General features: G+C 45.6%; 3 long non-coding RNA genes and 2 pseudogenes across 6 annotated transcripts; 3 read left to right on the forward strand and 2 right to left on the reverse strand.

Moving 5' to 3' along the window:
- The first annotated feature begins 47,304 nt into the window (after positions 1-47,304).
- Positions 47,305-48,191, forward strand: LOC119252725 (ADP/ATP translocase 2-like; annotated as a pseudogene).
- A 19,386-nt stretch (positions 48,192-67,577) lies between these two features.
- On the forward strand, positions 67,578-179,884 carry LOC119258872 (uncharacterized). 4 transcript variants are annotated; one of them, XR_008551181.1, is made up of 9 exons: positions 71,929-71,972; positions 75,966-76,024; positions 136,744-136,860; positions 168,862-168,930; positions 172,366-172,502; positions 174,978-175,132; positions 176,752-176,880; positions 178,302-178,351; positions 179,736-179,884. It is a non-coding gene; the product is annotated as an uncharacterized LOC119258872 (long non-coding RNA). The 4 variants fall into 4 exon arrangements; XR_005128348.2 differs by lacking the exon at positions 71,929-71,972 and adding an exon at positions 67,578-67,606 and having other exon boundaries at positions 174,978-176,880; XR_005128347.2 differs by having other exon boundaries at positions 174,978-176,880.
- LOC119258886 (uncharacterized) lies at positions 161,636-171,207 on the reverse strand. Its single transcript, XR_005128351.2, has 3 exons — positions 170,344-171,207; positions 167,920-167,995; positions 161,636-164,245 (listed from the first exon to the last, which is right to left on the reverse strand). It is a non-coding gene; the product is annotated as an uncharacterized LOC119258886 (long non-coding RNA).
- Positions 179,885-179,886: 2 nt separating the features above from the next.
- Positions 179,887-190,993, forward strand: LOC119258879 (uncharacterized). The gene is made up of 7 exons (XR_005128350.1): positions 179,887-180,302; positions 181,491-181,611; positions 182,393-182,539; positions 183,238-183,344; positions 185,111-185,248; positions 187,267-187,456; positions 190,439-190,993. It is a non-coding gene; the product is annotated as an uncharacterized LOC119258879 (long non-coding RNA).
- Positions 190,994-200,163: 9,170 nt separating this feature from the next.
- On the reverse strand, positions 200,164-202,271 carry LOC119237578 (importin subunit alpha-1-like; annotated as a pseudogene).
- Positions 202,272-273,512: the final 71,241 nt, after the last annotated feature.

A 273,512-nucleotide genomic window follows, 5' to 3' on the forward strand; every position in this document is an offset into this window, starting at 1 on the left:
GCATTTAAAGCTTTACCAACAAAGAATAACTTCCCTTATTCTAACTCTGGTTCCAGTGATCCTAACTGGCCTCACTGAAGAAAATCAATAATAACCAAGAGCCAGAGATCCTGTGATCCTCAGCTTCCACTCCACAGTGTTGAGGCGGGGGAACAGATGCTCCAGGAAGGGAGAGTGCTAAATAGATAACACACGTTGTAGCCCATCATCATTTTATTGCAATAACTTTGTTTTTGCCCTCCAAAAGAGGTTGGAGATTCCCACCGGGCTTTACTGCATTTCAATTTTGTGAAATAAACAAGCGGTTCTCCCAAGACTGCCCTGGACTAAGAGGTAGAGGAACGAAGATGAGGTCCTTCCCTCAGAACCCGCCCCCCCCCCAGATGAATGGGGGAAACAGACACACACGCAGTTCATGCAACATCCTGTGATCATCACTCCAAAAGCACAGCAGAAGGGGGGGGGGCGCCTAGCCAAGCCTGGGGTCTCAGACAAGGTTTCCTGAAAGAGGCGACTCCAGGGCCACTTGAAGGTTGTGTACGAAGGGGAAGGGCATTCTAGACACGAGCGGAAGATGCCAGTGAGTATAGGGAACTTGCTCTCACAATCCATGGACCGTGACTCCTTCATTGGGTCTGTCAGGCCTTTAGTGATGTATATACACTGCTTAGCTTTTTCTCCTTTTTAGCAGTTTATAGTTTTCAGAGCACTTACAAAATACATATTTTTTTTGGCTCCCTGGCAACCTTAACTGACAGAAACATTACCAAAAATAGGAAAACAAGAACAAAACAAACTTCTGAGAAGAAGATGGCTAGATTTTCTACAACAATGTTCAGCCCCCACCTATGCACCCACCACCAAGCGCCACTCATAGGATTGACTTGCAGGTAGGTTGATTGTTCCAAAGTTGGGGGTGAGGGGGTACAAGATAGGAGATGGAAAAAAGAGTGGCCAGGAGCTTCCAAGTCGTTGAGCAATGCCTCATGGGACCTAGACACAGCTGAAAAGGGGGATGAAAGGGATGATGAAGCAACTGGAATCCTAATGAAGTTGAAGAACCAAAACACTGGGAACGAGGGTACAAAGGGCTAGAGGGGTAGAGACTGGAGTCTGAGATGGACACAGTTCTTCCATCAGTAGTTATAGCAGGCAAAGTGCTCCATAGCCGGGAGCCATGGCAGTGTCTTGCCAAAGGGGGAGGTGAGGCAGTAGTTACTGGAGGCCCAAAGGTCAATCAGTGATTGTTGAAACAAGATGCTGCATGCAAGGTAACGTGAACACTGAGCCATGAGGTTCACAGATCAGCGTGGGAGTAGAGAAGAAATCAGACGGCAGATGCCAAAGTCTTCAGGGAAAGAGAGGGAGTAATCAGGAGGTTGGTGGAAGATGGCTCCTAGGAGAGGAGAGGCAGGCAGCTCTCAGTGATAAGAGCTTCTAGAAGGAGGTGTTTGCATGGGGATGGAGAGTGGCATCCATGAGCAACTGTAGCGACCGCGGGAGAGAGCCATCGCTCCTCTGGCCCCACATCAAGAGGGAAGGACTGGAGACAAAACCAGGAGCTTGCACTCCAGAAGCACGTGACACCACCTTGGCCAGCATGGAGGGTGCCGACACAGAACATCTGAGCATCAGCTCGTGCCATGTCCATCAAAGTGTCGCTGTACCGCTTTCCACAGATGAGATGGTGTCTTGTATACTAAAGTATCTTCATTGGCCGTTCAGCCTGATTTTTTTCTAGAAAATGTTTTTAAAACACACATCAGCCTCACAGTGTCAGACACCTCACAGGCTGCCTCATATTCTCAAACAGCCACCACTGAGCCCAGCCTCCGCCTGGATGGCTCCAGGAAGCAACTTGGTTCTGCCACCCAAGGCCTCTCTGCAACACCTCAGGCTGCTCACAGGCATTCCAGACTCACCACGGCCAAGTTGCCGGCCTGGGGCTCAGCCCAGAAGCGCAGGGAAAGCAGTCCCCTGTGCAGAAAATCTTGACCAAGGGGCAGGGGAGCTGAGACCTAGAGGCCCTCTGTATTCCGCCATGGAGGACTGTTTTTGAGACAGTGTGTTTCTGTAAAGAGAACCGCTCATATGGCAAAATGACCAACCGTGTTTGTCCTTGAAGTAGGGCCTGCTCAGCCAGTGCCACCTTGCATTTTCGCCCACCCTTCCCTGTGCCACCTCCCCAACCCACTCCTGTTGCCCTGGGTTTGCAATCAAGCACCAACAGGGAGACCTTTCCTCCCGCTGTCTAGTCCAGGGCGCCTGGGCTGTGTGAAAGCGAGCCCGGGTCTCCCCGGCCCCACCCGCCATTCTCCTTCACAGCAATTTTAAAAATCGATTTCACAAGTGCAGTGGGCTGCTCCCTCACTGCAGAGGACAACTCGGAGGAACCGAGAGGTTTATGGCTGAGGCTCGAGGCAGGCCTCGGCTGCCTGTGCCTGTCGATGCTCAGCCTTCCCGTGGCGCAGCCGGCAGGGAGGGTCACTGCCTGCGAATGTGCAGAGGCGGCTGGCGGACACCACCAGGCCGAGGCAGCGCGGCCGTGGCTGGCTGGGGGAGTCCGGCCCATGGGGGAGGGGCAGCGCCTCTGCAGAGGGAACTTTGAACTGGATAGTGATCGAGTTTCTGGATTAGACTAACGTTTTTATTGGATTAGACTGACCTTTGCTGGAATGGACGGAATTCAGTGGTCCTGCTGCCAAGTGGGAATGAGAGCTCATTAAAGAAAGTACATGCAATTATTATTATTTTTTAAGTGCAATTGGACTCTCGCAGGCCCCACTTTAATTTGGCCAGGAGCCCTGTCCTTGAGTGTGAGCCCTGAGGAGAGCCAACCAGACTCCCGCACTTGGACAAATGGGGTTTCTGTTCTGTGGCTGCAGTAAGGAGGCTTCGGGTAACTGTGCAGTGGTGCAGCTGCAGTCTGTCTCCCCACGGGGTCGCGGGTGCTCCCGGCTAGAGGTAATGGGGATGCATGAAACGCCAGCACTCAAGTGTGCTTTAAAATGTTTTACTCTGTGTGCCCATCATGAACACAGTGTGAGTGTCAGTTTGCTGTTGGGTAAACAGCATGTCTGTGTTCGAGGTGAGCCCGCGCAAGTGTAGTCCCAGCTGGGCTCCTGGGCGCAGCCAGATCTGGACTCCATGCTGCTCAGTGACTCACCAGCAATGTCAGTTCAGGCAAGTACTTAACCTTTCTGGCAAGGCTTTCTCATCTGGAAAGTGAGGACAGTCGCACAACCTCATGGACCCTGGTGGGCATCCAGACTCGGTCCTCTCCTGCCATCTTCCTGCCACACCACACCCCTCCTTGTGCTGGCTTCTCTGCTCCAGTCCTGCTCCCACTCACATGGGGTTGCTGCCCAGGTCTATATGCCTGGGGAGATGATCCTGTGGATTCTGGGTGCTTTGGCCCATGGAGGGCACTGGCAGTTGAGATGACACGTTGCGGGGGAAGGGGCTGGGGAACCTGCCCCCTGTCCCTGCTCACTTTGGCTTACCCTGTCTGCAGCTGGGCGGCCTTGTGGCTGCAGCTCTCAGTGGGCCTGTTCCGCTACCTTGGACTCCTGGGCCTGGGGTAGAAATAGCAACCCCCCTCCGGCTGCCCTAGGGGGCTTTTGCCATCTTCAGGGCTCCAAGTACTCTGTTCCAAAGACCTCCAGGGGCCCTTTATCAAGTGTTGCTGTGGGGATCATCAGGAAGAATCCTTTTTCCTACCTAACCCTTGGTGACACGCTCCTGGGTTGTTGTATACTGGTGTTTTCTTAAGCTCACATTGAAAAAAATCTAATTTGTTTGATAGGAGTTTTACATCTTCGTGCCATTGTGGACTTGATATGCTAGCTTGAAGCTTTCTAAACACAGTAAAATAAATACACAAAAGAAAGTGTTCACCATGTCCCACCTTTGCTACCCCACAGCCTGACTCTCTGTGTGCAGCGCTCAGTCCAGGGACACAGTTTTTTTGAGGGTCGTCCTGCTCCAGACATGCAGCAAATGCACATCATGTGGGAATGTGGCCTCTTCAACTCTCTATTTTTCACATAAAATATGACGTATCATCCCATTACTAATAAAGGATGAGGGTGATGGCTCCCTCCATAAGAAATGAATTCTCTCCCCTGGAGAAAGGGCAAGGAGTTCATTTAAAAAAGAAATCATCTGCAATCACTCCCAGCACAAAACATAAAAGTCTTTCTGAAGTCCATGTTCAAATTACAAGTATTTTAAAAATGAGTATGGTGGAATCTTGCTGGGATTTTCATTCCAAGAGGCTGAATAGTTAAGACAGAACAGATTATTCTTTGTTAAAAAATAGAATATGCCCAGAAAGCTGGGCTCAACCTCTTAAGCACCCTGTCTTCTGTCTCAGCTCCACCCACCCACACCTTCCAGACACACACATGCACACTCACACTTGCATACTCAGACCTACATACACACATATGTTCATTCATACACATGCACACCGGCCCCCACTTGCCACTCCCCTCCGCAGCCACCCAGGTGGCAGGCGGGTCCGTCTCCATGCCCGCTGGCTTCGGGGAGCTCACTGCTTTCTGCACAAATTGTCTCCAGAACAAAGCCAGCTGGCCTGTGAGAGAATTTTGCCACATCTGCTGGAGAAGTACAGCTCAGGATCAAGCAAGACTGACGATAAAACTTATTTTTAAAAATTCCTTTTGCTATTTAAGTCGCAGCAGATGAGGAGCTGAACTGAGAATGCACAGAGGGGTACCCTGTTGGGTGCCCGATAATTCCAGCTTGGTTATAGGAAAAGGGGTGGGAGGAGAGAAGATAACTTTGAGTGACACTTTGGTCGTGCAATCTTTTTTATTTTATTTTTTAAAGCGGGATGCAAGCCTGTCTTGTGTCCAATTGCTAGTACCTTCTGTCCTCTGTGGAGTGAAGCGAGCCAGGTGTATGTGCTAAGGCAGCAGAGACGGAGACACGCCTATGAGCCCAGGTCAGCTGGGGTTCCTGGTCCTGCCAGGTGGAGGTGAGAAGATCATAGACCCCTCTGCATTCCCAGCTCTATACCTCCTCTCCCCGCAAAACGCACCTACCTCTGTAATATAGAGGTAGCACCTCTGTAGGTGCTGGTACACCTCCTAGCAACTGAGATGCAAAATATCAGCCTTTCACTGATTCCCTTAAAATAATCCACTCTTACCAGGTACAGCTCTCTCCTCACATAAGTCTCCTCAGTTTGCCTCGCCATAGGCAAAGGGATGTTTGTTCAACTATATATATATATATATATATATATATATTTACTCTCTTTATATATATATATATTTACTCTCTTTATATATATATATATATATAAGCCCCAACTATTTATTTGAGGGGGAAATTTTAATCCATCCATTCCAGTGCTCCAAAAGACACACTGATTCTTCACATAAATAAAATCCTGATGAAGAGAAATCCCTGGTTTTTGTATAAGTAAAAAGGACAGAATTCTTATTTAAAACCGGTCATTAATGTCAATAATTAAAGCTGCACAAAAAAAATTCTCCAAGTTTCCTGTGCACTGTCCGTTTCTCCAGTGAAATACAACATTAAAGTACATTTCCTTTGAAGGCAAAAGATAGCAAAAGAACAAAAACAGGGCCTCCCCGGTGGCACAGCGGTTGAGCACTGGATTGTGAAGCTGCACGCAGCCTCTGCAGCGCCGGTTTGATCCCCGGCTGCTCCCCGGCCACCAGAGGAGGGTCCCGCATGGCACACAGACCTCTCCTGCCGCCCGCTGCTCCCCTCAGCAGTGTACTTCGGTCCTTCTGCCTGCTCTGCTCCCCGCTCTGGCTCTGGTGAATTCTCTCACCCTCCTGCGCTTCTGACTGTACCCAGTGCATGTATAAATAAATAAAATAAAGAAATAAATCTTAAAAAAAAAGAACAAAAACAAAACAACTGTAACAACAATGCCAGTGACTGAATAGTGGTGCACCACACACCACCCCTCCCACCCATTCCAAGCCCTAATGTGATGGTATTTGTGGTGGACCTCTGGGAGGGACTCAGGTCACCAGGGTGAGCTGCCGTCATGGGGTTAGTGTCCCTATAAGAGCACACCCATTCGCTCCGCCAGGCGAGCACATGCATGAGAGGGCATCCATCTATAAACCAGGAAAGAGCCTGCACCAAGAACCAAATCTGCCAGCACCTTGACCTTGCACTTCTCAAACTAGGGTCGTGAGAAATAAATATTATTACATAAGATACCCATCTACGGTTAATTTGTTATGGAATTTGATACTAAGACAAGCAACAAAAAGGGATGCTGTAGTAGAGCATCAAGTGGGGGAGTGAAAGACGGAGTTACAAAAGAATCAAAACGGTCCGCTTTTTTTGGAACTCACCTCTCAGGGTTTGCTGAGAAAACCCAAGGGGGCTGATGACAAGGACAGGAAGTATCATCTCCCCCAACTGGCCAGCCCTTACCATAGGCCAGGCCCAGGGGCTCAGCATGGTTTTAAGAGTTAATTCTTTTTCCACAACATTAACATAGACACTTGTTTTTAAAAGCCAACTGGTACTAGAACAACAGTAAGAAAAAATTGCTTTTCCCTTTCCTTGCTTCCCACCCAAGTCCCATCGTTTAACCGATATTTTTAAATTTACTTCTATTTTTCTGAGCAAAGAGTTCAGACTATTGTATTGATCTTTCCATTTTAGACTTAATCTCCTGCATTCCTGCTGGGAGTTTTAGCACGTTATCTACTTTTCCTCCTACATTGCCCCCATGTAATCATATCACTTTTTCTGTTGTTGTTAAATCAATATTCAAGGAATAGATTAGTTTTACTAAGTAATCATTGGTAAGTTGCTCCAGGAAAGCAGTTCATTTCCTTTTGGATGTGACTTTTTGTTTTCCCCGGAGTTAAAAATTGACTTTCTTTTCACTTACATAACTTCGTGTCCCCATTACTAATTTCCCCACAAACTCCAAAAGAGAGGTTAAAATCTCAACAGAGTCAAACACATTGGTCCTGTCTGGAATTGGAGATGTCCTTTCTGCAGCCACTCTTCTGCCGTTCATCTGGCAACACCCCATCTTTGCTGCCCTATAATCATCCTAGGGCCTCGATCCCCAAACCTTGGCTCCTCTTTGCCTCTTCTGTATCAAATTCGTTGGCTGGATCCTATGGTTTCCTCGTACTCGGATCATTTCCCTTATTTTGGTCTATCTCTAACAGCATCCAGAAACTCCCCTTAATTTTTTGACTAGGTATAAATTTCTAGACCACAGAAGTATGTTTTTTTTCAGCACTTTGAAAATCTTGTTCCCTGTCTTCTAAATGTCACTGTTGCAGGAATGATTAACAACACACCGACCCCAGCACTCTGTGTGTGACTCCTCAGCTCATATTCCTGCCCCCACTCCCCCGGAGGGTTTAATTTCATGAAAAGATGCTTTAGCTCCTACTCTTTTTTTCACAATTCATCGTGTTGGGCACTTTCTGGGCCTGTTCATCTGGAAAATCATATTTTCTGAGATTATTTTTTAATTAAAACTTTGGGCTTTTCTTAGAATATTTTAAATATTGTTTTCTCTGATAATTTCCTCTCCTCCTTTCTCTTTGCTCTCCATGGAATACCTGCCACCGGACCCCTCACTGACCTTGTGCTCTTTATCACACTCTGAAAGATTAACTTTTGACTCTAGTCCCATCCTTTTCATTGCATGTTGTCTTTGTGTTTATTCATTTTTTCAATACCTCTACCATCCTCTGGGTATTCTTGTCTTATGAATGCCTTCTCTCCCCTAAAGATGAGACTTGATCTGTTTACTCAGTCCTTTTCTCTTCTTGTTTGTTTGGTATTAGTTTTCTATGCTGAAGCTTTTTCTTTTGATCTTTGCCCCTCTATAGTAGCTCCTTTGTTTCAGGAAGGGCATCAAAGGTTGGCTGGCAGTTCACTGTGGGGATGGGCCTGCCAGCTGGGACTTCACTGAAGGTGATGGGGCAGGGGCTCTCCTGTGTCTCTAGGAGCTTCCCCCAAATTCAGTAGTTGGGGCCTTTTCTCTATTTCCTGACCCAAGGATGCAGACATGGCAACCAGCATTCTGGGAGCCTCCTTGGAAACAGGACTGAAGTGGGAGTAAGACATGACAATTTCACATAATTTCATTTCTGTCTTGCATTCATCTTCAACTGTGAGTTGGGAGCTGCCTGGATCAGTTTCTCCAGAAGCTTAAACTCCAGCCTCCTATGCCTCAACATCCATCAAAGATGACTGGGTCAAGAAGATGTGATTTATCCATGCTATGGAATATTATTTAGTCACAAGGAAAGTAGAAATGCAGTCATTTTCTGTAAAATGGAGGGAGTTTGATGGAATTACGTGTGGTAAAATGAGTCAGAACAACAAAAACGAATGCTGGGCATTTACATAGCAGACAATTTGATAAAATATTTATAAAAACTGTCTAAAGAGGACCAGAGCAGTACCCTGGAGGAAGTGCTGTGGTTGGCAAAGGCAGCTGAGTTTATGACCAGCCCGGACACTTCTGGTTTTAAACACGGCTTGGAACAGAAGTATTCTGACATCAGGCATTTTCAAACTTACCCCACATTGTAATCACCAGGTAGCTTTTAAAAATCCAGGTGCCCAAGACCATCTCCAGTCAATTAGATCAGAATCCCCTGTGTTGGGACTCAAGCATCTGTATTTGTAAATCTCTCCAGGTGATTCTAGTATGCAGCCAAGTTTGGCACCAGTGGGGACCAGTGCCTTAGAACAGTGCTTTGCAGACTATAAAGTGCACCTGAATGACCTCTGGGGCTCTTACTGAAATGCAGGCTCTGGCTTACTGGGTCTATCCAGCTTCCAGGAGAAGCTGTCAGTCCTGGGACCGCAAAGCTTGATAGGGGTTGTCAGTGGGAGGCAGCATCCAAGGTTGGCATTAAAGTGTAAATTTCAACTTCAGAGTTAATTTCTTTTTCATAATTATTATAAGAAAAAAACATGCATTGCAAAAAGGGATATACATCTGTAATGGAGTTCTCAACAATGTAAAGTGATTATTCGTTAGCAAAGATGTTTATGCTTTTAGAAAGTGTAGATGTTACTGAAGAGTTCAGAGTGGATGGGAGGGCAGCTTACACTTCATGGTAGGTTTATAAGTTAAACATCAAGCTGAGCACCCCAGGTATCCCCAATCTCAGAAGAAGCAGAGAGCACCACAACTCTCTGTGACTTTATGTCTGGTCAGTTCCTCCAGCCACTTTCCTGTTGAGACACCATCAAGAGCAACACAAAAATTCTCCCCCTTGTCTAAAGAGGAAAAACCTGCTCTCTCCCCTGAAAGCATCTATTTTAATGCCCAAAATGTAGATTTTATCTATGCCTTTTCCCAAAGACAGGCTTATTTCTTAAAGAAATTTTGATATGTTAAATATCCAATATATGTTAGATATCCCACTCCATTTGACCACAAGAAGAGATCTAGGTTTACAAAAATAGTTGTTTATGCATTTCAACGTGCCAATGGAAGAACTCCAAATGCACCCCAAGGGGTCCAAGCATGCCGAGAATTTCTGAGGCTCAAAATGACCTTTATTTACTTGTACCACCTTCCACCACCCCCACCTGGCCTCTCATATTCTCTCTGATTTTCTCCTCCAGACAGACATGGGTACTACATATCAAAGGAAAGAACAGTTCAAGAGAAAATCTGTACTGTCTTTATTTTATAAATTGGGTTTAATAATTCATCTAAAAGTGAATTTTTAGCAACAAGGTTTGCATATAAAAAGGGAACATGTCTTCCCTAAATAGGCATCTGTTACTCTTGCTATGCTGAGCCGGGAGATAAAAGGCCGATTGGGTCCAAGTGTCTCTCAGATTCGCTAAGGACATCGCGGTCTGTGGCCCTGTAGGCAAAAGTGGTTTTAAAGCCAGCTCTGCAAGGAAAGGAATTTAAACCACACCCAAAAAGTCTAGTCTTTGTCACTGCAGAAATCCACCTAGAGGTCATTGCGACAAACATGTATATTCCGAAAACGTTTGCAGATCATAGGAGAGCTTATCTTCTGTCACAAAACACCACCTGCCCAGTCCCCCACCACTGCCTCTACTACCAAGCCAGTGGCATCTTGTAAGTCAGACGGTGTCAGGTCTGCAGGTCCTCGGGTCTCCACACCCACACACAAAGCTGTTTAGAATGTCAAGAAAATCAGTCATTCCCACAGCTGCTCTGCTCATGCGTGACAGGCTCACTTTAAATATTTGTCACTCCAACTTGCTGACATGGGGGAGGGGAAGCTGGTAGAATGAAAGGGGAAGAAAATTAACAGAAACCTCTAATTGCCCAGGTTTGCCACCTTGAAGATTTCCGCAGTAGCTCTGCAGCAGCCAGCGCCATCAATGTTTGCAGAACTGACAATGGGTGAGTTGCCAGGGGGTGAAGGCCCAGTAAAAGAAGCAATTAATACCTCTTTTTTCAGTTTACACACAGCATCTGTCTCCCTGCCTTAGAAAAAATGGTCTGAGAATTAACTTTGTAGGTTCATTTTTCCAAATGTCCCTATTTTACCATGATCTTTGCAGAATCCCATTCACCGGGGAAGCATTTAATAAACTGAATTTCCCAAATGCTTCAAATATCTACAAAGACATAAAGACTTTCTCCTGAAACCTAGCATATTCCAGGAACATCATCTAGGTATTTTTTCATTAAGGATGTAATGTATTAATAATGATTCTCTTGAGCAAGGACACCCAAAATTGGTAATGAAAATTCTGCCTGCAGGTGTGTGGACCCAGCCCACTTTTGTGGAAGGTTTTTGACCCTTTTAAAAGCAAGATGCTCTTTGACCCGGCAGTCCCAGTTACAGCCATGTGTCCAAACTTAGCAGGTATGGAGTACCAAAAATTGCTGCATTCTGGTGTTCATCATTTATAATCGCAAAAATTAGGAAGCTACCCAAATGCTAAAAAAATAAGGCTTGTGATTAAACTATGGCAAATACATACGATGAAATCCTGTTGTGCCATCATAAAGAGACTTGGAAGAGAGTATGTGATCCTACAGGGAAAGGTCCATGGTGGAATGTTAAGTAAAAAAGGATGTAAGACAGAATGTGCATTGCTAGTTTTTAATTTCTTTAAATAAATTAATTTTAATTTATTATAATTTATATGCTTACAAAATGACTGGAAGGATTTTCGACATATGGTGTATGGGGGGAGGATTTTTAGTTTCTTGTGTTCTCCTGTATTTTCCTAATATAATGTATCACTTACAGTCGGAGAAAAATAATAAATCAGAAACAAAGAATCACACTTGTTATCTAAATATGTGTGTCATTACATTTAAAATAAAAGATGCTACCAGCGAGTTTAAAACGCAGGTGCCCTTGATTTTCTAAAGTACCATTTGTGAGATTCCACTTTACGGGGCCAAAATCAATGACTTTGATGCTTTCTGTGCCTTTGTGAGTTGCCTCGGGATTTTAGATAAACTGAAATGATGGTGTTTCAGAAGGAGGGAAGGTGAAAGTGTCCCTTAACCGATGCTTCTCAAACAGGAGTCTGGGGGCTCCCTGAGGAGCAGGAATCACAGGTCAAGAATCTGCAGAATCTGGAGCCACATTGTCTGAGTTCAATAGCTGGGCGACATAACCTCTCTGTGCCTCGCTCCCTATCCGGAAATCGAAGATAATAATAGCACCTACTTCCCTGGTCGTCGTTGAAGGTGACCTGGTGACTCTTAGTAAGGTGCCCTGCCAGAGTGAACGCTCAGTAGATGTGAGCTCGTGTTACCAGCTGGCAACCTCGCCTCCTGCCTACCAGAGGTGCCTGAAACCCCAGCGCACGCTGCGCCCAAGACAAGGCACTCAAGACCCAGGTGAAAAGCAAACGTGGTCTGACCTACATGCCCGGTGGGGCTGGGGTTGGAGGCAGAAACAATGCGCGCGCACACGCGGCCCGCTCGCTGCACGTGCACGCCCGCCCGGCCGCCACCTGCGCGCTCCCAGGCCCACGCGCGCGCCCCGAGCGCTGGAACCCGCCGAGTCCGGCCAGCGAGCCCCGGCTTCACGGACCCACCGGGCACCACAGGCCGATGATCTTGAATGTTTATCGCTCTCACCAAAACACCAGGCAGCCGGCAGGTTAAAAAGAGACAATAAATTAACTGTAGAAAAACCCCAGACCTTTCCACGTTCTGCCTCCACTGGCTTCCCAAGCGTTTTCTTGGGTCACTACCCAGTCTGGAAAAAGCCAGAAAAAATGGAGAGGGGCAAAGTAGGCAATGAACGGTGAGAGGAGTGGGTAACAAAGGCGGGAGACACCAAAGTATCCTCCTTGTATTGCTGCGACCCCACTCCTGCAGGAGACCCAGCTGCGCCCCCCGCGGCCCGGGGCGCGCGGGGCCAAGGGGAGCCGCCCTCAGCCCGCGCCTCTGTTGGCCGGGTGCCGAGGCTTGTGCTCGCCGAGCTGAAGGGGCGGCCGCGCTCTCGACCTCCAGGACCAGCTGCTGCAAGAGATACCCGGCACCCCAGCTTCCCTGCAGTCCAAACCACCCCCGCCGGGACGCAGGCCAGGGTGCTCCATTGCCGGGCTACCCCTGGACTGCAAAGTCAGCCCTGGGCGCCATCTCCGCCTCCAAGTCTCACCCGCGTGATTCAACAATGCCCTTTTGAAGGAAAACTGAATTTGCCTTTGAGGATGCTTATTTGAAAAACCAATACTCATGTTCTGTTTTTATGATGGGCCATCAGGCAGCAAAACTTCACCAAAAATTCTCGTAGCCTCGATTGCTTCCTCTCAGCGACCCAAGAGCTCTTCCAAGTGAAAATAAACCTAATTAAGAGTTTTCTTTTACGCATCTCATAGAACGCATACGAAAATTCTGAATGCGGAAACTCCGTTGGAATTTTTGCTTGTTCTTACCAGGTAAATTTGATAAATTGGATCAGCTTTGGAAAAAAAGATAGAAGTAAGATCATTAGATAAAAAAAAAAAGTTAAAAGCTCACTAAGTGTTTTTGTCGCTGTTGGTCCTGTGTTTGAAATCAATTTCTTACCCATTTTCTTCTTGGTTTCAAAATCCATATATTAGAGTCTTACAGATAATGTGGTCTCGCTTTGAGCTGATTCGACCCCACTTCCCTTTTGGCAAAGCTTTTATTTGCATTTCCCTGTGCTCCCAAAAGATCTGTATATTAACAACATGCCTCATTTTTGGCACAACAGCCTCATTAATTATGTCAGCAGAGAGCTGGCACTGGGACTCAGTGTCTGATCATTCCTGTTTCTCCCCGCTGGCCTCATTGCCTCTGGACCACCAACCTACCTTCAGCAGCTCTCCTCTTCCCTCTACCTTCCCAGCACCCCCTGCCCCCTTCATTGTCCACTCTGCCCAGTTCCCAGCTCAGCAAAGAGCAGAGCATGAGGTGTCAGAAGAATGACACAGCAAAACTCCACTACTATTATTATTATTTGGCCTAAAAGAGATTTTCTTGATCTGTATTCCCAGTGCTTCTGGCCCTCTTTGATAAACTTTTAATAAATGATAACAAGAGTTCCACTGATTGCTTACCATGTACCCAGTGCTTTTTTTTTTTTTTTAAGATTTTATTTATTTATGCATACAAGAGCTGGAGTACAGGCCAGAGGTGTGGGGGTGATTCATCAGAGACAGAGTAGGGAACAGAAAAGGCAGACTGAAATACACTGCTGAGGGGAGGGAGCAGCGGGCCAGACAGGAGAGGTCTGCTGCATCATGTGGGTTGCTCCCTGGCGGGCTGGGGGATTGAACTGGTTCTGCAGAGGCTGTGGAAAGCTTCATAGGTTGCTCTTAACCCCTTGCACCACCAGGGAAGCCCTGTATCAATGCTTGTTTAAAAAGTTGATTGCCTCCTTGGATCTCCAAAGGAACTCTAGGGGCAGTTATTATTATTAAAACTATTTAACAGATGAGAAGACCAGGGCACAGTGATGCCAGGTTACAGGGCCAGGACTATGAGGCCAGGGATTGCACTGTGATCTGCCTGCTGCCACGAGGGCATGCCACAGCATGAGGCAGCCTCTCACAACCTATGGCAGTGTTGATGAAAGTGGCTGGGGGCTTGGGGGTGTGATATGTGGCTATCACTTGAGAAAGTTATATAGCAGGCAATGTGGCTCAATAAAAGGTCTGGAAAGTGCCTCATCTCTGAGAGTGTCAGTTGGGCTGGTACAGTCCTGCAAAGATCGTAGTCACAGAACAAAATCAAAAACCCTGATTCTGTTTTCATTTTTAGTTTCTCAAGCTTATGGTGAAAGTCTGCCATTCTGGCTAGCGATTCCCATTCAAGCCTAACATGCCTTGCCCAGGGACTAGGTAAGTAGGGCACGTGTGGTTTTCACACATGTTGTGCTTGATTTTGTGGTACACCACATTTAGGCCACAGTATTCTCTTCCCAGACCCATCCCAGAGAAAGCCCTTTAAGTGATGGAGGGCTCAGCCCCTTGAGGACCTGCAGTGGCCGCCATGTTGAAACAACTCAGCGATCCTTGTTCCTTGATGAATATGAGGACTCAGCCGTTATTCAAAAACATTTATAAAGTGTCAACTTTATACCAGGCACTGAGCCCAGTCACTGCAGACATAAACGTGGTCTTCATTCTAATTTTACTGAAAATTAAGGTTTTAAATAAATCAGAGCAGCTGACTCATGGGGCTGGAGAAGAGGGACAATTCAGATCATGTTAGAGAAAGCTGGCAGCGGGCAGAACCCGAGTAGCCCCCAGTGACTCAGAGATCCTATAGATTGGATTTGTCATCAGTTAACCAAAGATGAAGAGATCTCAGAAGAGAGAGGAGAGTTTCCTTAGCCATACTTTAGGGCAAGGCAAAGGGCTAATCATAAGTTACATTATTTTTTAAAGTTGCCAAAACTTTATATGCAAAAATCCAAATCCTATAAAAATATAAAAAAGGGGCAGTGGCTCTTTCACTACCTCCCTCCCAATAGTCTTACACCCTGCGGGTAATATCTGAGAACATGTTAGTGTTGAATGAAAGAAACCTAATGCTTCTTTTCTGAGCATCCCAGAAAAAATAATACCAAGGAACAGAGCCCAAAGGGAAATCAAGACCATAGAGGTGACAGCCTCAGCTATCTGGGTTACAAGTGTCTTCTTGGTGAAGTAACTGATTCATGCCTAGTCTTGACTTCTGCCATCTGCCTTGGAAGAAGGACCTAAGTTAGGTATTTCATTTGCTTGTTACATGGAATCCAGGATGAGTGGCATTCACCATGTTGGGGGGTTTGGTAAGTGTGGTTCTTGGGTCCCTCCGAGAATGATTTTGGCATCCTGAAATGACTTTGGGCTGAAGTCTATTTCAGCAGCACACAAGTTTATTGAGGAAAAAGAAATGCCTGCATAGACACAGGTGGCCAGAGAGCTGTGATTTTGAAAGGCAGGTTTATTAAGGAAAAAGACATTTGCATAGACACAAATGGGCAGTTCTTAAAGGGCAAGAAGCTGCATTTTGTCGCCAACAGGTCGCCATAGATACTGTTCTTTGCTGGGATTCACTCCCTTGTGGAATTTTATCTTTTGTGCAATTTATCACTTTGGGGTCTGGTTGAGTTTGGCTATAAAACTGATAACCCTCTCTCCCCAAACCCCTGGCTCCTGCCCTTATAATACTTTCACCACACCTCAGGTTAACTGTCAGCTTCTCCCATCAAGGCCCCCTCGACCATATATGGCGTGAAATCTGGTGGGGAGTTGACGAGGTGGTCCATCTTCTCTGCTTCAAGCCCTGTCCCTACCTGAGGGCCTAGGCTGTGGTCTCTAATTCTAACCCCCAAACTGAGTGGTTGTGGAAGAGGGTGTAGGTGGAGTCCTAGGGGTGGGGGTGTTTTGGGCTGGCTGTTCCTCTTGGAGGAGTAGTTAGAATTTAACAACTTCTAAATGAGCGGAGATAAATTTAACAATGAAATTGAATATGCAAAGTACAAAGAGGAGAGTGAGAAATATAGCCTTGGCTAAGGGCCTCGAAAGTTAATATCCTTGGGAGGCCCCGCTGTAGATCACCATCTCCCAGGGGAGAGACTTTTCAGTTCCCTTGGGTGTCAGAAAGTAGATAGCTATTAGGAGTCACATGGTGGAATTTTTCAGGGAGTCTATTGGTAGAGGAGGAGGAGAGAGTGACTAGAAATGAAAGGCAGATAGAATTGGTGTGGCAATCCAGGTTGGTGTCTGGATGGCCCCTCACTTATTTTCTGGACGGCTGCTGCTCGGGTTGTGGTCAGCAGGCTACTCTCATTGTCTCTTGAAACGGTGCTTTAGGAAGCAAGACCACTGGGCCACAACCTTCCTTTTTGTCAAGTAAGACAGGGGAAGTTTTTTCACTGCAAAATGCAGAGGGTCCTAGTGCAACCAGGCAAACTATTGTTCCATCCTCTGGTTAAAACACTACAGGTTCTGCTCAGAGGCCAAATGTAGTTACCTGGCCGCTGCCACGGCTGAGCCCAGTCAGCGTTAATGTCTTCATGTTAAATCAACTTACCAAATTAGTGATATGCAGAACCTTGGGCATAGAACAGGTAGGCTTTAAGGTAAGGAAAACTTGGGCTGGTGAGTCCGTGCCCAGAGTGAGACTTTGTAATAGTGGCTTTGGGCAGCTGGGATTCTGGAGGGAGCTGGAAAAGGAAAGAAGGGGCCTTGGCTTAATAGATGGACTAGATCCACGACACACAGTTTACCCAATTTACAATTTTGCCTTGGAGCTGACGTAGTCGTCCTAGTATAAAGTTAGATTTGGTTAATGCTGATGAATTCATATCAGCGCAGCTCCAGGACTTGACCTTGTAAGGTTTTGAATAGGGCTTGAGGGCTGGAGTCAGGAGGAATGGCCACATTGCTGCAGGCCCTCTGCGGTCCACTCTCCCCTGCATGGCCCCAGCTGCCCTTGCTCATGGTGGCCACGGTTCTAGGTTCTGCCGAAGGGTAATGAGAAGGGAGTGCTGTGTGCAGTTTCTCTGTTGTACCCTATGTTTTAGCCTGACTTCCCTGGAAACAGACACCGACACAAAGATTTGAGCACAAGTCATTTATTGGAGGGGATTCCAAGGAGCCCGAGTACCGGGATGGGGGAAATGTGCCAGTCTGGTGGGATTAAACATGCATGAGTTGTATTAGGGAAAACATCTACTGAGGGAAAATGGAGAGGGAACCAGGCCAGGCTGACCCTGAGTGGAGGAGAGAGAGGGAGTCTTAGACTACCAGGGCCCACAGAAGTGTCCACAGTCACCTGGGAATCCTTGAGCCCAGCCAGCTATAGAGGAGCCAGGGCTCCCAGAAACAACCTCTGCAGAGTGCCCGATGCTCACTGACTGGGGCCTCCTGTGAGATGTGGGGCTTGCCATGGACACAGGGGGGCTTCCAGTTCTGCATTGGACCCTTGGCTGCTCCTCCCCCCCTGCTTGGAGCTAGCTGGATACACATATTCTTGCTGCCACCCCAGGAATGAAATAGCGGGGGAAGGAGACACTAGTGAGCAGTTTACTGCTGTGAGCAACCAAGTACAACCCCACTGGGGCCCTGTGCGAGGCCAGAGAACCCCTGCCTGAGGGGCATGGAAGGTGGGAAAACACTCCTATCCTCTCAAAGCCACTGACTTGCTGATCTTTACTAAGGGTCACTGGTTCAACACAGGCCAGGGATGTCATTTAAGCTTCCTTATGAGAAAGCATGTCTCCTTGCTCTTTTATTCCTTTTAACATTTTCCCATAATGAAATGCAATTTTTCCTCTTAAAATTAAGTGCTTATGTTAGACTGTCTTTCTACTTTTCTGTACACTTAAAAACTTCCATAATAACAATCTTTTAAATTTCAAAACAATAGTTCCTTTTACCTCTCCCACCTTTGCTACCTTGCTCTCTTCCTCTTTCTGGTCTTCCCTTCGCTGCCCTGCTCTCCCGGCCACCCAAGCACAAAAGGTACCCTTAGTTCCAAATCCTTGGTGGTTCGTTAGGACGCACATGACCTAGGGTGAGTGGCAAGCCTTGGTGGCTCCTGGCATGGTTATTCACTGCACCCAAGGGTCATGTGGCGGAGTCTTTCCTGAGGGGACAGTGGAAGTTCACAGACTCTGTGATTGCAGAGCTGTTGATGCTGACCCGAGATGCCTGGAGTCAGGTTCCTCATCCCTCACTGCTCTCCCATCCTGCTCTTGCCACCCAGCCATGTCCCACTGACAGCTCCTGCTCTGGAAATGTACAGCCTTGCAAGGGATGATATGATCTCCCTCTTCCTTGATCTACTTAATCTGATTAGACACAAATTGTAATATGCCTTGATTCAGAGAACTTCCCTTTGCCAAATTAAGTCTCCTGAGATCTCTCACACAGAGACCTTGATTTATGAACACCAGACTCTTTCAGTCCTCTGTGATTTTCATTATTGAAACCATGCAGTGCCAGCTCTCAAGCAAAAGAGAGTCGGCGATAAAAATCTCGGTTTCCTCTGAATTCAGGGAATATCAGAGGTCAGGCGTTTCAAATGCAGAGCAAACCAACTTGACTATACTTACCAGAATAACAATTAGAATATGACGACCAGAAAAACTCCGGGCCTCAATAAGACACCTGGCTTACTACTGAAACACTGATAAAATTATCTGTTAGGCTTATTTACAGTAATTCGGCATTTCCTCTACAAAATGCGTCATCTACTCTGAATTTATCCAATTGTAGTATATAGTACACTTTCCAGGACCATAATATGGATAAAAATATCCACCATTTAAGCATTTCCCATCACTGCCAAACACGATCTACTTACTTTTTCATTCCCATTTTAGAGAAAATTGAACCTCAGAGAGGTTAAGCTACCTGCCCAAGGTGTGGTGGGCAGAATGATGGCCCCCAACAATGCCATGTCCTAATCCCTGGAACCTGTAAATGGTTACCCTGCGACACAAAGGGGACTTGACAGATGTGATTATGTAGAAGGCCTGGACATGGGGAGATTATCCTGGTTTATCTAGTGTACCCAATGTCATCACAGGGGCCTTAGAAATGAAAGGCAGGATTGTTAGAAAAGGAGATGCGATCGGGGAGCAGAGTCAGAGGATGAGGGGCCGCAAGTGGAGGAATCTATCCGCAGACTTTAGGAGCCAGAAAAGGATCCATGGACATGCTCCTTCCCAGGAGCATCCAGAAGGAATGCAGTCCTGACAACCAATTTTAATCTTCTGACCTCCAGAGCCACAGGAAAATAAAGTATTGTTGCTTTAAGCCCCGACGTTTGGGTCTGTTAGGGCAGCAGTAGGAAACTGCTGTGTGATGTGCATAGCTGTCGAGTAGTCAAGGTAGGGTTTGAATGCTGTTCCCTATGACTGCGGTGACCTTGCTCTTTATTTATAGGTTAAATGGCCTTGGAACTTAAATATGACTTGTAAAATAATATTTTTATATTAAAGCAAATATGATGTTAAGAAAATGTAAAGCCCAAGTGAGCTGTCAAAATAAAATTTACAATCAACCAGCAAAGCAGGGTTGAGGATATAGAACTAGGTAAACTGCACCGTGATGAAGATGCTACCACAAAATCAGGGGAAGCAGATGGATTTGTTAGTTGCTGGTGACAGGAAATGAGTTTAAAAACAAAAAGAGTGTGTGCAATAAAGTAAAGCTGGAACCCTACCTCAAACCCTGAAAAACCACAGACTAATTAAAGTTGTAAATGTGAAAGGGAGGATAATGAAGTCTACCCAGGGAGATGTATGTGATCTTCATAAGCAAGAAACAGGCAACCATAAGATCAAAAATTAAAAGATTTGATTACATTAAGTGAAAAGGTTTCTGTCAATAGACAAATATGCCAAACAGGTGTCAGCCTAGCAAAAGACATGTGCAATGATTAAAAAAGATAAAGAATTAATTTTTATACTCTACAAATTAACAAGAAAAAGGAAACCTAATAGATGATGAGCAAAGAGTATGTATAGTTAATTCACAACGAGATTCTCAAACCCATTAATCAGATAAATGCAATTAAAATAATGGACATAACATATTACATCCATCAGAATAGATGATAAATAGAAAGGTAATTAGCAGTGAGAGCTGGGGAGGTTGTGAGGAGATGGTAAATTGTGTGCCTTGGTGGTAGGCATGTAAACTGGGGCCAGCATACAGGAAACTGCTACCTCTCTCCTGGGTAAACATCCCTAAGGCCTGTTCATACAGGCCTGAAGTGGGGTGTAAGAGGGTGTTCACATCTGTGTTGTTTTTATAGTAGAGAGCTGGGGTGCCATAAAAGGGGTGCAGGGAATGGATTAAGTGGGGGTGGACACATACCTTGGCAGATTCTGCAGAAGTTAGCAACACACCAGCTGGACAGCTATGTGGATCTATCTTAAAGCATAGTGTTGAGTGAAAAAAGAAGGGACAGAGCAGGTTCCATCCCCCAATGCCGTCTATACAAATTACAGCCCCAAATTGCACTATTCTACAAGGAGACAGACTTCTCCAAAGGCTTCATCAAACACATTGAAGTGGACACCCGTGGGAAGGAGGGAGTAGAAGAAGACATCAGGGATAAGGAAAATAAATCAATTGAACAGGACTCCTATGGAGCAGTGATGCTAATATGCTGTAACTTGCACTCACTCTACATCTAAAATAATGGAAATAATAGTTCAGGAGGACCCTTTTTTGTTATCAGCCATGCCAGTCTCCAGGGGCAGATCCCGGGGCAGCCACTGTCCCCAGTCATGGTGGTTAGAAAAGGTGAGGTGTTGACAGGGACCTAATCTCACGGAATCTCTAAAACGCTCTGAGTTAGGGAGAATAGAAACACTGCAAAAGGTCTCTTAAACAGTTTAAAAGAAGAACCAAAATGTCATTTCCAGTAGTGAAAAAAATCAGGACAGGATCATTTTAATGAAAAGGGAAACCTAACATTATTAAGCTGTGTTTCATCGTTTATTTTACAGTCTCTTATTCAGTGCAGCTCTGGTCTGCTGAATCCTAGTGCTCAGAACAAGCAACTGTGCAATAAATATTTGCTGAACAAATGAATGAATGAACAAATAGTGGCCAACCCTTAGGAAGAACAAAGAATGAATCAAGTGTTGTGTTTCCCCTCTAGCTTGCCATCATTTTCCCCTCAACTTTTAGCTGGTTTAACTTTGTAAGATTATTCCATTTTTGCTGACTTTGCATGTGACTTTAGCAATTCTTCACTTTAATTAACTTTTTGAAATCCTGCATCTTGGTGGATGCTGTGATTTCTCTTTACAATTGATATGTGTGGTATTTGTCCTACAGACACAGACAGGGATGTTTCAGTGGGAACCAATTTCATATGTGGCCATGCAGATGTGACTGTTAGATCACCATGTTCACTTCTGCTGGCCACGCCTCCCTACCCCCCTGAGGACTCGAAGAAAGAATACTCAGATTACAGAGATGCTCTCCACTACCTCCACTTTGCAGATGGGAATGCAGAGGTGGAATGACTTGTCCAAAGTCTTATTGCTTGAAAGCTGCAAAGCATAGAAAGCAAATGGGAGGGAGAACATAGCAACACAGCTCATCACCAAAGAACAGCAAAGGATGTAGGGGAGTGGGGTGAGGGGACCAGGGAGGTGCTGTCTGTGTCCTTACTCAACTACTAATAATAGCTTGTAATTACAATAGTAAGGGATGTGTAGCTTCTCAATTTCAAATGGAGTTATCCTTCCTTATGAGTCCCTTTTCAGATACACGGTTTCCAAACATTTCCCCCTTTCTGTGGGTTGCCTTTTTACCCTATTGAATATTGTCTTTTGATGAACCAAATATTTTACTTTTCATGAAGTCCAATTTGTCTTCAACTTTTTTTTTAAAGATTTATTTATGCATACAAGAACTGGGGTACAGGCCAGAGATGTGGGGGGTGAGAGGATTCACCAGAGACAGAGTGGGGAGCAGAACAGGCATATGGACCGAAATACACTGCTGAGGGGAGCAGTGGGGCGAGTCAGGAGAGGTCTGCTGCACCATGTGGGTCACCCCCCTGGCCAGGGATTGAACTTGTGCTTCAGTGGCTGCAGACAGCTTCATAGTGCTGCCACCAGGGAGGCCCCTGTCTTGAACTCTTGATTCTTGTTTACAATTTCATTCCTGCCCTCTTCTCGCCACCATTTTCTTTTCATCTTTTTGGGAAGTCTGTTGAGCCAGGAAATAGTACAGTTGGTAATTATCCCTCTGATGAGCAATCCCAGTTTGGTTTTCATAAAGTCATAAATTATAAACACTGTTGTGACTACGCTTTTATTATTATCACCCTGTACCTGGGGTGTAGCCTCAGTCTCCCCCACTCTGAAAGCATTCCCTGGGATGATGACTTGAGTGCAGGTGGTTTATCTGGGGGGTAGTCCCAAGGAGCAGGAGTGAGAGAGTGTGAGATAGGGAGAAAGGAGCGGCTGCTAGGAAATTATCTATTGAGGTCATCACTACCAGTAAGTGGAGCTAGAGACCCTATAACACTAGTGGGAGGTTAGATGATGCTTCTCAGAATTGATCCCATGGGTACAAGCCTTTGCCCATTAGTTCTCAGCCCATGGATTGAAACTGTCCTGCAAGCCTGGGTTGTGCTTGGTGGATGCTGTGAGGTCACCCCCAGATACACCTGCAGTGATGATGACTTACATCTAGCCATCCTGGAGATACTTCAAGGGAGGGGAACTGCCTCATCCTAGGTCAAATTTCCTTCCAGGGGAAGTCCACACAGTATTGCAGCAGATATAAAGAGACCTGACCTATGCCCCCAAATCAGACCACTCAACCATCATAGCTCCTGGGCATCCTGAGGGGTCAGCTCAGATCTTCCTTGGGTCTGTATCAGAGCTGATGGCTCTCTCTGCCCATACCTCTCTCCATCAACAGTGAATGCCCAGAGCACTCCCTAGTACTCATCCTGCTCCTCGCTCTGCCTCCCAGGAGCCACACCCGCCTTAGCCTATGTCCAAATCCACATCTGCACCCCTTTGAAGCTTAATGATAGTAAAAAAACCAATTGCCATTATTTTTGAGCATCTCAGTGTGCTCAGGTAAAATGTTAATGGGAAAGAAAAGTGGAACATTACAATTCAACAAGAGTTAATAATGAAAGCAAACATATCCTAAGGACATATTGGCCACAGAACCAAAAAAAAAGTTCTTGTCTTTTGTAAAGTTGATAGTTGACTTTAGGTCTAGAGTCTCAGTCCTGCAGATCTGGCCCCGCGGTGATGCTGGAGCTGGAAGTCATCAGCATTCCACTCACTGTCTTCCAAGCACAGCACAGAAAATGCCTTGTCACCGAGGAGGGCCTGCTTCCAGCTCTTTCTCTCCCCAGTCGCTTAGAGGAACTGACACCCATAACCAGAGAAAGCAAAAACGCTTTTCTCCCTGCTGCCAGGGGCTCCCGGAGGGCGAAGAGCACCCTGAGGTCACGCGTGCTCACTGAGGCCTTGCCCACGCATGATGGTTCCTTGTGTTTGGATTAGCTTTGACCACTGTTTCAGGTTATTCAGTGATTCATTTAAAGGAACTCTCCCAGCTGATGCAAAGCCAGAAGAGATGACCGAAGATTAGAAAATCTAATAGGGGATATAGGAGTTTCATTTCATTTACCTGGTTAAGAACAAAAGACAAAGAAAGACCATATAATGAAGAAAATAATTGCAGCAAAGATAATGGAAATGCTGACCCGACCAAGAAGCTGCCAAAGCACCTTGGAAATAACTGAAATGCATTCAAGGTACTTAGTCGCTTGACTTTGGGCCTGTGGCTCCTTGGTAATAAATATTTATGAAGTCTCGGGTTCTGAGAACCCAGAGCTATTCCAACTGGCATGTGGGGAAAGAGAGTCACTTAAGACAAAAAGGTGAATAATTGCGGGAAGGGCATGCAAAATATCTAGGAGCATCTTCAGTCCTATTCATTTGGTTTAATGCCAAGCAGAGTGGAATTTTCAGCCTCTTTCTTCCCTTCCAAATGGAAATTAAGCTAAGAGTGTGCAGACAGAATTTCTGTAGACCCCTGAGTACTTGAGTTGGCAGAATTTCCCACAGCAGTTAGTGGTGGTGGAAACTCTGGTCAAATAGGCATGGGATTGGACAAAGTTAGGTACCCACCACTGAAGGAAAGCATGGCTGAGGGTTCTCCGGAATATCCAGAAGAAACTGGCAAAATTAGGTGGTTTTCATGTCACCTCCGATTACCTTTTACCTATTCTCCAGTTTACCCAACTGGGAGAGGCTTTGATTGGATAAGTCCAGCAATACCATCCCTACTTCACTGAAGGACATTAGCCTGCCACAAATGCCCACTTAGTGTGATTTTCCGGAGGGCAAGGACTGCCCTTGTGACTGTGCTCAGCTTCACACGCAGCATGTGCTCAGTCTGTTGGCTGAATGGGCAAAGGGAAGCAAAGGCTCCTACCTCCATCTTCCCCTTGCCCATCTTCCCTTCTTCCCACTCTCTACCTGCAAATGCCTCAGGGGCTTGGTTCTCAAGACCATGCTAGTTACTGTTGGGATTCGCTTGTAACAAATTTTCCAGAAAATCATAGCTTAGAGCTCTTCCAAGTAAAAGGTTAGTGGGAAATAAAGATCCAAATTGAACAGCTCTTGATATTCCAACAGAAGAAATCCTAAACAATTAGAATAAAAATTCAGGAGGCAAGGCAGGGAGAGTGTGAGCCAAGGGGGATCAGTAACACTGGTTTTGTAAAATTTAATAAAACGTATAATTGACCCTCATTAGATTTATTCACATTACAAAGAGAAAGCTGTTTGCTAATGAGAAAAGCTTTATTCCCCAAATTTCAGATCATGAATTCATTTCCCCTCTTCCTTGCTGGTTTGGCACATTTTTAAATGGCTTGGTTAAAACAATTATTAATCCTAAATTAAATATCCATGACAATTAATCCCCCCAGAGCCAAGGAAAGTTGCTACTGCTTCCTACCTCCTTTTCTCTGTGACCAACTGGTTATTTTCTCCCTGTAATGCTGCTCGCGAGCTGTCTAAAGCAGAAGAAATATACTCTAGGTTAAAAGGAAGAAAATTAAAAAAAATAATAGATACAGTGAAAATGTTTGTTAACTGAGCCAAGGGCATTTTTAGCTTTATTACTGTGTACTTCCCATTAAGGATTATATTTAAAAGTGAAAGGGCAAAACTTTTATTAGTAACTGTGTACCTCATCTGTAAAATATGAATACTAATTGTGCCTCGCCAATTATTGCAAGGTTGAGGCCAGTTAACCTGTGCAAACTGCTGAGAACCTGCAGGGCGCCCCAGAGGGCTGCTAGGGTCCGCTGGTACCAATTTTCTCCCCAGTGAGTTCCCTTGGGACATTTAGGCCACTATTTTGGCACCACGTTAAATAATATTTTTGTAAAGTTCTGTTCAACATTTAATCTGTACAGGAACTGAGGAACTAATTTGCTATTAATTAACATATATTTTCTTCTCTTTGAAATAAAGGTAATCACACACAATCACTACATGCAATTTCTGGACCAGAAAAACTGGGCAGCCTTTTAAATCACAAACCATTTCTTCTTTTATACATTTTTCTGTTTCAAAATTTTAACAACAGGAGCTGCTAAATTCAGTCACGACCAGCTGGCTAGACTTGCTGGTGTGTCCCACCTCTCTCGAGTCAATGACAGAAGCACACAGCAAGTACAGCCTACCTTGGCCGAGGATTCATGCCCAAGGTGCTGCATTCCTTGGCAGGAATAGGGCCAGTTCCTGTTTATCAATTGTAACAAACCTCAACAGAGATAGATGAGAGTTAGGATGTTTTATTTCCAGTTGAGGGGAGCCCCCATACCTCCAAGCAAGCCTAATTTCCATTTTACTGGTCACACAGAAAATGCCGTGGAAACCCTCTTGGGTGTGCACTGCCTGACTGAGGTTCATCCACACACCAGGGCCTATTGTATTCCCATCAGTCGTCCTAGTGGCCTGTTCTGTCATTTCACCTCCAGAAAACCCCAGACAGACTTCTGCACCATGATCACTCCTCAGTCCCTCCTTCTCATTAAGTCTGATCATGTTTGCAGAAAACCTCCAGTGGTTTCCACATAAGGCCAGTGTAACCTATACGGAAGCAAGGACAGGAAGGTGGTGGCTCAGAGAGCGGAAGTCAAGATTTCTGGTTGCAGATTTCACTCTGAGATGAAAATGATTTGCCCTTTGGGTTTCAGTAAAATCTGTGTCATTTATGCTCCAATCTCTCAAAGGTAAACTGGAGCATCTCCCTGCAGGTGGTCACCTTGACCGTGAAATGGGTAATTTCTATCCTTGTTTCATTTTGTCCTCATAGCACTTTGTGTGGTAGGTATGTGTACAACTCAGAGTAAAACCTAAGGAGAGTGGTTTAACTAAAATAGGGGCTTTATTTTTCTCACATGACCAAAAGGCCAGGGATTTAAGAGCCCAAAGCTGGTGCAGCTGCGGGAATTATCAGCAGAAGCCCAGAACTCTCCTCTAACACCCTAATCATGTGGCTTCCATCCTTATGGTCACAACATGGCTGCCCTTCCTCCATCAACAACGTTTGTATCCCAGGCAAAAAAAAAGAGAAGGGTGGAGAGTGAAAAATCTGGGTCTGTTTTTGGCCAGCTGGGTCTATTTCTGTTTAGGAGAAAAGCAATAGCTTTCCTGGAAGCTACTCCAGTGGGTATCTGGTCACCTCCTACAAAGCAGGAACTGGCCATTTGATAGCCCCTGGGAGGGTGGGAGCTGAGCAGGGGAGCACATTCCTGGGATGTTGCCTCTCCAAACAAGTCAGATAACAGGCTGGTAAGAAAACTATGAGGAGGAATGCAGAGCGGAGTAATGTCTGCCTCCGCACTGTTATTCCTGTTTTACTGATGAGGAACTGGCTTTGGGGAAGTTCAGGACCTCAAGGCCATGCACCTGCTCCCAGCAAAGGAGTCAGACTTCTCTCCAGAACCCCTGCAGTGCGTGGGCTTGATGGGGTGTTCCGTGTTCCTCCTCCGCATAATAGAGACACAGCTGAAGTACAAATGTTAGCAATGACTTATTTGGGAAGTGAGGGGCCCTGGATAATCGCTTTCGTTTATTTGCCAGTGATGTGGATCTAATTTGTGCTTCACCTGTTTCAGCGATAGAAAAGATCAAGTGCTTAATCCAACTGTTTACTTAGTCAGTGGTGAAACTGGGAACAGTGCCAGACTGCTGATGAGTTGAAGGGGGGTGAGTGCTCCACCCAGTTGGAGACAAGGCCCTGCTCCATGAAAGAAATCCTAGAAAACTCAAAGAAGTGGAACACCTCTGGGGGCAAAAAAAAAATAACATCTCCCTTGTTTCTTTAATGAGGTTGACTTAAGAATCAAAAATTACTTCCAGAGGCTGCTGTATGTGGCTCCATGACCACCCAGGGTGGGGGGCTGGCAGGTGGGGCCAGGCTTTATTGGGTCTTTCTCAGGGTCTGTGTACACGCAGGACTGAGGGGAGCCTGCCACGTGGCGCATCTAACTCCACCACCATGTGCCTGCACAGGGAAGACAGAAGCCCCAGCACAGGCCTCAGGCCAGGGTGTCTCATGTGGTCCTGATCTAACCGGCCTCACTCTCCTTTCTGGCCTCTCCACTTGCCGGTTCGTTATGGCCTGCCCTTCACCATGTGCTCTATCTGTATTAATAGCTGTGGGCCCTAATTCAGGTCAGAAGAGTTATACAACCCAAACACAAATTGACAGTGATTATTGGTACATAAAGGCAGGTCCATGGCCAAAATGACTGTCCTGCTGTGACTTAGCTACTGCCCCCCCCCCCACCCCGCAGGCCCCAGTCCCCAAGCCACTTTCAGACCTTTCTTCTTACCATGACCTCCCACAGACTATGCCCACCCCTCCCTCCCAGTCAGCTCTCCCCGGCTCTCCAGGACTGGATTAGCATCCCCATACAAGGGCCCCTGTAGTGCTCATTTCTATCCAAAGACAGATCCAGCCACCCTGGGTGGGTAACTAGGGTGAGTGTATCCCTCATCATCTAAGCTGGGACCATCGAGAAGGAAATGTCCCACCATCAATAATTATCTAAGAACAATGAGTATAAACGAGACACACTCAGCCTGATTTGTGTCCACTGATTTCGTGTGTCCAGTGATTCCAGAAGTGTTAAAATATGAACCAAACCCCACCCCGAAAAGGGTACATCTTAGAATCAGTGAAATATGGCAATTAATTTTTCAGAATCTGTTTGGACAAGTGAAAACCACAACTCACATGACCTCTGTGAATGTTTTGTTGTGGTCGTTGGTTTCTTTTGTTTTTTCTTAAAGTGACAGAACCTGGAGTGGGTGGGAGTTTGGGGGAGGGATCACTTGATGCATCTGCCTTCAGGCGTGGGGGTTGCTGCAGCATCTGAGGACTAATGATGCTGTGCATCTGAGGCTTCAAAGCATTCATGACCTTTGACCCAGCAGTTCTGGGAATCTCTCCTATGGAAGAAATCAAAGGTGTGCAAAAAGATGTGCTTATGTTCATCAGAGCATTAGTAAAACAACAGGAAATAGCTTAAATATTCAACCTATAATATAGGTTAAATAAATGATGGTTTAAAACTTCTGATGGAAATTCCATTCAGAAATTATGCTGTATAACTTGATTTAATGACATTCATTTGGTTAAGCAGAAAAAGATTTACAAAATAATCCATACATAATTCATTTTTATTTGTAAAATATTTGTAAAAAGAGAACTATGGATGTTTTCTCTCTGTCAGAAAAGATTAGAGTGATATACACACTAAAGAATGGTTATGGGGCCTCCCCGGTGGCGCAGCGGTTGAGCGCTGGGTTGCGAAGCTGCCCGCAGCCTCTGCAGCGCCGGTTCAATCCCCGGCTGCTCCCTGGCCACCGGAGGAGGGTCCCACATGGCGCGCAGACCTCTCCTGCCGCCTGCTGCTCCCCTCAGCAGTGTACTTCAGTGCTCCTGCCTGCTCTGCTCCCCGCTCTGGCTCTGGTGAATTCTCTCACCCTCCCGCGCTTCTGACTGTACCCAGTGCTTGTATAAATAAATAAATCTTAAAAAAAAAAAATTGTGGGCCTCCCCGGTGGCGCAGCGGTTGAGCGCTGGGTTGCGAAGCTGCCCGCGGCCTCTGCAGCGCCGGTTCGATCCCCGGCTGCTCCCCGGCCACCACAGGAGGGTCCCACATGGCGCGCAGACCTCTCCTGCCGCCCGCTGCTCCCCTCAGCAGTGTACTTCAGTCCCTCTGCCTGCTCTGCTCCCCGCTCTGGCTCTGGTGAATTCTCTCACCCTCCCGCTCTTCTGACTGTACCCAGTGCATGTATAAACAAAACAAACAAACAAATAAATAAATAAAGCATGCCTCTATAAAAAAAATTTAAAAAAAAAAAAATTGTTTAAAAAAAAAGAGTGGTTATGATAATTTTTTCTTTATGCTTTTTAATATTTTCCATTGGCAAATATAAATAACTTAAAATTGTGAAACAAAACACCCAAAACCAATATGCACTTTAAAATAAGAAAAAATATTTAGAGGGTGTTTCAGAGTTTCTGTATTTCATCTGACTCTATGAAAGGAGAGATATTTTTGAAACACACTTCCCCCAAAGCCAGGAGTTTGCTTGGGGTAACACTCGTGTATCTTACTTGGTCAAATTTGTTTTCTTTCGCCATACAAATAGTCAACTTTGTGCACAGGCTCACGCTTTTTTTTGTTGTTCTTATAAAGATATTTTTAAGGGGTCAGAGTAGGTAGGTTTCTCTATTTGTCTTTTTTATGGAGCTGTAGTTAATTGACTTCAGAACCACCTAATAAATACCTAGAGAACTTGTGTGTGCCTTGCAGCAGAAAAGCTGAGCTTTCCAGACTTTGCCCCAGATTCCAGCTGCTCTGCAGGGTGATGCTGGTCAGTGGCAGCAACAGGAGTAGCATCTAGCAAGCCCCCTGGCCTTAGCATCCATCTTTCTGAACATCTGATCTGTGCTGAACGGCTCAGATGAAAATTCCGAATGTGTGTTTCTCTGTTTGGGTTATTTCCCACTGTCTTTCAGCTGCACCCTTCTATATCTGTTCTGTAAATTCGGGGCTAGGAGACTGTGAACTCTGCCCAGACCCCTGCTGGCAGGCACTCTGTTACATACAGGCAACAGAGACATCAGCTAGAGATCAGCGAGGAGGAAGAGAAAAGAATATACCTGCTTCTGCGTCTCCTGCTGTGACAATAGCTGGGGGTGATTCCAGATTCTGCAGTGAGACTCAAACAGCCCTTTTTTGTTGTTCGGCCATGGTCTAGGAGTGCTCTGCATTTCCCAGTTCAGCAGCAGGTGTCAGCTCATGGGTTCTAGCTCAGGGTTGTGACTAGTTCCTGATCTCCGGGAATCACTTCCACTGCTCCCCAGTGCCCTCCCAGCCCTTCCAGTGCCTCTATATTCACATTTCTGAATTAAATTCTCCCTGTTGAAGACCTACATGGTTTCTATTTTTGTGAGGAGGTCATAAGTGATATACATAATAATGCAGACAACCAAATTCAGGATTTTTATATTTTAATATTCTGAAAACTGATACCTCACTTAAAACAGTCTTCAAGAAGTTGGAAGCCCTAGTCAGAAAATCTCCCACCTCTCCCATGCCTTGAATGCCCTTTGCCTTTGAGGTGGGAGCAGGATCTTTTTGTGGCAATAGTTAGGAGCCCAAGGGTCCGTGGGCCACAAAGGGCCTGCACGGTGATCTCTGCTGCAGTCATCCACAGTTGGAACCCACACCAGGCCCTCCCAGGACCCAGAAAAGGCCTATACTGAAGAAACACCATTGACATCCAAATGAAAGATACCTGGACGACAGCTAGGAGCTGCCCCTGGGACTTTTTATTGGGGGGAAGTGTAACTTGTCCTGAGGGAGAGGTAGAGAAAGGACTTACAGAGAAGAATATGATGGTTGAGGGGGTATGAGCAATGAGGATGGGAAAAGAAGGAGTCTGAAGATCTAGTCCCCCCAACAAGGAACATGAGCTGAGAAAACCCTCTGAGTCCATGTGATTAGGGGGCTTAGACTGAAACTGCTCCAAAAGGCTTTGTTAAAATGCCGTCAGAGGTGACATTGTATTTAGCATACAGGAAACTAGCAAAGCAGTATTTAAAGGGGGCAACTACCCTTGGACCCAATACAAACACTCTGCTGGCTTCTGGTGGATTCTATCCCATTTATCTCAGACTAGCAGAAGAGTCCCCAAGTTGGAGAGACTGGCCAACTCCCTTTATTTTTCTCTCCTGCCCAGAAGGCACAGTGGGGCTCCCCAGTTCTGTGGAACAAAAAGGAGAGACATGGGACAAGAGTTATGATCCAATTTGGGGTAACCAAGGACCAGACCCAGTTTTTAGCCATTTCTCTATCCCAGCAGAGTAGCATATACTCAGCACTCAATAAATATTTATTCAATCAAATTTGGTCTGCACTTCTGTGCATGCCATTCCCTTTGCATCTTCTCTGCAAGTCTACCAACTGGAAAGCACTTTGCAATTCTGTTTCTGCGCCAATATACACACCATCATTTCTTTTCAAAATCTTCTGGGACTTGGATTAGTTCTGAGAAATCCACTAGCATTAGGGAGTGCTATGGAAGGGGGTGAGGATTAAGAAATGCAGCCAGTGATCAATGAATTTTGCTGACTGATGTACAGAACGACTAGATGTTAACCAGTACCGAGTAAGGAGGGCTTATCCGATGTGGCTCATTCTTGGGTGAGACTAACTTGAAATCTCTTTAAAAGGAAGAGGGCTTCCCCTTCTGAGAAGTAAATTGGCAGAACTTACTAATTAAAGTTAAAAGCAAATGTCTGAGTCACACTTCCTGGCTTTCTGGCTCCCTCCCTCCTTTTGGTCTCCCGCTTCTTTCTGAAACATGTGCTGCTCCACTGGAAAACACTGTGGATAACACATTTGACACTAATGTAGACACTAATGATTTTAAGTTTTTCCAACCAAATCTGAGAATTTGTCTGTGATACAAATAAATATGTGCTTTGGGCTGTGATTTTTCTAGTTATGCTATTTGGAGTCACACACACTTGTTTTCTTCCTTTTCCTCTTAAAGCACAGAGTCTTCCACAAATACAGGGGTGGGGAGGCACACTGGAGGAGGGGTTGTAGTGACACTTACTGAACCCTAAGTTGAATAAATTCCATGGGACTATGAATGTCACTTTTCTCTCAGATAAATGGACTGGGAATGTTCTTGGTTTCACAGCACACATTTTGAAAAGAGCTTACTTATGGTTTTTTTTTTTTTTTGATTGATTTTCTATTTTTTTTAAGTGAAATAACACTGCAAGTCTGGCAATAAAAAACACTGGTACCTTCTTTCCCCATTACCACCCCCTCCCACCACCACCACCCTAACCCGCATCCCAGATGCAGCCACTTAGTTCAATTGTTTATCTGGGTACTCATCCTCCTATTTCTATATAACATAATTATGCAGCAATTTCTTGATTTCTGAGTTGGAAATTATCTGTTGACTTCCTTTTAGGCCAATAAGGATTTAACACACAAACCACCACCATTTTACCCTTTCCATTTTATCCATTTTCCTAACATGCCATTTCAGGAATGAAACCAGTAGTCTGTGTTCATGTTCCTATTGCTATGACTATGTAAATATTGATCACTGCTGAAGCAGGGGGCACTTTCATCCTTTGTAAAAGTTTTTGTTTTTCCTGGAGTTAATCATTGCCTCAAATTTTACCTTGATTTTCTACATTTCTATTTTTTTCTCTATGTCTGCCGATGGATCTGCTAAGTGTTTACAAATAACTTTTTCTAAATGTCCAAGCATATCATATGCTAATTCAGTTCTGTTGATTTCCTAATCGCCTCTGTTCCACAGCCTCTATCCTTCTTCTTGGAGACTGGATGTAGATTACTTCTCAGCTTCCTCCTCATGATCATACTGGGTTGTTTCTCTGGGTTGCTGTCTCTTAAGGTTTCATCTTTACCCTTTTTTCTTTTTACTCTCTACTTTTGCTTAAGCACATCCTTGAGTAGTTTCCCAATATAGTTGCTTGAAAGCAAAATTTTTGAGATTGTACCCATCTGAATATATTTGGTTTCAATTTTAATTAATAGCTTAGAAATAGTCACTGATTCAGAATGATTTCTCCTCATACTTTCAAATTCATCATCTCTATTATACTCTTTTTTTAAAAAAAAAGATTTATTTATACAAGAACCGGGGTACAGGCCAGATGCATGGGGTGAAAAGATTCACCAGAGACAGAGTGGGGAGCAGAACAGGCAGATCAACTGAAATACACTGCTGAGGGAGCAGTGGGTGAGACAGGAGAAGTCTGCTGCTCCATGTGGGTTTCTCCCCAGCCGGCCGGGATCGAACCTGCACTGCAGAGGCTATGGACAGCTTCACAGTGCAGCACCCAACCACCTATGCCACCAGGGAGGCCCTTTATTATACTCTTGAGAACTATAATGTCTTTCTCTTTTCTCTCATTCTCTCTCATTTCTTGGTTTCTGGAATTCTGGATTGATTATATAATGTTCTCATTTCTCTGCCCCATCCTCTATGTTTTTGCCTTTTTGTCCTATTCCACAGGGGGTTGCCTATACCATATCTTCTAGTTCTTTGACTTACTTTTTAAAATTTTAGTTTCATTAAAATTTTCAAGATTGTTTTCATTGTCTCTGTTGCTTCTTTTTCATGGTATCCTGGTCCTTGTTACTTTGTTTCCTTTTTTCATGGTTGAAATACATTTTCTTCTTTCTCCAAAGAGATTAATATAGCAAGTATGTGCATTCATGCAGTAGACAAAGCCCAGAGATGTCTTTCTCTGGTTTGAGCATGGGCAGGTCTTATGGACAAGTCAGTGACAGCAGATGGAGCAGGGGAGGGTCAGGCTACATGAGGCCTGGTGTGGCCTCAATGCCAGGATCAAGAGGCTTTTCTTTAGGATTCTGTAGATTCTCTAGAGGAGAACCTCCCACTTTTCTACCTGGAATAGAAGGTTACCAGATGCCCAAATTTGGGGACAAGGTAAGGAAATAACAGAGGACCCCACTCCAAATGCAAACTTTCACTTTATCTGTCTGTTGTGAGCCCCACCCCTTTCTGCCAGCTCCATTGTACTCATGCCCCTGAATCTGACATATCTAAAGGGAATCTTTTCTCCAGGAAAAAAAAAAAAATCCTCTCATTTCATGTGGGTGACAGTGGGTGAGGCCTCGGCTCCATCCATTCTGTTAGTGTTTTATCTGCTGCTTGCCCTCCACCTTCACAGTTTGGGTAACTTAAGGCCTTGGAATTTTTCAGAATTCTGCCAACTGAGCTGTCTCGTTCCTCCTCAGTGCTTGGGCTGTGACTGTCTCCTTTTACAAACTCAGCAACCACACCTCCAAATGCTTTTTACTTCCCAAAATTTTTAGAAATCCTTTGTCTATGTCTTTTGGCATCTTGTTTTCACTGTCTGAAATGAATCTAATTTTGGAATATAAAGGAATAATCTATTTGTCATTTTTAGGGGCGTTTCAGGGAGCAAAGATAAAGATTTCTCCGAAATATTTACAAATCATATTGATAAGGATCTAGTTTCTTACAACTCAACAATAAGATGAAAAACAACCCAATTTAAAAATGGGCCAAGGATTTAAATAGATGTTTCACCAAAAAATATATACAGATGACCAATAAGCACATGAGAAAATGCTTAACATCATCAATCATTAGGGAAATGCAAATGGAAGTCACAATGAGATAACACCCAGGAGATATATATCTATATATAGATATATATGTACAAGTATATGTATAGATGTTTGTGTGTGTATGTATACAACAACTTAGTGTGTGTGTGTGTGTGTGTGTGTGTGTGTAAAACAGTTTTGGCAAGGATGTGGAGACATTGGAACCCTCATAAATTGTTCGTGCTGGTAAAATGGTGCAGCACTTTCCCCCAAAATTAAAAAGAGAATCTAGGTTCTATTGATCATCAGCCCTTCTTTCTATTCCTCCAGCCTTCATGTTTCAAAGGTGTTTATTGAGCATCAACTATTTGCCACGTACTGTTTCAGACAGCACTGGGATTCAGTTGGAAGTTAACAAAATAGACCTCGCCCCTGTGTACATGGGCTTATCTTTACATACATGGATTAAGAAGGTTGAGTGAGTTTAGTTTTAAACTTTATTTTTTTTTAAAGATTTATTTATTTATGCATATAAGAGCTGGGGTACAGGCCAGAGGTGCGGGGGACGGGAGTAGGGGGGGCGCGGTGAGAGGATTCACCAGAGACAGAGTGGGGAACAGAACAGGCAGATGTACTGAAATACACTGCTGAGGGGAGCAGAGGGTGAATCAGGAGAGGTCTGCTGCGCCATGTGGGTTGCTCCCTGGCCAGCCTGGGATTGAACTCATGCTGCAGAGGCTGCGAATTGCTTCATAGTGCTGTGCTTAAGCCCTTGTGCCACCAGGGAGGCCCTCGACTTTATTTTTTAAGAAAAAAAATTTTATCTTAAGAAAAAAAAAACTATTTTTATTTTTAAGAAAAAAGGAAATTTTATTTCCTTTTTTACTGAGAGCCTGTGGATTTCATGGACACTATCTTGAATCCTTACAAATGTGCAGTGCAGGCCTTTTTGGCCCCATTTCATAACTATGGTCTAACAAGACAGAGTTGCTTAGCAGGGTAGAGCAGACTTTGACTTACACCCCTCTGATTTCAAAGCCAGAGGAATGTAGAATCTGGGTGAGGATCCCCCAGTGGAAAATGTACAACTCTGGGCAGAATTCCTGAAACTCCCACCCAGAGGCAGGGGAAATGTTTAAAGTCAGGGGGCAAATGGGTGCATGGCAAGTTGCTGCGTTGCTGAGAGAGGACCAGAACTCTTCCTTCTCATCATTTAGTGCCTGCCTTTCTCTGGAGTGTCCTCCAGAGCCCTGGGATTTCCCTCAGCCCTGTAATGTAAGGTGTGTCTCATCTAAGGCACATTAGGAGCTCTTTTCTCTCATGGGAAATAGCTCTTCCCCTACCATTGAGAACCAATGAGCAGAGACTGTATTCACACCAATGCACAAAACTCAAGCGCTAACCATTAGGCTCTAAAGTTGACATCTCATTCCCAGTTGTGATGTTGGATTGGATCCTGGATTGGAGGGGCTGGGGGGATGGGATTAAGGTTGCAATGAAAGGTGGCACTGGGGCACTTAGCAGTTATAGCAATGTCAGGTCCTCAAATTGTATACTCGAACTGTGGTTATGTGAGAGAATATCCTTTTCCTTAGAGGAACATATGAAGTATCTAGTAGTTGAGCTTCTTGGTTTCTGCAATTTACTCTCAAATGTTCTGCAAAAAATAAAAACAGGAATAAGTAAAATGTATATTTCATATGATTCAACCTTATAAATTGAAAGCGAGAAAAAGAGTCACAGCAAGCCTGCAGAATGGAAGCAATAGGCGACCGTGTGCAAGATATGCTGGAGGCCAGTGAAATGTTTGTGTGGCTTTCAATAGATCGGAGATTTTCTTTTCCTAGATGTAAGGGTTAATTTTTATAAAGCTCTTAAATGGAGTTATCATGCTGTTTTGAGGTAACAGGCACACAGGAACACTCAAAGAGGAGGAAGTGGTAGCAATAATGTTCAAGGTGTTGTCCTCCTTCTCCACAAAGCATGTCTCCAAGCAGATATTTGGATCCTGCCCAGATCATTTCAAAATCACCCGCAAGGTTCTCAAAACCTGCATGTCTCAGTAGTATTGCTAATGGACTCATCTGCTAGAAGTTACCTTGACATTTGACTTATGACTTTCCCTTTCTCAGTTTGCTTTGAAAGATCTAAATGGTTTTCTGAACTTGGCAGAGTCTGATGGGTCTTTCAAGGCAGTCTTTAAAGTAGGCTCCCCGGCCTTGCACTTTGCATCTGAAAGTTCCATTATGTTTTCCCAAGCTTCATTCCTAGGAGTTGCTCCACCTAATACTACCGTTAATATTACAAGACTTGGCAAAGGACCTTGGTGTAAGTGCTTCTAGGAATTGGCACATTAGTTGGCTCTCCCTTAGGCCTAAGTCTGTGGCACCCACCACATTCAGAAGGGGGTCACACAGAAAAACCATCAAAAGGAGATGACTGAATTGTTAGGCTATTTTGAAAGGAGCCATGACCTTCAGGAAGGTCAAGGCTACACCAAGGCACACTCAGGGGGACACCGCCCTCACTCTGCCAGCTCTGGCTCCCCAAGTCCAGCCAGCCTCCTGCAAATACTCCTTCACACCACACCAGTCTCCAGACCCCGCCCCACTGCTGCCCTCCCATCCCCCCTTGCTATGAGGCGCTTCCCCAGACACAGGTGCCTACCTGCTCTGCCCAGCAGTGACTTTAGGACAAACTGTTTAGGAAAGAAACATAAAAGAAACATTAAAAAGGGAAGAAAAGGGGGACATGAAAAGAGAACACAAGCTGGTTTGGGTTTTTAATTTTTTCCTAATTAATCCTGTTTTCCCTCACAAAAACTAATTTTTGACTTGAATCACAGTCTATTTTAGTTAGGCAGTTCCCTTTCTCTGGAATTGCCCCTAAAATTACCTCAATTCTAGTCACTCATCCTTACAGAAGACAAATGTCTCTCTTGGAACCTTTTCAGATCACACACACACACACACACACACACACACCCCTATTCCCTAGTTCTCCTGGATCCCTACAGCGCTGTGTACAAGCTTCTGTCATAACACTTGAGAAAGTATCTGGCGTTGGGTTGTTCATAGTCTGGCAGCCCCCGCTGGACTGAGTCCTCCTCACATGGCAACTTCCCTGGCTAGACTGAATGAAATGGCTAGTTGACTTGACTTGAATTGTCCGTGTTTTCTTGGTCCTAGGGAACTGCTGGAGTCTTTTGTATTCCTTGAGGAGTAGGTGTTTGGTTTTTTTTTTTTAATTTAAATTTTTCGGAGTGGCTTGCAGATACCAACCATGTTCATTCTGCTCTCAGATATGTTCTATAAGACAGTAGGGGGCTGATTTAACCCAATCTTATGGTGCCTACCAACAAGTACCAGAAATTCCCCCACAGCGTTTTCAGCGAATTCCAGCACTCAGCAGCAAATTAATTACTAAGGCTCATCAGTAAAAATCTGTGCATTTTCAGCCTCTGTTAGATTATAAATAAATTAACATGACAAGATTTTCAATTCAGAAAACAATGCCAAAATATAAAGAACTGCATAAAAGAACCCAAGAGCAATTAAAGCGGAAGAATCCAATACGCCCTACAGGAACCATTCTAACCCCGAATTCCCAAGTAGGAAAGATGCCCAAGCGCTCGACACTGGAGCTAATTTAAACCTCTGTGCCCTGTAATTTTAAATTCAGAAACTCAGGTTGTCCTGGCGTTCATCACGTAGCAGGCTCCGAGAACTTGGCATCTCTCATCATTTGTTAGTTTCACAGTTAAATACACACCAGAAGCAACCCCACCACCCTCTTACATTTCCTTCTTTCTCTCTGCTTTCTTTTCCTCTCCCTCTCCCTTTACTCAGACAGCACTGGGTTGGGTAAATCTGGCTCTGTTCCAATTTTCCCTGAACATCTGGAACGATTTTTCTATTGTTCTTGATCTGAGTTTGAAAAGCCACAAATAACTTTGCTAAGCACCATTTCCTCTTAATTTTTAAACCTACCTAGATTTCAGATGTGTTTATTTCTCAGGCTTCTGATTCATGTATACCTTACTCATCACAGTGGGCTGGTTTTTTTTTTCTCCCTGCTTTTTATGAGCCATTTGCTCCCCAAGATGCTTGGGTAATCTTTGCAGTCTTTGTCAGCATCTTTGAACCTTTTTTTCTTCCAGGAAGGCAGATCATTGACAGAATAAAGGAGTAGGCAGCAGGTGCCCGCAGCACTCACGCTCCCTCCCCACGCCACCACCCAGCTCAGAATCCTGAAACCACACAATGAATGAGTGTGCCCACCTGGCAAAGACACCCTCAAAATAGGGACTATGAGTGTGAAGTCATCATGTGTGCAGAGAAAGTAGAGTTATTAAGCAGAGTGAATAAATAAAAGGGTTATTATAGACATAATGAAAGGTCACATCGCATACATTCTTATGGAATAACTTTTCTACCTTTTTTAGTTGTGGTTAAATATGCCTACTATAAAATTTACCATCTTAACCTTTTTCAAATGTTATTCAGTGACATTAGGTACATGCATATTGCTGTGCATTTGTCAATGCTAAACCCCACCTGAAGATTTTCATCATCCCGTTGAAATTCTCTAGTCCTCAAACATGACCTCCCTGCCTCTCCCTCCCCAGCACCTGGCGACCACTATTCTACTTGTTTTTTTTTTTTTTTTAAGATTTATTTATTTATACAAGCACTGGGTACAGTCAGAAGCGCGGGAGGGTGAGAGAATTCACCAGAGCCAGAGCGGAGAACAGAACAGGGAGACTGACAAAGTACACTGCAGAGGGGAGCAGCGGGTGGCAGGAGAGGTCTGCACACCATATGGGACCCTCGCTGGTGGCCAAGGATCGAACCAGCGCTGCAGAGGCTGCAGGCAGTTTCGCAACCCAGCGTTCAACCACTGCGCCACCAGGGAGGCCCCACGATTCTACTTTGTGTCTCTATGGTATTGATGCCCAGAAGTGGAATCCTATGGTGCTCGTCCTTTTGTTTCAGACTTATCTCATTGTTCTAGAACTTCATTCCCTTTTTAAGGCTGAATAATACTCCATTTTACGTTCATACTATATTTGTGTTTCTATTTATCCTTCAACAGACTTTTGGGTTGTTTGCTCCTTTCAACGATTATGAATAATGCTGCTATGAACATTGGCACACAGGTGTCTGTTCAATCTCTGCTTGCACTTCTGTGGGTGTTATAGGACAGGGAGAGGGGCAGCCCAAGCCCCGCAAACCTGCCTATTCTAAATGGGTTCTGCCATCCGCCGCATCAACACAAAACATAGGAGACTTTAATGAAAAGGAACTTTAATAAAACTAGGAAACAATACAGGTAAGGCAAAGAATCTAGTTTCTAAATCAAGCACCCAAATTTACCCATCCCCTCGTGGGTAAAAGTCCATCCAAATGGGATTGGCCCAGAGCAAGGCCCCAAGGCCTGCCACAAGTCTAAAGCATCTTCCAGTGGGGACCCACAGAAAAGGGTCACAAACAACCGGACAAGCCCGGAAGGAAAAGAGCAAAATCAACATCAAGATAAAAGCTGCCATTGTCACCTCCCCATGGGTCTCACCCACATCTGTGTCACCCAGTCCACGACCAAAAGACAAGCGCAGTTTCTTCACGTGTCTCTAGGCTCCATGCGCCTCCTCCAGGTCTCCTGGCTCCATCCTGCTTCCTACCTCAGTCTCTTCTGCAGCTTCTCCTCTTCCTGCTCAGCTCCACCCTCCCTTGGGTGGGGCAGGGAACCTCCCCCTTTCCTGGGGACCACCCTGTTGCATGGGTATCTAACTAGGAGTGGAACTGCTGGGCCCCATAATAATTCTACTTTTAATTTTGTAAGGCACTGCTGTACTGTTTCCACTGCAGCTTCACCATTTTACATTCCCACCAGCAATGCTGAATGATTTTTTTTTTAACTGCCCGGTTGATGTAGGCCAACGTAAACTGCCCAACAAGAATATAGGGAAAATCTGTTTGATCAGAAGAAGCAGGTGGCTGCTTTATCTCCCCGTATGCAGAACAGCTATAGCCATCATCAAAGAAATAGTCCCATAAGTGAAAATAGGATTTGAGGTTTCAGAGGTTTTAGAGAAACTAAGGAACCCATTAAATTCTCAGCAAGTAAAATTTATGGGCACCCAGAACCCTTGTTCTAATGTATTCTCCTGTCAGACAGCCATCCATGGCCCAGACCAGAGGTATTCTGGCCAGATTGTTTGGTATTTTTATTCCATTTGTATATCCAGTAATCATATCCCAGCTGAGGTCCCCTGTCTGTGCACTCTGCTCGCTGCCAGCTAAGCCTGCAGTGAACTTTGCAGCCAGTTGCTCAAACAGCAAGTAGCCCTTGGCCCCACCCCAAGGCTTGCCTCCAGGTTCCCCATCCTTCCTCATTTCTGGATGGGGCAGGGCTAATACCCCATCCTCCAGGAGCCCCAGGCCTGCCCCTCAGGGACATTGTCTCTGACAAGGACCCTCTTGGAGGGAAGGGATTAGGGAGGGGGAGACTTGCTGACAAGGAACTTAAACCTCCCAGAAAAGCCTTATCAGTAGACAAAGCAAGGCCCCACCCAGCCTGCACTTCACAAGGTCATCCTTTGTGCGTCTGCCCTTTGGTTCTCTCCAGTTCTCACCATTATAAGGATGATACCTTTCCAGACCTTCACATCCAGTCAGTTCCCCTGCCCAAGAACAGGCTTCCATCCAGCTGGGGACAGAGGGGTTGCACGGAGGGTCCTCTTACTGAGCACAGCCTCAGGAGGGACCATGCACGGCCAGTGTGTGGATTGGGCATGAGCCCCGCACTGAGGACAGCGTTGGTGGCCCAGAGTCAATCACCATTCGGCTGTGCTGCTGGCCCTCACAGGGCCTCCCAAAAATGTGGTTAACCCCCTCCCTCCTCAGGAATGTGAAGTTCTAGTTTTGATTAATTTTTGTCGTGAGGGGGGAGAAGGGAAGATGGTGTAACCGCAGACTGATGAGCCTTGCAGACTGTAAACTGGGCCGGGGTGGCCCATTGCAAAGGCATTGAGGAAGGAGCCAAGAAAGCAAAAATGCAATTTCCTATAGCCACATCACAGAAATGCTGGGCAGGTTGCATCTAAACGATCACAAAGAGCTTGGAAAACTGCAGGCTACAGACAAACCACAGCCACAAATAATTACACGTCCATAGTCTTGGGGTGGCGGGGTTTCCCACGGTCTCAGATCCAGACCTCCCAACTCAGCGTCTGGTCCCCAAACAAGGTCAGAAAGCCTGGGGGGGCAGGGTGACTGGAAACTGGGTAGAACCCTGGTATAGAGGGCACTGGCAGGAACTGAACAGCATCGCGAACAGCAGAAGATACTAGAAACAAGCAACAGGCAGAAACATCCAGGAGGCCAGGTCAGGGCCACGCATGGAATGTCTAAAAGAGCATCGTGTGAAGGGTTTACAGATGTAGCTTCAAGCTCCAGCTCTGCTACTGTGTTGTTCTGAGACCCCCAGATATGACCCTGAGATGAGTCACTGGGTGGAGGTGCTGATTTGGGAACTGGATCTAAGAAACACCGGTTGGGGGTGGAAGGTGAATGAAGGACAAAGATCAGGGAGTTACCCAGCAATTTCCAGTGTGGGAAATGAGGTGAGGGAGCTGAAGTTTGTGTCCTCCAACTTCTTCCATCATCAGTTGAGGCTATGAACTCTCTGGCACTTCTCTGTGCCTGGAGGAAGGGGGGGTGCTTAGGCAGAAAGCTCAAGGGGTTGCCATAGGGAGTCTTCAGTATGGAAAGATACGTGCTGGGTGTCTCCCAAAGCCCGGAATGTACCCCTTTATTATCTCTGTGACCTTGAGTGACCTGTATCACATCCCTAAGCTCTGGTATCCTGAGAGGTAAGTACAAAAAAACCCACTTCTTCTGAGGGAGGTGGGTTCCATTGTGCGGGGTGGTGAAGAGGGGAGGTTGTGGGGTGAGGTCTTTGGTCTGCTGACAGCTTCACAGGCCTCAGGTGCAGAGGCAGCAGAGTCCAGGCTGGTCGGCTCTGCAGAGCAGGCAGGGGAGGGCTGGGAGCTGCGGTGATCTGGAGGATACGGGTAGGAGCAGAGTGACAGAGGGGAAGTCTGAAGTGACAGGAGTGTGTTCACGTCTTCACTGTGGGTCACCGGGCCCTGCCCCACATGGGACTCTGGCAAAACATGCAGAACGCATCTCAGGATTGTCCTGAGAAGAGAGAAAGCTGGCTTTGGCTGTAGCTATCTAGTTGCCCCTTGAGTGTAAAAGCCCCAGAACATGCAGGCGCCATGCCCAGGTTAAGCAAGCTCCTACTGTGCCAGAGAAGGCCTCAGATGGGAGGAGCAGGCAGGCACAGGGCATGGCGGCTGTTGCCTGTGGGGACTGACCTCTACAAACCATGTGAACCTGGTGAGGGGGTCATGCAGTTTTGGCTACCCCTACCTAGAGCTCTGAGGTCAAGGTGTTCTCAAAAGCATGTGGGACACAAAGATAATGATCCTTCCAAACAGCAAAGGTATCTGGAGGCCAGTGGTTATCAGCACAGGGGAAGCTGCAGCCCCAGGTGGAACCCAAAGATTTCAGGTGTCCAACAAGGCAAGCAGGGGCTGTGTGGAAGTCTGGCCATTTGTGGGAGGAGGGCTGTAGTCCCCCAAACAGGGGCAAGGAGATCCGCAAGTATTTCTGATCCTTTCCCCTAGTTCTTTTTTCTTTTCTTTTTTTTTTAATAAACACTGAATTCAGGAGGGAAAAATTAGAACTGTGAGGGACTATATCCATTAGGATTAAGTCAGTCTGTGAGTAACAAGAGACTCCAAACAGCATGGCTTAGACAAGATCAAAGGTTCAGGGAAACGCTGCCACTTTCCAGTTGGGGCTGATGCCCTGAGCTCTCCCACAAGGTCTGTGGGGAACCAGGCTCCTTCCAGCTCCCTGCAGTGCTGCTCCAGCGTAGGCCAGGCTGACCCTCATGAGCCAGATGGAGGAGGGGCCAAGAGAATCAGGAGAAGAACGAAGAACATGCACCAGTTGTTTTGAAGGAAGATTCCCAGAAATTGCCAAGCCACGATTCTAGTTCCACCCCATTGGCCTGATCTGAACCCTATGACCACACCCATCTTCAGGAGAGGCTGGGAAATGCTGTCTGTGATCTCTGTGACCCTGTGCCCAGCTGGATATCCTACTGGGTGTTGGGTCTGACACTTCTCCTGAGCCACAACTTTGCTGATCACCTTTCAATGCAGGAAGTTTAGCCAAAAGTGGTTACATTTACCCTGAGGGCATAAATCTATCCCCTCTATCCACCCCTGCAGCCCCCTGCCTCACATGATGGGCTTTCCCTTGCAGCATCAATGTCCAGCCTCTAGCGCCTTGGCCTCTAAGTTCATCTGTGGTCAGCCTTGGGGACAGTACCTGCATGACAGCTGCCACCTCTGCTGCTCACGTGCCTTCCTCTCTCCACCTGAGCTTTCTTCCAGCACCAGAACTTGCTCTGCCACATGCAGGCACAGCGAAGTTTGGAGGAATGGATGTCTCTGGCACAACTCTCAGTAGAGGGAAGGGAGAGGCAGTGGTTCCTCCTGAGGAGAAATCTGATAATACTGATCATGGTTTTCTTAGACCGTTCCCAGTCCAGGCAGACGTGCGCCCCAGTGGCCACACTTATCACAGCCAGCACTGTCTTTCTCCATCCCTAGCTTCTCTCCCTATTCCCTCACCCAGATAAACTCTCCCTAACGCAGGGCCTTACCTCAGGGTCAAATTTTGGAAGACTCCAAATGAAGACACTTGGGGATGCCTGCCCTCTGGTCACCCAGATAACCAGTGACGAAATCAGAATTCAAACTTGGATCTCTAGACTTTCAGGCCAAACGTTCTTTCCACGGTGCCAGAACAAGACATGGGAGCATTTAAAAAAACCATTACTGTGTCAACAAATTGCAACCCTGAAATTGTTGACCTGATTTCTGAATCAAATCCTGGACCCAAAGAATGAATGGAGAAATTGAAATGCAATAAAGACTCAGTCCATGTATTAAAGATAATAACCAGGACTGGTTTTGCTAATGAGTGGAGCCTGTGCCTCTTCTGCCCCAGCGATTATGGGAATGACTGTTTGGTTTGGTGGTTGTTGTTTTTTACTTTATTAGGATACTCTGCACAGTGGTGGGAGGCTGCTGTGTTCTATCCTGGCAAACACGAAACTGTCACTCTCAGAGCAGGGCAAAGAGACACCTTGGGGACCTTCCCAGGTCTCCTATGACCTCGAGGTCAGCAGTTGGCCCTATAGAACAGGAGGCAGGCACAGGCAGCCTCCACTGTTAAACATGCGTGCCAGTAAACTGAGGCAAATGACTGAGAAGTTACCCCAAATTTGGGGGTGGGGTTCCCGCATGGGGAAGGAAGCAGAGGGGGAGACGATCAGGTGGGGCCAGATGGAGATGGTGGCCCTGAGATTCTCCCAGGACTCTCCCAAGCTGTCCCGTCCCCAGCCTCTCCACCCTGGCTCTCTGTAGCTACTCACAGGCTGCGCTGACAGGCGACTCCATTCAGATTCATTGTCTCCGCCATTAACAACAATCTTACTACTTGCAGCATCAGCTCTTTCTGCGTTCTTTCACTGAGTATATATGTGGTCGTTGCTTTCCATTAATGTGCCCTTTAAGTGCAACAGCAATCCCATTTTACAGATTAGAAAAACTGAGCCTCATCAAGCTCAAGTGACTTGACCAAGCTCATGCCTCTCACAGTTCCACCTGTCTGCACCCAAGACCACGTTGCTAACACTATGTCACATGGCCTCCTGGCCAGTGTTACCATGAGCTGTTACATGAGGACCCCAATTCTAACTGACCCCCTGCCTGCACTACCAGCTTAGATACTCTGAGGGCTGGTTCAAACCTCTCTGAGGGCCGGTTCAAACCGGTTCAAACCTGCAGCAGACAGAGCTGTGCAGGTTCTGCTGAGGTGGCAGATGTGGCAGAGGTGGGTGAGGGTACCAGGCCCCTCTCATCCGTTGTGCCTTCCATGGAAGCCTGCTTGTAGCTCCCCAAGGACCTTGGGCAAAACCACAGGGAGCCCTGCCCAGATGGCCCCGTGCCTTAGAAGGGCCGAAGACCTTTCAAGCAGGTGGCTGACCGCTCCTCCAACGGGCCAGGTGGGCTTCACCCCTGGGCAGCTTCAACCCACCCAGCTCTGGAGGGGCTGGGCAGTCCCTACACCCTGCCTCCATCTTTCTTCAGAACAGCCTCCAGAAATAAGCTTCCTTGGGGAAATAAGCGTTGATGAGAGAAGAGAACGAACAGAGTGGGAAAGGAAGTACTAAAAAATGATCTGGGATTCATTTTTTTCAAGACAGCAGACTCCTTAAATTTTTATACGAGGCAATGTGGTGATTAAGTGCTGCTGGTGCCAGCGGCTTACTGGAAGGAGCCGGGTGGGAAGGGAGGTGCATCCGCCCTGGCCCGAGTGATGGAAGCCGTACCTGGCCGGCCAACTCACACCGGTCCAGCCCACTTCCGAGTGTCTGAACTCCAAGGACATCACAGGGCTGTTTGGGCCCACTTCTGCATTCCAAATCATCAGCCATAAATCTTCTGGCCCTTCCTGCTTTCTATTTAAGGTGTGCAAGAGTGGGGGCAGGGCGGATCATGCACTGCGTCTGGGCTGCCTCTTAATAAAATGGACAGGGTGGTGAGTGTTCGTGAATACCAAGGACCAGAGCAGCGACTGGAGCCAGGGTTTTCCTAATGCTATTAAAAGGCCTGTGAACAGAGGACTGTTTGCTGGCAGGTTCCAGAAAACGGACACAGTAGCTAAAGAGCCTGTGATGGATGGAGGTTGATGTGCTGGCTCCAGCAGGGCCAGTGGGAAAAGGGAGGACTTTGCTGCAAGAGCAGGTCTGAAATTCCGCGACCACAACCCAGAAAATGCACAAGGGAAGGTTTCCTTAATTCTTTGTCACAGAAGTAAGCTTAGTTCTCCACAGAGATGATACTGGCTTTTATGTATGGGTCACAAGAGGCCACGCCCAATGCACAGACTCCTCAAGCCCCTGCTAGGGCAAATCTGCAAACATTCCATTGGTCAAAGCATCCATATAGCGGAGCCCCATATTTCAAGGGTGAAGAAATAAACGCCACCTCTTTCTCAGTAAGGAGTGGCAAAGTCGCATTGCAGAGGGCCAGGATGCAAGGGTTGGCAAGGACAGGTAGAATCATTTCAGCCAACTTTGCAAACAACCTACCGCATGCTGGCTCTTCACGAAACCTCACCATTTCAAAGTCCTCTGGATTATTTATGTTTCATCCCAGTTCTTCACGCATGTGAGGGACAAAGGGCAGGAGTGAGGAATGGGAAACACTCTGGTGGGAGGTACGGGCACTACTTGTGAATCTGTACTGCGTTATTTGAAAGTGGACTTGAATTCATTGTAAATGCGTTTTGTAAACTAGGGGTCCCTACCAAAAAATCCAGTGTTTTTAAAAATCTAATTAAGATGCTAAGAGAGGATGTGAGATGGAATCAAATAAAATGCTCAATTAAAACCAAAGAAGGCAGCCCCAGAGCCCCAGAGTCTGGGTTGGTTCCTTGCCCTGCCCCGAAGCTGACCACTTTCTTTTTCTTTTCAACATGACAGATGCCGCTGTGTCCTTCGCCAAGGACTTCCTGGCAGGTGGAGTGGCCACAGCCATCTCCAAGACCGAGGTAGGGCCCATCGAGCCCATCAAGCTGCTGCTGCAGATGCCACATGCCAGCAAGCAAATCATGCAGACCAGCAATGCAAGGGCATGACAGACTGTGTGCTCTGTCCCCAAGGAGCAGGGAGACCTGTTCTTCTGGCGTGGTTGCCTGGCCAGTGTCATTAGACACTTCCTCACCCAGGCGCTCACCTTTACCTTCCGAGATAAATGCAAGCTGCCCTTCCTGGGAGGTATGGACAAGGGGACTCAATTCTTGGTGCTATTTTGCAAGAACTCTGGCATCTGGCGGTGCCACGAGGGCCACATCCTTGTGTTTTGTGTAACCTCTCAATTTTGTCTATACCCGTCTAGCTGCTGATGTGGGTAAAGGTGGAGCTGAAAGGGAATTCAAAGGCCTCCATGACTGCCTGGTGGTGAGCTCCGAATCTGATAGGATCGGACTGATACCAAGGTTTTCATGCGTCGGTGCAGGGTATTATTATCTGCTGCGCTGCCTACTTTGGCATCTGTGACACCACGCAGGGAGAGTCCCCGGATCCCAGAACACTACAGCCTCATCACCTTGGTGAGTCACAGCGGGTCAGGGCCATGGCTTGGCTGCCTTGCTGCCTGACACTGCGTCACTGCCTGCTGATGCAGTCAGGGTGCAAAGGGACAGATATGTACGAGGACATGATTCATTGCTGGAGGGAGATCACTCATGATGAAGGGGCCAAAGCTTTTTTCCAGGGCGCACCTTCCAGTGTTCTCAGAGGCACTGATGCTGCTTTTGTGCTTATTATGTACAATGAAATCAAGAAGTTCACATAAGTGATTTCCTAGTTCCCTATCCTTACCCCCCAACCCTGGGAACCAAACATGCTATAATTTGAAATATATCTTGAGCATTCTTGACAGACCATCGGCCGATTATTCATCAGCAGCAACTATTTACTGGTTAAAAATTGAAGTCATAATAGTCATCTGACCAGTTTTCTCATAAAGCCATTTCCACGGTGATGATGATGATGCTGGGACTCAACTGTATTTTTTATTTGTCATCCTGATACATAACAAATTTGAAGAAATAAAAAATACTGAACTATTAAAAAAAAAAACAGAAAAGGCAGAAATAGGGGAAATTTTTTTAAAAACACTAAAGATCAAGAATGAAAAGAAAGAAGTTACCAGTATGGAAATTTTTAATCCAGTTCTGTCAACAATTACTTTAAATGTGAATTGTCCAAATATACCAAGTAAAAGACAGAGACTACCAAAGTGGGCTTAAGAATCTATCTATCTGTCTCTCCTATATCTCTCTATTCTCTACAAGAAACACACTTTAAATGTTTCCAAAGATGTCTCTCTAGACGTCACTCTCATGCACGGCCAAGTGGTGGCTGTGGCAACCTCATCGGACCAGGACCAAGCTCCCTCGAATGTCACTAGTGGGCCTCACACACAGGCCCCACCTGCCTTCTCAGCTCCACTTACCCTGCACTCCCAGGAACCTGACTGATTGCTCCACGTGTCTGTGCTCCCATACTTTTCCTCTTCTCCCTCCATCTGGAAATCCTGGCCCTTTCCTCATTAATTTGCAAAATATCAGTGGACTCATAAAAATGTAATTGACAAAGATTGTCTGGCTGAGAGAACACTGTAGACATTGTCAGGGACGCTGAGAGGGATTCTAGTATCAAAAGTGTCCTTTCTACTGTATGTCCATGTCTTCCTTTATTGCCAACTCTGGAACCGCCCTCCTCTACTCCAAAGGCACAGGTGCCATTCCTCCTGCAGGACCGACAGACATATCGGCTCGCCCCATCACCCCACCCTGCATGCCCCAGGCTGAGCTGTTTCTCTTCTCTTCGTTCTTTCAGTAATTTGTGACTCTACCTATAGAATTGTCTGTTCCACGTAGACTGAGAGACCCCTAGCAGGAGGAAGACGATCTCATTCAACTTTGGACTTTTCCTGACTCCGCCTCCCCTACCCCTACCCAAATCCAGCACATTGGCTGGAACCTAGGAGGTGATCATAGTAGGGTGAGTGTCTGGGTGTGAGGATGAATAGATATTTTATTTGAATTCCCCAAAATCAAACCCAATGTGAGGACTCGAGTGCAGTAGTTTTTTCAGGGGTGATCTCAGGAGGCAGAAGCAAGTGGGGAAATAAGGAGGGAGGAAGGTCCACAGAGGACCAAGAGAGTGAGCATCCCTGGGGAGGTGGTGTGGACTGCAGACTTGCCACCCCATCCCTGGGGAGTTCCCTGAGAAGGAACCCACAGAATATGGCTCAGAGGGGTCACCCAGCTGAATGGGGAGCCAGACATTTGTGTCATTGGTAACTTTCCATTTGTTGGTAACTCCAGGCAGTTTCTCCTGCTCACAGACAGCAGCTCTGTGGTGACAGGATTTGTCTTTCCCAATGTCCTGATGGCTTTGGTCTGGAGTGGGGGTGGAGTCCACAAAGCTTGTATGGGATTAGCTCAGAACATCCTTTCCCCCTAACAAGGGGCGAGCCCTCAGGTAGGGCAGCAGCAGCAGCAACAAATGTAACCAGCCCCAAAGGTGGAGGAGGCATCATGAACACTGGGCTTTTGAGTGAAAAGATTTTCCCAGTCCCTCTGCAGCCTGGATCACGGTTTTCATTGCAGATGGTCATCCAGTGTTTTCTTATTTGCTCTCAGAAGTATGCCCTCTGCCCACGGATGGTTAGAGTGGGAGGCATCAAATCATGGCCACCCTCTCTCCGAGGGAGCAGTGCGTGTCTCACTGTGACCCAGATGGTTCTGTAACAGGGTGGTCCCCAGGAAAGGGGGAAGTTCCAGGTTCCCTGCCCCACCCAAGGGAGGGTGGAGCTGAGCAGGAAGAGAAGAAGCTGCAGGAAGAGACGGAGAAAGGAAGCAGGATGGAGCAAGGAGACCTGGAGGAGTCGCATGGAGCCTAGAGACACGTGAAGAAACTGCGCTTGTCTTTTGGTCGTGGACTGGGTGACACAGATGTGGGTGAGACCCGTGGGGAGGTGACCATGGCAGCTTTTATCTTGATGTTGATTTTGCTCTTTTCCTTCCGGGCTTGTCCAGTTGTTTGTGACCCTTTTCTGTGGGTCCCCACTGGAAGATGCTTTAGACTTGTAGCAGGCTTTGGGGCCTTGTTCTGGGCCAATCCCATTTGGATGGACTTTTACCCACGAGGGGACGGGTAACTCTGGATGCTTCATTTAGAAACTAGACTCTTTGCCTTACCTGTATTGTTTCCTAGTTTTATTAAAGTTCCTTCCCATTAAAGTCTCCTATGTTTTGTGTTGATGCGGCGGATGGCAGAACCCATGTAGAATAGGCAGGTTTGCGGGGTTTGGGCTGCCCCTCTCCCTGTCCTATAACAGTTCAAGTCACTGACATTTTCCTAGTGTAGCTCCACAGGCCTGTGTTATTACAGGACTCTGTTCTGCTAAGCAATATGAAAGTATGGTCACTATGGTCTCAAGGTCCTTCCCACCCACGAAATGTGCCAAGAACAGGATGGGGTGTCCATCAGGGAAGCACACACCCCAAGGACCATCACACGAATGGCAGAAGAGCTTAAACCTAGCTGTTCTGAAAGGATGTGCCATCTTGTTACAACAAAACCACTTGGTTTTGCTGATTTTCCTCCTAGATGCAATGGTCTTTCCAGCTGTGTGGAAGATATATTAGGGGGAGCTGACAAGCCAATTGGGGTGGGGGAGAGGAAGAAAGAGCAGTCTTAGAGCTGATAATAGAATTGCTGGGTTGAGGCATTTTCTATTGTTTTGTTGCTCATTTGCATTTTAAGTTACTTGAGAGGGGGGTTGAGAGTGTTCCTTGATAAGGATTTCTTTCTAATGCAGGGAGAAATCCAATGTTGCTTTGACTTTGTATTGTTCTTGTTAGTAACCACAAGCATCCACTCACCTGGAGGCCCCCACACAGGTGAGAACCTCTCAAGGTTTCACAGGTACCAAGCAGAGAGAAGGGTCAATTTGCTAAACTGAAAATACAACCACTTCTCAGGCCCCTGGAATGTTAAGACATTGGACAGGAATTCAGCAGAACAGGACTGAACAGGACTTCCTGCATCCTGAGCTCAAAAGCGCTTGGAAGAAAGCAGCACCAGGGATGGCGCTTCCTGACTGGGGACTTGCTCCGGGAAGCAGGAGGGAGTGGGGTGAGGAGCTAAGCCTGGGTGTGGGTTAGCTGGAGACTGCCTCAGCCTGTCCCCAAGGGGAAGGGGAGCTGCAGAGCGTGACTTGTACCTGAGTTGGCCCACATTCAGGTGAAGAGACTGACCACTGTCATTCCAGGTCAGTCAGTCATTGGGCCGGTTTGTGTGATCAAGGTGGCTTATTAACCTCAGGGAGGGCGGTGTTGGGGGAGGGGTAGTTCCTGTTCCCTGGGCTGGAGCCAGTGTGGGGTGAGGCAGCTGTGTGCTGTTACCAGCCAACACTCACGCTCCATGGAAGACAGGGCCCTGTGTGCAGTGGGCTGAGCCTGAGCGGGGCACCTACAGTCTCCATGAAGGAAACGCCAAACTTCAAACCATCTTCCTCCACAGGAATGGCCGGCACCAGTGAACACAGCCCACATCACTGCCAAGTAAGATTTACTGTGTGGTCGTTGGTATTGACACTACTGGATCCCAGCTTATCACAGAGGTGCTTCCCGACCAGCCTTATCTCAGTTCTTTGCAAGTAAATATAAACTCTAGGTCCTTCCCACCCGTTAGATTTTGATATTTGAATTATTCCAATCAATAACAAAAATATCTGGCTCCATTGAGCCTTCCAGATTGAAATGTGAGTTTCTGAGCTAGTGCTTATGTGCCTGGGTCTTAAACAATTCAACTGAGAATCAACCCAGAAAAGAAAAAAAAAAATTAATTTTCTAAATCCAAATGGAAACAGATTCCAGTTCTTTTAATTGGAATATGAATCAGAAACATAAATCAGAAGCAAATTTATACACTTTCCAAGAGGACTAAAACAAAGAAGAGAGTGCTTGTCAAAATCATCTCAGAACTGAAATTGTCAGTGCCGTTTCACTTGCTTTGAGTCCCTTGTGGACCCTGATCCCCAGTAAACGGCTGATTCAGGCCTGTCATGATGTTCTCATCTCGTTTCTGTTCATTCACGATTCACTCAAAACCTCCTCATTTACCTTTTCAATGAAGGTCGGGGAGGATGGGGGGAAGTGGGCCTGCTTTTAGAATCTGCTGAACATGGAGAGAGGAAAGAGTCGAGGGGAAGAAATAGCTCTTGTTTAACTGCAAACTTACCTGGTCTCTTTCCCTGCACATTACAGAACAAAATCCACTCCTTGGCTTTGTGATCTCCCTTCCTGCCTCTCTCCTCATCAGCCTTTGTTACAGTAAGTAAATCACCCTGGAGTGTTTTGGTTCCCATCAACCAGACCTCCTGGAATAAATGCATGAATGCCGGGGATCAAGTGCTGTCTTCTGCCACTCGGGCCTGGATGCGGCCGCTGAGCCTGAGCATTTCCAGGCAGGTGGGAAGGGAACTGAGTGAGACAGGCTGCTTCTTCCTGAGGACTTCCGGGCTGCACGGTGAAGGAAACTGGCAACAATTAGTGTCTCCCTGGGCCACCAAGGGACACGGGGCCTGCTGTTCATTTTGGGGCCTGGCAGGATCTCGTGGATTATTTTATAAGGCTGTTTTAAGATGAGCTTCCCCCTCTTTTCTTTGAAATATTTGCTTACATACATTTTCTCACTTTTCTTTCCGTCTTCCCACCCTTCCCACATACACACTCAGAAATAGCTGGCTTCTCCTCCGGAGTGGCAGGCAGGGGCTCCCAGCTCTCTGGGCGGGGCTGCGGAAGCCTGTGGTCTCTTCCTGGGGCTGGCACGCAGCCGGGCCAGGAGAGGGGGCTCTGGCCTAGAACCAAGGACGTAATTATCGACATGCTTAGCATCCATCGACTCTTCTCCTGCGAGGGCTCTGCTAATGAGATAATTCGCCACACAGGTCTTTTGCTGTATTCATTTTGCTAAGAGAGAGAGCACCAGAGCCAGAGGGAGAGAATGGGCCCAAAGATTCAAAGCCCCAGGAAAGGACTCCGATAGCCCCTGGGAAGGCCGGTGAGAAGTGGGAGCAAAGCGTAAACTCGTCAACTGGGCAGGAATCCAGACTTAAGTACCCACCCTCACAGCACACATTTATGTCACAGAAATCTCTCAGAGGTCTCCCCTCCTCCACCATGCTTTCCTTGTGTCAGGCCCTACCAGCTATGCCTTCGCTCTGCTTCTCTGAAACACACTGTGCCCTAAGAAGAAGGTTCGTGAATAACAATTATCTCTATTCTGACACATCTCTCTGGACCACAGCCCGTGCACCTATGATATGGTAGCATTGACTTCAAAGGCTACGTAGCTGTGGCCATGAGTAGAAGGACTGGCACAGGGCTGGGTGCAGACCAGGACCTGCTTATTACCAGTGTCCTGTGCCATGAGGGCAGGCAGTACGTTGCTATCATGGGGAAGACGTGGCCACATGCAGGGGCTCCCTGTGACAGACAAGAGGGGCCATGCTGGGCTCTCTGACTTCCTGTGGGAATGCCTCACCACCGGATCCTGTGCCTTCCAGATTAAGCGTCACACAAGCTGGTTTGTTACGTCAGCATAAAGCACTCAGTCTTCCATAGAGGGCAAGAAGTGCCCTTGTCTGTCTACCACTACCCAGGAGGCCCAGGCAGCCATTGCAGGAAGCCAGAGGCAGGCCCCAGCCTAAGGAGCCACCCTCAACCAGAGACCACAATTCCCAGAGAAGTCTTCAGCTTCTTTTGTCTTTCTTCCCCCCAATTTTATTTTTAAAAATTTCACGTAGAGTGAAAAGTGGCAAGGCTAGGACAATGAACACCATATACTCTTTAATGAAATTCAGCCAATTTTCAACATTTGGAAATCTTTGTCACCTTTTTCTCTTTCTCTACATAAAAGTGCAGAAGACTCATTGGGAGGAAATACCTGTGGACACTGAAAGAGAGGGGAAGCAGGGCCTCCCCGGTGGTGCAAGTGGTTGAGCACCTTACTGTAAAGCTGTCCGCAGCCTCTGCAGCGTGGGTTCGATCCCAGCCGGCCAGCGAGAATCCCATATGGCGAGGCAGACCTCTCCTGTCTCGGCCGCTGCTCCCCTCAGCAGTGTATTTCGTCAGTCTGCCTGTTCTGTTCCCCATTCTGTCTCTGGTAAGTCCTCTCACCCTCCTGCACATCTGGCCTGTACCCCGGTTCTTGTATAAATAAAATAAATCTTTAAAAAAGAGAGAGAAAGGAAGCAGGACTGAGCATGGAGAGCATCCATTCACATGAGTATGCCAAAGTTTTGGCGGACCCAGCTCAGACCAAAGATTGTTAGGAGAGTTCTGCAGGGTAAAATAGTCAGGCTCCAGGCCTCAGCATCAGCCAGAGCCGCCTGCAAGCTCGAGGCTCTCAGGCAGATGTGGCTCAGGCAGAAGGGGCACCTTAAAGCACCATAGCTGGGGGCCATCAGCTTGCTGCTCTCCTTCCAGCTGAAGGGCACCTCGGTCCTGGAGGGAGATCCAAGTGCCTCGTCTCCATGGCTGCCATGAAAGGTACCATTTTCCTTTTGCCTTTGGTAGTTAAAAAAACTTGTGGTTTCTCGAGGGTTTAGTGGGATGTGGGTGCATTGTGTTCCCACTGCCCAAGCTGCCACCTGAGTAGGCGGACAATATGCTTTTCTATTCTGAGCACGGAAAGAAAGACAATGAGGTCTCCCTGGCCAGAGCAGCCTCATGACATGCTCGGTGGACAACTTGTGGGTGCTTTATTCCCTTCACACTCATCCTCATAGAACCAGTCACAAATTTATCAGAATTTTGGCAGAACCTGCAGTTTTTCCCACCTGTACACAGTCCCAAATATCCCTGATATGCGTAGCCAGTGTCCCTCTCACCTAAAGTCTTGGTAAGGTCCTAGAAACTGAGCAGTTTCCGGTAATATTATTGTGGTTTAAACACAACAGATATCCTACTTGGTGCTCTGTGACAGCCCATCAGCAGGCTGTTGAAGATGTTTTTCAAATGGATCCAGCTGATCAAAATGGTAGGGCCAGTCCCTATGCAGGTCTCAAGCCCCAGGGGAGCTGATCCCCAATGCAACTACATCGTCTCTAGCACAGCCACACGTGCTCTTGCTGTGCTCCGGGGTGAGGCACACATACACCATGGTGTACGTCCATATGCTAGCTGCGTGCTTCGGTCTGTGCTTTCTGAGTCACCAATGTAAGATGCTTTAGGGACGCAGAAATCCATCAGACCAAAGTCTGCTCTTCGAGAAGGTGGGCCATCCTAGGACCCTGGCCCAGCCATGATTCCAGGCAGATGATTTCAAAAACAGCAGAGAATTTGATGCCTGGATTCTTATCTCAAAATGGAGAGGTCAGGGTCCAGAAACTCACCCATTAGTCATCGGAGGACAGGGAAAGCCAAGCTTTGGCATGGTGGCCACAGAGCAGATGTGAGCTGTGGATCTGCTTTTGGGTGTGTGATTCCAGTTTTCGGGCGGTTAATACAGCTTGTGGGACTGATGGGAATGAGACTCCCATCAGAGAGCCTGAGTCTACAACAGTTTTGATTCCTGACATAAGAACTTGCTACTTTAACAGTCTGCATTGTGCTGGCAAAAGAAGATTAATTCATGGGGTAAAAAGAAGCCATACTAATGGAAGAGAAGATGTGAATTTGTATTCGGTGAGGCAAATCATCAGTGCTCTGTTACTACAGGAGCGGGAGGCAAAGAATGGCATGTAAAATTACTCCTGTCTTGGGCTGTCAATTTAAAACACCTTTTGTGCATTCTTTTCTTTGACCAAATACATGTGCAATTCAAGCACAGTGTGAAGGCAATACACGCTAACCTGCAGCATGAGCCCCTCCCCCCATACAGAGGGTTCGATCACAAAGGCAGTAAGTTTAACTAGAGTTGCTTTTATTGGAAGCATTTTCTGTGTGTAAATATAAGATAGCTACTAATGTATGTGGGGGAGGGGCAGAGCTCGTGACTTAGTTGCAATTAAAAAAAAAATAAAATAAAGGCTGCAGTGGTTTGAATCAGAGTGATTTGCAACTAAAAATCCATTAATCCTGTCTGTGGATGATGCTAAATATACCAAATGTCAGGATGTGGTGGACTGGAAGGACAGCCTTAAAATAGTTCCTTTGAAAATAGCCCCTCCGGATGGCTTTTCTCCACCGATCTATCTCCTTGACATATATTCCTGGGGAAATAAAACCAATGATCAGAGCACCAGCAGAGTCTCTAGAGGGAGGACAGACCTGGTTTGTTCTACAGTGTAAAACTCCAGGGGTGCCAGGTCAGAAGCCCCCACTGGGATTGCTCTCTTACTCCTCGTGGCAGGACCCCTAGTTTACCTCTCCCCTCACCCTTGGGACAGACAGCTGGCTTCACTGTGGGTGCAGACTTCTGCAGTCCTGCCTGAAACTTAATATGCAGCAGCTACTGTGCAGACAGGGCCAAGGAGGAATAAACAGACTTCAGGTCTGGAGTGAGGGGCACCCCTCTGGGAGAGCTATCTGAAATGGCTAGAGGCTGGGGCCAGACTTCTAGGTGCCTGCTCCCACCTGCCTTTTCCTGGTTCTGTCTTGCTGGGAGAGTCCACTCTGCTACCTTCCCAGCAGGCCCTGTGTGCCAGGGAATTCACTCCCCCAGGAGCAGGCCTTGCCCCCTTGCGTAGTTGCATAAATACCAAGCTCCCTGGACCAGCCAGTGGGACAGAGCTGCAGGTTTTAGGTTCTTAGAGCTGCCCAAAGGCATGAAGTTCCTGCTGCTACTGCTAAGTGCACATCCCTAGTTGAAATCCTTCCCTTCCCTGTCTCACTCCACCACCCACCTCTGGGAGTTTTCCTGAGTTCATCTTCCAGATAAACTTGATCCCTTATCTCAGGATCTGCTTCTGGGGAAACTAAAAGATTGGTCTCCCCGAAAATGTTCAGTGAGGCTTTTCCCAAGGTGTGCAGAGCAGGCTTTTTCCCAGTGAGCGTGAGCCTGGTGTGTGTATTGGTTTTGTATCCTGTGATTTTATTGACTTCATTGATTGGTTCCAACAGTTTGGGGGGGTGGTCTTCAGGGTTTTCTGTATAGAAAATCATGACATCCACAAAGAGTGACAGTTTTGCTTTTCCCTTTCCAATTCAGATGCCTTTTCTTTTCAGAGCTAATTGCTCTAGCTAATTCTTCACTGCATGGTGTTCTGCCCTGGTGCTCAGGAACTCTCACAGCTGCTCACAGCAGTGACTTCTTGATCACTTGCCCTTTATTACCAACCTTCCTTTCTCCAACACATGTCCATTCTTCACTTCCGTGCCGGTTTTTCCTGGGATCATCCCCCAAATAAGTTAAGTATATTTGAGTGAATATCTCATGGTTTGCTTCTGGGGAAACCATACAAGGACAAGATACCATAAAAAAAGACACAAAATGGTCAAGAATTGAATTTTGTTCCAAATCAATAACCTGGCTTATTTATTGCCTGGGAGTATTCTTTATGTTCTTATAGTTCCCATTTACGTGATCATTCAAGGAGTCCTGAGAGTCAGTGCTCACAATGTTCTCTACAGTGTAGACAAGATCTTTCCGTCAGCCATTAAGGCTCAGATAAACTCATAAAGAAGGATAAGATGTCCAAACAGAGAAAGATAAATCTGCCTCTGTTAGGTTCTAGGAGATTGTGGGAAGGAGAGCAGGCTAAAAGCAAAGCAGGAGACTGAAATAAGCAGGTACCCATCACACACACCAGCCAGGTGTTAGCATTATGTAAAGGTAAGTACACCAAGAAGGTACACCTTCTTGGAGGGGCTCTACCCACTCCCAGTCACTGTTTATGGATAGGCTTGTACATCAGTGGTTCCAAAATCTGACTGTCCATTGAAATCAGAACAGCCATTAGGGAATCAAAGTGACTAATCTGTTGTTTTAAGGGTTGGGGGTGGGGGGTGTCTCTGATCTGTGTATCTCTTAAGGCTAGCTGGCTGGTTCATGCAAAGTCTGTTACAGTTTGAAAGTTAAAGGCCAGGTGACCTGTGAACCCCTCCCTCCACACACACACCACACCACACCACCTTACCACAGTAAACTAAAATTCCAGTTTAATTCATTGTTGTTATTCTTCACTGTGTTCCCTGAAAAGTGCTGCCATTGGCACATTGATATTGATGCCATCAAATGCTCTGGGTCCTATTGTCTTCCTTTGCTCAGGAAAATACTTTTCATTCAAGTAGGAAATGGATTATGAACACTGATAAAGACAGTCTACATTCCCCCACCCTTTCTACCTTTTCCCTTCTACCTGCACAGCTCAGAGCTGAAAAGGAAGACGAAGAGTCATTGTGCCATCTAAATGGGCTCCCATTTGTACAGTCACAAAACTCTATGTGCTTATGCCTGAGTTTTCACATCAAGCAAATTAGGGGTAATTTTTTGCTGTATAAATTATTCTTTGTTGTACAAAAGGATCCAGTGCAGATTTTCTTTTAATATCCAAGCTCTCTAGTGCATTTCAAATAGAATTCAGTTTCTAACAATTCAGTTGACTTTTTTTTTTTTTTTTAGGACTACATTGATTGTGTAAAACCAAGTATGGCAGAAAGTTCCTTATTACTCTTTTTATGTTTTTGAAGTTCAAGTATAAAATTCTATAAATTCATAGAGGATATTGGAGGACCTGGTTATGGTCCTCCATTCTGCAAATGGATCTCCTACTGTGTTGTTCAGATGAAAGAAAGCTAAAAAAGAAAAATCACAAGTTACCCTTTAGTCTACATTCAGTCTCTATTTTTAATAGTCATTTTTAAAGTGGATATCATTAACAGTTTGTAAAACAATAACTATTACTGGTATTTCAACTTTAACTTCTGGAGTAATTTTTCTTCCTAAAGGTTTTCAGGTGAGCAGTACTTTTGTTCCTACCTATAACCCAGGGAGCCAAAGCATTCAATAATGATTGAAATGCCTTGAGTGACAGATTTATCTGCCCACTCTAGAACGTTTAGGCGAGGGCAAAGTTCATTAGTTGGTGCTCAATAAATATTTATGAAGTGAGGAATCTGAATCTTTTATCTGGCCAGTTTTGTAGACTTTTCCCTTCATCATGTTGTTTCTCAACTCATCAGGGGCCACTCATTAACACATCTTGCTCCTGACAGACTGAGTGGCAGGTTGGAAGATTTGTCTCCTGTTTGTGTTATTTGTATATAAAAAATGCAAACCAAAAACAGAATCTCAATGTGCTCAGTCAACTTAAAATGTTTTCCCAAGAGTGGGGTGGGAGTTGGGGAGATTTTTTACATACATAGAGATAGCACATAAATTATACAGTCCTCCCCAGTAGGGCCTTGTGCTTGCTTTACTACTCTGCTTCCTCCAGTCTGAAATTTTTTATAGTTATTCAAACAAGGGGCCTGATTTTCACTTTGCACTGAACCCTATAAATCTGTAGCCCATCCTGTGGACAGAAAATCCTGGAAAAAAATAGATCTCTAAAATATTAAGCTTTTTGATATAAGTGATATGTAAATAGGTAAGATTTTCCAATACCATATGAAGAATATCTTTGTTACAAAATGCCATATATTCTCTGTGGCAAGAGAGGATTTTATCTTCTCATTTTATTGTGAAAGAACATTTAAGGTCCTCTAGCTTAACCTGGCTCAGAATACAGATAGTCACCCCCCGAGAGGTGGCTTGTCACATCTGAGGGAACTCTCATACAATTTTCAGTGGATTTTTCAGCAGAAACTTGCAGACCAGGAAAGGGTGGAAAGATGTATTCAAAGTTCTTGGGGAAAAAACTTCCAACCAAGAAAATTATTCTCAGAAAAACTGTTAAAAAGGAAGGAGAGATAAAGCCTTTCCCAGACTAACAAAAGTGAAGGGTTTCATGACCACCAAACCTGCCTTAGGAGAAGTGCCAAAGGGGGTCATTCAAATTGAAACAAAAGGGTCATCAACAGCAACAAGAAAGCATATGAAAGTATACATCTCATTGGCAAAGATAAACAGATACAGAATAATGTAATAGTGGTGCATAGATTATTTTTAATCTTAGTATAAAAAAAGTTAGAAGACAAAAGCATCAAGAATAATTATCACAACAAAAAAATTGCTAATGGAATACTCTTTAGACAGAAGTAAGTTCTGATACAAATAAAATAGAAAAAGGGAAACGTTTGTGGAACTTTTTAATGCAATTGAACTTAAGTTATTATCAGCTTAGAATAGACAGTTATAATAAGTTTTATAAACTATGAACCAGAGACACTTTTTGGGGGGTGGGGGCCGGGAGGGGAGGGATTGGGGTCAGAATGGGGCATGTGCAGTTGTATGGGGGAATATAAAAATAAAATTTATTATTTAAAAAAAAAAAAAAAAAAAGAGGTATAGGCAGCCGGCAGGGACCTGACTTCAAGCCACTTCTCATTTACTTTTATCCATCACTGGCAATTAAAGATTTTTGAGGCTTGAAAAAAAAAATAATAAGTTTTATAACATCATTATGGTAACCCACAAAGAAAAAAAGCAATAGATATTAAAAACAAAGAGAAAATAATCAGATTATATCTCTACAAAAAAATCAATACGAATTCCAAAGGAAGACTGAAAGAAAGGGAGGAACAATGGAAGACAAAACAAAGTACAAAACAACAAAATAACAATAGTAAGTCCTCATCTATCAATAATACTTTAAATGTAAATGAAACTCACCAATCAAAAGATATATAGTGACTGAATAGATAAAACACAATATCCAACTATATGTTGTTTACAAAAGACTGTAACAGACTAATAATAACCGTAAGAGATGAGGTATTATATAATAATAAAAAGGTCAATTCAGTAGGAATTGACAACACTTATAACAACACTTAAAAGTATATAAGCATCCGACATAGCACTTAAATTTATAAAGTAAACATTAATAGAACTGAAGGGAGAAATAGAGAGTATAATAACTTCTGGAGACTTTTCTACCTCACTTTCAATAATGAATAGATCATCCAGACAGAAAATGAATAAGGAAACATCAGACTTGAACATTATAAACCAAGTAAATCTAACACCCATGTACAGAATATTTCACCCAACAACAGCCCAATATGCAACTTCTCAAGTATACAGAGGACATTCTCTACAATAGAGCACATGGCAGGTATGGTAGATCACAAAACAAGTCTTAAGAAACAAACATTTTAAGAAAACTGAAATCATTCCAGTTATCTTTTTCTGACTCATTATATTCCAATTTTCTGGAACAAAACTAGAAATCAATAACAAAAGGAAAAAGGAAGTTACAAATACATGAAAATTATATAATGCACCCTTGAAAATCCAATAGGTCAAAAAGGAAATCAAAGGGGAATTGTAAAAATGTCTTGAAACAAATGAAAATGAATCACAACATACCAAAACTTATAGGCTACAGCAAAGTCAACACTAAGAGGGAAGTTTATAGTAATAAATGCTTACATTAAAAGAGAAGAAACTAAACTAATTAACTTTATCTCTCCAGGAACTTGAAAAAGAAAAACTAAGCCCAAATTCAATAGAAGGAAGTAAATGATAAATATTAGAGCAGAAATAAAATTACTACATAATAGAAAAACAATAGAAAAAAATCAACACAACTAAGAGTTGGTTTTCTTTAAAATATATACCAAATTCACAAATTCCTAGCTAGAGAGACTAAAAAAAAAAAAAAAAAAACCTACTCAAATAAAATCAGAAATAAAAAAGGAGAGATTACAATTGATACCACAGAAATAAAAAGGTGACAAAGGACTATTATAAACAATTGCATGCCAACAAATTGGAAATTTAGAATAAATGGATAAATTCCTAGAAACATACAATCTACCAACACTGAATCAAGAAGAAATATAGCCTGAACAGGCCAATAACACATAGAGATTGAATATGTCATCAAAAATCTTCCCACAGAGGGCCTCCCTGGTGGCGCAAGGGGTTAAGCACTGCACTATGAAGCAATCCTCAGCCTCTGCAGCACGAGTTTGATCCCCAGCCTGTCAGGGAGCTACCCACATGGCACAGCAGACCTCTCCTGACTCGCCCACTGCTCCCCTAAGCAGTGTACTTCGGTCAATCTGCCTGTTCTGTTCCCCACTGTCTCTGGTGAATCCTCTCACCCCCCACATCTCTGGCCTGTACCCCAGCTCTTGTATTTATAAATAAATCTTAAAAAAAAAATCTTTCCACAGATAAAAATCCAGGACCAGATAGTTTCACATGTGAATTCTAGCAAATATTTACAGCAGAATTAATACCAATTTTTTTTTAATTCTTCCATAAAATAGGAGAGGGAAAACTTCCAAATTCATTATAAGGCAAGCGTCACACCGATACTGAAGTCAAGGACACAAGAAACACAGTCAATATTCCTGATGAACTTACATGCAAAAATCCTCAAGAAAATATTAGCAAACTGATTTAAATAGCACATTGAAAAGATCATACATGACCAAGTTTGATTTATTCCACATATATAAGGATGGTTCAATATATGCATATTATCAATGTGACAAAGCACACGAACAGAATTAAGGATAATAATCACATGATCATCTCAGTAGATGCAGAAAAAGTATTTGACAAAATTCAACATGATAAAAATTCCAAACAAATTAGGTGTAAAAGGAACTAAGCTCAATATAATGAAGACCATATATGAAAAATCCACAGCTCAAATCATATTTTTTGTGTAAATTTTCTTTTTAAGTATTTTTGATTGAGATATAATTGACCTATAGCATTCTGTTAATTTTAGGTATACAACAATTCCATATTTGTATATATTGCAAAATGCTAACACCATATTTAATGGTGAAAAACTGAAAACTGTTCCTCTAAGATCTAGAACAAAGCAGGGATGTCTATTCTTGCCACTTCTATTCAACATAGTGCTGAAAGTCCTAGTTAGAGCAATGAACTAGAAGAGAAATATAATAATCAGACATGGGGAGAAAAACAGGCATCCAAATTAGAAAAGAAGTAAAATTATCTCTGCAGATGACATGATCTTATATATAGAACACCCTCAAGTGTCCATACAAATCTGTTAGAACACATTTAGTAAGTTTTCAGAATGCAAAGTCAAAATACAAAAGTCAGCTGCATTTTGATACACCAAAAACTATTTGAAAAGGAAATTAAGAAAATAATCCCACTTATAATGGTATGAAAAAGAAGAAAACATTTAGGGATAAACTTAACCAAGGAGGTGAAGGACTTACACAATGGAAAGTATTAAACACTGGTGAAAGAAAAGAAAGCATACACAAATCAATGGAAGGACATTTCATGTTCATGAGTTGGAAGAAGAATTAATATCATTAAAACGTTAAATGCCCAGGGCCTCCCTTGTGGCACAAGGGATTAAGATGCAACCTATGAAGCTGTTTTCAGCCTCTGCAGCATGAGTTCCATGCCCTGGCCAGCCAGGGAGCAACCCACATGGCACAGCAGACCTCTCCAGACTCGCCTGCTGCTCCCCTCAGCAGTGTACTTCAATCAATCTGTCCTGTTCCCCGCTCTGTTTCAGGTGGATTCTCTTACCCACCACACCTATGGTCTGTACCCCAGCTCTTATATGCATAAATAAATAAATCTTTAAAAAAAAAAAGTCAAATGCCCAAAGAGATCTTTAAATTCTCTGTGATCCCTGTCAAAATCCTAAAGGCATTTTTTCATAGAATTTAGAACAAACAATCCCAAAATTCGTAAGGAATCACAAAAGATCCTGATAGCAAAGCAATTTGGACATGAAAACTAAGTCAAAGGTATCACACGTTTTGATCTCAAATTATTTTACATTCCTACCATAATCAAAATAGCATGGTACTGGCATGAAGACAGGCATATAGACCAAAGGAACAAAATCAAGAGACCAAAAGCTCACTCAAATATGGTCAACTGATCTTCAAAGGTGTTGAGACTACACAATAGGAAAAGGACAGTCTCTTCAATTAATGTTATTGGGAAAACTGTCCATATGCAAAGGAAAAAAATCAGACCCTTTAACCACACAAAAAAATTAACTCAAAAAGGATTAAAGACTAAAACATAATACATGAAACTCCTAAAATAAAACATGTGAGAAAAGTTTATTGATATCAGTTTTGGCAAGGATTTCATGGCTATGACAGGTTAAAGAAAATCAACAATTAGAACTACATCAAACCAAGGAGTTTCTGCATAGCAAAGGAAACAACCAAATAACAAGACAGCCTCCAGAATGGAAGCAAATATTTGCAAAACATGTACCCTGACAAAGAAGTCATATCCAAAATATGTCAGGAACTCCTAAAACTCAATAGCAAAAGCAAAACAAAATAAAAAAAACCCAACTATAAAGTGGGCAAAGGAAATGAATAGATGCACTCAAAAGAAGATATACAAATGTATGCAACAGGCACATGAAATTGTGCAATATCGTTAGTCGTCAGAGTAATGCAAATCAAAATTACGATGAGATACAACCACATAACTGTTAGCATGGCTGCTACTTAAAACAAAGAAAGGGCCTTCCTGATGGTGCAGTGGGTTGAGTGCAGCACTGTGAAGCTGTCCGCAGCCTCTGCAGTGCAGGTTCAATACCCGACCAACCAGGGAGATTCTACATGGCACGGCAGACCTCTCCTGTCTCGCCCACTGCTCCCCTCAGCAGTGTATGTCATCAGTCTGCCTGTTCTGTTCCTTACTCTGTCTTTGGTGGATCCTTTCATCCCCCACATCTCTGGCCTGTACCCTGGCATAAATAAATAAATCTTTAAAAAATAATAATAAAGACAAAGAAAGATAACTGGCCAGAAGCCAGGAAAAAAAAAAAAAGGGAAACTTGTCTATTATTGCTGGGAATGTAAAATGATGCAAATACTTTGGGAAAGAGTATGGTGGGCCTAAAAAATTTCAAAGTAGAACTATTATATAATCCAATAATCCCACTTCTGTGTGTATGTCAAAATTAATTGAAATCAGGATCTCAAAAAAAATCTGCATTCCCAAATTCATTGCAATATTATTCACAACATTCATCTTGTGGAAGCAACCTAAATTGTACACCAGTAGATGAATCGATGAAAAAATGTGCAATAGGCATACAATGGAATATTATTCAGCCTCTAAAAAGAAGGAAATTTTGGCATTTGCACCAATATGGATGAATCTGAAGGATATCAAATAGAAATATGTGAATTATGCTAAGTGAAATAAGCCATACATGGAAGGACAAATACTACATGATACCACGTATATGAGAAATCTAAATTAGTCAAACCCATAGACACAAAGTAGGATCATATTGGCTGAGGACTGGGGGATGAGCAGGGAGGTATTGGTTGGGTAGAGCTTCAGTTTGTACATCCTAGAGATCAACTGAATAGCACATGCCTGTAGTTACCAATACTCTATTGCATATTTACATTTTTACTAAGGGCAATCTTATTTTAAGTGTTCTTAATCACACAAATAATAATAAAGAGAGTGGGAGGGAACTGTGGGGTGATGGATATGTTTATAACACAGATTGTGATGATACTTTCACAGGTATATACACAACACATGTCTCCAAACTCAACAAGTTATTATACATTAGATAGGTACAACTTTTTGTATGTCAACCATAATCTCAATAAAGTGCTTTTTAAAAAAGAATTCTCAAAATTTAACAGCAGAAAAAATAGTCTAAAAGGTGGGCAAAAGATGGGAACAAATGTTTCAGAAAAAGGTGTACAAGGATGGCAAATCAACATATAAATGATATTCAATGTCTGTAACCATTGAATAGGCAATGCAAATTAAAACCACAGTGAGATATCATTACACCCATCAAAATCAGTAAAATGAAAACACCACCAAATGCAACAACACCAAAAGCAACAACACCAAATGCTGCACAGGATGAGGAGAAACTGGATATTCACATATTGCTGGTGGGAATGTAAAATGGCACACTCTGGAAAAGGCGTGGCAGTTCTCAGAAAAGTACAAATGCACCTGCCATATGACCCAGGAAGCGCCCTCTTGGCATTTTTGCCAGAAAAATGAAAACTCAAGTTGCTAGGAAAACCTCTACACTAACTCAGTTACTTTATTTGTACTAGCCCAAACCTGGAAACCACCCAGATGACTTTCAACAGTGAATCATGAAACAAACTGTTTACCTTTGTGATACTTCCACACCATGGAATACTCCCCGGCAGTAGCAGTACAAGGAACAACTGCTGACACATAGTGATATGGATAAATTTCAAGGAAATTATGCTGAATGAATCAAGTCAGCCCCCCAAGACCACATTCCTGCATAATTTCACTTATAGAAATTCTTGAAATGGCAAAGTTATACAGAAACAGATTAGTGGTTGTCAGGGATCGCCTTCCAAGGTAGGTGTGGCTATAAAGGACAACAGAGGGATCTTCTGGAGATGAGACAGTGCTGCGTGTTGATGGTGGCAGTGGGCATGAACCCTGCGCACAGGACAAAACTGGATACACACATGCACAAAGAGTACTGGGGGGTAGGTGGGGGGCAGAAGATTGTAAGTAGGATTGGTAGATTGTGTCGGTGTCTAAATCCTGGCTGTGAGTGTGCTATAGTTTGGGGAATTGTTACCATTGTGGAAAACTGAGTGGCATGTGCTGCAAAATCTCTCTGTATTATGAATAACTGCTGGTGAATCTATGATTATCTAAAAGTAGTTTAATATTTTTTAAATGTGTGAATGCTCCTGGGCTGTTTATTTTTCCAAACAGCATGTAAAAAAAAAAAAAAGCAGTGGTCAGGAGCAGAAGGCAATTTTGTCAATGTTAAGAAACCACCTAAGTCATAAGTGCCACTCCCTCACCTTGCTGTCAGGGACGTGATAGACGCTGCATAGCGTTGGAATTAAAGTTGCTCATGGCCTCTCGGTGTTCAGGGGTGTGTGTGTGTGAGTGTGTGCGCGCGCGTGCTGGTGTGGCAGTGAGAAGGAGTAATCAGAGGGAGCAAGAGCTTTGCCTCCCCTACAGTCAGGGAGGCTGATGAAGGTGCTGTGCTGAAAGCGAGGGAAGGTTTAAGGAGGGTGTTGGCGCCGGGGGAACGCCCTCCTGCTGCACCCTCCGTAGGCTCTGGGTCCCGCCTGAACGGCGCGAGTGCAGTGACTGAACCCCACTCCCCACAAGAAAAAGGTGAGTGCGGGACAGGGGCGGGAGGTGCAGCCTCTGGGCAGCACCAGCCGGCGTGCAGAGGCCGCGCCTGGTCTGCGGTGCTGCAGCAGAGACGCCAAAGAGACCCCAGTGCTGGGAGCGAAGCGTAGCGGCCAGCAGGGTGGGGCCGCCCGGAAATCCCGGTGGCACTAGTCTGGTACCATCTACAGGCCGGGGGCGCGCACACGAAGGGCACGTGGGTGTGGAGGAACCCGCGCCGCCAGCCTCCTTCCTGCAGCGCCGCGGGGGCGGGGTGTCAGTGCTCAAGGAGCAGCGATGGGGTGCTGGCCCCACAGGAGACACCCGTAGCCCCACCTCGGCACCCAAGGGGCACATCATGAGGCAGGGACCGCACCGAGGCCTGGCGCCTGGAGGAGCTCTCCGCGCGCGCGTCCCTCCGGGTGCCAGGGCCTCTTCACTACTCCGGCTTTGTCCGGGGATGCCTGGGGGTGCGGACGAAGGGGCTTCCCTAATGGCCAAACCCTGACTTGGGGGGAAAGGCTGGGGTGGACAGAGACCGGTGAGAGCGCCTTGGGGCTTCGAGGGAACTGCACCTGCAGCCGAGTTCCAGGGACCGGCGAGGGCCGGTGGTTTCCACGTGGGTGGACCCCGAGTTGGGGACAGCGGTGGGATCGCCGGTGGCGGTCATGTACACTCCCACACGCTTGCACACCAGCGCGGGCACACGGATCCAGGCTTCCACCCGCCAGTACTGGGGTCCGCGCCGGGAGCGCGCTGGAAAGAGAAGGCCGTGGTGTGCGGCCGCTGGGGGTGGGGGTGCTGGGGGTGGTAGGGTGGGATGGCACGCGTCTAGGGTGTGGCCGCGGGGGGCGGGGAGGCACTGGCATGCTGTGACCGCGCTGCCGCAGCAGCCCCGCAGTCGGGCGCCTGGTGCAGAGGAGGTGGCGCGGGGCTGCGAAGTGCCCGCCAGTCGCACTGCGGTGCCTGCCGGCGTTCACCTGCCCTCCGGGTGGAAGGCAGAGAAAAAAGGTCCGTTTAAAGGGGCCAGGCTGGGCCAAGACTTGCTGGTTCCAGCCGGAGCGGAAGGGTCTGACTGCGGGTCGTGGGAGTTGCAGGACAACGCCAGGTGCCATAATGCGGGAAGTGACCGCGAGCGCAGCAGCGGCGTCTCCACCCAGGTCCTAGAGCTCCGGAGAGCGCGGCCCAGATGGGAAAATTCCTTCAATTGGGTATTTCCCAAAGTGGTCCTGAACCCTAGTATAAACCCCTTTCCATGCCCACCCACCAACACACACACCCACACACACACCCCTCCAAATTTCTATCAGTCTTTGAAGCGTTCAGCAAGACTGAACTTAATGTAAAAAACAGCATAAATTCTTCACTTTGTTACCCTCAGCCCTTAAGTGCCCACGAGGCAGCTTTTCACAGCCCCTTACACGCGGCTGCTCCAAACCCGCAGAGTTGCTCGCGTGCTCCGCTTTTGCTCCGCAAACCCCGGCCAGAGCCACCGGAGGACGCTGAAGGCAAATTCTCGGGTGGCAGCCAGGCGCCGCGGACTCTGCCGCGCGAACCCCCTGGGCCGCATTCCCACGGCGAGGGGGTCGGCTCCGCGCGGACCCTGGGTCACCCCTCTCTCCGGCATCGCGCATTTTCTCCACCGAGCGTGACCCCATAAACAATGAACTCGAGTCCCGAGAACCTGCCGGCCCTATACCTGTACCCTGTACCCCAGCGGGCGCTGCGCGTGTACCTGGACAGCCCCTGTATCTGTACCAGGCTCCCCAATCCTCAATCCCCGTGCCCAAAGCGGAGGTAGGCGTGCCTTTACCTGTCTCAAGTCAACAGCCACATGGAGGCCATCTCCCTCGCTCTGCTTTCCCAAGGGCAGAGCCCAAGAAGGTCCGAGGTACCTGTGCCATTCGCCTCCCCCACCCAACATGCGGGGCGACCCCCGGGTGTGTGTGTGGGGGCGGGGGGCGCCCGCGTGAGTGTGCGCGCGCGCGAGCATTTACCGCACAGAGTCATTTCCAGACGTGCAAGACAAAGCATTTCAAGCAAACATGGTCCAGACTTAAAGTAACAAAACAAAACAAAACTAGAAACCGCATCTCCTCCAGGCACGGAATCAGTGCCCTTGCCTGCCGTGGCCGCTGGAGCGCCCACATACCGGAGCAGGGTTTTTAACTCTTAATATCCTCCAGATCCTCTTGGAAATGACCTCCTCTGGCGGAGAGGCAACAAGTGACCCCTACCCGGCTCTACGGCCTCGCTGGCCCCAGTCCTTGCTGGAGTAGCTGACTGGGGGTGGGGGTTGGGGGGGTGGAGGGGGGGTCAGTGCCTACTTATTTTTAATTGCGAAAATTCTATCTGCCTGTGTCCTGCATGCTGGGATTCTCGTCACAATCAACCTCTAATTTTAACGTAGCAACACCTGGAAATGGACAATTTACCCCTCTTCCTATTAAAGAGTTTTTTGGGGTTTTTTAACAGCGCATTTTTCATCTCGGCGGATTTATGCTTTATGGATGAGAGTCCCTAAACTTTGTTTGGAGAAGTGGGGGCGGGGAGTTGGGCTTAAAGGGTGCAAGGCATTGCTTATATCGAATGCTTCTCCCCATCGCCCAGTTTACAATGCTCAGATGCTCAGCTTCCTCCGAGGTTTCCCATCTAGCGTTGGCACCAGAAGCGTTCCGCGGAGCCCCCCTGGCGAGGTAAACGTGCAGCCATTTGTCTCGTGCCCAGAGAAACCCACGTACCCGTGGGTCCAGGCCCCCAGCTTTAATGCTGCCTGAGGCTCCCATTCCGGTGGAAAGGCCCTCAAGGGCAAAGTCGAGTTGCCCAGCCGGTCACCCAGGGACCAGGGGCCTCCGCCTTCCTCCGTGCCGCGCCCTCGCCTCCCCGGAGCGCCGCGCAGCCTCGGCTGGAAACCGCGTCCCCGCACGTACCAAGTACAAACTGCTTTGGACAAAAGTTTGAAACAATCAAGTGCAGCGACAGACTTCTCCTTCCAATCTGCTTATAATAAATAATCCTACAAATACAAGCACTCAAGTGGAGAGCAGACGCCCAGATTCCCGGTCCCCACGTGTTGCTGGAGTTGGCGCAGACGCGTCCGCCGGCACAGCGGCGAACGTGACACCGCATTTTCTCCGAATTCCTGCCTTCTAGGGTGGTGCAGCAGGAGACGGGGCCGTAGAAAGGTGGGGGAAGAGGCTGCGGAATCCACTTATGCTTTAGAACAGTGCGCGCCTCCGGGGGGTTCTTGCACGACCCCATTCTTGCACACAAGAAAAGCACTGCTCGGGAAGGAAGATTCATAACCCGGTTTCCCACGACCATGCAGCGCGTCCCTGCCGGCACCACTAGTTCAGGTGTTTAATTTGACCTTTATTATGAGCGATGGGCTCCCAAAGGCTCAGAACTGGGTTCGCACCCCGATGACCGCCCGCTCCCCCGCCACCCCGCCAGCTTCTTTGGGAGGACCCCCTCCCCCACGCGCGAGAGCGCAGGCCCTAATCCCGCCGCGCCCTGACCCGGGGGGTCGTCAGACATCCTCGGGTGTGGTCGGGGGGTCTCCCGGACCTCCGAGCTGGGCGGTGTCTGCAACGCATGGTCGGTGGTTTCTCTCTAGCACAGCGTGCCGGTGCACAGAGAAAACAAACAAAACACACTTTAAGTGCCACTGGCATCTATGGAATGGCGGTGGTCTACACAGCGGGTGCCCAGGCCTGGAAGGGCTGGGGGAGGGTCCTGCGGCCAAGGGGAGGGTACTGCGGCTCAGGGTAGGGCGTGAGCGCGGAGAAGGCCAGCCGGCCGCAGGGGAACCATTCCCTCTCCGGGCTCGGCCGGCGGGAGCACCCGCTGATGCAGCTTAAGGGGCTGGTAGGCTCTCCTGCACCCCACGTGCTCCCCCCCGCCTTCCCTGTGTCCCCCGGCTTTTCCAGGAGGAAGATGGGGTGCCCAGCGGGGTGGGGCGCGCGGGGCCGCGGGGCCGGGCTGTCACGTGCCCCCCTCCCCCGCCACTGCGGCGGGAGTTCCAATCAGAGCGCGCCAGGGGGCTCCTCCTGGGCAGGAACCACCCGGCTCCGCGGCGGAGGGTGGGCCGCCGTCACCTGACCGCCCGCCCCCGCCCCCCGCGAGTAAGGGGCGGTGGTAGCGTCTGCTCGGTTACAAATGGCCCCTCCCGCCCCGCTCGCCCGCTCGCTCAGGCTCGGCGCGGACCCTCCGGGGCGCGCTCCTCCTCCAGGCGTCCCGCCGCCCAGCCCGGAGCCGGCCCGCGGTCCCCGGCACCCTTGAGGGCGCTCCGGCACGGGGCGTGGAGGCTCGCGGGCGGAGTTCGGGACGCGAGGTTGGCCGCTGGGGCGCGCGGCTCTCCTACCCGCAGGTGAGTGTGCATTGCGGGCGTGGGATGCTGCGGGGACCGCGCGGGGCGCGTGCGGGTCCGTGCGGAGGAAGTTTGCTGAGCCATTTCTCGCCATCTCGGTGGCTTTTTCCTGCTCCTGCGGGTTGGGGGGCTCCCGCGAAAGCCTGGATTTGGGGGAAGGGCTTCGGGAAATTCTTGTCTTGAGATACTTGACAAAGGTTGAAAAGACATCAGGTGGGAGCGTGCGGCTGCAGCTGATGGAGATTACACAGGTGCAATGGAGTGTGCCTGCGTGTGTGGCTCCTGGGCGAGAAGGTGTTGGGGAGGATGAACCTGAGACCGGGCGAAGCCTCTGCGGTGGGTCATTCCGTCCCCCAAAGCCACTTAGATTCCGGGGAGAGGCATTGCCCTGCTCCGAGGTGGTTACCGAATGTTACCGCAGCAAACGGGTGACACCCTACCCATCTCCCCCCATTTCTGATATGACCCTGTCATATCACTTGCAGGAGAGCAAGTGGCTCACTAAAGAGTGTGTGAGGTCTTAAGGAGCCCAGAAGAAATTCCTTTTACCTTTTAATTTCTTGGCAAAAATTAGTATTAAAAGTGCTGAATCATGCAAAAAAGAGATGGGAAATAATTCAGCTTTTGGTAAAGTTTTCGAAAGCGAATAATATCTGCATTTTTGGATGAATGCTTAAATTTAAGGTGTAGGCATTGGGTATTTAAATTCATATTTTGACACTGTGCTCTTGGCTTTATGGCTGTTGGTTGCTTTTTCCTTCCATACCGCGAGATGTAGCCATTCATTATTGCTTACCAATGTCCCCCCTCCCCCAAAAAAATGCAAGACATTCTTGTGTGTGTGCTGTGTCCGTGATTGTAAAAGGAGTGGAGGAAACAGTCCTGGGAAATAGAAAACATCCTCGTTTGATGAGTGCAATGATGGCCAATTTGATTTGTCATATGCCACTGAAGGAAATGTCAAGCTGATAACATGCAGACTAGAGAAACAGGAGTGGCCCATCCAGCAAGAAATAAACCGTAATCCAACTGCTCTCAATATAAGGGCCAGAGGATTAGTGTTCATTGGAACCTGAATCTTTGGTGGAGGTGGACGGGTGCAGTTTTTGATGCAAGTTCTGAGATTAGAAACCAAGTGGCATGGAGATGATTTTTTAAAAGATGAGAGTCAGGATTAGTAAAATGGGTGTGTCCAAAGACAGCTCCTGCTCATTTACTCTGGTCTGCACTGTCTGAACTGCTCAGTGGCCTGCTGACTCATAAGGGAACCAGCATGGCTTAGCAGGGGCGGATTTTACCTTAGACCCTAAGAACTATACCTCTTCTTAAAACAAAAAGGGAGCAGAAAAAAGCTTCAACAGAGACATGGTGACCAGTGAAGCTGGTCTCCTTCTATCTCTCTTCAGGGAAGGTTTCCCCCCTGATTCCTTGACTTGTCACCTTCATTTCAATACCTATCATCTGTGCTTGTGCACAGCACATTTGGCTTGGCACAAAGATTTCATTCTAAATCTTAACATTAGAAGTAGTGGTACTCCTAACATGATGATTTCAAAGGTATTTGTGAAGGACACTGAAAAACTGCAATATGAACGATTAATTGAGTTTTCTTTGCAGCACAGACTCTCTTAACATTGCATGCAAGCCCCAGAGCCCCACCCTGTTTCTTAGTATCTGCATGAAAGGCCAGGAAAGGAATTCGACAATTGCAGTGGTGCAGAGAGGCAATTTCTAGAATTGGGATTTACGTTTATTTAAATAATAACTAAAAATTCGAGGGTAAGCTTTACCCCGTAAGTACGTCTTATGGAAAAGCACAGTGTTCCTCAGTTTCACCCGTCATCTTGTTAAAATATCCATTTAACTTTGAGAGGTTGATCTTGATAGAAAACGGATATGAAGTGGGAACTGCTTCCACATTTTAAGATCCTGAGGCTAAATGACATGATCCGAAGGACAAATACCAAAACATATAGTGAAGCCAAAAAGAATGATTTTTACTTGGGTATTCTTAAAAGTAAGGCTTTTCTTTCTTTTTTAAAGAAGGGACTCATTTCTAGGCAATAAACCTCCTTGAGGAATAGACAAGCGCTTGGCCTCCCAGAACAGAGATACACAAGCGGAGCAGGGAACAGATAAATAAGCCTGGTTCTTCGATCAGAACCCAGTCATATCATGTCAGATTAGAGGAAAGCCATTTCTGCAACCCGATTTCAAAGCTTATTGCAAATCTACAGGAAAGGAAATGTTTTAAGCAATTCAGAAGAAAGAGCTGTTCATAAACTCGCAAAAATTCACAAATTTATAAGGAAGCATTATAAAATCATAATCATTATCATCACAGCCATGCTTACCCGCACATCTACTGCAGACAGTGGGTCTGGCCACGGGAGAAGAGCGAGACCAAGTGAGAGAGACCTTTTTCTTTCCTTGTTTAAAAAACAGGTTTTCAAAAGGACGCCCGCTTCCTGTTGCCATTCACTTTTAAGACAAATAAATCATTTAAAGAAGAGAAAATGATACTTTTCCCTTGATGACTGGCGTTAATTAATGCATTTCTAAATCTGGAAGGGGTGGCCAGTTAGCAGTATCTTAAGTCATTCCAGTCTCAGTGAGGCCCCAGGTGAAAATTGCTTGTTGCCTTTGGCACTAATGAAAATTCAAAGCTGCTGAAACCACTTTTGCTGTTTTCCTTTTTATATCATCATTTTCCCCTTCCTTTAAATTCACAAGCCACACCTACAAATCCTAGCACCTGGAAGGTTTTGAAATTTCATGAGGCACATGCAATCAGGTAAATTGCCTGCAGTTGCTGGTCATTCTAAAATCAAAATAGATTTCACTTTTGGCTTCAGGAATCAAATTGGTAGGATGTTTTGGTGCGTTGCTCACACTGGCAACCTGGTTTCAAAGAGGGTCTTTTTCTAAGATTTGCAGTGATTATTTTGTCAAAGTTAGCTCTGCCCACTTGCACAGTTAATTGCATTGTAAGAAGGTTCCAGTACAGTACCTCTTTGAGTTCCGACAGTAAATATGTACATAGCGTTGTATGAGGAACATTCCAGAAAACTCATCTCCCAGCACAGTGAATGCGGCGGCTGAATAAACACCTGGGCTGCTTTCACCTGCCAACAAACCTCTTTTTTTTTTTTTTTTTTTTTTATCATAAGAGACAGTTTAGGTACAGTGGGGATTTTTAGGACACTCAGAGTCTTGCAAGATGGAAAGGGGCATCTGATTGATGTCTGACTGCTTTTAAAGTTAACCTCCAAGAATCTGCCGTTTGCCATTTGAGAATATCCGCTTATGTGTGTTTTGCAAGGAAATTGGTGACAATATACTTTATTCATTCACTTATTACAGAGAATTGTAGGGTCAGTAATGTTAGTAATATCATTGGCATTAAGTATTTAAAAATTAATATATGCACATAATTTGGCATGTATGAGTATTGGGTTAGGTGGTTTGGAATTACCTTTAAGAAACTATTTGGAAACTTGCTCTTCTAAAATTATGTCACATTAAATACTTGCACATACATCTCTACAAAATTAAAGAATGCACTTTGGTGTGCACGTTTTGCCTCCTACAGTACATTTGTTCTACACAGACTAGAATTGCTATTTAGGGTTTTGCATTTATTTGGGGGGAGAACTAGGGTGGAGGGGAGTTTTTGTTTCGGTCATGTGATTGATTGGTGGATCCTGCAATGTGCTTGGGATATTTTAGCATGTAGGACCTTCAAGAAGAGACAGTAACCAGCCCAGTGGTTCATATTACAAAGTACTTTTGCAATCAATGTGTCTGCTTTTAGATTGCCTGTTTTAAAAGTATTCATGCTCTAGGTTTTAGAACTAAAGATACTAGAAATAGCTTTTGTCCAGATGTAGTTCAGGATGCATCTCCTTTGGTCAAATTTCTGTAAATCTTGGCTACTCATGGAATTTGGAAACGCTCCAGAGTGCTAATGATCTAAACATTTTGGTGTTGCAGGTATTCCTTGGCTACCGTGGATAGTGACTGCGCTCTTCTGCCTGAGAGTGGTTCAAACTGTAAGTTCAGTGAACCAAATACTCAAATATTGATAATTGTGGGGCTCTATGCAGAACTGTTCTTCTCATTTTCATTCTTTCTATCTGAAATTCTAGCTTCACAAATAAGACTGGAAGGAGGTGATAGCCCCTTGGGCCCAAGGGGAGAGATGCTTAACTTAGACCAATGTGGTTCCTTGCCCAGCGTGATGTAACTCTACAGCCGCCGTCACAGCTGTCAGTTGGCATTCTTCTCTGCCTGTCCCTACACATTATTTTTCATGGTTGTAGAATTGACACTTCTCCAGATGTCCCACCTTTCTGGGTAGCCCTGCCTATTCTAATCTTCTGTGTCAGGCATTCCAATATGTAGACCCATCCCGTCTCAGGAGCAGAGTTCTTTTGTGCTCAACAAAACCCTTTGGCTAATACTGAGCTAGCTTTCCTACCATGTATATTAACCGATATATTTGTTTGGCTCCACTGATGACTGTCATGTGCACTTCGGTTATAAAATGGAAAATGTTAAAGTATGCAGGAGGCCATTGCTAATTCACCCAAAGACGTTGGGAACTGGCATTTTCTAGCTCTCCCAGACCTGGGTCCTCCTGCTCCACTTTCTGGATATCACACACTTCCAAGTATGGTTCTTCATGAAAGGAATTATGTTTTCAGAAAGAAACCCCTTCCTGCTTCTTTAGAATCCTCAACCTGTAATTTAAGATGGTTTTGAAAAATTGTTAGACATTTAATGCATCGCATCAGTGATCAGCGTCTAGAAAGCTAAGGAAAACATTGATTAGGAAAAACATCTTCGCTGCCTTCTTTTCCCCCTGGTTTCTCTGCCTTCTGGTCTCTGCCCCCTCCCCCTGGCCCCCCACCCAAAACATGGATTTCCATTTAATTCAGTTCACTAAATATCTCTCCATTTTTGTTCCTCTGCAGAGTGTATTGCTAGAGCTGCTAATAGACTTTCAACACAAATAGTATATTGATCACTTGAAATCTCGTTTGAGCTTGACTGAATATACATAATGGGGTGTCAATCGGGGTGGGGGGAATCTCATAATAAATGGCAGGCAACTTATATTCATGAGAAAAAATGTCTTGAGCAGCACACAAAATATCATGTTTACTGTAGCATGACAGACTGATTTGGCTGTCTCCATCACATTCTTCGGGTGGATATTTAATAGCAAAGGCAAGGTTAGAATACCAAGATCCTGGAACCTTTCTTTCTTTGTTTATATGGAGAAGCATTTTTGCACACTCGAGAGTATAAACATCTTCTAGAACCACAGCCAGGAAGAAAGATCTTTTCTACCTGAAGAATTTAGAAATTGCAAACAAATCTGTTTAAGTTGGTGTGTATTTAAAATCAGCTACTGATTTATGCAGTCCATATTTTTTAACTTTTTACCATGTGTGTATCAGTGCATACACTCGCTGTATGCAAATATTATTTTCAGTGTGTATATGAGAGAGCACAGTATATTTAGAGAAAAGCCTGCTTTACATAAATTATTTTTAAGAACCACCGAGCAGAGGACTAGCCATGCGTTAGGAAAGCTGAATCTTTTTTTCCCTTTAAAAATTTCCCATTCAATGATAAGTAATGGAATCTCAATTTTAAAGTTTTAGGGGTAATTCCTTAAAATCTATTTTCCTGAAAGAGTGATTATGATGGTAGTATTTCTGAGAAAGAAATATTCTTGGGTGCTTTCTAAAAGCTGTATTGCAGCATGTTGTCTGGGTAGAAACTGACCGCAGAGGGAACATGGGGTGTTGTAGTAGCTGAAATCCTGCCCCACCCTGGGAACAGTGTGGGGTTCGTTATGCCTTCCCAGACTGCTGGGTGGGGTACAGCCTGGTTACCATCTTGAGTTCTTTGTCTCCTGTAAGTAAATGAAGCCAATGGACTCTTTGCTAAGCAGGTTTTCATTTGCTTTTTTACAGCAAAAAAAAAAAAAAACAACTTTAAATCATGCCCTTGGCAAATGTCTCTTCTAGTTCCTTTAGAATATGCAAGGTTTTAAGTACATTATGGCAGATTTTTTCATTTTTAAAGTCTCAGGTCATGTCTGACAAGCAGAAGAATCTACTTGCAAAGAGTGTGTGAAATAAGAGGATAGTGAGGCTGTTAAGATCTATGAGGTGTAACATCAGGCTCTGAAGATGTCTGTTATTTTTCCATAGGATTTCAATAACTTTTGCCTGTTTTCATCTATTTCATTAAAGTCTTCCATTTTGGGGGCTGTTGTTTTTAAGGTTTCTGATTTCCAGTAAGAAAGAACATAGTTTCCTGAGAAAATGGAGTGATCTGAGTTGTAGCCAATTGCAGAGGTTGAATAGTATAGCATCATGGACAGTTAGGTATTTCAGTAATTTCTTTCATCAGTAAATGTCTGTATCTGTATATTCCCTTACGATGTGTACAGTTTGTAAAATTTAGAAACTACTTATTAAGAAACTATTTGCACCATGTGGCTTTTTTTACATCAAGTTTTCACATAAGTTTGGGCAATCAGACTTGAGAACTTAGCAAAAGCTAGGTTATGAGAACTTCAGACTCAGGAATTAGACACTTGAATAAACTTTATTACTGGCAATCTACACAAGAAATGTGTGTTTATAAATATTAAAATGGAAGCCTGTCAGGTATCAGTAAAAGGGAAAAATTACATCCTGGGGCAAAGAAAATTGGAAAACAAAATTTCTCCCCCAAAATTTGAGTCTGAATGTTGTATTTACAGGCCTTGCTGTTGTCTTAAATGTTTTTTATTATTTTATGAATTTGTTTTAATATTGATAAGTTCATAATACACTAAGCAGAGGTTATGTGAACTATTTTCTATGAAAAGATATTAAAGATTGTGTTTTGGCAATATAATACCAGTTTGGTACTACAAATACCCAGTTTTAACAGATTACTTTCTTATAATGAGAGTATTTAAAGACAAACACAAGTTTTAAACACGTAATCTTTTATAGATCTTGCCACGAACATCAAAAACATCAGAATTGCCACCATTAGGTTCTTGGTGAAGCTTTAAAATTATTTAAAATTATTGAAAACAGCATAGAATTTGCAACTGTTTCACAGAAGTGGACCTTATAAATCCTGGGGTTTTCATTTATATAGATACTAAATTAAGATTGAGAAGTAACTCAAACTGTATTTTTGTTTATTACAACTGTTGTAATCAAACTGCTTCTGTTAGATGCTTAGTTATATTCATTTAATAGAAGAACAGCAGTGGGACTAGTTTGCCTTCCAATAATGATTTAAGTAATAACTAGGCTGATTAATTAATGGATGAAGGATAATATGCTTTTAAAAACCTGCTGGGTTTTTTTTTTTTTTTTTTCATTTTAATAAACACATTGAGGCAAAGTAAAGAAAAATTACAGTGTGCTAATTCAATTATCAGTGAAGTGATAGTTTGGTATATATTACTTTTAATAAGTCTAGCTTTACATTTAATAAAAAGTATATTTTCTGGTTTAATTGCTCATGCTAGTACAAAATCAATGATTTGCTTAGAGGTATAACCGTTGAGCTTTATGTAAGTTAGTTTCACTAAGGGATATCCTGTATCATAAGGAACCCCTTACTAAATTCCTCATGCGCCTCCTAGGAATCCATACCCCCCAGCCAGATGAGTTCTTATATTATGCTTACTGACATTTTAGTTATGTATATTATGACAGTACATAATATACTTGTTACAAGTATATTGTTATTTTGTACTTATTAATGGTTGATATATAATACATTTCAAATGAGCCAAAGCTATTCCAGTTTAATGCAAAACCCACTACTGAAAACCAAATAACCTGTAACAGTAAAGCAAATAGGCTTGACTACTCCCCCCTCCCCTGCTTCATCTCTGCTTGCAAGACAAGCTGTGCTAAAAGCCATTTTCCTGTGGGTAGCAGGCCCATCATCCACCATGGTTATATAAGGATTCGGTGAAAGTGATGTGTGATGGTTTTGGGGTGTGTTTTGCTTTTAGGGTATGTATGTTCGTTTGGATGGGGAGGCTTTAAGGAATGAGTCTCATTTTTAAAAATCAAGTGAAACCAGTTTATCTCATTTGCGGGTTAAATTTCTTTTGCCGTGGCCTTATCTCCCTTCTCACTGTGCCTCTGTCACACTGACAAGTGTGGACACACAGCCCCACGGTCTGATGGACTTGAGTTTGTCTGGGGCAAGCACAAGGGCACCCCACCTCTGATCTCTGCCCCTAAAGCAGGGATTTGAAAACCCTGAGGTCACTCTCCTGCAAGGTGGCCACCCTCTTCAGGAGCGTCGTGTGCTTACTGTGCTCTTCCTACTCCTGCAAACACACCTTTCCAGAGTTCTTCAAAACTCACTTTTCTGTCTAACTGTTAAAAATAAAAGATAAGTGTTCGAGATAAGACTTCAGAATATGAAACCCACCATAGACCCACATTGTCGTGTTCTTTCACGCTCCTATAATCGCCGCAAGTTGGGACGGGACGTGAATTTGCAGCCTAGACAAAGCTCTAAGTCCGGCCTTCCATGAATGCCATTAGGAGATGTATCTTAGCAGATATTTACAGAGTAGAGGCCAACAGACCAACTAACCCTCTATAAGGCACAGTTAAATAAAAGACAGGCGCAAGGTGAACATTTATAGAGATGAAAACTGCTGTTCTTTCTTTGGAGATGTTAGTAAATGAAGAAAATCAGCCAAATTCCAGGACTTCTCCCTTTTTTCTTTTGTAGTAGTCCAGGGATGCCAGTGCTGGTGGCCACAACGATCAAACATTCTTACCCTTTCTAGATCTAAACGTGAGATTGGCTCAGTTCCATAAAGTGCCAATTTCTTGAACAGTGCGTTGTCCAATGGAACCTTCTACAATGAAATACTCTTATCTGCACTGCTCCACATGGTGCCACTCGTAGCTACTGAGCACTTGACAGTGTGGCTAATGTGAGTTGGAAACTGTTTTTAAAACCTTATTTTAAATTTAAAATTCAAAAAGTTGCATGTGTCTAGTGACGACCTCTGGGACAGCATTATCTCGGAGAATCTGGGAAATGAGTCAGGTTGGCCATGAAGTCCCCTGCATGGTCCCTGTGAACAAAGGGCTGTGTAAAGTCCAGAAGCTGGATACCGGCCAGTGCTACCCGCGGCCCCCTCAGCCTGCTGCCACTGCCTCAGCCGCCCGATGCCACCACGTCTTGATTGTGCTGGTCACATTCTGGTTTTCACATTTTTAAACAGAACTGAATCCTCCCAGCTGGGGTACAGTGCACGATGCTGATCCTGCTCTTTTTTTTTTTTTTAAGAAAAAGTATTGTAAGAACACTTAAAAGGAGATCCACCCTCTTAACAGATTTTCAAGCACATTATACAGTATTGTGAGCTATAGATGCCCTGTTGTACAGCAGATGTCCACAGTGTGTTCCTCTTGCATAACTAAATTATGCCCTTTGATGGGCAACCCCCTGTGCCCCTTCCCCACCCTGGCAGCCACCACGCTTTGCTTCTCTGAGTTTGGCTGTCATTGTTGTTCTGAGAGCCAGTCGCCAACTGGGCAACCCTGAGTGGCCCAGGTCCTCCCTGGGTCCTGGCTAGTTTGGCTTCGAAAGTACTTCTGAGGTGCTGTCAGGGATAATTCTGGCTTTGGGATAAGGGCTGTAGGGACAGGGGTCTGGGTTTGCCGTTCTCAAAAGTCCTTCCACTGCTTCTTCCTTCTTTGTTGTCACCACATCCTGCTGCACGTGGTTAAAGGCTTCACCATCTGATTGACAGACAGATCCCTGTCGGAAAGGATTTGACCTCAAGGGAGCTTAAAAAATTAGTGCTGACCCAAGGCAAGAACTATTAGGAAGCTGTGACATCTCATTCCTCCCACAGATGCAGGCCTCTTACTAAAACCAGCGGAGTCTTTCTCATAAATGAGGAGGGTCTCCTGGCTCATGGCTTGAAAACAGAGCCAGTTCAGGGACACCGGAGGCCTTGAGCAGTGGGTTTGTGCCTGGTGGACCTTGGTTTCTTGGGTTCCCACTATCCTCAGGTTCTAGAAAGAGATGAGTGGAGGCTGCTTTGCATCTGCCTGCATCCCCTTTGTGCCTGCCTGGGTGACCCCAGGTTGCCCAGCAGACACAGGGGGCTTTGACCCTGGGAATGGGGGTACAGCATCAGCTGTTCCTCCTCCCCTTCCAGTGTGGTCTACAAATCCTGCTGCCTCTAGCCCTGTGGTCCACCACAGTGTTCTGTTTCCCTAGGTGCTCTGATAATGACCTAGTTCAGGCCTGTACCATCTTATGTCCTGAGTGATTAAAAAGGCTCTGAGTTGTCTCTGCCTTCTTGGATGGCTTTTTTCTCTAGGCATCCTTCCCTTGCTGCTGAAATGCTGCTCCATTCACAGAACTTGCACCTCTGAGAGTTCAGAGGGTTTCTTGGTGAGGACAGGACTGTGCACATCTCCATCACCTGCCCACACCTGCCTTTATGGCCCCTGCATACCAGCTGCTTGCTGGGCCCTCTGTCCCCTGCACCCAGGCCTCTGTGCCTGGCTCAGCTGCTCTTCTTCTGTTCCCATTTGCTGACCTATAGCTCTCTCAAGACCTGGTTCACAGGTCACCCCACATGCTTCCTCCCATGCCTTTGGCCAAATCCCTTATCCTCAAGACCCCACGCCTTCTCCACCTGCCTTTGCTCACCTGCCCTGGCTCATATCCAGGTACTCACAGAGTCCCGTTTCCAACTCTATCCCACAGGCAGGATCTATGGTCAGCCCCAGTTCCCAGGACCCAGCCTTTGCTAAGGACTTCTGGGCACCACTCCCTCCCACTGAAGCAGCTATGGCTTTGTTTTTTAAGTGCCCTTGACTGGATGCTCTTGGCAGTGACTTGAGGCCTTCAGTTTTTCCCCTGTGTATGGTATGCTGGGCCTTCATCCTAGTCCCCGACCACCCCAGTCTGATGCTTCTACTCTTCTCACTGCCCTGGCCACCATACACGCACAGCACACATCGACCTCCCCTGGTGAGCTCTGTTCCTTCCCGCTGTCATCCTCCCCACCCCCATGCAAGCAGCTCACCCAGACCTGCACTCTCAGGGGACCCTCCCAACACGTTCCTCTACCCTCTTCTAAAAGGATGAGCTGGCTGGTAGTGTGGGTGTGGGCTGCCAGGAATCTGCCCACTGCTGTCCTCTCCTGTATCCCCCAGTCTCCAGCTTCAGTGACCTGCCGCAGCACACAGCCCAGCTGGCACAGTGGCTTGCTTTTGAGCCAGTCCTGGCTGTACCCCGTGAGCCCCTGCTGGGGCTGTGACCTTGAGGGTAGCTGCAAAAGACTGCAGCCATCCCCCTTCTTCCCCAAGAGATCCCCCAGGGAATATGGGGACAGCAGGCCCCTGCTCTGGACCACCTTCCAGTCTCTTGGGGAGAAGGAGGAGAGGTAGGGACAATGGGATGGAGTTGTTCTTGGAGGTTGAGGGCTTTGCCCAGCTGGGCCAAGTTAGAGAAGCTCCCAGAGCTCAGTATCTGTGGAGGAGCAGGAGTGAGGCCTGAGAGGCTAAGGAGCCCCACCTGCCCATGTGCAGGGGCCCGAGGGAGGGCGAGAAGGCAGGGCTGCTTGGAGGAGTTGCAAGTATGTCAAGTGTTTTATGTGGGGTAGAAGTGAAGGCAGGGCAGCTGAGGCTGGGGTGCTGGTCCCTGGCCGGCCTTGGCCTGCAATCGGTCCACCGGCACGGAGCAGCGCAGCAGAGGGGCAGTGGGCCTCCGCTGGGCATTTACCTCTTTCTGATTCTGTCTGGAAAGTTCCTTCTCTCAGAAAGGGGCCAGCCTGGGCCAACCTGACTCCCACCTGGCACGTCATCACCCAATGCCTGAGCCCACCACGTGGAATGCTGCAGGGTGGGTGGGTGATGGAACCACTGAGGTTCACCCCACAGGACTGGTGCAGAGTTGACTTACAGCCAGGTTTTCCCCTCAACGCCCACCCCTCAGCTTCATGTGAGGAAGGACAACTACTCCCAGAGGGCAAAGACAGCCCGGAGGTAGCAGCAGCACATTCCAAACAGTTCCTCAGCCAAGAACACTTGGTGGCTTTGAAGGGAAAGAACATGTCCAGTGTCCCCAACCCCATTCAGTTTTGCTCCCTGCCACAGCCCTGCCAGTGCCAGGAGCTGGTCAAGCTCAGGACCGCCCAGGCCGACCCTCCAACATAGCCAGCGTCCTCTCTGCTGTCTTGTCTGCTCTGCTGTCAATCTCTGGGCTGACAAATAAGCCACTGAAAAAGGACAATTCACAACAAGCCTATACAGAGAAGTCCTTTTGTGCTCAAGAACGGCCCAGTCATCCACATTAGCACCATTTATATCTTATTTGTAGGGGTCACTGTACTTGAAAATGGCCAAGTGTCGCTCTAAGAAGGGTGTTGGTCATTCACTGTAAAGTCCACTGAGAGCTTCATTGTCCCCGGCCACACAGTGGCCCTGGAGGACAGCTGGGATTTGATCAGGGTGCCTAGTGGGTGGCGGGGCACACTCTGATGGGGGGAGGGCCGTGCTGGCAGAACCTTTGTCGTGGAGTCTGTGGGTGGGGGAGGTGGGGAAGCTGCCTCATGGATGCAGGCCTGTGCCGGGCCGAGGCTGGGACCAGACGGCTCTGTAGGAGGGCACGGCAGCCCCTGTGGGCAGGGAGCCCCTTCATGTCCACTCACCCAGATCTGATAGAAGTTGAGGTCTATTGATGATTTAAGGTCGCAGTATGGAAACTAGAGCCCCATGTGGAAAGAACGATGGTAATTTGTAACCCTGTTTGTTGGTATGAAAACTGTCAATAGTGAGGGGACCCCACAGTCACCCCTAAACTTCACAGACAGGTTGGCCTGAAGGAATTATCTTGACTAAAACCCAGAACAGTTTTAGAGGTTGTCCAGCCCCAAGGAAGGTCCAGAGTATTCTGGAAACCTTCACCTGTTTCCATCATCCCTTCAGCCCTACTGTCCACCACCCAGTGGGGCCCTCTTCCCGGCCTCCCTGAGGGACCGGTGGGCAGGCAGGGAACCGTCGGGATCTGAGGACCCATTCAATCCAGCTTTGGGCCCTGCAGTTGGCTTAAGTTCTAGAGACGTCATTTGAATCTGGAACATCCAGGTACGTGCTCTCAGACCCTTGGAGCCGAACCCGAACTGGCCACATGGTCCCTGTGCAGCGTGACTCGGAACATAAAGGGGCTTGTTGCCACCCCCACCACCACCACTTATTGCCATTGCTAACTACCACTCTAGTGTTGCTCAGCACTGGACGTGCATATTTTTATATCCCTATCTTCATTGCCACCCTTGTAGTAGGTGCTCTTACTACCATTTTGCAAATGTAGAAATTCACTCAGAGAGGGCAGGCCAGTGGCTCAAGGTCACACAGCCAGAAAGAGGTGGAGGCGGGCCATGTTATGCTGCCTCTCCAAGGCCCAGACACTGATCTGCCTCAACCCAGATTCCTGGGCCTGGCTTGCCTTAGGTGTTTGAGTTGTGGGTCATGGACACAGAAAAAAGAAATAAGTCAGAAGCTCAGATTCATTCCAGGGGCCTCAATTCCTAGCCACCTCCATCCCGCTGGCCTGGAGGCCTCTGTCAGCCCACACATGGCTCCCAGGCCCTCTTCCCCTCACTACACACACATCAGTGAATCATTTCTTCAGCTCTTTTTATTCTTCAGGGTTTTATTCCTATTACCAAAAAAAGTTCCCTTCACAGTGATTTATGTCTGCCTCTGCAGATCATTTTTTGAAGTGTTCTAAAAATTTTCAAAATTATTTTGTTGGATTATTAGATTTCTGTCTCTGCAAAGTGTATAACCATATGCTATCAACTCTGGGTTTTGGCTTCAGAGGGGCATCTACCCTAACTGTATTACCCTAGATAATAATCAAACTTTTTCTGTCTCAGGGCAGCTGAAACCTTGGCTGGGGAAGTGCTGAGAGAATGGGGGGTGGGTTCGTGCTCAGGGGTACTCAGTACCTATCTGATCTCCTTTCCACCCCCCACATAAGCAAGAGGGAAAGCCCAGAAAACTGGCACGGGCTTGGGGAAAGGGGTGGTGAGGAGGACAAGAGGTAGGATGAGTGGCTAAATCTCCACACAGGACTGAGATCCTGAGCGTGTTCAGGAGAGTGATGGCCACAAACTTGGATCCAGGTGGCCTGGATTCAGATCCTGGCAACACTACTTGCTTGCTCTTCTGTGCCTTTGAGCAAGTTACTTAACCTCTCTGTGCATCTGTTTCTGAATCTGTGAAATAATGGCACCGCCTCAAAGGGCGGAGGTGAGGACCCTCGAGTGTGTGTGAGGCTCACTGAGAAACACTCCTGACACATGGCAGGTGCTCAGTATCATTAGCAAAGAGAACAGCCTGGTTTCTGGAAAGGGCTATTGAGAACAAATAATTGGGGATATTTTCCACCCAACAAAAACCAGTAGTAAGTCCTGCTTTGTATAGGGAGAGCAGCTGACAGGTCTAGAGAGTTGTCCACCTAGGGTCCTAAGAGCCTTATGGTGGTATTCAAGGAGATTATGTGGTTTATTGTTTGCTTAATTTATTTAAGCAATGCTGACTTCCCATGCATTGTCTGAGCAGTCTTCTGTCTGAATGAGCTGTTGCTTCTTGTGTCAGGAATTGGCCCTAGTTCTAGAAGCTTGGCTGGTCCTAGTAGAGAGATTCCACTCTGTTTGCCTGTACTTGATTCATTGCTATTACCTTTGATTCTTTCTGCTCAGGACTGGACAGTGGGGTACCTACCCGCTCTTGTATACATTTAGTATTTTTTTTAAAGATTTATTATACAAGAACGGGGGTACAGTCAAAGGCAGAGGAGGGTGAGAGAATTCACCAGAGACAGAGTGGGGAGCAGAACAGGCAGACTGATGAAATACACTGCTGAGGGGAACAGCGGGTGCAGCAGCAGAGGTCTTCTGCGCCATGTGGGTTTCTCCCTGGCCGGCCGGGAATCGAACCCGTGCTGCAGAGCCTTCGGACAGCTTCACAGCACGGCGCTCAACCCACTGCACCACCAGGGAGGTCCACATTTAGTATTTTTGGAAAGCCATGTGCTAACATGATTCTTGGCCCACTTAAGAGAGCGCCTCTGTGATCCCAAACTAATGCCCCATTCAACAGCACAGTCCTCAGTAAGCCTGCTGGGTAGTGGGCACCATTTTTCTCACAAGCATCTCCACACATCTCAATGCCAGGCATGTGGCAGACATCAGACCGTGGACCAAGGCTTCTGGCCATTATGTGTAATAAGGGATGTGGTTCAGGGACCCTACCCAACCCTTCCTGCCTCAGATGTTGCCTCATGAGGCATTCTTTGTTACATGGCTAGTATATGGATGCATTTCAGGGAACCCAAAATCTCCCCTTTAGTTGTCAACTCTATAAACCCCAAAACTGCTGTCATCCATGGTCCCTTTGTCTCCCTTCTGCCCATATCCACTCTATTTCCAATGTCCCCACCAAGCAAAACTGCTACCTTGGGCCCCCGCCCTGGCCTCCACCCAGTCTACCTGTCACAGCATTCAGAGTGGCCTTTAGAAACACACCTCTGATCACACTAGGCCTCCTAGTCCCCTCTCCTTCCAGGGGTTCTCACTCCTCTATGTTGCTTCACTCTGCAGTTCACTTGGATACTCTGGATGGGAGGGTCTACCTTTCCCCTCCTCCCTTAGCTGGTAAGGACCATGAGGGCAGGACTTGTATGTTGCACCCCTGCCTCCCAGCACCTAGCATGCCCTTAAAATTACTTCTCAAGGGTGGACAGACACACCCAGGAGCATCTAAAGACAGAAACATCTGGGAACCCATCTGCTCAGAAGCCAGGAGGACCTACTGTAGATATCAGGACAGCTGTGGGAAGGTGGAGGAAGAAGCTCCCTATGCCCATCCACCTGTTCTTTGTGCCCCTGACAGCCACGGGTCCCCAGGCCTGGCATGCACGTGCATCTGGGGGCTTGGAGGAGGGTCCTCCTCTCACAAGGAAAGAGGGTAGACTAGCTCCTGGTGAATGAAATTCTGGGTAGTCTAAGAAAGGATGAAAAAAGATTTATTGAATGCTTTGGGTGTCCTATTTCCCATACATTACCTCAGCTCATCTCCACCCAAGCTTTGTGAGCTTCATTGTACACTTGGCATTGAGCTGATGAGGAGATGAAGGCTAGACAAGCTGGAGGCTGACTGTTCTTCTCCACTCCTAGTCTATCAGGTGAGCTGGAGCCGAGCAAACCTGCTAGAAAGAAGTAAGACTCCTGTGGGCCTTAATACAGTCAGATCATTTCATCTCAAGGTCACAGCCAACCCAGGGCTCCACAGTGATGAAGGTTCAGATATGAAGGTCCGTTTTTATCTGGGGAATCTGGGAACTTTCTAGGTCTGTTCAAGAAAGAGTCAGCCATTTCATCACTGTATAACACACCTCATCTCTTGAGGTCTGACAACAGGGTCAGATGATGCCAATCTCCAGATGCAGCCGACAGAGTCAGGGAAACGGGCAGAGGTGGGTGTGGGAACAAAAGCAGGGGATCAAACCTCCCCTGTGGGGTATGGCTCCGCCTGTGTCCCTATCAGCAGCTGAGGGGTTCGAGATGAGAACTGAACAAGCAATGACAAGCAGGATGAAATGGAACACTTGTTGGGGGAGCACCAGGCCGTGGCAGATGAGGTGGTGGGTGGGGAGACACAATCAAAGGAGAAACAGCTCAGGAAGCACCACTTAGGAGGTTCCTGACCTTTCCTCTGGGCCTGAGGCCAGCCACACCCTCATGCCTACTCTCCTGCTCCTGAGTAGGCCAGGCCAGCTCTAGTGTCTAACGTTGGTCTCAGGGCGTTGGTCTCAGATTTGAGCAACGTTCTTTCCATGACGGGATCCAGGGCACAGGAGGTACTGCACAGGGGTCACCGTCACCCCTGTTTATGTGAAAGTCTCCAATTCAGTCTCAAGCCGCAGCCTCCTCTGGCTCAAGGTCCCCATGCCAGCAGGGAATGGTCATGACCCTAGGGTGAGGAGGGGCAGGGACTGGGATTCAAAGGTGGTGGCAAGTAAGAGGCCTTGCAAAGGATCCAGGGATCCTCCAGGCACATCCCAGTATCCTAGATATTCAGAACCTCAGACTCTGGAGGGAAAACACCCCGAAATCAGGAAACACGAACCTAGACTGGGACATTCATTTTGCTGTGTCATTTCACTCCTGTCACTTGGCCTCTTTTGCAAAATAGAACTGCCACCCGCCATCACAGACTGTGCCACACTGCGAATGTTAAGTGTGCAGAAGTGCCAGCCACATTTGGGTCTGCTGTTGCTGCCTTTCAAACACTGATGCTTTAATGGCTTCAGCCACTCTGACCCTGTCACTCTATAGGGCCATGTTGGGTTTTTTTTATAATTGCTATCTTGTGATTCCTCGAAGCGATCCTCTGGGGATGCCCACGCAGACGCCCGCCCCCCATCCTAGCATTGCTTGACGGGAAAGCTTTCCTCCAAGCTGGGCGGCCCTGCCTCCCTCCATTTGGCTTAGGACTATGGACCAATAACTTTATACCTGGTGCTGCTGGATGAAAAAGAAAGGGGAACTTTAGCTCAGGGACCAAGAAGAAAACCACCCCAAGGAGGAAAATGGAGCTTGTCCTCCAGGGAAGTGAGTAAGCAGTGCTTTCGTCTGAGCGGGAAACATTTGAGACCAAAAAAATCCAAAATATTTAAATGGCTGAAACTCCTTTAAGCAGTGGACATGACCCCAGCATCCTCAGAGGTGGCTTTTTATGTTTAATCACTACAATAAACATTTTTCTACAGATGATGAAAACTTCTGAATTTGAATACCCTCGTCACAAATTCTGTGCAGTGGTGGTGAGAACAGTGAGGTTTTTGTTTCCCTTTCAAATGGGGGCGAAGAACTCCTATACATCTCACTTTAAAGTTTTGTTAAATACCAAAGTAGAAATTGTTTATTATTTATTCTCCAATGGATGATATTTTTTTCTTATAAAATATGTGTTAACATGAGAGGTGGAGTTTTTTTCCTCTCTTCCTACCAAGATGACGTGTCCTATTTTGAATGCTTTATAAGACACTCACACAGTACCTTTTATGCTGGAAATAGGGGTGACCCTGCTGTCCCACCTGGTTAAATTTATACCCTCTTGAAAATTCTCTTAATTCCTACATTAATACTTCGTTCTGTGAAATACTTGATGTGCTTCTATGGTGTCTAATGAGAAACTCAATAGACTTTTAGCAAACCCATACTAGCTACTTTCTGAATAATTAATTCATTGAACCCCTTTTCTACAGCACAGAAACTGTGCTATGGATGCAAATGTTTCATGATAGAGATTTGCTGCTGATATTACAAATCCCAACGGAACTCAAAGAAAGTAGTTTGCTTAGATGTCAAAGGTAGGAGGACAATTCCACCGCTTCTCAAGCTCCAAATTAGAATGTCAGTTGCCCCAAAGAGAGGGATTTTCAAAAAGGGAAATTAGTTCTTAAAAAATGCCAAGCTAATCAACGACCGTAGATTTTGAATTCCAGTCCTGACTTGGAAGCAGGAAAAAGAATTCTCAAATGTGCTATTAAGAGGTGGCTGTATACGTGGCGAATACAAATGGATTTTAATGTTAGAATAAACACAGCATCAATCTGAAAGGCCAGTCAGAAGCACATGCGTTGTCTCCCCAAACCTTTTACATATTTGTTGGCTCAACTGTCACCGCGCCTCTCGAAGGTCCTTACGCTCATGTTCATGTGCCTGTTCCCAGCAGCATCTCACTGGCAGCCATGTTCATCCGTGAGTGGTGAAAAATAAAGAAGCACAAAGGTGATTCCTCCCACAGTGGGCCTGACAAATTGAAAATTTGCATGTGTGTGACAGTACTTTTGCCATCTTAGACAAGCAAATAAGAAAGTGGAGAGCATTTCAATTGGGGTGGCTTCTAACGCTTTTAGATATGGACAAACATAAATGATATTGATTGATTTGTATTGATTTTTTTTAATCTTTTTTTTCTGTGGAGTCAGGGGAGTGACCCAAAGCACTGGGGGAGCATGCGAGCTGATACTCGGGCGTGCTTTCTCTTTTTCTGAGCGCTGAGCAAATCGGAACATCGATGTTGCCCGAACACTTTGTTTTCAGGAGACCTGCTCGAGAAAACAGCACCAGTAAGTGGAACAATGAAGCAATCTGCTTTGTCTGCATACAGGCGCTTTGAACGGAAGCTCCAGCTATAAAATACCAACAATCTCAGCAGGCCTCCTATCCTCGTTGCTCAAAATTAATTTTAAGAATGGTGTCTCTTAGAGGCCCAACGCTTGTGTGTTTTCCACACCACAAATCTGTTCTTCTTACCTCATTTTTTGGAAACTGACCTCCACTTTCCTGGGAATGAAGGAACAAAATGGTGTGGTCCTGGGTATTTATTTCATGACACTGCCCACAAGGGCGCACTGGCCTGTAGGCTGGATGCCAGCCACCAGCCCATCATTTCTCTGTGAAAAGAACCTTTCAGCTCGGTTACCTCCTGGAGAGAGCTGATTTTCCAGCAGTCAGGCTTGATCTGGGTAAATAATTAGAGAGCTGGAGAGCGAAGACTTCACCCTAGTGCTGTCTGTGATTCTGCTAATATAAGGAAACCCTGTGATTCCATCGCTGCTACAATCTTACTGCTGCCTGCTGCAGAGAGAGGGAGGGAGGGAGGGAGGGAGGGAGGGAGGGAGGGAGGGAGGGAGGCAGGAGGAGGGAGAAACAGCAACAAAGCCAGTTGCTTGCATTTGTCTTGAAAGAATTAATGACATTTTTCATTCTTTTGGTGAAACCAAGAAAACAGTTGCAGCTCTTTATCTGTGTGTAAGAAGGTGAATCTCCATACCTGCCTCCCCCCACCCCCCCTCCACCTGCCAGGACAGACATGCCCAGTGCAATTACTTTGGTATATTGATTTATTTCTAAAACTGTATTGCCCCTAGTTTACTGGAATTTGCAGGGCCCTAGGTTGTACAGCCAGCTCACATTTCTTAGAAAGTAGATCCTGTAGTGGTTAATAGCTTGTTGTTAAACTTTTGCAACTGGCCATTAGAAGTCAATTTAAGAAGGAAAAAAAAAAAATGAAACATTGGCTATTGTGAAGTATAGGTCTTTCTCTCAAAATATCCATTATTCTGAAACTGTATGATATTTTATCCATGTGGTATCTCTGGATGAAGAGCAGAAGGGTGAAGACTTAGAAAAATTACTCGGAGGTTCTGGTGAAATTCCTAGGTTTTCTCTCACTTGTTTCACCTGCAACATCTGTGGTTATTATACCATTCCTTGCCTCTGATGGTGAATCCTGGTGAGAAGACCAATCTGATTTATTGGAAAATGGAAATTGTAGTAATGAAGCTTCATTACTTTTGAGAAAGTTAATATAGTTATGAATGCTAAGAAATGGCAAAAGGTAACTTAATTAAAACTTAACCACAGGCATGTTTAATACAATTCTATGTTAACTACAAAGGTCCTTTCACAAGCAACTTCTGGACCAAGAACTGAAAGAAACAAAGGTTATCAGTCTAGATGCCTTCTCCCCCAAGTGTGAAGATCTTGCATATCAAGAAAGTTAGAAGTCAACTCTCCCTGCACACCAATGTCTTTATCACAGATTTCAAAAACAGTTGCTAATTGAGTTGAACTGCATGCTTCTCCAGCAAAGACTAGCTGAATTTGCCATGCTGTTGCCTCAGGCACAAACGTGGCCGCTGGGCATTTGGTGTAGACACAGCTGGATGGTCTGACCCCTCCAGGGGCTGAATCCCCCAGCCAAGGGGCCTGCATGGCAGCACTTTGTATATCTCCTGCTGAAGCACATTTAGGCCAAATCTGACCCAAGACTGCTTTTTAAAAAATTTTCCATGCAATTAGTAAGAACAGTTTGTTTGGAACTGAAAACAGCGTTCTTTTAACCATGGCACCTCTGAATGGATTAAACCTAATCCTTCCCTACCTTCCCCCATGCTTTGCTTCCTGCCTCCTCCCTTCTGCTTCCCTCCCTTCCTCCTGCCTCTCCTCAAAGCCCAAGGGGGCTGTTCTGTGGCAAGACTGAGGAAGGTCTTCTGGAATGGGTGCTGTGGGGTAGGTCTCCTGACCCAGTAGGTTCAGCAAAGAACAGGGATGTCTGAAGGGGGGCCAGGAGGTGGCCAGGTGTTTTCTGGTCTGGCACAAAGGAGCTTAGAATTTTTTAATTTTCATTTATTTATTTATTTTGGTGGATCATGGGACAGTGCCTGGGACAGTGTCAGGTCCTAAGTGTTTCAGGAGGTCACAAAAGAATTCTCGGGAGAAAGACAACGTGCAGGACCCCATTCTGTAATGCCACTTGCAGGTTACTGCTTTCAAAGCAAAGCCAGACTCCGGCCCTGCCCGGGTGAAGTCTTTGTCTGCCTGCGCGCTGCCGCATCCGCTCCGGCTTCCGATTGATTTTTGGCCCCTGCTGGAGCAAGTTGGGGGGTTGAGGAGGAGTTGGAGGCGGCTGGGGGCAGAGTGTGAACTCGCTTCCACCACATGGACAGCCCGCTACTGTTCCGGAATTTTTATTTATTTATTTATTTTTGCTCGGAATGTCCTGGATCTAACGGAGCCATTAGCAGCTATTAATACCGCCGACCCCTGGGGTAAGTAGCGGAGTCGCGCTCCGGCAGCTGGCTGCCTGGTCTCTGGCCGGCTTGGGCTGTGGGGCGCCCCTGCGCTCGGCCCGGTGCGCTTCGGCCCCGGTGCGCACCGGCACTGGCAGGTGGACTGCCCGCTGCCCACCGCCTGCTCCTCCTCTTCCCCAAGGTAAAGGGTCGTCTTCATACTCACCAGAGCTCCTGTAGGCTGAGCTGTCCCCTCCCCCGACTTCTTTGCAGGGCTTTCCTCTGCCGGTAAATTGCATGTCATTTCTCAGGGGGCATTGCCGGTAGCTTCCTAGAACTGTCCTTTCAGATTTTGTGATCCTGCCCAGGCACAGAAGCTCTCCTAGAAGGGGGGGCAGGGGGCTATGCATATTCATTTCGTCTAGTAACCGGCTGCCCGGCTTGCCATTACAGGCTGATCTATTGGCTTATGTATAAAGTGTTTTTATTTTAGTAATGAGGCGATCCTGGGCTCATGGAGACGACTGCACTTCCCAGGCATGTTCCTTGCCAGGGATGAAAGACAAAGGTGGTTGTACCACCTCATCCCCGCCCCTTCCCCCTTCATTTTCTACCTTGTGACCATTGACTTTTGTTGTCTTGTGGAAAGCTAGTTAGGAATGACATTTCCCCCCCAGAGGAATCACTGAATTAAATATTAGTGTTTATAAATAGAGCACAGGGGCTATTTTTTAAAAGCCCAACATTTAACAAGTAACTACTTCTGGGGTGTGTTGTAAAGACTGTACTGTGTGGTGTGTGACTCCAGTGGATGTTACTTCTGTGAAACAGTAGCTGGCATGTTCCCATCCAGACACATGAAAATAAATGTTGCCTTTCATTACAAAGGATACTGGAGTGAACAGGGAGACGTTCCTTCAACACTATTTTTTATGTCCTTGTTTTGTTCAACTTTGGTTTTCATCTACTCATCCATGCACAACCCCATCATTTAAAAAAAAAATTATCTCCACAGGCCCGGTTATATTTTCCAGGAATTCTGTTATGTCTATAAACTTGACCTGGATTGTGTTACTAATTTGGAGCAGTTATTCTGTCATACAGGAAATCACATCCTATCCTCCGATATGTGCATGTGAAACCCTGAGCCAAGTTATCTGAATTGTTTTTAAAAGATATTTTTAGGCCCCTGAACATTTAGCAAAAATGTCTTTACAGATCCTGTAGACCTATTTTTAGATTCAGTACTTTTAAAAGCCTGTTCAACCTAAGCAGTTCTAATCAATATAAAATGTGCTTCTAACAAAAGATGTTTAGATTGTTAATGGTGAAATCGTTACAAGTTTTCTTTATGGAATTGGCTGATCTAACAATAGAAATGTCATCACATAAAATAGGACCCTGCCTTTATACTCTAGGAAAAAGTATGCATTTCTTATATTCTATGGGAAGGAGACGCATATGTGTGAACATAGCAACATTTGTCTGGGGCTTTATCTTCTGTAAACTTATTGTATGTTCTATTAGGTTTTCCTCTATCCTTTTTTTAAAATGATCTAAATTTTCAACATACACTATATATAAATTTCCAATTTATATGAAATAGAGGAGTATGCTATGCATATATAGATATGATTTCATCCTTAGGTGGGAAAGACAGCCATTAGGAAGTGAATAATGAATCGTCTGCCTCTGTGAGAAAGAACAAGAAAGTACCCACCCCGGCTCAGGCTCTTATAAGTGATCAACATGAAAAGGGACCAAAAAGCCTTTCTTTTGCTTCAGGCCTTAAGCTTTACCTGGTGGCATAATATGCATGTTGGAGTGATTAATTTAAAACAAGAAGACAGAATGTTTGCTAGGCAATATGTTGTTTTTAGTTCCTGTATTTACTATAGGAATTTTGGAAATGCCTTTATTGTCCCCTGAAAAGTAATCATAGAATTGATATTCTGAAGATGGCACGAGGATGGATGGATTTGTAAGAGTAATAGCAGGTGTGAGTTGGGGTGCGATTGTCAGGCTTGTGGGAAAGAATCTGGCGTGCAGACACGGAGAGGGTTCGGTGCTTCTTTGTGCTGTGCTACAGGAGGCATGTTAGCTCTGCCTGGGAGCCACGGCACTGGTGCACCACACAAATGAAGGTGCCGCTACTTAATGGGGCAGTGATACATTTAGCGTAGTGAGCAGGACATAGAGCTTTCTGAGGTCCTGGGGAGAATGTACGCAAGGACAGAATTCAAGTGAAATGGGCTGACTCTCCCTTAGCAAAAAGATGCTATCCCTTGAAATGTGGCTCTTTGAGGGAGCAGACAGTAAAATCCACCCCAGCCCACTTGAAGTAGCACCGTCTCCGCGCGTGGCCCTTTCTTTATCTTAGGTGGAGTTGGCACGAAATCCCTGGGAAGGATTATATGAGGTGGATATAATCTCACTGGTGGTCTGAATTCCACAGTATTCCTGTGAAACTCACACATTAGACACACATTTACTAGCTGGAAACCCATGTGCGCGTGTGTTGGGGAGTTCTCTTTAAATTCGGTAAGCACAACTCCACTTCAAACAATTACCCTTCAGATCACCAGTTGTGATTTTTTTTTTTAACCTAGAAGTGACCTTTTCTCTACCAAAACATCTTGATCATTAAGAATAGGCTTTGGTTTAATTTTTTAAGCTACTGTCCTAAGAAAGAATAGCTAGTGGACTCTCCATATCAGAAACATTTGAGACAAACATCCTAGTTGATTGACTCAGGAATTCACCATGTGTATTCCTCATGTTGATAAATAATGAAAGGGAACTGTTTAAAGGTCTGTATCAAGGCAAAATATTTTTATCACGGTCTGTCCAGGTTGGATTCACTTTGTGATACTATTGATCATCTCTTGTTTATCAAGGCCGATGTTGGGAATAAATTACTAGGGAGCATTGTAGATTATTTATGTACTTACTTGCTGACACAGAAATTTATTGTTTGTATTTTTAAATGTGGCTTAAAGTATCATGGAATTCTTAAGTGGCCATTGGTGTTGGCCTCCATGCACCGGGGACTCAGGCAGTCCTGTCACCCCTCAGTGAACGCTCTGACTCCCCCAGAAGTGAGATGGAATGAAATGACTCCCTCACGCTGGTAGAACTGCCCCCGCCATCGGAGCCCCTATTTGACTTCTAACCACCTCCTAGTCAAAACTGTCTCTAGGCTCATGGTAACTTTATTATTTTGTGATCAGGGTGATCCCCCCCCCCCAAATTATCACACCTTCTATACACTTGTAAAGGATTTAATTTGGGGGTAGTTTTTCAGAACTGAGTTCCAGGGAGACAGTAAAATACCTTAGTGGGTTCATCTTTATGTAAGTTACATATTTTAAGCTCTATTTCAGGTCAGTGGCCTATTTTGCGACTTTGGATGATTGACCAATGTTAACACACCAACGTATCTTAGAAGGAATAAATTAAGAATGACTGTGGGCAGCCCCAGAGGCCCTCGACAACTAGTTTCTAATAGATTCAAAGAGAACAGCTCTTGCCCTTTATTCAAACTTTATACCAAATACAGTGCTTTACTGGCTGATAATCGATAATGATTCATGTGGGATTTGATTTACAATGAGGTTTCATTGTCTCTGCCCCTATAGGGGTTCTCTAGAACAGTCTCCAGGTGGCTGGGTGCTTAAACAAACATTTTCCCTCTGTGCTTCAGGAAGAAAACATGAAAACCAAACTGTACAATGGCCTCAATGGATTGTTTAATAATTAGACAGCTTGTGTTGTTGAAAGTAAGAGTGGCCGTAGTAGCCTCATGAAATAGCCCAAAATGCATGGGATATATTGGATACTAGATATGGGTATGCAGCCCCAAGGTGAACTTTTGTGACATCCTGTCATACATACATCTTTTAAAGCATCACTTCACACCACCGTGGAGCCGACAGTCATAGGCATCTAAGGGAAATGCAGATAGGTAGAAAAGTAAGAACATGTGCCAATCTGGTCTGAATAGTAATTCAAGCTGGGAAATTCACCCATCTACATTTTGCTTAACCACAAAACCCTAAGACAGAGACCATAGCGAATTGTTGCTATGTGAAACAGATAACACTGATCCGATGCCTTGGTCACCTCATTCCCAGTGCCCTCTTTCTTGCGCTGAAGATTTCCCTTGTAAGAAAGCTTGTGGCCATGGGAGAAGCACTTGCTGAGGCCCTTCCTCCACTCTGTGTGTCTGTGATAAGGCAGAGAAGCACATATTGTCAGGGACGTTGGTGGAGAATTTGCTATGTGTTGGCACAACATGAGTACCCAACACTCAGGAAGATGGAAGAGAAACCAAGCGAGAAACCACTTCCTGTGTGCTTTCTGACTTGTGGGATCAAAGTGAGACCTCCCCTTCCCTGTGCTCCCACCACCAGCCAACTGAGGGGCTCAATGCTTCCTCCTCACTTGGCAGGCATTGTCCATGGCTCTTGTTGAAGACACCTTGGTGAGTGCAGGCATGGCTGCCTTCATGAGATGTTGCTCTTGTTCTGAATGACAGTCTCACAGGACAGGAAATCAGCTTGAACCATGTGAAATTGTCAATGTTCGGCCATTTCTGACCTACAAAAAGAGCAGTTATTCATTTCCCTATTTCTAGTCTTGTTCTACTTCTTCACAAGCAACCAGATCACGTAATTCCCCTGCCTAAAAATGTTCCACTGGCTTCTCTGGTGCTCTCAGAATAAAATCCACCCTCTTTACCTTGGCCTCCTCTAAGGTCCTTCAGGACCTGGCCCCTGTCTGCCCTTCTTCCCATTTCTCTGCTCTGTACCCCCCTCCCCCAGGCCCTCGGGTGTTCCTGTAACTCACCAGCCTCATATGCCTCAGGATTTTTGCATTCGCCCTTGCATTCTCTGACTGGCTCCTTGTAATTCATGTCACTGCTCAAATTTCACCTCCTCAGAGAACCTATTCCTGGTGACTGTGTCTCAAGGAAGTCACCCCCCCCCCAACATCAGCCCACTTTATTTTCTTTCAAGTGCTTTATACCTATCTAATTACCATTTTTCCTTGCTTACTTCTTGTCATTCCTTCCTGAAAGTCAAGGAGGGAGCACACACCTAGCCTGCCATGTCGCTGTTGTGCCTCTGCTGTCGTTCCTGGTTGCCCAGGTGCTTTGTGGGGGTCCTTTGAGTGAATGGATTGGAGGGTCACGCAGCCACTGCAGGGCCTGGCTATGAGCAGCTGCAGGCAAGGTGCCCTCCAGGAGGAGGAGACCCTGCCTCCAGACCCCATGCTGTGCTCACCTTCCCCCCAGGTGGCGCCCCTGCTGGTGGGGTGGGGCTGGTAGAGAGCTGCTTCTCCCCATGATCCTCTGACAACAGTTCCCAAATCCATTTCTTTAGGTTCCCTGACTCCTTGTAAGACCACACCAACCCCATACTTCCCTGACCCCCTCCTCCAACCCACCCTCCTCTTCCCACTCTTAAATTCTATGCCTGCAAACCCGTCACAGGTAACGCTCTTGGTGGAAACTGAGCCTAATGAAGGTGCGATGGGTGTTGGGATCATGCCCTCATTTAGGAAGTTATTCTGCCCAGGGAGTTTGGTAACAACTAACAGTTAATAAGGACTTACAGTTTTAAATCTAAACATATAATTCTAATATCAGCCTATAAAATACCATTCCCAATGAACAGGAGCCTGAGGCACAGTGACATTGAGTAACTGGCTCAAGGTCACACAACAGTCAGAGGCAGGGCTGAGTACATGTGGGCCTCTCTAGGACTGGAGAAGATGGAGGGAGGGGGGGACCCGCGTCTTGCAGGCTCAGTCACCTGCCTGCGCCACCTCAGCCAGCTCTTGGGACCCAAAAAGTCATATCGAGTGTTCCAGACCCGGGGTCTGCCCCCCTAGCTAGGACAGGCTTAATGGCTCATCCCCCTGACCATGTTCCTCTGGCTCTAAGGTGGTCTGGGGAGGAGGCACCATTGTCTGTTGTTCCCTCTCTAAACTCCCCCACTGCCAGCTGGGTTTCCATTGGTTCTAGGCATCTGGAACACCGACAGCTCTTGCTATAAGAAGCCTGTCGCTTCCTCTGTGTGTGTGTGCACGCGTGTATACGTATGGGTGTGCATGTGCGCTCTAGGTATTTGTGTATTTGAGATGACATTGTTTACATCACTGTATATGATTCAGGGAAATAGGTTCACAACTCCTCAGAGGTTCATCGCCACATGCCACCCACCCCAGAGCACCCGCTCCCTTTATCCTGCACCATTGGACCCCTCCCACCTTGGTTTTAACCCCCCAATCCCTCTAAAGGCCTCAATTCTGCATTCATATTTCTAGAGTTTGTTTTGGTTTAGTTCTGTCAGTTCCTTTGTTTTGTTTCTCTCTATTCCACATATGAGTGAAATCATCCAGTATTTGTCTTTCTTTCTCTAGCTTATTTCACCTAGCACATCCCCCTGATTCCATCCTTGTCGAAATGGCAGGAAGTCATCTTTTTTTTTTAATAGCTGAATAGTATTCCATCACCTGCTGTGCTGGCTCCCCTTAATCCTGTCATCCATCATGGGCCACTCAGCTTGTCCCCAGGACTGGCTACTGTTAGCAGTGCTGCAGTGAATACAGGGGTGACATAAGCCTTCTTTGACTTAGTGGGTTTTTTAAAGATTTATTTATGCATACAAGAACTGGGGTACAGGCCAGAGGTATGGCAGGGTTGGGGGGTAAGAGGATTCATCAGAGACAGAGTGGGGAACAGAACAGGTGGATTGACTGAAATACACTGCTGAAGGGAGCAGTGGGTGAGTCAGGAGAGGTCTGCTGCACCATGTGGGTAGCTCCCTGGCCAGGGATCGAACTTGTGCTGCAGTGGCCACGGATAGCTTCATAGGTTGCGTCTTAATGACTTAGTGTTTTTGCATTCTTTGGATAAACACCAAGGAGTGGAATTGCTGGGTCATACGGTAGAGCTATTTGAGAAACCTCCAAATTATTTTCCAATGGGCCTGGGCCAGTCTACATTCCCAGCAGGAGCATACAAGGGTTTCTTTTTCTCCACATCCTTACCACCATTTATTGTTTCTGGGGTTTTTTGTCATTGTTTCTGTGATTTTGGGATATGAGAAGCCCATCCCCTCTTACAGCCCCTTGTATATCTGCAGAACAGGTGGAACAGGTGGTCTCAGAGAGGGAAGCACAGATGGCTTCTATCTGTGAGGCTTTGGCGCCCACTTGGACAGCCACAGAATAGGCCCCGGCCCTGAGCAGCAGCTAGTGTGGTCGGGGCCATTAGCATTCTCGGAGGCCGCTTTCAGAAGCAATTCCAGGGCCTGTTTCTTACCACCCAGAGGAAGGGAGAGGTAGGCTGGGGTCAGACTCATGATCTTCAGGCCCCCCCAGGTTCTCCCCAGGGCCCTCCTGCACACAGTGTGTTCCATTTGTGAAGGAGCGAGATCTGCACCCCTTCTGAGGTCCCCTTCTAACCATCCCCTTCTGAGTCCTGTGCTCTCGGTGGGTGCTTTCCCTCATGATTAGCAGTGATTCCGTATTGGCGTTGTAAATTGGTATATGCTGAGAGTACAGCCCATCCAGAGACATGTTAGGGGCCGGAGGGTACACATTAGATTTAAGAAATGCTGAAGTGGCCCCTCTGCCCCAGGTGCTCCAGGTGGCAGGTGGTCGTGACAGGCTGGCACCTCGCCTTCCCTTCAGCATCCACTTGTGGGCACTGCTGGTGTCTGTCAGCGCACAGAACTCTCAAAAGGTGGCGCTTGTCCTGTCCATGCACAGGGCCTGAGTGCATGCAAGTCAAGAGCATTGCAAGTGTAGCTTTAAATTGTATGCTGTTGAGGGAATTATAAAACCACACAGCACAACATCAGGCAAAGTGACTGATGGTGAAAATAAAGCTTCCTTTCTAGACAGTCCTTTGAAATAGGCACAGGATGCATCCTCTTGGTCTCCCTTATTCTGTATTTCTAACACAAAACACGATCATACTTTGAGAAACTCATCTTCAAATCTTCGTCTTCAACTCCAGTAGAAGATACCTGGGTCTTTATTGAGCTTAAGTGACTGGAATAGCCGTTTTTCTTTAGCTACCATTATACCCAGGGAAAAAATGCTCTAAGATAGTATTCTATTTATCCATTTAGGCCTCTGTAACTCCTATAGATCTAAATAGCTCATTACCCCATGTTGTGGTGGAATTTGTTAACTATTTTCTGCATTTTTTTCCCTCGTCCTTTAAGATCTCACTCATGATTCTGTTATTCTCTTGCTTATTAACACATCCAGCCGGGGGTTTTTTCTAAGGCGAGTCTTTCATCTTCCTCTTCTTCTGCCGAGGCAGGCACATCATTCGCTGTGCTGTGTGTGTTTCTGCTGACAACTAGGAAGCAAAGCTACCAACTTCTATTGAGTGAAAATCTGCATGTATCTAAAAAGCTTTTGTCGCCCAGACCAGCTCCTATGACTTCTAGACTTTCTAGTCCCCAGCTATTGGTGACACCATCCTCCATTTTATTTGAGGAACTATCCCTGTGTTTTCAACACCTCCCCCCAAGAAGAACTGCGTCAACAGTTTTAATAAACCATATTGTCATGTTACTGAGAAGTGAGAAGGAGAAGCAGGCATGTGGGAAGGTGAAACTATTAACCGATCATGCAAAATTACCAATAATACAACATATAAGTGTAAATGTGTAGGACTACCACCACCAGCATCACTGATGCAAATGCTTTCTTCATGATTCTCTGTTCGCTTTCAAGGGAAGGAGGGAGATGGATCCTTGTGCCTGTTGAGAGGCGCTTTGCATGTGAAATGGTTGACTTCCCTGCCCTTCTTCCATTTGAGTCTTTGTTCATGCACAATACCATTCTAAAGTCCATTTCTTCTCGGTTATTATTTTTAAATTCATATTGATATCAGAATAAAGTAAATGAAATACCTTGTGGATTTACATCACAATGGGGAGAAACAAAGGAGGCTGCTGAGGTTGCCCTGTACAGACTCCATGAGTGCACTTGTGGGGGTTTGTCTGGCCCAGGTAGCGTTACCAGATGAGCAGAGTCGATGGTCAAGGAGAGGGCACTGGGAGACAGATAAATGGGGAGCAAACAAGGAGAGTATCAAATAGAACTCCCAGCACTGGGATCACTCGGGGAGGTAGTGGTTCCTAAATGGGAGTGATCATTCAAAATTGGGGTGATTATTTATAAATTCAGAGCCCCAGGCTACCCTTTCCCCATCCCTCAGTCAGCATGAGATTGGGGCTTGGGATTCCGCATCTTAACAACCACCAGCAACCTGGTTTGGGAACCTCTCTTAGCTCCAGCTTCCACATCCCTAAAAAGAGAGTAATAACATCTATTTCACAGAGTTGTTGGCAGGAACTGAAAAAATGTGTGGGAAAGGGGCCTGGGAATCATGAAGTGAGACACAGTCAATTTGCTGAATTAGTAGATTTAACTCGGCCTCCTTCTGAAGGAATTGCTGCTGTCCAACCTAAGGTGGGCCGTTCCTGGAGGACCCAGGATGCGGAAGAACTCTGCTCCCCATAGAATTCCATTTTCAGCCTTCATCTTCCCAGATGCCAGGAAAGCTCACCTAGCCCCCTAGCTCCTCCCCTCTCTTTTAAGCAAATATCTACTGGGCACCCATTGTTCCAGGTGCCTGGAGCCACTGAGACTCATCTTCCTGTCTCTCTTGACCCAACTGGGAGGCAGTGAAGTTTGCTCCTCTGGAAGAATAGTGTCTGATTTCTGCCACTCCTCAGAGAGCCTGAGAGATAGTGTAGTCAGAAATCACTGCAGTGGACCCTGAAGATGCTTCCTAAGAAATAGCTGGTGGCTCTTCATGCCCTCCTCATCCAGAGTGCCCAGAAAACTTGAAGATCAGCGGTCGCCCCTAGGGAAAGAAAACCCAAATTACTTTAACTTACTAGAGACTAATTAGCCTAGGAAAACACAGACTACAAACTACAGATTTATTTTAATGAAGTAGCTTCTCAACCATTGTGGAAGATGGGAGTGTAGTTTCAGCTCACAAGATGTGGAAAGTTCTTCCTCAAATACTACTTGGAAAAAAAATAATTCCTGTGTGTGTGTGTGTGTGTGTGTGTGTGTGTGTACACATAGCACGTCTTTATCCACATCCACATCTTAGGACACTTAGGTTTTTTCCATATCTTGGCTATTGTGAATAATACTGCAGTGAATGGAGAGGTGCAGGTATCTCTTTGAGACCTACACCCAGTTTTATTCAAATATATACCTACAAGTAGGATTGCTGGATCACATTAGTTCTATTTTTCATTATTCTAGCAACTGCCACACTTTTCTGTAGTGGTAACACCAGTTTACATTCTAACAGTACACACAAGGGTTCCCTTTTCTCATAGCCTCATCAGTGTGTGCTGTCTCTTGTCTTTTTGACAATAGAAAAAGGCACTTCTACAAGGGGACCTTCTCTTTGCTATTATTTATAATAGTACAGTGACAGACAAAGTTCTATGAGGTCAAGGCGTTGTCTTTTCACCCTGGGAGCCATAGCACCCTAACAGTGCCTGGCACGTGGTAGTATGTGCTGTGTGCTCGATATAGGGTGGGGCGCTGGGTTGCGAGGCTGCCCGCAGCCTCTGCAGCGCCAGTTCAGCGAGGGTCCCACAAAAAAAAAAAAAAAAAAGATGAGTAAGAGAAAGCATTTGCAGCTTTTGTGAAAGACAGGAGCCAGGTATAGTCCTAACCTGAAAAACTCCTTATGAATTTGAATACCACAGTTCAGATGGTTAATTGTAAAAAGATTAAAAGCTTGTGGCTGAGTTACCCTCTGGGAAATCAGCTGCACAGCTGGCCCTTTTTACTGATGTCCCTTTCCTGCCCTGTCCTTGAAATTCTGAGGTGCCATTTTGCCTCTTGCCTAGTTATTCTCGCCCCTCCACCATCATCCATACACTCCTACCCTTTGTCCTAGGAGTGTATGGAGCCCCTCCCCAGCTCATGGCGGTCTTGGAGCCTGGGTCTGACCTGATGTCAGAGTGAAGTGGGGCCAGCGAGGCACTGACTGTGTCCTTCCAGGGGAGCTGGTGGACATGGGGTAGCTGCAGCCTGCAAAAGGAGCCTTGCCCAGGGGGCTCAGCAGGCTTTGGGGTGTTGGGGTGCCACTTTCCTGGCAGTAGCTGTATCTCTAATCTCAATCTACCCTCTCCCCCAAAGTGCTCCACCTCAGTAATTAGGTAGCTCCAGCCTCCTGCCGAGTCAGGCAGTGCAGGTGCTGGGATTAGAGGGAATTCACTCTTCGGCCTTCTTTGCTGTCAGCCCTTCAGTAGCATTAGACATTTTGAGCTAAAAACCAAAAATCAAAGATGACGTTCTATTTCAGACCCTTTTTAAAAGAAGGATGTGAGTGGAAAATCCTACATAGTAACAGTACGCTTTGCTGCAGGGATTTAATATTCTTTTTCTTTGGAGAGGAACAGCAGTTTCTGATCACTTGAAAAATTAAGGTCATTCTCACATTTTCAGACAGTGTAGTGTTTCACAAAATAATATTGCAGCAATAGTGTTGATAAACAGCAAGAAGGCGATCCCTGAATGAGTCTGTGTGTGTCACATAAAAATAATTGTTTAGATGTAAGGACTTTCTCATTACAAAATGTCTCTTGTGGCTTAAGGATTGAAATTTCTAAAATAATCCTGAAGGGGTTTTCCTCTCCCCAGTGTTCCTCATTTCTCGGCACGCTGACACGATTCTATGGGCTTTTAGTCAATGATTCTGCCCATCTGTCAAGCCCTGTCTCCAGCTTCTGTGTCTCAGGTTGAAGGAAAGACTCGATTTGCTCTGGTGATGAGATGCAAGAAGGTTTTCTGTTCCCAACAGTCTCCACACCCTTTGGGGAGCACAGCCCCTGAAGTACGTCTTATTCCCTAATATCACCACTTCCTGTAAGTGCTGTGTGGCACGCACTTACCACTTACTGTGTCTTTTACTTCTCTGATTCTTAAACAATATATGTTCATCTTAAACAATTTAGAAAACACAGAAAAGTATGGAGGAAAACCAAACACCACCCACAGCCATGCCCCCAGGGATGACAATTGGTACCGCCTTCATCTGTTCCCCGCGGCTCGGTCCGCGCAGAGACCTGCTATAAATTGGAATTCTCCCTACACAGTTTCACATTCTATCTTCTCCCCACTTTTCATTTTATTTTGAGCATGTTCTCATGACATTAACCATTCTCTGAAAACATCATTTTATTAATCAGTATTTTACCATGTGGAAGAACCTGCATTTATTTCATCGTTCACCTACTACTGGATGTTTGCGGTGTTTCTATTTTTCATAAAAATGGAGAGTGATTCTGTAGCTGCCCTATTACCAAGCCTCCGTGCTGCCTCAGCCCTGCATTCTACCCTTGTGACTTTTTTTATTGAGGCATATTATGCATGTGACAAACACACAGATCCTCAGTGCACATTTAAGCATATGGATACATCTCTGTATTAGGTTTTGTTTAAAGGCTCCCTTTGTATTTACCTCAAAATTCATTTTGCTTGAGGTTGTTTGCTGGTACTCAATCACAGTTACCAGGGACCTCACATCTGATTCTGTTCAACACCCTTGGGCACCATGTGATGGAGATGTTGCTTTTCCAGTTTGGTTGCAGAACCAAGGCTCCACACACCTGAACAGGTGGCCCCGGCTCTTATAGCAGGTGAGGGTGGAGGCCGATAACAGCCGGTCTTCTCTGCACCCACAGCTTTAGCTCCGTGTGATATTTTCTCTGAGATGATTGAAGTAAAGCTGCCATATTCTTGGCAAAGCAGGCAGCCACTGGGTGGTTTTTCCCTCTTAACTAAGGTGGGGTCAGTAAGTGACCACACGCACTCTCCCGGCTACATGTTTAAAATCGGCATAAGATTGTCACTGCTCCTTTCTCCTTGGGGTCGCTTCTCCGTGCACATTTGGCTGTAGGCTGGAAAGCGCTGTGGGTTGTCACCCAGTTACGAGCTGTGACCTGCCCACGCGTGCCCTCCGCAGACGCAGGCTTTCCCCAGTTCTGGATCCAAGAGGAGGAGCAATTTTGAGCACAGAAGCTGATGTAAACCAGTCACCAAATTGTCTCGGGTGTGGCTGCCAGAGAATTGAGAGAGACCTCAGATAAAGGGCATGGTTTAAATTTGGGATATGAGAGAAACTTCCGGTCTATCTTGTCCAGCCAGCCCAGTTGATGAAGATGATACTGTGTCCAGAGCTGTCTTGCTGGGGAGACAGCTTGTTAGGGGCAGGCCTGAGCCTGGTACCAAGCACAGGGTCTGTCTCATTGGCACAGTGGGGTGCACAGTCCAAGTCACTGCTTCCTCTTGAGGACACGGCCAGATTAAGGGCAGTCAGTTGTTATGCAAGAGCATTTCCATCATAGAGAGATTTAACCATGTGGAAAAATGCCTTTCCCAAGACTCCTCGGTATATATGGTTGGAAGGAACCCCAAGACATAATGGGCTTAGGACCCTTAACGCCCTCAAAGAGCAGGCTGGATTAACAATAGTTAACCAATGAACTGTCCACAGCAGGTGAGGCCAGTTAATCCCAGCGCTCTGGTTTGCTGCAGGAGGTGTGCAGGTTGTGGTCAGAGCTGCTGGGTGAGCGGGCTCCGTGCACCTACAGATTCAGAGCAGCTGGATTTGAGGTGGTGGTTGTGACCCTGGTCGAGTCGCTTCGTCTCTGGGGGCCTCACCAGCAGAGCGGGAATGATAATAGTGCTCCAGCCCAGTGGAAGAGCGGGTGCATGTGAAGTGCTTGAACCACGCCAGGTACCCCCAAACTGCTGCTGCCGCTGCTGGCGGTGTTAGTGCTGTGCCCTGGGACCCTGGAGGGGGTTCTAACCTTTGCCACCACTGCCCTCTGGAAACCTCCCATGGGGCTGCAGCAAACCTTACCTCTAGGAAATACAGAATGCTCCTTAACGCACTCTGTGAGCCCGGTCTAAGCAGGCGACACGCCATCAGTGTGGCCATCAGGGGCACTGACTGGCCTCAGGCTGCTGCTGGCCAGGAAGACTTCCCTTCAGGTTTCTCGAATTCCAGACCCCCTACCCCTGCGGGCCCCAGGAAGACGTTGCTTTTGAAGAGTTGTTTCTGGGGGAGCAGAGCTGGAGTGAAGAGGCTGGCCACTGAACCCCTTGTGCCCCTCAGCTAGTTCTGTCTTCTCCATGGGGCTGGCGGGGATAATAGTGCAGCGGCCTCAGGGAGGGCGTGGGAGCCACAGGAGTAAGGACGCAGAGTGCTGGCAGGGGTGCCCGAACTGGTAGGTGGGCACCCTCGGGCTTTACTTTCTTCTTCCTGTTTCCAGCTTCCCTCCCTTCCGCAGTGACAGGCTTCTGCACCGTCGTTCTTGACGTTAGACTTCAGTCATGTTGTCCTGTGAGATCTGTACTGATTTAAGTTTCCCACCAAGAAGTGCTCTGCATTTTTCTGGGCTTGGACTTAAAGGTGCTGGTTAAGTGTGGGGGTCTCTCAGGAGACCCCGCTCTTGGCTGCCAGTGATGGCCGGACCCCAGCACTTAGCCACGGCCCTGGCCTAGAGCACCTCCTAGCCAGGGCTCGCTGCGTCCCTGGTTTTCTTACAGAGAAGCCACGAGAGAGGCGGCCACAGTGGCCAACGGCGGCCCCGGGTCACACCCCGACAGCGGGCAGCAGTGGATTCTTATGCCCAGCGGCTGCCCTGAGTCTTTCCCCACCTTGTCTTACTTCTCACGGCTTTTTCTTAGGATACATGATTTTCAGTGGAGCAGATGAGCAAACGTGTGTTCTTTGCCGTTGCTCCTCATTCCCTGTCCTCTGTCCCTTTGCTGTACAGGGCGGGAGAGGAGAGACGCCAGTGCAGAGCCAGGGCCTTGGAGGTGGGGAGACTCCAGCTCAGGGGTTTCCCCCTCTCAGTTTGGGGCAGCTGTTGAACTGGCTGTTAGAACAAAGGATTGGGGCGCTGTGGGGGTCGATGTGCACTGCACCACCTAAGCCCCTATTGGCTCCTGCCATCCGCTCTTTGCTCAGCTGTGAGCAAACCCAGCACAGGGGGTTCCGCGGCCAGGCTTTCAGCCCCAGCTCCACTTCCCAGCAGCCTGTGGCCAGGCTCTTTTGAGGGAAGCGCCTGACAAGCAAATGATATTTTCAGACAAATAAATATCTCCTTCCAGGGAATCTTTTTTTTTTTTTTTTTTTTTTTTTAAATGTTTTATTTCTTTTTTTTTTTTTTTTAATTTTCTAGAGGCATGTCTTATTTATTTATTATTTGTTTGTTTGTTTTTGGTTTATACATGCACTGGGTACAGTCAGAAGCGCGGGAGGGTGAGAGAATTCACCAGAGCCAGAGCAGGGAGCAGAGCAGGCAGAAGGACCGAAACACACTGCTCAGGGGAGCAGCGGGCGGCAGGAGAGGTCTGTGCGCCATGTGGGACCCTCCTCCGGTGGCCGGGGAGCAGCCGGGGATCGAACCGGCGCCACAGAGGCCGTGGGTAGCCTCGCAACCCAGCGCTCAACCGCTGCGCCACCGGGGAGGCCCTCCTTCCAGGGAATCTTTTGTAAATAACTGCTAAGAAAATAATTTTTAACTTTTTCTCACTATATAAGTCATGCTTGCTGTTAAAATTTCTGGCTCTCCAGAAAAGTAGTAGAAAATGTTACATATGAAAAATTGTTATGTAAGGGAGATCACACCATACAGGCTATTATTTTTTTTATTGTAGAGATGTGTTTTTTTTAATAATCCTCCACTCCCTCATCCTTGCCACTCCCACTAAGGTCACCAATGTTATTAGAGTAGGAGTCTCCTTCCAGACTTTTCTCCATGGACGTATATTCATATAATGCGATACAGACAAAACATGATTTGGTCATTGTTTTATACCAGTGAAATCCTATTCCATGTGCTTCTCTGCATTTTAGTTGTGTCACTTAGTAAATCGGGCCAATCCCTACAGTCACCTCTTGGAGCAACGCCTAACCCATCCTGTCGGTGGCCCAGGATGGGGTACGCCACGTAGTCAGCTGATTGGGTGATTCCTGATTGACTGGTTTAAGGTTTCATTTCTGGGAAAATGGAAATTGTAATTAAGTCTTGGTTTGAAGACTTGGGGCTTAGCATAAGTGACTCCATTTTGGGCCTGTTGTTTTATTTTTATCAGTGGTATTTGCCTAGACATTATATTTGGGTTCTCTAGTCCACCCCTATGTGAGAGTTAGATTTCAGAGGCGGCATTATCAGTCAATGGTGAAGGGGAGCCAAGTCAATACTCTGTTAAGATGACTGAGTTTTTATTCAGGGAAATATAAACTTAGCTTTCTCCCATCCCATACAAAAATAAATTCCAGCTGGATCTGAGACCTAAGAGTAAAAGAGGAAATTTTAAAATGCTTACAAGAAAATCAGGCTAATAACTTTATGACCTTGGGGAGGGAAAAATTTCTTAGACAAGACACATAGCACATATGATAAAAGGCAAGACTGATACAGGATATAAAAATTCAAAGTTATGAATGACAGTGGAAACCATTTTTAGCAGGTGGGAAAGCAAGCCCCTCACTGGAAGAAGATATTTGCAATATGCAGCAAAGCACTAATTCAGATGCCACCAGGAATTCTTAGGATTCAGTGAGAAAACCAATTGCAAACCAATAGATGCTCAAAGTGTCAGAAGCTCTTGGCAGAAGGAGAAACTGATAGCTCATACACATTTGAAAAGATGCTCAATTAGTAACTAGGGAAATGCAATTTAAACCCTCAAAAGGCAGAACCATTCCATGGCTTACAAATTAGCCAAAACCAAGCTTTGGAAGGAAGCACTGAAGTAGAACCTGTCATACTGGACAGCAGGCTGCAGTGCACATCTCAAGACCGAACCCCTACAGGCACCTCCACCTCAGAGTCCTACCCTAAAGAGTCTCCTGGGGCATCAGGAGATGCATCACCTATGATAGGGAAATGGAAAACTACCTAAATACCCACGTCCAGGAGGTGGAAAAGTACTTTATGGCACATCCAAGCAGTTCAGCTCTTAGTGACAGTTCAAATGGCAGGGATCAGCATGGATAATAAACCTCAATGGTATATTGATGACTAGAGGTGTTGAATTAACATACAGCAATACTGTTTATGGATAACTTTAGCACATGTGCACGTGTGTGTGTATATGTATACGCTCCTAGGCTATATGTACATATATGTACACATACATATGTATTAGGTTGAACTAGACAAAAGTAGGCATATGGAGGTAGAAAATGGTTTATATAGTCCAATCTATATAGTTCAATCTAATACATAATATAAATATTAAAAGGTGAAGGAAGAGAATACCTGCCCATTTCGAGCTTCCATATGATCCAGCAATTCCACTCCTAGGTATTTACCCAGATGACACAGAAACATCAACTCCTAAGAGCACCAGCACCCTTATGTTTATAGCAGCACTATTTACAATAGCTAAGCTTTGGAAACAACCCAAATGCCCAAAAATAGATGACTGGATCAAGAAGATGTGGTACATATACACCATGGAATATTACTCAGCATTCAAAAAAGATAAACACATGCAATTTGCAGCAACATGGGTGGCGCTGGAAGGGATCATGCTCAGCGAAATAAGCCAGAAAGAAAAAGACTAGAGATTGCTTTTTGAGAAGGGGGGAAAGGAACAGTCAGACAAACCCCGTAAAGGGAGCTTCAGGTGTGTCTGTAAAGTTTGATTTAACTCTAGGAACTGAAGCAAATGGCAGAATGAGAACATTTATGAAATCTGAGTTGTGGACACTTGGGTGTTTTCTACCTTATTCTCTGTGCCTTTGTGTTTAAAATATTTCATAAATTACAGAGAACACCAGCAAAAGGGACTCACTGGAGAGAAAGGTCAGTGGCAGGTGTGGGTCAAGCCGGGCCCTGTGCTCCCCATGTTTGTGCTGTGTTCTCAGACCACAGGCAAGCTGGCTGTAATCATTTCTGACCTGGCTTCTGCATGTGACAACAGCCAAAGAGAGCAAGAAAGAATTCTGGTGTCTCCTAAGAGTGGAGTCGTCTTTCCCAGAAGCCCCTGGAAAACTGCTTGGTCCCATTGGTCCAGAGTAGGACACGTGTCCAATTCTGAACTAAACCATGGGGCCAGGAGCTGAGTAACTTAGGCCTGTGTTCAGAGCCAGTCGTGGGCAAGAAAGAAGTGGTTAGCCTAATTGTCAGTCCTGGAAAGGAGGTGTGGGTGAAGGGTAGATGAGCTGTGTAGAGACAGAGGCAGATAGCCAAGGAAACCTAGCATTCTATTAGAAAGACAAAGGGGGATGGATCAAGAAGATGTGGTACATATACACCATGGAATATTACTCAGCGTTCAAAAAAGATAAACACATGCAATTTGCAGCAACATGGATGGCGCTGGAAGGGATCATGCTCAGCGAAATAAGCCAAAAAGAAAAAGAAAACTACCGGATGGTCTCACTCATAGCAGGAATCTAGAAAACTTAAATAAGGGACCAGGAAAATGAATAACTATAAGAAAGTGAAAATCAAAATCAACAAAAAACTATGAACCAGAGACACTTTTTGGAGGGTGGGGGCTGGGAGGGGAGGGATTGGGGTCAGAATGGGGGGTTTGCAATTGTATGGGGGAATATAAAAATAAAATTTATTATTTAAAAAAAAATAAATAAAATTTCAGTTGTGTTTTTCAAAAAAAAAAAAAAAAAGAAAGACAAAGGGGGAAAGAATGCTAAAAAAGAAACCAGTCCACAGTGTTGACCAAAAAAAGACTGCCAGGAATACGATTTGAGTGTTAAGTTTAAGGAGATGTGTACTTTAAGTTGAAACCTGTTGTCAGATTGCTTTTTTAAAAGATTGCATTAATCTACATTTCTACCAGTGACATTAAACCGTATCCTGCCTGGCCCCCCAGCCATGGGATTTCTCACTTATCATTGGTAAATATTAAAAAGAAGGATATGATAGCTGATTGTTGCAGTGATTTGCGTTTCCCTGACAACACCTGAGGTCGGGCATCTTTCCTTGCGTTTATTGGCCATTTGAATGTGCTCTTTGGTGACCTGTGTGTTCATCTCACTTGCCAAAGTAAGACTTCCTGTCAGGAAGCCTTCAAACTGCATGGGATTTGAATATGTGTTTAAGCATTCTCTGAGCAGGGAGGTGAAAAGAAGTGATTATCCAGTTCTGGAAGCACCAGCAATGAGGGTTGGTGATAAGCGTTACTCAACAAGCAAGGCCCCTAAGATTCTTTTCCCTGCTATTCTGCTCCAGTTCCTTCTTTGTGGTATCACATTAGGGAAACTGAGGCCCAAAGAAGGAAAACAACTATACAGAAAATGAAAGGGCAGGGTGACTATTTCTTAGGGGTTTCCAGTTGTGCCTAGTGCTGCTGCTTTGGATAGGACTGAAGAACTTTTTCTACCCTTGACTCACCAGAAGTTCAAGTGTCTCCCCTACCTTGTGGCAAGGCTCTCCCTTAATACATGGCCTCTGGGACTACAGTGCACCTTTCCGGTCAGATGGGGATCTTTTGTCTCATCCTGGACTTCTTAGCCAGCAGACAAAATGTTTGCCCATTTCAACCCCCACCCCCAGGCCTCTTTGCTCTGAGTTATTCCTTCATAGGGCAGAGATGGGAGTTTCTGGTTCTGGGAGTAGATCAGACCTTTATTTTCAGAGCAGCCCCATAAACGCAAAGCCCCACAGCAGGACCAGGGTTTGATGGCAAAGCAGCAAGGCACCAGTGACAGCTACAGAGATTGGGGGGGTGGTTCCCAAGAAGGGGACTGAGCAGCTGGTTCCCAGGCATGTGTCTCTGCTCATTCAGACAAGAGTGGTTTATCCAGAGAGTACCCTTTACTGAGGAGCAGAGCTGGCGCTGGCAGCCATGCTTCCCTGCCCGAGCCATGCACAACAAGCAGCTCTGCAGGTGCACGTACAACTCGGAAGCTGTGACGTGGAGGAGGGCACATCCCGAGATGTCACAGAGAGAGGCTGTGAGGGGTTGGTTGTGTCCCCCACCACCACCCTGATCATGCTGGGGTGCTCCTCTGGTGAGGCAGGACTGTGGGGCATCCAGCACAGGGTGTGGTAAGGCTGCCCTTGCCAGGTCAGAGAGAGGCACCCCTGTCCTCTCCACCACCCACATCTCATTTCATACCATTGTAAATTTTTGTTCTCATGGCTCAGGGGGTTGGGCCATGCCCCAAAGGGTATGAGTTTCATAAAGAGAAATCAGTCAGCCTGTGACACCCAAGAAGCTCACCCTGGTTTTCTTTTAGTAACAGACTTTCCTCAGCTTACCGCCAACATTTGCTTCCAAATTTTGGAAGATGCCTGTCAGGTGTAAGAATTATAAGAATCCTCTTGGCATCTTCCTCATTAACATCTGCACAGACAAAATGCAGATCCTGAGAGTCAGCTGGTGGGCGTGTGCGGAGGCAGCATGACGGGGAACTGCCCCAGTGGCAAAACCAACTCTTGCTCTGGAGAACAGGAAGAAGGTACAGAGAGCAGAGTCCTCTGGGTGAGTCCCAGCAACACATTAAATAATGGGGTGACCCTACAGGGCCAACCCCCACTTCTCACCTCCCCATAAGCCCTTAACACTGTTGCCTTCCTGGTCATGACTTCCTAGAGCTGAGCCCATCCTGTAGCTTGGAGAGCAACTCCCGCACTCGGCCTATTCCCTTCCCACCAGTTGGAACTTGGAGAGAATTCGAGCAATACCCCTGTGACCGTCATCTGCCTTGCAGCCAATGCACAAGCCCCCTTTCTTAGCTTCACCAAAATGTGATGGCAGCTGGTAGTGACACACCCGCCAGCTGTAGCGTCTCTGCGAGGCGCCCTCTCCCGAGGAACTAATACTTCTTCCTTGGTGACTATGGAGAACAGGGGCAACCAGAGGAGGTGTATGTGTGGGGTTCCACTGACATGCGTAGTGTTCTTCTTTTTCTGGGTTTTGACCTATTGAGACTCATTGCATTAAGTGTGTAAGTGTACCCTCTTGAGAGATCTAAGTAATGATTTCCATGCAGTTGTTGCTATGAAAATATTATGCAGCACATATTTCTAGGTGGCCTTTGTCAGATTCTCACAACAGGGTTCAGGTTTAACATGTATAGAAAGCAGGGTCCTCTAACATATAACAGATTCTGTAGTGTGTACAGCTGGCACAGGATGCATCTCTATGAAGTAGGCCCCCTTGGGATCAATCAAGAGGTGCCTCCGCCTCATTATTGACAATTGGAACTTGAGATCTCAATATAGATCAACAATGATGTCTTGTCATATCTAAACTGATAAATTGTTTTTGGAGATTTTCACGTTGTTAGAATTTCTTTTTTTCAAATCCAGTCATGTTTCAAAATCTACAAGTCTGTGGCCAGTTTCAAACCAACTTGCTTCCTCTTTTCCTGCAGGATAAAATGAAAATGCGTTAGCCTGTAAGATGAACCCCAGGCAGCCTGCCTCCTCCAGGCCTAAGCATTGTGAACTTATCCACATTGTCCCCAGACCACTCTGCCCTGCTGCTGTGTGGAAGCTCCCCCACCTTCACAGGTTGCCCACCCACCCCAACACCACCTGGTATACAGGCAGCTCATGAAGGAAGCTTCTGCTCACCATGCTTAGGTCTCAGCCACCTCTCGCTTGCTCAGACCATGAGAATGCCTGAAATTGACCTCTGCTCACCATCTTTCTTCCTAATGGTCCTTGAGCTCTTGACCAGGGCTCTTGATTTTCATCTGTGTTCCCAGCATCTAGCAGAACAAAATTAACCTCTAGAAGGCCACAAGAGCCTCTGGACCAAATCACTGGAGCACACAGGCCCATCCCCCCTCAGCAGGAGGTACGTAAGGAGAGCAGGTGCCTCAGCTGGCCGTTCCTTCCTTGGCAGAGGGGTTATGTTCCTGCCTTGGCTAATTCCTGGGTGAGTTAGAAGATCCTAAAGAGCCTCCGGCCAGCAAAAAGGGAACTGAGGTTACAAACATTTCTTGTGAGCCTCTGATCAGGGTTCCATAGTTCAGAGTTGATTCTTTTCCATTTTTAATCTCCACTGCCCAGATTTGAACTTAAATTCACACATGTTCTATACTCAGAACTTGTATAGAAGAAGAACAGCTTGCAGGTACTCAGCATATCTTATTGGGTATTTTAAAGACAAATCTGGATGCAGCCTTGTACCACATTGTTTTTTGGGTTTTTGGGGTTTTTTTGTTTTGTTTTTACTTAATGTCCTAATTACATCAGATTTTTATAAAAACATTCAGAAACCTCTGACAGCTGCCTGTTTATAGATTTCTGTGCAGGAAAAGAATCACCAAAACTTTGCTATTTAATCGTGTAGTAAAGTCATCTGAAAAAAGAGAGGGAAGTGCTTTATTCTCAAGGTTCCTCAGACTTCAGCCAGCTGCACTGAGGTCCCCAGTAGCTGCTGAGAACCTTTCTGTGGGAAGGGACTTTCAGCCCAGGAAGAATGAGTTCCTGGTGCAGGTGGCCAAGGTCACTCCACCCTCCACTTTCCAGAGCGTGGGTGGCGAGCCCTGCTGCATGTGGTGGGGAGAGGAGGCCAGTGAGCAGTGGGGTTTCTGAAATCCCTGCCCTGGAAACCTCCCAGGTTGCAAATTAACATCACCCTCGTCGTGCTGACCACTTTCTTCTCTTAGTTGTCTAAGCGTGAGCTCTCCAAAGTATGTAACACCCAAGATAACCAAGTGTGATGCAGGAAAAATGTCTATCTACACTAGAACAGTCCTGTTCTCATAGATTTGATGATGGATTGCATGTGTTAGCACACCAAGCAGCACCTACTTTATAAGTAAATATGCCTAAATCAGTGGCAGGACCACAATTTTTCTTTCACTTATAGGGTAGTGTTCTCGGATCTAAGTTTGGCAGCTACTGCATTAGCCCATTGTCATTAATCTAGAACAGAGAGGGCCCATTTTCAGTTAAAATGGATGAAAATGCTAAGAGACTTCAAACTAAGCATCAATTGTATAAATCAAGTGTGGTCATTCCCCTCACAGCATCATATGGTGTATTGGTGTGCACTAAATAGCAATTGGGTTATTCCCTGCAGAAATCTGAAACTGTGAGATGTCATATTTTATATATAGTGCTGGACTATTTGTTCACAATAGAATGATGAAATTTGGAAGGGGTGGGGGTCAGTGCAGTCAATGGTTTCATTCTGTATGACAGAAAAACTGCAGAGGTAGGTGGGAGGGGAGACCACCATTAATATTTTACTGCATGTTTTTACTGCATTTTTTCTATAGGTATATGCATACATTTTTGGTTTGCCAAATTATGATTATGTGGAACAATGTTTTAGATCTCAAATTTTTTCATTAAATGCGTTTTTCCTTGTCCAAAGGGTAAGAAAAAGATAATGGAGATAAGCATGCTTGTGAAGGTCATGTGGGGTGCTTTGGCTTCTTGGTTCTGAGAATCAGCCCCTGGAAGGTCTGCCAATAAGGCTGACACTTCCTTTGTAAATCTAAACACCCAGAGAGTACTGTGCAGGGAGGAGTACAGCCTCCAGGCACACCAGGGTTCAGGGAACACCTTTAACCCCCAGCCCTAAACACTCCTTAGAAGACCATACTGAGAATGTTTTGAAAGACGCACAGACTCCGCCTGAACCTGGAATTCCTTCCACCCAGGTGGGGCCTTTGGCTCCCGGGGCTGAGCTGCCACCAGAGGCTCCAAGCAGTGGCGTTCTCACTCTGGGTCCAAGCTTTGTGTTCTGTCAAAGGAGTTGTTTCAGAAAAAATTCTTGTGCTTCCACCCCATCCTTACCCAAAATATAGGTAGTGAGTAGTATTCTAAGTGAAATATACTTCAGGAGGTATCTTTAGATTATAACAAAATCTCGGGGAGAGGATTAAAGCGCAAAGGTATTAGTAGCTGCCATCCCTGAGAACAGGATGAGATTGACAGGTACTCACTGAAGATGATGGTGCAGGCCGGCCAGGCTGCCAGCTCTGCAAGGTCCCCTGGCAGTCCCCAACGGTCACCCCTCCCTCACATTCTAGCAGGCTCATCAGGGATGCAAGGGATGTGAGTATGTGGATAGCCTCTCGACAATGCTATTTTTAGGAGCAAATCTTATTCTTAAAATTTTAACACTGTATTAATTCTTACTAGTTTCAAGTTACTGCATGAGATAGCACCATGCTCAGAAATCTGACTGCATAATCCCCTCTGACCACCAGTCTTCACTGCTGATCCTCTAACCGGTCAGTGTAACCCACTCCACCTCCACAGGAGAGAGCTTAGGAATCTGGGCACCTCACTGAATTTTGGTAATCTAATCAGGGTCCCCAAAGTGCTTTAGCATCCCCCATTTCTTAAATGCCCCCCTTTGTTCTGTTAATGGCCTAGGCATGTTTGCACAAAGTCATGGGCTCCTATCTGGCTGGTGAGCATCATGTTCCCGGGATGAAGGAGCCAGGAGGGGGTGTGCAGTCTCTAGAGTGGTCTCCAGGCCCCACCTGTATTAACCAATGGAGATTTCTGATAGGAGCAGGGAGGTCCAGTGGACACATAGCAGTTGTACTGCCTGTGTCACTTCCTTATCTTTGGAATGCAGTTTGACAGGAAGGTTCTGGCTTCCAAATAATTCAGGTTTTATCAGTCTCCTCCAGTGGCCAACCCCTCCATTGCTAATCAGTTCAACCCAAGAGGTCTTTGGTGAATGGTCATTTCAGCTCTTTGTAAATACTTCTGAATTGGGACATTTCTCTATGAACGGGCAGATAAACAAAGGGCCCAATGTGTCGGGCTTAGCTGGTATTTTTACCAAGTTTGTTGAGCCAGCTCTTTTCATACCAGTTCATTCTTGGAATTCTAAACATGACTGCTGGTGGACATTTGAACGCTATCTTTAAGCACAAAGCATTTGTAATCCATTTCCTTAGCAGTGACCCTAGGCTTGTGGTCCATGAGCTACAGATGAGAAAGTAGTTTTCTGGGCTTAGACTGAGAGGTTTTCCTCGTCACAGTATCAGGGCTTTACTGAGGTGTGCAGAAGTGAGTCGGCGCCTGGGGTCAGTGATAGAAAAGTCTGAGGTTGCATGTGATTGATAATGTCTTGCTTGAGCAAACCTGCAGTGGAAGGTCCTATCCCACCAACACCTGAACCCAGCCTTTGGTGAGCTGACAACACCTGGTGAGGGGTCCTGTTAGTGAAATGCTTACCTGGAGTCAGCCTCTGAACTCTAAGCAATGTCTCATCAAGCCACTTCCTCTCTCCCGGATGAAAGGTGACTTTCTACGGGAAGTCTGTTCCTCCTGCGCAGTCAAGTTTCTTCCCCTCGTGCAGACTCTGCTCCAGGCGGCGTCTTGCAGACACAGGTACCTGGTTGATTGCTGCTCTGTAGGCAGCGCTGCCGCCTTTGATCAGGGCTCGCCCACAAATCTCACTGACAGAGACAGGAACTTTTAATACAGATTAAACCCCACAGCACCAAACTCCAAGAGACCATCCAGGTTTGTTGCTTGTACTAGAACATGATGGCATCGAAATATTAACTGGGGCTTAACCATGTTCAACAGATCTTCAGGTAAAAACATCTTTTTATAAGTGGATTTGATTTGGGGATAAAATTCCATTTGTGGTTTTAGCCCACTTGTGCTTTTGCCTAAAATTCTGTAAAATTAGAATAAATCAGTAGGTATTTTTATTTTATTTCTTTGCCATGGGTGTTTTTATACATCAGTGCATAGAGGTCCCTTTGGCTTAGGGCGGAACGATTTTTCATAATTTTAAGGGAATTTTATCTACAAACTCATTTAGCTATCGTGTTTCAGTCTTCACATTTCAAGGACGATTTAACTTTCAAGTGTTGGAATGCTTAATCCAATTTCAAAAATCAACTTTAGTTCTATTCAGTAATCAACATCTCCTTAAATGTTGAGACCCACGTGTGAAAACGCAGGAGCTGACAGTGTGGGTGTGAGGGTGTCTTTGGGGGGCTCTGCAGCCCCTGCTGAGTGGAGACTAGGCAACCGTAGAGCATTTGGCAGAGAGTCGGTGCCCTCTGGGGGTCTGTATACTTCTGTGGCATCCACACCCGGGCCGTCCGTGGCACAGGGAAGCTGCAGTGCGGGACTGTCCTGCACAGAGAACAGAAGTGTGCCCGTGTGTTTCTCAGTGACTCTCAAAGTCTTCAGCTCCCCTGCTCAGAGCGAGTGGTTCAGCATGCAGGGACAATGGGGGCAAAGATCCGCTCTGTTGAATCGGTGCTGCTCATGCCAGGGCCTCGGCTGACTTACAGGCTGGTGCGCCGTGGCCCCGGCACCGCTGTCTGTCTGCTCCCCTCCCCTGCCCCCCATGACCCAGCCTCACCCTGAACTGAGCCCTCAATACATTTTTATTGAATTGCAATAGGTCCCTCATCTCTGGTCCCATTCTGTCCCTGCCCCTGGGGGATGGGCCCATCACAAAGGACTTTCCTTGGAACCACTGACAGCTCTGAATCTGCCCCCCAGCATCTCAGAGTCTGCAGCACTGACAGGCTGCTCAGCAGCGGGCACATCTGCACTGACATTGGCACAAAGGACAGAGCTGGGAGGGGGGAGGGGTGGCCCTGGTGGGAGCGCCATGGAACTTTCCCAACAAGCCAGCACTGTCTGTGCCACTGCTGCTGCAGCAACCACGCAGCTGCAGAGACGGAGACGCAGTTAGTCTCCAGCTTTAGACCAGCTTTCATAGATTTCTTAAAAAACTTCTGTGCTATATGGGTTATGAGATCAGTTTTAGAACTTTAGGGGATCATACAGACTTATCTGAATCTAACTGTACAGAGAAGCATGATCCAAAGTGAAGTTAGATTTTATTTAAAGGGTAAAGACTGGTTTATTTTTTTGAATTTCAAGGAAACTCAGCAAATGCAACTTGGTTTCGTTGATACACATTCTAAAATAGTCTATTCCACCCTTCCTTGTATTGGGGAGGGTGCCCTGAAAGAGAGGAAGGAGAAAGGGAACCTTCAGGTTTGGGGGATGCCAGACCATGTGGAGGAAGGAGAAGCCAGTGTTTGGGGCCCAGGCCTGGAAGAGGCCTGTGGGGTGAAGAGAGGAGGAGCAGGAGCTCGAGAGAAGCCGTCATGACGGAATGCAGACTCCCCTCCCGGGCACTGAGTTCCACTGTTGGGAACTCGTGGGTTACCATATTGGGGGTTCCTAATCCCTCCAGAGAGAGCAGAGGCACTGTGACCACAAAACACCCACAGAGGGAGAAACTGGAGACCTCTGTTTATCCAAATGAGTTTAGTCTGTGATGAATGCCCTCCGGCCAAAGTGTCTGCATTTGCAGTACAGGGTGCCTGGGGCTCAGGAGTGCCCCCCATTTTAGGGTGGGCTCCTAGCAGCCGCCATCCCTCCCTCACCCTTTGGGCTGCCATTCCCACGCCCAGAGCATCAGCAGCTGCCCACCAAGGAAGCGTATTCCAAGCGCAAGCTCTCTGGAGAGGAACGTGAATGCACTGAGTGACTGCTCTGCTGCCCCGCTAGCCTGGGGGGCGGGGGGAACCACGACCCTATTTCCTATAAGACCACCCACCCCAGCCTGCTCTCCCAGCTTCCCCAGCAACAAGGCTCCGCTACACACTAGGGGATGTTAGCAGCCCCGTCCTGCCTGCGCTGGTGCAGCAGGCCTGAGGCTTGCTGCCTAGCCTGGCTCCGCTCCCTGGAGGTCAGCACTACCAGCCTCTCTGGCCTGAGCGGTGGGGAGCTGTGCCTCCTTTCACTCAAACCCCATTCCCTGAGCATAGCTGGAGCCCATGTGAGCAGTACAGTGACCTGTGACAGAGACATGGAAGAGTGGGCCCTGGACACAGGCCTGTCCCTCCACAGGACCCCACCACCACCACTGAGCACCCCTCCCATGCCCTGCACTCCCAAGAGGTAGAGGGTATCTGGCCTCTCTTTGCCCCCACATCTGCAGAGATGACCAGCCCAAGGGCTCACCCTTGGAGACCTAATTTTCTACACCCAGCTCTGGAGGTATCAAATTACACCCCCACAGAGAAACACCCATTACTTACACAGAATTGGCCATGTCCCTTTTCCCTCCCTAGGACACCCCAGCACATTGCTGTATAAAGGGCCTTTCAGCACAAGATTGTCCCATCAGTGCCATTGATTGTCACTTCCCAGTGCCCCCCCCCGCCCCCCAGGACTCTTAGCTCAGGGTGAGGATGTCAGTGTCTTCCCGAGTCCAGTCGTGTAGTCATTGAGTCTGGGAGAACAGCATATGTGCAAGTCACATCTGGAATCCTTCCCAGGCACTGAGGGTATCTACTGTCACCCTTGCAAGCAAAGGTACCTGCACCCAGGCAGCACAAGCGGGCAAGTGTTCTGATGTAGCCCCAGCTATGTTTCTGCAAAGGAAGCAGAATTGCAACTCCACTTGCAGCACAGATCTTAAATTAACAGAAAGGCAGCTGTGCTGATACTCTTATTTTAATCATATGGATACAAATCCTCCTAATTCCAGCAGCCTTTTCTTCATGAGCGCTAACCCTGTTCCAGAATCTGCCATGGGCTCATCCTCCCTAGAGGTGAGTCTTCCTCTCCCAGACTTGCTGAGGAGAGACATGCTCTCTGGTCACAGAGTAAGCAGGAGGCAAGACCAGGATCAAAGCCAGGGCCCTGGCCATAGAGCCTCCCCCCACCTCCATTGTGAGGCAGATGTTTTTCCAAATAAGGAAATTGTCCCCAAGATCCTTCCACTGATGTCCAGCTTTGACTCCACTTAGAAACTACGTGGCCACCTGGTAAGATGGAATAGCCGTGTGTGCCGGCAGGGCTGGGGCTGGCTCCGGGTCTTCCACCCGGAGGACTGTGGGCAAGTCTGTAAACCTTTTCCCAGTCCATTTTTCTTATCTGTGAGAGGGGACAGTGATACCTCCTGTGGGAACCATGACGCAGAGATGACAACGAGAAGCCACCCAGCAGTGCCTGTCAACTGCAAGTCCTCAGGTGGTGTACTCAAGCAGGCACTCAGGTAGTCCAGGTTTTTTAGAATCAGGACTCACAAGAATATTTTTTTAAAGATTTGTTTACTTATGCATGCCCGAGCTGGGGTACAGGCCAGAGGTGTGGTGGGGGTGAGAGGATTCACCAGAGACAGAGTGGGGAACAGAACAGGTAGATTGACTGAAATACAAATACACTGCTGAGGGGAGCAGTGGGCAAGAGGAGAGGTCTGCTGTGCCATGTGGGTCAGCTCCCTGGCCGGGGATTGAACTCAGGCCATCAGTGGTGATAGCACTGAGACTTAAGTCCTAGGCCACCGGGGAGGCCCCACACAAGAATATTTTAATTCATCTTAATATTTTTATGTGAGAAAAAAAGCATATAAACTGATGAGTGATGGCCAATCCTCGAGGGCTGCTCTGTTGGTGCTAGGGAGCACAGCCCAGTCCCCTCCAAGCTCAGAACCCTTCTCCCAGGCTCCACTTGGCATGCTGAAGCCTTTGAGATACCCACTCCCTCCATCATCTAGTTTATTTCCTTTGGTTTTTGAAAATAGGACTATCAAAATCTTAATTTTCTCCAGATACCAAAGAAGCCTCTGGCCTTCTACTTCCCAGCTGGTCCACATGAAGGGAAATAGGATACCCCTCCTGTTTTGTGACCTCTGGCTGGCGGTATGAGGTGGCCATGGTAATGTTTGAGTCCAGTCCTCCTATGGCCGAGGTTCACCTCATCGACCCCACAATGAGAGGTCATCAGCCTCCTGAGGGCAGGGACCAGGTCTCCTTATCTGTCCTCCACATCAACCCCTCACACCTCCCAGCATCAGTAACACCCCATGTCTGCATTCACCCTCACACAAGAACCTTCAGGTGTGTCCCTAAGAGAAGCTACCAGTCACCCAATGAAGCAAAAGAAAGGGAGAGAGTGGGCTGCATTCAGGGAGCGACTTTAGACACAGTGATGGCCATGGGTGCAGTGGGGCCAGCCGGCCTCCCCAAATGCTGGTAAATGAAAGAGACTCTGGTCTCTAAGGGCAAACTACAGTGCTTGTGGGTTGAAGAACTGGTCTGGCATTTCTGTAATGTCCAGCTCCTTGTGTTGGAGGTCCCCAGGAATGGGGTGTAGTAAGAATCTACAGGAAAGAGGGACTGGTTACCACACAGGAAAGAGCAGATTCTGCATGGAAAGGATAATCAACTGGGTTATCAGACATGGTTCTTTTTAAATAGGTAGAGGCAGAATATCGAGAGGGGAAAAAATCAGTGTAGGAAGGAAGAAAAATGAGAGATGACATTAAAACCAGAGAAATAACCCTTTTTTTTTTTTTTTCAGTAAAGTGTTGCTTTTAAAAATCTATATCTAATACAGAGACAGCAAATAGATCCTTCTCTGCATAGCACTTCAGGTGGTTACTGCCAATTGATTGGGCTGGGCATCTGAGAGGAAATCTGAGACCTAATCAACACTCAGCAAGAGTTCTGTAATTGATTATTAATGTCTGCCAAGGGCATGAGAAGGAGGAGGAGGAGTAACTTAGGTCACCAGGATTTGCCATCTCTCCTGACCAGTCTTTTGTGAATCCTCCCAATTTTCACTACCCTTCCATTCCCCCACTCCCCACCCCATCCCCTCACCTGAGAAGATTTTCTTTCATGTAAAATAGGAAAGCAGAACTGGCCCTCCTAAGGCTGCAGTAAACTGACTTAACCATTCATGTACTCATGTGTTGTTCATTCAGAAAGTTATTGCGATGCACCTATATAAAAGGCACCAGGCGAGGGTGTTGGAGAATGCTGAGAAGGCACTCGCTGCTTCACACGCCTTCCCTCCTCATTCCAGAGACGGAACAAGAAATATGATTACAGTGCAAGCAGCTACTAGTTATAATGTAGGACAACCTAAATGAAGCAAGCACGGGACAGAGCTCTTGGTGTTGTAAGCACGCACGTAGGACCTGATGAGAGCTTTTTAAGTGTTAGTTGGTTTGGGGGCTTTTTTGGTAAGAATTTAGACTTTTTCCCTCAATGTGCAAAAAGTAGTGTTTGGGGTAAAGGAAGAAAATAGAGAAAAGTCCCTGAAGGGTTGACAAAATTAAGCTAAAATATAGACCTTTGATAAAGGTTTCAGATAGACCTATAGAATGCCTGGGGTTTTGTTTGGTTTTATTTTCTGAAACCACTGGGTTATTTTGAGATGTCAGTATTCTGTGAACTGTAATCTTCGGGACAGGATCTCTGCACTCTTTCAACGATATGTCCTGTGTCTTAAAACAAGCAGCATTTGCTTAATTGGCGTAACCTAAGACAGAATACCCTGCAGTAGTGGAATTAATGAAATGGGCTAAATGTTTTACTCAAATGTGCCTGTGTAAGACATCCAGTCTCTCTGGGAAGTGAAAGGGTAGTCTTCTCACATTCGCAACCCTCACTCTAGGGAAAAGAGGACAAGCAGAGTGAGCCAGCTAGAAGCTCAGCTTGTGCCCTCAATAGCGTGTCTGGAATATTTCTTGCATTTCCCCATTTTTAAGTACAATTTTATTTATTTTTAAAGATTTATTTTTTTGTTTGTTTGTTTATACAAGAGCTGGGGTACAGGCCAGAGGCCTGGGAGGGTGAGAGGATCCACCAGAGACAGAATGGGGAGCAGAACAGGCAGACTGACTGAAATACACTGCTGAGGGGAGCAGTGGGTGTGGCAGGAAAGGTCTGTGACGCCATGTGGGTTTCTCCCTGCTCGGCCAGGAATCGAACCCGCACTGCAGAGGCTGCGGACAGCTTCACAGCGCTGCATTCAACCTGCTGTACCACTGGGGAGGCCCTTTAAGTACAATTTTAATGTGAAGTAAAAAGGTATTTTATTTTGCATAAACACCTAATGGCATGGCCGCACGGTTCTTTAGAGAAGGCTGGTGCCTCAGGATCTACTGTGGGGCTTCTGTGGTCTAATGGGGGCCAGGGAGTGGAGGACCCAGGCCTCAAGACCCAGGGCAACCCCCGCAGGCTGCATAGTGGGGTAGGGGCTTTAATGTGAGGAGTGAGGACCGTCTGTGGGAGGTAGAAGGTGAGGGATAGGGCTGAAGTGAGAGAACAGACAGGAGCACGCCTGCCTCCCCAGCCCCTTCCTGCTGGGATCCAGTGCTGGTAATAGCATCAGCACGTTCATCTAAAAATAAGGTCGGCAGAGCGCCTGATACTTCCCGGAGACAGACCCTGTTTCCTTAATCCTCGTGGGTCCTTCCGGGACCAGAGCCACGTGGCAGCTCCCCCCCACAGCGAGCCGGCTTTCCTAGACTGCTGCCGGCCTTCCTCTGGGGCTGTGAAAATGCCAGCCTCTGAGTCAGGGAGCGGATAGGGCTCCTGGCAGGCGCGGCTTCACAATTATCTCTTGTGCGCCCTTGTCTTTTCTGACTCCATGTAGGCCCTTGTCTCAAGCTCACTTTTTCCAGCCCCATGCCTTTGGATGACGCTGTGTTTACAATGCTGGGTGTCGGCCTCTCACCCTGCCCCCGCTGCTGCACCAGGGCGCCGAGGTGCACAGGCAGTGGGGAGACTCACTCACTGCACCAAGATCCTTCTCTTTCCTCTGTCATCCCACCCTGGCTCCACCCTGACCCCCACACAATCCGATGAACCCCAGCACCTACTCCCAACCTCTCACTGGCAGCCACATCTTTCTGCCTCTTTCCTCACCTGTGCCCATATCCTGCGAATCTGCCTTCAAGTGGTCTCAGTCTGACGATTCCTTTCCACCCCACTCCCTCGCCCCACCTGCCCCTCTCTACCCTCCACAGTCAACCTCCCCCAGCAGAGCTGGTCCGCTCTCCCCAGAAAGCATCTGATGACCAGCTCCTCCAAAGGGAGCGCACTAACCTCGCCCCCACCAATGACTGCCCCTGCCAGCAACTGCTGGTTCTCAAACTGACCCACACCTGCCTGTCCTTGGCCTCCACCACCCGTCCATCCCAGATACCTGGATGCCTCTCTGCACCCCCTTCTTCTTCCCTGCCCCAGCTGTTCCCTAAAGCCCAGAGGCCATCTCCCCCACGGCCCTCCCCTGTTCTGCTGGGGGAACCGAAGCTCCTTCTCTGCATCCTTAGTGTTTTCTTATCGGTTACCTGATGCGGAGCCTTCCTACCCCTGCCTGCCTCCTTCCTGAAGCCACTTGCTTCCCAAAGGGACTGGCTGGGCCGCCTCCTCCTCCTCCAGGTGCTTGTCGAGTGGGTTGCATCTGTTTAGGATGACCAGATTCCCACCTTGTTGCTGGGAGGTAAATACCTGGACTTTTTAGATGGGTGGCTTCACGGTGTGTGATTGTGATTTGAAAGTTTAGGAAGCATCTTCATGGTTTCAGTTGTTGAAGGGGCGAGGAAGAGGGTTATTTATGAACCACTTTTGCTTCTCCGCTTCTGGAGAGAGTTCCAGTTGCCCCCCGGCCAACCCACCCTCAGCCCTGCATCAGGCTGGCCCTAGGCCCAGCACGTCTGCCCCGGTAGAGCTGTGGGCCCAGGCCCGAGGCAGTGTTTTCCTTTGGGGGAGAAGGTCCCCCTCCACTTAGAGGCAGAGAAACGAGTGCTCAGGAGTCAGAGCCGCTCGCTGAGACAGGCAGGTGTGTTGTTTTTGTTTGTTTTTAAGTGAGACAAATGTGCTTTTCAAAAGACGGAGTGTGTGTGCGCTCACACCCCTGAGTCTGCTTGAACATCTAACACCTACCAGCTCCCTGACAAGAACATTTGTGGCAGATAAAAGGCATTAAAAAGTCCTAAGAGTGAAGCAGGATGAGTCACTGAGCGAGCCAGCCTGCCAGAGCCTTTGAGAACAGCGGGCTGCAGAGCTCAGGGCTGCAGAGCTCCACGGCTCCCTCCTTTGCTCACACCTCTGTGAAGTGAAGCCGGGGATCGCTGGGTGGGTGTGATCGCCTCCCTCCCCCGGCCCCCCCCCACCATCTCCCACACCTCCCACCCCACACCCCGCTGGGCTCCTCTGAGTCTGGGGCTTGTATTTGCCAGCCGGGGCTGCGGAACCAGCCGCTGGGATGGAGACCAGAGTAGAGTGACCGCGGCTCAGCAGCGTCCATCACAGCACAGGGAGCAGCGGGAGGGCGTGGCCCTGCTGAGGCTGGAGAGATTAGCAAAATGCCTGCAAAATGGCTGAGAACATTGACACCTGCACATCCCGGGGAAAAGCGGGCTCCAAGCCCCAAGCCAGCCTCCGGCCAGCACCTCTGCTCCTCGCTCTACCCGACGTGGCCCCTGGGCCCCGCACCAGGGGCCGCTCTTGCACTGCACCTTCTTGCTGTCAGCGTGGAACGTTCTCCCCGAGAGGGAGGGCCCTTGGCGGAGCTGGGACCCGACTCCGTTGAGTCGGCGGGGTTCCAGGCCTGCTGCTGTTGGAGGCGCTGGGCAGTGCGCAGAGCTGACTTCGTGTGCGCTCACCGGGGAGACTGGAGGGAGCCGGGGCGGCCGTCAGCGGGGGTGGGGAACATGCCTAGACATTTGTTGGGGGTTGTGCTTGGGGAGTAGTGAAAATGAGTGACTTGATGGGGAACTTGAGGTTAGAGCATCTGGGGAGAGTTCTGTGGACCCGCCAAAGGTCTGGGAGAACTGCTGACGAAGCCATTGTTCTGGTGTGACTGAAAGGATACTCTGAGCCACATTTACCCAGAAGTCTAGTGAGATCCCTTAGTCACGGATACACCTGTGACCTTCCAGAAGCCTGGAAGGTGTGAGCAGAACAGGAACTTCACAGACCTCCAATGCGGCCTGCCCGACTGTTTCCGATGCCGTCTCTGTTAAGGTGATCGGACTAGCTGATGCCTTGATATAAAACTGCTTTGGGGTCGCATTCCGCCTTGTTCCCTATTTAGCATCCTGAGATCAGAATATTCTGCAGACCCCAATCCTTAGGACAGGCTTCAGGAAATGCAATCACAGGGAGACCGTTGAACCCCTCGTGCTTGTGGGAGCGGTCGGGGTGAGGCTGCGCCGGCTGGCATCAGACTGTGGTTTGGAAATTCAGTCAAATAACAGTAAGCAGGTCTCTCCACCCCTCCCAGGCATCGTGTAACTGTTTTGCGAAGTGTGCAAAAGGAAGAAAAAACTGTTTTCATTTTCATTTCTGTAGAGGCAGGAAACTCTGAATTCTAAAGCTGGGTAAAAAACTGTAAGGATTTGGGCAATGAGTTGGAGCCTTGCCTCTTCGTCTTTGTTTCTCTACAGGTCTGTTTGTTCATAATTACTGGACTCACTAACAGAACACAGAGTATTTAGTCAGTGCGTAGGGCTCGCATTCTCTGCTAGACCATAATGGCCCCCCTGGAAATTCACAAATGGAAGTTGTTTTATTAGAAAACTTAAAAGACGGTATCAAAAAGGAGGAAAGAAAGAAAAGCTAAGAAACTAGCCACCAATCTGCATCATCAAACAGCCAAAGAGTGTGCCCAGTGGTGTAAAAACAGCACCTTCCTGCCGGCCCCGGTTAGCACTGAGGAGAACACAAATTCCCCTCCGCCTTGTTCATTTCGCCAGAGCTTCGGGAGCTGCATTTATCATTTTGGTTCTAAACAAGGAGTGTTTCTGGTAGGAAGGGTTGTCTTTTTTTAACCACATTTTCGGGTATGGTGTTTTTCCTACCTTACTGCAATTTACCTAGGAAGTTAATTGCCTTATTCTTTTACATTGACCTTGAGAGTATTTCATATCTGAGAAAAGTGACATTTTGGTTTTCTAATTTAAAAGCACAAAAGAAGTAGAACGGGATCGTGTATGAACCTGATTCACACTTTGGGGAAACCACTCAGGTTAAATTATAGATGCCTGGAACTGGGAGCAAAGATAACACTATTAGACACATGCATTAAATACAACTAATCGCACAGCAGAGATAACATCAGTGGCCCTTCGTGAATACAGCCGTGACCTGCATCTCATCCCTGAAAACTTGTGCGGTTGAGGGAGGCGAGGCCTCACCGGTGAAGGTCTGTGGTCACTTAGAGTTCAAACCTCCCTGGCAGTATTCACAGCCCCTTGCCGACAGTTTTGTCGGGTGCTATTTTAGAAAAGAGGAACACTTCTCCCAAGAAGTACACTGGGAGAAATGCTCTCCATTGGGCAGAGGGTCTCTGTGAGATGAATGAATGGAAAGGAGAGAGAGAGATACCCAAAACTGGTGGCTTGGAAGGAGAAGGCGCTTAAAACCAGCCTGGATCAATTATCAGGCTATTGGACATTTTTTAAAGATGGCCAGTTTGGTTTTGCATGTAAAGGTGTCCATTTCCTATCAGATCCTGCTCACTCGGGACTGGGCAGAGGCTGCTAGCTCATGATGTCAGCAGAGGCTTCTGGAATACATTTTGGTGATGTTTTGGGATAGCCTCATGTCATCAGGGGAGGAATTTGAATTCTTACTCAGCTGACAGAGACAGCCACGTTATAACACAGTCATTTTGGAATGATAATGATGGAGGGACAAGGGCAAATGTAGCTGTCACCTTCTCGTCCTCCAGGGAATATATGATGTCTTAGTTGCTTCAAAGAAGAATAAAATAAGCGTTGGGGATAGGACTTTTCCTGGGTGTTAATGTGATGGCAGAGACCACCCTGTAGGCCCTATAAATTATTTAGGGGCTTAAGCAGCAATCTGAAAGGCAAAACAAACTTAAAAATCATTTATCTTCTCCACATTAAGAGCAGGGTAATTTTTGTGTTTTCGTACACTTGCACTAAAAAATAGAATAATTCATAAATTCTACTGGGGAATTTTAATTGTTTTTTTAAAAAATGTATTCCTTATCTTTTCTTTGGAAAGCACCTCAAGTGAGTATGTGCTTTCAGAGTCTCTCCTAGATTCTCATTTCCCTTCTAACCATTAAAACGAATAGATTTAATATTCATCTGACTTTTAAAAGTTTGATCTACTGGGTTAGGCTTCATTCTTTTGTATTCTTACTATTGCCAGCACCCGCTGCTCATTTATTGGGGTGTGAAAACGAAATGGATGAAAATTAGTTTTTCTCACCACCTCCAGACATATCCCCTCTATTCGCCAGTCCCATCAACTAAATCACTTTGGGCAGATCTTGTTTGTGTTTGTTTCAATCCTTTCAAACTGCTGGTTCCTGCCCAGTAACTCCCAGGCTGGCTCCCAGGCGCTTGTTTGCCAAAATACGCTGACTGCCTCCCTGGAAACTCACGGTGTGTTAAAGCTGCCAGGGGTCGTCTCAGTCAGAATCCCAGAGGGGCCACTCTGGCCCCGGGCCCGAGATGAAATGGAGGTCTGAGGCGGAGAGAGTGGGCGTGGGAGGCTGTGAGCAAATTAGAAGGAACAGAGGTGGGGGCCAGGAGGGGATGTGGGAGCACCAGGGACAGAGCCCCTGACACTGAGCACACGAGGAGAAATGCAGAAGCAAGAAGCAATCAACCAGAAAAGGGTTTGGTGGGATGCTCACAAACAGGATGCTGTTAAGAGCCTGTTTCCCAAAAGTGAATGGGGTGGCTGGGGGCAGCCTGAGGAATGGAGACACCAAACATGAGCCACCTGCAGAGAGCTAAGGAGGGTGGGCACACCTGGGCAGTCATCCTTGCATGAGGGAGGAGATCAGTTCTGGGAAGCTAAGAGGATAGAGGGGAGCAGAACAGATGTGGGGATGAGGGCAGGGCGGGTACAGCCCTGCTCCCAGCCATCCCCTGTACCCATCTGCTGCTTCAGCCGATCTGGAAGATCACTTGCAGCTAAGGCTGTGCAGTCACCCTGCTTGCCTGAGCCCCCTTGTGACAGTGCCATCCCCTGCCTCTACCCTCCCTGGGCCAGCTTTTCTCCAGGGAGACAGGCGGGAGGACCGGCTGCAGCCCAAGTGTTAAGTGACTAGATGGGCACCCCCAGGCTGCAGGAGGACTGAGGTGGAGGCTCCCATCTAGCCTTCCTGGCCGGGGAAACGCCATGAAGATGCGGAGCTGGAGAGTGTGAGCTCTTGACCAGATGAGTGTTTACACAGCGAGTGTAAACACTCATACAGAACCTAAAGGGCGTGTGCCAGGGAGGCTGTGGAATCTCAGAATCTAAGAGAATTCAAAGGAGGGTAGGAGCCCCTCTTTCCTGAGTGACAGAGTCTCGTTTAAAAAAAAAGTCCCATTTTTTTTTTTAAGTGGGTTCTGTGCATATGGCACCTTGAAGCAAGACAGAATTGAAAGAAGCATGAAACTGACTTTGCTCTGGCACCTGCTGGCTGAGGGCAGCACTGGCCTCCTCTGCCTAGGCTGCAGGAGCGCGTGAATGAGCGTCCCACGCTCGTGTGGGAGCCAGCGGGCCCCTCAGGCAAACCACTGGTCTCCACGCAGCCACTCTTTTGAATCCAGAAGAGGAATCCCCGAGTTCCGGACATGATAGGATAAAGTGGAAGTGCAGTGGCAGATGGCAGGCTCTCCGCCCTTGTGTGGGAACCCTAGGAAACAGGCACCCTTGGCATGTGACTCAGGGGAGCCCCAGCAAACATCAGCCATCACGCTCACTCTGTTGCACCTGCAGAGAGGGCGAGGGTGTGGAAGGCCTGCACGCCACACACTGTCTCACGCCCTCCACCATCTAACCCACCCCAGCTTCACAGTGCAGGTCGGGCAGGCAGCTCCCTGCAGTCAGATCTGATGGGACCGTTATTTGTGGCCACTACCAAAGAGAAAGGACGAAGGGAGTGATAGAAGGTGCATGCAAGGAAGGATAGAAGGAAAGACAGGCATTGGAGAAGGGAGAAGATGGTTTCCACAGGAAACGTCTAATGGTGTTTTTACTCCCCCTCCCATAGCAAATAGAGAAAGAGTAAGACTTCATTCCTTTTTTTTTTTTTTTTTAATTCAACAAAAATTTGTTGAGTACCTACTACACCTCAGATCCACACTCCTACCCTCAAGATGCTCACTGCTGGAAAAGGACAGTGAGAAAAGTCATTTGCTGGAATCCCCGGCAGAGTGGAAAGGGCCCCCACCCAAGGGCCCATACAGTGACTGGACCAGAGGAAGGCATGCTGGCTGCCCTGCGAGCTGACTTAAGAGCCGCAGGTAGTTGCCGTTGAAATGCCACCGCTCCCTGGGGAACTGAAAATGGGTCCACTGTGCAGTGTCCTTGAGAGTGGAGGGAGGAAGCTTTTAGGAAATAAGGTCCCAACCTATATTCTCTACCTTATTATGAACATAAATACCAGCAGGAGGAACATGGAATAATCGTACCCATATTTTGGAATATTATGCTGCAGTTAGCATACGTGCCAACCCTGATTCTGAGCAAAGTGCAGAAAAATATGCTGAGTGTGAAAAACACTACACCACCCGTGGAAAGATACTACACACAAACAACTAACTGTGTGTGCGTTCACACGTGTGTGCTCTCTGTGGGCTTGGAAGGACCACACCAGACAGCCAATGACAGTTACTTTGGGGGCAAAAAAACATAAAAGAACTAGGCTTTGAGGGTAAAGAGTGTTGAAGGGGGTGGTGGGTGTCAACATTTGGGGTAATCTTTCAGTTTGATTTTAACGAGGAAAATCTTAACATTAAAGTGTAATTTTAAAATCCAAAAGATAATGGAATCATTGGCTTACTTCCTAGCTCTAAATTTTTCAATTAGAGCTTGCACATTTGGAGAATTGGGAAGATAGTCTCAAAAACCAGATTCCAGGGGGTTAAGAAAATAAATAAATAACCCCATGCGCTCCAAACCAAAGCTCACTGTTGTCCCAGGCCCCAGCAGCAGCCTCACTTGTTTGGTTCGATGATCAGTTTCAGGTGACGAAGGATACTCTTGACCCACGTTGTCCTTGCAGGATCATTCAAGCTTTCTGCCCACGAATGGGTCCCCCCGTGGTGGGGGCCGGCTCCGGGCAGCAGTGGTGACTATGTTTTTTGCTTTCCTGGCACCAGGATCGTTTTCTTGGAGAGTCTCTGTGGACGTTGGCAAATAGTTTTGGCCTTCTTCCAAGAGATTGGGTTTATACCAGTCTAAATGAGGCAGGCATTTAATCAGTCACCCAGGGAACACGCTTGAAGCCCTCTGGTGTCTTCTTTATAATTAATTTTTAACATTTGTTTTCAGTATAAAATTTGGGCCTTTATCCTCTTTGAAATAAAAACATAGCATGCATATTAGACTGTATTGGCACTGAACTTCACGCACCATTCTTTTATTCCCTTCCAACTATTAACTCCTATTAAACAAGACAGAGAGATAATAAGACCCCCCTGCACTCCCCTGACTCCTGGCTCGAGCAGTATCTCATCCTCTGTAATTGCCTGCGGTGGCCAAGCTCTTTCCTGTCATTAGTGTGCACCAGAGGGTCCTTGTCAGAGCCCCAGCCACCTCCCAGGTTGCCCCCTCTGCTGTGTGTCCCCTTAGCACCCTGAGCCCTGGGAGACCCTGGCCCACTGAAGCGCTTGTTAACAAGACACAGGGGGTATTTCTGGCTCTTTAACCCTGGAATTTAGATTTGAACTGCCAGAGATTATTTCCTGTTTGCTTGACCTACTCTTTGTTCTTGGGAGCCCGTACCTGGGCCAAGGAGTCTAGAGATATCAGTGGTTCTTGGACTTAAGTGTGTGCGAATCGCTAGGCTGAAGGGGAAAAAAAAAAAAAAAAAAATATATATATATATATATATAAATTATTTGCAAGTTAATTCAATTAAGTGATCATTTTGCACGTGCTTTTAGAGAAGTTTCAGCACAAACATATCAGCACCCTGGGCTTGCCCTCAGGGCTGCCTTATACCCTTTGTCAAATTAGGGGTCCTTTCTGGACAGATGCAGACCACAAAAGAGACTAAGGCTTGGCCTGCAGAGCCTAGAACGTGCCCAATAAAGAAAATAGCCACCTCTCAGCACCGACCTGTGTAAGCAGAGGCCCAGGCCTTTTTCTTACACAGTGATTATTTAGAACTGCAAAGGCAGCTTTTAAGGCCTTATGTGGAAAGAACTGAGGCTCAGAAGGTTTGATTCCCCTAAGATAACACAGTCAGAAAGAAGCTGAGCCAGATGGACATCCAAGCCAGACTCTAACAACCAGTTAGAATGATAGGAAATTATTTACAGTCAGTGCTTGCTCCTGCAGCAAGGCCAGGGGTAATTCCTCGTCCTCTTTCCCTCTGAGAAACCTATTAACTCAGGAGCCTGCGAAATCTCCCCCAGGCCAGGAGTTTGCTGCCTGTCTTTGCTGCAGGAGTGAGCAGAAGCCTTGGGCTTCCAAATGATGGATGAGTAAGTGTTTATGAAGCACCGGGAGACCCGGGCGAAAGGCATGTGACATGGTAAAGCATTAATAAGTGCATGTTCAATATTAGCAAAAGTGTCACTTTTTCCAGCCAACCACCATGATTAAAAGTCCAATCTCTTTTCATGATATGTAGAAATGTGCACAACGGGCTGGAATTCAGAAGGGATTGTGAACTCGGAGTCAGCGACGACCCTTTACTAAACTTGTCCTATTGTCTCAATTAGCGATTTGTCTTCCTGAGTCAGGTTGTCCTGAGCTGGTAAGACGAGCATGCAGATGCTTCTGTATCTGTCAGCCAGGGCCGCCTTAGGAGCAGTGCCAGGGTCTGCAGCGACACTCAAAGTTACCCCATATCTGCGGGGCCACGGGGGCTCAGCTGATCCGGGCTTGGCTAGGTGGCCCCTGCTAAGGATTATGGCAGGTGGTGGGTGACTGTGCCCTTCACATCTCTCCCTCTCTCCATGGACCAGCAAGGTAGCCCGGCAAGTGCTCTCTGCCCCCAGTGAAAGCAGAGGAACAAGAGGGGGGTGAGAACATATCAGGCCCCCAGCAAGCCCAGTCCCACACTGGCAAACCTCAAGTGAAGGGTCAGAGACGTGTATTCTCTCCCCCTCATTAGTGTGTGTGCTGACAAATTCATGTCTAAAAGGCAGGGATCAATAATGCCCCCTCTTGAGGCCCCTGGAGGTGCGCTGGGTGGAGTCTCCTTCCGCTCTACTCCCCTCCTGGCAGGCAGAGGCAGCCTGCGGCGCCCCCTCAGTGTCAGTCCTCTTGGCCACGCTTACACAGCAAAATTTATCCACAAATTGCTCATGTTTTCAGAATATTCATGTGTCTCGCGTCAAATGTTTTTCATTCCCATCTCAAAAGCTTTTACAAGGAATGTTTTTTAGGAATGCCTCCCTCTCCTTTGGGATTACAACTTCAGTTTTGCTCGCTTTCTTCCCTGATAAAGTCTGAACTATCCAGATCACCTTCCTCACAGCAGTCACAACTCACTGGTGGCCCTTCTTCATCTTGGATGGCTTGCATCTTTTTTTCAAACAGAGACGCGAGAGCTGGGTCTCCAGCCCTCCTATCATGGCCTTAGTTAAACGCCTGAAGAGGCTTCAGCCTCCTGCAGTGTGCCATTATCCCCCTCGCCACCAGGGGGCACTCGAGCAGCCCAGTCTCTGGCTACAAGGCAGGTTGAGAGGTTCTATTCTGTTGGCCCCTAATGCTAGTTAGGCATTAGAACCACTGTGGAGTTGAACACCCACTCAGACTCCAGGGCGCAGGGCCTGCATGATGGGGCAAACTGGAGACCGAGCTCACTTGGGAATCCCTGGTCTGTCTCTTGCCTGCTGTCCCACCTCTGATTGAAACCATACTCAAACTATTCCAGAAGCTGATATTGGCTAACCCTCTGCCTGTTTGTGACCCAGACAGGAGGACATGGTGATATTACAGCATCTTAACAATGTTATCAAATGTCTTCTTATTAAAGTGAGAGGTTTTCATGCCTGCAGAATCTGAAAATTTCATGTCACTGTTTCACTGAGGGAGAGAAGACAGCTTTCTTTCTGTGGCCCCAAGAGCACTATACTTGATAAGTTTAAGGAATCTCTTTAGTTCCTTCAAGAGCCCTAATTTAAAAAACAGGTTCAGCAAAGAGAAATCAGTTATTCTGAACTTTGTTACCTGCCTTAGGCTTTAAATTTCCTCATATCACTTGCTAGGGTTCAAAACTGAGCCACATCTCTAAGCAAAATCTACCCAAGATTGAATATGAGGAGAGGGTGAGCCCCTTGTCGATCATTTCTGTGGCTATTTACACTGTTTTTTTTTTTTGAAAAGGCCACTGGACCAGGAATCACAATTTTAAACCCAGTCCATTGCTCGTCTGGCCTTCCTTCCCCCAAATGAGCACCTCCCTGGGCCTCAGAGTCTGCGCCTGAAGTTGAGGTGTTTCAGGTAGGTCATCAAGAGTCTTGCCATGCAAAGGGTGGTATATGGGGGGATGCTGTAAACACAGCATTTGAGACTCTACCCCAGACCTGCTGGCTCAGAATCTGCAGGTAATTTATGTGCACATTAAAATCTGAGAAGCACTGTTCTGTTAGGCAGTACCCGAAGGGTGAAACTGAACCAGCACCTTCCTTCAGTGCCTGCAAGACTGGAGAAGCTGATTGCTCATACATCCTTCTTTACCCTGCAAAGAGACTTCGAGTTGGGCAGTCCTTGGAGCTGAGGGGTGCTAGCTTGGGAGTGGGATGACACAGACAAAAAGAAGCTGTTTCTTCTCTTCTCATACAAGGAGTATTTTGTTCTTGGGTGTTTTGTTCCACTGTGTTGCTGCAGTTTCTTAAGTGGGGTGTAGAGGTCTCCGAGAGCTGTTTTTGTTCATCGATAGTTGTCTGATTGTTGGTCTGTATGGGGGCTGGAGAGGTTCATCTCCTACATTGCCACTTTTCTGTCAGCTGTTTTAGCAAAGTACCGTCCAGGAGCCTGGAGTTCAGTTCCTTTGAAGCCAGTCTTAGTCTCCTGTAACTTCCCTGTCACTCTCCCCTGATTCCTTTTGTGAAGGCCTGTCTTGAAGATGGCCTCAGTGACCTAGTCCCTCCACAGTCGACACTGCCACACTTGAGGCAGAAGCTTCCCCGTCTTTCAGTGACCAGGGAAACTGACGAGGCTGACACATGGTGCGAAGTCAAGACGAGAATGGTGGTTAAGATTCTAAGCAAAGCTCATGCAAATCTGGGTCACTAGACATGTCAGGATCACAAAATAGATTGAACGTTCCAAGAGCAGAGAGTAGCACCGAGCAAGTTAGGGAACCAACAGCAAGGAAAATAGAAGCATGCTGGAAACTGATTTTCCATTACTGCTTGTCAAAAACAGAGGCTGATAGATGCCCAGAAAAAGAGATTATAAATTTCCCTACCTTATTCCCTCCGCTGTTTTGAAGTGGAGTCGGAGCTGTGTTGATTGGCAATTTATTTGTGAATTGTTTTCCAGAACGGGTCTTCTCTTCTTGGCTTTCTCCTGCTCACTAGAATTAACAGTCAGATCTGTGGGCGATGTCCTATTCCTCCAGCCCAGCTCCCTACCCCATTTCATCCCGCCAGAACTGCATTTCAGTAACAGCTCACAAGCTAACAAGCCCGTTGAATTTTCCTTCCTCTTCATGGTAGCATGTCAGTTATCATGGATGCTCATGTATTACTCTGCCAGGAAGCAAGGACAGTTTGGTCAAAAAAAAAAACCACACCCTTGTTTTTTTAATCTTTTACTTTTTCCTCTCTCAGTCATGCCTCAAGGTCTAGTTCAGGAGCTGGGGACTCAGTAGAACTCTGAGACCTCAGCTTAGGAGTGCTCCCGAGCTTCTCTAGACCAAGTGATACAGCCCAGGCAGGAGAGAAGCAGTGTCTCCTCTGTCCATGTAGCTTTTTAATGAGCAGCTAATTAAACAGGTGCCGGGTGGGCTTAGCTCTTTGTAGGGAGGGTCACATGCGCTAACATGTGCCATCCTGGTTCTCCAGGTAAGAGACACAGGGATAATTGCTCAAGGGGAGGTGGGGACGAGGGGCCACACCCAGAGCCCTTATCTCTATAGCCCACTCCCTGAGATTTTCTCCTTATTTCTGACTGGGAAATGCTCCTCATCAACTCTTCATCTTGAAAGCCTTTTTAAAAAACCACAAATCAGGCCTCCCCGGTGGTGCAGCGGTTGAGCACTGGGTTGCGAAGCTGCCCGCAGACTCTGCAGCGCCGGTTCGATCCCCGGCTGCTCCCCGGCCACCGGAGGAGGGTCCCACATGGCGCGCAGACCTCTCCTGCCGCCCGCTGCTCCCCTCAGCAGTGTGCTTTGGTCCTTCTGCCTGCTCTGCTCCCTGCTCTGGCTCTGGTGAATTCTCTCACCCTCCCGCGCTTTTGACTGTACCCAGTGCTTGTATAAATAAATAAAAATAAATCTTAAAAAAAAAAAATTAAACAGAAATTGTTTAAAAATAAAAAAAAAAAAAACACAAATCATTCCTACCTAGTATCCAAGATCCAGCTCCCAGCCCCCTCTTCTGGCAAAGCCCTCCTGACTCCTAGTCACCCACCACTCCTGGTAGCTCAGAGGCTCCTCTCATAGTGTCTTAAAGGAAATTCTTGGGGTGCAGTGGGGGTGTCTCTCTTTCTCCTTAGAGCCCAAGAACCTCAGCTGCACACAGTTGCATCTGCAGAGCACCCAGCATAGGGCCTGGCACAAACACCCATGTTGTGTCCTCCCTAAGATAGGGGGGGGGTGGATGCTTTGTGTTGAAACAACCCAAACAGAAGGCGTGTGTCTGTGTGCGTGTGCACGTGTGGAAATGTCTCTGCCCGTGTTTAATATTCTATTGTGATGGTCCCACTAGAAAACACTTGTAACTTAGTGATGAAGGTGGGGCTGAGGCTCCTTCAGTGGCTCATCAAGCAAGATGGCAAGGCCTTGTCAGGGCTGCCGCAGTGGCAGGGAAAACTCCTGTCAAAACTCAGAAGCCCTGACACCTGATTACCATTTCACCAGCTGTCCGTGCTTTGCTTCTCTCCATCAAAGCCTTTAGCCACTCTTAATGCCCAGCTGCTCCAAACAGGGTCAAGAGGGTTTGGCGTCATCAGAGAGGGGAGAGGGTGTTTGTTTTTCCTGTGGATTCCCTGTGACAGGAGACAACTCTGTCCTGAGGCTCGGGTAAGAGATGGCGGCTGCAGAGCACTGTGACCTGGGAGTTCGCGGGGGTGCGGGGGGCCTACTTTCTGGGTGCAAGCCTGACTTGCCCCTCGATAGCCAGTGACTCTGAGCAAACCAAGGCAAATTGAGGGGTTCAGTTGTTTCCTCACTCTTTGATGTGAGGGTAACAGTAACACTTGCTTCACAGGGCCCCCGGGAGGACGAACCAAGTGCTCAGAGGGGAGGTGTTGGAGTCGCTGTGGGGCAGTGTCAGGACTTGCTGTGTTTGGCTCATGGCTGCACTGGAAGCTCCCCAGTGCCAGGCTGCTCCCCATCTCAAACTTTGTGTTCACACAGACTCCCCACAAGAGAAGGACATGTGCGGAATAAACGAGCATGACAACTTGGATGAAGTTGTCAGTGGGTGAAGAAGTAGGGGCACCCGGGGCTCCGTGGAATTTTATAAGTGTTCAGAGCTGCCAGCCTGACACCCAAGGCAGGTCTGTCCCGGCTGAGGAGTGTCCGCTGAACTGGTGAAAAGCCGTCGTCGTCCAACACTGACACTGAAGCAGGGCAGAGGGTGGCATGGCCTGTGACCTCACTGATGACCCAGAATCAGCCAGCAGAGGTGACAGCAGCTGCAGTTAGATGTGAGGCTGCTGCTCCTCTAAAAGTGCCAAGCTCTAGTTCCTGCTTTCTGGTACTACCAGAGTCACGGGGCTAAGTCATTGCCACATCTGCCATTTGCAGGCAAGGGTTAGCATGGCAGAACTAGAGCTAGCACAGAAAAGAGAAAGGCAGGTGGCCAGGAGTCACCTGGCAAAGTGAGACTCGGTTCTCTGTACCTGTGGTCTGGAGGTCTTGAAAGCTTGGCGTTTGGGCTGCGACAATATCTGCACAATTTGCTTTCCCCTTGGCTGCCTAAACGGGGGGACACGATGTACCCTGGCATTTCACAGGGGGTTGACAGAGCCCTCAAAGGAAGATGCACATGTGTCTGCAGGAGTAAGATTTGCTTAGGGTCTGACTGCCCATTGGTCTCTGCCTGAAATGATGGTGGCCCCGGGATGGTGACGTCACCTTGTGCAGGGAGCTACTGACTACGTGGTACCTCAGGTAGGAGAGCCCAGCCCCAGACCACAAAGGCGACTTAGCTGTCAGAAAGGGTGTGTCATCCTGTCCCTGTCCGCTCTCCCTCTCCCCCTCTTCCACCAGGCTTTCCAGGCCAGTTTGGGTGAGGACCCCCTAGAGAGATGGCTGCCCCGCAACACAGTGGACAGCAGGGTGGGGATCCTTGTTGTTGGGGCTAAACATTGAGGTACTCATCTGCAGAGTCCACATTTTGTCTCCCTTTCTTCCACCATCATCGCCTCCAAGCACAGGCGAGCTTGGTGCCAGCCTTGGCTTGGATTCCCCCAGAACCCCAAGAGAGGATCCCAGCACAAAGGTTTTATCTGGAAGGTGAGCACAGACTATGCCAGTTAGGGAAGAGGTGAAGGGAGGGCAGAGGTGAAGGGAGGGCAGCAGGCATTCCTTTGAGAATGGGTAACTACTTCCCCCAAGAGGTGAGAGAGCTGAATGGGACACTCACCCCCAGCTGCCACGTCATTGGAGGGCTGCTCTTAGGACTGTTAATGTGCCAGCCCTTTCAGCCTGCCCTCTGCAGCCTCAGGCTGCAGAGAAGCCAGGTTTGGAGCAAGGAACCTTGGGGCATCAGTAGCTCCTGCTATAGTTCCCTGGAGGACAGGTCGTCTGGTTTTGTCTTTTGAAATAGATGAAGTTAAACCAGTTGTACAGAGGGAAAACTAATGGTGAAAGCACCCCAAGCATCCGTGGATAGATGGACAGGTTAAAAAAAAATGTGGTAAACTCATATAATGGAATATTATTCATCCTTGAAAAGGAAGGAAATACTGACACATACCACAATCTGGATGAGCCTTGAGAACATTATGCTCAGTGATAGAAGCCTGTCACAAAAGGATAAATACTGTATGCTTCCTCTTTTATGAGGTTGCTACAGTAGCCAAAATCATAGAAACAGAATGTAAGAGTGGGGGCTGGGGGCGTCAGTGTTAAATGGGTGCAGAGTTCTAATTTGAGAAGATGAGATGCATGATGGTGATGGTTGCAAAACAGTGTGAATATACTTAAATGCCACAGAACTCTCTTAAAAATGGCTAAAATAGTAAATTTTATGAGATGTATATTGTACTATAATTTAAATAAAAGGGAGGAAAACCAAGCCCTAATATCTGAGTAACTTCCAAGACTGCTCAGTGGTTAGCCATCCCCAGTGAGTTCAAGGCAGGGCCTGAGGTGTGTGCTGCCACTGCAGGTGCTAGGACCCTCTCAGCCTGTCATCTCGTCAACCCAGGATTCTGCAGCAGTGACAGAGCAGGTTTTCCTGGGTGTTATAGCTAAGATTAATTTGCGATAAGAATAATTTTTTTTGCCTTTTCAGATCGTAAGCTCCTTCAAATGTCTCCCCTCACTCTGAATTTCACTGTTACAGTTTTATCTTAAGGAAGGTGAAATTGACACTTTGAGGACCTACTATGTGCAGAAACTATCATGTGAAGGGAACAAGATCAAAATCTCTCTCAGTTTATGCCTTGTGGGCAGCAGGTAGTGTGAACAGGGCAAGTGACAGCCAAAAATCCAAAGGATGGGTTGATTAGGCTGCTAGGTTAGGGGAGATTAAAGTGTTGAGCAAGGGGTGAGTTATGGGGGTTGGCCTTGGAGGAACTGAAAAGGCAGGGTGGTAGAGAATGATCAACTTTGCTATTTATTTTTAATCCTCTCACTGCTACAAGGACAGTGGTTGGACTGGGTGAGGATAAGGTGCCTGAGCAGGAGAGGTGTTACCAGTCTCACATGAGGGTCAGGATATAGAGACATTTCCACATTTTTGGAGAAAAACACCTGTGAGTCGTAACCTATTTTTAAATAGAATTTGCTATATAGTTCGTTGTTGTAATGAGGTCAGATTTATACAGAAAACAAACTGGAAACCTCATTTAGGCAGTGGGAGGACAAGAGGTTGCCTCTCTCTTGGACCTCTGTCACTGCACCTTCTCTGGTTCACAGGGCTCTGAGAGCACCCCCCCCCCGCATACCTTTATTCACATAAAAGTATCACACTGTCCTATTGTGTTTTTCTGGCATCTTCTGTTTGTGTCGCCCTCTGCTAGATGCTGAGAGGGAAGTAGAGATCTACAGCATTAAGAGTGGTGCCTCCAGAATGCTTGGGGCCTGGTGGGGCAGGTAGGTAGGGCAGCTGAAAAGTTAGACATATGTTTTTATAGCGATCCTGGCAGCCAAAAGTAGGACATAATTAATTGTTTAATGATAAATGGGGTAGAAAATAAAGGACTGGAGGAAATGAGAGAAAGAGAGAGCCCCCTGTGGTTTCCCGAGCCACATCTGAGCTCTAACAAATGCTCAGGATGGGGTTGGATCCTCAAGATGGCAACTGCACAAACAAGAGCAGAGGGTGGGCAGGGTGTGGTGGCCTGGGCGGCAGCATGGACACCTGGCAACTGGGGGAAGGGTTTATTTCTGCCAGAGAGAAGAGGCTGCAGGTTCCTAGGGCTGGAAAGGTGGTGGGACACCAGAGTGAGTGCCAGGGCAAGGGGCTTGTGCCAGCCAGGAAGCCAGGAACAGCTTCTCATCCGTGGGTGATGTGTTCACAACATTGTATTTTGAGAAGACTTAATTGTCCCAGTGGGTGGAATGACTTTGAGTGAGAGGCTGGAATGGAGAAACCATCCAGGAGCTGATGAGAGGATGTTTGGGGCATCAAGACCTGGAGGTGGGCATGGGTACCTGACTGCTTCAGGATGTGGGTCCTCAGCCAAGTCAGGGGCATGGAAAGAACCCAACTTTTCATCTAAGCACCCACTCCATAGCCAGGCAGTCTGTGGCAGAGGGCTCACTGGGCTCCACCGTCCTCCCTGGTTTGGAGCAGGAGGTTTCAGCTCCCTCAGGGAGACAGTCTGTCTCCCTCTGATGAGGGTGGGAGTGAGGTGATGGCCAGTGGGCGGTGGTGATGGTGAAGCTGAGACAGAGAGGCGGTTGGAGACAGAATCAACATCCTCACCTCGCTGACCTCCCTGCCAGGCGGGAAGGGAGCCAGTGATGAAGTTCCTACTGTGTGTGTTAGCTCCTGGGTCTCAGAGTGGGTGGAAGTAGGAGCGGGATCTGTACCAGAGCCAAGCTGCAGGTGAGGGAAACAGGAGATGGTGCGGATCAGTGCGGGCCAGTGGAGATGAGGAAGCCTTGGCAGCGGGAGTCAGTGGTGGCTGTGGCCGGGAGCACCGCTAAGCATGCAGGTGATCAGGGGAGGTGGTGGGAGGTGATGAAGAGCAACCCAGATGGGTGCATCTGAGCCTCATAACCCGGTACAGGCGTATATCACTGGCCAGTCCTCCCTCCAGAAAAGGCATCATGAAAGAGAAAAGAAGAAATACCTTCGAGGCCCATGAAGTAATAATGATGATGAATGCCTTTCTATCCGGAGCTTTGCTTTTTGTGAAATTAGCGAAATCCAGGCTTTCCTAACTCCACCTACCCGGAGTTTCTTTTCCCTGAACATCTCATCCAACCAGTGCTTGAGAGTAATATTCTTGAGCGAGGAACCTGGTGGGAAGCAGCTGTTTCCCACGCCTCTTCATTGTACCAGAATCTACATGTGAGCAAGGTTTTCCCCAGACCAGGGCTGCTCACACGCACCCTGGGACCTTGTTCAGTGCAGATTCCAGTCTAGCAGGTCAGCGGTGGCACTGAGGATCTGCATTTCCACCGGCTCCCTAGTGAGATGCTGTTAGTCTCTGGAGCCACAGTGAGTAGCGAGGCCCTAGGAGGCCTTTTCTAATGATGAGAGGGGAAAACACAGCCGCAGTTAGGTGGCCATAGGTATGAGAAACAGATGGTATAGGCATATCACAACAAAATACCCCCAAAACAAAACCACTACATTTCCAGGAATGAGCTCGCTTCTACCCCAGCACCACGTCCTCCACCTTCGGCCACCCTTTCCACCATGCAAAGCCCTGCGTCTCCATGGGTGTTCTCTGCCTGTACACACCGTGTGCCACCCAGAAGCAGATGTGTGGAGCCCAGACCTCTCGTGCACATTGTAAATTACCTGTGAAAAGTGGTGACACTGTAAATAGATTGGCCCAGTGCCCTGCTGATTTCCTTGTTCTTGAAATGGTCCTGTAGTTCATATGCTAGATGTTTTCTCACCACCACCTCTCTCCCCCAACCCCCCTCTTAAAGTGATTTTCTTCTGTTCCACAGATAGAGACAGAGTGTTTATGAGCACCCTCAAACGCCTCCTTAACACCGATATCTGCAAGTCTGGCCTCAAAAGGCAGGATGCCAGCATCCATTTCACTCATGAGCTGAAGAGGGTCCTTGTAGTTCCACTGGGCTTGAAAAGCACAGGGCTTTTGAGATTAGTGATTCTCAGAGCCTCCCGAGGGCCCCCCTTTGCTAAGAATAAGCTGGATACAAAGACACCAGTGTCCTGGCTTCTCAGCTCCAGGTGGGACTCTCTAGCCACTTGTTACCTATTTTATTTAGTTCTCATCTTCAGGTGATAAGCTGAGAACTTGGGTTATCGTTATCATCATGAGACAGTTTATTTTGAAAAATAAGGTCAATGAAGTGGAAAATAAAACCTTTCAATTCCTGCCTCTAGTCCCACTCCTCACCCCATTCCACTGCCTCCTCTTGAACTTTCTTTGTCAAAAGCAGATTGTAGCATTTGCCAGCATGTTTGGTCTAGATACACCTTGGTCCAGTTGTCATTTTCTCTTTCTGGATTGGTTTCTTCATACCTGCTCAGACACACCAAGCAAAACAGGTTTACCCATAAGCTCTGGCTCCCCCACAATGTAGAGACTAAATTTACTCTAAGCAGGATCGACCCTTCATTTCAGACGATGCAAGTTCTATCGATAGGAAGTGTTATTGGGCGCCGTCTGTGTGCCCAGGGCTGTACCAGGACTGCATATGTGGTAGCCCATGCCGTGCCAGGTGCCTCTGGGAGGTGGGGGGCAGGGGAGCAGGCAGGAGCAGGCACAGATTTGCACAGCCCCCTAGTGAGAGCATTGCAGCCTGCCGTCAGGGTGCCAAGGTGGAGCCTGGCATGTGTCCTTCGCCTGTGTGCTTTGCAGACATCTGTAGCCGGGGCTTCTGTCCAGGTGCATTCCTCTGATGAAAAGCCCCATTCCTGTCCCAGACCTCTGGCACCTTTTCAGGGATTCTTGGTGAGGTGCCTTTTCCCAGCGCCCTCAGCAGCAGGGCTTAGTTCTGGTTCCACCAGCGTCTGGATCTGGTGCTTTCAGTTATGTGTGATTGAATTGGGCACTGACAGCCTCTGACTAGGCGATCTCTGAAAGCTAGGGTATTTAACTCTAAGTAAACTTAGAGTTCCCTCAGAGCATGTTGTACACCTACTAAGTACAAGCCATGGACAGGATGAAGTGGAGAGAACAGAGAGACAGATAAATAAGACACGACCCCAGTGTCTAGGAACTCAAGGGCACCAGCAGTGACGACACGTGTCAGCCCATGACACGTGCCATGTGGCTTTATTGCGTGCGGCGGAAGGCCAGGGAAAGGGAGGGAGCTGGCCGGCAGAGAACTGGCAAGGCCTCCTCTCATGGAGGAGGTGGCATTTGAGACAAGCTGGAATGAGCAACAGGCCTCAGACAGGCAAGGATTTCAGGGGGCCGGGTGTTGCTGGTGGAAGCAGGATGGCCCCCTGAGACTTGGAAGAGAGTCAGTGAGGCGGGGGCATTTGAGGGCCTGGAACTGTGTTGCCATATGGGCTTGGGCAGAACCGGAAGTCTAACTCTTCAAATAATAGAGCCAAGTCTGGAGTCTTAACCTACCAAACACTCAGAGGTGCCCTGATTTAATTCCTCTCCTTGCCCTCGAGGTAGGTTGTATTATCTCCATTTCACAGATGAGGATGCTGAGGCCAGAGAGGCTAAGGGACTTGCTGATGGCAAAGTGAGCACTGAGACCCGGGCAGGTACGCTCAAGAGGCCACAGTCTGGGCTTCCTGTCTTGAGGCTGACCCTAGCATGGGGGACCAGACCTGGTCGCAAGACCACAGTGGTTGACGGCAGTGAGGGCTGCCCCTTATCAGGGCTGAAATGGGGCGTCTCCAGACCTATCAGGCTCTGAGTCTTCACCCTCAAGGTGCCGGAGATGGAGGTGCTTTCTCCACAGAAGGCGGGTGGCACCTCGGCACAGCCACCTCTCCCCACGGGCTGTGTGTATGAGTGTGCAGGGCCTGCTGCGCCAGGGGACCTGAGGCAAGGGAGACTTGGCATAGAAATTAAAACCATCCAGGTCACATCACTTGTGTGTCATTGAGGCAAGCCATAAGTACATAAATACTTGAGCTTGCCATCCTGACTCCAGCTAATATGTTTTAAGCACAGACTATGGGCTCCGGAAAGCAGCTGTGAGGAGCAGAGCAATAAATTGGATTGTGAAAGTGCAGGATAGAAAAATGATTGCGACATTTTTACAATTACCTGGTTTTCCTCCCTCTACAGAGGAGAGAGTGCTTTCTCTTTGTACTTCTTAGCTAGGAAAGGTAAAAATGTATCCAGGTTAAGTCCATTTCATTACTATATCATTATAATCCCATAAGTATTGATCTGGCCACTCACAAACACAGGGTTTCCTGGGGGACCCTCATACCCACCCGCAGCTCTCCTGAGCCTCTCATTCTCACCGTCAGCTGATACACAGGGAGGCCAACTAATGCTCCAGCGAGGGGCCCAGAACCCCACCCGAAGCATCCAACTCCACAGCCCACCCCTCCCAAGGATGAAAGTTTGGTTTCGTGTTACATTACTGCAAAGGAAAGGAAAATAGGTCAATTTTTCATTTATCAGACCATGTGTTCTCACCTCAGGGATCCACACAGCCTCTGGGCCCCCCGAAACTCAAGCACCTGCTCCCTCTGATCGGAGGGGCCGGTTTCCTTCTTTGTGGGGGCGGCAGACCCAGGCAAGTGTTCTGGCATGTCGCTGTTGGCCTTGGCTCCCTGCATGTTAATACGCTCACTAACGTGAACTTGTATCCATTGTACCAAGTACAAGCTGCTTTCTATTTTTTGCTCTTCTACTTAAATTTTCAAAGGATCTAAAATAGCAGTTGTCATTTTTTACCATGTTCTTTTCTGAAATATTTAATTCTTCCTTGGGCAGTTTAATGTTGCATCGCTCAAGGATTAACTTCCATTTTTTAAAAGAGTCTATTAGCCGAGAGAGGCCGAGAATGTATTCACCACGTGGCAGAGACGCGGGGTAGGCAGCACCAGGTGAGAGAAGCAGAGGGGCCCACAACTGTGCCTTTATAAAGCTCCTTGCCCAGCAGCAAAGCCACGACCGACTCCCTTTATTAAACACATACTGATTTTTTAAAAGCAAAGTTTCCTTGCAAAGACCAATTTTAAGGGGATTAATGCCCAATGAATAATGCATCGGGGAAGGAACAACAGTAATACTTAATTGGAAGGGGTAGAATCAGCCGTGGTGAAGTACACCTTCTAGATGCAAAGCGGCTTTCAGAGGATGGCTGGGGTGGGTCTGAGATGTCTCAGAACACAAGGGCAGCCCGGGAACCCCCCTGGGGGGGCGGGGTGAGGTTCAAGATCACAGGTGATGCCATTCTCTAATTACCTGACTTCTAAGGACCACCAGAAGAGCAAGAAGGTGAAACATGAGAGATGAGAGCTTTGGTGATGTCTGCCTTTGTATTTAAAGGTCCTAATAAAAAGCTTAATTTCCCCCTCTTAGATAATTAAATCAGATGTTGCTGATCTCAGGTGACTCTAGAACACTGTTGCCTAAGTCTGTCCTGGCCTACAACTCCTGCTCCCCGTGGGCCAGGCCTAAAAAGTTTTAAGTCTATCCCCTCCAGAGGCTGCTTCAGAGGCAGCTTCTGCCAGAGCCTTTGGTGGGGAGCTGGGGTGCTTTTACTGCCTTCTTCCATGTGTCTGTCCTTACTTTCCTGCTCGGGTGTGCAAACTGGACCTCATTTAGTTTTCAGGGTGTGCAATTTTTGTCCAATAGTGTCAGAGTTTGCTCGCAGTGGTAGTAGAAGGGGATGATTTTCTCCCTTAATCCTAATTCCTTTGGTGTTGAAAAGAAAGCCATCAAACTGACATTGGAAATATTCTCACCTGGTCAACATGGGAAAGTAGAATTCTTGGTCAGTGATCTATAAGGTTGATTTCTATAGATCCAGATTGTGGAGTGGTGACTTGCCGGCCCTTGTCAACTGTCATTTTCTTTTGTTCTTGAATAAGAAGCAACAGTTGGGGTCCACATTTAGTACCTTTCCCACTCTGCCCCCCCAAGACACAATGGATACCTATTTTCCACTCTGCCTCAGTGTCATTTAGCTACAGCCGGGCACTCCCATGATGCTCTTTCCCTCCCAGGAAGGCTGGTCCTTCCACTCACATGTCCTGACTGCTCCCTGGCCCCAGGTTTGCAGTATCTTCATGGTCAGGCCCAGAGAACAAGCCCTGACTGGTGTATCCAGACCTTAGGGGACTCAAACCCTGCTGCCCACTGGAATTATCTGGGGAGGAGGCTAGAAACCCTCTCCCGAGGGTTTCATTGATTCTGCAGGGGAAGATCACAGCCCCACAAAATCCATGGTGCAGCCAACTTTGAGAACCACAGATCTCGTCCCCTCCCAAGACAACTTGAGGAAGGTTTCCTTCAGAATAATCCCTGCCTACAGCTGCATCCCCACATAGTTAGCAGAATCTCCAGGTTTTCTGCACTTCCGTTGTTTTCATTTCTTGACACTTACCATTCCACAGCTCAGTTTCCCCCGCAGCCACACACCCCTCCTTGACCATGTTTCTCTGGGAGAAGGTTTAGAGCTTGAAGGGGTATGTGACCTCAGGCTCTTTGTCCAATTTAGTAAATCTGTGGGCTTTTCAATACAGTAACAACGTAGTCGTTTTGGCATATACTTCACCAGGTGCTTTTTTTCCGAACAGCAAGGATGTGTTTTGGCTCTGCTTCTTAAAAGGTTGCCATTTATTTATTTTTAAATTAAGGGTGCTTTGCAGGCCCAAAGACTCCTTTATTCTAGAACTCACCCAGCAGAATTGCTCTAGAAAGTGAGCTAACCCCTTCCACCACTGGAATGTGGGGTCTCTGAATTGTTACCACAGCTCTTTAGTAAATGCCTGCCAATTTGTCAAATGTACTTTAAGAAGAACAGTGCAAAGTTGAGGTATTACTTGAAGTGGGAAGAACAGAGAGAACCAGCTGTCACTGCAATTAGGTATTCCTTGGTATAAGACTAACAAACAGTGTGTCTGAGCCCCATCTTCTTGAACACATCAGCTCCCGGTGTAATGGGAAGCAGAATTCTCTGTTCTGTTTCTGACTCATCTACTCCACACGTGTGAGATGTTAGGTGGAATATCTTCTTTCTCGAGTTTGTCTTTATACAGGCCTCTTACTCGGTTTCAAAGAGATGGAGATGAAGCTCCCCTGAAGAGCCTAAAGATATCATGTAAAATTAAAATGTTATTAATTAAGGTTTCATGGTCTGCTGTGGCCTTTTCATACCAGGGTACAAATCTGCCCTAAAACAGGCACATTCAAGACATGATCTAGCGGAATAAGTTAAAAGGAAAATTAATAATCTAACATATAACTCTTCAGCACTTTTTCCCTAATGGCAAGAGAATTCACATCACCACCTGCAGAGGACAATTAATTGGTCGGAGCACTGTTACTCAAGACAATGCTTTAAAAGCATCTCGCACTGGGCTTTGTGATAAAGGCTAGGGGAATTTCACAGACAGATTCTCAAATAACAGGGTTTTATTTACATTACATAACTTGTACACATTATTTAAAATATTCAAGAATTTTTTTAAGCTACTGGGCTTGTTTCCTGCGTGGCATGATTTTCCTCCCTGAGGCTGTCTGCTGGGGGACACCATGGACAGCCTGTGCCGATGGCCACTGAACCCCTCATGTTTACCCCAGGACCCTCCACTTGCCATCTTTCATAACCGCAGAATGAAGACATGGGGTGTGCCCTTCCCTGAGTGTGTATTTGCTTATTTGAGTATAAGCAGACATCAGTGTTTTACAATCATTAAGATGAAGATTCTCTTCCAGAATGATGGTGGCTCATAAATGAGTGGAAAACAGCCCTCTCTGTGGCTCCACGTTGTTTGTAAGCGTTCCCTTTCCTCACCTCCTCCCAGTCTCCTCTCTCCCCATCTCTGCCCCATCTGTGTCAGTAACTACTATTTACCATGTGGTGTCTCACTCCCCTAGCAGGTGCTTAATCCTTGAGAACTGTATGAATACTTAAGAGATAAAGTCCTATTTTGGGGTTTTGTCATTTATAACCAAAAACCAAAAACGAGGCTCTAGCTCTAAGGTATTGATACAGTTCCCAAATATTAACTGAGCACCTGCTAGGGGAGTGAGGCACTGTTGAGGTGCTGAGGGGCAACACCCAAGAATCAGCAAAGCCCCAGATCTCAGCTTGTATTCCGACCTTTAGTAACTTAAAAAAAAAAAAAAACAACTTTTATTTCAGAATAATTAGAGATTTAAAGAAAGTTGCAAAGATAGTACAGAGGTCCTATGCAACTTTTTTTTTTTTTTTTAAGATTTATTTATTTGTTTATACAAGCACTGGGTACAGTGAGAAGCGCGGGAGGGTGAGAGAATTCACCAGAGCCAGAGCGGGGAGCAGAGCAGGCAGAAGGACCGAAGTACACTGCTGAGGGGAGCAGCGGGCGGCAGGAGAGGTCTGCGCGCCCTGTGAGGCCCTCTTCCAGTGGCCGGGGAGCAGCCGGGGATCGAACCGGCGCTGCAGAGGCTGCGGGCAGCTTCGCAACCCGGCGCTCAACTGCTGCGCCACTGGGGAGGCCCAGCCCTATGCATCTTTTATCTAGTTTCCCCTTTATATGGCACCATATAACCATAGTACATCATCACAACCTGCCATACAGAACTAACATGCATATGCAGAATTATTCGTTGCCACAAAGGTCTTCACACTCATTACCCCTTTACAGTCCATACACCTCACTCCCCCCACCATCCCTAACCCCTGGCAACCACTGGTTCCCATCTCTATAATTTTGTCATTTTCAGAAAGTTACGTAAATGGAATCAGATAGCATGTGACCTTTTCTGATGATTTTGTTTACTCAGCGTAATGTCCTTGAGACCTATCCAAGTTGTGCCAGTGCGTTCCTTTCTATTGCTGAGTCATATTCCATGGTATGGATATACACAGTTTAACCATCTACTATGGAGGGACATTTTGGTTGGTTTGGTTTAGAGCTATTAGAGTTGCTATGAACAGCTGTGTACAGGTTTTCATATGAACATGGGTTTTAATTTTTCTGGGACAAATGCCCAGGAGTACTTTGCTGGTCATATGTATAGATATAAAGAAACAGCCAAATTGTTTTCCAGAGTGACTATACCACTTTAAATTCCTATGGACATTTTTTTTATTTATTTATGCATACAAGAACTGGGGTAGAGGCCAGAGGTGAAGGGGTTGAGAGGATTCACCAGAGACAGAATGGGAAGAACAGGCAGATCCACTGAAATACACTGCTGAGGGGAGCAGTAGGCAAGACAGGATAGGTCTGCTGCGCCATCTGGGTTAGCTCATGCCGGGGATTGAACTCATGCTGAAGTGGGTGGTGAAGGCTCATAGTGCTGAGACTTGACCCCTGTGCCACCAGGGAGGCCCCCTCCTACAGGCATACTGTGAGAGAGTTCCCACAGTCTATCCAGAGTTTTGTGCTGTCACTATTTTCCCTGTAGTACCCATTCCTGTGGTAATGGGTAAGATTAGTGATATCTCATGCTCTCAATTTGCATTTCACTAATGGAATGTTGTATTAGACTTTATTTTAGGTACATAATTGCTAGCCCTATATCCTCTTCGGTGAAATGTCTCTTTGTGCGTTTTGCCCATTTTCTGGTTATATTGTTATATTGTTCTGGTTATATTGATATTAGAAAGTTCTTTGAATATTTAGATTATCATCCTTTGTGGGGTATATGTGACTTCCAAATATTTTCTCCCAGTCTGTACAGCAAAAGATTTTTATTTTGTTACAGTATAATTACCAACTTCATCCCACGTATTTTCTCTTACATTTTCTTAATAAGTTTTATAGTTTTGCATTTTGTAATTATAGCATAAGATGTGGTTTAAGTTGAGATTTGTTTTTTGTTGTGTGTGTGTGGGTTTTTTTGTTTTTTTGTTTTTTTGTTTTTTTTTTTTGCCTTTAGGTATCCAGTTATTCCAACACCATTTGTTGACAAGGCCATCTCTCGAATTACTTTTGCACCTTTGTCAGACATCAGTTGGGTAACAACATGGAATTACTCCTGAGTTCTCTATCATTTATATTGATCCATGTTCTCTCCCTCTGCCAGGACTACAGTCCTTGTTCCTAGAGCTCTGTAGTACATCTTGAAATCAGACAGATTGCTACATCCTCTCCCTCTGTTCAAATTATTTCAGCTATCCTATATAGCTTTTTCTTCTTTATGTAAAAAACTTAGAATTATCTTGTCCATATCTACAAAAGAGAGGCATTTTGTTAAGAATTGCAGAAAATGGTATCAGCTTGGGCAAAATTGAAATCTTGACTATGTTGAGATTTTCAAATCCATCAATATGATATGTCTCCATTTGTTTAGATCTTTTAGTTCTTTCATTAGCATTTTGGGCTTTCAGCATCCAAGTTCTGTACAAGTTTTTTTAGATGTACATGTATTTTTTTTAAGCAATAGTAAATGGTATTTTTAAATTCCGTTTTCACATATTCATTGCTAGGATATAAAAATACAGTTGACCATCTTATACCTATTAAATTTTCCTAGTGTTCTGTGACCTTACTGGACTTCCTTACAAATTCTGGGAGTTGCTTGTTCCTGTTTTGTTTATGTGTTGGAATTTTCTATGTACTCTCATGTCATCTAGAAATAGAAACTGGTTTCTTTCTTCCTTGTTCTTTATGCTTTTTTTCCTCCTTGCTTTATTGTGCCAGTTACAACTTCCAGTACTGTCCTGAACAGGACGGGTGAAAGCAGACATCCTTGCCTTGTCCTGTTTTATCAGGAAAGCATCAGTCTTTCACCATGAAGTATAATATTAACTGTGTAGCAGTTTAGAAATGCTTTTTATCAAGTTGAAGTTATCCTCTATTCTTATTTTTCTGGGTGGGGATTGAATGGGTACCCACTGAATAATTATGCAGTTAATTGATATGATCATGTAAATTTTTTCAGCGTGTTAATATGGTGGTTTATACTAATTGGCTTTTGAATATTGAACCAGCTTGAATCTTGAGAAAACACTTACTTGGCCATGGCATATAATTCCTTTAGTTGTATGATATTCCTTTATATATTATATATTATTTTAAATTATACTTTCCAATGTTACAGCGTTTTACATCTATTTTTCTGAAACAGGTTGATTGTAGTTTACTTTTTTATACTGCCCCTATCTGGTTTTGGTGTTAATATTGGCTGCAAAAGATGAAAAGTATTTCCTCCACCTCTATTTACTGAAAGAAAATGTGTAGAATTGGTGTTAATTCTCTGATAGAATTCTCCCAGGAAACCATGTTGGCCGGGAGATATTTCAGGGGAAATTTAAATTACAAATTCAATTTACTTTATATATATAGAGATTGAAATTACCTATTTCATATCGGGTGAGTTTATGATTTTATGAGGAATTGGTCTTTGTCATCTACATGGTCATATTTTGTTGTTTATTGTAATCTCTTATCCTTTTGATATCTTGGGATCTGTAGGGATATCCTCCAATTTAACTCATGATATTGATAATGTTTTCTTTTTTGCTCTGTTTTGCCTAGGGTTTTGCCTATTTACTTGATCTTTTTCAAAGAACTAGATTTTCTCATTTTCTTTTTCTATTTTCAACCTCACTCATTTCTACTATTTAGTTAGTTATTTTTCTTGCTTTGGGTTTATTTTGCTTTTCTTTTTCTAGATTCTTGAGGGTAAGAATTTAGATCATTATTATTTGACACTTTTTTCTAAAACAGTTGTTCTACAAATTTCCCTCTTGGCACTGCTTTACCTGTATCTCCGAGTCTGATATATTGTAGCTTCATTTTATTTGGTCTGTGTATTTTATTTCTTTTGAAACTTCCTCTTTCAATCATGATTCACTCAGAAGTCTTTTTAGTTCTCTATTTCCAGTTTGAATCCATTGTAGTCAGAGACATACTCTACATAGCTCCCTTTTTTTGAAGGGAATGTCTCTAGATAATATCTTCCTTTATATGTTCCTATGGGGATTTGAAAAGAATGTGCATTTTGCTATTATCATGTGGAATGTTCTATAAATGTTGATTAGGACCTGTGAAGGTGATATGTTAAGGTCCTCTGTGTCCTTGTTGATTTTTGTGTATTTCTCTATCAACTTTTGAGGTAGGGATTATGGATTTCTCCATTTCTCCTTTTAGTTCTATCAGTTTTTTATTCATATTTGCTGCTCTGTCGTTTGATACATACACATTCAGAATTTGTTTTCTTGATTGACCCTTCTATCATTCAAAAACTTGTTCTTGTTATCAGTTGTTACATGTGTGTATAAATTTTAGGAGCACATTTTCACAACTCTATATGTGCATATGCTTCACTCACCCTCCACCATCTCTACTGCCAATGGCCTATCCTTTCCTCCCTTCTCCTATTCCCTTGAGTAACTGGTATATTTTTCAGAATTTAAGAATTATTTTTGCTGTGCCTTGCCAGTGTGTTTTCTGGTTATTTATATTCCACAAATAACTGAAGCCATCTGATAACTATTTTTCACTTTCTGACTTATTTCACTTGGCATAATCACCTGAAGGTCCATCCATGTTGTCCCAAGAGGCACTATTTCATCTTTTTTAACAGCTGAGTAGTATTCCATCACATATGTATTCCACAATTTCTTCATCCAGGTACCCATTGACCCATCTTTCATTATGTCATGTTCTTTTCTGTCTGTCTCTGGTAATTTTCTATGCTGACATCAATGTAGCCATCTTGTTAACTTTTGAATGATTATATGTTCTTTTCTGTACTTTTATTTTTTTATCTATCTTATAGACAGCAGATATTTTGATCTTTTTTTAATTTACTTTTGACTTTTTAATTGGTGTATTTAGACCATACACTTACTTATGGATATGTTAGGCCTTCAATTGACCTTTTTTTAATGTTTGTAATTTTTTAAAATTTCTGCCTTCAATTTTTTTTTTTCTTACATTGTTGTTCATTTTCATGCAATATTTGATTTCTCCCCTCAGGTATAATCCCCATAAATCTCCCATCATCACCTCACCTGTGACTCATCACCATAGTCCCTTGTTCTGCTTTCTTTTTATTATCTTCCTGTGGATTAATTGAATATTTTTAGAATTCCATCTTGATTACAGTGATTGTCAGTGTTTCTATTTGTGTGTGTGTGTGTGTGTGTGTGTGATTTATCACAGCTTACTGTGATCTTACCATTTTGAGTGAAATATAAAGTTTTTATATCCTCCCCTGTTTTTAATTGTCTTGACTATTTCTTCTGCCTACTTTTGGAACCACATCAGACAGTTTAGTACTTTTGTTTCAAACATCAAGTATAACTTAGAAAATTGAAAAGTGAATAATATATTGTATGTGCCCATATTTTTGCTTGTTCCATATGTCCTCCTCCTGATGTTCCAAGTTCCCTCCTTTTTCATTTCCTTTGTGTTTAGATAACTTTATCAATTCTTACAGAATTGGTCTTCTGGTAGCAAATTCTGTTTTCCTTCATCTGAAAATGCTTTGATTTGCCCTTTACTCCTTGAGAATATTTTCACTGGATATAGAATTTGGGGCTTTACAATTCTTTGAAAAACACTTGAAAAATGTGCCATTTTCTCCTTGGCCTCCTTGGTTCCTGATGAGCAATCTGCTGCCATTCTAAATCTCTTCCCTTGTAAGTGTCACTTCTATCTTGATGCTTTCAAGATTTATACATCCTTATTTTTCAGAAATTCGACTATGATGTGTCTTGGTGTGAATTTTAGATTTATCCCATGTGGAATTCACTCTGTCTCTTGAATCTGTACATTTCTTTTGCCAAATTTGTGGGAAGTTGTCAATTATTATTTGAGTACTTTTCAGCCCTGCCCTTTTCTCCTTCCAGGATTCTGAGACATAACTGCTAGATCTTGTCATAATCCCACAGCTCCCTGTTTGGTTTTGTACTCCAGTCTATTTTCACTCTGTCATTCAGGTTAGGTAATTTCTGTTCTGTGTTCGAGTTCATTCATTGTTTACTCTGGCTCTGCTGTTCTACTCTTCAGTTCATTCACCAAATTCTAACTCATTATTAAATTCTAAAACTTTCATTTGGTTCATCTTTGCATCTGTATTTCTTCACTGAGACATTGTTCTTTCAGTTTGTTTCAAGAATGTTCCTAATTGCTCACTGAAATACTGGTAGTTTTTTGATGGCTGCTTTAAAATTTGTCAGGTAATTGTAACTTCTGTCATCTTGGTGTTGGTATTTATTGATTGTCTTTATTCAAGTTGAGACTGTCCTGCTTCTTGGTATGAATGACTTTCAATTGAAACCTGAATGTTTTGGGTATTAAAGCCCTGTTTTAGGTGGCTTTTTCAAACACTACTCCACCATGAGGAGGAGTGGCATTGCCTCTTTACTGGCAGGTTGATGAAGTCCAGATGCCCCATTCAATCTCTGTTGACACCCAAGGGAGAAGGTAAATAATACATATGGGATAAATACCTCCTATATCTAGGCATTTACCCAACAAGTTAGTAGTTTTAAAACATTCTCAAGATGATGGTCTTAGATTTTGGAGAAGACTCACATACTTTGAAAACAATTATGTTTTCCTCTCCAATATTCACATCTCACTTCATTTTCCAGTCATACCTTGCCCCAGACCTCTGGTGGGATGGAGAATGGCAGTGGTGCTGATGGGCATTCAGCCCTCTTCTACTCTTTCAATATAAAGTAGGTTGTTCTATAGGTTTCTGCTTCTGTCCTTTATCAAAGTGTTTTCTCTGAAGTTAGTTTATTAAGAATTTCTATCAAGAACGGATGTGCAGGGCCTCCCCGGAGGCGCAGCGGGTTGAGCACAGTGCTGAGAAGCTGTCTGCATCCTCTACAGTGCCAGTTCGATTCCTGGCCGGCCAAGGAGATTCCCACATGGCGCTGCAGACCTCCCCTGTCTCGCCCACTGCTCCCCTCAGCAGTGTATTTCCATCGTTCTGCTCCCTGCTCTGTCTCTGGTAAATTCTCTCACCCTCCTGCACCTCTGGCCTGTACTCCAGTGCCTGTATAAATAAATAAATCTTAAAATATATATATATCCTATTTGAAAAAAAAAAAAAAAGAATGACTGTGCAGGGCCTCCCTGGTGGCGCAAGGGGTTAAGAGGCAACCTATGAAGCTGTCCACAGCCACAGCAGCACAAGTTCAATTCCCCGGTCAGCCAGGGAGAAACCCACATGACGCAGCAGATCTCTCCTGTCTCACCCACTGCTCCCCTCAGCAGTGTATTTCAGTCAGTCTCCCTGTTCTGTTCCCTACTCTGTCTCTGGTGAATCCTCTCACCCTCCCGCCTGTACTCTAGCTCTTGTATGCATAAATAAATCAATCTTTTAAAAAAAAATGGATATGCAGTTTTATTAAATGCCTTTCTGAGTGTATGAAGATGATCATGTGGTTTTGCTCCTCTGTTCTATGAGTTCAATTCTAGTAATATATTTTTGTAATGTTGAGTTTTTCTTGCATTCATAGGCTAAACCCTCCTAGGTCATGGTATATAACTCTTAAGATGCTACTAATTTTGATTTATTGTTATATTTAGGATTGTTGTTTATATATACATTAATAAGATTGTGCTTTTAACCCCAGCTTTGTGCCAAAACTGATGACTTGTTTCAGATGGGGTGTATATTCTCTCTGCTGTCTTGGGCCACTCCTGATGGTCACTATGTTAATTTCCAATTATTAATTGTCTTCCTATGTAAGCATTTTGAGTTGAACTCTGATCTGTACTTTGCTACTTTCGTTTTTGGTATCTAGGTTATACTTGCTTTATAGAATAAATTGAGAATCTTTACATATTTTCTATGTTCGATAGAAGTCTAGCACAGCAATTAATGTGTACTTTAAAGGTTGTTAAAAGTATGAAAAAGACAAAAGGCAGTGAATAATCAAACACCTGGGCTTGGGACCTGGGGCAGAAGCTGGAAAGGGGGGACTCTTTGCTTACCTTAAAATTTTTCTTTTCCTATAGTTACTGACCTTTTTCAGGATTTCTGCTTCTTAATGAATGATTGTAGTAATTTATAAATGTTTCTAGAAAATCATTCTATTTTTCCCCAGGAACTTCAAATTTATTGGAATTTGCACATGTAGTCTAATAATTTTGAAATCAACCCCATGTCTATAGTTATATTACTCCTAGTTCTTTTCTATCTACCTTTTTTTTAATCTTACTGGTATCTTATCACTAAATACCTTTTGGTTTTAGTGATAAAGCCAACTTGTTTGTTTTGTTTCATCAGCTTCTGTTTCTATCTTGATTCTTCTACTTTGTTTAGCTCATTTTCAAAAGATTTTTTGAGATGATGGTTTAGTGCATTTTCAATCTTATTTTCATATGCATTTAAAACTGGAGTCCCTCTTTGATGCAACCTGTAAATTATGACTAAGTGCTGTCATGTCATTCATTGTTATATGGTCTCTAATTTCAGCTTTGATTTTCCTTTATAAATTACTCTGAGCTCCAAGAAACCTTGTAAGTATCTTTTGAGGGTTTTATTGACATTTTATTTGGGGTCAAATACTTAAGTCGGATTTTCAGTGTTTCATGGAAATTTAAACATGCTTCATGGTTGTGTGTTCAAGTCATCTTTATCCTTACCTATTTCTTTTTTGTCTACTTGATCTGTCAATTTCTGGGAAAGCTGACAAAGTTTACAGTGTGATCTTGGATTTAATAACTTCAACTTGCATTTCTAACATTGCCCTATGCTAGGGTGTTCAGTGAAAAGTTTTGTGATGTTATCTTCTGAATTGTATCTTTTATCCATGTAAAATATTTCCATGCTTTTGGCCTTCAATTCTATTTTTGTTTGATATTAATACTGCATTTTTTGCTTTCTTCTGGATAATACTTCCCACCAATAGTTCTATTTCATGTCACTTTTAAGTCTCATAAATAACACAATTTGGTTCTACTGATAGCCTGAAAGTCTCTCTTTTAATAGGAGAATTAAACTATTCTTATCATAACTATTGATGTTTTTGAACTCATCCCCATCATTTATTTTCATTTTCTACTTCACATGCTTTTCGATGTTTCGTTTCTTGCCTCCTTTTTCTTTATTGCTGTAGTCAAAATGGCTTCTTTTTCTTTTTTCCTTAAGTACTTGGCAAATTCTGTATTTTATCCTTTAGTGTTGATAGGAAACTATAAATTTAATCAGAATTTGTAATCTGTTCCCCCCATGAGACAAAATCTTCAGCACATTTTTAAATTCCGGGTACTCTGCCCCTGATGGCTCTGCTTTCTCAGCAGCCTTTCCTTGCTCTTTCAATCACTATCAGTCTGGAGACAGCAAGAGTGTCTGTGTTAAGTTCTGTTCTCTGCACGGGAGTCCAGTTTGTTATTCTTGTCTTTCCCTATTTGCCAAGCATTTCCTCACATCTCATAGCTATCATGTGATCCTTCAGCAATCATATGTCTCAGTCTCCCCTCTAGGTCTCTCCCCCGAATGGGAGGGGTGGCTAGGACCACAGATCAGTTAATGGGTGGCGTGACTACCTGGGAAGAGAGCAGCCAGCCAGCTGGAGCCCTTCATGGGGCTCCATGGGGATAGTCTGTTCTGAAGTGGAACAGAGCAGTGGGAAGAACTGTTTCTCATCTCCTCGCCTTACTCCCACTATCTGCTAAGGCACCTTGTCTTCTTCCTCTGACTAATGTTCTAGACTCAGTTTCCAGGAAGCAACAACCCCTACCACATCCAGAACCAATTCCCAGTCTTCTCTCAGAGCTATCCCATGAATCAAGCCCGGGGAGAGCTGCACCCAGCCTTCCACACACTGGGGAAGGAAGGGGCAGGAGGAGTCAGTCCAGGTATTTGGAGACCATTTGCCCTATAAGTGCCCCTACAGTCTGCCGACTGTCCAGACTTGGGGCTTTCCTGGCATATTTTTAGAAAGATTCTTACCTCTGCCAGGCCTACTCCTTTTTCTATAAACCTACCCCTACCTGTTTTCCATCTTCCAGAAATTCTTCACTGTGTCTGGGGCACTGATAGTGCCCCTTCAGTGTGATTAAGGGTCTATTTCCTTTCTCAGTAAGGGGAAGAGAATCGTGCTTAGCCTACCATCTTGAACCAGAAGTCTGGAGAGAGTTTAGGTGGCCACAAACAAGTGGCTTTCTTAGTGAGGAAAACAAATCACTAAAATATTTTCCCTATAAATCGTTCCACAAGAGGCATCCCATCTCCTGTACCTCTAAGCCGTGGGAATAATGTGAGCACCGAGCAGTTCTCTTCGGCAGTTCATATGAAGCAGTGAGCTGCTGGCTGCCCACCGGAGGCTGGGGGTGGGGCTGCCGTATGGGCCTCGCGGTCACGTACACTAGCTGCCTCCCTCTATGAAAATGTAACTATTAGCAAATGAAATTAAATATTTCAGTTGCCTAGTAACTAATCCAATCTGAGAAAGCAGCAGAAATAGAACACATAAATTTAGAACTTTTAGGCCACGTGCCAAGTGAAATATTCTTGCTTGTATCCTTTTGATCATCTGTCATTTGAATGAAAGAAAGAGCATTTTAGTGTCAAATAGGCAACATTTCTGTTGACTTTACACACTGAGAGAAGATACCCCTTTGAATAAATGTGAGTGCTGGGTAGGCTGCCCAAGGACTTCTAACTAGAAGACACTAGCCCCTCCAAATTACCAAATAGGGGCAGGAGCAGGAAGAAGCTCTGTTTACTAGAAATTCATTTTTCTCACTTAATTAAAAAGCCAAAGGGCATTTTGCAACTTAAGCCACATGCTGCTGTTGGAGGAACTGTACAAACCATCTGCTTTACCCATTTTCATATAAAACAAAAACATTACTTTCCCTCCCAAAGCAGCCTTTCAGCAAGAAAAAGAAAATTAAACAGTTTTAAGATTATATAGTACATGAAGTAATTACTGGGATCATATACTATTAGAGCTTAAAGAAATATTGTGATAAATTGACATTAAATGTGATGTCAGTTACTTCAAGTATTACTTTTTTCTGCCTTCTCATAAAAGAAACCACCCAACTGCATATATTTACAGATGACATGTTTAAAAATAGAAAGGAAAAGAGAAAATGAAAAATTACTTCCCCCCAAATAATTTGAAATTTAGAGTTGTAAGAATAGTACAACGAAATAGTACAATGAAAAGAATTAATGACCCACATTAATTGCATTATCACTTTGCTCCCTCTCATACATACACACATATACACAGGTATATGCATATACATACAAACATCTTCTCAGACCGCTTGAGAGCTAGCTTATCTTTAAACATTTCAGCTTATTTCCTGAAAACATAAGTATAATTATTCAAATGAGGAGATTTGACAATATAATAATATCATCGTGTTAATACAATTGTATGGTATTGTGCTGCTTGCATCGGTGCAGTATCCCAATCCATATTCAGATCTAGCCACTTGTCTCAATAATGTCCTTTAAAGCCATTTCTTTTTCCCTCGGCCCAGGATCCAGTCCAGCGGTGCTCTCTGCACTTAGACGTTCCTCCTCTTTGATCTGCCATATCCTGAAACAGTTCCTCAGCTTTGTCTTTCATCACATTGACATTTTTTCAGGCAACAAAGACTCTCCCTCACTTGGGGTTTTCTCTTTCCTCAGGATTAGATGAAGACATATCTTTCAATCAGTCATTGCAATATTCTCTTAGAAAATCTAAACCCTTCAAGGGTCATCCAGTTGAAGACTACAGACCACAGACCTGTCACCCCAAAGCCCGACTGGGTTAAACATGGCTCTTGGTGGGAGTGGCAGGCACCATGTGCCAAGGGAGCCCTGGCTCCCTGCTATGTCACCACTGGCCATGCAGTAGGTGTTTTCTTTCACAGTATCCAGGGACTTGTTCTGAAACTGGAAAATACTCATCTGTGCCTAAAACCCATTTCTCCTGCCCTTATGAGTGTAAGGGGGAAAAAGAGGGGATGATGTAAATCTCATTGTAAAAAGGCCAGACACCTTCGTAAAAACATTGCGGCCAACTAGATCATTCTTCTGTTACAACTAACCAGCAAAGGAAGCTTTCAAACTGATACCAGCTCTAGCTGCTTAACCAAAGAAAGGTTAGCCAAAAAATGGAAGGGCTGAGAATGCTGAGTAAACATCACTGACAATGTGAAGAGAAATTAGTAAGCAAGACTTCAAAGGGGAAGTTCACATGCAAGCTGGTAAATTAAATATACAGCCTGATCATCTTCAAGTCAACGTTTACCTCACACCCAGGTTTTCACAGATGAGTTAAAGGTTAGAAAAAGGTTTTGTGGCAAGTGCAAATTTATATTTGCACTTGGTTGTAATAGGACAAAGGAATATTCAGAGAACTGTCTGTGGACGGAAAAGGTCTGTGTCTTCCAGGACCTCAGGTTTTGCGCCACCGGCACATGCATGCTATAGAGACTCTGGACATGGGACACAGTCCTGCTTAGCCTCTCCCGAGCTCTTTGTGCCCAGCCCTGTTACTATCTACACATCATTTCTTCTCCCCTTGTTGGTCTTTCCACAGTTAGTTCCAGGCTTTAGAATCAGACAGGAAACCTCACAGCAGTTATCTCTGGACTGTGATGCCAGGGGCCTCAGGCTTTTAACCATGATACTTAGTGCCTGGGTTCTCACCTGCTCTCATGGGGCTTCCATGAGAATTTCCTAAACTGCTTCTACATGCCCTGGCTCTGGGCAAAGATGGGGGTACTGCCAAGATCCAGGGTGGGCAGCTCTATAGAACAAAGATGTTATTCATTCATTCAACAAGCATGTCTTGAACCTTTGTTGGGATGATCCTGGGCGCTGCTCTTGGAGCTGGCGATACAAAAGTGAGCAGGTCAGACCACCCTCTGGGACCTGCCTCCAGGGGAGGGTCATGTGACAGGCTAGGAAATAAAGACAGAAGGAGAGTTCCAGACAGCAACAAGCAGGCTAAGGTGAAAGGAAGCTGGGGAAGGGGGCAGGGATGGCTCATGTACTTGCCGGCTGTCCATTTCTCCTCTGTGCTGCCTGCTCTGGCTGTGGGTTTTGCTCTGGTGTTTCTCTGCCCAGGCTGGCTGCCTGCCTGCCCTCTCTTTTCCCTCAGACCCAGGATGAGTATGTGGGGACGTGGATGCCAACAGGGCCTTTGTGATGATCTAGGAGATACTTAAGTCCTTTGGGGTTTCTTGGAGACAAAATGGGCTGTGTACATCTTACACAATCCTGTGTCAGGGAACTGAAGAATCCATTTGATAATCTGAGAAGTTTCTTCCTGGAAAAACAAAAAGGTCTTGTTTAAGGGAAAACCAATAGAGCATTATTATTTACTTAACCTAATTTTTATATGAAAAACAATCAGAACTATATTCCACAATTTTAGAATATTGTTTTGCTTATACGTTCTAGACATGAGGTGACTGTACCATATAGTCAGTTCAAGTGATTTTCTGTAACTCTTAGGGACAGAAGTGAATGAATGGTAATCAGTTGCTAACCTCTGGTCAGATGCAAGTACCTCTTACATTATTTATCTTTCAAAAGTTAGAGGTTAAAATTATGACTTAAAACTGGGTGTTATTTTCTTACATCATTTCAAAAGGTCACGTCTTTTGAGCTGCTAAGGTGTGAATGTTTAGCGTGCATTCGGCGTGTCTGGCTGGGGCCTGGGAGGAAAGATACAGGGCCAATACAGGGCCCTGTATTGGCCAATACAGATACCAATACAGGGCCTGCCTGTATTGGTCCAGGGCCTGATGTTCATAAGCCAAGTCACAAAGGATTCTCCCCCTCTGGAGTCAGCTTGAGATAGTTGCTCTGTGGCGTGAGCAGTGCTGTATCTGTGTGTTCCAGAGGCGCGCGCTCTCTTATGCTTCCAGTAGAACTGGACTCACTGGGGGGTGGCCAGGCAGGGACAGAACCGCTGCAGCCATCAACCCACAGCTTTGGCTCAGCTGGGACTGGGTGTCAGCATTGCACTGACGCTGAGTCCCTGGTGAACCTCACTCCCCCTGTGACCCTCAACCTGTTGTGAGAACTGGGGGCTTCACGGGCAGCCCTGGCCAGAACATCCCAAGGCTTAACAGTTTGAAGGGAAACTGGCCAGAGGACTTGATGCTGGCACAAAAATCTTGCAAACAGCAAAGGTCCAGTGAAGAGCTGAAGCAAACACAACTTTGTGTTTCCAGCCAAGGTGGGGGACACCAGAGGCCTCTCTGGAGAGACTGTGCCCACATAACTCTCACCAAGATCAACAATACAAGACAGGAAAGGGGGTGAGTGACAGTTGGGAGCAGGCTTCAAAGCTTGAAAATAGAAAGTCCATCAAGAGCAGGCCTCCCAAATGGCCAGGGCACTGATTTCACCCCAGGAACACCCAAGACAGGGTTTCTCTACCCCGCCTGCACACCAGGTCCCTAAGCAAAGCAAGCATAAAACTGGCCAAGTCCCAGTGTCGTCGTGATTTCTGCCAATCTGTAACAACCCCCGCCCTACCTCACGGTCCCTCCTCCTGTGTCCCAGGCCTCCGGATGGCCAGCCACGGCCTAGAAAGTACAGGCCAGAGCAGCCTCCTCCTCCAGAGACAAACCGAAAAACAGAAAAAAATCAGTCCATCTTCCATTTGCGGGAACCTTTAATTACTTTTACTTTGTGATACAATGTAAAGTGTCTGGAAAGATAAAAGCATAAACTTGGGGAGCTGAAGAGAATGAAGGGTAGTGGCATGCGGCGTCCACTGTGCACTCAGCGACTGTCAGGCTCCAGCAGGGAGCATCATTGTCCCTTGGTAATTATGCGCATCCATTAGCGTGGCAGCCACTCTTTGTCAGAAGCTGTTGGTGACAGTCTCCTCCAGCACACAGCTCCGTGGCCTGCAGTTCCAGGGCCCCAGCATAGCTCCCGAGGGAGATGCCGCCGATAACAGCATATTAAAGACAGAGCTTGTTGGGGTTTTGTTGACTTTTTTTTTTTAAATCTCAGATGCAGTTGCAGAGGCAGAAAATGTTTATTATGATTGTATAGACATTGCTGACAAAAGCTTCGCTCTGGAAGGAAAATTAAATGTTGCTTTCATGGATGAAAACGGTGGGGGTGGGGGCTGGCAAGGGGCAGAGGGTTGGGAAGGGCAGGGGAAGTGTCATTTCCTTTCCTGTAGGAAAGAAAAATAAGGGGCAAGCCATAAACATAGCTTCATTCCCAAGCCAGCAATTCTTACTCTTAATATGTTTTGTCAGGCAAGTCTTCAATACAGATTAAAATGAAATGCCAAGTAATTTCCACCTCTTGGCCGCTCACGTCTGCACACAATGGAGAGTGTTTTGATGAATGTCAGTTAATGGCACTTGCACGCTTGTCGATTCTGTCCCAGCAGCAAGGACTAAGGAATGGGGAAGGGGTGGGGGCTGTGTGTGTGTAAAGAAAAGGACAGGGCAGATCAGGCAGTCATCTCTTTCCCACTGATCCCATTCGTGATAACCCGCATTGAAAGTGAACCAAAAAACAAAAGCTGGATGCCGAGATCAGATGACCCTTTGTTGTTAATTAAGCTCAACGCAATTACATGATTTCAAAGAGCTGAGTCCACTCGCAGGAGGATTTCTTTGCCTTTAGGATGGCTTGTCAGACAGATTCTTGTCCAGGAAGGAGAGGGGCAGCTGCATTGCTCGGATGGAAGCCTGGCCTAGCCAGGGTGTTTGCGGCAAGTCTCCCAACAGCTGCAAAGTCTCCCACTCAGCTCTGTCCTGACAACCCAGACTGCAGAGCCACAGGCCCAGCCACGTTACCTCATTGCCCCGCACATCACTGCCTTTGCTGCTCGCATTCTAACCCCCCAGTGTGGGGTTAGTTCCAAGAGTAGAATAAAAACCGTCACCCAAGGTGACACCTTCCTCGTGACTGGCATGTGCAATCTACTTCTTTCTTTCATCCTCTTCTTCAGTTTGAGCAGGAGGATTATTGGGACTAGGAGCTTTAGCTGGCAGTGACTCTGGGTACAGTTGTGTAGCTCGAACCAGCCTCGCGATTCGACATCAGTGCTTACATGGCTTCAGTTTGTAGTGTCCAAACCCAGGTTCCTTGGATGATGAGTCAAAAGAAACTCTCACAGGAATGCTCGGGACCTGTGTGGAAGTTCTCTCCCCATGACCAGAATGGGTGTCCAGGGCAAGGACGATTGGCTGAGGTGGGACGGGCTCACCTGCTGTGGCGAGCAGTTAATGGCACTTGCGTCCCATGCTCTTCTGGTTTGATCCCTGTAGCAACCTCTGAGGTCACCATTGCCACTTACCATGAGCTGACTGAGCTTGCATCTTTCCCACACCCCTCTCCCCACCCTTAAGGTGAGGTATCAAGGTTGTGGGTCTGTCTGGCCCAAAGTCCCAGCTCTCTCATCAAAACCTTATAGTTGGGAAATTTAACTTAGAATTTGAGCTTGCTTTAAAGGAAAACAAAAGTTAGGGAAAGTAGTTCTCAATATGCTGCACACTGGGATTGAATTGTCTTACGTTTCTTAACTTCACATGCTTCTGGTCAATAATTTGTCTCAAAGCAGCAAATGTGATTTCTGAGAGCAGAATCCACTCCATAGAGGGCTGCTTTGCATGAAGGACTCACACACTTTCTCACTGACATTTCAGAAGCAGTGTGAGTTTAATTTCTGGATAATCTAAAAGGTTAATTTTGCTGCCAATGCAGGCTTTTCAAAACAAAAGTTTAAGGCAGTACTTCTAAATCAGGAATAAAATAGAATGTCGTGAGTTGGTCTCCCTTCTGTACCAGGGTCACCTCCCCCCTCCAAGAAGCTAGGTCATCACCTCCTATGCTTCCTTGAGCCACCCAGGGGCCTGTTAGCTGGTGAGAGAAGCTGAAACGGCCCCAGAGGTGATGCCTAGAAATGCCTGTGGCCATGGCTGCAAGGAACCCCACTGCCCCGGGGTACAGGCTGCTCACCTGGACTTCCTGCCCACTCAGGGCTATGGATGGGCTGCCTCATTCTTTGCTACCTCTTCACCTTGCTGATCTGAACCTATTCAAGGAGTATAGGAATTAAAAGCATTTACTGGGGAGCAAAATTTGCTTCAAATGAAAGTTAGACATTTACAGAATACAGATGGCCCCTAGCAACCTGTGCTTTTCACAAAGCTTAGTTTGCTCTAAGTCCTGCCGCAAACTGGTCTATTCCCCACCTGCTCACATCCCATTTTAGTGCCTCTCAAGGACAAGCGGAATGGAGGACGTCAGGTGTACCTTCACCTGAGGCTTGTCTCATGTCACCTTTCTCTCTAGCTTTCCTTGAAAGTTTTCTCTTCTTCTGAACCCTCAGGTTTGCAAGTAAGGGGACAAAGGAATAGCGGGGTAGATTGTGGGCGTGATGCTTTGGTTAAAATGCAATGAATGCATCATTGTCCGTTTGTTTTCCTTGTTTATTTTGTTTTTTTTTTTTTTTTTCTGTCTAAGGATGTGAAGGGGAGGAGAGAAGGGACAATTGAGAGCACCTCCGCCCTAAAACAAACTTCATCCTCTCGACACCTGTGCTTAAAAGGCCAGGGAAAGCTTGTCACTAGAAGCATTGCATCAGACGAGCTCTAAGAGGCACTTAGAGTGCTGTGATAATGTGAGCTGTGCGCTGTCACTTTGTCTTAAGGAATATGCAAATGCAGGCCAGACCAGCAGCATGTGCCCAGCCAGGTGGAATCTCCCACCTGGCAAGCCCACCCGCCCCACCTGCAGTTTTTCAGCCCAGGGTTAAGGCAGCAGCAGGTCAGCAGTAAGGTAGACCTTCTTTGGGCCAGAATGGCCTCCTGGGAATTCAGCTGACACCCAAGTGTGCCTTTGCCTAGCTTGAAGTTAGAATGACTATAACAGTGGCCATTTTCTGGTAATTTCTTACAGAAAGAAGGAGACTGGATGGCCCATTTTGTGTCCAGAGCAAGGATGAAGAGGCCAGTGATATCGCTACAGGTCAGTGGGCTTTTCTGTGCCATCTGACAGGGTACTGAGTTGACCAAAGCCTGGGTCGAAGGGAGGACACGTGATGTCTGATTCTGAGGATGTTACTCCCATTTTAGCAATAGAGAAGCTGAGGCAGAGAGTCCCCTGGGAGCATGTGGCCAGCACTACAAGGCTTAGGAGGCAGCAGGGGAGCCTCTGGGCTGAGGCTCAGACGGCTGCATCCTTATGCCTATGCCCGTCTCCACCCTCCCGGGCATCCCCATGGAGGAGGGGCTCTTGATTGTTTTTCTATGTTATAGACCCCTTATCATGACATTGTCTTTAAATGCTTACATTCCGATACCTAGGGTTCAAAAATGTTTTACTTTGAGCAGTCTCAGGGATATTTGTCTTAACATTTCCTGTTCAATTTCATCAGTGAATAATGGTCGACTTTTTTATAATAGTGTTGCCAAGGAAGCTGCATGGACTGCCCCTGCATTCTTCCCCCTGACTTGGTCCACCCTGCTATCCTGGTCCTCTAAATAATATCCCACCCCAAGCACTGAACACTCCATTTACAGGAAAACCGCCCCCTACCCCCTGGACTCAGAGGCACCTTGGTGATGTGGTCCCTGTGGCCACAGTACCCAAGGAATTCACCAGCTACCCTGGGTCTTCTTCAGAGGCCTGTGTCCTTGAGCTGCCAGCGGTGTGCCCAGCACTAAAGCCTGGGGAGCAGACCCCCGTGGGCACTGCTGCCAGCCTCCAGAAGCCAGTTTAAAACCACAGGAAGACTCCCACTGGTGATTTGTCCCTCGAATTTGCCAGTGACCTCTGTAGATAATGGCTGGGTGATCTCCTAACAGCCGTGAACAGGGCCTGCAGGGGTGTGAGCACAGGTGTGAGCCGGCAAGTCCCCCAAGCCAAGGCTGTGAGAAGAGGGCACGGACTCACCCTTCCTCCCAGTCTGTCCCTTATCCTGTCCTGAGCCTCCCGTGCCAGCAAGGCCACGCATTCTTTTCAAAGCAGACCACCCCCCCTTACTCTTAGGCCATCTTTCATTCAAAGGTTTTCTTCCTCCAAGACTACCTTAGTTGCTGCTTTTTTTTTTTTTTAAGATTGATTTATTTATGTATACAAGCACTGGGTACAGTCAGAAGCGCGGGAGGGTGAGAGAATTCACCAGAGCCAGAGAGGGGAACAGAACAGGCAGAAGGACCGAAGTACACTGCTGAGGGGAGCAGCGGGCGCGGCAGGAGAGGTCTGTTGCGCCATGTGGGACCCTCGCCTGGTGGCGGGGGATCGAACCGGCACTGCAGAGGCTGCGGGCAGCTTCGCAACCCAGCGCTCAACTGCTGCGCCACAGGGGAGGCCCTTAGTTGCTGCCTTTTTAAAACACTAGTTTCTTAGGGGAAATATTGGAAAGAGGAGAATACAAACCTGTGTGCCAGGGTCCTGAGAACTTGCAGGCAGTTTCGCGGGGCTCTGGGGTCAGGAATTGGAGAGAACAGGACTTTCAGAAAGGAAAAGTGGACCTGCACTGGGGTGACAACTGCCCAGCCAGGCCTCTGAGGTCTCCTTGCTCATCGAGGTTTACAAACAACTTCTTTGCTTCTCTGAGAAGAATTGCTTGGTTAAGCTTCCCCTGGGTACTTCCTGTCTGCTGGCCATGGGAATGCCTAGAGCCAAAACGAGAGGTATGCCAGAAGGGAGGGCAGCTCCACAGCCACATCAATCCGGGCCCGAGAGTCTCAGCTTAGGACTTTCCCTGCATCCTCCTGGGCCGGCCACAGGACAGGCAAGGTCAGTAGCCCATGGGTACCTCAGGTCCAGTCGGTGGGTGATGGCCTTTGTGTTTAAGAGGAGATGGAGACAGCATTGTCTTGGGCAAGTATTAGCAGGCGTTTGTCACACACCAGGGTAGGAAATAATCCTCCCATTGTCAATATGTCTTAATCCCCCTGTTGTCAATATGTCTTCTGGGGCTTGCAGGGGAGGCAGATGCTTTTTCCTAAGAAATCCCTTTTCAGAGACAAATGCATTGTGCCTCTCTCTCTACAATGGGCGCATCCCTAAAACAAGTCGTGTGTCTTGCACAGGATGTCCAACACATCAAGGAAAATAGCTTTTAACGGTCTTACATCTCTTGCAGAAGTCACTCGTCAGGTGGCTTTTGTGTAAGTTGAGGCTTCTGTGTACTTTTAAGTAAGGTTTTACTGTTTTGCGTGGTTCCTAAAAGAGTACCAAACAGCATTATTCAGGAAAGGCTAGGAGCTGACAGCCCTTTTGGAAGCTCTTAGCACCTCAAGCCTCAGCCACTTCTGAGGAATGCATGTGGGATTTTCACTTTCCTGTTATCACCCCCTCCCACACACCCTCAAAAAGACTCCTCACTGAGATGACCGCAATAAAGGGGGAAAAAAAAAAGGGAAAATTCAACAACCTTCAAGCACTTTTAAATTCAGTGAAGAATTAGAAAAGCAGAGCGAAGTCAAAACCAGGTTGCCCTGGATTGCATGACGTCTTTGCTGCTAAGTCCTTGCGAGGAGAGAAAACTTGCTCTCGCTCTGACAGGCGTGAGTACCCAGCCCATCCCTGCAACCACTACAGAGATAGGACTTAGCCAACTTTGACTGGGCAAAAAAAGAACAGAAAAAAACAAAACCCCATAGCTAATGAAGGCACTAAATTCACACCATCAAGAAGGGGAAATCATACATTCCCTCCATGATGCTAAGTAGTATTCATGGCAAAAGTGAATTTTTTGACAGTGAATCAACCACTAAAAAAAGCTGCCTGCAGCACATGGCACAGAGCAGGCGTCTCAAATGTGGAGTGCCTGTTCTTCTGCTCCAGCCTTTCTTTCCCCCCAAGAGGCTGCACCCAGGTACAGCCACCCGCCACTGCAAAAAGCAGGAGCAGGGGCCACTCGTCTGGCCAGGATGTGTCTGATCCCACTGGAGGAAATGCAACAGGAAGCTGGGGCTGTCTTGTATCCAGTAAGCACAGTTCAGAGATGCTTGCATTCTGCGAGGGTAAGCATGGCTGTCTCCAGGCCCATGCGGGACAGACAGCCCTCTCAGCAAGAATTCTCGCCAAGGCAACACGCAGGTGTGCCTTGGTGGACTTGTGTGCCACGGAGGCCAGGGGGTCAGATATGCTCATTCTGCAAGTAGCTTTATTCCTATTCAAGAGATTGGCAAATGAAAACTGGATTAAGATGTACATGGTGGACTTGGGATACATAAGTGTTGTCATCTTGCTGGAACATGCTAGAGGCTGGAATTTCCTAATCTTTGCAAAAGGGAGGTCTCAGGTTTTGGGTTTTTTGGTTTGTTTTGCCATATTGCTCTCCCCCCTCCAAAAAAAAAAAAAAACCCACAACCCTGATTCATTTTTTAGAAAAAAAAATGTTTTTGGCATAGCTGTCACTTGGAGCAAATAAATTATTTGTAATTTAAGAGGAACACCCTTGACCCAGGAACCTGACAGAAGAAATGACATCACACCAAAGACCTCTAACGTGGCCTTGTGGCCTGGAGAGCACAGCTCCAAGTTCAAGCCACCGCTCTGCAGCCACTTTCTAGCTGCAACTTGGGGTAAGTGAATTGTCCTTTCCAATTCTTCATTTTCTTTTTTCAGAACTTTAGTTTAGTAGGAAAGGTTTAGTAGGTATACTGTTTAGTCTACCTCAATTAGAATTCAAGAAGGTAACAAATGTGAAGTGTAACATGGTAAAGAGGACATAGTAAGTTCTCAACTAATGATAGTACTCCCTTTATCAGAAGATGGAGCAGGACCAGAAGTTTCTGGTGTTCAGTGGCTGAGCTGCCACGGGAAGCACGCAGCTCTTCCCATCTGACACTGAACAGGTTTACTCCCTCGAGGTTACTGTGTGCACATGTGAGTGTACATAATGCACATTCAGCTCTGTCCAAAACAGCTTAAGGCCAGTTTCAAATCTTTACATGCACATTTGTCATTTAAAATCCACGCCACTCGTAAGTCTTAGCAGGGCTCAGACTACAGGCTAATGCTCAGACCAGTGTGCCAGGGCCTGGGGGAGCCGAAGACATCCCGGGCAGGAAAAGAGTCAGGTGTGTGTGCTGTGGTTCAGCAGCAGTGCATGAGCGTGGCTGCGTCTCCCGAGCCCGGGTTGGAAGCCAGGCTCTGCGCTGGCAGCTTTCCCTACATGATCCCACGTAGCTCGCACAACCTCTCCACAAAGGCTATGGAAGATTAGGAGGCAGATGGATGGCGTATTGGAGAGGGAAGCCCTGGTGCCTTACAGGAGACTCCATAGCCATAATAGTCATTATTTATGGGGCAATTATGTGATCTCAGTAGTGTGCCAAGCACCTGGCCTATGCTTTTTCACTTTATCCTCGAAATAACCCTGCCCTATAGAACCAAGTACCTCCATTTCTAATGTGTGAGGATTGTAAGAGTCATAAAGGTTGAGCCCCTTACCCAGAAGTCACACAGTAGCAGGCCCAGGACCAATCCCTAGCACTCTAATCACTTATCCAGCAGGAAGGACCTCCACATGCTCGAGCCTTCTGAGGCTGCAGGGGAGCACAGATCAGGGAGGGTAGACAGGGCTTCTCATCGTCAGATTTCTGAGGTCAGTGGGCAAGAGAGCATAGATGACACCTGAAGACCCTAAAGGACAAGGACATGGCCATGTGGAATCTTACAGAGCTCTTTGTATATGAGCTTTAGTAAGCTACAAATGACCATGGATCTAATTTTGACAAATTTCACAATCAATGCTAATATTAACTTCATTTACCCAGTGTCACTATGTGACAAACATGTGCTAACTCGCTGAATCCTCACAGCAGCCCTGTGCAGCAGTTGCTGTGGTTGTGTCCATTTAACAGATAGGGAAACTGAGGCCAGAAAGGTAAAGCTACTTGCCTGAGGTCACAGAGGTAGAAAGCAATGAAGCCAAGATTCAAGCTGGAGCAGATCTGGCTGCTGGTCCTTGCTCTTGACCAGGACTGGGCCCAGGACAAGAGGAGCAGTACATCATCCTCCCTCTAGTGGGCCCCGATAGTGCCTCTCCCTGTGCAGATGGGGACCTGACAGAGATGATGGCAGGGACAGATGCACTAATAACTCATGTTAACGATTCCCCTGAACTCTAAAGAGGATGGCACCAACCAACAATAATGGCTGATCCATAGACCCTCCATTCAGTCATCTTCAAGCCCTTAACATGTGGAGCCCCTAAGAAAAGAGAGATGTTTAATGGGATTTCCTGTTTTAACCCTTCCCATTTAGCATATTCAGCTGATGGCTCTGGTGAGGCTGCTGGAAAGAGTTGGGAGGCCTGCTGAGAGCCTTGACATTCTTATCTGAAAGACATTGGTATTGGCAGCTGTCCAAACACTGTGGTTAACTTTCAAACCATTTAATTGAAACCATATTTTTTAAAAAAAGGGAAGGGGTGGGTGCCAGAATAGGAGAAAGACCTTGGCAAATACCTTATATGCACTTTTTCCACCACTGGATTGACCAGACAGCGCTACAAGCTGATGCAACAGGATTAGCAAAATTGCATTGTTGGACATAGGCACAGCGTGACATGTGCTCTAGCAGAGGCATTTGGCAGGATTAACCTGCCAAGGATAAAGATGTAGCAGACAAGAGGCTGAATTAATGGACTGGCATGACCGAAGCAGGGAAATCTATTTGCATGCGATATTAACTGTGCTAATAAACTCCAGGCTGGGCCCAGCAGGCCAGGCAGTCCTCTTTGAACCAGGAGTTTTTATGTCAAAGCCCACCTAGAAGGCATCAGCCAAGATGGGCCAAAGAAGCAGGCTTCCCAGGTTGCCTCTGGGTCTATTTTTGCCATCATCCTAGAGCAGACGTGCTATTATAAGTTCTTATTACAGCTCCTGTGACCACTGACTGCAGAATGATTCTAAGACCTCTGGGCTTCAGGGCCACAAGGCCTTCCATTTAAAGGCTTGTCATCTATGAAAAAACATAGGTACGACATGCTAGCAAATAACTACCTGCGATGGGTTGTTTTGTCTGATTTATGTATTCTTATTCCCTGAAAGTCTGGCTGGGACCCAGGTGAGCAAGCAAGACGCCCAGGACTCCAACTTTCAGAAGGCATTCACCACCTGGCTCACAGGAAAGTGGAGTCCAGACCCGTGAGTTAGTTCCCGGCCCCCCTTGGCCCCTCCCTGCTGAAAGTGACCATGAAAACCAGGTAAGATATACCCAGTGACAATATGACGCCCTCAAAGATGCAGACACTAGTGCACAGCCAGGTGTGGGGAGGTAGAGCCAACAAACCTGGGGAGGCGAGGGGGCAAGGAGCCAGTGAAGGTTGTACTGTCCACCAGGTAACTGCTGGGATAAGTGGGGGTTTCTGCCAACTGATTTGGGGTGTGAGATCCAGGTGTTTGTCCACCAACTCCCCTGGAGTGCTGCTCGGGAATATTAACTCCCTGGCATCCAGCCCTCGCCCAGGGCGAAGCTCCTGTTCCCTTTTCTGACCCAAGGAAGCCTCGAGATGAGAGTGATAGGGGATAACAGGCTCTCTGGGGCTGGGCACCAGCAGTGCCTGCCGTGTGGAAGAGGTTTCATTTTCCTCGGAAGATGCTGGAGCCCTATCAGAGTCCCACTGTACTGAGGTGCATTAGCTGCAACAGAGCCCTAGATTTATAGCAGCAGCCCCCAAATATGGTTGATCAGAATCCCTGGGGTAGCTTCACTCCCTAACTATCTGAAGGACCTCAGAGTGGCACCCCAAATCCAGCCCCAGCCTGCTTCCGGGTAGATGTGACAGCTGAATGGAATCTGTTGACCCCGGGCCAACCTAGGAGGTGGTTGATAAAGTACACGTCCTGCTTTTCTTTTGCCCTCATCTTTTTTCTAGAAGTAACAGGCAGGGGAGAAATGGTTTGTTGATTCAAGACATCTGCTGTTATAAAATTTAAATAAATATCATGCCCTTGGTATTGCCTACACCAAATAATCATTATGTGCCATAAAAAGAAGAATCAGATGGCTTGAACTTATTGAGCGGGAGTGAAGGGGGACTAACATACACAGGCCAAAGTGGAAAATAAAGAGATAAAAGACATTGGTTAAAATCCTGGAATCCTAGAAGAAATCTTATATTTTCTTAAAAGACCCCTGGGGTAGCTGAAGTCCCTAGGGAGGCAACAGCAGGTAAAATGGCACCAAAGTGGGAAAGAACAGGGCATATTCCAGGAGGGCACCCGGTGTGGCTGAAGGACAAAAGGCACCCCTGCTGGCCAGCCCAAGATCAACCACCAGGCCACACGCTGGTCCTAGGACTGTGTCTGTCCAGGGAAAGGGGCACCTTCCTGAGGCGCCATCTATAGGAAAGGTCCAAGTTCTTACATCGCAGAGGGCGCCTTATGGCCTGGTCCTGTGTTTCAAAATCTGAAAGCCAGACAAGCAGCTAGGTCATGAGGAGGGCTTGGTTTGGTGGGTAAGTCAGTGGTGCTGGACCACCCACCACCCAGATCTGTGGGCTTTTGCAGGGGACCTGGACTTCCTTCTGGACGTGATAGGCTTGAATGAGGGTTTAAAGCAGGCAAGTGACATGCTTTGATTCATGTTTTAAAAAGATCATAAGGCTTCAATGTGAAGACTGAATCACAGTGAGAAACAGTGATGCATGTCACCCCATCCGGGTGAGAGGTGCTGGGGTTTGGGTTCAGGATACAAGGTAACTATGGAGATGAAGAAGTGTACTTTGATGGAAAAATAGGACTTTCCAGACATGCTGGTGATAAATAGGGGACAACGAGGACAATTTTTTACTGTTGTATAACTTTGTCCCCAACTTTGTAGGACCTTCCTCACTGACAGTACATCCCAGCTAAAAGCCCTTGTTCCGCGTGCTGCCAGGTGACTCCACAGTAGCCTCTGTCCTCAGGGTGACAGACTGAAGAGGGAAACAATAATGGCAGGACACAAAAGGTACGAGAGCCATAGAGGCTGGACCAAGAGCTCAGGATGAGTGAGGGGCCAGGAGCCAGGCTACAGGAAGGAAGAAGGAACAGTGGGTGCAAAGGGGCAGGGCACGCTAATGGGGGTTCAAATCCACAGGCACATGCACATGTGGTGTAATGGGGGTTTTCCTGCTCCATAGGGGGAGTGAGGGGCTAATGGATCTGGGGCTCAGTTGGGAGCCTTAGAGAGGGTAAGGCAGATCAGACTGACCTTCTGGAAGAATCGTTATCCCCTGTGCATCTGAGTGGGGTTTGCCTAGAGGCAGGGAGCTGAATTAGGAGGTTGAGCCATCAGTCTATTGCAGTAAATTATTCATTCCAAAATAACCCTATGTATGACCGTAAAATACTTGGTGCCATTTTGACTTTTCTGAGGTGTTTATCCAAAGACTTAAAAAAGAGAAAAATAGTAAACAGCTAAGCTACCAGAGCCTTAGTTTAAATCATTCACTCACCAACCAATATTGATCAAGCTTGGCCCCATGTAGTCAATACTGAGGATCCAGTGGTCAAGTGATAGTCAAATAGAGGAGACTCTGCTCACACTGTGTGATTGTGGAAGGAAAAGTACAGGCTGCCTAGACAGCCAGTTATGGCGGAGTCAGGTCTGGTCTGGGGATGTGAGTCCAGGAAGTAATTTTGAAGTCTGAAGGAATTAGTATTAAACTATGTGAAATGGGGAGCAAGGCATTCCAGGTGCAGGAAGGAGTTTATGCAAAGGCACTGTGGTGGGAAGGAGCATGGCACAGATGCAAGGAGAACGGCGAAGAATAAGGAGAAAGGGATGGGCAGGCCTGGCTCTTGCAGGATGCCAGGTCCTCACACTTTTAAGTTAAATTATGAAGACCTGTGTTACTTTTGAGACAATCAATTCTTGTTCCCTCCTTGACACCCTAGATACTGGTAGGTTCTAGACAGAGCCAAATTCTAGAGTTGGCTGCAGATAGGTGTATTTATGGGACCAGTCTTATCTATTTCCAAGTCACCATCTGCCCCTCAGCTGCAGAGATGGGAGAGGGCCAGTACCTGGGCTTAGTAGAGTTTTTTTACTTCCTCATAGCCTGTGTTGGCCTCCCCTGCCACTGATACAGACTTCCCCACAGCCACAGTCCTGGCCATAAAAGCACTATCTGTGCTAAAGGCTCCAAACACACAATTACAGTCCCCCTGCTTTATTTTACAAGGAAATTTTCTGAAACTTGCTCTTTCTCAGCATGAGCAATTGTTGGCCCTCAAGGCTAAAGTTTCAGCCCCACAGGAAAGAAAATATTTGAGGTGTATCTCTACCCCATGCTCAGAAAGCCAGCCATGTAACTCATCACAGTGCTCACATACACATATATATTGCTATATGCAAGGGTTTTCAATCTTATTGTTACTGTTTTGCAGATACTGAAACCAAGACCCAGAGGTTTCACTAACTTGACCTAGGAACACAGGTAAGAAGGGACAGAATCAAAATGCACACAGAATGCTGTTTGCAACACCCTAGTAGTCCATACTGCATTCCTGAGAGCAGCCCCCAGACCTTAGAACTGGGGGACCCCAGGGACTGTCTGCTTGAGCAGGTGAGGAAGCACCTCAGCATCCCATTCCTAGCCCAGCGGGCATAGTGATAGCTCATAATGCTCCTGGGGTAATGAGGATTCAAGGAGCTAGAGTATGGAAATGTCTAGAACAGTGCCTGGCCCAGCATATGCACACTTCTGTCCCAGCACATGGTATGGCACAGCCATCCATGTGTGTTAGGAATTCCCAGCATGGCCATGCTGTGGCCCACAGAGATCCCAGTGTGGAGATGATGGCCTCTGTCCCAGCAGGGATTCTTTGACTATCGACATGAAAACCCACACATTTCTAAACTCCAAAGCCACTGTGGTTTACACAGCACAGCACTGAGCTATGATTGATGAATTACTCAGTTTCTGCCTCCCCCAGCTCCAGCAAGAACTTTGGCAGGACTTCGGTGCCACATCCAGTACTAGAAACTTGCCAGCTTTGCATCCTTAAAATAAAGCAGGTTCCAAGATAGATGGCAGAAAGTGGAAAATGTGATTTTTCATGATTGGGTAACTGAACCACGCAGCAGGCAGGAGCCACTTTGGGCCAAAGAGCTGTTCATTTGAAAGTGTTTAATCGACACCTGGAAATAGGGATTAAACTTCAAATGCTATTTTCATGTCAGTTGGTGTTACGTAATTTCATAATGCTGATAAAATCCAGGCAGATACCAAAAGTAGAGTTTCAAAGTTATCTTACTGCTGAGTCTTTCTGAAGCTGGGAGAGAAGTAGCCCCGCAGGTCACCCGCCAATAAAGTCGGGGCACAGGGACGCTGTGTGCACGTGGCCACCTGACTTCTCTCTGGCCAGTCTCAGCTTTTGTTGGCTTGCGTGACTGTCCCCAATCCTAGCGATGGTCCTTCCTTTGGGTTTGGAATGTGCTCCTACCTGGGGAGGACGGTGTCAGGGAGATGCCCTCCATCCTTAAAGGATCCCCTGACTCCGTGCTCCCTCACACTCCTGAGAGGGGCGGGCCTTCAACACGCGTGGCTCCCCAGGCAGAGCCGTGCAGGCTGAGGAGAGTTGTGTTTTCCTTTGAGGATTTGTTAAAGGCGGTACCCAGAGAAGAACCCCTACACAGAGAAGTTTGGGTCCAGGCCTCCTTGGAGTCACTGATGCCCACCCATGACCCCAAGGGCTAGGAAGGCAGGCAAAGAGCACTAAAACAAAGAAAGCTGATCACAGGGGGTGAAGTGTGGGGGCTGCCTGCACTGAAGAGTCCACTAACCCATGACTTCTTGCCGTCCCCTCTCCACACTCCAGAGCAGCACCATGGTGGAGACCCAGGACCTCCAATGGACGCAGAGACCTCCCCGGCATGCCACGGTGCGGTGGGGCAGCTGGTGTTGTGAATCAGGCCGTTGCAATCCGAGAACGGCTACTTCACAACACCAGGGTCGCACCCCACCACAGACAGCGCTCCTGGCAGCTCATCCTGGGACAGCCTGGTCCTCCCAGCACCTCCAGAACCTGCTCCTTTGGGTGTGCTAGCTCCATAGGCACCCTGAGACTGCTGATTCCCCAACACCAGCAGCCCCACATGGTGTCCCGGCCCACGGGAGGGTCAAATGTGCTGAATGGACATCCCCTGGGGTGGGGCTTTTGCTTAGATATGTGGTGGCAGCTTTGAGGAGGGCGGGAGGCCGTGGGCACAGCTTGGTGGCTTGGGGATACTCCTGGAGAAGGGCCTTTTGTAGCTGTTTGGCTCTCTATCCCAGATGGTCCCAGCCACCCCAGAGAGCAAGCACCTCTCCAGCCCCTGTCCCAAGCTGGATGAGTACCGAGCACAGGCTGGCTTTTCCTCGGACATGCAACCTCCACGCTCCCATCGTGAGTACACGACCTGGCACCTGTGCAGCGGGCAAGCGTCCAGCATCTTTATGCTACTTAAAACTGACAGGCAACACCATAGTTCAGAGCTGAGGGAGGAGCGTAAAGATGAGGCGTCTGGGATGACTCGCCTCCTCTCTGAAACAGTAAGAATGAAGGGTGTCCATCATGCTGGCTTTCCACAAGACAGACACACCCAGAACCTGTCTGTGTCCCTACATGCCATGCTGCTGTCCCACAGGAAGCACAGTGTAAACACTGCACAGTGTCAAGGTCACATAGACAGAGCCTGGGTTCGTCACACAGCCCTGGGCCTCAGAATTCTAGGGGGTAAGTTGACCATTTCTGTGAAGTTCTGCCCCTTGCTAGGTCCCCAGGTCTCTAAGTTTGTACTAAGTTATGCTTGAGAACAAGTAACCTCAGCGTAGAAATCTCCCAGTTTTTCAGAAAGGATTCCTGCCTTCTTAAAATGCATAGACTTCAATTATCGGCTCCCCTACCACCACAGAGCCCAGAAATTGTTAACCTGTCCTCCTGCCTTATCGGTCACCCCACATCCTCCCCACCTTTACTCCAACCCCATCTCTTCTGCACATTACAGCCAGACTCATCTTTACAAAACATACACCTGCATCATGTGAACCCCTCCACCCCCTGCCTTCAAACTGTGTAGAGTTGGTCTCACCCTGACCCTAATGGGACCCCTCGAGTGGCACGCTGGCACAGCCACCCACACTCACCAAGCTCCCCCAGGCCCCTTGGGCAGCTCAGCCCTGTCTACAGTGCTTCTTCCCAGCACCCTTACTAGGCCTCCATGATTGATGCCTTGCTGCCCTCCAGGTTTCAGATGGCACACAGCTTCCTGCAAGCCAGCCCCCAGGCCCGCAAGGCCAGCTCAGGTCACTGGTGCTCGGAGCACTTAGTAAGACACCTTCGGAGCACTCATTTCATTTTGCCTTTCTCATTAGTGTCTTAACTGAACATGTCTTCCCCACTGACTGAACCCCCCCTCCCCCACCAGGAGCATATTCATTGCTGCACCCCAAGCCTTGCTCAGTGTCTGCCATTGGGTAGCAGCTCAGTAATCTATTTGTTCAACGAATGGATGAGCACAGCCTGACCCATGTGTATCCTTCAAGGTCAAGCACACTCTTTCCCCTGGGGCCCTAAGTCTTGGTTTCCTTTCAGGGGCAACCTACTAAGTGCAGGAGGCACCAACAGAGAGGAGCAGCATGCCAGGCACTTTTCTGCATTTAGCACTTTACTCCATACCTCAGTTTCTTCACAGATCATGTGACCAGCTTATCAGGTAAGTACCAAGACCATTCCATCCATTCTGGTGGTAAGGGATGGCACTGCCATTCAGACCCAGGCAGCCCGGCCCCAGAACCCCTGCCCTGAGCCACTGCTTCACCTACCAACGTGCCAGAACTGAGCATGGAGGTCCCGGGACTTGCTGGCAGGGACAGTGAAAGCTGTTCCATGCTTGGAGACTCCTTTTCTGGTTCTTTAAACCAGGTTGGCCAGGCAGTGTTCTCTTTCTGTGCCTTTCTAAAAGGTTAGACTTTAACCTGTTTAAAGTACTTCATCATGGAACCTGATTAAAAACCTAATAAAATTAAAAATAGGGTCAGGTCCAGAGAGAGAACTGTTTAAGAACCAGAGGAAGCTCTACTTAATTTTGTTAAGCTGATGAATTCATTTGAGGTTGGCATGGCTGCCTGCAGAGGTCAGAGGCTACCAAGACAAAGGCGTGCCCCTGAGAACTGAGCACTCCCCAGAGCCAGCTGGGGAGCCCAGCGCTGGGCCTGCCTTCCCAGTTCTCAGCCCCAGAAAGCCCAAACCTGGTCCATGTGCCTGCCCAGCATGGCTGCATTTCCAAAATATGTCCTACCGCACTGAAAATAGGCACTTATCCTCCAGAACATTCCAGACCCTCCATGTAGGTAGCCTTGATGCCACCTGACCAGACAAAAACTCAAGCTCCTGTCCCCACTTTATCTGATTTAGTGATTCATGCCATCTGAAGCGCCAAGTTCAGAATCTTTATAAAATGTTTATAATTTTTTCTTGGGGTCCCTCCTTCACAGCTAGCCACATTCCAAATGATGGAAAAGCTGCGGTGCTGCAGGGAGCCTGTCAGAGCAAACACTTTGTCACCCACCCCTGCCGTATCCTCAGATCAGCACTTCTGGGGAAAGTCAAGTTTGAAAAGGAAGTTTCCTGAGTGCATACAGGTATCCCTCACTTTTCATAAGTTCAGGTGGCCCTAGTTTGCTTTTACAGAAGACCCATGTTATTACTTGCTGTCGCTAATCAAGAGAGAATAAAAGGGGGTTTTCTTTTACAACAAAAAGAGAAAGCAGCTCCCTATCTTTATTTTGCATCCGCCTTTCTAGGGATGCCAGTGCCCTGAGCAGTGGCCCCTCCAAGCTCCTGCCGCAGAACCTGCTCTCCCAGCTGTGTCAGGTCACTGAGGTTTTAGGTGGGTTGTCTGGAAACACTCAAATATTTTTCAAAAGAAATTAACTGCTACTTTCTACCATTTAATCTTAGGAAGCTCTCATAGAAACACAACAGAGAGCACAGAAACGTGATAATACAAGTAGAAAAACAGATCTCAAAGTCTAGTCCCTGGGCCAGCCACATCACCTGGGGATTCATTGAACTTGTGAATCCCCCATCCCTGCTGAATCAAGAAATTTGGGATAAGAGCTGTCAGTCTGTTAAGGAAAAAAAAAAAAAAAACCCTCTAGGAGGGTCAGAAGTGCCTCCAGTTTAAGAATTACTAAAACAGAGTTAAAGACGAGGGAAAGAAGCCACCTTCCTTAAGGATGCAAGAGCCCTGCCTGCCCTTGAGAGCAGTGTGGGAAGTTTGGGCACTTGCTCTATGTTGAGTGACCATTCTTCTTAAACTCACTGTTTTGGATTTTAGAAGTAAATCCCTTAGTGTTCTGGGTTGACAGCCTGACCCTGCCCTTCTCCACCTGAACAAGCAAGCCCAGAAGGAAGGTCTTGAGCCTCACCACAGCACACTGGAGGGTAAGTGATCTGCCACCTATTTAATGCCTCCATTTTATTCACTGCTGATTGAATTCTTAAAACAGAACATAGTTCCTTTTCTTAAAATGCAGTGAGAGGCAGGCTAAGTAACCTCGTCAGCAGGATGGAGGGGCAGCCATGTGCTAGAGCAGACAGGAGACCAGGCGTGCCAGCCCAGGCACCCTGTGTCTGTCTGACCAAGTAGAAGCCACTTGTGATTGGTAGCTAACCTGAGGACACCATACCTCTAAAACAAAACACTGAAATGTTTTGTTATTCTTCTATCTTGAGGTACGTTTAAGTTTTTGATAGCAGGGAGAGAGGTAGGTGGTGGTGGTTGATTTTGCTTCTCATTATCATTGCACATTTCCAGTAGGCCCCTGGATGGTCTTTTATACATTCCTTGGACATCACAGTCAAGGGCATTGTCAGGCCCACACACCTGTCTCACAGGAGGTACTGGCCGCTGTTAAGAGAGTATAATGATTTGAGGTTTCTATTCAAAAGCCCCCACTTACTACATCTCACCTACTGCAGTGAGACTTGGGAAACTGCTCTCACTTTGCCAAAATTCCAGGAAGAGATCATGGGCCTCCCAGACAGAGCTAAAAGCAAAGCTTTCTTTCACCATGTTGTTGATTTTTTGATGGAATTTGAAAGAGGCAACAAAAATCTGGTCCACCATTCCCTCTGTCCCCTAAAAAAAAAAAACCCAAAGCATTTCACACAGGCCAAAGAGAGAGTTTGGAATGACTATTTTAAAAGGCATTGCAGAAGAATTTATTTTTTTTTTTTTTTTTTGTGGGAACCTTGCCGGCGGTCGGGGAACAAACCAGCGCTGGAGAGGCTGCGGGCAGCCTCGCAGCCCAGCACTCAACTGCTGCGCCACCAGGGGAGGCCCCATTGCAGAAGAGTTTTGATGGAAAAATGGATAAAAATAAATAAGCAGTAAAACCTAGTGCTGACATATCCTCCAGTTGCCTGGAATACTGGCTCAGTTTGGGGCTTTGGTCCCTGGGGCTTATTTCCAGGTGGCAGGATAGCAGCAGGGAGACCCAAAACTGAGGGGCCTGGGATACAAGGAAGCCCAGAGGAGAAGGGCCTTTTGTAGCTGTTTGGCTACAAGGGTAAGCACCTGCCAGCGATCCAGGGTCCCCTGCAACCTGCTGGGGAAGGCACCCATACCTTGTCGCATCACAGATGTCCTGTTACACTGGATATGCGGGGACTCTGGAAAGGCAAGCTAGCCTGTCCTCTGTGGCCAGAACCATGGTCTTCCTGCTCCAGAACAGACAGGGACACCACAACCTTGTGGCAGACAGTTGGTCTATGCCATCTCATTTAGGCAAAGAGCAGCCCTGGGAAGGGAAGCCGTGTCATCACTCCCATTTTTCAGGTGAGGGATGGGTTCAGAAAGGTCAGGAAATGCTCAAGGTCTCGTCGCTGGTGAGTGCACTGCCAGGCCCTCACCCTGCTCAGCGCCTTCCTCCTCCTCCCAGGGAGCCTCACCTGCCAACCAGTTACAGCCCAGCACGGCCTGCTTTCAAACCTTCCACATAGCTTCAGCTCGAAACACTGGAGCTTGGGAGAGAAAGCGATGCAAGTGCAAAAAAAGCAGCCCTGCCCTCCTGGAGTTAATAGGCAAGGCTGTTCCCTGGGGTCTGACTCAAAGGCAGAGTCATAGCTGGTTTGTATAATTGACTCCATGTCTGAAACTCAGTTAACTCTCTCTTTGGCTATGCTGTTTCTTTTTGTACCTTGCCTAGAGGAAATGGCCAGCAACCTTTAGAGACAGGAAACAAATAGCAACAAGCAAAACCACTGTTCAAGGACCCAGCCTTTCGAAAATCCAAAGGATGCAGACATGCAAAAGGCGAAGGTCTCTTATAATCCTGTCCCCAGAGGTAACCACTGTCTTTTTATAAAATGATTTGGCTATTTTCTATGATTACAAAGCCATACACATTTAAAGAGACATTTTAAGGTATCAAAAGTATAGAAATGCTTCACTGCCCAGATTTCCTTGGCAGGCACAGGGTCTGAGACAGACCCAGCACTGCAGCTCCCCACATGGGCTACCAGGTCTGCCCACCACTGATCCCCTTGATCTTTGAGAATAAATGGAATAGGTGTGCAATCTCCTTGAAACAGAAGTCGGCTGACAGGACTGACCTGCACTACCCACAACCTCATATGACCCACCAGCCTACCGGTCTCTTTTCCTCCCACAGGACTCTCCCTAAGGCCTTAACGACTGTCTCTGACCAAAACACCCCATGGAGGGCATTCTTGTCTTTGGTGAGTGCCCTCACCTGAGGGCTTTATCATCCACATAGTGACATGACAGGTCTGGACTTTTCCCTGCAGACGCTTCCCAAGGTGTGAGCGCATCTCCCTCCCCCCAGGTGAGAACTACTCTGTCTCCCCCTTTGAAGGTACCCCTGTCCCCAGCAGGATCCTCCCATCTCCCTGCCCTGCTTTGTGTCCAAAGCCCAGTCACCTCCACAACCTACATCATTTATTTGTGATCGGGTCTCCTGCCACTAGGCTGTAACCCCCCCTAAGGGGAGGCATTATTGTCTGCTCTTTTTTGTTGCTGTTGTTCACTTTTTATAAACATATAACAATGTTTGCTCCCCCCTCAGGTGTAGTCCGCATAGAATTTCCTTCACCAATGCACCTGTGCACCATCACCTCAGTCCCCTGTGCTCCTCCCTCCCTCCCTCTGATCCCTCTCCCTCCTCCTCCCTTGCAGGATGTCTGGTTTTGTTTTGTAGAGTTTTATATTATTTTTTTTCCTCTGATGTCTTATTTGGTTCCCCTATATTCCTCCTATAAGTGAAACCACACAGTATTTTTCTTTTTCCTTCTGACTTATTTCACTGAGCATCATTCCTTCTAGCTCTATCCACTTTGCTGCGAATGGCATGAGTTTATCTTTCTGGATTTAAAAATGGAGTTACCATATGACCCAGCAATTCTACTCCTCGGGATCTACCCAAAGGACACACATACAAAAAAAAAAAATACCTGTACCCCTATGTTTATTGCAGCACTATTTATAATAGGTAAAACCTGGAAACAACCCAAATGCCCAAAAAAGGAAAACTGGATGAAAAAGATGTGGTATACATACACAGTGGAATAGTATTCAGCATCCAAAAAAGATAAACTCATGCTCTGTCTCTTGGCACATAAACAGCTCCTCTCCTAGCAGCCCCCAGCTTCACCACCTCAGCCTGTGTCTGCATTAGAGGTGGCTTCCTCTCAGCTGCTGTCAGGTGTCATTTAAACTCCGGGAAGCTGGACGTTCAAGTCCAGACCTGTCATGTCACTATGTGGATGATAAAGCCCTCAAGTGAGGGCACTCACCAAAGACAAGAATGCCCTCCATGGGGTGCTTTGGTCAGAGACAGTCGTTAAGCCCAGGGATTTGCGGTGCTTCTTATTGAGTTTAAAGACAATAGAAGAGAGCTTCTAGGCTGCCATCTCTGAGCTCCAGACCAGGTCAGGCCCCCCAGTACACACTCGTATGACATCCTTGCTTCCAAACACTGCACATTATCACTAAACCAGGCTTTAACCACAACTTTGCAATATCCTGTATCTTCACCAGACAGTAAGCTTCAGAAGCACAGGATCAAGGTCTGTTTTGCTGTTTGCCTCCCTAGCACCTCACACAGTGCCAGCACATAGTAGGGGTTTTGAGTTAACTCACTGTGTCCTTCTCTTTTCTGGCACACAGCAATGTCTTTCCCTGCCTACAAAAGACCCCCAGAGCCACTACACAAATGCCAAATAGATGGCAAGACTGCTGTATCAGGATTTCCACCTGTAACAAGATGCCTGCAGGTGGGGGTGATACTACAATTCAAGGATGCCATCAAAACCAATGTGTTACCTTCTGCTCCACCTTTTTCAGCTCATGGTCACAGGAGGGCTGCTGCTATTCAAGACATCACCTCCACATTCCAAGAAGGGGAGCAGAGGGACCAATACCCTTTTATCAGGAGACACAGCTTCCCCAGAAACTTCCACCTCCGCTTCCACTTACAACTCACTGGCTAGAACTCTATCACTCGGTACCCTGGCAGTCAAGGAAACAATAAAAGGTGAGGATTCAACTATTGCAAATGGAAAAGCAACAAGAGAGGAAAGGGTCAGTAATAGCTGTAGAGTTAGTCATCCATCAGCATCTCCCAGAACAATGTTAATTATGGATACAGCTGTGTTTATGGGTATTTTTATTACCAAAGCAGGAGCTATACAGTGTTACTTGAGGAGAGAGATTTAAAAATCTCTACAATCTCATCATATAGAAGTAGTCACAGTTTATTATCCTTCTAGATCTTTGTATTTTTTTTAACATGGATACAGCCATACTATAGGTTGCTCTGTAATTTACCTTTTTACTTAATAGGGTGAAAAACTTTCCAAATCATTAAATGTTCTTTACAGAATCACATCTTACATCTGTGTTTCATTGAATACTGTGATGTGTTTCTTTTGTCCTTGCTGTTGGGTCTTTTTGATGTTTGTAAGAGTAAAGAAACCAACAGTAGTGATTCTCCTTGTAGCCTGGCAGTTCCAAAATGCAATCCCTGCAGCAGATATGAGTGACATACCCCCAACATTTTCACCAACACTGAAAAAAGGTAGACTGAGGGGGTGAGGTTACCTTTCTTGTCACCTCCTCTCAATCCAGTTTCTCATTTCCAAGGGGCTGGGAAATGCATAAGGGAGCTCAGCCTTGCCTTGGACCTGCAGGCAAGGCCCCTGACCACTGCCTTGTGCCACCTCCTGGCTAAGCAGTAGGTTGGAAAGAGGCACCAGGAGGCAGGGACAAGAGCCAGGGCTTCTCAGGAGACTTTAGGGGCAAGATGCTCACTGGGCTTTTGTTGTTTTTTTTTTTTTTTTTTTAAAGATTTATTTATTTATTTATTTATTTATACAAGCACTGGGTACAGTCAGAAGCATGGGAGGGTGAGAGAATTCACCAGAGCGGGGAGCAGAGCAGGCAGAAGGACCGAAGTACACTGCTGAGGGGAGCAGCGGGTGGCAGGAAGAGGTCTGCGCGCCATGTGGGACCCTCCTCTGGTGGCCGGGGAGCAGCCGGGGATCGAACCAGCGCTGCAGAGGCTGCGGGCAGCTTCGCAACCCAGCGCTCAACCACTGCGCCACCGGGGAGGCCCCTCACTGGGCTTTTGGAAGGAAGTCCCTGATCGGGAAATCAACCTGGGCAGATGAATCTGCTTTTGACTAGACACCGCATTGCCACCCAAACTCTGAGAGCTGACGTGTCTCACTTCCCTCGACCCGGGATACAAGGAAATGGACTCAGATCCAGACCCTCCTGGCGCACCTGTTCTGAACGGTGTCCCTTGGAATTCACATGTTGAAGCCTGAACTCTGGTACTTTAGGATGTGACAGTTTTTAGAGATAAGGCCTTTAGGGAGATAGTTAAATAAGGCCAGAAGGATGGGGCCCTACTCTGTTAGGAACAGTAACTTATTAGAAGAGGCAGAGACCAGGAAGGCGCACACAGGGAAGGACCGTGTGAGGACACAGTGAGACGGCAGCTGCCAGCACGCCCAGGAGAGGCTCCTTGGAAGACACCTTGATCCTATATGTCCACCCCCCACAACTGTGAGGAAATAAAGTCTGTGTGTTGAAGCCACTCAGCTTGTGTCATTTAGCTACGGCAACCCAGCAGACTAACATGACGCCCCAACAGGTGGGGACAGCAGCGGCTCCCCTGCATCTGAAGCAGATACCCTGAAGCTGGAGGCAGGCACTTCCAGCCTCAAATAGCTGGTGTGGCAGTTGCTGTGGACACACCTGTGATCCGGCCCCTTAGGTTCCCTGTGGCTGTGGTGGACAGTTCCCTGCATGCTGTCAGCTGGGGCTCTTTCTGGTGCTCCCTGCCCAGGGCCTGTTTGGCCTAAGCTCAGCCATACCTGAGAGGAATGTGGGGAGCCAGTGCCCCTGGGGCTGCCTCCATCAATGAGAAACACAAGTCACACTGTCCCGACCTCCTGCCTGGCTCCCCAAGTTCCTGGTAGATTTGAGCCCCCCTTTGGCCACATGACTGGTTGACCTCCCCTTTATTTGTCCCCTCTCCAAACCCCACCCTCAGGCCTGCTTCCTGGGATCTTGCAAACTGCCTGTCTCAGCACCCGAGGGGACCCAGATGAAGTCATGTGGGTTTTGGACCCAAGACGGCCCAGGCACATGTACACCACCCAGATGGAATATGAGTTTTAGGGGTGATGAGCAGCCCCCAAGGCTGCAGGTTCTCATCACAGGGGTGTGGCAGCTGAAATAGTGGCCACCACCACAGGACATGGAGACAGAAGCCTCAAGTCACACACACCTGAGTGCAAAACCAGCTCTGGCGTGCACCAGCAAGGCAGCCTCGAGCAGTGGATACCTTGCTAGGCGTCCATTTCACCAACGCCAAGCTCACAAGACCACCAAAAGGCCTGCAGCAGATGAAACAGCGACAGACAGTGCCTGGTACTCAGTCTGGGCCCAGAAGTCTCTGCCCTTCCTGAGGCTCTCGGCTCAGGCTGCCTTTCAGGAAAGAACAAGCTGTTGAGTTGCGGCACCTTTATGTGGGCCCAGCTTTGGAGCACAGAGCAGCTGAGACCCCATCGGACCTACATGGCCGTCTGCTTTCTCCATCCTTCTCAGGCTTCTATCTCGCCACTCCCACCCCTCAAACAAACCTCTTTCACCCCTTCTTTCCTCTCAGTGGGGTGCTCTGGAAAGATGGGGCTAAGACATTCTCCTGTTATTTCTGAATAAACCTACTTCACACAATAGCAACAGCAAGAGGTTCTCAAAGGGGTCTCCAGGCTTTTAGTCCCAGTGGGATCCCTCCTAAGGAATCAGGAGCAGCCAGGGCTCTCCCATCACAAGCAACCGAAATAGACTCTGGTTACCTGAATAGGAAAAGGAATGAGAATATTGGGTTGCTATGGGGTACTCAGAAAATTTAAGGAAAAGCTAAAGATCCAGGGTCAAAAAATTAGGGACCTAAAGCATTTTACACTCTCCTACTACCAGTGAGTTTTTTGGTTGTTTTTTTTAGGACAGCGCTGTTGACATTGACTAGCTCCAGTCAAATCAAGTCCTTGGAACATCCCACTCAAGGATCAAATTCCAGGGGGCATGTCTAATTGACCCAGGAGGTGGTGAGGTGCTTGGCGAAGCAACTGTGTTCAGCGATGGAGCTGGTCGCCTCCAAAGCAAGGTGAAGGCACCATCATCTGAAGGTGAATGGAGCAGCCAGAGTGTTAAGTTCTACAGAAATGAACAGAAGAAGAAATGCCCATGCCACCTTAATGTGTGCCAAGAATTCAAAGCATGTATCTCCACCATATTCTCACCTGTTCATTCCTGCCTAAACTGTCAGGAAAGAAAGGGGGCCCTTTCACACACTCCCCCAGGGGATTCAGCCACAGTCCTATGTCCCAAAATTCAGCTAGTGCCAACACCTTGTCTCAAAGACTGGGTAAGATCTGGCTGGTCCAGGAGGCCTGAGAAGAATCCACTAGTGCGACAGCCCTGGTCTGTTGTAGAGTTACCCTCTGTCCAGTCTGTAACTCCATCCAACCACACAATAAATTTGGTGTTTGCAACTTTGTTGTCAAAGACCTCTACCTCCATCAGGGTAGTTTGCCCACAGGACTCAAAAGAGGAAGATGGGAGCAAGGTATGCATAATTAAACGGGACCCCTCAAAAGAGGTGAGATGGGAGCAAGGTATGCATAATTAAACGGGACCCCTCCCCATCCAGAAAAAAGAAGCCTTAAAACCCAGTTGCCCCTGAGCCTCAGGCCAGATCTCTGCCTCCTGAGGCTGGAGGCTGCCAGCTGCCGATGCTCCAGCTAGTAACCTGTTGCCTACTTCATTTTGGTGCTTGTGAAATTTTTCCTGGAAAGATATCACGGACCCTCAATTCTTGCTTGTCCCCAAACAAAACCACCACCCATTCTGCCTCTCAGTGCTTCACTTGAGTTTTTCTCGTCCATTGTCTCTGGGCCTACTCTTAATAAGAGAAGGACTTAGCTTAACTGTTTCAGTTTTGTTCCCTAAATGTATCAGATACTGAGTTATAAAGGACACACAATTTGCTTGGGGTCATCAGCTGCTCCCTTTCTTCCAAGACACCCGGCCCTCTGGCACCCAGCCCGGCCTCCTCTCTCCACAGTGGAGGACAGAAGCTTGACAGTACCAACTTCATCATCGGGCTTCAGGATTTAGGCAGCCTTTCACGGGTCTCAAGATTTATTGACATCTTTATAAGGCTGTTTCTAATTTTAACTTTTCACATTAAGCTCCTTATCCCAACCCTAATCTCTTCTGATAGTTGGGGAAATTCATTGACATGCAGAAGTCTGCTGGCCTGGCCACAGCAGGGGTGCCGGCCTAAATGAGGATTCACCTTCAGAAAACCGGATCCTGCCTGAGGATATTTGTGCCGTTTTGTGCTCCCAGGTCAAGCTGCAAGTGCAGAGTTAAAACCCCTAGGAGGAGCCCACACCCAAAAGGAGGGGGATTTGCTAGATAAATCCACCCGCTGTCTTGCCCTTGAAGGGATAACAAGGTCTCCCCACCTTCCTCATGGCCTGAGCTCCGCCTGCCCTCAGCACCACTTCTGAAAAGGCCCCCCCTACAGCTGCTTGCTTCCCTGCCTCATTCCTCACTCTGCTGGCACATGCTTGGATCATCTCCCAAGTATATTACTTGCACATAAATCCTTGTCTCCCTGTGTTCCCCAGAAGCAGACCTGCAGAAAAAGCCCATCTTGAATCAGTTAAAGTTTCTTTGCCAGAAAGACTTAGAAAACTGCAGCAGTGCCCCTCCACTGCTGGAAGATGCCTGGGAAGGAAAGCCAGGCAGTGCCCCTGGCCAGCTGGGGACACCTGCCTGTGCAAGAGACCTGCCTGCCCCCTCACTGGCCGGAGATGCCCGCCCCCGTGTGCAGAGCTGCAGGTTCTGCCCTCTAGGCCTGGGGGTGCCAGGAGGCTGCTGCTGGGAACTGAAGGGATGCAGATGCCAACAGCCTTTCACTGCCTATAGGCACATTTCACACTGACAGGCTACCGGGGGTGTAGGACTATTTTTATTTAAAATACTGGTTGCCATAGTAACATCCACATGACCCAATACTTATTCTAAGTCACGCAGAAAATACCCTTGGGAAGGGAGAGAGAGCAGCCCCTGAGATAGTGCAGAGCAGCCCTGGGAGTCTAGCAGCAAGTCCAGCTCCTGGGGAAGAGAGCCATGCCACACCATGCCCAGCCCTGAGCACAGCCTGCAACACCTGCCCAAGGCTTCCAGGGTTTCAATGAAAAGGTTTAAGGTGTGGGGGAAGAACTGCCATCTGCCCAAGTGACCTTGTGAGCTAGAGCTCTCCTGGGAGACCAGAAGTTTCCTCTCTGGAGGCGTGACCTATGTCCCAGGCAAGCTGGGTGCTAAGAACTTGGTCCCTGCACAGGGCTGTAAGGCTGGCAGGAGGCCACATTCCAGCCCCTCTTCCCTCTTAGCTTTCGACAGGATGCAGGACATTTATTGGGCCCCATTCCCTGCAGCAGAGAAAGAGCACCAAGTGGACCAAGCCACCTGAAGAGCACCCCCAAAGAAAGAAGGAAAACAATGGAAAGGAGCTGACTTCTAAGAACCAGAAGAATGGCAGCCCCCACAGTGCCTGCTCACCTGACCCTGGGTCTCAGCTTCTGCACACCCTAAATGGTTTCCACACTGCAGCATCAAGTCCAAGGTTGATAAATGCTAACATCTCAGAGACTAGCAGACCCACCAGTGTCCCACCAAGACCTGCAGGGAGGTGGACAAGAGCTCATGTGGCTGTGATGATTCAGCATAACCAGCAATTTGCATAATAGTAAATGATCACTGTTATCATTGGGGGAGGGGAGGTGAACATGAACCACCCCGCCTGGATATATCATACCGCCTCAGCCCTCCCCTGATAATTCAATAATTCTTACTACCACAAAAACAGCTCCCATTGACTGAGCACTTAATGCATGGGGGTGTCTGACCTACATGACCCTTCAGTGACCAGAAGGGACTGTCACCCTGCACAGCCTACCACAACAGACTCCGGTCTCCCTACCACTGGGGTTAGGGGACCTGCCCAAGTTGCTGGCATGCAGTGGAGCTGGAACCTGAACCCAGATCCGGCTGACTCCAAATCTGTGCTTTTAAACATCATGCTATGAAAATAACCACATGGAACCACCTTGCCCGGGAAGAGCGTGGCAACAGAGCGGCTGGAAGTGCTCATGGAAGCAGGGCAAGACCAGCTTTGGTTTCGCAAGAGAAGATAGGGCTGGAGGGAGTTAGGGCTTGTCTATTGGCCTCAGATCTTGGCCTGCTCTCCTCACTGACTCTGGTTCGACAGCCGTAATGACCCCTGCAGACTACATGTCTCTGTCCTGTGAGACCAGAGGAAGACACAGCCGACAAGGTGCTGCTGTATTTTGAAGAAGCCAAGACATTTGCCCTGCGTCAGAAATGTGGGTTCCCCTGGAGTCAGTACACTTCCAGGCAGCAGGCTCTGTGGGGCAGAGAGGCACTCTTGCGGACAACTCCTGTCTGTGGGTGCTTGTAAGGTCCATGCAGGAGGCCAGAATGTAAAAACCCACCAGGAAGCCCACCTGGGAACAGGAATGTGGAAGCCTGCCTAGAGAATTCAGACAATGAACCTCCTCCTGCCCTACAAATCTTTTCTCAGACAAAGAAACTCCACTCCCACCCGCCTCCCCCCCCCATAGGAGGGGGGAGTCTCCCACCTGACCTCTCCTCACCCTATAAAAGCCTGCCTCCCCCTAACAATGTGCGCGGCTGCACTGACCCCCACCTTGGGTCCATGAGGTCCGCCCGGGGCGCAATAAATTTTCTCTTACTTTGAAAAATTTAGCCTGGCTCTCTTTTTCTTTACCATGCCGAACCTTTCAGTGCTACCCCCCAGAAGTGAGAGAGGTGCCAGGGCCATTTCAGAGCTATAGTTAGCTCTTCCTAACGCGACAGCCATTGGCATCACCTTGAAGATGGAGGTGCAGGTTCAAGGGGCCCTTGGTCCCACAAAAGGACATGAAACATGCCCTGGTCTAGCAGATCTGACTCTTTGGAAATTCCTTAATATCTGCTTTCCCATCTTTCAAGTGGCAGGTGCTGCACACCATAGCAGAAGTTAGAGGGGTCTTGCTCGTAATCACGTGGCTTCCTCAGGAGGTCACCTAGGGACAGTTCCAGAAAGTGCACAGCTTCCCACCTGACAGTGTCCTCCCACCACAGCTGCAAGTTCAACTGCAGGTGCCAGGCAGAACCCATGTACCTGAGTTAACAGTCCAACAGAAGCCTCAACCAATGAGGGTGGTGGAGAGAGACCCCAGTTTCCTCACCCCTAATGAGATGACTAAGGTAGCTCCACTGTTGGCAGCCTGCTGCCCTGAAGGGAGCCGGAGTTCTCAGAGTACCTGTTTACTCTGCACACAGAGTTCCAGGAGGTTAGAAGTTCTGCCAACAGAACTTCTTCCCAGAATTGACTTCTATTCTGAGGACATGCTGGCTTGTGGGCATGATCCCTACTAACTAGAAAAAGTTGTTCCAGCAGTAACTTATTAATCTGTACATGCATAAACACAACTGTGCACTATTTTCTTGTCCCTTTGTTCATATCTTTAATAAAAGCTTGGGCTGGGAGAGTGAACAGCAGAGCTGCGCTCAATGGCTCTCCCCAGCCTCCCCCTGCTGCAAATTCATTTAGACTCCCAGTCTTTGCTCATAGCCAAGAACTTCTCATCAGCTGTCTGCAGCTCTCCACCGTTCTTTCAAAGCATCCCCATTGGGGTGTAGCCTGGGTGCTCACCATGCAACCTGCACAATCACATGCCTTCAACAGTCCTTCACTTTTCTGTCTCACCACAGCATCACCATGCCTGCTCAGATCACGTCCCAATCAACCAACCTGAGACTTTGTCTCAGGTTCTGCTTCAGAGAAAATCCAACCTAAGACACCTCCTATATGTTTTAGGGAAAATTGCATGAGGATGCATGGCAGGCTCTTGGCACAGTGAACAGTTTAATAACATTTAATATCTGGGCCTTCCTGGGGGTGCAAGGGGTTAAAACGCAGCCTATGAAGCTATCCATAGCCTCTGCAGCAAGAGTTCAATCCCCAGCCAGGGAGCTACCCACATGGCGCAGCAGACCTCTCCTGTCTCGCCTGCTGCTCTCCTCAGCAGTGTATTTCAGTCAATCCACCTGTTCGGTTCCCCACTCTGTCTCTGGTGAATCCTCTCACTCCCCACATCTCTGGCCCATACCCCAGCTCTTGTATGCATAAATAAATAAATCTTTAAAAAAAATAACATTTAATATCTCTTGTGAGATAGAATTCACCCTTGGGGATGAAGTTTCAGTTGTGAATTTACTTTGTACTTTTTAAGGCTCTACATTCCCCGTGTTAGAAGACCCAATTTAACCTGGGATAAAACTTGGCTATGGATGATCACTAAATGTATGATCTTCATAAGCAGCAGTGAGAAAGATTATGTTCTGAGCTCAATTTTTCTATCAAAATACCCCGATGGCCCATAGTAGAGGTTACATGAAGCAGGGCAGGTCTTTGACAACATTATGCCATTGGCACTCTCTTCCCTTGATCCTTCAGGCTCCTGACACCTTTCTGTGCCCAAAGAGAGACCATCCCCATAGAGAAGAGCCCCTGCACTCCCTAAATCTTAACAAATTTATACTAAGTTGTGACTGTCCTACTATATTAGGGACCTCAAATTGAGGAGCAGAGTGAGGATATACCTTGATGGTCTAGGAATAGGTAGAAGCAGGTCGTTCCATCCCACACAAACACTTCACCAGGCTTCACACTTCTTTTGAATATCCTCTTTCAGCTGAAACTTTCATATGCTTTTTAAATTCTACCCCATAATATATCTATATCTAGGGCCACATACCTGCCAACATGCTGAATATGAGTCACATTTTCTGACCTCCAATATGAAATCCCTTGATTGTGTTTAATCTGTTGACTTTTGTGTCTAATTCCACAGGCTGCTTTGTGTGTTTCTCAGAAAAGAAATCAGAACATAAGTGACAGAATATTTGAAACAGTAAGTTAAAGAGGTTTGCCTCCTCCACCCACAGTACCCTCTCCTATTTAGAGCAGAGCCTCAAACTTTAGTATAGGTGAGCATCAGGGGGAAGGAAAATGCTTTTTTAAATTCAGTTCCTTAGTCCCACTCCAGGAGGCAGATTTTAGATTTTGAGATGCTTTTTTGAGCTGGGATGCTGGTCACTCCAATAAAGGTCATCTTTAGATTCTCACTTTGTTCCTTTAAATCACTGTTTCTCAAAGAGAGGTGTCCCTAGAACACCCCTCTGCCCACCTCTGACCTAAGCTCCCAGAGATGTTTGAGCAGATCAGAGGAAGCTGCTGCTTTGCCTGTCAAAGGCAAACAAGCAGCCTGAAAAATCTGATGTTTCACAAAGACCCATATACCTTAAGGACTGAAAGCCCACAAATGAACCAGTTAGTTCATTTCTATTCTACTCTATTACATGAATGATTTTTTTACATCCACGATTATTTATAGATGTTCCATAACTATGAGCCATAGCGCACATCCCCTGAAAAGAACACTGATTACATAAATAGCGACAGAAGAAACACACGGACTGCCCCTTTGAGGTGTTTGGCATGGACATGGCAGGTGTATGCTGCACAGACAGAAATCCTTAGGAGCTTCCTGACATCACAAGGGAATGTCTCCGCCACCTTCTGAGACTTGGTTAATTCTGCTTAGAAGCAGTCTGTCTGCACCCAGCTTGGGCTTCTTGTTTGATACACCATCATTTCCATTTGGGTTCAAGATTAAGGAAAATAAACATAAGTATCAAAATAGCCAAGATAAAAGACATTCCAAAAGACTCACTAAACATGTGCCTAGATGTAGGGACTACCTTTTAGCATGACCCAGCCCAGCACTCCCACCAAAAGGGGGCTCCATCAGCTCCCAACAACTGACTAAGCCAAAGCTTGCTTCTTTCACAATGGATCAAGAGGGAGACTTTAGGGGACAGGAGCCCCCTGTTCTGGAAGCTTGTTTTAGACAAAGTTGCAAACTTAACCAATAGGAAGGAGAGGGCTTGAAGTCAGAAAGCTCTGAAATTCCAGAAGAAGAAAGATATCCAATATCTCCCTGTCCTCATCAACCAATTCTGTCACAAATATGAGGGGAACCAGAGACACAGGCATGGAGGATAACCTCTCATTAAGTCTGGTTGGTCCCATGGGAGGTACTGGTTCAGGAAGGGGTCATCCTTACCATTTGAAAATGTGGGCCCATCACTATTTTTCCACTTTGTCTCTCTTCTGTCCTGTCAGAAGACTATCCAGGAGCAACAAGCCAACATGTTTCCACCAGCACCCTTCCTCTCTCTCTTGATGTCCCCAATCCCATCATTTCTTCTCAGGTCCTGGCTCTACCTGGAGAGGCTTTGCTGAAGGAAGTTCTGATTCTGTATATTCAAAAACCTTTCCCTTTGGGTTACTCAACTCCCTTTACAGCAGAGCTCAGATGAGGTACATCTTACTTTAGGTTCTGTCAGAAGCAGATCTCAAGAATTTGAGTGCAGAAGATTTTACTTGGGAAGTGACCCAGGAAACATTGTTACAGGAATGGAAAGGTGGGACAGCAGAAGGTTCATTATCAAGTTTGTTAGCCCCGGGGCCACTGGGGTTCAATGGCACCCACAGGGTGCTCTGGGACTAGTGGAGAACCAACAATTGGAAGAACACCAGTACTTGTTATTTGAAGCCTATTATCAAGGTCTGTTAATCCCCTGTGGCTTTGGACCTGGCCATGGTTAGGAAAAATGTCTTCTATTGCCAGAATGAGTCCTCAGGTGACAAAAAGCAGGTGCAGGCACCTACCAGTTTGGTGGTGATAAGGACAGGGTGGCCAGGGCAAGGATGGTAGTAAGGTAAAGGGAATGTGGGAATGAGCAAAGATTCAGTTCTTAAGCTAATTGAATTCTCTGTCTCTTTACTGCCTTATCAAAGACTACCTCCTACCAGTAGTGAGACTAAGGGAAGAAAGGAAGGAAGTGAAGGGGAGAAATCCCACACCGGTCAATGCATTTCTAAGACAGCATTTCTCAAGATGGAGAAGGAAAGAATACTCTCCAGGGGAAGATATCTTGTATGAAAACACTGTAATATGGTTTTACCAGGTGAGGAGTGTACTGCTTTTTTAAGAATACAAGCATAGAAAAATTTTCAAGGAAAACTTGCAGTTTGCCATACACAGAAAAATAGAACAGTGATCCCCAACCTAGTGAATCTTTTGTAATAGACTCTTGGGACAGGTGGCAGATCCATAGAAGTTTGGTGGTTACCAAGGAGCCAGCACGGGTTTTAAAAGGTTAGGCAGCACTGTCAGCATGAGTGAAGCCAAGAGATTAGACACTATGTGATCGGGGACCTGGAGAAGTGGATGAGAGCCACCTTGTGATTTAAAAGATGAGGCACTTAAAATAGAGTGTGTAGGGCAACCCAGCCTCCCTTAAGTAAACAGGTCTGGCACCTTCCAAATTCCACCCTGGAGGGAACCTCAACCCTATACCCTGGAGTGTCACCCCCCTCTTAGAGTGCTTTTACTCTGAGCATTGCCACTGATCCCAGGAGTGCTCAGTTCCTTGGATGTATTACTTTGAGCCCCCCCCCAAAGGCAGATTCTGAGATAAGTGCTTGTGTGAGATAGTGCTTCTATGAAAGTGCTGCTTGTAGAGTGATCTCATGCAGCAGGAACAAGGCAGTAAGAAATGGAGGAAATGACAAACAGCACTGTGAATGACTTGTCTCAATCCTGATGGGGGACCCATATATGTTCTGCCCCAGATGAGAATTTGATCTGTCCCTCAGAGGCATGATCTCCCCCTACATTTCTGGGGTGAGTATACATGAAAGTCCAACGTGGTCTTCCAAGATAGAAAAGCAGAGAGAAGCTGTGGGACTCACTTACAGCAGGCATGGTGGTTTGCCATACACAGATCTCCTTTAGCAGAACCTGCTGCAGACCTTCTCCTGCTGCTGGTTTTGTTACAGCATGCACCCCAAGGTCACCATTCTCCTGGTTGCCCCAGGCAACCCAAGCACCACAGGCGCACTGGAACCAGGCCATTCCTGCCCAGTGCAGGAATCCTCTAAAGAGCAATCTCTGCTCGGGCACTCCCCATTGGCCTGGCCAAGGCTGTCTCAGAAGAACACTGTGATATGAGGCACTCCCTGCCTACATTTGCTCTCCCACCCCTTTATCCTTTACAGGAGCTTCCCCTAATAAACCTCTTGCTCATCTACTGCTGCTTTAGTAACAGCCTCTAGGAGTATCTGAAGTGATGCAATGCTTTCCTGACACCATTGGTTGGTGGAACTGTCCACCTCCATGGTGCTGAAATCAGAAGGCAGCCAAGGAGATGGGATATAAGGACAAACTATATCTCCTTGATTGGGAAAGCATTAAATGGTGCAGCATATTTCGTTGGTTATCCTTAGCCAAGGGAAGGAGTTGATACCTTCAAAGGACATCTTTGAATGCCTTGGGAGGAAATAAGAAGATTGCCATGAGACCACACAAAGAGTAGTTTCCATAGGCACTAGAAACACAAATGCTGCTAAAATCTGCAAAGTCACCCTTAGTTATTCACAGCTCCAGAAGGAGCAGTGTGGCTTCTGCCCCTCCTGCTTTCTAGCCTCCTCCAAATGCCTTATGTCAGCAAAACCTGACAGGAACACATTAGGCAAGATTAACTAGCAATGCAGCTCCACATTTTCAGTCTTCATAGGATCAACTGCAAAGGTGCATATTGGAGAAAATATGAACTAGACTGAGGACCCACAAATATTCCTGGGATGGGGAGCAACATAGCCTTTAGAATCATTAGATGAGACCATCTCATGTGGGGGTCAGATGTCTTTGCTCTACAGAGGTGGTGAGATTGAGAGGAAGAGCACTAATCCTGGATTCTATCAATAAGAATTAAGTCCCAACCCCTGCAAGAGACCAGCTGTGTGATGATGGCAAGTAACATAACTTCTCTGAGCTTCAGCAATCTCATCTGTAAAGCAGAGGTAGGATTATACCAGATATTTTCAAGCAATACTCCAAGGAACCCCAGGTACCAGAGACCTTCAGGGGCTGCAGAGTAGTTTGGTAGGAGGTGAGTCCATCTGAGCAATCCTACCTTTATCAGATTCCTATCTTAAGGCTTTCTGGAATTTTCTATGAAGCTTAAGTGTTTTAAGTTTTTTGAAGTAAAGAAAATGGTTGATTTTAATCTTTATTTATGGGGCACTGCAAGATATGAAGTTCCACCTAAAAATAAGAAGTCCTTTGAGAGGAACAGCTTCATAAAATATTATATTTTGGAACTGTTCAAGCATGGTTTCATTGTTTTAAAAGCACTACCTAATAACAAATCACATTTTAAAAAACTTTTTAGTAGAAAAACAGTAAGACAAACTTATACCAAACACAGTACAAAACAAACAACTTTATGTCTCAGCTGAACAATTTAAAAGTTAAAGATCCCAGGGGTGCCATCCTGAACTTGGAATGTGTAGACTTCAGCAATAGTTTCTGGCACAAAATTTGTTCTTCCTTCTCTACAGAGAAATACTTCTCAATGAAGCTTAGCCAAGTTTCATACACATTCATTTCCATGGTTTATAGAGCTGCATTTTGTCTAAACTTCCACATTCTTCAATCATTATACTATTTCTCAGAATCCTGGGAGACATTTGAAATGCCACCCAGAATAACCATAGTTTTCTTCTGAATATAGTTTCGGAGTTAGTGAGGGTGGAAGAGATAATGAATGCTTTTGCATCTACTGCAACCTGAGTATGTGCACCTGTCCCAGTGATATTTCCTATGGCTCTTAGTGCGAGAGTCACAATTGGAAATTCATTAGCTCCTAGGAGCTTACTGAGTTGGGGCACAACTCCTATTTTCATAGCCATTCATTTGGACAATCAGTAAAGTAGAAAATGGCCCAGCAGGATTATTGTGATAAAGAAGATGAACAAAGTAGGAAGAATTAGCTCTATAGTATCTAAAAGAGGTGCAGGATTTTTGTCATGACAAAAGTAAGAGGGTGGCCAGGTAAGATTATGCAAGAAACCACATCCTAAAGATGACATATCAGGAAATGCAAGATGAGCCAACAGCAGATCAACTGCACCGTGCTTGATAATCAAGGCTTAGAAAACCAAACCATCACCTGCAATGTACCCTAAAGCCCATAAGGCCTGTTCACTTATGTGAACTTGTTCACTTATGGAGAGATGCCAAAAGAGAAATGAATCCTGGTACAGTACATCCATTTACCATAGCCTTAGTCTGTTCTGATATCCCGAAAGCGGTATTAGTGAGCATCCATGCAGATTCAAACTAAATGGGATTTCTACCCAAGGAGGACACAAATTTTGGGATTAAACCAACCTAGATTATATTGTCTATGAAGGGAGATGGGCTCTTTTCCCCTATAAAGTTGTTTCCTGGCAGTTTGAGCACCCACAAGAAATGAGAGCTTCGAGCTGGCTTTCCAAATTGTTACAATTTATGTCTTTGACAATGTCACCAACAGCGAATTTTCAGCATCCTGGTTCTTTGGGTTTTCCTGCAGTAGAGAAGTAGCATCACAGGAAACAATCTTCCATTTCTCCTTTCCAGTATCTGGTCATCCTATGTTTTCCTCAGCTCCACATTAACTGCTATTCAGTGGCGCTTCCTTTCTGTACTGACCTCCCCTTTGTTCTTGAGTGTGTTAAGGTGGTAAGCAGCTGGTGAGTTAGCATACGGGTTGGTGTGCATGGCTATGAGACTAGGGGATAAGCTGCAAAGCCAGGTCAGCCTTCCAAGGGGAGCAGCAAGGACCGAGCACCCTGAAAAGATGCTCCACAGTTCAGCCCACATGTGGTGTCAAAAGTTTGACAATTTTATACCCAAATTATTTTTTTTAAGATTTTTATTTATTTATTTATACAAGAACCAGGGTATAGGCCAGATGCCTGGGAGGGTGAGAGGATTCACCAGAGACAGAGCAGGGAACAGAATAGGCAGAGTGACTAAGTACACTGCTGAGGGGAGTAGCGGGTGAGACAGCAGAAGTCTGTCATGCATGTTGGACCCTTGCCTGCCGGCTGGGATTGAACCAGCGCTGCAGAGGCTGCGGACAGTTTCACAGTGCTGCGCTCAACGGCCTGCGCCACCAGGGGAGGCCCTATACCCAAATTATTTTTAAGATCCTTTCTATTCTTGTCTTTCATAAGTCTATGGAATTGAAGCAAAATTTGGGTCCTGCCACATATAAATGTGAGGCATTGGGAAGCACCCTAACATCTCTCATTCTTCTCATTTGTAAAATGAGGCCATCATTAAATAAACACTTGTAATATGTGAGGTAGTTTGCACAAATCCCTATTCCACACCATCCCTCCAAGAGAGATGCCATCATTATCCCCATTTTATAATGAGGAAGCTGAGGTTCAGAGAAGCTGAGCAGCACACTCTATTACTCAGCCAGCAAATGGCTCAAACTCCATCAGACTCTAATATCTATGTTTTTTTCAACTCTTCTATTTTAGAGAAGTATGAAATGATGAATACAAAAAAATGCTTTACAAACATACAAATCATGATGGAAGTGAGCAGAAGGAATTATATTGTTTTAGTCAGATTTGCAGAGCAAACCTCACTCCCTACCATGGTATAATAGGTTTAAAATTTCTCTTGATAGAATTTACAATCTTTGCCCATCATATGTTCTAGATTGGGTTCATGCACAACTTCTGCTATGCCTTCTCCTACACTGCAGCCTTGGCCACTTTCCTTGTGCAAGAGTGATCAAGGATGTTTGGCTCTGGAGCTACAGGGCCTGGTTTTCAATTGGCTCCTTCATGTATGAGCCTTGTGGTCTGGAGTAAGTTACTTATCTTCTTTGCCTCAGTTTGCTTATGTGGCAAGCAGTGATGCAATGAGTTTAGTTAGCTATATGGTTTGAGGGAGCAATCCTCCAGTACAAGACTTTCCTCACTTCTGAAATCAACTGCAAGTTGGGGAAATCCCAAAACCACCCTCAGGTAAAATGATTTACTGGAAGGACCCACAGGATTCACTAAAAACTTTTCATACTCTTAGTTTATTAAAGGAAAAAATACAGCCAAAGGAAGAGACTCATGGGGCAGGGCTTGGGAGAGACCCAAATACAGAGCTTCTGGCTATCCTCTGCCCTGAGACCCAGAAGGCATTACCTCCTCCCAGCCACAGTGTGACAATAAGAACAGAGGATTGCCAGTCAGAGATGGTCACCAAGACTTTTGTGCCCAGAGTATTTACTAGGACTTGATCACACACTGCCCAGGTGGCTGGCCTTTGGTCCCCAGCTCTCCAGGTCAACTGATACCTTTGTTCTCTAGCTACTCTGCAAATCAGAACTGATAGTGTGACCCCAAATCCCCATCATAAATCACAGCATTAAACTTGCTGTGGTCAAAAATCCCCAGGCAAACAAAGACGCTCCTATAGGCGTGACATGCCAGGGGCCTAGAGATCCGCTTCCAGGAGCAAGGACAAAGGCCAGACCACTCTCTGGGTAAAATTAACTCTTGGCTATCCAGGGGACAATGACAGCTTCTATTTCATGGGACACTGTAAGAATTAAATGAGATGACACAAGTAGGGAAGGAGGTAATAACAGTGCAGTAAACATCTAATGCAAACGGACTTTCTAAAACCCAAATATTATCCAGCCCCTAGTGACTTGGCTAAGATATGTGGACTGTAAATGTAGGTACTAACAACAGTCCCTGCATATAGTACCTGCTCATTGCTTTCTACTAAAAGAGAAATAAAATGTAGTGAAACATGAAAACATCCCTAAAGGTGATCAAGGCCTCTGATGTATCCCTTTGGCAACATTTTACCCTAACTTAAATTTTCACAAGAAAATGACTGGAGCATACATGATAAAACTGATTTTTGTAGAAAATGTATTCTGTTAGGTTTTTATCATAAGTATTATGTATTTTGACATAAGTGAAACTTTTTTTTTAAAGATTTGTTTATTTATTGATACAAGCACTGGGTACAGTCAGAAGAGTGGGAGGGTGAGAGAATTCACCAGAGCGGGGAACAGAACAGGCAGACTGACAAAGCACACTGCTGAGGGGAGCAGCGGGCAGCAGGAGAGTTCTGTTGCACCATGTGGGACCTTCCCCCGGTGGCCGGGATGCAGCCGGGATCGAACCGGCACTGCAGAGGCTGCGGGCAGCTTCGCAACCCAGCGCTCAACTGCTGCACCACTAGGGAGGCCTGACATGAGTGAAAATTAAACATTGCCATGACACACTTGAGCAGAGGCTGCTGTGGATGCAGGGAGAGAGGGAACTAGAGCAGTTTCAAGGGTTTGCCACAGGCTCTCGGCCTTTTGTGTATATTGACAAGTCCTTGCTGGACATTTAATTCTGAATTTCCTGAAATTTACTACCTGGAGAATTTTACAGAACTTCTACCAATTTTTACACAATTTGATTTATTGCTTAATGAGCCTACCAACTAAGTGTTTACATTACTGTTTTTCCCTCTCTAGCACCTCCACCCTTAAAACACATCCTCTTCTGCTTGTGTCAAAAGAGAAGAGTTATAGCTGAAACCAGACCCCCTGGAGAAGCACATCAGGATTAAAAATGCCAAGAAAGAGAAGCTCACAAGAGCCCACCCACATCACAAGCAGAGAGAGGAAAAAAAGCCATTCCAGAGCCAGTCTTTCCACATGCACCCTGCCCTACCATTAGTCCTTCTGGAACCCGGTGGGAAGAGGATGGGTGGACACAGAGGGCATCTCCTCACGGGACCATAGCCTCTGCTTCCCAACCCCCAAATCCAAAGGGCTCTGATAAACACAAAGACGTATTTGTAACTCGCTTAGTTACAAACCTTGCCCTGGACTGATGAGAGGCTATTTTTAGTCTGTGCTACTCAGTGTGAATATTCAAAGCTTTGGCTGCAGTAATATTCATGTGTATGATTACAGTGTGCCTCCCCAGGCTTCACTGGGGGTGTCAAATTGTAAGATATATATGCTGGGTTACCTTCCTAAAAATCCCCAAACTTCTGAATTCAGAAATAAATCAAGGTTTTTGGATAAGGGATTACAGACTTCTATTGCATGAAATCCAAAGAGGCAGGTAGGTGTTTCCTTCACTTTAAGGATAATAGAACAGATTTACAGATGTTAAGTAACTTGCCTGAGGTCACACAATATAACCAGCAAAATATTAGACACTTCAATAGAATGACTATGCTCTCTTCCAACAGACAAGACTCTGGATGACATAGTCAGGGGGGATGATAGCTAAAGGTAGCCTGAAAATTATGAAGAGATGTTTTGCCGCTGGCAAAGTTATGCTAAGATTTCCAACCAGTTCTCAGAGAGACCTTCCATCTCCAATTTCAAGGAAACTGTGCCCTCTGACTCCAAAGAGATACATTTCTTCTCATTCCTTAAAAGCAAAGGAAATTGATAAAGAAGTTGCCTGGCAAAGAAAAACCCCACTAGACTGAAATCAAAACAAATCATTTTTTGCATATTAATCAGGCTCCTGATTGAAACTGTGCTAGCTGCTTCGAGAGAGGAATATTAAAAGTAAAGTGCTGCTAATTTAAGCACAACTAATTTTAAAAGATTTACCTAGAAACAGCCACATGGGAGAATCACTTAAGCTCCATCAACCACCCGCTTCATTTGAAGGGATATGCCTGGGTTGGGAGGCCCGATGTCATGACATTTGCTTTGTCCCTGTAGGGAAAGAAGAAGTCAGCCATCCCCTATTATCTGAAAGGGCCCTGGTTTTCATGAATCCTGCCCAAGTAAGACGGGGCCAGGGAAGACCCTAACATGGGGCCAAAATGACATCTAGAAGCTGCCACAAAGCTTGAGCCCCATCCCCATATTTCTGGAAGAATACCCCTTCCAAGAAAGCAGTCGCACAGAAGCAGTAGCTGGACTCAATAGTCAACCTCACCTGAAGCAGGGATTGTTGGAGCTCTCTCCAAATCCCCTCCGGTCCCTTTACTGGTTCTAGGTGCTCTTTCTGAGTTTCTCAATGTCATGTACCCATAATTCTCTTGGAAGGTTGTGTTGGGACTACTGGTACAGCTTTCTGAGGCACTGGAAGTATTTCCTTTGAGCTAAACCAATGCAAGAGACTGGAAGCTTGGCTCCCTCGTCTCCGGCACAAGCATATTTGAGGTTCCAGAGCTCATCTGTGGCATCAGGTCAAGGCTGTGACCTTGCCTGAAACTTCTACTTTCTGAGCTGCATTTCCTTCTTTGTCAACTGTTTCCCCTACTTCTCCACTGACTTCTCTTGAAAGCCCATCTTTAAAATAATTTCCTCTTCTGCGTTCTCTCTCCTGAAACCACTGTAGCCAAAGTTTTGATCTCTCCACATAGAAGATACATGTTAGACTTTGGGGTGTATAATGAACCTCAAGCAAATCTGTAACAGAGGCTAAATGGAAGTTTGATCTCAAATCCTAAAAGTCCAAAAGAGTAGGGGAAAGTATCTAAAGTTTTCTCTGAGACTTGCTTTTGTAGACACAACAGAGCCTGGAGACTTGCTGATTAACCTTGAGTTGAGTTCCAAGGCCAGCTGGAGTTAGGAGACCCAAATCCAGAGGAGAGGAGCTGCACAGAGGAATCCAAAGCCCAAGAGAAATGCAAAGCCTCAGTTATCTGAAGAAAAGCCTCTTCATGCTCCTTCAAGTATGAACTGCCCTGGGGCCTCCCTGGTGGTACAGGGATTAAAGACAACACTATCAAGCTATCACCAGCCACTGCAGCATGAGTTTGATCCCTGGCCAGGAGCTAACCCACACAGCACAGCAGACCTCTCCTGCCTCGCCCGCTGCTCCCCTCTCTGCCTGTTCTGCTCCTGATTCTGTCTCTGGTGAATCTTCTCACACCCCCACCTCTGGCCTCTAGCCCAGGTCTTGCATGCATAAATAAATAAATCTTTAAAAAAAATTTAAATCTTAAAAAAAGGATGAACTGCCCTGTAACTAACTAATGAACTTCAACCAAGTCCACATTTCCTTCCCCTACCCCACAATTTAGCCAATAAAATTTAACTGCTTTGTTCTCAAACCTAGTCTCTAAAACCTATAATAAATCCAATCTTTTTTTAATCTAGAAGGGCAAATTTGAGTTCACCTTCAGTCTCCTTACCAATCAATTCACAGTAAAGCAAATTCTCTTCTCAAAAGCCCTGAATCTGATCTATGCCCATTAGATTAGAGTCCATTTGCTCAGAACCAAACTCTCTAACCTTGTCGAAAGAATCTACTCACTTGAAGATCCACCATTCCACAAGTGAGCTTGTCCTTTGCCACCAGGGCCTGCGCGGGGATGGAAAAAAAGAATGTGCTATAACCAGAGCAGATAACATGACCTAGTTGGGTGCCTGTCAGTCTTTCTCTGCAGCGCAACTGATAACACACAAGTGTCCCCAGGGCAGAAGACAGCAGCTGACCGGCGGAGCAGCAATTATAAACTGGACACATGTCTCCCCAGCCAGCCTCCATTCCAGTTAGGTGTGACTGTGTAATTAAGTGCCAGTCAATGGGGTATGAACACAAGTGATTTGCATGGTGCCCCTTCGTCCGTGCAGATGTGGTAGGAAGCCAGCAGAGGCCGTGTAGATAAAGGCCACGCCTGAGGCCTGTGAGTGTCCTCACATGGTGGGGTTGCTTGAGTGACACACGAACAGACAGAAATAAATGCCTATCCATGTGAGGCAAGTTATTTAGGGTTCCCATTAGAAGAATCAAACCAACATCCTAATAATTCAATTCCTTACAGTACAGTAGGACTATAAATCCCAAACTGGGTCATGCATAAAGAGAACTGAGGCTGTCTAAGGTTGAATTTCCTTTAAAAGAACCTAAAATGAGGATCCAAGTCACAGTGATTTATGACTTATTAAAAAACATTCCCGAGAAAAACTGTTAAAGGAATGGGGATTAAAAAGTGAAGATGGCAAGCCAGGTTGTGATACCAGATAAAGCCCCGAGAAGGAATTGTGGCTCCGTCCTTCAGGGTGTTCTGGGGATGGTACAGGTCAAGGCGGCAGGTGAGGGAACAGGATAATGTGCACCCTTGTAATCAAGGATGCCTCCAGAACAGTAGAAATTCCCTGACACGTCCAGCACATCACAAGCAGAGCAGATCCAGCAGCCTGTGGGCAGCCTGCCAACCAAGGGGTAAAGGTGCTGGCAGGAGGGAGTGGAAGCCGACTGGGAGGGCACCATACAAAATCAGTACAGGAATCCAAAGGAACCTAGGTGGAGTGTTGACAAGGTCTGCTCACACAGACGCAGAAAAATTTCGCCTGGCAGTTCCAAATGATCACTCATGGTACTTGGCACTTATTGAGGGGTTCCTCTGCATAGTAAATAACTGCCTCTCACCTTCACCTGGGTATTTCTATTAATTATATCTTATCTCCAAGGCTCTAGCATGGCAGTCTTGTAGCAGCCACATCATAGACTGACTTGTGTTTCAGAGGTCCCCGCAAGTCCTAAGAGAAGAATGACAATTGTACAGGAGTTCCTGATAGGGCTGTTTATCCCTACTCACAGCTCAAGAAACTGAAGCAGCAGAAATCATGGCCCTTATTCCTGAACATGGAATGACACTGCCCAGATTTGTTCCAAACCTACTAAGGAACAAGCACTTTGTAACATAGAAGGACACTTGACAGGATGACTTCAGATGGAACATGCAGCTCACAACAAACTAGAGCTGAAGATTCAGCTTCTCTCTCCCACTCCCCCACATTCACACTCACATACACTCACACACAGAGAGACACACACATACTTTTCTAAAGCTTGCCAAACATCTACACCTATGAAAATGGAAATGATAACGAGTAACCCCGGCGACAGTGAGTGAGGTGCGGGAGCACAGGCGCTCTTACATGCTGCTGAGTCTGAAAGGGACTAGGTTTGAAAAGATTCAAATACATAAAATACTTTGACTCTCTTTATAAAAATCAATGTTCAGGAAGTTTGGGGGGCATGCAGTTGAATGAATTTTAATACATCTAAAGATACATACAACCACCAACACAATAAGGACGCAGGAAAACTCTCGGGTCAGGGAGATGGACACTTCCGATCAGCCTCTCCAAGGAGGTTCAGTGCTGGATCTCTTAGCTTGCCTTGGGCTGTGTTTTCCAGATGCCATGCAGGAGCCATGCAGGCAAGAGGTTTGTGTTGTATGGAGGCGGAGAAACCAGCACTGGCCAGGGCAGGGTGGCCTGTGGAGAGTGGGGCCCTGCCACAAGACCTCTCTGATTCCCAGGACTCTGCTCTTCTCATCCAAAGGGACCCAGAAAGTGGGCATTAGGCATTACACCAGCCTTTCCATTTCTAAGTCTGACTTCACTCCTGGAGCATAGGGAACCACATGTGCCAGGTAAGAAGAGACATGGCCCAATACCAGGCCTCACCATTCAGGAAGAAGAGGCAAACAGAATAACACCTAGGTGCTGGGACAAGAGAACATTGAAAGCTACAGCAGATACTTGAATAACATGTCTCCGTAACATTGATGAGAGAAGACGAATCCCCACCAATGCTGAAGTGAACACAAATATTGAAAAACATGGTTTCATTTTACCTCCTTTCACTTAAAGCTCAGTCTCCAAGAACCGATTGACAACACTTAGTTGTCACTAATGTATGGTTCATGCTAAAGTGAATATTTCTAGCCAGCAGATTGGGTCTTGATGATGTAAAGAAAAAAATAATGAATTTGAATCATCATATTTGGTAGTAATAAAAAAATATGATAGCACTAAAGGTAAAGTCTAAAACTACAAAACTTTCAGGAGAAAATATCTGTCACATTAGGTTAGGCAATGATTTCTTGGATGTGACACCAAAAGCAAAATCCATAAAAGAAAAAAAATGATAAACATGACCGTCAAAAGACAGAGTTCAACATTAACTGTTCTGCAATTTGGATAGCGAGGAAGAAGTGTGTTGTCACAGATCAACAGTGGCTGAAACAGAGAGCAGAGACCACAGTAGGTTACTGCAATGACTTCATTCTAACCTTGTCAATTCTTTATCCTAGAAGCTAGTCAATGTGGAAGTAAAGAAAGGGTATTGCTTTCCTCTCTGTTCAGAAATTTTCAGAGTATATATAAGGTTGGAAGAACAAAAGAAAGCAAAAGAAAAAAATTGTACGGATGATGTCATTCACGATATCAGTGAGAAAGTTCACCAGCATGTATTTCAAGATCTGTTAACATTAGTTCCTACAAAACAAAAAACAAATTCCTTTCAGGACTTCAAGGAATTCTTTCAAGGCTCATGCTTAAAGTTGTCAGAGGTGCTTAAATGTAAGTGTCCTTTGGATTTAGCAGAAGACAGTTAAAACTGCTTACTGAGAGATGGCTTAAAAGTCTTGTTGGGTTCTCTTCCAAGGACAGTCTTTATAAACACTTGAATAAATTGTATAAAAATTCAGAAATGTGGCTTTCTACTCATATTTTTAAATTTCCTTTTAAAACAAGGTTGGGTAAAAGGAGACATCTTATTTCATAATTTCATTTTTAAAAGGAAACATTTAAATACCACATTATGTTCTTATTTTTAAGAACTCTAATTCTACATATGTCACCTATTCTACATATGTGTCTTCTCATCGTACATGACATAGCTATATATGTCATACTCATACATAAACATTCTAATTCTACATGGGTCATCATACCATTCTTTGATGTGAGGATCAAATGATTTTTAAATATTTTCCACTTTTGTAGTTAAAAGCTGCCCAAGGGTCTCCCCTGGTGGCACAGCAGTTGAGCGCTGGGTTGCGAAGCTGCCCGCAGCCTCTGCAGCGCCAGTTCAATCCCCGGCCGTGGTGAGGGTCCCACATGACACGCAGACCTCTCCTGCCGCCCGCTGCTCCCCTCAGCAGTGTACTTCATCAGTCTGCCTGCTCTGCTCTCTGCTCTGACTCTGGTGAATTCTCTCACCCTCCCGCGCTTCTGACTGTACCCAGTGTGCTTATATAAATAAATAAATCAATCTTTAAAAAAAAAAATTATTAAAAAAAAAAAAGCTGCCCAAACACTAGAAGAACAATTAACCTTGGTTAGGTTGAGTGTTCTAAATTCCTAAAAGATAATCTTGTACTTGAAAAAATATATTAATGATTACTGGCATAAAGATATTTACATTCTAAAGAATAAAAAAAGTATTTGCCAATTCTCATAATTTTTTTAAACTTAAGTTCACAATTAACATGTAGAAAAGTACTCAAGTACACAAAATAATCTCTTGTATTTTGGGAGGGGAAGACCTCTGTAAATCTTGGTTTCTGTTTGTATAGAGATTATGCAAGACTCAGACTCAGAAAAGACACTGATCAGATAGTCATCTTTTCTTCGCATTAAAGATCTAATGATAATAGATTTTCAAGGAGCTTATTGATGTCCATATAAAATCTATTCTTTGCAAATCTTTATTCTGGTTACCTTGCTGTTACTTTTTTAGGATATGAAATTCATCTAAAATTTGAAATTTATTGGCATCAAAAATGTGGAGTTCAACCTTATTTTTAATGTCTTCTGCATGTGTCATATTCTCTGCATTTTTAATAATACTGTCATGCTTTTATGAAGTTTTTTGTTTATATTATCCTCTTAAAAGGTTGATAAAACCTACTTTGCTGTTTAAATTTTTTTTTAAGATTTTATTTATGCATACAAGAGCTGGGGTACAGGCCAGAGATGTGGGGGTAAGAGGATTTACCAGAGACAAAGCAGGGACCAGAACAGGCAGATCAACCGAAGTATACTGTTAAGGGGAGCAGCAGGCAAGTCAGGAGAGGTCTGCTGCACCATGTGGGTTGCTTCCTGGCCGGCCATGGGGATCGAATTCGTGCTGCAGAGGCTGCGGATTGCTTCATAGTGTGGTGCTTACCCCTTGCGCCACCAGGGAGGCCCTGCTGTTTGAATTTTAATGCATTTCTCCCTGAATTCTCTCTGTTGCTCAGTTATCTTTATTTTCTAGCTTGTCAAAAGATCTCCATATCACTTACTAATTTGTGTTTCTGTAAATGAATTTAAGGCTATAATTTTTTAAATAGATATGGCCCCACCCTACAGGTTCTGTTTTATACTCTTATTCATCTCATAGTGTTCTTTTTTCACAAAAAGAGAAAATCTTGGTTAGTAGGTCACAAATATTATTTTGCGAATATCTAACTTACTTTATCTGAGTTATAATATGTAAGATTTGTTACAAATTTCTCCATACCTCCTTGCCTTCATTGATAGTTAAATGTTTAAGTAGTATATGTTAAATGTTTAAGTTTTTAATGTCTGAGGTTTCATACACTATATATTTTCTGAAACACAATCATTTATAAGCTCTGTGGAAAAAATTCTTGTGCTCTTTTCTTTACTGTCACTTCCTCCCTAGCAATCACCGATCTGTTCTTTAGTTCCTATAGCTTTTCTTTCCAAGAATGGCATATATAGGGATTACACAGTAAGTTATCTTTCACTCATTTCATTGTGTCTATAATTCATCTAGGTTGCATTTATTTAAGTTGCATTACCTATGTTGCACCTATCAAAAAATTGGGGGTGTTGGGGCCTCCCTGGTGGCACAAGGGGTTAAGACACAACCTATGAAGCTATCCCCACCCAGGGAGCTACCCACATGGTGCAGCAGGCCTCTCCTGTCTCACCTGCTGCTTCCCTCAGCAGTGTATTTCAGTCAGTCTGCCTGTTCTCCCTACTCTGTCTCTGGTGAATCCTCTCACCACCTCCCTCCCCGTACCTCTGGCCTACACCCCAGTTCTTATATGCATAAATAAATCTTTAGGAAAAAATTGGGGGTGTTTTTACTGGTAAGTAGTATTCCATTCACTAATTGAATGACATTTGAGTTGTTTACAGCTTTTGGCAATTAGGAACAGAGCGACAACAAACATTCCTGTACAGGTTTTGTGGGCAAGTCTTCATTTCTCTAGGGTAGATACCCAGGAGTGAGACTGCTGGATCATACAGCATAAACATGTTTAACTCTATAAGAAATGTCATTTTGACAAACAGCAAACCATTTTCAAGATTTACATTCCCACCAGCAATGCAGAGTTCCAGCTGCTCCACATCCTTGTCATCACTCAGTTGAGAATTGTATTATTCACTATTGCCTGCTGATAGATATGTAGTGATAAATCATGATGGTTTTAATTTGCAGTTCTTCAGTGGTTAATGATGTTGAACATCTTTTCATGTGATGATTTGTCATCTGTATGTCATCATCAATGAAATGTCTGTCAATGTCTTTGGCTCATCTTTTTAATTGGGTTTTGTTTATTGTTGAATAAGAGTTCTTTCAATGTTTTAGACATAATTCCTTTGTCAGATAGGAGATTTGTAAATATTTTCAACCAGTCTGTAGCTTGTGTTTTCATTCTTCCAACTGTGTCATTTGCAGGCCAAGAGTTTTATGTTTTAGTAAAGTCCAATTTATTCATATTTTCTTGTATGGATTATGTACATTGAGTCATGTTTAAGAACTTCAAGTCATGAAGATATTCTCATGTATTTTATTCTAAAATAATATTATATGTTATAAAATAAATATAAATATATTCTATTATATATTATAATATATTTAAAATATATATTATAAAATAATATATAATGAAATTTATAATATATAATAAAATATATTATAAAATAATATATATGTTATAATATATATAGTTTGATGTTTTGTTACTTGGATCTATTATTTCCAGTTAACTCTTGCTTAAAGTAAGAGACTTAGGTTGAGGTTTACTGTTTTGCTAATGGGTGTCCACCTGTTCCAACACCATTCGTTGAGAAAACTACCCTTTCCCCCATTAAATGACTTTAAGGCCTTGTCAAAATCAGTTGGGCATATTTGTGTGTATCTATTTCCATACTCACTAAGCAATGTTTCCTTGATCTATCTCTTCACAATACCATACTCTCATCATTACTGTAAATCTCAAAACAACTAGTACAATTCTTCTGCCTATAGTCTTTGTTTTCAAAATTGCTTTTGCTATTTCAATTTATTTTTCATAAAATTTAGAATGGGCTGGTGTTCATCTATTAAAAACCCTGCTGGGATTTTGATTAATACTGCATTGTGTCTATAGATCAACTTAAGGAAAACTGACATCTTTCCTTTGAGTATAGAATTCATGAATACAGTATCCCTCACCATTTGTCACTCCTAATTTCTTCTATCAGCTTTTTAGAGTTGTCAGCACATACATCCTATACATATTTTGTCAGATATATGTATATAAGTATATAGAGATATGTACATAAATATTTCATTTTTGAGAGGAGCTATTAAAATGGCATTTTAATGCAAATCAAAACTCCACTGAGATACCATTTTACACCAATGAGAATGGCACATATTTAAAAAACTAACAACAACAAATGTTGATGAGGATGTGAAGAAAAAGGAACTCTCCTGCACTGCTGGTGGGAGTACAAACTGGTCCAATCACTATGGAAAGCTGTGTGGAGATTCCTCAACCTGCTAAAGATGGAGCTTCCATATGATCCAGCAATTCCGCTCCTAGGTATTACCCAAAGGACACAGAAACATTAATTCCAAAGGGCACCTGCACCTCTATGTTTATAGCAGCACTAGTTACAATAGCTAAGCTATGGAAACAACCCAAATGCCCAAAAACAGATGACTGGATCAAGAAGATTTGATACATATACACAATGGAATATTACTCAGCAATCAAAAAAGATAAACTCATGCAATTTGTAGCAACATGGATGGAACTGGAAGGGATCATGCTCAGCGAAATAAGCCAGAAAGAAAAAGAAAAATACCGGATGGTCTCACTCATAGCAGGAATTTAGAAAACCTGAATAAAGGGATCAGGAAAAAGACTAATTATAATAAAGTAAAAATCAAAATCAAAAGCAACTATAAACCAGAGACACACTACGGGGGAGGGGAAGGGAAGGGAGTAGGATCAAAAAAAGGGGGGTGGGAATTATATGGGGACCAAGATGAAAATGCATACATTGTACAAAAATGAAAAATGATGTAAAAAATGTATAAAATTTAAAAAAGACATTGAAAACAATGGCATTTAAAAACTGCTTTTCAATTGACCATTGTTGATGTATAGAAATATGACTGATGTGTGTATGTTGACCTTGTGTCCTACAAACTTGCTTACCTCCCTTAGTCTAGATTTTTTGGTGATTCCTTGCAATTTTCTACAAAGAAAATTTGTAGATAGGAAACTACTGTATTTATTTCTTCCTTTGCAGTCTATTTGGTTTTTGTGCTTTTTTTGGGGGGGGGGGGCAAGTTTTATCTTTTTTTATTTTTTCCTGACTGCACTAGCTAAGACTTCCAGTGTTATGTTGAATATCAGTAGTGAGAGTAGTCATCCTTGCCTTATTTCTATTATAGAGCGAAATCATGGTTTTTTACTTTAAGTAAGATGTCAGCCATAGGATTTTGTTTGTAGGTACCCTACATCAAGTTGAAAGATTCCCTTCTACAATTCTACACCCAATTCCCATGTGTGTATTTTTTAACCACCAAACAATTCTCTGACACCAAGGGGATTTCCTACAGTTCAACTTAATTCTGACACTAATGACCTGGAGGTAGATTCCAAAAGTGACGCTTAGTTCTGTGAGAATAGACTTAGTGTGTGACTCCCTCCCTACTGCACACTTCACACACCAATAGCAAGCCCAGTTTGTCACTTGTGCTTCTGAACAACCCTGTCCTTGCACTTGTTTAATTTGCTAGAGTGGCTCGCAGAATCTAGACAAATATTTTACTTGCTAGATTACAAGTTTTTAATAAAAAGATGCAACTCAGACACAGCCAGATGGAAAAGATGCAGAAAGCAAGGTCTATGGGAAGAGGGATGCCTCTCTCTGGGAACCTGCACGTGTTCACTGACCCAGAAGCTCCCTGAAACCTGTCCTGTTAGCTTTTTATAGAGGCTTCATTACATAGGCAAATTATTTAAATCATTGGTCATTGTCAGTGGAACTCAATCCCCAAGCCCTTTCCCCTCCTCTGAGGTCTACAGTAGGACTAAACACTCCAATTCTTTAATCCTTTGGTTGGTGCTCCTGGCAACCAGCCTTCCAACTGTTGTCTCATTAACATAACAAAGACATCTTTATTGCTCTCCTCACAGGAAATTCTAAGGGTTTTAGGAGCTCTGTGCCAGCAACAGGACCAAGACCAAATATATATTATTATAAATCACAATATCACAATTTCTATTCTTTTTGAGAATTTTTAACAGAGATGGCTTTTGGAATTTGCAAATGTACTATCCTTTTTTGCATATTGTAGTTTATAATTTGCTAACATTTTCTTGAGCATTTTGACATCTACACTCACCAACAATACTGGCATGTGCTCTGCCTTTCTGTATTCTTTGTCTGGTTTTGGTGTTGAAGTAATGCTAGACTCATCCAATTTTCTAACAGTGCAATCTCCATAGAAAGGGGAGGTTCTAAGTTCCCTGCCTCACCTAAGGCAGGGTGGAGCTGAGCAGCAAGGAGAATCTAAAAAGGACTTGGGAGAGAAGGCTGAAGGGAGAAGACCTAGAAAAGGCACATGGGGCAGAGAGACATGTAAAGAAGGCTTGGACTTGCGTCAGGGACTTGGGGGACATGGAAGGAGACCTCACTGTGGTGAGGCTGACGATGACAGCCTTTATTCTGACTTGTATTTTGATTTTGCTCTTTTCCTTCTGGACTTTCCTGGTCCCTTCTGCCCCTTTTCTATAGGTCCCCACCAGAAGGTGCCTTAGACTTGTGGCAAGCTTAGGGCCAATCCTGTTTGTCAGGGCAGTTACCTGCAAGGGGATGGGTAACTTTGGGTATTTTATGGGGAAACTATTTTTACTATATTCTTTTTCTTCTCTCTATTGCACACTAATTATATGCAAGTTCTTTTTTTTAATTGAAGGTTTTCTGCACTAGGGGTATGCAGCAGATGGCAGAACCTGTTTAGAATGTGCATGTTTGGGGGGTCCTGTGGTGCCCCTCATTCTACCCGCTAACACAATTGAGTTGAGGAATACATCCTTTTATTTTTCTGGAAGAGATTGTTCACAATTGGCATTTGGTAGAACTTGCCCATGAAACCACCTGGGCCTGAAGAGTTACCCTTTTTCAAGAGTTTTATCTACAGATAGAATTTCTTTCATAGTTTTAGTCAATACAGGTTCTATATTTTATCTCAGGTGAGGTTTTGGATAGTTTGTGGATTTTGAGGAATTGGTCCATTTCATCTAAGTTCTCCAATTTTTGTGTAGTTTTGTAGTATTTCTTTTTCCAAGCCTATGAAATGTTCAGTGATATCCCCCTTTTTGCTCAATCCATTAAAACAAGAAAATGACAAGCCTAAAATGGAGGCACTTGTGCTAAAGTTTACAAAGAGGTAATGCCAACTCCCTGAGGCTTCCAGTTTCCAGAAATGTAGTGTCTGGTCAGCCCCGTGACTGGTGAGGTGACCTGCATGGTAACATCTCCTGCCTTCCTCCAGGGATAGGTGACTTTGCCTGAAATAATCTTTCTTTTCTTTCCTTGATAATAATCCTGTCCCACCCTCTCTCCAGCTATAAAAACTGTGTACAATTTTTGGCAGCATCTTTCTACTTCCTGAAGGGGGAGAGTTGCCCGTTGAGTATTGTTTAATAAACAACTAGATCTTAAAAATAAAATCATTAATAACTCAGTTGGATTTTTGTTCTTAACAATCCCTAATATTAGTAATTTGTGTCTTCTCTTTTTGCCTTCTCAATCCTCCTACAGATTTGTGATTTTCTTCAAAATAGCAGCCACTGTTTTTCTGTTCCTGTTTCATTTATTTCTGATCTGTCTTTGAACCTTTTGTTATTATCTCACAAGTTCTTTATGTTACAGGGCAGAGAGAGGGGCAGCCCAAACCCTGCAAAATTGCCTATTCTAAATGGGTTCTGCCATCCGCCGCATCAACACAAAACATGAGACTTTAATGGGAAGGAACTTTAATACAATTAGGAAACAATACAGGAAAGGCAACGAATCTAGTTTCTAAATTAGGCACCCAAAGTTACCCATCCCCTCATGGGTAAAACTCCATCCAAATGGGATTGGCCCAGACCAAGACCCCAAAGCCTGCCACAAGTCCAAAGCATCTTCCAGTGGGGACCCACAGAAAAGGGTCAGAAACAACCAGACAAGCCCAGAAGCAAAAGAGCAAAATCAAAATTGAGACAAAACCCGCCATTGTCACCTCCCCACGGGTCTCACCCACATCTGTGTCACCCCGTCCACGACCAAAAGGCAAGCGCAGCTTCTTCACGTGTCTCTAGGCTCCATGCGCCTCCTCCAGGTCTCCTGGCTCCATCCTGCTTCCTTCCTCAGTCTCCTCTGCAGCTTCTTCTCTCCCTGCTCAGCTCCACCCTCCCTTGGGTGGGGCAGGGAACCTGGAACCTCCCCCTTTCCCGGGGACCACCCTGTTACACTTCGACTCTGTTAGAGGAATAGCGATGTCCTAAAGGGACTCCATGTCTGGGTAGAAGGAGACTTGGTACTGATCCAATTGCTGAGAATCACACCCCCAGCATGCCAGGACCCAGACTTCTTGCAAGGGAGGCCACTGGGACCAGGGGTGGGGCTAAGCAGTCACATTGGGCTTAAAACTGAGCACGTGCCTGCTCTTGGCTCTCTTGCTCTCCTGGCTTCAGCCTTAGCCCTGGTGTATCAGTTGACATGGTGCTGCTGGTGGGACACCCAGTCTTCTCTCTCTGTTCTCCCACTTCTCACTCCCTTATAAATAAACTGGTTTTTCATTTTTTGAATTTCTCTGTGTCTGCTCTTGGGTTTTGTCTCGAGTTTTTAGTGCATAGATGAGGATTCAATCCCAGTAACCTCCATTTCCTCCAGGGTGCCCTGTAACAGCTCTGCCCAACTTCTTTTCAATTAAAACCATCCTGTGAATTTTCCATTTTGATTATTTTAATTTTCAGTTCTAAAAATGTGTATTTACTTCTTTATGTTCTCGATGTGTTTACTGAGACTTTCTATTTTTTAGCCTGTTTCAAAAGTTTTCACAATTGCCTCTTTGAGCATTTTTATAATGGTTGACTCAAATCATTTGAATCAGTTAATTCTGTCATCTGTGTTAGCTTTATGTTGGCATCTGTTGATTGTCTTACCCATGCAAATTAAATGATAAAGTATTGATTATTCATTTGTTGAATGACTTTGGATTGTATCATGCTATTTTAAGTGTTATGTGATCCGTATCTTGCTTGAATTTTATGGAGAATATTAATATTTTTGTTTTGGTAGGCACTGGATCTGGTTGAATTCAGGCTGAAAGTTACAATCTGGAGACTATATTTCCAATGTCAGTTCAGTATAAGCCTTTGTATGGTGGGCCTGGTGGGATAACATACATTTGTAGAGGAGTAAATCTGTGTCCCTGAAACATACACAGTGTCATAAATCAACATTACCTCAATAAGCACAATTTTTTAAGGGCTTTGCAATGTTTTTCGTGTCTATCATAGATGTAGATCCCTCAGTTTGGAGCTTACAGTGGTGGCAGTAATTTTTCCATTACTTTAGCTTTCAAAACATGGTCTGATAATTATAACATGCACACTGCCCGTATCACAAATGAGCCCTGAAGTTCATAAATTGTCATCATGTCTCTGTTCATGAACAGTCACTTTCCTGAGCTCCTCCTGGCAATCTCCCTGCTCTACTTTCTGATTTCTTAGCTCTCCCCTTTTAGTCTTCTGGTCAGAAACTTGGACTGCAGTTACCCCACCATGCCATGCACTTCCATGATGAGACTTGATTTCAGGTCAAGTGGTGGGAAGACAGATATGGAAAAAAAAAAAAAATCAACAGGGGTTGGCCCTACCTTCTTAGTATCAAAGATCAACCACCGGCCCCACCTGGACAATTGCCTGAGAGCTGGGTATGAGAGAACAGCAAAGAGATGATTACATCCTGGAGGGTTTATGTATGTATGTATGTATGTGTGTGTGTGTGTGTGTGTGTGTGTGTGTGTGAAGAGTTCCCTTTCCAACTCCTCAACCAGAAGGACCTAAAGATTTTCCTGGAGTTCTTTTGAGTTTCTGGCTGTTTTGAATTCAACTGGGAGATAAATACAGGGGAAAAAAATGAACTCCCTGCAAGGTTGGTGGTACTATGGTTTCTGGGACTCTTTCCCAATCTGCCTGCTGCTATTTACTTTTCCAACTCCTCAACTAGGTATTCTGTTCAGGTCACAGGCAGTGGAAGTGATGGACAGTACACTGACTCCAGCTTACTCAGAACCTGAAAACCTAAGGAAATAATGAAAAAAGTGCTAAGAATGTATATTTAAGGATTTTCATCACAGCAATGTTTACAGTAGTTTTGTAGCCTGTGTTATTCTTTGCAAGCAACAAAATATGGTTGTTCTCATTTAAATATGGCCGATTTAAGCAGTAACTACATTTTTAAGGGATACTGGGTAGCTTAAACAAAGTCCAGGAGGATGAAAAATTCATCTAAGATGTTATATAGCCTGAAATAATGCTCAGATTCAAGCTACTAGTAAGGAGCTCACAGCACCATAGTCCAGCATTGCACACTGTGTTGCCTGGGCCCTGATCACCACCAGTCACACGGTTACTCCTGCTGCCCCCAGAAAACTGATCTTTATGCCTCTTCTACTGTCACCAAGGACTGCTCTATACAGCTCACACTCGTTTGACTCCCTCTGACCATTCGGAGTGTTTCCTGTCTGTAACACTCCCCAAGGACACTGAAGTCTTTATGTTTTTAAATTTCTTTTTACCAACATAAGGTATTTAATTTAAGCACTAAATTCAAGCAGAGGGACCCCACTGAGATCATGAATTGGAGGAGAGAGATGCTTTGTAGAATAGGGGCACTGATAGGGCTTAACCCGTGACCTCAGAAAGGGCCGCACCAGTCAGCTGCTGCCATACAACTGTGGCCTAACAGGCTGTCCTCAAACAGTGTCTCTCACTCGTAGACATGGAGCCAGGAAGGCAGCTCTGCTTTAATTTTAATTTTGCTCTCTCCACAGTTTCTGTAAGTTCCTGTTGTTTACTGCCTCATATTTTTCACAGCATTCAACTGTGCAGTATAAGTTGTCCCAAGTTCTCACTGAATCAACCTAGCTTCACTGGTTTCCCCAAGAACCTACTTGTGTGAAGTATTTTTGTGATTTGTGGCCCTCCACCGGGGTTTAAAGGACCATGTGAAAGAGTCACATCTTGGAACACGCTCCCTTCAGTTAGGAACAAGTTCCTAACCTTACTGGCTAGTTCCTCTTTCTCTCTCTCCCATTCATCATCACTTTCCTCTCCTCTCGGATTCAAATCAACCCACAAATCCCCTCTTTTCTTACACAGACCATTTTATTCTCACCCAGGCCTCTGGGGTTCTCACCTGCTTCCCAACAGCTTGACAAAGTACTTCTTTTAAACACAACCAGTCTTCTCCCCAAGGGAATATTTTGTAAAGAATAGTCTCAAGGCAACCACAGTCAGGTATTTTTCTTCTCATCCTTCTATTCAATTATTCTTACTCAAGAATACTAGTCATGCAATAATTCAAGTTACTTTTATTGAAAAAATAGCTAGCTACGCAATAAGTTTATGATCTGAGAAAGGTTTAATCTACTTAAAAGGGGGAGAAATTAGATAGGGCTACCTGTGTACTATCCCTTGAAGAAGCTTATAAAAGTAGAGCCCCAGTAGCCAGGATGCTCTAAGGAGAACCCTATTGGGGAGAACAATGGCTAAAAATAGTACCTGACCTTGGGTATCCAAAGGAAAATGATGAAAAATGTTGACCAAAGAGTTTAAAGTGTCTTTGAAGAAAAAAGAAAAAGAAAAGCATGCCAACTTTTTAAAAACTGCATGGAACTCACCTCCTGCACTTTTGGGAAAGGAAAAACTATTCAGCCCAGGTATACACTTTTAGGTATGCCCTTCAAAACAGGCAAGGGGCAGCATGCCATATACCCAGTGAGTGGAAGAGGCACCGGGGCAGCGGAGGAGGATGATTGACACCCAACAACCTTGGCGAGATCACAAAGGAAATGGCCAGGCGAGAGGCAGAACCTTCGCCATGGGATCAAAATTGGAAAGAACTACATTCACCACTGGGAACGGGATGGGTGACAGATGGTTCCAGGGTGGATGGCATTCTGGGAACCACACTTCCCACAAGGAAATGAGGGAGGAAGAATCCAGCCCTAACTTCTTACTACAAGTATGTTCATGAAGCCAGCCCTCTGGCCATCCTGCAATGGAGACATCAGTGAGAGGAAATGAAAGACCCTGAGAGGTCTGGCAGCCTTCCTTCCCACATCTCCCTTGTATTTCTCTTCTTTTCTTGACTTGCTCAGGGCCCCTCGAGCCCTAGCAACTGTGAAGAGCTCAGAAGTGAATGAGATGTCACTGGTCATGCAGCCCAGAGCCTAATGAAGGAAGGAGGCTAACGACACATATGCCAGAGAACCCTTTGAATGAGGAGGAAGACTGGTTCACACTTAGGGGAACCTTGAAGCAAACTCTTGAAGATCTTACTGACTGTGTTGGGAGGGACTGAGCTGAAATGGGGGTCTTTAGTGGGTAAGGCAGGAGTGGCAACTTGAAGCTAGAAACCAATGCTGCCCACATGTCACTTCAGTTTGTTTCAATTTCTTGAGTGATACCAGCCAGACCCAAGGGATTCCACTGCAGGCAGTGAGGCTCCAGTCTAGACGTGTGACAGGTAGAACAATGCCCTCAGGGCATGTCCATACCCTAATCCACAGAACATGTGGACACGCTTTGTGGCAAAGGGGAATGAAGGTAGCAGATGAAATTAAGGCTGATCACAATGCAAAAATACTAATGCGTAGGGTATATGCCCCCTGTGTTCACTGTAGCACTATTTGCAGTAGCCACATTATGGAAACAACTTGAGTGCCCAGTGAAAGATGAGTGAGTTAAGATGATGTGGCATATAGACAGCGATGAAAAATAAAAAAAAAAGTGAGGTTTTGCCATTTGTGACAAGATGGATAAAACCACGGGAGATTGTGCAAAGCGAGATAAATCAAGAGAAAGAAAACTGCAGGAGGATATCACTCCACTCATATGTGGAATATAGAAAAACAAAACAAAGAAACAGACAAAACTAAACCAAAACAAACCCTAGAAATCTAGCTGTAGAATTAAGGCTGCCAGAGGGGGGTGATGGGTTAGGGACTATGGACACTGGTGAAGGGCTACTGGGGCCCTAGTGGTGGGTGTGGTGAGGTAACACACATCTGAAAAGGTGTGAACTTGCACCTTTGAATCGTATGCAATGTTGTAAACCAATGTTATCTCCATAAAAAAAAATAAGACTGGGCCTCCCTGGTGGCGCAAGGGGTTAAGCACTGCACTATGAAGTAATCCACAGCCTCTGCAGCACAAGTTTGATCCCCGGCCAGCCAGAGAGAAACCCACACGGCGCAGCAGACCTCTCCTGCCTCGCCTGCTGCTCCCCTCAACAGTGTATTTCAGTCAGTCTGCCTATTCTGTTCCCCACTCTGTCTCTGGTGAATCCTCTCACCCCCCACATCTCTGGCCTGTACCCCAACTCTTCTACACATAAATAAATAAATCTAAAAAAAAATCTAAGACTGACTGTAAAATAGGGATACTATCCTGGACCAACGTAATCATGGAGCCCCTAAGTCTGGAAGAGTGGGTGTCAGTGTGATGCGGTGTGAGAAAGACATGACCAGCCGCTGCCAACTTTGGATGTGGAAGGCCACAAGCAAGGATCACAGATAGAAGGCAGAAGGTGATAAGTAGAATGTAGCCTGGAGCCTGGAAAAAGGACACAGCCCTGGAAACACCCAAGTTTAGCCTGCTGACATCCATTTCACGTATCCAACCTCAACTGCAAGCTAATAAATTTGTGTTGTTTTAAATCACTAAGTTTTTGGGAACTTAATTTTCTGCCAATGTTTGTACCTGGTGAGGAGCAGGGCAAAGGGGACAGTAGAAGACATGCTGCATTAAAAGATAGCAAACCAGCGTGTTCATTCTAAATTTTCCATGATTTCGTGGATTTACTCATTCATGCAGCAGGAACTGTGTGCTGAGGGAAGTGCCAGATGCTCGAGCACCACAGAGAACAAGACAAGGAAGTTTTCAGCTCTTAAAGAACTTGCAATCCAGTTTGAGAGCAGACAGAGTCAATGAAAAGATAAATAACCCAGATAGTAATAAGCACAAATAATATCATGAGGTCATAAGAAATAGGATGGTAAGGGAAGGCCTCTCTGCAATGAATTTAAGTTGAAATATATAAAAAAAGAAATAAAACCATGTGAAGGGGGCATAGGAATATGGAAAACATGCAATGGGGCAGAAAGTAGGTGAAAATATGCAAACAGGACAGAAAAAAACAAGGTCCTGTGTCTGGAAAGAGCTGTGTACATGGCCTAGGAGTTGATAGTAGCTTCAGTATTAAAACAAGGGTCAGCAATAGAAGAGAGATAGGCAGGGGCCAGGTCATACTGCTTGCCACAGTGAAAAGTCAGTCTGGAGAGGGAAAACACTGATGGAGTTCTAAACAGGAGAGTGCTATAATCATATTTATATCTCATATTACTAAGTTTTTTTTGTTTGTTTTTTTTTTTTTAAAGATTTATTTATACAAGCACTGGGTACAGTCAGAAGCGCGGGAGGGTGAGAGAATTCACCAGAGCCAGAGTGGGGAGCAGAGCAGGCAGAAGGACCGAAGTACACTGCTGAGGGGAGCAGCGGGCGGCAGGAGAGGTCTGCGCGCCATGTGGGACCCTCCTCTGGTGGCCGGGGAGCAGCCGGGGATCGAACCAGCGCGGCAGAGGCTGCGGTCAGCTTCGCAACCCAGAGCTCAACTGCTGAACCAACAGGGAGGCCCAAGTTTTGGTTTTGAAATATAGATTCCCCGTACATTGCAAAAAAAGAAAAAAAATAGAAGTTCCTTCTACACAGTGTCCCCCAATGGGAACATAATTGCAGCACAATATCAAAACTAAGATATTGGTATTGGTGTACTCTGTAAAATTTACTCAGATTTTACTACACACACACACACAGAGGAATATTATTCAGCCATAAGATAAATAAAATCCCGCCATTTGCAACAAATGGGTCTTAAGGATATTATGTTAAGTGAAATAAGCCAGACAGAGAAAGACAAATACCATATGATATCACTTATATGTGCAACGTTAAAACAAAAACACTCAAATACAGAGAATACATTAGTGGTTGCCAGAGACAGGGAAGGCGAGCAAAGTAGATGAGGTAGTCAGGAGTACTAACTTCCAGATAAAAGCCATGGGATATTAACATACAGTATGTCTATAGTCAATCAGACTGTGTTGTATATTTAACAGCTGCTAGGATAGCAAATCTTAAAATTTCTCATCACAAGAAAAAAAATTATAAATACGTATGATGATGGACGTTAACTAGACTTCTTGTGGTGATCATTTCACAATATATACAAATACTGAATCACTATTTACTAAACCAAAACAAACTAAAACTTAACATCATGTTATGTGCCAATTACATTTTGATTTAAAAAAAAAAAAAAAAAACCAAGAACCAAAGCTGGGGAGTGGCATGTCAGTGGTGTTTATTATTAATACAGAGTTAAAGCACTTGAATTTTCTGTTTATGAAGAGTCCTGAATAATGCAGTTTGAATTATACAAGACTGTCATGAAATCTCCCTTCATGTAAAATATATGCAGTTTATATCTTATTACAAATACATGCAACAAATTAATGTGCAATCATTAAAAACAAGTTTTAAAAATATGTTTAATGATAGATGGAAAATAACCTCACACTAGGGTTTTGAGTTCACGTAATGGGATATAAAACTACATATATAAAATGATGAGCTCATTTTTGAAAAGGAAAAACGAATCAGAAATACAAGCCAAAACACAATCAACGAATCAAAAACACAAGCCCAGCATTTACACCAAGGATTATAAGTAACTTTTTTTCTAAGGCAACGCTTGTTTACAGCACAGTTTAAGATTCAGAAGCATAGGACCACGCCCTTGAGGTGTATGTTACCACACCACACCCACCACACAGGCACCCATGGTCCCCCACTGTAGTCTACTATGCCCCGCCTCACTCTGCTCCCTTCCTTACCCCCCCCCGTGTTAATTTTTTATATTCCTTTTGTTTTTCGTTTCTGTTATTAACATGTAAAACTTGTGCAATTATGAAAAACACACTAATTCAAAAGGAAACTTGCACCCCTATGTTCATTGCAGCACTATTTACAATAGCCAAGATATGGAAAACAACAGAAATGCCCCAAAAGAGATGAATGGATCAAATAAATGTGGGGTATATACACAATGGAATGCTACTCAGCAATCAAAAAAGACAAACTCATTCCATTTGAGACAACATGGATGGAGCTGAAAGGGATTATGCCAGCCAAAAAGAGTGACAAGGAAAAGATAAATATTGGATGGTTTCAGTGATATGCAGAATATAGAGAAACAACTAAAAATCAAGAAAAAGACAAAACTTGCAAGTTGACTATAGATCTGAGGCAAACAGCAAGGGAGGGGGAAGGTGAGGGTCAAGACAGGGAGGGAAGAGCACAAGGGACTATCTATGGTGATGGCTCACAGAGGCTATGGTGGTGGGAGAGCTACATTCTCCACCTGAGGGGAGAAACCAGTACTGTATGAAAAGGAACAATGGTATAGGGAAATAAATTTTAAAAATTAAAAAAAAAAAAACAACTTGGCAATCAGAACATAACAAATGGAGATTGCTTGGAAGATAATGTTCTCTGAGAACTGAGGTTGTGTCTAGAACCATTAAAGACAGAACTGCCAGACTGATCTAAGTGGGTCCAAGGCCTCCTGAAAATCAGCCGTGAAAAGGAGAAACCAGCAGCCACGACACTGCACGAATTTTGTACGGGATTATTTCTGATGGACCGGACCACTGCATTTTAAAACTCTGAAGTTGACCCAAGGCCCTTCCAAAATGCCAGGAGCTCACCCTAACCCACCCTCCCAGGTAGATCACCTAAAGCTGTAAGTGACAGAAAACCAATTCAATTGATTTCAACTACAAGGAAATGATTTCACATGAAAGAATCCAAAATGCACAGAGCATCTCCTGGATAGACTCCAAGGTAACAGGGTCACAATCTACCTTTTCACTCTCTCTAGCTCATCCAACCCAACTCAGTTCTCATCCTGCGTGATCATGGTAGACATCACATGCAGGTACATGGCAAGAGGCAGAGTCATTCCAACTCTCTGTTGTAATTAAAATGTTGGCTACCTTTCAAAAAGGCTCCTCACGTTCATCCTGTCACCTATCCCTGTCTGTTCCAACTACCTGCAAGGGAACAGGAGTGCTCTGATCACACCAATCAAATCCACACCTGGAGATGGGGTGGGTCAGCCTCCTCTGAAACCCAGGATGCATGAACATTTGGAGGTATTTGGGAACACAGGAAAAGATGTGGGAGGTGATGGGGGTGGCTGTCAGGCTGGCGGCCAACAGCATCTGCTGTAGCTACTGGATTTTTCCTACCAGTCAACAGGCTTTCTTATTCCCAACTGGAGGAAGCGACATACAGGTTCTCTTTGGGCCAGCCTTGCCTTAAGGCTGAGGCCTTCCAAGAGATCTATAATGATTCCTTCAGAGCACAGTTGGAAACGTGATCTAATAGGGGGAGACATTCACCTCTGTTCCATAATGTCTAGATAATCCACATTTCCTGCTTCAGACAATACCTTAGTTAACAGAGCTAAGCTATGGGTTGTCAAATTTGTGACTTTCTTCCTAGAATAATAAATGCTGTTTTCCCTTTGTTTCAAAGGACAGCTTCAAAACACCTCGCAGTCCTACCATTCAACTATTGAAAAAGTAGTGCCATATTCCAGTCATTTATTATGTGGTGAGAGCAGAGGTTTTTACACTCTCCAACAGGTACCCCTGAGTATCCCTTCCAGAGCCCAAGGAAGGGGACTGACTACACAGAGGCAGGCACACAAGCTTTCAGATTTCCAGCTCATGTAACACTGGTACAAATGCTATTCACACATCACTACCCCCAATTTATTTTCATTTCCCAGTCTGCTTCTTGTCATTGATCACTTAGCCGCCTAGTTCAACAAAGAACACATTTATGTCCCTAGGTCACAGGACCCACAAGGCTGAAGGCAGTTGGGAGGACTGAACTTAATAGGAACCTCTTGCACTGACAGAAGAGCTCCCCAAATTTAAGAGAAGGACTTCTCAGGGGTCACAGTAGTGCTATGACCAGCCTTGCCACTAGTCTGTGTCTCTGTGCCCACAGGGAAGAATGAGGAGGAATGGAGAGCAGTGAGTACCCAGTGCTCCAGCATCCTCTTTAGAAACCACACTCTGAAAGAAGAGTTTAGAAACTCCAGTAGTTATCGTGGATGGTGAGTGCTCCATCTACTAAATGCTGTGCCTAAATTTTGCATGTGTTGTACCATTGCATCCTCCAACAGTTCCCTGAGCTGGTGTTTCAGAGGTGGCAAAGTGTGGGGAAGAGGCTCGATGTTCAAGAGTCAGACATAGAATTAATGTCTTGACTTTGATGAGGCCAGGGAGGATCGCTGCATTACAAGTTCTCCACTCAAGACTAGGGCAGAAGTTGTCATTGCCCCACCAAGACACTGTAGGCATCTCCCCAAGCACAAGAGCCAGATTTTTCATTCCAAGCCTCTGAAAATCTTTACATAAGGGCTTTCTTTGGCCACCAGAGGCCCTGCCCATGCAGGCAATGGACTGGAAGTGTTGGGACATTAATGCCCAGTGACTGACCAGGCTCACTCTGAGATGTGTGTGATAATGCTCACCGGAGAAACAGACATAGGGAGAAAGGCACAGATTTTAAGGACTTGGTTCACATGATTGTAGAAACTGTTAAGTCCAAAATCTACAGGGTAGGGCTAGCAGGCTTATCTGCAGGCGACTCACTATTCTCCATTAGAGAAAAGTTGATATTACAGCTTGAGTCAAAAGGCAGGCTGCTTGCTTGGGGACAAACTATTCAGACCTTCAACATTATGGAGGGGAATCTACTACTCAAAGTCCGCTGATTTAAATGTGAATCTTATCTTTAAAAAAAATACCTTGGGGGGCCTCCCCGGTGGCACAGCGGTTGAGCGCTGGGTTGCGAAGCTGCCCGCAGCCTCTGCGGTGCTGGTTCGATCCCCGGCTGCTCCCCGGCCACTGGAGGAGGGTCCCACATGGCGCGCAGACCTCTCCTGCCGCCCGCTGCTCCCCTCAGCAGTATACTTCGGTCCCTCTGCCTGCTCTGCTCCCCGCTCTGGCTCTGGTGAATTCTCTCGCCCTCCCATGCTTCTGACTGTACCCAGTGCATGTACAAACAAAACAAACAAACAAACAAATAAATAAATAAAACATGCCTCTATTTAAAAAAAAAAAAATACCTTGGGCCTCCCTGGTGGCACAGGGATTAAGTCTCAGCACAATCAAGCTATCACCAGCCACTGCAGCACCAGTTTGATCCCCAGGCCAGGGAGCTGACCCATATGGCACAACAGACCTCTCCTATCTCACCCACTGCTCCCCTCAGCAGTATATTTCCATAGATCTGCCTGTTCTGCTCCCACTCTGTCTCTGGTAAGTCCTCTCACCCTCCATACCTCTGGCTATATCCCAGTTCTTGTATGCATAAATAAAAATAAATTTTAAAAAAATACCTTGACAGAAATATCCAAAATAATGTTTGTCCAAGTATCTGGGAAAAACACATTTAATGGCCTAGCCAAACTGACACACAAGATCAGCCATCATAGTTTTCTATAATGTTCTCCATATACCCTGGGAGGTTAAGCTCCAGGTACCCACAGGAACCACTGGCTTGATGAAAACTCTGCACTGACACACCCTCCTCTCACTCCAGCAGCTCTCCACTGCCTGCTCCCTGGCCCATCTCCCAGATGAATTGCTTAAACTCAATTCCTTAGTGCCTAACTACACGCAGTAATGCAGCACAGAGCTGCCCTGCAGGCCAGCCTTGCAGGACTGACTGTTACATGCTCAGCATGATGATTGTGTTGCTGTGTGACCAAATTCATCTGTATCAACCCTCTAGTATTGGTTTATTAGCAATAGAAGTGGTTTTGATATTGCATTAGAGGTGTTTCAAATGTGTTGGATTTGAAAGAATCCAGGAGGAACTTCCACCCTCGCATTGAAATGGCATTAAAAATCAGACATCACACGAGCCTGTGCCATCAGCACCATCTTGGTGTCTAAAGGCCTTTCCTCTGGGGGTTGTTATATGAAGTGACTGCCACCTCCTAACATGAGGACACCCCATCTGCCTGGGAGGTTTTCTTTCATGCAAGTGCTGGTAGATCTGCTGATGAGAGGGAGGGAGGGACAAAAGGGGAAAGAGAGACAAAGAGAGAGACAGAGACAAAGAAAGCAGAGCTTCTTCCCACCCCTGACAGGCTGGGAGGCACTCCCTAGCAGTCATTACACTTGGTTAAATTTCATCTGAGACTTAGGAGGCAGTGAGGCTGCCAAGTGTGACACTGTCTCACACATACCCCTGACCTTCACCAACCAGCCAGACAGGTCTCAGGTGGGTGATTGACACTGACTTGCTCCCCTTTAACTCCTCTTCTACGTACCCCATCCCAGTTGTCTTGCCAGGGCCTTGTCATGACCCTGTTCCGTGTGACAGCAGCACCATCTCACCCCTTCCCTCCTCTGCTGTTCGCCTCTGTCTGTCAGCTAATTCCACATTCCCCAGAAGGGAATCTGATGGGCTCTGCTGATGCTTTCAAGTCAGGTCACTTGTGTTATTAACTAGTGTCTAGTTGAACTTTCCCTTGGGTCAGATACTTGATTCAATGTCCAGAAAGCCATGGCCAGAGAGGTGGAGAGGGAACCCATGTAGCAAATTGCCCCTCAGCAGGATATGGTAAGAGTCTTCTCACCAACGGGAAGAAGGGTAGAAAGACCCAGAACCCAACCTGGACATAAATCTCATCTTAAGTACTTGGCAGATTTCCGAAAGAGTAGACTAGGGTTATAAACTCTGGGCTGAAAGTAATGAAAAATAATCTATTAGCTTGTTTTTATCTAAAGTGCTTTTGCACATTTTTGCTCCTTGAAGGGATGCCAACTTGATATAAAAAGATACTTGAAGCTGATATGCCTGTCAGCACCCTGGAATAATTAAGTCACCTTTGCAAAGTCACAGATATTAAATAAGAGACAGAACAGAGCCTGTAGACACCTGAATTCACCTTTCAAAAGCAGAAATTAAAATATACCGGGCCTCCCTGGTGGCGCAGGTGGTTCAGTGCCACACTGTAAAGCTGTCCACAGCCCCTGCAGCGCGGGGTTCAATTCCCGGCCAGCTAGGGAGCAATTCAGATAGCATGGCAGACCTCTCCTGTCTCACCAGCTGCTCCCCTCAGCAGTGTATTCCAGTAGATCTGCCTGTTCTGTTCCCCACTCTGTCTCTGGTGATCCTCTCACCCTCCCGCGCATCTGGCCTGTACCCCGCTTCTTGCATAAATATTTTTAAAAAAATTAAAATATACCAACCCTGTAATCATTTCACAATAGATGTGCAAGTCAAATCATTGAGCTGTACACCTTAAACTTAACATATGTTACATGTTCACTAACATCTATCAAGCTGGAAAATATTTAAAAAAAACAATGCAGACAGATACAAACACACCCCAAATCTTGGCCAAGTACACTGTAATCAAACTTGGAAGATCTTCATGAGCTTTGTTTCTCCACTGTGTTGCAGTTCCTGTTTTTAAACATTTTGCAACTAACTATAGAGATGCCTATATCTGCATGAATGTGAAACAAAAGATAGGAAGTACAGTGCAACATTTCCAAAGATAAAAAAGAGAATTCATTCCATTTTTCCAGCACCGAATGCATAATTAACATGGAAGCCAGGTTTTCTCTCTGCTCAAGGTCATTCCTCACACCGTGAGGATGGGAGGTCTGTTCCGATTTAACACGCATTCACGAGGGAGCTCTTCCCTCGTGGCCAGGCCATCCTGGGCTCTGGGAGGCCAGACCTGGGTCCACCACATTCACTGTTGCCGCACCAGAGCCCACAACTTCTTGATGTTCTATCAACATGTGACAAATGAATTAGCAAAAAAAGGCCTAATACTGGGCCTGGTTCTCTGAAAGATGTGAGGAACCCACCACACCTGTCAATAAAAACAGCTCATTCAGAGGCCTCCCTGGTGGCACAGGAGTTAGTTTTAGTGCTATCAAGCTATTGCCAGCCACTGTAGCATGACTTTGATCCCCTGCCAGGGAGCTACCCACATGGCACAGCAGACCTCTCCTGTCTCACCCACTGCTCCCCTCAGAGTGTATTTCGTACATCTGCCTGTTGTTCCCCATTCTCTCTGGTGAATCCTCCCACCCCGCCTCCCTCACCTCCGTACCTCTGGCCTATACCATAGTTTTTGTATGCATAAATAAATAAATCTTAAAAAAAAAAAAAGCAGCTCATTCAGTTATGGATCCATCAGTTTCTCTCTAATCCTACCCTCTAGCTATCACCCCCATATCATCCTGCCTGCTCTCCCACCCATGAAACTTTTAATCTACTTCCCACAGCTACACATTGTCTATTCTGAACATTTCATGTAAGTCAATTGTATAATATGTGGTCTTTTATAACTGCCTTTTTTCACTTACCACATTTCCAAGATTCACCCAATGCTACATATATAAATACTTTATTTCTTTCTATGGTTGAATATTACTATTTCAGGGTGTGGATACACCATATTTTGTCTATCCATTCATCTGTCAATGGACACTTGTGTTATTTCCGTCTTTGGGCTTGATGAATAAGGTTGCTCTAAACATTTATGTACAATTTTGTGTGAACATATGTTTTCTGTGCTCTCGGGTAGATATCTAGAAGTGAAACTTCTGGGTCAAATGTTTATTAATATTAATGGTCTACATTGAACATATTCCTGCCATCTAATTTTTTTTTCTTTTCTAGATTCTCTTTCTTATACCAGTACTACTGTTATAGAGCAACCCCGATATTAAACGGGTTCCTGGCTGTGGGTCCTCACCCGCGCGCTTTAAAGGGACTTATGAATACTCTACTACAGACACATGCAAAAGGGTTAATGAAAGGTTTATTTACAAGAGAAAAAGAAATAAGGAAAATATACAACTCAGGGAGAAAATAGGGAAATAAAGTCTTTAATGCGTCCTACCCGATCCGATGACCTGGAAACCCAAAGTCACTCTCAGAGCTGGCCGGACGCTGCGAGCTGGCGGAGAGCCAAAATGGAGAGCCCCGCCAAAGCCCACGTGTCTGCCTGTATCCACCTGGCTGCTTAACCCCAACCTCAGGTCCCAGCCACCTTTCCTTTGGTGGTGATGGGATTTGGAGTTCCCAGTGTCTTTGGCTTTGACCTGGGGTGGGGGTGGAGTCCACAAAGCCTATATGGAATTTGCTTTGGGACATCCTTTTCCCCCTAACACTACCACGGACTTTTTTCTTGCCTTTTGTTGAATTAAGTCTCCTAAATGCCAGTTCCTTCTTCTAGGTAGAAAATTATATAGTCGATATTTATTCCTTTAGTGATTTTCCCCTAAACTTTTATCCTCTAATTTTATATTTTAAGTGTTTCATTTGCATACATTTTTCTAATAAGATCCTTCTCTGTATCTTCCCCTCAAGACAGGACAAGAAGCAAAATGTGCTTTTATAGCTTCTACTCTCCCCAATACCTGCTATCCCACCTCCATTTTTTAAATCATCTGGATTCTAATTCCAGATCATTCGGTTAAAACATTTCCTCCATTAGTACTTATTTAGACAACTCCAGATTTTACTCACCCTTGCATCCTTCCACTTACTCCTGAACTAATTTCTCTTCTTGCTGAATTACAGCTTCTAGTAGTTTTTTCAGAGACAGTCGTCTGTGGGTGGTGTACTTTAAATCCAAGTGTTTGGGGAAAGTCTACATTTAAACCACATATTCAAATGGCCTGCCTCTGACTAAAGGCATGCACGGGCTCCTGACTGTACTCAAAGTAGAAGTCACACTCCTTAAATGCCAGTGTGGCCTTGAAAGGGAACCACTAATCAAATGAAATCTTTCCTGTTTCCTGCTAAAAGATTCACAGGTCTGGCTCGCAGTAAATAATGCAAAGTAAATGTAAACAACAAGTTTTGCCTCTCTAAAGCCTATCTAGATAAGATTACCTAAAGGAGGTTACATTTTAACAAGGCCAGAGAGCCGCTGCCAGGCTGATGGATCTCCCAGGGCATCCTTGAATATCTGTCTTTTGTCACAAACTTTTGTGCTTACTGACTGATGTTATCGATGTAAGATGGTTATGTATAAAAGAAACCCTTTGTCCCTAGACTGGTGCTCAGACCTTAAGGGGCTACCCAGGTCTGGGACCTCATGCATGAGTAATAAAGCTTCTCCTGACCTCACCATTCCTGAAGTACCACTTGTTCTTCCCCTGCCTGAGTAAAAGGCTAGATTTTATTTCTGCAACAGCCTGGTACCTGTTCCTCTCAGACTGTAACAGGGTGGTCCCCAGAAAAGGGGAAGGTTCCAGGTTCCCTGCCCCACCCAAATGGAGGGTGGAGCTGAGCAGGGAGAGAAGAAGCTGCAGAGGAGACTGAGGAAGGAAGCAGGATGGAGAGCCAGAAGGAGACCAGGAGGGGGCACTTGGAGCAGAGAGACATGTGAAGAAACTACGCTTGCCTTTTGGTCGTGGACTGGGTGACACAGATGTGGGTGAGAGACCCGTGGGGAGGTGACAATGACGGTTTTTGTCTTGATGTTGATTTTGCTCTTTTCCCTCCAGACTTGTCTGCTTGTTTCTGATCCTTTTCTGTGGGTCCCCACTGGAAGATGCGCTAGACTTGGGGCAGGCTTTGGGGCCTTGGTCTGGGCCAATCCCGCTTGGGTGGACTTTTACCCACGAGGGGACGGGTAACTTTGGGTGCTTGATTTAGAAACTAGATTCTTTGCCTTTTCTGTATTGTTTCCTAATTGTATTAAAGTTCCTTCCCATGAAAGTCCCATATGTTTTGTGTTCATGCGGCGGATGGCAGAACCCATTTAGAGCAGGCAGGTTTTGCGGGGTCTGGGCTGCCCCTCTCCCTGCCCTGTAGCTGTTATAGAGCAACCCCGATATTAAACTGGCTGTGGGTCCTCACCCGCGACTTTAGAGGGACTTATGAATACTCTACTACACACACACGCCAAAGGGTTAATAAAAGGTTTATTTACAAGAGAAAAGGAAATAAGGAAAATGTACAACTCAGGGAGAAAATAGGGAAATAAAGTCTTTAATGCGTCCTACCCGATCCGATGACCTGGAAACCCAAAGTCACTCTCAGAGCTGGCCGGACGCTGCGAGGTGGTGGAGAGCCCAAAATGGGGTCCCCCAAAGCCCACGTGTCTGCCTTTTTTATCCACCTGGCTGCTTAACCCTCAGGTCCCAGCCACCTTCCCTTTGGTGGTGATGGGATCTGGAGTTCCCAGTGTCTTTGGCTTTGGCCTGGGGTCGGGGTGGAGTCCACAAAGCCTGTATGGAAATAGCTTTGGGACATCCTTTTCCCCCTAACATAACAAGACCATGTTCTTGCCATTCACTGAGCTGCAGCCACCTCCTGGCCACTCTCCCAGTAGGCAGAGTCCTCACACCTAGTGTCATTGTTCCTCTGGAGTACTGTATCCTTCCCCTAGACAATCATTTAGCCAACATCCTCACCTCATTCTGTTTAAATGCCATCTTCTCAGGAGTAGGTGGTCTCCCCAGCCTTACCACCACCTTCACTAGAACCCCCAGTTCCCTTTGTTTTGCTCTATAACTTTTTTTTCCATGAAAACATTTTAAAACATATCACCTCCTAAACAGACTATATTGTTCAGTGCTGCTTTGCTGTCATCACCCCCCACCATCCTTCTGCCCTGCTCCATGTTCCAGGAGCTACATCTCCAGGAGCTACACCTCCAGGCACACGGGTGCTCCAGCTTCTGGGAGTTTCAGCCGGTGGGAGATGTTGCAGAAGATTGGAGGGTGGGGGGAAGGGAAAGACTGGGCCTCTCCTCCTTCCTGCTTCCTGTGACATCTCCAACACCGTCTATGCTTCCTCCATGGCTCCAATTCCCTCCACAAATCCCCTTCCTCTGTGGTCCAGAGTCTTCCAGGCTCAGCCCCATCAGAGGCTCAGCTCTAATAAAACTGCCTCCTCCTGTCATGCCTTTTCCATACTAGTGGTGGCAATAGAGGAGAATATAAACCCTGGAAAGGAGGCACCACAAGACCAGAACCTGACTCACACAAGGAGGTGGGGTAGAAGAGATTAACCTAGCCATTAACCCAGCTATAGGAACTAAGTTCCTGAGGCACCAATGCATAGATCACAAAGCACAGGACCCAAGCAGGTATCAGAATGCTGCAAGGGGTGTCAGGAGCACAGAACTGAAGGTGATGATATGGAGATTGAGGGCCATTGTAGAATCTCTGTTCCCTTTTAAATTTCTACAAAGTTATTCAAATCAACAACAAACAAACCACTCCACAAAGGGGTGAGCCCCTCCCAGAGAAGACTATCTGGACAGTCTCTGCACTGGCTAGGGCAGCAGTCCCTCTGCCCACCTGCAGGTGCTTCTTTCCCCCAACTCTCCCTCTGCAGGGCAGCAGCTTCCTGCATGCCTGTGGCCTGTACCCTGCCAGGGCTTCTCTGCACTGACCTCCCTCAGCAGAGGCAGCTCTCCTCAAGGCCGCCCGCCTGCAACTATGCAGGCCTTTCTCTTAGTAAACCTGTCCCTTTCGGAGCAGCCCTTTCTGCCCACGTGCGTCTATGCAAGTGTCCTTTATTCTTCTTTTAATAATAAACCTGCCCTTTTGGATGTAACTATTGTCTCTGTGTCATAGAGAAACTCACCTTGGAAAGTGGCAGCTCTGGTGAAACCTTTCCCAGAATGAACCCAAGGACCCCACTCTCCGGACCCAACATCTCCAAAAAATATCGAGGAGAAGGGTAGCCCAGACCCGGCAAACCTGCCTAAGGGGGATTGTAACAGGGTGGTCCCCACGAAAGGGGGAGGTTCCAGGTTTCCTGCCCCACCCAAGGGAGGGTGGAGCTGAGCTGGGAGAGAAGAAGCTGCAGAGGAGACTGGGAAGGAAGGAAGCAGGATGGAGACCCAAAAGGAGACCTGCAGGAGGCACATGGAGCCAAGAGACATGTGAAGAAACTGCGCTTGCCTTTTGGTTATGGACTGGATAAAATAGATGTGGGTGAGAGACCCGTGGGGAGGTGACAGTGGCAGTTTTTGTCTTGATTTTGTTCTTTTCCTTTCAGACTTGTCTGGTTGTTTCTGATCCTTTTCTGTGGGTCCCCACTGGAAGATGCTTTAGACTTGGGGCAGGCTTTGGGGCCTTGGTCTGGGCCAATCCTGCTTGGGTGGACTTTTACCCACGAGGGGTCGGGTAACTTTGGGTACTTGATTTAAAAACTATATTCTTTGCCCTTCCTGTATTGTTTCCTAATTGTATTAAAGTTTCTTCCCATTCAAGTCTCATATGTTTTGTGTTGATGTGGCAGATGGCAGAACCCATTTAGAGCAGGCAGTTTGCGGGGTCTGGGCTGCCCCTCTCCCTATTCTGTAACAGTACCAGCTCCCTGCTGTGGCTAACCACAGGTACTTAGCATCCTGTTTAGCACCCCGCTGTTTAACACTTAAATTAATTCTGGATATAAAACTCTTTCCATGAGAAAATTCTAGAATGGTTTTGATTTTCTTGCCTGATTGATACCCAACTCTATAACTTACATATTACACTAATAATTTATGGGCCCATGAGCTCCATATTGGATTCTATTATTTACTGATATGCCACAAATGCCTAGGATGGCCCATGAATAAATGTCAGTTTCTGTGCTGGGTGCTGGGATGTGACCCCCAGATTCTGTCCTCGGAACTGAAGAACTCCCAGCCACTAGCAGTACTGTTACCAGATTATATCTTAGCTTTCAGCCTTTCCCAGAAATAGTGTGGAAAAAGATACTTCACCCAAGGTCATCATCCCCTTCCGGGCAGTATCTGGGCCCTCACAGGTCTGAATGGGAGCAGGGAGCCAAGGATGTCCCTCACTGCTATGCTGGTTAAGGGAAGGCCCTCCTGTCTCAGGGCTCTAGAGGAGGTGAAGCCTTGGGCAGAGCTTCATTGCAGCCAACTTTTCTCTTTATCTGACCCCACTTCCCCCTTCAATTAGGATGTTGATCCCTAATAAAACCCCCATAAGCTAGTCTTCATCTCAGCATCTGCTTCCTCGTGAGCCCAACCTGGAACAGTATTACTGGATGAAAAGTTCCAAGTCAAAGTTCTTTTCCTTCACCACTTTGAAACAATCGTCAATTATATTGTTTCTAGAATTTTACTGAAATCTGATTCTAACTATTATAGATGCGGCCACTATCCAGTTGCCTCCCCCTTTTCCTTGTTGATAGAGCCAGAGTATTATTAGGTTTCCGATGGACGGGTTCCTTGGTCTTCTACCCAGCTGCAGGGGGTAAAGGTGAGTTACACTTAGCTATTGCTTCCCATCCCCTTTCAGATCATGGCCCACGCGGGACATGCTCCTCATATGGATGCCTGAAGTGCTTCCATTTATCCTGGAAGGCCACTAACTTGGGAAGTTCTACATACCCCAGGTCCTGCCCCACTGCCATAAGGATCAAAGTCTCAGAACTGTCGCCCATTTTCAGCACTGGCCCACTGGCTAGAATTCTCAGGTCCACGTCAATCATTCAGCCATAGTCGCCATCCCCCTCGACTGTCTGCCCTAGTATGGAAGTTGCCTTTTCTAGTAAGCAGCTCCTTGCATTTGAGTGATGCTTGCAGCTCTGTCATCTTGCAACCATATGGTAATAGCCCAGGAAGAACAAATACTCCACAGGAGGTAGAGCCAAAAAAGGGGGAATTTTCTGGCTATTTGATGACATTGAATCACTGAATTAAACACTAGAATCTTCCTACATCAGGACTTGTGTTGAAAGAATTTCCTTCACTTTTATAATCTTCTTTTAATTGGGATTTCTACTGTTTGGAGCAAAAAGCATCCTGACAGAGTAGGTAATATTGTTTGTTTCTAGTAGGTTTTTCATTAGAAGTAAATAGAAGTCATTGTCTAGGCCTTCGGGAAAAATCGTTTGCCCTTTTCCTGCCACCTCCTTCCTGAGGTAGAGAACAGGCATGTGTTGTCTGAAGCTCCAGCGGGTATCTGTAACTATAAAGACACCTCAGCCCTGAATCAGTGCCAGCAAACTGCTCCCTCTGGAACTATTACAAAAGCAAACAAATCCTTGAGTCTTTAAGTCACCACAGGTGGGTCTCTGTCACCAGCAGTCAAACATAACTCCATTCTGATTCAATAGGCTTTCAATATTTGTCTAGCAGGTTGTCTACTTGTCAAATTTTATAAGTTCTTTATATATTAGAGAGATTTGCCCTTATCTGCACTACAAATATTTTTTCAAGCTATCTCTTGTTTATTAACTTTTACAGTATTTTTCCAGGCAAATGTTTTCCATCTTCACATAATCCTAGTTCCTTTCCTTTCTATAGCTTCTGATATATTCCTCTTGGTTACTGTAGTGATATTATGTGCCCACCAGTTCTTCAATACCCCTCCCATCAAGAGGTGGAGCTTAATTCCCCTCCCAGTGAGTGTAGCTGAAATTAGTGATTTGTTTCTAATAAAGAGAGTATGAGAAAGTGATGAGATGTCTCTTCTAAGATGAGGTTTCCATCTTGGGTACATAATCTAGCTCTGTCTCTTAGGATCTCTCACTCTTGGGGGGAGGAAAGCAACCACATGAGTGGTCCCAGGGAGAAAGCATGGTAAGAAAGGAAAACCTCCTGCCATTAGCCAGTGAGGAATTGAAACCTGCAAAGAACCACATGAGTTAGTTTGGAAGCACCTTCTCCAGCCCCTACTGAGCCTTCAGGTCCCATCAGACTTGGTCAACAACTTGATTGCAACCTCACAATAGACCCTGAACCACAACCACCCAACTGAGTCACTTTGTGATTCCTGATGCTTAAAAAGTCTGTGAGATAATACATGTTTAGTGTTTCAAGCATTTGGAGTAAATTGCCACATAGCAATAGATAACAGTTACAAATCTTTCTTATTATCCCAAATTATACCTGTACTCTCCTATATTTTCTTGCAAGAATAACTTTTTCAAAAAAATATATATTTTAAGTCTTGAATCCACAGATTTTTTTTAATATGGAGCAAAATAAGTCCACAAACTTTTTTCCCCCAATAGGAACAACACTTATCATATAACCTATTTTAAATCTATTAACTCTTCAAAGTGTTAAACTTTTGTAAGAAATCAGACTCTCTTCCAAATTGTCTCCTGAAGCTAGAGAATTTATATATTTGTCAATCCCTAAACTAAAGAAATTATTTGATCCCAGTGGCCACTGGATGGGGCTAGAGGCTCAGTGGGGCAGCCTGGAGGAGACTGAACTATAAAAGGAGGCAATATACTGCATGGAGGGAAGAAAGAAATGCAGGAGAGACAGAAAGATGTTGCTGGAGGTGCCACAGGAAGCAGAGAAAGGAGGACATGGCCTTTCCCTACCACCCATTCTCTAACCCATTGACAATGCTTCCTGTGTGGCTGCACATCCTTGAAGGAAAGGCAAGATGGAAGGGAGGAGGGGAAGAAGAGAGGGAGGAAAGGAGGGTTGGGTGGAAGAATCTTAGACTGCAATGAATTTCAAAGAGTTTCAACCCAGCTGATGGGGATTCCTCAAGCAAATGTTGCCAAAGGATTCCCACATCCTACTAGGATGCCCATCGTGCTGGGAGTGGCCCAGGGGACATTTCAGTGCAAACGTAGTGGTCAATCAACTATTTCTCTTGGTAGTTGGTCTGAGCATCACATTTCCAATCACCGCCTTAGTTTTACAATTCAGTACATATCTAGATCACTGGAAAAGAATAGCCAGTGGTCTCTAACAGTAAAGCACAGTATATGCTCTGACTATATAAATAGTTGGCATTATACATTTGTCAAGATGCCATGTTATAGGAGAAATGTATATCATGCTCCATTTTTGCCAATCATCACAAACTGCTTTTGAAGCAAAATCAAAATATCTCTGACACGTTCAAACTGAATGGCTATCATATTCCAGACAATGTTCTCAGGTTCTGAGGGGACACAATGATAAAGCCAGGCAGATAGACTCTGCCCTCACGGAGCTTAGAACCTAGACTCCTCTAGGTAGGTGGCAAAAAATGGTAGGTGGCAAAAAATGGTAGGTGGCAAAAAAACAGAGGGTAAAAAGATGAAGACCCTTATTTTTAGGATGGAGGGTACCCTAAAGGAAGGAGAAAGAAAAAGGCTATAAAGTTCAGACATACCCCAGTCGTTGCACTGGGACTTGAATGAATTCACTTGTGCTGTCTCAAGAGGTTTCATGACTTATGTTCAATCCTTCAAGTGTTTTGGGATAGTCTTGATGGGTGATGAATAGAAGTCAATATATTCAATGTTTGGTATCTTGTATTTTGAAATTAAGTCAAGTGATTTTATAATCTTCATTTTTTCTAAAATGACAAATTTAGAGAAAGTTTTAGGCTGCCATTTGCAAACTTCCTTTACAAATAACACATTACAGATGTGGATAGTATTTATTCCCAATAAACAGAAAGCGAAAATGGAGTAATTTCACCATATTTTTTCTTTAGCACTGCTTAAGTAAGAGATGTGTTGAACTGCTATATAAAGATCTCGATCACATAAATGCAACTTATAGATCTGGGAAGAACATCTTGAGGCAAATTTGAGGAATTATCATTTATCTTCTTAAACATATATTTCAACACCAGTGTTCCTTGTGTTTCCTTCCTTCCATCAAGTGTTCATTATGACTATGAATTAAACTATGGTTAAGAATAAAGAAATTTAAAATATATAATGGGTAAGAGGGTAACTGCTCTACTAACCACAGAGAACCTGGGTTGAGATAGACAAACTTACAAGACACAATAGACCCCACCCAGCAGCACCAAGTTTACTTAGCTTTACCAAAGCATAGAGGGTGTGCGATCTCAGGGCCTGCCCAGCAGTGGCACAGCAGAGGTCCCGCAGCTCCCAAGCACAGTCATTCTGAACATGGGACATTGTTGTCACAAGAGACAAGACAGAGAGCAAATGTCCTCAACTCAGGAAAGCCACCAGCCCTGAGTCCCCTTCAGCACATACCAGTTGGCCAGGTAACCCTCAGAAGTGTGAATACCGCCTCCTTTGGGGCAGCTGCATCTCATTAATGTCAGTTACTTATTACTCAAAAACCAATTTTAACAACATACACACATAGACTAAGCACCTGTGCATCATCTTTAACCGGATTCTGCGTAGTCAGTAGCATATCATCTCAATAATTCTTTGAGTCAAAGTTGCAAAGAGAAAAGACCAAGAGTCAAATCCTCAGATACCCAAAGCTAGAGGAAAAACCACAGAACCAGGGCTGACTCCTCCCTTCCAGTTCACCTCCTGATCTCCATTAAAGTAAAAATCAAAATCTACAAGCAACTAACTATAAACCAGAGACACACGGGGCGGTGGGGGGGGGCGGCGGAGAGTAGGATCAAAACAAAGGAGGGGTGGGAATTGTATGGGGACTATAACCAAGATGAAAATGTATACATTGTGCAAAAATGAAAAATGATGTAAAAAAGATATAAAATTCAAAAATAAAAATAAATTAATTTTTTAAAAATCCTTGATACATATTTAAAGCATTTTCAAATTCTTAGTACAGCAACTTCTACAATATTTGTTATACAAAACAATGAATATAGGAAAACATAGGCAACCACCAAGACCTGTAACTTCCAAAAAGGGACTAAAGTTCTCTCAAGACAATTTAACGAAACTCTGCTGTATTCACGTTTTCTGATGCATATTCCCGACCAATAACTGGAGGTCTCCCTCCTTCATTCTTCTTCCTCCTTCCTTTGTTTGTGCCTTTTTACAGATGTTGATAGAATCACTCAACTCCATAGTGTTCTCTGATAAGTTTCCATGAGAATTACATTGCCTGGGTGCCTTGAGTCAACTCACCCAAACAATTTTTCATCCTGGAGATCATTTTCTATATTGGTTTGATTTTCATATGGCTCCATGTAATGAAGCCAAAAAAATTTTATTATATTCTATGGCAGAGATTAAAGCAATGCTTCACGCATCACACATTAGTTAATATGATGTCATTTTTCCAACTTTCTAAGCAAAAACATCGTTTTCTCATTTACTGCTTATTTCCTTAAACTGAGGCAGTCACTAAAGGCCACTACTCCATTAACTCTGGCTTCTATCTATCTGGAGCTTCTCTTACAGGGCAGGGAGAGGGGCACCCCAGAAGCCCCAAACCTGCCTCTCTAAATGGGTTCTGCCATCCACCACATCAACATAAAACATATGAGACTTTGATGAAAAGAAACTTTAATTAGTAAACAATACAGGAAAGGCAAAGAATATTGTTTCTAAATCAAGCACCCAAAGTTACCCATCCCCTTGTGGGTAAAAGTCCACCCAAACAAGACTGGCCCAGAGCAAGGCCCCAAAGCCTGCCACAAATCTAAAGCATCTTTCAGTGGGGACCCACAGCAAAGGATCAGAAACAACCAGACAAGTCTTGAAAGGAAAAGAGCAAAATCAAGATAAAAATTGCCATTGTCACCACCTCATATGTCGCTCACCCACATCTGTGTCACCCAGTCCACGACCAAAAGGCAAGCGTAGTTTCTTCACGTGTCTCTTGGCTCCATGTGCCTCCTCCAGGTCTCCTTCTGGCTCTCCATGCTGCTTCCTTCCTTCCCCAGGCTCCTCTCCAGCTTCTCCTCTCTGCTCAGCTCTACCCTCCCTTGGGTGGGGCAGGAAACCTGAAACCTCCCCCTTTCCTGGGGACCACCATGCTACAAAATGAACAGCTACCAAGAAACAAGTTTTCACTAACCCAGGTTACCAGGGATCACTGTGCAAAACCACCCAATTGCCTTTCCAAAGTTCAGGGAAATAATTGGTGCATGGCCCCCAAATCACAGATATTCACCCTCTTGGACACCATTCTGATTCTCTGAATGCTTGTTTGTATAGAGTTCATCTACATTCACATCTGCAATCAAAAAGCAAAGTAGATTCTGAGACACAGTGTAAGCAGCAAGATGTAGCACCCTGTAGTCCTAGCTCACAATAGAACATGTCAGGTACTAGGCACAAAGAGATAATATCCATCCCAGCTCAAGGATAAACCAAAACATAACCAAAACAAAACAAAAAAAGCACCCAAATCCAGCCTGCTGTTATTCCACTTGGTCATTTTTTTTTTTTTAAAGATTTATTTATTTATGCATACAAGAGCCAGGGTACAGGCCAGAGGTGTGGGGGTGTGAGAAGATTCACCAGAGACAGGGCGGGGAACAGAATAGGCAGATTGACTGAAGTACACTGCTGAGGGGAGCAGAGGGCAAGTCAGGAGAGGTCTGCTGTGCCATGTGGATTGCTCCCTGGTTGGCCGGGAATCGAACTCATGCTAGAGTGGCTGCGGATTGCTTCATTGGTTGCATCTCAACCCCTGTGCCACCAGGGAGGCCCTATTCTGGTTGGTCATTAAGGGTACTGAGTGATGTCATTTCTCTAAACCAACCGAGTAAACTCTAAAGTAGATCTTGTATTCTAGCGTTAGTCTAAATCTCCTCAATGGAAAGCAAATCCTCAGATTTCTCCCAGCATTCACCAAGATTTGACACAAATATCTGAGTCTTATTCCCTTGTTCTAAGATGTAACCTTGGGAATACATGAACTATCCTTTCCCAGGATCATTACCCATTTGCATGCTCCATTTCAGTATGCCAAAAAAATTTCTTCCTTTGTCTATGTATTATCTGTCTCAACTAGATAATAAGCCTGAATTACTGGATTCAGCCATATTGTCTGCTCTTAGGGCAGACAGCAGGATCAGCATTAACACAGCCTCCCTTTTGTGCTCGCTTCGGCAGCACATATACTAAAATTGGAACACAGCCTCCCTTTTGCCCATCCTCAGGGAGGACGAGGAGTAGGATTAGAAAAGCAAAGGATGAGAGGACACTATATCAGCATCCAGCTGGGCAGCATTTAGAATCAGTCTCAGTGTAAACACACCAGCTTTACTCATGGACCAAATAGGACTGTTTTGACAATAGAAAGATCATCATTCCTGCTTCTTCCATTTATTAAAGCTGAAATTACTTACCGCCTTCCCATGATGCAATGTTGTTGAAAATTCAGTTTAAAATGTGGGTGGTGAGTAGAGGGAGGGGAAAACTATAGTAAGTGGGAAGTGAATTGCCAGGCCTGCCTATAGTGCAGTCAATAAGCAGCCAAGCATTTGATCTCCCCTCAGGTAGGTTTTCTTGAAAGCACATTGATGATTGTCAAGAACTGTGAAGATTTTACCTCACTTGCAAGCTAAAAAAATCAGCCTGCTACAGTTATATGGTAAAGATACAAAATTCCTGAATCAGAGCTTCCCTGGTGGCCTAGGGGTTAGACTCAATGTTATCACCGCTACAGCCAGAGTTCAATCCCCAGCCAGGAAGCTACCCATATGGCACAGCAGACCTCTCCTGTCTTTGCCCCCTGCTCCTCCTCTCAGCAGTGTATTTCAGTAAATTCATCTGTCCCTAGTGAAGTTTCTTAGCCTCCTGCCCCACCCCCACACCCTAGTTCTGACCTATGCCCCAGTTCTTCTATACACACACATTACTCATGGGATAAGAAGTACAGTTGCATGTTTGTATGGGTTCCCCTGCATCAGGTGGATGCTGCACTGATGTCAGAGTCCCTAGGTGAGAAAAGCATTAGCATATTTAAAAACAGAAAGGATACAAGCATGCCTGGAGCCAGGGGGGTGAGGGTGGATTGGGGAGATTAGCAAGGGAAGCAGGGGCCATATCAATCATGGTAGAAAGTCCTGACTTTCACTCTTGAAGACTGGGAGCCATCAATGCTTCAAAGTAAGATTTCTGATTTCTACTGGAAGAGATCATTCTATCTGTAATGTGGAGGTAAAAATAGAAGAGTGTGAAGAGTAAAAAGTTTAGTCCAGATGAGAAGTGAGGCTGGCTTCATGAGGTGGTGACAGGAAGATGGAATGACATAAACTGAAGACAATATGGAACTTTAGCCAAGTCTTACTTACGGATTAATGGACTCTGTGCTAGGGGAAAGACTTGATGGTGATATCTGGGTTCTAGCTTGAAAATATGCATACAGGAGGTGGAAAGATAGGAAACAAGGTTTGGGTGATCAGAGGAGCATTATAAGAGCTCTTTTTTTTTTTTTATGCTTATACCAGTGAACTTTTATTATTGACCCCCAAATTTCAGACAATGGATACTATCAGTCTTTCATCTAATTTTCTTTTTTTTTTTAAATAATAAATTTTATTTTTGTATTCCCCATACAATTGCAGCCCCCCCATTCTGACCCCAATCCCTCCCCTCCCGCCACCCACCCCCCCAAAAGTGTCTCTGGTTCATAGTTTGTTTTTTTTTTTTAAATCAGATTCTCTGACCTAAATCTTTCTTTATTTTTTTTATTTATTTTTTTTTTTATAGAGGCATGTTTTATTTATTTATTTTATTTGTTTGTTTGTTTTGTTTTTACATGCACTGGGTACAGTCAGAAGCATGGGAGGGTGAGAGAATTCACCAGAGCCAGAGTGGGGAGCAGAGCAGGCAGAAGGACTGAAGTACACTGCTGAGGGGAGCAGCGGGCGGCAGGGGAGGTCTGTGCACCATGTGGGACCCTCCTCCAGTGGCCGGGGAGCAGCCGGGGATCGAACCGGCGCCGCAGAGGCCGCGGGCAGCTTCGCAACCCAGCGCTCAACCGCTGCGCCACCGGGGAGGCCCTGGTTCATAGTTTTTTGTTGATTTTGATTTTCACTTTCTTATAGTTATTCATTTTCCTGGTCCCTTATTTAAGTTTTCTAGATTCCTGCTATGAGTGAGACCATCCGGTATTTTTCTTTTTCTTTTTGGCTTATTTCGCTGAGCATGATCCCTTCCAGCGCCATCCATGTTGCTGCAAATTGCATGTGTTTATCTTTTTTGAATGCTGAGTAATATTCCATGGTATATATGTACCACATCTTCTTGATCCAGTCATCTATTTTGGGGCATTGGGGTTGTTTCCAAAGTTTAGCTATTGTAAACAGTGCTGCTATAAACATAGGGGTGCAGGTGTTCTTTGGAATTGATGTTTTTGTGTCCTTTGGGTAAATACCTAGGAGTGGAATTGCTGGATCCTGTGGAAGCTCTATGTTTAGTAGGTCCAGAAATCTCCACACAGCTCTCCATAGTGGTTGGACCAGTTTGCACTCCCACCAACAGTGCAGGAGAGTTCCTTTTTCTCCACACCCTCGCCAACATTTGTTGTTGCTAGTTTTTTTAATATGTGCCATTCTCACTGGTGTGAGATGGTATCTCATGGTAGTTTTGAATTGCATTTCCCTGATTACAAGTGATGTTGAACATTTTTTCATATGCCTGTTGGCCATTTGCATTTCCTCTTCAGAGAAGTTTCTTTTTAGCCCTTCTGCCCATTTTTTGACAGGATTATTTTCTTTGTTGTTGTTGAGTCTCATCAGAAGAGCTCCTTTTAAATAATAACGAAATCCATATAAATTTTGGAGTATTAGTATTTGGATATAATTAAAGGCAGGTAACTAGACAGGATAATTCAGTGAATGAGGATAAATACCAGACCAACACCACAAATATGGGCAAACAGCTATGAAAAAATAATCACTCCTCACAGTTCATCTTTAGGACTAAATCCTGCCTTGTGTGTGTCATCAGCTAACCTCAAAGGATCAGATTATATCTGCCTTATTTCTTAGTATCGTTTGTGTAGCCAGGGGTACCAAACCTCGGCTGCACCTTAGAATCAGCTGGGGAATTTACATTTCTATCCTTGGGTCCTATCTGTAGAGATTCTGACCCAACTGGCCCTGAATCTATTTTGGGGCCCCAGGTGATTCTGACAGGCAGAAAGGGCTGTGGACCACCAGCCTACAAAAGACAGGCTGTGAAAATTGAGAGAGGCGAATGGACCGGAAAAGAAGATAGAGAAGGAGAACTGTGGAAGAAAAAAGACTTGGAAATAAAGAATGAAAGAGAAATTAATAGGGAAACAAAATGCAAAAGGAAAGGTTGAGAGCTCCTCCCACCTCAAAATAGCTTTTATTTCACACCAGCACTAGGTAGCTGCAAAAATCTGATCCCTGCACAGAAGTTGATAATAAGAGGCCTTTCCCAAAGCTGCTGGAGCAGGTGTTTCCTCCCGAAAGGGGGCGGGCCAGGACTGTAAATCTCATTTTGGAAGTCGCGAGCCCTGGGGATACTATTCTGTGTCGCTTCCACTCTCGCTGCCATCTGTACTGAATCTCGGCATCTCCCATTTCTGGGGCAGCTCTCCATCCACCTGGCAGCCCCACGGTTTGCATTCTTGCACAGTGTGTGAAGGCAGGGGGAGAGCTCTTGGCAAAGCAGCCCTGGGGTCTCCTTCCCTCAAAAGATTCGCCAGTGATCCTTGCCCTGCTGGCTTCCTCTTTAATTGGCCCACACTGTGGGGAGCAATTGAGATTAAATGGCCACTTGCTGGGTGGCTGTGAGGAAAGGCCTGCCATGTTAGGCGTGCATGGCCCTATATGGAGCATTTGTTGTATCCCAGGATTGAATGAAGCAACTGCTGTCGCTGAGGCTCATGGGGTGTTCCTTGAAGCCATGTCAAAGCAGGCTCTTAATTTTGCAAAACAGCCCCCAAAGTCAAACCGCTGTGTACTGGAGCCATTCTAGACAGAGAGCTGTCTCAAGCAGAAGCCAGAAGGCACAGAAGGAACCAGGCAGAAGGAAATTGAGGGCTATGAATCAAGAAAACGGGTTATTATACAATTGCCAGCGTGTTCTGAATAGCCAGTGAGGCACAGGGCTGGAACCCCTCCACTCCCAGAGGATCCACTGTTTCATTAATGATGCGGGCAGCCTCTGGGGCAAAGGTCATCACAAGGGAGTCCAGAGTGCTGCATTCTGGATGCTGCCATGATCTTGAGCAAGTTGCTGAGTTTCCTGAAGCCTGAGATCAGAGGCTCTGCAGAAACTGAAGGTGCATTAACGTCTTCTGCTGAGAGTGTTCTCAAAGGTAAGGTCTGAGCCCTGTCAGCCCCAGTGTGCAAAATGGATTGGGTTCTCATTTAGATTGAGCCAATGCAAATGCTAATCCCTAGACAAACCCGGTATCTGACCACAGTATCTGACCCAGTATCTGATCCCAGCCTCCTTGGAGCTCTCTGGCCTCATCTACTCTGTACCCCCTCTTTTACTTTGCACCATACCCACATTCTTGCCTTAGGGCCTTCGCACTTGCTCCCTATGACCAGATCCATATTAGAGTATAACTTCTTTGTTAGCTGTTTGTAACTTTTACTTTGAACTTCTAAAAGAAAGAACATAAATTTCCATCTAATAAGGATCTCTTTAACCCCACTGCAAGCAAGCTACAAGACTATACATGAAGACCGAGTAGCATAACACTGCTGTAGGTGCATTTGAAAGTTGCTAAGGAAGTAAATCCTGAAAGTTCTCATCACAAGGGCAAAAATTTTTTTTTGTAGCTATATTGGATGATGGATATAACTAAACTCAAGCAAAGTATCTGTAAGTCATTTTGCTGTACACCTTAAACATGCAGTGCCTTGTGTCGATTTTATCTCAGTAAAAAATTAAAAATTAAATGAGAATGTATCATTCTCAAAGAAAAAAACAGAACTATCAAGGGAAATTGCTAGGTGGGGAGTATAAGCTATAACCCAATTATAAATTGGGAGTTGTCTACCATTCAGAAGACTAATATGCAGTCCTTGGATTCTGGGTGAAATGAGCTGAGAAGGCTAAAATTTTTAATAAGGTCCTCCTAATTTTTATTTTTTGACATTGCAAAGTTAATTTTTACGGTAATAAAATACTTCTTTTTTCAGTTTTATCAAGATGCAATTGATACACTACATACACTGAAGGTGTTTTGTGCAATCATTTGACTTACAGACATGTGAGATGATTACCACAGTAGCCTAGTTTTGAATACATGGATGACATGGTTTTCACTTTCTTCCACCAGCGTCGTTTTCAGCCCAATGTGCTGGGCAATCATTAAATTGAAAAGAGCATCAAAGTCCATCAGCCTAGGAGAGGTGAGGCAGCCTTGCAAGAAACTAAAGCAGGAGCCACACACAGAGGCAGAGCAGGCGACAAGGAAGTAAAGGGGAAGGTGGAGGCCAGGCTGGGGAGCAGGACCCATGGACAGGGGTAGGAAGCTGCTCTGCTACTGTCAGATGTGACTTTCAGTGCAAACCAGAAATGAAACTTTATGTGAAATTCTTCTGCTTTTAAATATTGGCAACTCAAATTTCTTTTTAAAAAGTGGTGTGTGTCAAAGAAACTATAGTTTAAAGACAGATTCAGCCAGCAACTGCCATTTGTGATCTCTGAATTGACATTGAGTCTGCAGCAATTAAGGAATGAGACCAAGAAAACTAGAAAATGCAGAATAAAGAGTGATCACCTGCAAGCTTGAGGTTAGGAAAGTCTTCAGAAAGGAGATAAGTCTTACAACAACGACTGAAGAACAGCAGGGACACACAGGAGGAAAGTGTAGGGATGAGCCAGGGAACATGGTGGCGTGGAAAGGTAACTTGCTCTTATTTCCCAGGGAGAACCAACTAGGAAGCAGCCAGATCCCGGCAAGGAAAGGGATGTACTACATCTAGGCAGATGAATTCTGCATGATGGCCCAGATCAATTCCCAGCTATAGTCAGAAGCAGCAGAGTGCCCCCAAGGAAATGCATATCACAGTAGAAAAGGCACTGATGATAATCAGGGAGATCCCACCCAATACCTTGGTTCCCCCAAGAAAAAGTAAAGTTCTCCAAGATCCAGTAAAACAGAGGTTCAAATTAAAAGTTGTTTTGTGTTTTCATGCATCTGGTTTTGTGGACTAAGATTCTAACTGTCTTCCATGCAGAGAGCTAAAGATGTAGATGGATAGATCAAAAGTGGTGCTGAACTTGAGTACAAGTTCTTCTGTCAGTGGTCACTGGTCAGTCTCCAAATGCCCCCCAAATTTCCCCAACCCTTACTATTCACACCCTGTGTAATCCCCCTTCCACCAAGATTGGTTTGTATAACCAGCATCTATGGCAAAAGGGCTAACCTGCCACTTCTGGGACTAGTTTATGTAAGGATCTCTCTCTTTCTCTCCCTCTTTCCCCTCCTCCCAAGAAGCAACGTATGTCATGTGTGAACAACAAGGAGAAGCCCAAGTGGTAAGGAAAGAAAGCCTCTGGACAGCAGCCTACAAGTAACTGGGGCATGCCAACGACCACATCGAGTGAGCCTGGAAGCTGAGTCTCCATTCTTATTCAGGCCGTGACTACAGGGCCACCTGACAGACCGACAGCAACCTCCTGAGAGATACTGAAGCACAACCCCTAGCTAAGCCACTCGCAGATTCCTGACCCTTAAAACATCTGAGGTAATCAATGTTTGGTGGTTTAAGTCATTGGTTTTGGTAATTGGTCACAGAGCAGTAGATAACTAATGTTCTCCCACTTCAACCGATTAAGTGGCTATGGACCTCGAGGAATTAGATGATTGAACAGCAGCAAAGTACAGAGTGCTATCCTTTTCCCACCAAGATGGCACCACCAACCCCAGCCGGAGAAGCAGATTCAGGAGAGAAAAGTGGATGAGGTGGACAGTCATGGATGGACATGACCTTGAGCTGATTTGAGAGCGCGGCTAGAAGGATGTGAGGTGTAGATCTGAGCCATTATCTATACTGGGCACTTCTGGATGTGACAGAACGAATCTTGTGCAGAAACACCATGGCAGCAGATAGAAGTTTGCCACCCAGCTTACATCACTTGAGAACCACGAGTTCCCAGGCATCCTGGCAGCTTCAAGACAAAGCCCCTTAGGCTGGGCAATACAGGAATTCGCCTTGGGTGATTTAAGGTAAAGACTGATTCTCAAGAGCAGCAAATCTTTGCAAGTCACTTCTCTTTCCTCCCACTCATTTTTTTACACAGAAGGGGAACATTTGCTGTTTTTCTAGTGCCTAGAGCCTTAGCATCTGCCCCCTCGTCGTTTGGGAATTGACTATCGTGGTGCTTGCTGATTTTCAAAGTAGCCATTAATCACTTAGCTCACTCTTAGTCCAATGACAAACTGGAATTGGTTCTAAACCGGAGCATTAAAGGGTTAGCCCAACATGTCACCTGCTGACATGCCTGACATTTGTTCTCCAAGCTAGTGGGCACCAACCGGAAATTCTAGAAACCAGAAGAGGTGGGAAAACCCAGAATCCAGCCCTCCCAGGAGAAACTTTCTGTGTTCTCTCTTTCGGTCCCTAAGACTTTGCCCACAGGTACCCTTCTGTGGGGGAGACATCCCACAGGAGGCCACTTCTAGAACGCTGCCAGTCATTTCCCTAAAGCATGGGTTGTAATCAGTTCCACCCTGCTGTTTTTCACTAGAAAAATTTATAATCAAACAAATTCCCTTTGAATTCTGAGATTCAGAAGGACTAGTCTACATTAGCACAGTGTTTTCTCCCAAGAAAAGAGTGTTCACATCACCTTCACTTACGGATGTTTCATTTCAACCTTGTGGCAAGTCATCCACTCACAAAGGACTGAGTTTGGTTTTAAATTTTCTTTTCTGGAAGCTGGAAAGCAGGGAAGTGGAGTGGTTGTGGTATCAGGGGAAGGGTAACATGTGATGACCAGTCTCTGTTAAGTGTTAAGGAAAGGCTGAGGTGAATGACCAGTGGTCTCCAAACACTGAGTGCTTAGCTGCACTGCTCTGTGCCAGTAGTCATAGCAAAGGCTCTCTTCTAGTGTCAATTTCTTTATATCAACTGACAGGTAAAGGGCTTTTGCCTCCTAATTGCAGGGAGAGGAAGAGGTCTGGTGGGCAAATGAGGTATCTAGAGAAAGCTGACCAAGGCAGGGGTGCAGATGGTGTGGAAAGAGGTCCTCTCTTGGTCCCTTACATGGATTTAACACCTGTGGGAGGGATGCAAGGGCCAATGACAGTGACTTGTGAGCGCTTGATGGCATTCTGGACACAAGCAGAGCTGCTTCAGGGCCAGGAGGGGGTAGACACAGCTGTTGTAGAAGGTCATTCTCAGCAGAGTGGAACATGGTGCTGGTCCCTCAAGAAAAGGGAATTCCTGACACCATTTGCATTTCTAATTCCATCTGTTCCCATAGAATCCAATCTGTGACTTGTACACACTGGCCTTGTCAGAACCTAGTTCTACTCAGAACCAGCATTATTGCAAAATATCTGAAAATAAAGGTCTTGTATTTGAAGAAAGGTTTCATGTCACTAGAGTAAACTGAGGGTTACGAGGGTTATAACAATTTTCTACAACAATCAGCATTTCCTTCAGCCCCCTGGAGTGGTCTCTGCAACTGTTTCTTTAGAGTTTCACATTCAAGAGTGGGAGATTGGACTTGGTCAGCCAAGGCTTAGCCATTCTCTCAGCAGAGGCATGGACTGTCTCAATTCTTACTCTAAGTAATAACCTATCAGGGCCTTTCCTGAGAGGCTTCTTCCCTTCACAGTCAGATCACCCACCTGGAAAGATGTTTTAAGAGCCATCTATAAATATCCATTCCCGGACCTCCTGACACTTGAAGGTGCTTATTTTCACAGAGCAATGGCTTCCAAGCTTATCTAGAGATGGTGAAAAGAACCCTGATGTACGGAACATGTGTGCTGTTGGGGACTTTGGGTTAGAAGAGGGGTCGTGTCATCCGGAGTTCACTAAACCTACTTGGAAGCCATGCAGGAACGTTAAATGGCATCTTTGAGTGGAGTCAAGTGGGTCCCCTCTGTTTTGTTGCCCACTGACATCTCTCTCATCTTTGCAGAATGATAGTGAATTATAAGGGTCTCCACAGTTAGTGACTCTGTAGCTATGCTGGGCAAGCGTGCCTCTGGGTGCTGCAGAAGACCTGGAGAAATGCCAGCGGGCCCAGTGGCATCTGTCCTGGTGCTGTTGAAGGTCGCTTGGCAGCCATTTGAGTGGATGCAAACCTCAGGGTCTCTGCAGTGCATGGGGTGTACAAATTGCCACTTGTGCATCCTTCGGGGGAACAATTCTGTGATATTATTTGGGGTTATTTTCCAGCCTCCAAATCTGGCTTTTCATCTTTCCTGAAAATTACTTTCTTTTTCGCTTAGCCGTAGTACTTACTACAAAAAAAACTGACTTTCACCAGTCTCCAAAAAAAAGGACAAAGGAAGAAAATTTACTTCAGTAGAAAAAGATTCAAATATCTCCCAAGGTAGAGTGACGCACCACTTCTGTGTACCCTTTCTCCCTACTGGGCACCCTCCATTCCCACCGACCTGAAGTCCACGCTGGTGGTGTTTTACAGTTTGAGCTGTAAGAAGTGTCTGGAGAACAGAGGCAGTGCTCCAGCACAGACAGAGGGCCGTATCCTGAGGGCCTAGCCAGAAGGTAGAGGGCGAGCCTCTTCTGCTTCTAATTGATAAAACTTAAAGAATAGTGCAAAGCAGCCAACTTCTCCACACAAACAGCTTTTGGTATTAAATGCCTCTACTGGCCCCCTGCCTCAGTGCTGCTCCCTAAAAGCAGAACTCAGACAAAACTTGCTTGCAGCTCTTTGAGTTGACAAGGCCTCCCAGGGAGTGGCAGTGAAGGTCAGGGGTCATGAGATAGGGAGTGGGGAATGCCATCACAGGATGCCTCATTGTCATGGAGTTGGTCATGGGTCAGCCTCTGAGAAAGTGTATGGGGCACCCCAGAACTATCCATCTAAGGTACAATGAGCTTCTATTTCCCATTAGTCAAATGTTATCCTATGGGCCTTAACCCACCCCACACACCCAAATTGTGCTGCAGCTGGGTAAGGTGGGTTCCCACAGCCCCAGGGCAGGTGTGTTGGACCAGAGAATGTAGACACCTGAAACAGTATACTCTTGTTGTGCCTGGAATCAGAGGCTAGGCTGAGGGGTGTGAGGGGCTCTGCCAGGCCTCAGACTCACACACGCAGCCCCTTCCAGTGCTTTCTCACAGCACAACACATCATGATTTTCAGAAGGTTAGTTCCATGCTGCACGTCTGTTAAAAATGACTGTCACCTAGCTCTGGTCATTTTCAATGTCATTTCTAGAACAAGCCCCACCATCACTCAAGGAGAGGCCGAGGCCTGGCAAAAGCAGGCACACACTCTTCAGCCTCTGCATCTCCACTTTGGACTCATCCCCATGAGGCTTCTCAAAGCGAACAGGGTCCCAAGATGCGGGTTTGGGAATAGGAGAAGAGATTGTATATTTAGGCCTCAGGCATGAACCTCAAACACAACCAGCTTCTTCAGTTTATACTTGAGAGTCAGGGGCTTATGTCACAGACTCTGTTGAAGTGGCGGGCTGCTCTCCCGTGTCCTATTCCTGGGTGAGGCACACCCTCAAGGACCTCTCAGGAAAGGTGTGACTAAACCAAGGCATGACGCAGAGTCCTCACCACTTTGATGGCAGCAAAGCCCCTGCCTTCGCCATGACATTAACATGGGCAAAGGCGTGAATGATGACGCACTTATTCCACAAAAACTTGAAGCTCTTCTTTATGCTTTAGCTTTTTGCAATGACTACAACTGTTTTCCCTGAGTTACTTCCAAATAGATTTGCAAACAAACTTCTCATCCTCTCCTAGGGAATATACTTTATCAAGAGTGTTGTCCAGCAAAGCAGGGGGTGGAGGGAAGGTTGACGACCATACTTATATAATACTATCTCTGAATATATTGTCATTGACAAAGTGCAGAAATAAATCATGAATGAAATTAGGAATCTGGAGTTAAGTTCATTAGAAAAGCAAATGAGGCTATACTCATTTCATTCTTCTTTCCTAGTGATACTGTAAACTGACTCTTACAGTCACTAAACACTCTGTCAGCAAAGAATTTCTCGGAAAATCTAAAACAGACCTTACTCACTTCACCAATTTCTTTCTCAAGTCCATTAAGTGAAGGTGAGCTGTTACAGTGCCTTTTTCCTACAAGGACAAGAACAGTGACTTAAGCAGCATTAATGTGTCTGAAGACATTAAAGAGAGCAGCTATTAAAGTGTAATACCCATGTCATATCATCATTACACATGCAAAAGTTATAAGGTGGTCTCGATATAGGCTGAACTGTCATTGACAAATAGTAGTGCTAATTCAAGGAAGCAGCCTAATTCAGCACAAGATTTAGACACTGCCCATCATGGTGACCCCGAACTTGAGCCCAAGCACTCTCTTCTAATTATTCTTTTGCCTGGAGAGCACGTCCACCAACCACATTACTACACACAGCATCTTGCTTCCAACTGCAGCTTTGACGTAGTTTTAGCAAACCATGTTCACATCCCTATCAGGATTTGTTGATATTTTCAATACTTATAACCTTGTTTTCTCAGATTAAAACTCAGTTAGGGGGAGTGAAGATGTCAGACTTCAAAGGACACAGGCATTCTCTCTGTAATGGCCTAAACATTGGATGTAAACGAGTGCAAAGGGAAGCATAGGTGGGTGCGTAGGCATGGCAGTTGCTGGGGAAGGAACAATGAATATTGATCATTTGATCATTTGTCACATTAGTCAGTGCTCTCTTTTTTTTTTTTTTTTTTTTGGAGAACTGCTCCCCCACCCTCTTCACACAGTTCTGGTCACCCTGCCACTCACAAGCTGAGTTGATCAGTAATTTGTCTCCTAGCCTTGCCTCGATCAAATTCAGCCTAATCTGAATCCCTCCCTGAAGTTCTTAGTTGTCCAAAAAAAAAAAAAAAACCAGATCTTTTTCCTTCCTGGACATACAGCTGTAGGAAATGTAAGTCTGAAGCTACATGAGCCTGAGAGAACAAACCCAACATGCTAAGACATGTAGGTACGAACAATATAGAACAAATGGCCGGGGAGTAGCAATGACACCAAAGTCCCTTGATGCTTACCCCTGAGATGAGCTCTACCTACATCTGTCCTTGGACAAAGGCTAGAACTTGAAACAGACAGCTCTGATGCAGAACACTTCCAAAATGGAGATGCCAGCCGGGTCTTAGGGCAGGTCTTAGATGCACATTAAGGAGAATGAGCATGGGGTGAGGAGATAAAGGGAGGTACAATGAGCAGACAGATGGAACAAATGTGCTGTCCTTAATTGGGGGGATGATAGATCAGAAACAGGGACAGGATTGTACACTTTCTGGTTTGATATTAGAATAAATACATTCTAAGTTAATTCAAATTCTAAAGACTGTCGAAAAATTTCCCTCCCATACCTGTTTCATAACATCTCAGTTCCTATCCCATCCCGTTGACTGAGGAAATCTATGTTATCAGTCTCTTACATGTACAAGCAATAAACATAGCTATTTTAGAAAGCTTTGAGCACCAAGATAAGGCATTTGGCTCATATTTAGTAGGCAATAAGGAACCACTTACAGGTTTTTTTCTTAAGGTATGATTTAAATATAATAAATACTATAGATTCTTAAAAGACAGATAGTCAAATCATCCTAAAACACCACTCTCCTTATCAGAAAAGTTCAGAATTTCATTGGGTGGCCTTAATAGTAGATTTGAGATGCCTGGGGTAGGGGGGAGGGGAGGAAAGTGACCTGTGGGACAATATCGAGGCCCTACATAGCTGTAATTTATTGGAGTCCCAGAAAGAAGACAGAAACGGGGTACAAAATTTGACAAAATCGTCCATGTTTTCCAAATTTGGTGAAAAATACAAATGTTTAGACTGAAGACATTTAGTGAGTCTTGAGGTTAAATACAAATAATTCATAGTCAACTACTAAAAAAAAGAGAAAATGTTGAAAGAAGCCAAACAAAAATGACACTTGACATATAGAGGGTCAAAGTTAAGAATTACGGTTGGTTTCTTATCAGAGACAAGGAGGCAAAAAGTCAGTATAATAACATCTTTAAAAGTGCCAAAGGAAAACTCTCAGCCCAGAATTCTTAGTCTAGCCAAAATGTCCTTCAAGAATGAAGGTAATATAAAGACATGTTCAGAAAAACAAAACCTAATTAGTTTTATAACCCAAAGATCTGTTCCATAAAAAATGTTTAAGAATGTTTTTCACACTGAAGGCAAATACCAAATAGAAACTTGGATCTTCAAGGAATGAAGAGCATCAGCAATAGAAAATATATTGACAAACATGAAATACTGTATTTTTCTAAATTCTTTAAAAATACAAATGACAATATGTATAAAGCAATACTTACCAGTCTCTGAATCATGGAGCTTATATGTGGATAGTATATAGATAGTTACATATAGCAGCTATGAATGTATATATAACATATATGTATACACATAGCAGTCCCTTATCCAGTTTCACTTTCCATGTTTTCACTTAATCACCACCAACCATAGTCTAAAAACATTACATAAAATATTTTGAAAGAGAAAAAAAAAAACACTTTTACATGTCTCACAAACAGGAAACAATAAAACTATAGTGGCCACATTAAGATTGGATAAGGTACTTTAAGAATAGTGATCAGTAAAGAGAAAGATACAAATTACGTAAGGGACAATTCCTCCGAATACAAATTATAAATAGTATAAACCAAGGCCTCCCTGATGGCCTAGGGGTTAAGTCTCAGCACTATCACCACTATGGCCTGAGTTAGATCCCCGGCCAGGGAGCTGACCCACATACAGCACAGCAGACCTCTCCTGTCTTACCCACTGCTGCCCTTAGCAGTGTATTTCAGTAAATCCACCTGTCTCTGGTGAACACACACACACACATACCCTTTTCACAAAAATCTTCAGGGTCAGATGATTTCATTAACATAATCTATCAAACATTAAAGAAAAAAATAACACTAATTTTAAACTCTTTCAGAATACATTAGGAAATACTTCCCAACTTATTTTATGCAGCCAGGATTTCCATAATACCAACACTAGACAGTTGATACAAGAACACTGCACAAACTCATAAACACACATGAAACATTCTTACCAACATAATAAAATCACTGTATTAAAGACAAATAGGTTTATGCCCAGAATGCAACCTTGGTTTAAGATTTGAAAACAAATCAATTCTCCAAATTAACAGAACAACAACAAAAACCACGATTGTTTCAATAGGTGCAGAAAAAGCATTTATCAAAATTCAACACTTATTTATGATAATAACACTTCGCATACTAGAAAATGTCCTCAGTTATGATAAAAGGCATCAATAAAACATCATACTCAAAGATGAAATGCTGAAGGCTTTCCCCCTACAGTCAAACAAAGCAAGGCTATCCACTCTTACCATTTCTATTCAACATCATAGTGGAAACTGTAGCCACTTAACAAAGATAAAGAAAAGCCTTAACAATTGGAAAGGGAGAAGTCAAACTATTATCTATTCACAGATAACATGGTTGTTTATGTAGCTCTATAAATCAATAAATTAACAAGAAAATTTAGTAAAGTCACAAGTTACAAAATCAATATTGAACAATCACCTACATAGCAACTGAAAAACTGAAGATTTAAAAGTATACCATTTATGGTTATCAGAGGGGAGTGGGGGGGAGGGGGCGGGGGGGGGCCGCCGGGGAAGAAAAGGTGGGAGAGGGAGGCAGATGGGGTATGGGCATGAGGGGTTTGGTGGAGGGTGAATAGAACAGGTGCACATATGGAAGAGCAAAAACTATAACCCCCAAAATTAAAAAATAATAAAAATATATACCATTGACAATGTTTTCAAAAGCAATACATTTCCATTTAATTTCCTACCTCCCTGGCATTACGTGTGGCCTATGCCCAAGCTCAGTCAATAGACCATGATAGACAGGATCTGCACCCATCTAGGCCCTGAGCACATATCACATGTATACTTGGCCTTTACTTCTCTCCTAGAAACAAGCCAAAACTATAGGACATTTTCATCAGGTAGATATGAGAAGAGAGAGCTGATCACTCAATAATCCTACTGTTTTAAATTCCAACAGGAAAGAGGCACAGTTCCAGTTTAGCCACTTACTACGTGAATTATATATGATTTGAGATGAGGCTCTTTAGACTAGAGACTCATCTCAGTATCTAACTGCTGGAAAGGGTGCAATAAAAATACAGTTAAGGCCCCATGAAACAGCAACAGCCATTAAAGTTGTACTACTAGTTAAAGAAAAACTCATAATTAAATGAGATTGCTTTGCTCTCACAAGAATACTCCCATATAACTTGGAAAGGCCCAGCTCCTAGTGACACATTTTGATCGTTGGTCCACCTTGGGGAAGTGTTTGAAAAAGGACTGATAACACCAGGAAATACCTGAGCAGGATTTCATCAATGCAGACAAAACATATGAGAGAGGAAAATGCAAAGGCTCATCACATTACTGTCACATTACTGATCTCGGCAATAAAGTGTTTCAACAGGCTCCGACTCTGCGCTGCGCAGATCTCAGAACGTCCAAGCATTCACGTCTGTGCACCATACTAAGAATTGTATAGAAGACACAAATATGACTTACCATCAGGCGTAACTGTTTCGACTTGCTCAGGACATGGTCGCCACGCTGGAGCGGATGCTCTGCAGGAGAGAAGCCAGAATCACACCAGGACCCACAGACAGGCAGGGTGCATTCTATACAGGATGCATTTTTAGCCAAAATATGAAACATTAGATTTGTTCTGTAGCAAAGTAGGGTGTGTATGGGGAAGGAGGATAGGGGCCAGAGTCACGCTTTAGAACAATTCTTTCAAAGTAGTAGGCAAATTTTTACACCCCAGGGCAAAATTTTTATGCATGTCTTAGCAGTTAGCGTCCTGGTAAGAAATACCAATACCATAGCACCATCTAGTGGCAGCCTAGAAAGACTCACTCTTCTTTCTTGGGACAAGTGGAGCAGAGGAAGGGGCAGTGTGTGGAGTCTGGGAGTCTTTAACTTTGCGTTCTAGGTCATCTCTGAAAAGGGTCCCCCCACTGGGCCCTACTGATGACATTGAAGACTGCCCTTGTCTGAATGAACCCAGTCACCCTTCATCATTGCCAAGGACTATAGTATCACTAAGTCTGTTGTGAAAATGAAAACGATTTACTTGTGTAGTGCTCACTCCCTGCACCTCATCTAGGTGCTTCAGGGTTCCTTTCCACAAACCCCCACAAACATGGGGACCCAGAAAAGGTGGCCAAGGGAGCAGCACTTCCAGCAAGCAAGAGCAAAATGTAGCTGCGGGGAAAGCTTCCACCTTTGCCCTGCTGGTAGGACCATTACCTGTTCCATGACCTCCAAAGGGAAGTATGGTTTTAACCACTTGTGGTTTCACGGACCCCTCTGGGAATCTGGGAAAATGTGGGTTCACCAGAGAAACACACACAAAACCTTGCATTTGATTTTGGGTGTTTGGCTGACCAACAAAGCATACTGCATTGAACACCAGGGTTAACACTGCTGCTTTTAGAGACTGCAGGGTCACCTGGAAACAGGTAAAGGGGGACTTCCCCTCCAGTCCTTTTTTAAGCCCTGTGCTTCTGGCCCTGGGGGAGACCTATTGGTGAGCACGGGGCCCGCTGAAATATTTGTTTTCATCTCTGCCTCAACTTATTGAGGAAAAGCTGACAGACACTTCTTAAAGCTGAGATAGCCATTTAGCTGTCTCCTCAAGCTGTGCTGCCTCCTTCCTCCAAGCCAGGGTAAGGTGCTTGGGGGCTATCCTGGGCAGTATGAAGGCCACAAGCAGAGGTCAAAAGGCCTGGGAAATCCACTGCTATTAAGACCCCAGCCACCTGGCAGGTAACTGAGGATTTTAAATAATAAAAAGAACAGCTTGCAAGCAGGTGGCGACCCATATCTTCATGAATGTCACACCTTCTCCCAAAGAAGTGCCTATATGGGGGTGACCTAAGCTGTTATTGGGAACCCCAGAGCTTTCCCCATCCCACCACCAGTTACTTCTGGACCATGGCAGTGGTCTGTTGGATCACAGTGCACCTCCAAATTCAAAAGTTGTTCAAGGTCCAATGTTATTGTAGGGATGTCATTTGCTATAGTTTTATTCAGCTCAATAATTTTAGAGACACATTATCTGGTCTGTATGAAGGGTATGAACAAACATTGTGTCCTTCCAAAATCAAATATATCCACCTACCCAACTGGACTGTAGGATGAAGCAGGAAGAAGAAAGTTGCTTTTAGCAGGGTTTTTTGTTTTTAATTTCCTTCCTATAATTATGACCTCCACTTTTCTAAATTACACATACGAGCTAAAAAAAAGCCTCTGCGGACAATCATGCTTCACTAAGTCTAACCACCTCTGATTAGCCATAGTCCCCACCTTTTCCTTTTGTCTCCCAGACATCAAGACCATCTTTCATATCTTACATTCTCTTTTATGTTTTCTTTATTCTTTTCTATTCCTTTTGTCTGGTCTTTTAAAATTCATTCCTCAGTTATCTCTACTGTTATTTATCCTATATAATTGCTCATTATGTATACTTTTCTAATATTTCTGCTTGGTTCTTTGATATCTTGCTCTTATTTCACCATTCTCTCTCTCAACTTCATTCATCATCCCTAGTTTAAGTCCTTGATCCAAGATTCCTATGGTTCTGTTTCAGAGGACTTGTGTTATTCAATTTAAGTTCTTTTCTGTAATAGCCATTACATAAATGTCTAATAATTGAGGCTATGGACTATTTCCTGAGGGCATCAATTACGTTGCCTGGCAATAGGTCCTGGGCAGAGCTAAGAGTCCAGTTCTCCTATTTTGGTCCTGGTGAGCTTAAGAGACAAGGAGAAGAACCCCAGTCACCACACCACATCCTTTGAGCTCTCTACTAGATGATTCCCACCTTTAAACTCAGACACATTTAAACAGCCTTGGGGGGTACTATAGAGGTGGAAGAATACACACAGGCGTGCCCATAAGTGCCTGGTCAGCTCTCTCACTTCCTTAACTCCTCACACAGTGGGGATCTTATTTGTTCGCTGCCCTGATGTTTTCTGGCCCTCTCTGCATCTGGATTGCTCCTTCCTAACCCAGCAAGGAGAGAGCAGGCAGTAACTATCCCAAGGCAGCATCGGGGGAAGCATGAACAGAACCTAAAGCTTTCTCATAACCAGCAACAACCACCTCACCCCTAGGGGTTTTGCAATTATTTTGCAAGTTCCTAGATTTAACTCTCTCTTCTTACTTTGCTAGGGTTTTTTCCTTTTTCTTTTTTTTAAATATTTTATACATCCTTGTTTATTTTTCACAATATAGAACTTCTCCCCTTAGATGTGGTCACCATAGTTTTCCCACCACCAAAGGACCCATAGACTTCCCCTGTAGCCCATTGTGCTTTCTTGATGGGCCAAGAACCCACACTGTTTATCTGGCCTTGCCAGGACTCACCCCCTTATTAAGGCCATCTTTCCACATATACTACCAGCTTAAATCCTAGTCACCTTACCTCCTCTAATGAAAGATCTCAGCAAGAATTTAGAAAACTAAGTAACACTATTTTCCTAAAGGTAGTGAAAACATTTTTAATCTAGAAAAATGAGATCTTCGCCATATCACCGTAAGCCCGGGGTTGTTCTCGTGGGATTGTAGAATAAAGAAGAGAAAAAGGAGATCAGATACAAGGATGCTTATTCTAAGGCCTCCTCACACTGGGGAAGGCAAGGGCCTACGTGTTCAGCAGTGAGCAGGAAATACCCTACTCTTGTTACTCTCTGAAGAGGTGATAAATTTCAAAAATCCCAAACACATAGGAATGAGCTGATGTTATTGAAACAAACTTTCAGTTATCGATAGATTTCCAAATAACTTTGGAATCCCCCAAAATTTAGTCTCATTTTCTAAAAAAAAAAAAAGGAAAAGAAAAATCTGTTAAGATTTAAGGAAATCAGACAAACAGCTGAGAAAATAGCTGATTACTGGCTACCTAGGACTCTCAGCAGCCTGCCCACTGGACCGGAGGGAGAAACATGACTTTCTACCCTCTGGGCCCAGCTGCCAGTCTCACTGAGGGCTTCCTCTGGGATGCAGAAACTGCCAGAGGCAACTGGTGCACAGCACATCTCTTTACCCTGGAGGTTTACCTGGTGCCTAAAAAAAGGGTGTGAGTGCTACCAGCAGAAGAGAGGGAAAAGAGAGGAAGGGAGAAATAACAAAGGAAGAAAGGAGAAATAACAAGGTGTGCTTGGTTGCAAATCCATTTCCCAGCAGAGTCATAGAGGTTAAGATAGTTTTAACTTCATAGCTCCAGGTTTGCCACAAAATAGTACATACATGCTCAGTAAATGCTTGAATAAAGGCATTGACTGTGCATAACATGTTGGATCATTAACTCAATTGTTTGCTAGTAGCTCCCACTCCTACATGGAGGCTTCTAGTTTAAACACATTGACAAGCAAGCATCAAAGTTCACTCAACTTATAATCTTGACCTTCATCGAGCATGGGACCCCTAAAACTTCATTGCAGGATCAGCATAGCCACAGTCAAGGAGTGTTAAGTCCACCTCTTGGCAGACAGATCCAATAAACTCAACTTTAAAACCAGCAATCCAAATGTTGTACCTCTTGTGTAAAGAGAAAGGAGATAAATAGAAATTTTGTTTCTACTTTAATTGTAATAATGCAACATAGTCCTATAATCAATTTTAGAAATGCAATAACTGCATGTAGACAAAAATGTTATCTCTCGTATTACTCAGAAAAACATTGTTCCCAGAGGAATATAATGAAGAGACTGTGACTCTGAATGATTCAAACCTTTGTGAACCTTAATTAAGAAGACACTTCAGACAAGGTTGTAAGGATTAGAAAAATATGTCTGGTCTAGCACAGTCCTGGCAAAGAGTCAGTAATAAAGTGTTTCTGTTACTCAGAATGGCCTTCAGAAATCTAGGGGAAAAATAGCAAGGAATCAGTCCAATACTAATAGAAAGAGTGGGGGTCATGTCATTAGCAGTTTCATGTTACAGAAAATTAGATGGAGAAAAACTGTACATCTCTCACCTAGCGAGGACATAATTCACATGGTTATAATGGAAAGGTGATGGAGGTGCCACTCAAAGCTCTAACTTTAAGTGTGCCAAATGGCTCCTGGGGACCAGTGCCAAGAATATGGTTGAAAGTGTCCTGCCAAAAGCAGTGTTAATGTAATCAACATGGAAAGGCAAACCAGGCTGAGTCGTCCCACCAACACAGTCATTGGGATCACAAAGGTGTCTTTTAGGTTTTCTGCACCCGTGCCAGGTAAGATGCAAGATAGAGCCACAGTCTAAGAGTAGCTCTGAAAGAAGAAAGGCTAACGATGTGGAGAAATAGACAGGCCAGTCGGGGTCCCACCAACTCTATCTGTACATGGAGAGTCTGATGGTTAAAGCACATAAGAACTCACACCCCAAAACTGGAAATAAAATCTAAAAAAGACTGTTTTCACAGTCCCAGCTAGCACCCTTCTGAAAGAGAAGCTGAACAACCGCATGGACTCACCACAGCTGCCTCTGCTATGGGCTGCAATGAGCAATGTGATCAGTTGCAGGCTAGTGCCCCAATACCATCCTGCCATTAACTAGTTACCAAAAATGATGTCTCTGGGTTTTGATCATGGAGTCTCGAAGGGGAAAGAATCCTTTTCATCCCATGAAAGAATAAGAGTAAGAGTAGCAGGGTAGACTAGAGTGTCCCTGAATCCCTCTCAGCTCAATTTCTCCAATGTGTCGACCTCCTGACACTTGAGGCACGTTTCGGTTTCTCTTTAATTGGTGTCATATACAGTATTCATCATAGACTGGGGGCCTTTCATCAGCATACCTGGAATCTCCTAAAACTTTCCATGCCAGAAAACCTGCATTTCATTTCTAACCAAAACTTCCAACAGCTGCTTCACATTAGGCACGGACTTAAAGGAGGAGGCTTGAAGAAAGGGCTAACCTATCAAGGCAGGTCTCTAAGAAGGCATTACTTTTTGTTTGGGGATGCTCAACCTTTGCTTTGCCCCAGATAAGTTAGTTATGAAACAGACTCAAGACCCAACACCTGAACGGAATTGAAGACAACTACCTAGGAGCTCATCAGTTCAAATAGCATTCACCTGGCCTCTTCACAGTGAGACCCAAGATTAAAATGACTGGGTGGTGTTGCCTTAGACACCCAGCTATCACCATTGCAAACTGGTCTGTCCCTTGCATAGGGCAACAGGTCCATGTGAGTCCCACAGGGTCCTGAGCGTGACTTCTTTATTCGGTCATTACAATTCAATTTTAAACTTCTAACCAAAGCCTCAAGAACCCCTAAAATAGCCCAACCTCTTTACAGGTGCTATTATCCAGGGTAGGCTGCATGGGTTTAATACCCTAAGCCCTCGACCCTTCAGGAGAGGACCCGAGTTTTAGAGGTAGGGTGTCTCCTACTTAACACTTCAACACACAGCTAAAATTCAACCACTTTCTAATTCTAGAAAAGCTAAAATAGAGAAGAAAAGCTTGGAACCAAAAATTACTCCTCTAAAGCAGTTGTAAATTACTGGTCCCTAAAGTGGGGCTCTCTCTAGGCACCCCACAAAAACAGTTCCAGTAAACTTAGAACCGTGTTCTCCCCCTCACAACCTGGGAGAAAATTATGGTTCTTTAGACCACAGTTAGGCTGGAAAGGGCAAAAGCTTGGAAGCTAAGCTCTCTGGAGAGCAGGAAACATGCCTGGGGCATTCAAGGCTGTGGAGAGAGCTGGCCTCAGCTCTACCCCATTCCTAGGAATTTGCTTTTTTGACAAACCCATTTGCTCAACTGTGCTTACCTTCTAGAGGTCAGAGAGCTCTTATCTCGGCCACCCAAACAGCAAGTTCCAAAAAGTACTGGCAGCAGCCAGCTCCCCCCACCGCCTGTGAAGGCAGCAGGACTGACTCTGGGAACTTTTATAACCTGTGGCTGGATATCTGCTCAGGGAACCTGCGGGGGAGGGGGCATTTATCATTCCACTCAGCTGCCTCACACACAGGGAAGCTTTTTTACACAACAGTGCAGTTTCTAACCAGCAGTTGACATGTATGACAACAAAACACATGCTAGGTGGGTTAAGAAAAGTTGTGGTTAACTGTGTTTTTGGAAAGCACACGTCAAAAGATTTGAACAAGTACAATACAAACAAGGATATTCAACTAGTCAATAAATAAATTAAAAGTGCCTAAACACTTCAGTAACTAAAGAAATAGAAAATAAAACCTCAATAAGATATCATTGAGGACCCACCAGATTGGCAAAAAGTGGAAAGTCTTGCAATTCTAAATATGAGAATATGTTGTGATGGGACATAGTTCTCCAGGTGCGGATGAAAGTGGAACTGCTTTGAGGGTGACTATTGAAAGTCCAGTTTATCTAATAATGTAGAAGATACTATATCCTAGGATCCAGGAACTCCCCTCTTTAATCCTGAAGAAATGTGTAGACATATACACAGCATGCAAGTAAAAGAAAGTTCATGGCAACATTTTTTGTAATGGTTGCAATCTTAGGATGACTATTCTCAAAAAGTTAAGGAATGATAGTGTTGGTAAAGAAGTGGAGATATGGCCACAAATTAAAAATAAAACTGTCATGATCCAGTAATCCCATTTCCTTGCATTGAATTTGTCCAGGGAATATGAAAAATACTAATTCCAAAAGATATATGCACCCCTGTGTTCATTGCAACATTATTGAAAATAGGCGAGATCTGGAAACCAGCTCAGTATCTGACAGAGGATGGTTAGATAAAGAAAATATGGTACATGTACACAATGGAATATTATGCAGCCATAAAAATTGAATTCTTGCCATTTTCAACAACCTGGAGAGTCTTTGAGAGGATTATACTACACGCAATAAGTCAGAAAGAGAAAGTCAGATGCTATGTGATTTCACTTATATGTGTATCATCAAGAAAAAAGTAAACTAACCAAACAAAATCTTAGACTCTGACGGTGGGAAGTAAGTAGAGACTGGCTGTTTGGTGGTGGGTGTGGTATGATCTATACAGCTGCTGAGTTGAGAAAACATACATCTGTAAGTTGTAAACTTCCAGTAGAAAAAAAAAGAAAATAAATAAATAATGGTCAAAACGTAGATGCAAACAAACTGCTCATCAAATATATAAATTGGGGCACATTGCTACAAGGAAATATTATGCAGCAATAAAAATGACCTACCAGGAGCAAAAGAACAGATGAATATTGACAATACAAAATGAGTGAAAGACAAAAAACAATACCAGTATAAAACTTTACTAGATCATTTAAGAATAGATGCATAGGAAGTAAAGCTACAAAGGAAACAAGAAATGGTTATCACAGAGGCAGGAAAGGACTGGAGTAGGGAAGCTCCTCACACTTGAGTAGCAGAATCTGTGTGGTTTTCCCCCTCCCCAAACCTCCCAACACCAACCCGCCCCCCCCTTGCTGGCCACACAGGTGTTTGCTTCTCCGTGATAGATTAAACATCCCTTTTACATATGAATGCTGTATTTTACAATTAAAAGCATAATTTTAACATTTTTAATACAGATTTAACTTTTCTTTGTATTCTAAACTATTTGATATTTCCTTTTAGTTGTTTATATGAAATAGTGCAGAACAAATGAAAATCAGTCCTATTTTTACGAGGATTCCAAGGAAACTAAGAAACACTTTTCAGTTTTATGAGTATCAACATTGAGGGAGAGAAGGAGGAGAAAGATGAGCTTAGAATTCGGGCTGCACTAAATTAACAACAGGCACTGTCCTGCCACAGGCAGCTGAATGGACTCAGCTAACAAGCAGGAAGGGGGTATAAGAGGGAGGTTGAGGCAGCGCGGGCTGCGGGGGGAGGGGGTTGCTGTGTGTAGGGGGTGGGGCAGCCGAGAAGATAGAATTTGGGCAGTTTCATGCAGTGAGGTCAGCTTGGGGAGCGGGAGCTGAAGCCTAAGTCCAGAAATGGGGAGACTTTTTGCTCCTGCACCAGAAAGGGGCTGCTGCCTTACAAGAGGCTGTAGAGCTGATGTATGAGGTGAAATCCAGCAGTTGTAGAGAATTCCTAGCTGGAAGAGGAGGCTTTATGGGGCCTGGGGAAGGAGTTACTTCAGGGGTACTTTAGGTTTTTATAAGCTTGCTGAGTCTTCCTCCCAAAAATTTGACGAGGCTCTAAAAAATCTCTATAACTCCCTCTGTTGTCTTTGACAGTGGCCTCTGCCGAGGTGAGGCTGTTCCAGATGCTCCCCACAGGTATGAGTGGGGCTGTTTTGTTACCCATCCACACTCATCACTTTCAGGTGTCTCTTTGAGGGGTCTCTTTGTCTTTTGAAGATCCTTAAGTCGAGAGGAAGAATCAGTATGTAGAGCAAGAGTGCATCACCCGCGGGAGAAGGGGAGGGCAGGAGAGAGGAGGGGGAACAGCAGAGGCTTTTCTCCCTTAATTCTTAGTCGCTTTAGTCCAAGGTCAGAAGGAAAGTGGCTGGGGCTCTGTGGTAGTCTAATGAGCGTTACTCCTTGTGAGACACTGAGGGGTCTCTTACTCCTCAAAGTCTGGCCAGTGACCAAGAGGGTGTTTATCAATAAGGCTAGAAAATAGACCCAAATGTGACCAAAACTGAGTCCAATTTTGGTCCAGGTATTGGCAGGTATACTGTGGTTGACAACACAAGATGGAGGAAAGAAAAAAAAAAATTAAGAGTATGACCTACTTGAAGCTTGAAAAGAACAAAAAATGCACTTGCTACCTCTGCCAAGGAATCCTGAATATGGAGCCAACACTACTGCAAGAACTTGCCTTTCAAATATCGATCTTTCTATGCACCAAGATAAAATCCTCTCTCCTGCCCTCCCCTTATCTCGTGAGTGGTGCATTCTTGCTCTACATACTGATTCTTTCTTTCGACTTAAAGATCTTCAGCTTCTCAAAGAGACACCTGAAAGTGATGAGTATAGATGGGTAACAAAACAACCCCACTCATACCTGTGGGGAGCATCTGGAACAGCCTCACCTTGGCAGAGGCCACTTTCAAAGACAACAGAAGAGGGAGTTACCAAGATTTTTAGAGCCTCGTCAGATTTTTGGAAGGAAGATTTGCCAGGTTTATAAAAACCTAAAGTACCTCTGACAAAATCTTGCTCAAAGGAGCCTTTTTCAGAGAGATGTCTTGGTTTGGAGATTTCCATGGAGAAAGCAGCAGAAAGCCGCAATGCATAGCCCTGAGCTATCCTGAACCACACTCAACTAAATCTAGCAGCATGGAGCAGGAGAAGCTGGTTGAAGGTGGAGACAGTGAACCAAGACCAGCTCCTCCTCCAGGAGCCAGCTGTTTGCAGTGATACCTAGTCCCCAGCCTCACAGTCCAGGGGGCAAAATCTGGCCATAAGGCAGGGTACTTCTCAGACTCCCTAAGAAGATAAAGGAGAAACACATACAAGCGAGTACCTCAAACTATTCCACTTTTAACCCCAATCATACCTCTGGAGGTGCTAATGAACAAGATGAGCAGGAGGAGGCAGCTCACCAGGGAAGGAGAGAGGGAGAGGCCAGAAGGCTGGATGTAGAAGGTGCCAATTACAGGAGCATCCACTTAAAGCCTAATGTGATCATAACAACCTCCCTCTGTCTCTCCCCCTCCTAAAACGCCTCTCTTTGGTTAGGGAGCAGCAAAAGTAACTCCAGGATACTCACTCATGCTCAGTTGGGTGTTGCAGGAAATAGGAAGACATATTTCATGACACCCTTTGAAATCCTTTGAAGTTGCTTCCTATTCCAATGGCCTCTGGCAGTAATTAAGTGGGTTCAGTGTCCCCTCAGACTTAGAGGGTTCCTTGGCTCAATACTTGAAAGCAGAGCCTTGGAAGTGCTTAGTTGGGCTTGGAATACAACTGCAGCAGGTGGCAGAGACAAAGAGGGGTGTGCCTGAGACTGCTGTGGGGATACCAGGCCACGCTGCTTAGAAGGGTCTCCCACCTCTGTGGCTAAACAATGCAAAAGGCACCACCTGCTACATAAGGGCCTGACTTGTTCTTTCCTGAAGTTGTAGCTCCTGCTGGTATGAAGGGAATCAGGAACCAGTAGGCAATAGTGACCAAGACCCAAGCCAATCTTGAGAAAATAGCACACACCACAAAGTGTGAATGAAGCTTATCCCAGTGCAGTAGATCTAAAAACAAATTCTCTCTGGATTCTCCTCAGAGGTGAACAGCTTTTCAAGAGTTTATTCATGCCAAGCATCACACAGACTCTTACCTTATTTGTCTCACAAGGATTTTAGACGCTCATTCTCAAACTTGAGTCTGCATCAAATCCCGTGCATGGTTTGTGAATGGTAAAATGGAAGCTGTGAGGTATTTTCCAGCCTCCCACCATTAGCATCAATGATAGACACCTGTGGTCTTATGCGGGCACCTGATGGCAGCACCTGAAGTGTGTGGGCGTGCGTAAGAGAGCACACCTGAGCCTGGAGCTGAGGCTATATGGGTGGTGACACAGCAGAAGAGAGAGCGCGGCAGCAGAGGCCTGCGAGCAGAGGGCCATGCATCAGAGTGTAGCAGAGACCAGAGAAGAGATTGGAAGAGAAGGCCCAGAAAAAGTAAAGATTCGCCGGGGGCTAGGAAGCCTGTCAGCCTCCTGGCTCCCAGGCCTCCCTGCCTGCCCTGCGCCTGGTTACCTCACTACAAATGGTGTAGAAAGATCATTAAAAGCCTGAAAAATCCACGGAGGGGCTCCAGGACTCCTCCTTTTCCTGTCTGCCCGGATCATCGAAAACCTGCTCCGTGCTTTGCTGGCACTACAGTTTGTTAAATCACAGGGCCCCACCCCAGAGTTTCTGACTCAGGAGAATTTGCATTGCTAACAAGTTCCCAGGTGATGCCGCTATTAGGGATGTTTCTAGATGTTGGACAGGGATGTTTCTAGATGTTTCTCTTTGGCAGAAATCCTGTGCTTAAGAAAGTCCAAGTAGCAGTTCTTCCAAAGGGCTGCAAGCAAATAGAGGTTTCTTCCCAAATTGTAGTGTCTACAAAAGCCAACACATTGCCTGAAGCCACTGAGATCTGAAGAGGCAGAGGACTTAAGTTTTAACAAAGACCTAGCTCTCTGGGGTAAACTGTGCATCCCCTGTTGTGAATATAGCAGATGTAGGTTGTAATTGTGTCTGCCTAAAGTCAGAAGTTTTCTATTAACCTACAACTGGAATTGCTGCCCATTTAGGTAAATGTTTGAAAAGTGCAAGCAGGAAACAAAGACTCCAGAGAAGTTTATAAATGAGAACAGCTGCTCTAAGGTTGCTTTGTGTAGCTGACGATATTAGCAATAATGTGAGTGAAGTACACGTTAGTACCTCATAGCCCAGGATATCTACAGCAAATGAGGGGTTTTTGGATAAGCAATTGACCTCATTTCCTGAACCTCATTACCTGTTTGTCTGATACTTACATGAGCGTAACCAAGTACATTGTTGGAAAATTGCTGTTTTGCTTTCCTATAGAGTTTGATGACCACAGTGTACAGCTTACAACAAGCCAGTAAAATCCTGACAACTTCCACTGAGAGAAAGTACTACTATGTTTATCAAGACATCTGAGTTCCATTTTCATGATCCCAAGTATAGCTCGTTTGTTTATCTGAAGTTACTTTGAGGATGTTGAAAGTTTTGATGGAATTTATGCTAAAAAGTAACATAATCAGCTGAAGTTTTAATTAACAAATA

The sequence above is a fragment of the Talpa occidentalis genome, unplaced genomic scaffold (assembly GCF_014898055.3).
Source record: "Talpa occidentalis isolate TD23 unplaced genomic scaffold, MPIMG_talOcc4v2.1 talOcc4.10, whole genome shotgun sequence".
Taxonomy (NCBI): domain Eukaryota; kingdom Metazoa; phylum Chordata; class Mammalia; order Eulipotyphla; family Talpidae; genus Talpa; species Talpa occidentalis.